The 263,893-nt window shown below is 45.7% G+C and overlaps 6 protein-coding genes across 17 annotated transcripts; 5 read left to right on the top strand and 1 right to left on the bottom strand.

The window, feature by feature from the left end:
* The first annotated feature begins 37,592 nt into the window (after nt 1-37,592).
* FRMD4B (FERM domain containing 4B) lies at nt 37,593-163,999 on the top strand. Of its 3 annotated transcripts, none has more exons than XM_077184612.1 (23): nt 37,593-37,905; nt 104,993-105,058; nt 105,735-105,829; nt 107,306-107,398; nt 110,542-110,626; nt 122,061-122,117; nt 123,019-123,041; nt 136,573-136,656; nt 137,840-137,905; nt 138,959-139,016; nt 139,908-139,994; nt 149,233-149,309; nt 149,714-149,852; nt 150,339-150,480; nt 150,610-150,743; nt 150,834-150,953; nt 152,188-152,416; nt 155,053-155,109; nt 156,572-156,719; nt 158,012-158,137; nt 159,221-160,026; nt 160,586-160,718; nt 162,271-163,999. In XM_077184612.1, exons 2-23 carry the CDS (start codon nt 104,993-104,995, stop codon nt 162,389-162,391), a joined length of 2,946 nt encoding a protein of 981 aa, XP_077040727.1. In that variant the 5' UTR covers nt 37,593-37,905; the 3' UTR covers nt 162,392-163,999. The 3 variants fall into 3 exon arrangements, with proteins under 3 accessions (XP_077040727.1, XP_077040728.1, XP_054496102.2); XM_077184613.1 differs by lacking the exon at nt 37,593-37,905 and adding an exon at nt 38,035-38,123; XM_054640127.2 differs by lacking the exon at nt 37,593-37,905 and adding an exon at nt 85,007-85,639.
* An 8,945-nt stretch (nt 164,000-172,944) lies between these two features.
* LMOD3 (leiomodin 3) lies at nt 172,945-178,600 on the top strand. 2 transcript variants are annotated; one of them, XM_054640276.2, is made up of 3 exons: nt 172,945-173,241; nt 175,039-176,436; nt 178,574-178,600. In XM_054640276.2, the coding sequence occupies exons 1-3, from the start codon at nt 172,945-172,947 to the stop codon at nt 178,598-178,600; spliced, it is 1,722 nt and encodes a 573-aa protein (XP_054496251.2). The 2 variants fall into 2 exon arrangements, with proteins under 2 accessions (XP_054496251.2, XP_077040722.1); XM_077184607.1 differs by having other exon boundaries at nt 172,951-173,290; nt 175,097-176,436.
* Nucleotides 178,601-180,914: 2,314 nt separating this feature from the next.
* ARL6IP5 (ARF like GTPase 6 interacting protein 5) lies at nt 180,915-191,061 on the bottom strand. The gene is made up of 3 exons (XM_054639963.2): nt 190,697-191,061; nt 182,980-183,197; nt 180,915-182,659 (listed from the first exon to the last, which is right to left on the bottom strand). The coding sequence occupies exons 1-3, from the start codon at nt 190,870-190,872 to the stop codon at nt 182,487-182,489; spliced, it is 567 nt and encodes a 188-aa protein (XP_054495938.1). The 5' UTR covers nt 190,873-191,061; the 3' UTR covers nt 180,915-182,486.
* A 1,533-nt stretch (nt 191,062-192,594) lies between these two features.
* UBA3 (ubiquitin like modifier activating enzyme 3) lies at nt 192,595-205,459 on the top strand. 5 transcript variants are annotated; one of them, XM_054639903.2, is made up of 18 exons: nt 192,595-192,775; nt 192,893-192,934; nt 195,651-195,771; nt 196,698-196,778; nt 198,310-198,392; nt 198,951-199,031; nt 199,627-199,670; nt 199,959-200,023; nt 200,829-200,984; nt 201,103-201,205; nt 201,670-201,783; nt 202,586-202,639; nt 203,070-203,106; nt 203,186-203,267; nt 203,769-203,869; nt 204,012-204,075; nt 204,186-204,240; nt 204,682-205,459. In XM_054639903.2, exons 1-18 carry the CDS (start codon nt 192,756-192,758, stop codon nt 204,768-204,770), a joined length of 1,392 nt encoding a protein of 463 aa, XP_054495878.1. In that variant the 5' UTR covers nt 192,595-192,755; the 3' UTR covers nt 204,771-205,459. The 5 variants fall into 5 exon arrangements, with proteins under 5 accessions (XP_054495878.1, XP_054495879.1, XP_077040624.1 ...); XM_077184509.1 differs by having other exon boundaries at nt 192,667-192,765; XM_054639905.2 differs by having other exon boundaries at nt 192,688-192,786.
* A 729-nt stretch (nt 205,460-206,188) lies between these two features.
* On the top strand, nt 206,189-223,226 carry TMF1 (TATA element modulatory factor 1). The gene is made up of 17 exons (XM_054639915.2): nt 206,189-206,454; nt 208,493-209,733; nt 210,593-210,696; nt 211,548-211,674; nt 212,539-212,644; nt 213,284-213,426; nt 214,114-214,280; nt 214,428-214,584; nt 215,031-215,123; nt 215,747-215,903; nt 216,669-216,861; nt 217,117-217,186; nt 217,270-217,362; nt 218,328-218,438; nt 218,803-218,949; nt 219,260-219,385; nt 220,241-223,226. Exons 1-17 carry the CDS (start codon nt 206,313-206,315, stop codon nt 220,382-220,384), a joined length of 3,321 nt encoding a protein of 1,106 aa, XP_054495890.2. The 5' UTR covers nt 206,189-206,312; the 3' UTR covers nt 220,385-223,226.
* Nucleotides 223,227-223,584: 358 nt separating this feature from the next.
* EOGT (EGF domain specific O-linked N-acetylglucosamine transferase) lies at nt 223,585-241,555 on the top strand. Of its 5 annotated transcripts, none has more exons than XM_077184590.1 (17): nt 223,585-224,348; nt 224,866-224,912; nt 225,749-225,973; nt 226,325-226,425; nt 227,015-227,123; nt 227,210-227,304; nt 228,154-228,258; nt 229,331-229,437; nt 229,981-230,084; nt 232,566-232,658; nt 233,336-233,407; nt 233,881-233,967; nt 235,053-235,121; nt 235,935-235,996; nt 237,009-237,128; nt 238,098-238,200; nt 238,571-241,555. In XM_077184590.1, exons 3-17 carry the CDS (start codon nt 225,764-225,766, stop codon nt 238,715-238,717), a joined length of 1,584 nt encoding a protein of 527 aa, XP_077040705.1. In that variant the 5' UTR covers nt 223,585-224,348; nt 224,866-224,912; nt 225,749-225,763; the 3' UTR covers nt 238,718-241,555. The 5 variants fall into 5 exon arrangements, with proteins under 5 accessions (XP_077040705.1, XP_077040706.1, XP_077040708.1 ...); XM_077184591.1 differs by having other exon boundaries at nt 225,744-225,973; XM_077184593.1 differs by having other exon boundaries at nt 223,585-224,360.
* The last annotated feature ends 22,338 nt before the right edge of the window (nt 241,556-263,893 follow it).

Raw genomic sequence — 263,893 nt, 5'->3', positions numbered from 1 at the left:
CCACTCAGGAAAAGAAACCAAACAATCTCCTCTCAGCTCCCTACAGACAGGACCTCAGAAGTGTAACAGACAGGAAATCCTGCTTCCATTCAGGGTGGAAAATGCCTGAGAGGGATGAAACTCATGGACATTTAACTGCTGCTTTGCTGTCTATATACCAGGTAGAGTTTTGCAAAGAATTATCATTTAGCCTGATTGTCACAAGAGCAGGACATGACCTGTCTCTGACATACATGAAAACCAGCAGCCACATACAGCAAGATAATTTTTCCAAGCTTTGTAAGTTTTCAGGCAGGGCTTTGCTAGACAGCCAGAAACAACCAGATGTTTTGAGAAGGAATCGAAAAAAATCATTTTATGAGGGAAAACAACATGTCTCAGCAGGACAGCCTTGCTCTCCACAGCCTGCCCCGCACAAGATGCTATTGCCAGGGTCTAATAATTCCCCTGCAAAGTTTGCATTTGCTTCTCTTAGAAAAAAGTTTGGAGTTCTCAGATTGAAAATGGGCCCCCTTGTTACAGGAATACACCAGGAGAAATAAGGAGAGTTCATATTTTAAAATATAGTTTCTAAGAATGTGTCATCAGTTTGGAACAAAGTCTGAAACCCTGTCAGTCCCAGGGTGGTTTTATCAGCAGAACTGAAGGAGATTAATTCTGCAGCTGGGGCTCCCGAATGAATTATGTTACTCTAATGAATCATTCACTAATTCCTAGTCCTCCCTTTCTTCATCTCTGCCATATTTGGATAGGTAACAGAAGAATTCAAGGGGGAACTGGACAATCTCTCTTGTTCAATATCCTTGTTTTGATTTTCACATGTTCCTCTTTCCAGATGCTAACTCATGACACTGGTTAGCAACAGCAGTGGTGGCACAAACAGAAGCTGGAAGAGCAATGTCATTCTGACTTGGCTTTAGGGGAAAAAAAAACCCAAAAAAAACAAAACCTAGACTGGGATTAAGTCATTCCCTTTGGTTCTTCATCAAAAGAATTGCCTTCATGATTTCCACGCCAGAGACTGAGCCTGGTGCTCGAGGCAGATGTTCCTGGGTTCAAACAGAGGGTGTGGGGGGGTCACAGCTGCCTCTGCAGGGACAAATGGTCATCCTCCAAGGTTTGGGGAGGTATTCAGGGACAGGACTTGCAGGATGGAGTCTGGGGACTCCTGCCTCAGTCCCTGACCTGGAGAGCAGGATCTGACCAGCTCTGAGCTGGGCTTCCAGCCAGTAACACCCAGTCAGCTCGGAAGTGGTGACTGTGCATTTGCAAGGGGAGAAGCAGGGACTTGGCCTTTTCTTTGAGTGAAAGCTGAGGTTCTCCTGGGCTAGAACAGCTCTAGGAACTATTGCCTTGAGAATGACAAATCCAAGGCAAAGAACAGGGTCAGAAGAGCTGGCAGCAGGCTGCATGTCATCAGCTACTCCTGGGGACCGGTTTTTCCTCCAGTGGGAAATCATTTGGGTCTTGCTTCTCAAGGCTCATCCTGCTGAGCTCTTGTGGGCAGGGAAGGCAGGGGCAGAAGCAGCCAGAGCTGGACCCCAGCAGGTATCACAGATTGGCACTTGGAACAGCCATGGACAGGCTGGCAACAAGGGCTGGAAACTCAGTAAACCTCTGTGGAATAAAGTTTGTGAGGCCAAACCTCATGTGGCCAACAGGCATTGCAAATCCAGTTAATTAAACTGGTGCAAAGGCCAGAGCAGACGTAGATAAACCAGGTTAAACTCTCACTTATGCTGATTTAATGTAATTCAGTACAGCATCAGTGGTAGTTAAACTGATTAGAGAGTTAACTGGTTTAAATGCATTTGCCCTAAGTACTGGCACTGGTTTAACTGGACTGCTTTAAAGTGAAAAGCAAACTGTAGACCTCTGCCAAACTTCCCCTGTTGTATTTAAACCAGTACAACCTGTAGAGACATGTGAGAAGCTGCTTTTCCCCAGGAGCAAAGAGCACTGAGAACAGGGGACTTGGCCCAGCAGCCCTGGTGTCTGGTGCCTTATTCTCCTCAGCTTTCCTGAGAAACAGAGCCATCTTCACATCAACAACACTCAGGTCTAAATTTGCTTCCCAAAAATCCTGTTATAAAAGGTGCAACTAAAATCACAGCCCGTTTTTAAAATACAATCTCATCAATTCAGAGGGAAGGTGTTTGTTTCCTTTCCCACTGTCTAATAATAGTTTTGAATGGAAAAAGTAAAGATTTTTCAGTGAAAACTTTCTTAGGCTTTCTGTTTCTATACAATCCCATGAGTGATTCCTGTGCTTTATGTGTCTTTTGAGATATTTCATTACAAGCACTATCTGAAGAGAACAAGACTTTTTTAACATTAGAAATATGAATATTAGTAGCCACAATGAGTTCAAATAACAAGATTTTCATATTTCTGCTTTCCAACAGGCCTTCACACACACATCATGAAACTAAACCCTCCCAAATGTCTTCAATTACTCACTCACCTGAAATCAGAATATCAAATATTATTCTAATTAATACTAAAATATTATCCACCTGAAATCAGAATCCCTTTTTTCCCTCATCTACTATATTTCCACATTTCTATGTCACCACCTAAAGAGTTTGTCTTCAAACAAAAATTAAGCAGTGAATCACAAATCCAAAGCAAAATAAAAAGTCTTTAGTACATAAAGCCTGCTGAGACTTGTGGGGTTTTTGAAGCAGAGGATTTAAAGGATAAAGGCCAATTTGCTGAATTTCTCGTGCTACTTTTCACACTCTTGGAAGTACAAAAAGGATGCCTTCAGCTAGCAAGACAGTGTGGCAAGTATTTTAAATCCATATTATACAGAGGTAATTGGCAGCATCAAGGGCCAGAACTATGTATAGTTGAGATCAAAACTGCCCATATATAAAAAAAAAAAAAAGCTTCCCAAAACTCTCCTTGAGTGATCATAAAATGCTTTGCTCAGAACATGTGCCTACTTCAGATCCCCACAGGGATGTAATACTTTTTTTTCCCCTTATTGTCTCAGCAGGCTGCCATTTGATCTGAACAGGCTTTGTGAGGCCATGTCATTGCCTCCATCCACCTGGAAAGTACAATTTGCCAGAGGATTCTTTTTCTTTAACAAGGCTTCATTAAGAAAAGGGCAGTTAAAGGCCTGTGAGCCCAACCCAACATGCTGGATGTGAATCCATGTCCTGCTTGTGAAGAAAGGCCACTCAGCCACAAAGAAGGGATATCCCTTCCCTTAGTGCAAATCCAGGGAAGAGTTTAAATGTTTACTTCAAATATGTGTGCCCAAGAAGCAAAAAAAGAGGTACCTTGCCCAGTAAAATGCCTTTGTGGCTTTGTCCTTCTGTTTGCATCCCTCCATCACAGTTCCCCCACACTTCCCTTAGTTCTGTGTTCATCCAACACTCACATTCCCATCAGTGCCAGCCTGTGAGGAGGATGGGGGAAATGCTCTGGGAGGAGCATCAGTGTCCCCAAACACACATCCCAGCCACGTGCAATGCATGGCCCCAGCAGTGCAGCTTCAACCACCCACTGCTTCTTTTCATTTTGTCAGGCCTTTGGGAAGCACCAGTGCTCTTTTCTGTATGGGGAGAGCTGATGTAGAACAGCACAGCCTGCACCAAACTGTACAGAGCTCAGTGACTCCATGAGCAGACACATGGCTTAGTCTTCCACACCTGCCCAATTATGTAGTGCCTGAGAACTGGGTGCTCAAACTGCTTCAGATGGCCTCAATAATCTGGCACAGCAGCTTTCATGGCTATGGCTGAAGTGAGCTGACTCCTCTCCAAGGAGCTGGTCAGTCACAAAGCCAAACCTGGAGCTCTTGTTGTTTGCTTTCCCAGCAGTTAATGCCATTACTGGGTAAAATGAAGTAAAAGGTACACTCTGTACAGCTGTGGGGGGATGGAGGAAACTCTCTAGTGATATCCATGGAAAGTCATTGCACAGCAGGCCTTGAGGAGAAGTTATTGCAGCACAAAGGCCTTGCTCAGCAGCCAGTCAAGGGTTGAGTCTAGAGCAGCCAAAGTTACCTGAAATCCACCTTCCTGTGCTCACCTGGGCTGCCCTTACTACAGAGCTGGTTGCCTGTGGCATCCAAGCAGTGCAGAACAACCCTGAGTATCCAGGAACCTCACACCCCTGTCTGCACCCAGCTAATTAGTCTGATTGTTGTCAGAACCTCCGGAAATCTTTTACATTTCAATAAAGGCAAAGAGGAGGCTCCATGTTGTGGCTCACAGATGCTCTGATACACACCAGTGGGAGTTCCTGTATCAGTTAGGCCTGATCCCTATCAGGGGAGAGGTATTTGTGAAGCAGATTGTTCTGTCTGGAGCTGATAAAGCCTATCTCACTTAATTTTCCCCAGCAGTGGCTGGATTTACTGGATATGGGGTGTATTGGGGGCTACAAGCACAGCAGGATCAGAGCTCAAGATGTGTGGAAAGCCTGGAGAAGGTGCTGTCCAAGCCCAGGAACTCAAGTCCTGCTTCTTATAAAGAGCTAAATTTTGCCTTGTTCATGGTGATTACAAGGCACCTCAATACCTGTCTGTCATTTCATGGAAAATCATCTTCCTCCCCAGGAAGAAGGGTTTTTAATCAGCTGCATTTCCCATCCACTGCAAATGCAAAAAGGACTATTCAAGCCACTGTGATGTCCTTGCTGAGATAGAATCAAATATGTGGTTGAGACCAGCTCTCATGACTCCCTCCAGAGCAATGCACCCGAGGTCAGATACCACTTCTGGAAAAAGGGTTTCTTTGGGAAAATAAATTCATTCATGAAAGCCCTCAGGTTTCTGCTGCCAGAAATTGACTCTTGCCAAACCATGGAGCAAGAAGCACACAGTCCCCTATCCCTGCCCTGGTGTGAGCATCAGAGAGGTCAGGGCTGCTGAGTGCTGTTGTGAAAGGCCAAGGAAAGGCCACCTATTAGTGACACTAACTTGTCTCAGGCAGAAAATAAATACATTATTTATAATTTCTACACATTATTAGCAGAAGCAGCGCAAGGTGCAGTCACTGGCACTTTCCTGTATCCTAAGTGTTCATCAACCTTTCCTTGATGTTAGCAAGTCTATTAATAAGTGTTGCAGGCAATCAGAACTGCTCCACCAGCCTGGGAGGGGGAGTGTTGGTGACACCGTGTTCCAGCTGAAAGTCATGTAAAATCCTCTATACCTTTTTCTGAAAGACACCATCATCAGCAGCAAATGTAAATGTGCAATCACAGCACCTTGTAATTAATGAGAAATCACAGGCCCCGTTAGCACTGCAGCTCCTCTTCCACTGCTGGTGAGTGAGCAGGATTCTTGTCCAGCTTGAGCATCACCAGTAAAATTCAGCACATCCAAATGTAAGGAAACAAGATGTCACCATGTGCTGACCTTCCCAGGTGTGCTGTGTCCCCTTCCCAGGTTTGCTGTGTGGCTGAGCTGAATAAAGCCACCCTGTCCCTCAGCTCCCTGGGTGATGGAGAGGGCTCTGCCCTGGACCTCAGCAGCAGGGTGATGCCTTTGCTGACTGCAGACACATCTGAAACCCCACGTCAGCACTCTGGGGAGATGCTGTCTGAGCTCATTGCAGTGTTAATACTGGAAAGATCATGTAGGCCTCATTAAGAAATAGTTTTATTCTTGAGTCTGTCTTGGTTTTTAAAGCACCCAGGAGACAACAGAACCACCACATTTCCTCTTGCACTCAATTTTCTGACTGGGGGCCTGAAGTACTTACTGCCAGATGTTGCCCTGTTCTCATACAATGCATGTGACACAGGCATCAATGCCAGCAGCTACGTTTGCCTGTGGTGTCAGTGCACACAGCAGCCAGGAGAACATTCTGGAGCAGCTAACAGGGCCATACATGCAAGATCATATATTTTAGATACAGTGTTTTGGTCCTAAACATGCATTGCCTAAACCAAACATCGAGCTGCCTCTGCTCAGCATCACACCACCCCCATGTTTATTCTTTGTCATCATTCTTGCCCATGCATCATGCTGCTGGTGACACCTAGGTGTATTATTTTAAGTGAAAAATTAAGAGTGGGAAAAACAGATATCTATTTCATTTATACAAATTCTGGCCTGGGTTTCTATAAGATTTTCTAGAAAATTGCATTATTATTGTGAAGAGAGAAGTATGTTAATGCTGTGCCATTGCATATATTTACGGTTTCTCCTACACTCAACATGAAGAAATAATTCACCACAAGTAATGACATTCTGTTCCCATTCCAGCTTTGCCCACATCCTCAGATCTCCATGCAGCTGCAGCACAAGAGATCAGAAACAAGAGACATCCAGAGGACAAGGAGTGCTTGCTGGCAGGTCTGGGTGTGCACCCACAGCTTCCCATGCTCCTGACTCGTTTGGCTGTCCCTTCCTTTACTATGTCAATAAAGCCAAGGAAAAACCCACCTGAAAAACACTTCAGCAGCACTACCAGCTGCTGTCTGGTTTTAGACCCACCAAAAGCTTGCAGGGAGCCTTCCAGTACCAAATCAGAGCAGCAAAGGAAATATGAGGAGTCTTCAAAGACTCTCATCTGGGAAACAAAAGGATCTCCTGGTGTGATGTCAATGGATTGAAGATGCTAAGCAAGGGGCTGATCCTAGGACCTCACTGTGCTCCCTTGGTCAGAGAAAACCCTGTGTCTCTTCTCTACTAGAAAGAGGACATGAAAAATGAGGAGGAAGCAGAGGGGAATTCCAGAGAACTGAGTCGGGGAGCAGAGAAAAAACTGTTGCATGTCTGGCATGCACCTGACTGACATTTCACTCTTAAAAATGCTCCCAGTAGATAAATTCAGATAAAGGGGCAGAAGTCTTATGATTGAAACACATGTTGAATAAGAAACCACATAAATGAAAATATCAAGGATTCACTAACTGATGAAGCAATGGGCTCTATTCTGTAAACATATTTTCAAAGGAAAATCATGTGCCTTGTGTAAAAAAAAGTTACTTTCTTTTGGCAAAGCTCTATGAAAGTTCACTGAGCCACATCCAGTTACTCTCAGTGGGATCTGAAGCTTGCTTTAGGCTGCTTTAATATCTTAAGGATCTATTTATTCTAGCAACATTGTCACATTCTGTCCATGGAGTGTCACCTTGTGACACAGCAGGACACCAGGGGCTCCCGGGCAGAACTGTGGGGTGGCGGGACCGTGTGCCACCAGGGAAACTCTGAACCTGGGTCCTGAGCTGGTTCTGAGCTGCAGTCAGAAAGTCAGGCAGGAAAGTCCTTCCAAACACTTGCTCACTCACCAAAATTAGGTCACTAAGGGGGAAGAAATGTCCCTGAAGACTGTAACAGTGAGAAACTTCCTACGTGAATTACGTGGGACTGGCAGCCTCTACGAATGCCACTCAAAGCACCCTCCCACCTCCAGGAGTCTATGGAGAGGGCATAGGCAATGGGATTTTTCCATTCTCTAAACAAAGTTTTTCCTTTCGCCCATTCCCAGCTCCTCTGAAATGCTTCAGGAGTGGGATTTATTGAAATACCTGTGGACTGAGTGCCAGAGGAGCCCAAAATCTCTGGTGTTGGGGTGTGCCTGCAGTTGAGAGCTGCCATACTTGGCTGCCCAACATCTCTGCCCTGGAGGCCATGGAGGTGCATGGACCAATCTGCACAATGGGTCCAAGATGTCAAGCAACTCTTTTGTGATGGCTTTTCTACACAGTCAACACAGGAAGCTACAAATAGACTCCTTAGAATCATCCATAAAATGGCAAAACTAAGCCTTGCAATGTGCATGACAACTTTTGCAGTCCTTAAGCTGGTTACCGTGCTCTGAGCTGCCAGTATGGGCACTTCCAAGCTGGAATTCAGGTACCATGAGTTCTATAAACCCTGTTTTTTACACACATTGCTTCTCCTAGCTTCTAAGTTCAGTCAACAGAACCCAGAAAAAAACAGGAAGGAAACCAGTTCAGAATAGAGGAGAAGAAACCTTCCCAACTAAAATCACTGAAACATCTTTGTTTTTCTGGATCTGCAGAAATGCCAACACAACCTTGAGGGCATTTATCTGGAATTTGGCATTAGTGTGCACGCATTCCTGGAGTTGTAAACCAGAGGCCCCTGAAGAGCTGTGTACACCCCATCACACACGTACAGCTGTTTACTCATGTTGAGTATTGGTGCCTGCCATGAGTAGTCCTGTTGTAACCAGTGACTGCTTCCTCAGAGAGGTACTGCTCAGCATGAATAAGAACACCATGGCTTGAGAGAGGGTGAAGGTGTGCAATGAAATCTGGTTGACATCACTGGCAACCGACTTGCTCTCAGTGTGGGGCTAATTAGGATATCCCAGTCACTCTCAGGACACCATTTAATTCTTTTTCAAGGGCACCACTCTCCTTGAAGGGTCTTAAAACCCATGGAAGGCTTCCTGCAGCAAGGACCATCGCTCCACAATCTGCATCCACAGACATTTTAAGCCTCTTTTCCCTACAGGTGTAATCCCAAACAGTCCAAAACACAGAGGCACTGGAGCGCATCAGCTGACTAAAATCAAAAGTGTTGTATCTCAACCATCTGTTAAAAAATGTGGGACCATTGACTCATTAGTCTCATCTAACTCTACCAGCACAATAAAAAACCACACGCCTTCTGGAGAACAATATCAACATGTGTGGGAGGATATCATCTCTGCAACACAGGGTGGGATGTTGTAGTTGAGAACAACTCTCTGAACTCTGTCAGGTCAGAGCTGCAGTAGATTGGCAGCATTGCCATGGCTTTTCTGGGGTCTGGATCAGTCTCTTCCCTAGAAATGGGATTTGGGTCCTCTCTTTGACTGGGGATCTGGTGGTACAAAGCTAGGTGGGAGTTTGTCTGCTTTTACCACTCTATTTTAGAGCAGTTCTTAAGCAATTCATTTTCAAGCTGAAATTACTCAAAACTAGCAGAAAGAAGATGTAAGCAGCAACCTCTCCCACCCCCCTGTTGGGCTGTCCCTGTCTCATCTGGCAAGTCCCGATTATCTGGGATTGCAGAATTCTGGAGGATTACTCACAGGCCGACCACAGCCACTTGCAACAACTTTTTCCAGACAAGGAGGAGTGAAAGCTGGTGAATATGAGTTTAGCAGAGTGTGCCTCAGTTCAGGGGAGCTGCTGAAGAAAACATAAATAACGAGGGAAACCAGCCCTCGGCCGAGTTCAACCTTTGAAAGTTGAAGTCTCCTGCTCATGAGCTCACCATGCTCTGTTGAGCAAGTGGAGGGGAAACATTTTCTCTCTCCAGCGTGACTTGAAGAAAGGAAGTTGTGTGGGCAGAGGCACTGAGGTGACTCTAAATACAGTGATGTCTCCTTCCCAGGCACTCAGGCTCGGGAGCATTTGCTTTCTTCCACTTGGGGAAATTTCAGTGGCAAGATGTATGGAGGGAAATGTTCAATACCTCCTGCTCTGGAGACATTTATTTCTACAGCCAATTATGACTCCAGCCATGAAGTTTTTATTGCTACCTCTCATGCAGATTATTTATTGTAACTTCCTTTTTTGAGTAGGCTGTTTATTTTTAAGCAAGTGCTGTTACATTTTTCACTAGATTACTAATAGCCACGTGCTCTGGCTGCTGAAGCTGAATAAGCTGATGTAACTGTAGGTCAGGATCTTAGATCCTTCCTTAGCCTGTCCCCAAAATAAATATAGAGGATGAACTTGGGGCTTTCTCTAAGAGGCCTGTGCACCTTCCACTTGGAGGATAAGGTAGAGCCCTGCGTCCAGCACAGCCATCAGGGGTGGGATGTGATGGGTGGGACTGAGATTGAAGTAAAACTTCTATCTACCATCAACAGGGCTCTGCAAAGTACAGGGTCAAGGCAGAATTTGGCATTTAAAATTACTTTTGCCCCTTATTTATGATGCAGCTCTTTAAACTAAAAGTAATTTAAGAAATTCTCATCCCAGCATTGGACACTGCTTTCCAAAGCCCCAGCAGAAGGTGGACTGCATTCTCTGCCTCAGGTAGTGGCACGATATTGTGGTGGGCATGCAAGCACTCTCCTGGTATTGGGGTGCTTTGGGGGTTCCTTGGCCTATGTCCCACAGGACCAATTTAAAGCCCCTCCTCACCAATGCCCTCCACCCACCAGAATTTTTTATCCTGCTGGGAGTTTCTGACATAATTTTTGGGTTTTGCTGGGGTTTTTTTGTTTGTGTGTCCAGAAATGAGGAAATAAAATTGCTCTGGGTTTCCTGAACATGCCTTCCTCTCATGAGAGGAGCTTACTGGAAACACACATTCCTGGATGGGCCAAACAGCCCTGGGCTGCCCCTGCTGGGTGCAGAACAAGCCTTGTTGGAAAACAGATGCAACAGCCAGGCTGTTTGGGGTGTCTCCTTACACTCCTCTGTGCTTTGCTCTTGGGCATTGAGCAAGATGGAGCAGGGCCAAGGGCCCCAGAGCATCCTCAGCCTCAGAGACAGACACCCTGCCATGCCCAAGGGAGCTCCCTCAAAGTCCCTAATCTGCTCATCAGTCTGACAAGGACCTGGTATTGGGCACCTCCACTCCTCCCAGAGAAAAGATTTCAAGGACACAATATAGACCTACAAGTAGTTTTTAGGTTATTCATGTTTACAGGTCCCCGAGATAAAATGCCCCTGTTCAACACCATTTCCACAGGATTTCCAGTTGCCAAGATCAGTTCAAGATGTGGCACCCACATTTTCAGGTGATTGGTGCATCTGTCTGGCACCTCCTATACATCTGTTGAAAAATAAATTTGTTCTCTACTGTTCTGAGTGAAGATTTACTGGGATGAGTACACTCTGAATTCCCCTGCAGCTGAAGTTTTGGGATGGGCTTCGAAACCAATATGCTTTGGATCAAGCCTTCAGCACATTGCTCAATTTTCCATTCTTTGCAGGAAAACAGTTCACCAATTATAGGGTGGAAAAGGGCAGCAGAGAAGTTTCCAAACAGCTCTCACAGCAGTGTCAGTCCTTCATGTAATGACCTCACCAAGTGCCACTACTGTCCCAGAACTGCTGTGTCCTATAGCTCTCAGATACAGAGGTCACACCTCAACTTCCTCCTTCTCCGGGATTAAATCAGAGGTTTTGACCAACTTCTATAATTAGGGAAGACTTACTTCCCCTGACTCCTTTCCATCTGAAATGCCTCAAGGGCTCTGTGCAAACTTGACATTTCTTATTTTAGCAAGGCAGATTTACATCGGAGTTTCTGTTTCTCTTGCAGCACCAGCTGAGCCCATTGCTGTTCACTGGGCAACTCCAGCCTAATGTTTGTGTGATTTACAGCGCGGTCTGCAGTCAGCATCTGAGCCCTGAAAGCCACATTGAATTCCCACTCCTGCCGTTCTGGCCGTCTGCAGCAGATGGTGCTGCTGACTCGCCGGGAGCCAGCATCGCTCCCAGCCTGCCCGGAGATCCAGGCACCCACCGGGAGCCGGTCCTGCTGGGCAAAGGGCCCAGAGCACACCCTTGCCACCCTTCCCTGTGCTTGTCACCCTTCTCTGTGCTTGTCACCCTCCAAAGGCTGTCCGGCACTTGCTACACCCTTACCAATCTCCAACTGCAAAGCAAGTTTTGCCCAGGGAAGTTGGAGGATAAGTTGATGAAAATATGCACAACCTTTTATTTGCTGATGTGTATGATTCATTTTGGGAGTGGAAAAAAAATTCTTACATAGATATAAGTACACCTAGGACCTCACCCTAAATAAAAGAATTACTTTTGTCCTAACTCCAATTCCCAGTCAGAGATTTTGCCCAAAATTCATTAGGGCACCCCCTTTCTCCCCAGTGAAAGCAGGGATTGAGGTCTTTCAGGAATGCTACAAGAGCAGCTCATTTTCTGTCTGACACCACCCGAGCTGAATCCCTGTCCCTTGGGAGGGGATGGGCTGGGTATTCATAATGTCCTGGTTTGGGCTGGGATAGAGTTAATGCTCTTCCAAGTAGTTGGTACAGTGCTGAGTTTTGGATTTAGGGTGAGAACAACATTGCTAACACACTGGTGGTTTAGGTTTCAGCTGAGCAGGGCTGACACAGAGTCAGGCACTTTTCAGCTTCCCATGCTTTGCCAGTGAGCAGGAGCACAAAGAGCAGGGACAGCTGACCCAAAGAGGCCAAAGGGATGCTCCAAACCAGAGAATGTCACACTCAGGACACAAACTGGGAGCCACTGATCACTGCTCAGCAAAGGGCTGGGTATTGGCCAGTGCGTGGTGAGCAATTGTAGTTTGAGTTTTACTCCTCTCTCTCCTTTTCATTACCATTATTATTAGAATGATTATTAATATTATTGGCCTGCTCCATCACCCCAAGATCAGACCATGTCCTGGGGCAGCTGCAGCCTCCACACAATTGACAATAGCTTATTTTTCCAAGCTTAAACAGAAATACCAAAGTGGCTCTATGATTTTTCACCAAATCGATATCTGAGAGCATAAATTCCTCACCACATAAAGCAACATATCAGCTCTAAATAATAAATGAGGTAGAAGTGTACAGCTGGTTTAGAAAGACCAAAGAGACCAAGCATTACATCATTTCCTGTCTGTTGCTAAATTCATAAAAAGCCTTACCTTACAACCAATCAGCAAATCCCACTTTTCTGTGGTAGAACTCCAAACTCAGGATGGCTGTCTCATGTCCTCAGAGATCTGCAGCAAATATATGAAATATGTTCTTTTAAGTTAGCCAGCTTCAGTACTCCAGCAACCAAGCCTCACCCCAGGCTGGTCCCCTCCACCAAACTCTCTGGCACAAGGTTAATTTGGGCAATGCAATTATATATGTATATACATATATATCTGTATGTATAATCACCATCACAGCCCACCACCACCAAACTGCATGTTACAGGCTGCATCTGCTCCCTGGAAATCTGGATAACTTAGGAACCTTATTTCTGAGATCCTGCCTCTCTGCCTAGGGCGTGCTGCCCCAAAAGAGCAGGGGATGGGCAGTGGATGGAGGAATGCTGGGCCTGGTCCAGCTGATAGACACTTGGCCAGATCTGTAGGGTTTCCCAGCAGCCTGCTGGGAACACTTGAGGGTGAAATCATTCAATGGCCCCAAGCTGCTGACCTGGCAGCTGCAGGGGGAGGGAAATATCCCCCAAAGTCACCCTTCAGCCATCCTTTCCTTCTAGAACTGAAGATGCTCTTTTCACATATCCACTCTGAAATACAGAGGAGCCACAGGCAGGAAAAGTAAATGTGAGCCCTCTGTGAGTGTTATTTGAGAGCAGTGAGTTCAATATTTAAAGCATCCCTGGCTGCAGGTGCAGCTCACTGCAGTTATCAACATTTCCCATGTTAGACAGTGAGCTGGTGCTGACCCCAAGGCTTAAATTAGTAACAAGATTACTCAGAGAAAAGTAATGTTCTGAAAACCTTTATGGGACAAGGAAATATGCCAAAAGTAAGCTTGGCCAGTGTACTTTATAGATAGAAACCCATTTGTTTCTTTTTGAGAACTTAATTAAATTTCCCATGAATTCATTTGTAATAACAGTAATAAGCACCATATATGGAAATCTTCAATGAGCCCTTAGCAAGGTAATTTCCTGAATTTAGCTTATATCTTTGTAATGTTCAAAGCCAGCTAGGCTCTAAAGTACAGCTGGTGTGCATTATTCCATCCTGAGTAGGAGGGCGTGGATGGAATGGGTAAAATAAATTACTTTGGTGCTTTGACACCGAGCTTTATTGCCTGTAGAATGATGCTGGATCATATTCAGAGAAGCATCAAGCAGAGAGTTAACATCATTTCTTCTGTTTAACAAAGAAGCTTTGGGGAGGGCAGTGCACATGCCTTACACACTCCAACACTCTCCCTCAGCCTCCCTGGCCCTCAGTAAGGGCCAAGCCACCTGAAATCAAGGTGGAAGGACAAGCTGGACACTCTCCTGTGCTCTACAGCCTTCCTGGACAGTCACAAGAGAAGGAAGCCAGAGAGGGAAGAGCCTTCTTCCCATCAAGGGATTCACACACCCAATTTACAACCCCACCTGCTTCTTGGGCCTTTTTCTGTGCTTCACATGCACAAGCATGGTAAAAAATCATAAGCTAAGCATTAAAGAAGAAAAGGTCATTGCTGACTAAGGCTGATGGCAAATCTCCTTCCTTTATACTGAGGATAGAAGGAGCTTTCACCACCAGCTCCATGTACGTGCTCTCAGAGCCCAAGTGCTAATTACAGCAGCTGTAATTAAAACCTGGCCAAGATTTCTAAAACTTTAGCCTCCCTACCATTGATTTTGGATGGCTTTTGGTGAATATTCCAGTCCTAAGAGTGATAGGGTAAGTCACAAACAGACACCCAGGAGTACCTTGGGATACAAAGCAGAGATCAAGTGGGTGCCAACAGCCATGGCACACCAGGTATGCAGCTGCTCTTTGGAAATACCACAGGAATGCTGGGGAAGAGCAAGAGGAGAGCCCAGAGAAGAAAATCCCAGAATGGACATAAACTGGGGAAGGTGCTGGTGTTCCCCCTCACAGCCCAGGCAGGGCAGGGCACTGTGGCTAACACAGAAACAGAGCTCCTGCTCAGAGCCTGCAGTAGCCCAGGGATAAATTAAAACACATTTAAGTCATTGGACTCATGCTCATAGGTTTCAATGAGCTCCAAGTGTCAAGAAATCCTCCCAGGAACTAATTCTGTGCTCAACAATGCCAGCTACCAGAGTTCCCACACCTCAGAAGAAAGTGATGTTATATTTTCCATCATTAATATATAATAACAAACCCTCTGCTCGCTGGGAAGCTTCCTAAGCTCCCACAGTGACTCGGCTCAAAAGCTACAGGCCTGGCAGCACAACCACTTCATCCATAATCTCCTTTTACAGCTAAGCCAACACTCCTCATGTGGTAACACAGCTGCCCCAGGGGTTGACTTACAGGTCAAAAGGGGGATCCCAGCTGAAGCTTCTCTCTTCCTCCTGACTCATCTGCTCCTCCTGAGGAGCAAGGCAGGATGCTGAGAGTTCCAGGGGTGTTTATGCACAGGAAACTGCAGCCCTGCAGTGAACCTCTCTTAAGCACTGTCAGACAGCCCAGGGAGAGCTCTGCCCCCTCCTGCCTGCCTAAATACCCTGCCCTCAGCACCAGCCAGGGGGAACACACAGCTTCTTCTCATTAACTCTATAATCATTCCAATAGATTTGATATGTCCCAGCTTTCCAGGGGTATCATGGCCTCAGTTATCCCACCTGCTCCAGCAGTATTATTCTGCTCTGAGAAGCCCAGGGAGAGCCCTGTGATGATGGTGTGGATCTGCTACACCCCAGCATCTTCCTCACTTCACTAGCAGTTTTGCTCTTAGTGTGAGTTTTGTTATAGTTTTACAAGGTTTATTGCTGCCCTACTCTTTCATGCACGTTTACTCAAGAGTCTTTAAAGTTTCCTTTACCCAAAGGCAATGTGCCCACAGTGACCACCCCTGGTTTTACTGTGACATCTGCACTGTGGTCAGAGCAACCAAGAGTCTCACCAGTAACAGGTTCAAAGCAGAGTGGCACCCCTGGGATTAGCTGAGGTTCATCAGCAAATGTGAATGACTGGCAAACTTGGTGTAAAGAATTCCCTGATGGAACAAGACCCTTGAGTCCTGTCCTTGTTGTCAGGGAAATGCCCCGTTGGTCCTTGCTCCATCCTCCTCATCCTCCACAGCTCATCCCTGTCCTGCTGGGATGTTCTGTGTCCTCTCTGGGTGATCTCCTGACTTTCAGTGGTCAGGGGGAGCTGAGCTGGTGCAGGGCCCCTGCCAGTCTCCAATTCCTCTCGTTCATCCAAGCCCCACATCCACCAGACCCCCAGACACCTTTGGCAAGCCCTTCTCAAACACAAACCTCACCTCAAGGCCTCCCTGCTGAAGCATTGCCATGTATTTCTTGTTTCCTACATCATCCAGGTGAAGCTGGGAGAGATGTTCCACACTGGGAAGCTCTGCTCTGGACTGGTTTCTTTCATCCCCCCCTGCACATCCCCAAGGAGTGGCAGCTGAAAAGAGCCAGCCTTGAGAGAGCTGCCCTCGCTCCAGGGACAATATTCTGTTACACTGAAGAGAAGAGATTATTATTATTTCTGAAGAGAAATAATTCATGGATTATTGCTTTGCTTTTATAAGCAAGAAAGAACCAATAAATGCATGACATTTAATGGTCAAGAAAATGACCTAAACAAAATTGCTGTAGGATATTGTGGAAGCCCAACCTCCTCCTGCCCATTTGTTCTTAGAAAGCAGCACCCTGAACTGAGCAACCACAAAATGAGCAGGAGCTCAGCAAAGACTCTGTGCAAAAGGGACCCTTTGCATTTGACATGCTCTGTCAGATTGAATTTTAATTACAGCTCCCCTCTGGAGCTGGAAGGGAGGGGAATGCTAATGACAAGGGGAGAGGGAAGGGAGCAGCAGTGGCAAACACCAGCCCTGCACTTCACAAAGTACCCGATGGCAAGGAGGGGTAACCTGGATGCAGACAAGTATAAATCTTGGTAGTTTGGTTTCCCATTTAGGTCCTACTATTTACTCCTGGTTGGAGTAAAACATACTTAAGTATTAATTTAATGAATTAAACCATTGCAAGGTGCAGCCTGTTTGTGACGGAAATCCGGTTTAGTTGAACAAATATGATTGAAGGAAATCAGGTTTGGTTGAACAAATATGACCTCAGATCACTCTCCCAATGATCAGCAAGCCATCACTTATGAATTATAATCATCTACTGACACTACTTGCTGAGTGCTGTGTCTCTCAGGATCCTGGTTGTTGAGTTTTATACAAACACCTTTGGCAAATATCACTTGAAAAATGTGTCACCATGGTAGCTCCAGCAATTCTGGCCATGGTCATGTGCAGGCTCCTTGCATGGAATAAACATTCTACACACACTCAGGGCTCTAAACAACCACAGGCAGCATCAGCAACATCCCCCCTGTTCTCTGCCTGGAGGGAGAAAACCCCTCAATCAGATGGGGATCACTGAATGTGGGACAAGTATTAGCACAGAGAATATTTGGGATGCTGATACATAGCTCAGCAAAACCTAATCAGGACATGGGCTCCATGTAAAGAGTCAACTGAGGACAGAGTGGATTTGGAGCACAAAACCCACTGCCAAAAGCTGTATATAGATATTTAGAGGCTACTCAGGATATTATACCTCCTTGAGGTCTAGCTGCAGATATTTCTCAAAATGGTCAAAGCACCATTTTATTTTATTTCATTTCATTTCATTTCATTTTATTATTTTATTTTATTTCATTTCATTTTAATTTTTAATTCATTTTTTATTTATTTTATTTTATTTCTTCCTGCTATTCAAACAGCAGCCAGCTATCACAGAAATGCAAAGTCTGCTTCTCAGAGTGAATGGCTGATCTACATAGATTGTGTGACAATCATAAAATCCTTAGGGATCAGAACAAAGGCTTTCACAAGCTTTTGTTGTAAGAGCTCCATCTATTCCTGAGGGGAAATTCTGTGTTCTGTTGCTGTCTGCTTGCACAATAGAAAGATGTTTTCCCTGCATTATTGGGGTTAGTAATGCAATGTTTGCTATTCCATCGCTGGATGCTCCTGCCAAAAGAATTTGTATTACCTCTCATGCTACTGATAACGTGGAGTTGCTTGAGAAAAACTATTTCACCCAGAGGAATAAATCAGGCAGGAATTTCATAAAATTAAAATACCATTTAAAGCTATATATGACCTGTGACCTGCAACATGTGTTGCTGTGTTCCATTCTTAATTTCTATAGTTTTTATAATTTATTCTCACCTAATTTTTCTGTCTGTCCATTATCCTATTCTGCAAGTAATAATTAATTCATTTAAAATTTCCCAGTGGATAAAAGTAGCTGGTTTATGCCATCTAGCAATGATACAAGATAAGGTAAGATCTGTACCCTCTACATTGCAGCAACACTTTTAACCACAGCCAGAGCTTCCTTACTTTGGCATCAAAGGTACAAAATCATTTCTTCAGTAACATTTCCTTCTGCCTTTTGCCAGAACAAGATGATCCCAACAAAGGGGAAACAGAAGAGTGAGCAGCCTTATTCCTGAAGTGTCTGGGAATTCAGGGTGGACAACTAAATTACTTATTCACCCTAAAATGTTATAATTTCTACATTTCTTTCATAAAAATGCTCAGTCATAATGTGTTGCAAGATTAGGGGGTTATGGTTTGCCTGAGACAGTCTAATACAATCTGAGGGGTGGATACAGTCCTTAAATACATTAGCAGACAGGTTTCACAGAGCAAGAAGAAGCTAAATTTTTTATTTTAAGTAATAAATCATTTATTTCTCCTTCACTTACATTTTGGAGGATGGTTTTCAAGACTCTGCTATGAAAGTAGAAGAGCTCCTGGTGTAGTTCAAAGTGTGGCTGCATTGATGTAAAGGCCTTTGGGCCAGCTGGGAATGTCTCTGCATTACAGAAGTCATTTTCAAAGAGATTTTAAGCAAAGAATACTCATCCTTCTGGATATTTTTATATAGACATATGCCATATTAATGTCTATTTACTTTCCCCAAGCTGCACACTCAGCAGTGTGGCCCCAGGCCAGCCCCTGGCTCCAGGCAGGCTGAGACACTCTGGCTCACACCAGGATTTCATGTGAATTCTGCTCCTCCCAGGTGACCCAGGGAGGGAGGAAACCCCAGTGGATGGAGCCACATCCCCTCAAAATGGCAAAGTCACAAAAGTGGAGCTCTCCAGCTGGGTTTGATGCTATTTCCTCCTCCTGTATTTCAAGTATATCTGAGCAGGATGGGGGCTGAGCATCCACCAGCCATCAGTGGAAGAGGGAAAATCAGCCTTTAAGTCAGCACAATTCCCATCAGGAAAACTCCTAATTCTCCCCTAATTGAGCCTGGCAGCTGAAGCTGGATGAAAACCATGTTGTGCTCCATCCAGCCTTTCAAGGGGTCTCTGCTAAATCAGAAAGAAGTACTTTAATTTGTGCTAGGAGAGATTTTAAGCACAAAACTGTGTCTGGAAAGTCAAATCCTTTATGCATCCCTCAGGCACAGGAAAAGATCTCTCCCAGCAGAGCAAGGGAGAGCTGAAATCTCCTATAGCAACTGGCCAATAGCAACAGGAACAAACAGTCTCTTGTCCCATTATTTCAACTTTCTGCATTATTCTGTGAGAATAATTCCCAAAACCTAAATAAACCCAAGCAGAGATGGTGGGAGGCTGATGGTGCACGAGGTTCAGATTCTGCACCCTGCAGGATTCAAGTCAGAGGCAGAGATCATGGGTTTGGTGCCTCAGTTTCCCTTCCCCCAAAGAGGAACAGCTTTGTTTCCTTTCTCACTCCCACATGGGATGCCAAAGTCCAGGAAAGTGGATAAGCCAGAGGGCCCCACATGAGTCAAAATTATTGCTTGTACATATTTGTGCTGCATTTGCAAGAAATCCTCTTGGCTTAAGGAGGAATAAAAAGTTGGATGGATATTTCCTGGCATCTTGAGCAAATGGACTTAATATTCCAGTTGGTTTTTTATGTTTTGAAATAAAATTTTAAAAAAAAGGTTGTTTCCACTAAAAGGGGCTGACAAAGGCAGGCAGCTTCCCAAGATGAGGGTTTTTTGAGCATTATGTGAGAGATAACACAGAGATCCTGCTGTGCTGGAGCACCCATGGTGCTGGAGACCTGTGTGAACACAAAGCAGATGAGCATTTCTGCAGCCGGGAATGGCCAACTCCTCTCAGTCCACACCTTCCTGAGGATTTCCAGTGAGGGGAATTATCATTAAAGTTCACATATGAAAGCAAAAACATCCTCCCACCCTCAAACCTTCCCCATTTAGTGCATTTTCCCTCCTATTTGGATTCTCTGCTTGTTTTTTCCCCCTGGTGCTGCTTAGAGCAGAGAGGATCCATATCCTGTGCTCCCACCCTCCCACCCTCCCTCTGGCCAAGGAGGAGGCTTGAGAATCCTCACAAAGTGCTCCAAAATTTTATTGCTTTTGTGCAATAAAAAGATTACAGCAGGAGCAGATAACCTTTTTCCTTGGTGCACATCACATACCACCTCTGGCAACATCATGAGCTGCTGCTTGCAGTGCAGGTTTCCTCTACAAAAAATAATGGAATTCTGCCACTCAGTGCCTGGAGGGGAATGGACTGTCCTCCTTAATAGAAATTAGATCTGTGCAGCCCTTGAAACACCTGGCTTGGTTTGCACTCAAATGCCACCGAAATATTCCCATTTAATTGGGTAACTGTCAACACAACTGTCAAAATGGCTTACTATGAGAAACAAGGGCAATTTACTTAAAAATTAACTACTCAATTGGTTTCCATTTAAAAAGCAATGCTCTGACTCCAGTGACAAACTTGCTTATTTTTCATCAGTGTTTTATGCAGGATCCCACCACATGTTACCATTTTCTCTCCCCACAGCAAAGCCCAGGGAACAAAAAGTGCTCTTCTATGCCAGCCTTTTGTAAGTCAGACTTGTGCAAAACACAGAAAGCCAGAATAATGCAGATGTGATAAATAATGCATGGCCAAAGTGGTCATACATAATCTGTGGGGCTGGGAGCTGTGCAGCTCTTCATTGTGCTCCTCCTTTTGGTGGTTTCCTTTGACAAGGTTAAAAATAATCTTGTAGTCCCAAAATATTCATTTCCTTCCCATCAATTCCTCCTCCTGTGCTCTCAGTGGGTGCTGAGGGTTTGCTGTGAGTGTGGATCCATTTACTCTGCTCTCAGGAGAAAAGCAGGATGCTGACAACCCCAGCCCTGCTGAAAGCCATGGGATGCACAGCCAGGCCATGGGATGGCTTTGGTCCTGCACCCAACACACTCAGCCACCTTCATGCAGCTCGTGAGCTGACCCCAGGATGGGCCTTGCATGCCAGAGAATAAAATTTCCTACTAAGACCATGCTTTTGGGGCTGAAGGGTGAGGGATGCAGTGTGTGGGTATCTGGACTGCTGTCAAGAAAGAGCAAGCATGGGGAAGGAGCCCACAGGCTTTCCTTGGAGGAAGCAGAGGGAGTGGGGAATAGTATTTTGAAATGAAAAGTGAAAATTATTTCAACTAAAACAATTCAATTTGAAAATCCAGCTGCAGGAAGCCTAATGAAAAATCTGAGTTCACAGGAGACTGAAGCCAGGTGGTGTTCAGGCTACATCAGGCTTATCACAGCGTTTTAGAATCAAATACTTTGATTTTTTTTTTGCATACATATTATGGAGAAATGTCTGAGGTTTTTTTCTGTACCATCTGGTGCAGCTCAAGAGGATTGTTTGAGGAGCTGAAGACAACAGGCTAACACACACCTTTTTCCTACAGTGCTGTCAAAAGCAGAGCCCCAAATACACCAAGCCCCTTGCCCCAGCAGCCTTGTTGTTCTCAAAAAACAATTTAAGTACATTATAGCCACATCAGTGCCTTCTGAGATAGGCCCCATCTTTCTCTATGTAATACATCAGAGCAGAAAACAATTATAATATAGAATCTAACACATGCTGTCACAGCTGGAGGCCAACCTGTGCCTCACACATGAGGTCTATTGCTAAGCTTTCTTAGGATGCATAACTTGATATGTGAAAAAACAGGGAACATATTGGGGGAAAAGAAACAAAAAAGTCAGTGCTCTTCCCCCAGGATGAAAAGAAAAAATGCACAGAGTGCAGAAAAAAATTACTTCAAGCAAGTGACCTGACCTCAGAAGAATTCAGGTACTTGTGTTTGAAAACACAGGAGGAAATCTGATCAAAAGAAGAATGGGATTATTGTAATTTGATGGTAACCTGAAGGCTGGCCCCAGCCCACCTCTCTCTGAAGCCAGTGCAGAGCTGGCAGTTTCATTAAGCCAGTGACAGCTCCATGAGTTCCAGGGAAGGGCTGGAGCTGGGGAGCAGCACAGGTCTGAGCTGGAAGGTGCTCCTGGGACAGGCACAGGGGCACACAGCCCTGCCTGCTCCCAGCGTTCTTGGCCTCCTCTGCCTGTTCATCAGCACTCAATTGCTCCATCAGAACAGGCTCTCAGCCCCAGGCACACCCAAGCTCCCAGCCAGGGCTGCTGTGGCAAGGAGGGAACCTTCCCATGGCCACCTCCTGGAATTCTTGTCAGTGCTGCTCAGCTCACCAAGAAAACTGGGCCAGGCTTGTTTTACCAAACCCAGTTCAAGGTTAAATGCTGCACTGACTGCAATCACATGGGCATCTCCCCATGTTTTCATCTGGAGGGATGCTGGAGCAAAGCACCTGCCAGTGACACCCCCTCAGTGCAGGCTGGGACTGCCTCTTCTCCATTCCTGTGGGAAGTTGCTCTCAGTGGCTTCTCAACACAGCAAGGAGATCACAGCAGGACAACACACTGTTCTGTAAAAAAGGAGAATAATGAATACATGAAAGAAAAAGACCCTTTATTTAATCACAAATAACTATTTATTTCATTAAAATATTCATAAACAAATATTTTAAAATAAATAAAATTCATAAATACATATTTATTTATTTTATTCTAAATAACTATTTCCCACAACTGATTACATTTGTTTTGACCCTTACATAAAACAGGGCTCCTAACCTTCAGTTTGCTTAAAAGAAAGAGATAGGCAAGAAAAAAAGTTGAAGAAGACAGCAAAATTCATATTTTGACTATGATGAAATCAGGTTTTGAGAAAATATCCCTGAAGAGTGCTGGGAGAAAAGCATGGTATTATTTTGATAAAAAGGATTCTGGAGTCCAGGACCATTCACAACTTAGTGTTGGAACTTAGACATGTTTTTAATGACACCTTTTTCAAAGCAGCTCATTGATTTATGATTTTGAATAAGCTAAGAGCTAAGACCTGAATTTCAGGTAAGATTTTACAGTCTTAAATCAGCAAAAGCAATAAAGCAGTGACCAGCCCATTCTCCCAGCTCTGATTACCTGCTCTGAGACATATCTGTAGCACTTAACTGGCCTGCAGTGATGCCTTCAGAATTAATGTGTGGAAAGGATTTGAAGGATTACTTGGAGTTCAGTGTTATGTACAAACTGAGGCCAGGAAATGCAGATAAATCATAGAGAAAACAATGAGGTTCCTTCAGGAGTGTTTCTATCACTCATTCTTTGATTTAATTATTTGCCTGATTCCAGAACACAACCCAGAAACCGCTTCTGATGTGAGCTGTTCCCTAAGCAGCAGGAATTGGGCGTGATTTTGATGTATTGATTAAACTGCCACTGAATGATTTGAGATGAAGATTGAATACACTGAAGGTAATAAGATATGATTGAAGCTGAGCCCTTCCATGGATTAGAAAGGACAGCTTTTTCTGCCACACTGCTCTCGTTTATCACAACACCAGTAATGTTTATTACTGTAAGAGTTACAGCTGGCTGGTTAGATTTAGACAAAACTGGAGCTGCGTGGGCACAGCAAACCCTGGTGCTCTGAGACATTTAAAGCTGCTGGGCAAGGCAAAGTGCATGAAAACTGCAAGAAAGAAAATCAGCTCCTGAGATAACTCTGAAACTGCAGACACCAGGGCAGAGACAGCAGGTCCTTACTGGACCAGATAATCCCAAACTGGGGCACACGTCCTTCAGTCTCTCCTGCCAGTCCTTCAGATTCACCTGCCAGTCCCTCAGTCTCCCCTGCCAGTCCTTCAGTCTCCCCTGCCAGTCCTTCAGATCCACCTGCCAGTCCTTCAGTCTCTCCTGCCAGTCCCTCAGTCTCCCCTGCCAGTCCTTCAGATCCACCTGCCAGTCCTTCAGTCTCCCCTGCCAGTCCTTCAGTCTCCTCTGCCACCTTTGCACAGGGAGCATCTTCACAGCACTGGACAGGGAAGTCCCAGTTCCCTCAAAACTTGTATTTCCAAGGGCCAGAGAGAGATGGAGCCCTACAGAGGGCCAGAGAGGGATGGAGGTTTGTGTCTCTAAAGTATCTGACAGTTAAAATTCACAGAAAGAGTAATGAGCTGCAAGCAAGGCTCATTTTTTTTTCCTCTGAAAATGTGAGGGGAGTTATCTGAAAATATTATGGGTTTAAATTTCCTGTGCTCTTTTTCTTCCTCCTGTGAAGTCTTCCTGACAGCCTTACCTCTCTGATTTCAGCAGATCCCCACAACCCCAATTCTGAACACTCTTTCAACTAATTACACAGCTCCTCTCTCAATAATGTAATCTCTGTTAATAATTTATGAAATATGTTTGAGTCATCAGACCAAAGAGGTCATACAAAGATAGTGACTGTGAAATGGAAAATGTGTTGCTCAGTTGCTTAATGAATTGCAGATGCATGCCCATAACTTGGAAAAACTGAAGTACATCACATTTTGGGGGACAATAAAGCCTTGAAGTGGATTATGGATTTATGACCACAAGCAAAGCTACAACATAAAAAAATATTGTCATTACCTAAATATGCAAATATTCCAAGTATTCAGTATGCAAGAGGAAATGTCTGCTCTTACAAGCTATTTGCAAACTAATGAAAATGAATTTTTCTGAATTATATGATCATGGAGCATGTAAAGAGCAATTTGTACTTCAGTGGGGATACTGTGGATTTCTGATCTCAGGGCCTGTTTTATCAGCCCTGCCAGGGCTCAGCAGCCCTGTGTGATTTGCAGAGTGAATGTTTAGTCCCACCCTGAGCTGTGCTGCCCCTGGCAAAGAGATAAATGAATATATGAAGGTTTCTGGAGGAAGGCTGCATTTTTAGTCAGTCCCAAGGGAATTTTAAAGGTAGCATCCCCTTCCCTAGCTGAACTGCCTGGATGGATGAGCTGTCCCTGTTTTGTAGCTGGTCTGCAGGGTAAAGCTGTGGGTTTGAAGTCTGTCTGTCCCTAAGGATGCTGAAGACACACCTTGTGTGTCTCTGCTGCCCAGCATGGCCAGCCAAGGACAGGGATGTGAACCAGGAGGTTCTCAGCTTGTTCAGCTCCAGCCACACACCCTTGTTAGTCATGCCAGGTGATCAGGCAGCAAATGTGCCTTTATCACAGCCCTGTTCTGCTCACTGGAGAGTGAAGGGAAAAGCATGGCCCCCACACTGGGATTTGAGGATGAGCAGTTCCATGGAGGGCTGTCCCAGGGACAGAGCTTCCTTCCCTCTGCATGAACAAAGCTTTAAGGACACAGCTTCACATCATGGAGCATCAAAGCTAAACATCATCTGTGTGACAGGGCTGTGATTTATTTAAATTTCTCACCAAAGCACTGCACCATCAAAGTCACAAACACAGAAAGCCCCATCTGCTGAGGCACTTGGGTGTGTGGAAGGGACACAGCCACCGACAGGCCACGAGCAAAACCCACTCCCTGTTTGCATCAGTGAAGGAATTTCTGCCTCTTAAACCTAACAGAACCTAACAGAACCTAACAGAAGGGACCTAACAGAAAAACCTCAAGAAGGGCAGCACAGATTTGTGCCATCTCCACCAGTTTTGGTGCCCACAAAAAGCACAGTGGCCTGTGCTGGGGATGAGCATCCTGGCAGGAGCAGCTCTGCCCTGTAAGACAGAGGTTGGATCATTTGGGATGAGCATTTGCCACGCACCCACAGACCCCGCTCAGAGCTTCTCAGAGCTCCCCAGGCGACGCTGTCTGGCTCCCTGGCTGTTAATTACTCAGTCTACTGTTAATTAGCTGTCTGCAGCCGGTCCTGTGACAGCCTGGGAGCCTCTCCCCATGGGCTTTGTTCCCCAGCTCCCCCTCCCCAGCTCCCAGCCAGAACATTTCATTTTAGTCACGGTGCCAGAGGCCAGGCCCCGCAGGACCTTTGAAATTAAACACTGTATGAAGTACAGTGTGGAGAAGAGGGAGGAGAAAGGGGCAATTTCAGCTCCTCAAGCATGCAAGTCGAGAGCTTTTGTGATGCCTCTCAAAGCATTTTTTTTTTCAACCAGCCACAAATCATGTCCTTGGCTGTCCAAGGGAACCTGTCTCTATGATGGAAATTTCCACACTTGCCTTGCTTTCTTTCTTGCTCTTTATAGTGGCTTTGCTGCTTTCATGACATTGCAAACAACAGAATTTTTACAGAAAGAAAGGGGTTTTTTTGTTGCAGAAAAAGAAATTAATCCTTGATTTGCTAAGTTTAGAAACACAACATCCAGAGTAAGTTCTCCTCTTGATATTTGCAGGTACTGGGAAGCAAAAGTTCTTCATTCAAAGACTTGGTGATTGAAGACTCATGACATGCTTTTCAGCAAAAGAGGTTCATCACAGGATACATTTCCTAGAGGCATTAAGTCTGAATTATATTTCTTTTGTTAACATGTTGAACAAAAATAAGTGGTTTGGAATTTGAGCTAACATCTGTGAAATAGTCTGGGCAAAAAAAAAAAAAATTACTGGGAATAATTTATTCATCCCTTTCCACCTGCAAATTGCCTCACAACAGGTTGAGTTCTTACTCAAATGTTATGGTGATTGTTAAAACATTACAAAATTATTTTCACAAATGTTTCTTGCTTGGTAATTTCCTGGTGACCCAGTCACTGTAGACATTTGACATTTGAAATTCAAATTCCAAGCCCTTCTGAGGGGATTCACAGATGGCAGGAGCAGAGCTGTGCTCACCTCAGGTTCCTGCTGCAGTTGTCCTGATGGAAGCCTAACCATTCCAAAGGAATCCAGCACTTGGGGCAGTAGTTCATGTTGGGACTCAGGTGTTTATTATTTCTGATCAGTAAAACAGGCTCACTGCTGTCAGTTGGGCAGTTTTTCATTAGAAGGCACAAAATGGCCAACAATCTCTTGTTCCAAGGTCTTTTAAGACTTAAACTATCTAATTAAGAACTGGCACTCAGATTATTTCCCCTTTTAACCCAATAACTGATCCCACAGAGCTGCAATGGGGACTTTCTGCCCAATTCCAAAATGCCACCCAAACCCATGGAGAAGGAGGAAGAAGCAGCATGAAGCAGAAACCCAGGGTGACACCCTATGCCCTCCATCTTGCTGCCATCCACAACATACTAAAAACCCCAAAACCTCAATTTCTCACTAAGTGGTACCCCTACACAGCTCTCTATAATCTATTTCACACTTTTGTGGGTTCCAGTCTATCTTGAAGTCTGGGAAACTTTCTCCATGGATGAGGGTCAGAGTCAGTGCTCCCATGGGTGTCAGGGCTCCCCAGAGCAGACACAGGAATGTTCCCAGTGCCCTGGGTTTGCAGAGTGCTGTGTTAGCAGCCACAGCCTCCCAGGAGCTGGGTCATGAGCAGCCTGAAGCAGGGGGACCTTGGGGGGCTGCAGAAGTGACCTGGCAGTGAATCAGAGACATTCCCTGGTGACAAACGTGAGGATGTAAAACACCTTTACTATCTGCAGAGCCAAGTGAGAGGGGAGAGCAGGGACTCATATCTCTGCAGCTGTGTGCTGAATGAATTACAGGAGAGAGGGAGGGAATAACACAGGAATTAAAAGGCTTCAAGATAAGATGGAAAGTGGCAGCTGAGGCAGGAAGGCAGGATGGAAGTGGAAGGGTGTTTACATCAGCCAGCAAAGCTTGGGGGATGCTGAGAACAGGAGGGCTCCTCAATGCCATGAAAAACTGCTCTGTGGAGGAAAGACAGCAGCACAGCAGAGGCCATACTGGGGATTCCTGCAGGAATCAAGGAGGTGGAGGAGAAACACAGAGATGTTTCTCTGCTATAAGATAACCTAACTCCAATGCTTTTAGTGGAGTTGTGCCATAAGATTCAGCCTGCTGCCCACTGGGCTGGTGTCAGTGCTGGTGCAGGAGGAGGGAGATGCTGCAGCTCAGTTCCCAGCACAGGCAGGGACATCAGCAGCTGTGGTCTGACTAGTCTGGCTCAAACTTTGGAAGGTATGGAAATACCAACCTGCTTCAATCTCAGTAATTCGTGGAATTATTAGCACAGCTGGATGGCACAAGTGTCCTGGCAGCTGCCTCAGCAGGCATTGAGGGTGCCTGGCCTGCCTGACATCCGCCCCAGAGACGATTTAAATAAGTTAATGGATTGAACTGGATTGTGCTGATCCCTTTATATTGGCATTGTGGGCCATCAGCTGTCAACAAAGGAAAATCTTAACAATGTATTTAAGGTGCTTTGATTTTGTGGGTCGAGCTGTCAACAGCATTAAAAAAACACCTTCTGTCACAAAATTAGAAAATTGTGCCCCAGGAAACAAAATGCTCAAAGGCCATAACAACCATTCCAACCTTTCCAGTTTGGGCTCAGCACTTATTCCAGCAGTGAGGGGAGAGATAATAGGGCCAAACTAATGAGAAAAGGGTGCTGCATGGGTTAAACTTGCATGGAGGGGCAAGGGCGTGGTAGAGGAGATGCCCAGACCTGGCAGGAATTGAGTGTGGACATCCCCTGGGCCCAGGGGTTAAGGCAGGAGCAGGTGCAGGGACCTGCACTGACATCTGAACACAACATGAAAAATCACCTCCTGCAGAAGCACTCGACAAGGGGCTGGGGAAGCTCAGCTGTGCGAGCCAATTTGAGCTCAATCAGTCTGTAAGAAATGGAGAGATAAATCAACAGAATAAAACAAGGGGCAGAAAACCTGGGGGCTCCTGGGGCATTGGATCATTTGGCATGCTGGGCTCTGCTGGCACTCCTGGAGCCACTGAGGGTGTGCAATACAAGCAGCTGTGGGGAGTGGCTCCCAGGAATGGGAAATCCTGAATGACCAGATGAATATATCCCACACTGAACCTTTCTATGTTGCCTGAAATGAGGTGAATTTTCCCTGCATGGAATTATTTACAGCACTGCTGTGCCATTTGACAGCATTGTTTCCACTCTGCTGGTCCCTGTCAGAGTGCCCCAGGAGCATCTGGAACATAAAAACAAGGAGCACCCTCATCTCCCAGCAAATACAGACAGAGCTGGCCTGTGGTAGGACAGGAAATTAAAAAAATTCACTTTGTCATCTTCCAAGTGTGGCACAACCTCTGCATCATGGGAAGAAATCTACCCCATAAGGTTAAATCACTGCTTATCTACTTAATGTCAATCAGACATTAAGCAGATTGACTGGGAGAGTCGATTTATTTATTTTTAAATGAGAACCCAAACAACTTAATACTCCTTCTTGACTTAATCTGCTGGCGGGCTGGGTATCCAATTTATTGTGTTTGTTTGTTTGTTTATGCCTCTCTTGGCCTGTTGGTTCCTGTGGGAGTGGATGTTCTGTAACTGGGCAATGGATGGAACCCACCCAGAGATTACCCTTGCTCTGTAGCCCTCTGCATTGGCTGCCCTGATTTTAGCAGCAAGTTTTAAACACAGGCTCCCGTGGATTATCCACTTGCTCTGGTGAATACAAATCAAGTTGCAGTTAAGATCAAGATACAACAATTTCCATATCTGGAGAGTGAATCATTATTAATGGGAAAGAAGTAGCCAAGTGGCACACAGGTGAAGAACACTGGATTTGGGAACCTTTTATGGCTTAAGAAAGCAGGAAATGTGGATCTAAGATGGCATTCACTAAACACAACCCAAACTGTTCTAAAGCTTTCACATGAAATTGTCGTTTTCTAAACTGTAACATATTAAGTTCACCTAAGAATTAAAGCTGATTTAATACAACTGGAGCCCTGAAATGAAGGACAGTGAGTCACCACCTCACTTTTAGTCCTTGGATCCAGGTTCCTTCCACAATGGGGCAGATAAAGGAGGTTAAAGAGGAACCAGCAAAGAACTGATGACAATTTAATCACTGTGGTGATTACCAGGGGGTAATTAAAGGCTTGCTGCTGTGAGATCCTGTGTACCTTTTGTACCTTCCCAGACAAATTTTCTACTGGTAGCAGATAAAGTTTTCTGAATATGCAGGGTGGGACTTAAAAAATTTACAATTTACAATTTACAGGTATAGGAGCCCAGGTAACTCAAGTTTTAATGAGGCAGATGCTTGTGGATAATTTCTGGATGCCCTGACATGTTGTGGTCTAATCACAGATTTTGTTTACACAGTATAAGGTGTACAGGTGTAAATGCAGACATAAAAATCTATCAAAACCAGTCTTCTGTGCTAACTTGCACAAGCCAGAAAACAACAAAAACTTCCCTCTGGCTTTAAGCACTATTCTCAATTGCAGGAAGAGAAGAAAAGAAGGCTGACTGACTCAAGTGGCCTCAGTGTGATGCCTCCCAGCTCTGTGAAGCGCTTACAGTGCCCTCAAGTCAGAGGTTAAAAATCAGAGCTGGCTCTAAGGTTTTTGCCTGATGCAGTCTCCTGTTCCCCTGCCCTCCCCATACACAGACACCTCCTGTATTGTCTAAATCCTCCCTGCCAAGCATTGTTCTGACCTCTTCTGTCAACCTGCTGGACCTGGGGAAGCCTACACTATCATGAAGTGGAGATGAACATGTGCAGAAAGCGCAGACTTTATTCCTGCTGCGAAACAGGCTTTAAAATCCCCTTAGGAAGTGCTCCAGAACTGGTTTAAAGGGCCTCTAGCAGGGCTCTGATTAGCCTTAACCTCCCTGAGCAGCCCCACCCAGTGCTCCACCCATTCCCATGGGCCAGGAGCCCATTTAAGCTCAGCCAGGGGTATTGAGCTTTCCTCTTCAGTCATGTTGGAGGAGCAAAGCTGTGCCTGGAGTCTGCCACAGGGAACCAGCTCCCTGCTTGTCCATGGCTCCACATCCTCTGTGAATTTGCTTCTGGAGCTCTGGCCCTGCTCCTGTGGTGTGATGCTCTGCAGTATCCTTGGGGACCTGCTGGCCCTCTCTGCTCCCTGATGTTCTCTCTGCCCAAGGTAAGGTCGCCTGTACCACGTTCTTCCATGGCAAACACTTTCCTCATCTATTCTGTAGTCTCTGTGGAGCGTTTTTGCCACCGTTGCAATGAAGAAATGAACTTCTGATTATGTCTTCCTGATGCAGTGTTTGCAGGCATCAAGGAGCTCAGCTTCTTTGGCAAGCCTTGGTTTTCTTGTTGAGGTTTTGTGGGTGGGATTTGATTCAGAGGATAAACATGCTGCTGAAGTGTGGCTTATGGAAGCTTTACCATGGTTTTTTGGGGTTGTTTTTTTTTTTTTTGGGTAATGGGAGCTTTACCATAGTCATTTTTACTGGGTTTTTTACATTGACTATATGGCTTTATCTTCATGGAGCTACATGACAGAGCCATAGAATCAGCTGAGCTCCATGATGGCCACGTCTGTGGGCTCTGTCCCTTGATAGTGGAGAGGCTGAGGCTGTGTGTGAGTGTAATTGTATGGTTCACTCATTCACCAGAAGTCATTTCAGAGTAGCCCTGAAGAGCACTCTGGAGGCTGGGAAGGTCAGCAAGTTCATTTTCAATGGGTCACAGTCTGAGCTAGGTTGCATTACTGAAGAGACAGAGCAAATCTCATGGGCTCAATGTCATTATTTCTCCTTGACACCACCATAACAAAACCCTTTGGAGGAGTTTCAGCTCTTATGATCAAATAAACAGGATCCAACAAGCAGGACTCTGTTTGTCAGAATTATGTCCATTGACCTCTGGTAATATTTTTAGCTGGTTAAATGCCTCCAGTGTTAGGCTGTTTTCTATCTTAATGTGTCTTCCTAGACTGGCTGGTGGAAAGGCAAAACAAAAGCCCTCACATAAACCACCTTCCATGTAGCCATCAAGATGTGTCTGACACCCAGCAGAGTGCCTGTGCTTCTGGTTTATGGCTGGCAAATGTGCCTGGAGACACAAGTTCAAATGTCCCTTCTGATGAAGCCTTAAGCGCTGTCTCTGATATATGAAAGCCAAAATAAGGGTAAAGCAATTCTTTTCTTGAAGCATCAGGAAAAAAAAACTGACTGCCCTTCCCTAGTGATCAAACAAAATCACAGGACAATAAAGTGGTGGAGAACAGGCCCTGTGTTCACATTTTAAAATATTTTGTAGGAAGAGAAGTTGAGGTGAAGTGCTGAGGGCATAAACAGCATTTTGCTAGCATCCTCTCTGCCCTGCATCCCAGAACCTGCTCTGGGCCTGTGTGTGGTGACTGTCCCTGCATCCAGCCCTGCCCCTCCTGGAGAGCTGAGCCCCCAGCACTCCAGGGCTCCAGGACTGATGAGGAGCCCACCAGACTCCCCTTTATGAGCCTCCTCTACTGCTGCAGTCCTTGCTGAGGGTTGTTGGTGTTTGGGTCTCAGGTGATGTTCACAGCATGAAGCTTAGCAAGGACTGAAAAGGAAACTAAATGAAGTCCTGGAGGTGTTTTGGGCTGGAGACACACAGGGGGGGATCTGTGAGAGAGGATGGATTTGTGGGACTCAGGAGTGCAGCTTTTTGGCTCATCACACTGTTCCCATTTCTTACCCCTGGCTATTTCCATTTATAAAAATAAGGGAAGCTGCTAATACTAATGTATAATGTTAGTAATGTGCTTCTGGATCTCCTGAGGAGAAAATGAATAGTGTTTTGTTTGTTTTTTTTTTTAATACGTGGTGATGTCTCTAGATGGCCTTGGCACTAGAAGGCCAGATTTATCCACTGTTTGGGTATGGAACAAATTGGGGAATTGTTTTTTAACTGTAACTTTAATGAATACTTCAAATCATTCTGAATGCACAGGTTTATCAGGAATATCAGTGTAAAATCTTTCTACCATTTAGAAATAAGTACACAGAGCTGCAGAGGAATGCTCAGCAGCAGAATCTCGGGAACTTCTGGATGCAATGCTGTGGTGGGGGAGTGCAGGGTGGCTGGGCTGAAGGGCTGTAAGGAGCCACTTTGTGTTTCTCTCCCTTTGGTAACCTGCCTTTAATTCTATGGAAACAGGAGTAGGATTGCTGAGTAATGAAGTGGGAGAAATGCAAGAAAAGCCCAGCAGATTGTGCTGTCAGCCATCAGAATGAGCATCATTTCTGTCAGAACAGTTTCAGTGATAACAGGAGCAGCACCCAGGCCTCCAGTGAGGGTATTACTGCTGAACATGGGCTGGAGGTCTCTGAGAGCATGTGCAGGACCTGGCTGTGTTTCTTGTCCTTTTATCCTGCTGAACTGCCTGTTGTTGAGAAACATTGGAAAAATCAGGAGCCTAGAAATCTAAACTTTGGAAAAAATCTTTCTCTCCTTCTGCAGAGCTCATCTGCAGTGTCTGAGCTCAGCTATTCTCAATTCTGTGTGTAGGAGACAGGATCTCATTTGCAATACAAACAGACAGAATGGGGAGATGGAACAGGTTATGGAAAGCTCAAAGAGTGGAGGTGCAGGGTGATGGCATGGGTAAAGCTCAGGCTCACTTAGCCAATTTTCATAGAATCACAGAAAGGTTTGGTTGGAAGGAAGCTGAAAGATCCACTCATTCCACCCCCCATTCCACCCTTCTCTAGACCAGGATGCTCAGAGCTCCATCCAGCCTGGTCTTGACATTTTAGGCCCTTAATTTTAGACCCTTAAAGTTGGGTAAAGGCCAGAAAAGACCATCACCAGCCTCTCTCTGTAACATGGGAGACTAAAACTGGCAGTGGGACCTCGGGTGTGTCAGACTTGTAGGAGAGAGCAAATTACCAGGACTAATGGTATTTACAGTCATTACCAATTCTAATTGCCTCTGTAGTATTTGAGAAGAATATCTGTGAACAGAGCCACATTTAAATGAAAAATAAAGATTGTGCAGCAATATTTAAGAGGTTTACTGTTGGACATAATTAGCAACCCTGGTTTTTCCCATGTTTAAGTAATGTATTTAATACCTTAGAATGACATCAATGTATCTAAATTTAAGGCAAAGGATAACTTAAAAATAATTTAATATATTGAATTTTTAATAATTTAATATATGTGAGTTTGACCAAGGAGTGTTTAAAGCACCAAAAGGAAACAATCAGGAAAATGTGGTTAATTATTGTGGACAATGCACAAAAACCTACACCTGAGAACAGAGCAGGATTTGTATAATGGTGCAGACATAGAGGAAGACACTTCAGCTGTGCCAGGCTCTGTAAACCTGGCTGGTGCAAATATCAGGAGTGCACTGGTGCCCCAGTGAAGGCTGAGATTAAGCATCTAACAAATGTGTTTGCTGAATTTGGACCTTGGACTTGAATCATGACATCTAAAGTTGGCTTTACAAAGAGCTTCTCAGGACTTGGGGCTGCTGGTGAATTTTTATAGCACCACTCTGTGTGTTTTGGCAGTTAAGGTAAATGACATCATTTTACTCTATCTTTCTGCATTTTATTTACCTCATTTCCTGTTCTAAAAATACCCAAATTTGACTACTCAGTGATATGAATCTGAAAACAGAGAAAAGCCAGCAACCCCTCGTCTCCTACAATGCTCACTTAAACCACATCACACCCCACAAACAGATCCTGCTTGCAGAAGGTGTTGATGAGGAACAGACCCAAAGATATTTTGGAGAGGCAGAGGAAATCCCCTCCCATCCTTCCTGCTTTCCTTTAATCTCCTTTTGTTCTGGAGGGAGGGTTGTGCTCAGGAGTGACCAGGCTGTTCTCCTCACTGAGCTCTGTGCAGCCACCTGAAGCTCTCACTCCAATCCTGGGGGCAGAAAAATGGCAAAGTGAAATATGGAAAGCTAAGACTTCACTGAGCAGCTCAGCAGACCTGTTCTGAAAGGCAGGGTGGGAAAAAACCTTATAACTGGAAAAATGTCTTAGATTAGAGCATCCAAAAATTTTATTAGGCTTGAGCAGCTTTTAGGATCTTCACATTCTGGTTTGGATTTGTTATAAAAAAAGGTAGCTTGTGGCATTCCTGGAGCTCCTGTGAGGTGCCAGTGGGCATTTGGAGCTGACCATAGTCTACCTTGAGTTGTTTCTGACATATTTTGTGCCCATACTGTAAAGGTTTATAAATGTATTTGAAATGCCCCCACTGGGATCCCATATCCCATCCAAGCTGTTTGCTCTCATCCTCTTCTGGAGGTTTGTGCTCCACCTCAGCACAGCTCCAGCACGTGAGTGCTCATCTTGGTGTTAGGATAAAATCAGCCAGCTTAGCTGAAATCAGCAATAAAAGCACTTGGAGCTAAGCAGGATGATTTTGTCTGTGAGTGTATTCTGGTTTTTCAGTTGGGCTGCAAAGAGGGGCCTCCAGTCATGGCAAGTGGTTTATTGCTGGAGTGATTATCATCTTCTTCCAGCTCCAGAGGAACTTGAAGGATGATCTTTGGTGTCAGCAAACAGCAATTCTTCCTCCTACATCCTCCAAAACCTGGGTACCTGCTGGCTGAAAGTTGGCTGTGCAGAGGCCATGAAATGCAGCAAGTTTGTGCCTCACCATTCCTCACTTTAGGATCTGTGAATGTCATGCCAGGCTACACAAACAGCTTGTCTTTACTTTTTTGTCTCCCAGAAGAATGCTGTGATGGGTTGGACTAGCTGTTCATTTAGCCTGGCATTGCACTGCTCATCCTAAATAATAAATGATACCCACTCTGGCAGTTTGTACAGATTAGCAGCAGTGGAAGATCTCAGCAGAGAGGCAAAGTACCTTTTAAAACATTGATATTCCTTCCTTGCTGTAGAGGGATTCTGGAAAGAGGTATGGTCAGAGCTGGGTCTGCCTTTCACATGAGGAAAGGTAGCATAAATTCAGCCATTTTTCCCAATCTGAGTCATGTCCATAACCTTTGGGGATTTACTTGGGGAGTTGATATCCAAAAAAATAATTTTTCAGGGCTAGGAATGCAGGGATTCTGTTTCAGACTGCAAACCCTCAGGAAACAGACACACACATGTGTTGACTAATTGTGCTGCAAAGCATTCGGTCTCTGGAGTTTTGAACTCTGTAAATAGCTGCTGGACAAGGAAGGCAAAAGGACTTTGTTGCTGAGTCTTACTTTGAGTTCTGCTCCCCATTACGGACCAGAAATGGAATTTCTCACCAAACCTGAGGCATCTGTTGTGAGCTGTGGTCTGAGCTGGCTTGGTTGAGAAGAGAAGAAATTCTTTGTGCCTTGCTGTGAGACCCCAGGCAAACCCCATCTTCAGCTTTCTCTCTCTCAGTCCTTCATGTCCCTGGCTCTCTGCTCCCGAGGGCAGGAGCTGCTGTGGGTTTGTCAGACACCTCCCACAGCCAGGTCCTGGTGTGGGTTGGTGTCTCAGGGTCAAGTGCAAAGCCAGCAGAGGTCACTCAGCTGGAGAATTTTGCCCTGCATTCCTTCATCAATCACACTGGAAGGTCTTCTCTGCTGTTGTGCTCTGCTATCACTCATTTTCTGCAGGTACTTTGTTCAGGTGCAGCAGCAGTATTTTCTACAAGCTCTTGATTTTATTATTATACAGCTATAAACCAGATAAAGAGCATTTATTTCAGCCACTATAAATATTGGCTGACCTTTTCTGCTCAGAGGAAGCTTGCTCCTCTGCTTCTAGATTTTGATTTAGGATTATTTGTGGAGGGGAAATGGATGCATACATCACATCAAAAATATCTGTCAGTGTAATTTCCCCTAACGAAGTATTAGATGCAGGAAGGAGGGGATGGCTGAAGTAGTAGGCAGTGATTTCTTGTGATATAGAACAATCTTTTTAGGGATATTGCACAGTAGCTGTGCATCTTCTGCAGTACAGAGCCCACTGGGAGTTGGTGGTTGATGGTATCTGGAAATCAGATAGGGATGAGACTACTGATACAGAGGTATACATAGCTAAAATAATCTGTTTGGTATTTCTAGGGAGAGGATAAACTTTCTATCACATGAATGTGCAGGAAACCTGTAGTAAAACAGGCAGAAGGGAGCTGCAATGTGCAGAAAATACAGGAGAAAGCTGTGGGTGGTGATGTACAGTACCTGATGACCTAAAGCTGTTCTTGCATTGGTCTTGACTTGTGCCAGTTTGGAGCAGAAGAGGCAAGGTTGTCACCTTCCTGACAACAGTGGGAAATACCTGGGATCACTTCTCAGTGCCCAAACCACAACCCCAGAGGAGCTTAAGGGAAGGAAAAGCCCAGAAAAGTCAGATGGCAGCAAAACCCAGGCATTGGGGCCCTGGGGTGCAGGCAGCGATGAGGGAGGAGAGGCAAGAGAATGAGCATCATTAGCATGATTGATGCAGCGAGTAGCAGCAGAGCACGGAGAGATCATTGCTGTAAAATGGCATGGGTGAGACACAGCCAGGGAATGCTGTGCGTGGAGATGGAGATGAATGCAAAATACGTTCGAGAGTCAAGCTGTGTTTATTGCTCTGCTTTCAGAAAAGCACCAGGTAGTCTGGCACTGCAGTCTGTAGATGTGATAAATAGGAAGACCCTGTGTTTCTGGAGCTAATAACCATTATTTGATATAATTCAATTGCCATGAAAAAAAATTTTCGTTTTCCTAGGAGGCTATTATAAGCCTCTTAATTTTGGTCAAATGAATGAACAAAGACTTGTGTGATTTCTCCAAATGTTAGAGTGAATTTCTTTGCTACACAAGTGCTGTTTTAGCTGCAGTGATTTGTTTTGTGGCATATACAGAACTCGCTGTGCTGCTGTTCATTGCAAACGGCGAGCCTGGCTTATAGCACCGCTTGCCAGCACCTCCAGTTGATCCGACACCCCCCAAACAATAGCCCGGCTGCGATTCATTACTTTAGGCAGCTCATTTCCATATGGTAATTAGGAGCCCGTTTGTAACATACCAGCATGGGTATTCCTGAACTCATCTTATTGTTCTGCTTCCCATCGCGAGGATGACAAAGGCTCCTTACGAGCAGAGGTAGCCGCGTTTAGGCAAATCCAGCCCTTTAGCACTGCCCTGGAGAAATCACCATCCATCACCTCGGAGGACATGACACACGGCTTGTGTCGGTATTGTGGCTCGCGGCTGGGAGCACAACAAAGGCAGGGGAGGATCCCCGGCGGCTCAGGGGGAGCTTTCCCAGGGAACTGCCGCCGCTGACCACTCGTGTTCGCGGCCAGCGGGGCTGCTCCGTCCCTCCCCGTGCGGGCTCCTGCTGAAGTTGCGGACCGGGATGCTCTAAGTTGCTGCGTGCCCTGCGCTGCGGGGAGGCGGCTGCGGCGCTCCGAGGGGTGAGAGCGGGGGCACAGGGACCCCCGGCGGGCGGGGAGCGCTGCCCGGGGCGGAGCTGCCCCTGCCCTGCCCTGCTCGGGGGCAGCGGGGCCGGCGCTAAGCCCTGCCCCGCCGGGCGGGCGCTGCGGGTGGATGCGCGGGGAGCGGCGGCGGGGCCGGGCTGGGCTCGGCCGGGAGCCCCCGCCCGGGCTGCCCGCAGCGAGGAGCCCCCGCCAAGGTAAGGCCGGCAAGGGCGGTGCAGCAATAGCCATGCAGGAATAAATACCCATGTACCCCGTGCCATTGTTCTGCGGGCGGGATGCGGGTCCGGCGGGGGATGGATGCATTCATGCATGCATGGATGGATGGGGAGCGATGTCTCAGGGTCTCAGCATCCCCGCGCGGACCGCCCGGTTCAAGTTCGGGCTCTGCAGGAGCTCGGCACCGCCAGGAAAAGCCAAGCCGGAGTCTCTCGGGGAGGGTGAAATTCCCAATGGGATGCTGTGATGGGCTGAGAATCGCCGAGGGGAGCTGCCCTCGCTGGGGCGATGACCGGCACCGGGCTATGAGGGGAGAGCATCCCCAGCTCGTTCCGTGGGGCATCCCCAGCCTCTCTCACTGTGCCGGGCAGCGCAGACACAGCGGTCTGGGCATCTGCCCCTTCGCTGCTCTGGAGAAAGGAGTCGAGCAGCGCCGGGCTCAGCCCCGGCGCAGGGTCCGCCAGGGATGCGGGCAGGCGGTCGGACAGAAATCGCTGCCTGCGGGGCGAGGAAGCCTTTCCCCTGCCTTTGTTACACTTGTTTCCCTGCCCGGCTTGGCCTCGCGTTCTCCCTCTTGCCCAGAATAGCCCCTTTCCCAGTATTGTTCTCCGTGTGTTTCCTCTCGCCTCCTTCTTCCGCCCGCGGGTTCCCTGCAGACCTGATACCCTGACAGGCATCTCCCCTCTCCCCTATGGCATTTTTAAGTCCAGATCTATCTATATCTACCTATTTTGAGAAAATTCTCCTCTTTTTTTTTTCCCCCCCCTTGAGTGTTTAAATTTGACTTGCATTCCATGGTTTGAACTAAATTGAAATTAACTTCACTTAGGACCTGCTGCATAACAAGGATGAGATTTCTGGCTGCCTGGCACTTGATATCAGTTTCAATTACACTGAGCACTGTGTGCTCTCAGACTGGGCTTTCTAACCTGTCATTGCTATGATATAGAATAAGGTAATACTTTACCTTTGACCTCACTGCTGCCTTTTTTTTTAAACATAGATGGGATTAGGTGGGTCCTTGGCTAAATGAGCACAGCCCTGCTGAGTGCAGCTGAAAACTGTTAATGTTGAACACATCGCTCTTGGAAACAAGTTTGAGAGTGCCAGAGGGTGAGAAGCAGGGAGAGAGCAGGTTAGGAGCTTGTTAGAACAGTGTCTCCAACAGGGTCCAGCCCTCACCTCTGTGCTGTGCTGGTTTTCAGGCACAGATCCATATGAAAGTGTTTGTGTCTCTGCTGGAGCAGGGCAGAGCACAGCTGCTGCCAGGGGGGCTGTTGATTTTTCCTTTAGGGGATTGTGTTCTTTAAGCACTGCCTTTATTTAGAGTTTTGCCTAATGGGAAGCAAAGAGCAGCTGAGCTCATTCTTGTAACTTTTGCTGGATTCCCAATAGCTGCAGTGAAGCAGTCAAGGCTTTAATCAATTTTTACTTGGCTATAACTTGGGAAATCTTTGAGCAGCCTCAGGGGCACTGGCTGGAGAGCTGGGGAGGACTGCAGTGCTTTAGTTATGCCTGCCTCATACAGAGGCAGGAACATATGTTTAGAAAAATGTATGTATTTTCACTTGTGTTCTCTGCTTTTTAAAAATTACTTTCTTGGAGCTGCCCCTTTTCCTCCTTTTGAAGAGCTTATTTGCAGAAGTTACCAGTGCTTGCCTTGGAAAGATTTATCTTTCCTGTCACAGCATGGATTTCAAGGATTGGCCTGTTTTACAGGGAGATTGATCTTGCTGATTCCCTTGGACTTGCATGGGTGCAGCCACATCAGACTTGATCCTTTTAGTTTGATTCTGCTGTATTGAACATGTGAAAACCTTTGTTAAGTTTGCTCCTCAGCCCATTAGAAATATACATGTCATAGTCCAAAGAGGTTGTACAGAAACCTTTCAGTGCGTTAACAAGCCCTGGAATTCCATAATCATGAAAACATGACAGGAGTGAACAAATTACTGAGGCCTAAGATGCAGGTGACCATTTTTCTGTGGCTTCCTGTGGGAGTGCTGGGGTTGTGCTCTCTCAAGCTGGGTGTTTTCTGGGCAGTGAGATGAAATTGCTGTGGAGATCCCCAGAGTAAAGGTTGTAAATGCACCTCAGCTACAGAAACAGTGGCTCTTTCCTAGACTTTGTGCTACAACATAAAAAGCCAGAACTCCACACACCACCTGTGACTGGTTTTTCAATGTGTGTTACCTGGCTCAGTCTTGTGACAGTGTGGTGTGAGAGGACTCCTGTGAGTGTGACTTTGTCACCGCTCTGGGACTCTGCTGATGTGGCCATGGCTGGGCATTCTTGGTTCAGGCAGTTCTGCTCGTAGTTTCTGGTAATTAAAGCAACAGAAGGTAAAAAAGGAGGCCCACTGCAGGGCTCACATGATTCTGAAAGGGCTCTTGCATATTTTCTGTATCCTATTTTCTTCCTCCAATGCTTTTTAGCATTGAGTGAATGGCAGGGAGGAGGGAGGGAAGGACCTGGATCAATGGAGTATTCTGGGATCCAAGAACTCTGTTCGTGCCTGTTGCACCTTCCCAGGGAAGTAGTGGCCAATGTGTCAAATCCATTTGCAAGCAGTAGTGTAAATTAAAGCTGGGGGATAAGCAGGTTACAAGGTTAATGAGATGTCTGAACTTAATTGATTTTCCATACAAATTGGCTATAATGTCTTTTGTTTGCTTTTTTCCCCTCCCAGGATGCTGTGTTACAGCAGTTACATGAATAAGAAGAGTAGCAAAAAGGGAGGGAGGAGTCGTGGCTGTTTGGAAACCAAGGAAGCCTTGGTTGTGCTCCCCAGAGTGGGCTGATGTGTGATTTTGGGCACAGAAGGCAGCTCAGAATTAGCACCCTGCACTCCTGTGTCTCCTGGGACTGGGTACCATGGGCTTGGTGATCTCTGAGCCTTGCACAGCAGAGTGCCCTGGCTGTTGTGCAGAGCTGCTCAATCCCAGGGTTCAGAGAACACTTCTATTTACCTGTGGTGTTGCACAGGCCAACCTGGGAAAACCAGTAGGAGAGGAGTTATGATTTGTGTTAAATGATTTCTGAGCTATGATTTGTGTCAGAGGATTTCTGGGTGCTGAGGTTGTCAGGTGGCATCCCCAGGAGGGTGGCACCACTTTCTATAAGCCTGGCCTGGCTGTAATATCCAGAGGAACAAAGCTGAAGGGGCTGTTGACTTTATTCACCTGACTGAAAGTGCCTGACTTCATGAGATCATGCTCAGGCCACTAATTTTTGGATTTTTCTGTGTAGCTTTTAATTCCTCTTGGGAATATATTTGAGTTAGTGGCTGGAGCCAGTCCAGTTCCATGGGTGAGAGGGGCTGAGATCCTTCCTGCTCTCTTGGCTCCTGGACAGGGCTGGTGCTGCCCCTTCCAGTCTGTGCTGGTTTCAGGGACAGGTCCAGCTCAGGAGCAGCACCAGGCTCTGCCTGTCTGAGCTGTGTGGCACAGCCAGCCCAGAGGACACCAGGACAGGAGCCAGCTTTGGTCACCCCTTCAAAGAGTGCCAAGGAGAAGGAAAGGCATTGTGTGTTTTGTTGTGTGACAATAGCAGCTACAGCTCTTCTTGAGTTTGTTTGCTGTGAGAACCACGTGGTTAAATCACATTTCAGACCTTTCCTCTTGGATGATATACCAAAACATGAAGAATAAAATAGCAAATTCTCTAAGGGGCTAATACTGTGTTTTGACTCCTGTTGTGTTTATTTCAAACTGGATTATCACAGTGGAACAGTTTTAGTGCTTAACATGGAAAGTGATTGCAGAGTGACTGTGAAGAGTTGCCTGCAGACAACAGCTTTCATAAAACAGCTGTATTTTGATTTAAGGGTTTCTGAGCAGCTGAGGACAGCTGCAGAGCACACCCCACTGCAAGGGAGATAAAGGAAGATCAAGGTTTTTAGACCACCATATCATCACAAGGAGGATTCCTGATGAGAGGCTTGGGCTTGGCACCTTGACATTTGTAATCAGGCTTCAGATAAACCAGCACATGCCATATGCTGCAAGATTGGGCAATACTTAAAACTGAGAATGACTCAGTGAAGAGTCAGGGCAGGAAATAGGTCACTGGACATCCTTTACATCCTTATGTTGTGTATGTCACCAGTAGTGACAGTGTGTACAGTGCTTGGTTGTAGGAACAATTCCTTGGCCAGTTTGGAGCTGCGTATCTTATTTTTTGAACAGGCTGAGCAATTTGCCTCCAATGTAATGTTGAAAACCCAGGGGCAAAGCTGCTATTGTTTGGTTGCAGCCATTTCAGAGCATTAAGCTTTCCTCTTGCCCCAAGTCATAATGCATCAGTGCTTTCAGCAATGGTTAACAGTTCTGTGCTTAAATGATATAGGTTAGAGAAAGGAGGGGGTTTTGTTTTCTTTTGCTATTTAAAGCAACACAACAAACATTTAAACCACAATTCCTTCAGAATTCTAGTAATTTTTGAAAAACATAGAGTACACATTGGATACATGCAAACTGTAATTTTGGTCCTTTGTTTTCTGTGTAGACTATTTACAGGGCAGTGTCAGGAAAGGAAATTCTTTCATGTGATGGCCTCTTTGTTTAGAGCCTAAACTCTCAGTAGGTCAGCTGTATGTAGAGCTGACAAGAGCTCCAGATTTTCTGCAGTTGTCAAAACTTCAGTGCAGAAGAAGGGGGATGCTGAAGGGGTAGAAGAAAATACAGTTCTACAGGGGTTATCTGTCAGTTTAATAAATTATTATAAAAACTGTTGTCCCAGAGTGTTTGCCAAGACGCCCCAGAACTCAAATGTATGAAGGCCTGAACCAGCCAGGTCCTTCATTCCTCTGCCAGGACAGGATTGATCACTGCTACACTCCTCAAGTTTGAAGCTGAACTTTTTCAGACCCTTTAGGTATGTGTTGAGGTGGTGTGGTGGAGTTATTGAGCCAAAATAATAATTTCAGCTGCTGCTTGTTGGCCTTGGAGAATACAGGTGATCAATTATTGCAGTTATTGATCAGCATTGATCAGTCAGTGATCAGCAGTGGTCACAGCCTGGGCAGGCTCTGCTGTGTGGCCGTGCCTTCCCAGTGGGAGATGGGTGTGTAAAACCCTTTAATATATGTAAGAAATGTAGCCCTACAGTTTTTCTCATGCTAATGTCTGAGCTATCTTTAGTTCCTTTGAAAGAGAGTTCCATAGGCTGGTTAATCTCCCTCTATATAAATCTCTTTTCATACAATTAATCCTTTATTTTTTTCAGATCCCAGTGTAGGGGAGAGATGGTTTAGAAACAAATCCATTTACCTTGTGTTGCATTGGAAACAAACCCAGTGTACTTGAGAGTAGAAACAAAGCACATACACAGACACATTTTTTTGCATGGTCTTGGTTATTATTGCTGTGTAGTGTCAAAATAAAAGATCTCGTAGAACATTTCTGTCTGCAAAGAACTTCCCAGGAATGAGATTGCTTTCAAGGCTTTCAGTCTGAAAATTCCTATGGAAAAGCAAGCAACAAAAGAAGCAAAATTGACAAAATCTTCACCCTCATGAACTGAATGGGAATCTTAAAACCAGAATTTGGCCTGGAGTTTTAAAGAAGTACCTCACTGGAATACTATATTTAATGTGCTTTTAGAGATATGAAATTGCAGCTTTACTGAAATACCATTTGCCAGGTGTTCCAGCTTTATGAATAAATGATCTGGCTGATTTTTCCCCCTCTTTGAAGTGAAGGGTAAGATTAGGAAACAGATGCCTGGAATATTCAATTATTTTTAACTAGTATGTTAAAGAGATCAGCAGAAGTTGGACATCCTTTCCCTTCTTTCCCAGCCAGTCCTAGAAGCACTTGGAGAGGCATTGGAAGTGTTTGGGGACAGAGACCACTTTGTCTAGTTTAGAAAGAAGCCTGAAAGTAATAAAAATAGTCTGTGGATATTGTGAGGGAGTGTTTTCACTGTAGTCAGCCTGCCTTGGCCCTGAGAACACAACACAACACAGAGAGCACAAGAGCAGAGGTTGTTGCTTTGTAGTCAGAACCTGTGGAATAATTTTGGAATAATTTTGCTTTTCAGAACCTGTGGAACAGTCAGAACCTGTGGAATAATTTTGCCTGGTCATGCTCATTGCACTCTGTGCTTGGGTTCAGTGTAAGGATTACAGCTATAGTGGGAGGATGCTTTGGAACAGGAGGAAAACTCAGGCTGGAAAGGTGGAGAAGGGTTAGACAAACCAGGAGGAAGGGAGAGGAGAGCAGCTAGGTGTAGCATTCACATTCTCTGAAAAAATCCCTTTGCCCAGGATTTTTCTCCTGGGAAGCTGCGAAGCCTCAGAGAAAAGGAAAACAAGTCTTATCTCATTTGCTTCTCCTGTGTTTTGCTCCTTTGGATTGTGTTTAGAGATTGTTTACCCACAGGTGATTGTTTTACTGGTTTCTGCTGTGAATTGTTTTAACTCATTGGCCAATTGGGGCCAAGCTGTGTCAAGACTGGAAAAAGTCACCAGTTTTCATTATTATCTTTTTAGTATTCAGTAAGAATCTTTTCTGTATTCTTTAGTATAGTTTAGTATACTATTCTTTAATATAATATAGCATTATGAAGTAATAAATTAGCCTTCTGAGAACATGGAGTCAGGTACATCATTCCTGCCCTCATTGAGGCATTTCCCTGGAAATAAAATGGCTAGGCAGAGTCATTGGTATGGACTGGGCATGGCACAGGAGGAGGCTGAGACCACAGCACACTGAGGGGTTTTATGTGACAGAATTCCTCTGGAGGCATTGCAGTGCTAAATGTGTAGGTTATGGGAACACAGGTCCTGCATCCATCTTCACAGTCCTGCTTGGATGCTGTGGAAAGCAGATGTACACATCTGGTAGCTGCTGTGCAAGGGGCTGAGTCCAACCAGGGAAGAAAGCAGTTCTTGTAAAGGTAAAATGTCTGATATCTGAAAAGAGGAGGGGGGAAAGTAGGGGTGTGCATGTTTAAGATTAAACACTGACATGCTCTATCGTGGTGTTTGTTTCTGAAGGTGGTAATGATGGAAAAATGTGTCTGGAGCTTAGGAGGATCTCCAGGCTGTCTCTAGTGCATGGAGAGTGCTTCTTGCTTTCTTCTCACACTTTATCCTACTCTGTCTTAGTTTAGACTTCTGCTCCTCGTTTAGAAAACAAACTGGAACCCCCTCTGGACTGCAGATCCAGCAATTTAAGCATATTTAACTCCCCAGACACCAAGTTCCCTCTTGTGCATAATACCAAGGAAGTGTCTTTGTTTGCAGGAATGCTGCCTGACAGCAGGGCCTGGCTAAAAGCAAATTTTAAATGACCAAAATCTTAATAAACTCTCCCAGTAACATGACTACACCACACAGGATAGCTGCACATGGAGCAGAACTGAGAAGCGTGGGAACTGTTCAGGGATGTGCTGCAGTAGGAATCCTTCTAATGGGGACCATATTCCTCAATTTTATGGTAAAATAGACCAAGTGTTTCAAATTGCTTGTTTCTCCTCCACTGTCAAAAAAGCTTAGCAGAGAGCTCACAGAATCTAACATTTTAGCAGCTCAAACACAACTGGCATTGATTGTAAGCATCCTTGTTAGTGGGTTGGAGAGATGTGTATGTATTGTGTAGCTAATGCAGATTCTGAATGCCTGGACTTGGTTCATCCTCCTTGCTTCCAAAAAAGTTTTTTTTTTAAATCAAGGCAACAGAATTTCTTCTGACTTTGCTGTCTCAAACACCTTGAAAACCAGTTGCATCTTTTTCTGATTCAGTGGTCTGTACTGCTGTGTAGAAGAGAAAGTTTGGAGAAGTGACCTTTCCTAAACCCTTCTCCAGCCCCACCTGATTCTGCTTACATGGGAGGCAGAAATGGGAAGCTCCAAGGAGGTGTTTGCTTGGCAGCCTCGAGGCTGATGCATTATCTGGCACAGAGTTATGTGCTTATCTGTCAGTATTTCCCAGTGCTGACCATGGGAGCCTGCCTCTCTTGGCAGCAGCAGCAGAACTCCTTTGCTGTGCTTCTGCCTTCGTTGCACTCACAAGAAAATCACTGGGAGTATCTGCTGGAAATGAGAGAGGAGTCGTCTAATGAAGGGTTTCCAGGAATCAGAGGGTGAGATGAAGTTGAGATGTAATTATGTTGAGTTAGTTTGGGGCATTCAGGAGATGCCAGGGAGCTTGGCCAGCTGTTTCTGTAGGTAATGGCAGGAACCTGATAAACACACCAGAGTCAAGGCTTGTTCAGTTTGTCCCTTAGATGATCCCTGATTGTCACTGGGGAAGGAGAGGACACCATGGGCTCCATCGAGTCAGCCTGACAGTGCAGGGAGGGAGGAGAGGAGGGGTGTGGGCATGCTGGGGGTTACTGGAATGATACAGGAGCTTGCTTCTCCTGTGCAGCCCTTGCTCACCCTTAAGGGTTTTTGTGACCCCTGCTTTAGTGCCACACTCAGGAGTGTTGGTTTTGGATGTACTAGGAGTGGCCTTTAGGGATGGAGATCTCTTGATTGTCCACCCCTAGTCAAGGGAGGATGTGGGTCAGAGCCACGTGCTGGGTTTGGAAGGGAGGAGAAAGGTCTTTGCTGTGTGTGTATGAATCCATCTTTAACTCTGTCTTGGAGTACTTGGATGGTTTCTTGCTGTCTGGAGTTAACTTGGCTGCTGACTTGGTTCTTTCCACTTTAAACACAGGGGAGCTGGTGTTTAGACTAATTTTAACCTCCTCATTCTCAGCCTGAACCTCTTTTTTTAACCCAGTGTGAGCAGCTTTGATGCTTAATGACAGAAAGTTCTGTTAGCAGTGCATTAACATCTTGTCTTTCAGTAGTTACACCCTGTCAGAGCATCACATGCCTGTTGGGGCAAGCTACACCTCTTCTCCCTGCCTGAGGAATCCCTTTCCCTGCTCCAAACTCCTCCATAATACTCGAGTGGAGCCTGGGCTTTGCAGCAGCTGAGACACAAATGTTTATTCAGATATTTTTGAGTGTGTCATCTTTGCTCTCCTCTCCAGCAGGGCTGTGTGGGATGTCAGTGGCACCAGGAGTCAGACTCCAGCTTGCTGTAGCAGTTGTTGTCTCCAGCTCTGCTGTTGGAGCACAGAGTGGCAGGCTGTGCTGTGTGCCAGACTGTGTGTCTGCCACTTCCTCTGCACAAGCTCTGCTTGTTTGGTTTTGTTTTTGCATACTGGTCGTGCTCTGTAGTCCTGTCCTCCTAAAATAAATTGTGGTGGAAGGGGAAAAAAAAAAGAACACAACAAAAGCCAACGGAGTGAGAAGAGCCATGGGTGGGACTGAGCTGGGGAGGGCAGGCAGAGGAGGGAGCAAAGCAAGCAGTGTTCAGTGGGGAGCAGCAGGGTGGAAATGCTCCAGGGAATGAAGTGCCTGGCACTGCACCCTTAGGAACTCAGCCAGGGAGTCCAGGTGAGTGAGAGGCAACCCGAGATTCCAGTCTGGCCATTGTTGTGCTGAGAGGATGCAGTCCTGCTGCAGGCTTGGGGAGAAGAGAGGTGTTAGCTTTTATGGCTCTTTGTGTCAGCAAAGAAAGATGTGTCATTCCTTGCCCTTACTTGTGCAAAACCAGGAGGATGAGCTTGGGAGATGTGCTCTGTTCCCTCAGCTGTGGAAGCTGCAGGGGGAGATGTGGCTGCCCAGGGTGGGAGGCTGCAGCCTGGGACTGGGCTCCTGAGAGTTTACCAACACAACTCCTGCATGATGAGTCTACCAGAGATGTGCCTTATGAAGGCTGCAGGCTCAAACCTCTGCTTTCAGGTCCCAGAAGTTGCGTTTAATTTTCTTTTTAAATGTGTCGGTAATTTCTAAGTTGCAGTCCAGCCTTTTAAATCTTGGATGCTTGGAGTCCCTGATGAACTGAGGTGTGTTGGCCTAGCCAGGTGTGTTGTAACAGCTAATCTGAAACAACAGTGGGCATACTTTACTCAGTGGTGGAGCAGGTAAGTGCCTTCAGTGCACAGCAGGGAGGTGGGAGGAAGGTCAGAAACTACAGCCTGGCCCAGCTATGCTGTCCCCACATCTGCCCAGCTGCAGAGCAGTGGAGTGTGGCCCTCACACCCCCAGATTTTAGGTATGAGCTCCCCTTTACCCACATGGGTTTGTGTCCTCAGGCTGCAGAGTGGGGCTGTGCAGAATTACCAGGAGTCAAGAGGAAATGGCCAATAAGCTCTTTGCAAAAATGTAGATCCTGGTTCCATTCTCACAGGATTAGTCTCGAATTCAGGAGGAGGAGATGGAGTCCAAGGTGTGAGCTCCATTTAGAACCCCTGGTGGGTCTAACACAGCATCTGCTGGAGGTACCACTGCCTGTGCTGGGGGCATGTTCCTGCAGCAGCCTGTTCACCCTGCTGAAAGAAACAGTCAATTACACAATTAACTGGGGAGAATGGGGGGAAAATGGGATATTTGTTTCCTCTGAGCACCCTACAGGACAGCAGGGCATAGGATGTATTTTACACCCACATGTGCTTGTGCTGTGTTTGGTACTAAAGAGCTGTTGGTGCTGCTTCACCAGGGTGCCAAGATCATAAAATGGTTCAAGTTAGGTTAAAATGGATTTTCCTGGCTATTTATCACTTGTGCCTGTCACCTCCCTCTGCAAAACTTGTTGGGGGTCAAAGCACCACTCTGGGCACCATGTGAGAGCAGTGCTGAGCCTCAGGAGGTGCCAGGCTGGTGCTGCAGGGTTTGGGTTCCTGCAGGGTTTGTGTTCCAGGCTGGTGCTGCAGGGTTTGTGCTCCAGGTTGGTGCTGCAGGGTTTGTGCTCCTTCAGGGTTTGTGCTCCTCCAGGTTGGTGCTGCAGGGTTTGTGCTCCTTCAGGGTTTGTGCTCCAGGTTGGTGCTGCAGGGTTTGTGTTCCTGCAGGGTTTGTGCTCCAGGCTGGTGCTGCAGGGTTTGTGCTCCTGCAGGGTTTGTGCTCCAGGTTGGTGCTGCAGGGCTGTGCTCCTGCAGGGTTTGTGCTCCAGGTTGGTCCTGCAGGGTTTGTGCTCCAGGTTGGTGCTGCAGGGCTGTGTTCCTGCAGGGTTTGTGCTCCAGGTTGGTGCTGTGTGAGAGCTCTGGATGGAGGGAAGGGGGGGTCTCAGCCTGGCTTCATCTCCAGCTGTTCCACCCAGCACTTCCCAGTCCTGTGCCCTGGAGCCATCCAACCACGGGGCCTCTCCCAAACCTGGGGAGGGGGTTCAGGGCTGCTGCACCTCCCAGAGCAGCCAGGAGTGGAAATTCCTGTTGTAGAGAAAAAGATGTCTGATAACACTCCAGGTACTGCTCTGCCCAAAGCAGCTGATAATGCTGCTTTTGGAAAAGAATGAAAGGTTTGGGAGGAGGAGGAGGAGGTGGTGTGTGCTGAGGAAGTTGGTAGTAGATGAATGATAACACCTGTGTGTAGTCTGCTTTCCTCCTCTGGGGCTAGAACAGGTGGATTTGCTTTCAGCAGCAGTGCCCATCACCTCAGGCTGGAGAGACTTTCATGTCCCATTGGGTCTCTGACAGCACTGGCTCTTTTGTCTGGGCTCTGGAGCTCTCAGGGTCAGTCCTGATGCTGGTTATCATATTGCTTTAGAATCATTTACTCCCCAGGAAAAGAAGGGAAGGCCTTTGGAATTAGCTCATCTTCATTCTGGGGTGGTTTTTTTTAATCCTGAGAAATTCTGCAAGTTTCCAAGCTTTACCTTGGACTGTGGAATGTGAGAGGTGGTCCCCAAGGTTGTGACTTTAAATTCAGAGGTTAATTCTGCGTGGAAAATGAAAGATATTTGTGCATAGGGAGCAAAATCATGGAAAATGAAAAACAAAGCAAAATCTTTTTGAGGAGTTGAAAAGATCTGCTTGAAGTGTTCCCTTGGTTTTGTGGTCTCTTATGTGAGCAGGTTCTTGTAGCTTGTGTAGTAACTCAGAGTAAATCAGTCTAAGGGCTGCAGTTCTGAGTTGAGGGGCTCTTTACAGGCTGGGGCTGCAGATGAACATCAGAGAAGGAGGGGTTTGCACAGGGCAGGGCAGAAAACCCATGGCAGAAGTTGGATGGAGCCAGGCTGCAGGCAGGGAGAGCTCCTTGGTACGGGGTGAGGAGGAGTGGAAGCACAGAGCTGAGGAAGAAGGTCCAAGCCAGCTTTGGGGATGCTGTGGTGGGGAATTCATAGATAAAAATCCCTTCAAGGATGGCCTGAAGAGGGCATGGTTTTGGCTTGAAAAACCAGCAGGAGTACTCAGGGCAGAGCAGAGGCTTTGAGGCAGATTAATCTTGGCCCAGCCATACTGACAGGATCCAAGGGGGGACTTTTTTGTCATTTTAATGCAGTTCCTCAACATGAGCATCTCTGTCCTAATGACTGTCTTGGGCTGTAAGAAATATATCTGTATTGTTACAGTGTCCATGTGTCACTTTGCTTCTGGGCTATGGTGACTTCCTTTTTATTGAAACTGGGATTTTTTTTTTTTTTGTGCCTAAGCAGGATGTTGGGTAAGGCATGGTGGAAGGAAGGAAGGAAGGATTCCAAGGGGTTTATTGATGGTGCTTTGTGCCCTTCTCAAGGACAAAAGGTTTTGAAAGTTTTGTATTTGCCTTTTCACTGGGCAATTATTTCAAGCCAGCAATTTCTCTGCAGCTGTGACACCCATGTCCAAAGGGAGGATGGGGAAAGACAGGAAGAAAAATTTAATTAAATTCAAATTTACCACTGTCCAGTAAATTCTCAGGACTAATATAACACTAATATAACATTAGCAATGGCTTCATTATGACAAATCATTGCTTTTTTTCATGCAGGATACTTTTTTTACCTGTAAGAACCTTCTGGCATGGTTACAGCTCCCCTTTTGTCTAAATAATACAGTTTAGAGCAACCATTTACTGGGATAAATGTGTTCACTGGGGGAGATTAATGCTATTGATTAACAGAGCACAAAATCAGTTGTGTCTTTGGTTTTGGTGGAAACCAGCAGCAAGGCCATAGCTGTGCTTCCAGACATTAGAATCCAAACTGTTTGTGTCAGCTGGGCAGGAATGTGCTGGTATTTACCCCAGTTTTGAAGAAGACACTTAGCAGAGGAATGTGCTCTGCATGCTCACCATTCCTCTAGGAAACTCTGCATTTAAAGGAAACCTCAAGCAAATATTTGGAAGTCCAGGAGGGCTTCAGAGGAACAGCACATCCTCCAGATTTTAGGGAGGGCAACTCATCCCCACACATTCAGTTGTGCCTTGCAAGCTCTGTCCCAACTCATGCTGCTACCTAGGGTGGTTACAGTAATCCTCTTTATTTCATTTTAATGTCTGTGTGAGTACCTGATACTCAGAATGGGATTAGGAGAGGTGAATTGCTGCTGGAATTGGTAATAACAGAAAGCAAACCTGTCTGACAGCATCTGCCCTGTGATCTTCAGAGAGCAGGTAAAAGGATCCTTAATTAACTTTTTGGCAAGGGTGGGGTGGTGTTTTTGAGAGGAATTCATTTGAGAAAGTTACAGCATGAATTGTTGTTGCCCGAGTTAGAACAGCCTAATGAATTGCCATAAATTAGCTGCCAGCCTATAGGGAATGCTGTGTTTAAGGAAAAAAAAGGTGTGAGGACTGCTCTGGGCTGAAGAGGGGGAGCTGACTCAGAAATACTTGTTAAAGGTGAAACAAGAGTGTGGTGATTCTCAACTGTTGTCAAAACATTTCCAGAAGCTCCTTGCCCTGCTCCTGTTTGGCTTTTCTCCTCCTGTCTCCAGGATTCCCCTCCAGGCTGGTCAGAGGCTCTGGTGCAGGCAGGATGTGCCTGTCATGGTTGGACAGGTCCCAGGCCAGTTACTCCACAAATATTTTAAATTATTTGTGTCCTGGATTGCTGCACATCCCTTATTAGCAGCTAGTTGGGTGATAGAAAATGGGAAGCTGTTAGAAAGCAGTGGATAATTCCATAGTTTGGGACTGAATGCACATTGCTTCCCAAGGTAAAGCCTTGACAGATGGCTCTGTGGGTGCTGGAGAACCCCAATGGGGCTTTCCCTGTGTCAGGGCTGCTCTCCTGTCCCTGCTCCAGGGCTGCTGATGGATGTGTCCCCTCAGTGCTGCTCAGAGGGGTGAGCACACTGCCACCAGGGGATTTGTGGTGTATATTAATGCACATAATCCAGCAGCTTGCTGGAAACAGGACCGGGGTGGCTGGAGGGCAAGTGCGGAAGAGCCAAGATCCCTTGTTGGGAAGGATCTGGGTGGCTTTAGCTGTGGGACAGAACCAGGCAGAGCAGCTCCTTCCCAAGGAATTGCTGTCCCAAAGCAAGGTACTCCTCTTCCCAGCCAATAAAAACACAGGGGTTGTTTGAATGAGAGTAACAAGCACCTTTAGCTGGGTACAATTGCCTGGGAGGGTTAACAGCTTTGTGGTGTTTGTGATTTAGTGCCCCTGTGCTGCTGTTCACTACCATGAAATTCTTGTGTTAAATACCCTTTCAGCTTTGACCCTGTGAAGGTGATGAAAGCTTTATACAAAATGTAAAGTCTGGAGTGAAGCCTGTAGAAATTATCTGAATAAATTGGGTTGTTTAATACCCATCTCCTGGCAGCACCAGCTCCTTCATGAGCTGATTTTCAAAAGTTCTCTGTGTGTTGGGATGGTTTTTCCCAAGAAGTTTTTTCTCATCTTGGTTAGAAACTGGCTTGTATCCAGAAGTATCCAAGTGGCTTTGAGTCCTGGTAAAACTCCAGTTTATTCAGACCTTGCTCTGGAAAAGGCCAAATATTGTCATGGCTTTATGCTTTGGAGATGCAAGAATTTAATCAGCTGTGTGTTTGGCTTGCTGGAGGAACAATCTGAGTTGCTGAATTCAGGGAGGGGAAAAAAATAGCTGTAACATAAACCAAACAGTATTTCTAAAGGCATGATGTCTTGACTGAATGGTTTTAATCAGCATAATTTGAATACTCTGTCATTGCTTAGCAAACAAAGCCCAAGTTGGCTCACAGAGCTATAGAATAACTAAAGCAGGCAATATCCCTGCCAGGGCATTCTTATCTTCCACTTTGATTCCTGTCTGTGCACACAAGAAGGATGAAATTGGTGCATGCACAGGAGGTAAGGGGAGCTCTTCTGCATGAGCAGGGGGTGCTCGTTTGGGAAGCCTGCCCAGAAAGCAGCTGCCTGTCTGTGGAAGGGTTTGAGGCTCCACTTCTGGAAAACAGCCTTGGGTGCCTTCTCATTTTTGCTGTGCAGGTTATTTGGGTTTTATGTTGTGAACAGGGAGTGAGCAGTCTGGTTTAAAACAACAGTTGGGCAGAAAAGTGGATCTTAAAGATGCAAGCAAAGAAGAAAAAGTGCTGCCATCAAGCTGGCTGTGTATGAGATGCATGCAGTGCCCACAACTTCTGCCCCTTGTTCAGAAGGGTAAAATCCTGTTTCTGTGTCTGGGTGAAAGCCTGGCCTGCTCACATGGGCACTGCCAGGCAGTGCTGCCCCTGAGCTCACTCCTGCAGCTCTCCTGCTTGCTGAGGATTCCATGGGAGCTGGCAAATCCTGGAGGTGCTGCCAGGAGCTTGGGCACACGGCCTCCTCCATGGCTCTGAGCTGGCAGGCGAGCCTTGGCTTGCTTCTCCTGGGGCATCCCAGCACTGCTGAGGTGCTGGCAGCTCTTACCTGGCCTGGGGAGAAGGTGGCCATGGGAGGGGTGCAGCTCCCAGATCAGTGTGGTAGAACAGGAGGTTTGGGTGAATTGGTGCTGCATGAAATGAATGCAAATAGCAGAGGAGATGGAGGAGGAGGAGGAGGAATCCCCGTGGCTGTGGGGAGCTGACAGGCAGATACTTGTCCAGTGCTGCTCTGTAGCTGCAGACCTACTGATCTCAGCCCTCTCCTTCCAAAAGGGGTGGAAATGTAGGCCCTGAGCCAGGATTAAACCTGAACTTTCTAACAATATCTCTCGCTGCCTCACTTTAAAAGCAATTTCTCTTTTCTGCTGTTGGTGTGTCCCAGGTGAAGTGCACAGCTCACATGGGTGTGCAGGGATAACTGCACAGCTGCTCTCAGGGATTCCCATAAATCCAGCTCCTTTTGCAGGTGGTTGTGCTGGTGGCACAGCCTTGTGTGTAGGGAGACTGTCCTCTTCTGATGTCCCTGCACTTCTGAAAGCTGACCACTCAATTCCTGGTAGTGTTCAATGGGGTATTAATTCTCGAGGCTTTCCAGGCACATCGATGCTGTTGTGCAGGGATGTGTGCCAAGGTGTTCTCATTCAAGCTGTCTCTGAAATCTGACACTCTTTGGAGCTATCTGGCTTTCAGGGTTGCTCTGAACCAATGAACCTGGGCTGCTATTTAAATAAAAAGCTTGCTTCATCCAGAGATCTCTCTTAAAGAAAAAAAAAAAAAAATCCAAATCAGCACCAAAATAAGCCCAGAACAAGTAATGCTGCTGCTTTGGGGGAGGAGAAATATGACAGAGCAGTGTCTGTGCCTTTGCTAAATTATACAGGGAGTAGGAAAACTGCTGTTTGCTGTTGCTTCTCTGAGTTACAGCCACATTATCCTGGTGCTGCTGGGCATGGCGAGTGCAGCTCTGGGGATGCACATTCCTTAATGGCTCTGCTGTTCTGCAGTGATCCACTCTCTGGAAATCTTCCCATTTATTTCACTTGCTGCATGCAATCTTTGCTCTCAAGCCAACTTTCCCCTCCTTGTTTAAGGCTCTCTGTTTTGGAAACTGTCACAAGGTATTTCCAGATTAATCCTTCTCTCTTCTCCCCCTGCAGCCTCCTCATCCTCATCATGATGTGGTCTCTGGCTCTCTTTATGGCTGTTTTGCTTCCTACATTACTGAGACAAAGGAAAACCCACCTTCTGTAGGCTGGCCTCAGGCCAAGCCTGCCTAATTTAAATTTAGTGTGGGCACTTGCCAGGAAGGAATCCCAAGTCAGAGTGTTTGAATTACCATGGTGCTGGCACTGGCTGTAAAGGGAGGAGTGAGAAGACACACAAAATGAGTTGATATTTTCATGACTAGCTATGTATTTACAGGATGTGGAACTTTATAGCCATGCAGTGGGAACCAGCAGGGCTATGTAAGATATATTCTGCTGGCAGGCAAGAGCAGCAAGCACTGGTTTTCCCAAAAGGGTTTTGTTTTATGAGGATGTTTGTGGCACATGTTCTGCCCATGTCAGTGGATATGAAGAGCAGTGACATCTTGGCCCAGGAGCAGTGTCTGCATATTGCAGGACATGTCCAAAAAAACATTCCATAGCCTTTTCCTTCTTTTAGGACAGGGTAAGGAATAGAAGCAGCAGAGAAATGTTGCAGCTGGGTGTGTTGTTGAGTGGCTAGATGTGGATTTTGGGGCAGAAAGCTCATTACTGCTCTGATTTGTTGGTAATGGGGGTCCTTTGCCTGCACAGGTAGGTAGGTCACTAAGGCAAGAAATGAGTTATATGGTGGTGCTGTTGAAAATACAAATTGTATTTCTTGTTTTTATGGTGTCTTCTGATGTCTGTGGCACTCTGCCCTGGGGATTTAACATTTCAGGACAGTCCCTTTTTCCTGGGGGTGAGAGCCTGGCCCAGGTGGGTGAGCAGCTTGCCAGGCAGCAGGGGCTGGCCACTCCTGCTCCCACAGAGCTCCTGGGGACAGTGGGAACCCCCCTGCTTTGGGCAGTTTGTGGCACTCCCTTGCTGCTGCCCCTGCTCTCCAAGAGCTCCTTGTGCCAGTGCTGCTTTCCTGCCCCTGATTCCAAAGGGGTGGGGTTTTGTTTTCCCCTCCAAGGAGACCTCAGGAGCACTGGTTTGCCTGGGCCACCCCCTTAAACATCCCTTGTTCAAAAGATGCTGCCATGGGTGTTGCACCTCCCACCACAACAACAGCTCCACGCCTTGCCCCTCTAGTGAAAACAGTGGGGAACAAGTGCCACCAGGGTGACAGTGTGCCACCAAGGGCAGCAAGTGCCATCTCCTGCAGGATCCCTGCTCCTGGATCCCTGCTCCTGATCCCTGCAAGTGCCATTTCCTGCAGGATCCCTGCTCCTGATCCCTGCAAGTGCCATCTCCTGCAGGATCCCTGCAAGTGCCATCTCCTGCAGGATCCCTGCTCCTGATCCCTGCAAGTGCCATTTCCTGCAGGATCCCTGCTCCTGGGTCCCTGCAGGTGCCATCTCCTGCAAGATCCCTGCTCCTGGATCCCTGCAAGTGCCATCTCCTGCAGGATCCCTGCTCTGGATCCCTGCAAGTGCCATCTCCTGCAGGATCCCTGCTCCTGATCCCTGCATGGCTCAGAGGAGCACGGGGAGCGAGTGCTGCCTCTCTCTTTGTTCCTGGGTTATTGGACCTGTCTGACAGCAGGGCTGGGATTTGCTCTGCCAGGATTTCTTCTGTCTGTTTAATAGGTGCTTGTGGGCATCTAATAAGCAAGCCCAGAATGAATTGCATGGGAAGGTGAGGCTGCAAGCAGGAGGCACATGACACACAGGGGATTCGTGTCCCTGGGGATGTGTGTTCCTGAGTGCTGGGCTTGTTGATGGCACAACAGAGATGTAATTACAGGTCTGCTCTCTGTCACAGCTGTGTTGTCCTCTTGTACAGACCAGGCATAAATTTGGGGTTCCCAAGGGAAAAATCTGAGTAATTATATGTGTGTGTATTTTAATGTTACCCACGTAAACTAAAAGGAAGAATTTCCCACTTTTTGCTACCACGTGTCAAGCTTGTCTTTTCCCCCCTGCTCCTTTGCCAGTAGATATGGATTTTTAATATTTTAATTTAATCTATTCTTTCATCTGTACAATTTGATGTTCTGTATTTCTAAACTTTGAGGCTACCTTTTTCTGAGTCAAACCAGCAGGATTTCTACCTTTTGCTCTTTGAATCTGCATGTCTCATAAGTCAGCAAGTCATCTGATACCTTTTTTTCCCAAAAACATATTTTTAAAAAAAGGTCATGTAACAAAATTTCCTGCAATGAAGATGGTTTTAAATAGAAGCCCCACTTGGAGCTACTGAACCTCAAAGCATAATGCCCACCAAAGACTGTAAAATAAGGAGGTGGGGTGGGGTGTAAATCTCCATGTTTAATCACATAAAGCCAGAATCCCTTGAGTATCTCTAATGCTATGTGATGGATGAGAATTTCCCAAAATAGACATTTGAATTTTTTCCCTTTTGAAAGGACTTTGTCTCACCATGCAATTGCTGACAGTGATGCATGAAAGCAATACAGGGAGCAAGCTCTTCTGTTGGTTCTCTTCCTCCAGCAGAGGAATAGGATAAACACTGTGTTGAATTCATGTGCCATATTTCTCACTGGGACAAACATTTAAAACATTTGGGAGGAAGTGTTGGGCCTGACTGCAGTTACCTGGCTGTGCAGAGTACCTGGTTTGATTTCTGTCCCACTCAGGACAGAAAATGGAGATTGAGCTCAGAGCATCCCCTTCTCAAAGGCTGCTCACAGGAGCATTGTACTGCAGTTCTCTTTGTGTTACCCTAATTGTGGCATACAGTTAAAAACAAGAAATTAAACCTATAGTTAAATTTATTTCATGCTCTCTCTTTTTCCTGTGCCTTTATAAGTTTTGCAAAGCCTTTGAGCTGTGATGTTGGAAGTGTAGCAGCATCAGGTCAGGCATCCCTGGGGATGGGGGAATTGCTTTTGGTCACCCAGCAAAGAATGTGTTAAAAATATCAGAATAGGCAGGACAGCAGCCAAAGCAAAGTACCATGACTTGGTGCCTGCTGATGGCAAATAAACAGCTGGAACTCTGTGTCAAGTCCTATAGATTTTTAAACAATTCAACAAAGCCCTACTTCAGACAGCTCCTTGTCACAGTGTGTGCCCTGGATTCGTGTCCCTTGACTGTAAATGGTGTGGGAGTGCAAACTGAGGACTTTGGCCACCACAGTGTGAAAAATTAAAGTCATGGTCACTGACTGGAAAGTGGCCAGACAGGGGAGTGTGGGCCACAGAGCCTGGAGAACTTCAGATGGAGAGAACCAAAGTTGGCTGTCACCCATCAAACTTGGACAGTTCAGAATCCAGACCCTGATTCCATTGACATTAAAAGGGAGAAGAAGCTTTTGTTCCTCACAAAAAACAGAGAAAACTTCTTACTGTGGTGAGAGGAGCCTCGTGTGTGTAGGTGTTGTTTACATAATGCACCATATCAGGATATCTGCTAAATCCAAAGTGGCATCCTCAGCTGCAGACAGCCACCTTCTTTTCTGCTATAAATAATGAATCTATTTTTTGCTGCAAAAGTAGTCCCATTGGGGAAAACTGATCAAGGCCATTTGCAGGGTTTAGGAGCTTTTAATGTGTTTTCCAGCTGGGATGCTTTGTCTGCTGTGCTGGTCCTCAAGCTGAGCTGCTCTCAGTTGGTGTGACACAGCTTCAGTGCAGTGTGGTCACCCTGTGAAGTTTGTCAGGGCCTTGGTTTGTGTCACATCTTGGGCTAAGGACTGGAGACATCTGTGAGCAGTTTCCCACCCATTGCTTCCAGCATTCTGCAACACCCTCCCTTGGCCTGTGTCAGGTATGTTTTACTCTCTTAGACTTGAATGGATCATTATCTTGTTGTAGTTTGATCTGTGAGGATTCACTGATTGTTTGTAAAGCAGTCTGTGATCTATTACTGAGATGCAATCATGTTTTCTTATAGCTGTGAGAATGTAACTCATGTTGAGTTTAAAAGCAATAAGGCTTCTGTCAGGCAAGCTTTTCCTGACTCTGTTCTGAGGATAAATTACTTTTTAGGAGCATTCTGTTACACGGGGTCCTGTGGGTGGGAAGACTCACAACTCTGGTGCTGCATCAGTCTGAGAAATTAGAGGTGCAGCAATTTTCAACAGTTCTTGCAGGGAAGGTGTGGTGTTAGCTGGTATCTCTTGCTGAAGGGCAGTTTGAGCCCCTTTAGGTGTCATTTGAGTGTCAGGTTTCATGTGAAAGGGTAGCAGGGGTGTGGAGGAGGTTGGGGCTTAGCAGAGGTGCTTCACCCTGGCAGCAGGTAAAGGCTGCTTTCACACTTGGAGCATTTTACTGATACTGCTGGAGACAGCAAAGCATGGCTTCAGTGATCAGAAGCTCAGCTGGCAAATTCAGATGAAAGGGAACTGTTTCTGCTGTGTGTTGTGAACAACCTCAGCCAATAAATAGTGGGTTTGTGGTCACAGAATGGTTTGGGTTGGAAGGGACATTAAAGATCATCTGGTTCCAATGGACAGGGACCACTGCCACTGTCCCAGGCTGCTCCAAGCCTGATCCAGCCTGGCCTTGGGCACTGCCAGGGATCCAGGGGCAGCCACAGCTGCTCTGGGCACCCGTGCCAGGGCCTCAGCACCTTCACAGAGAAGAATTTCTTCTCAATATCCCGTCCAGCCCTGACTTGTGTAAGTCAGAAGCCATTCCCTCCTGTGCTGTGCAGAGCAGTGCCATGTGCTGTGCTTGTTCATGTTGGTGGGTGCCATCACTTCTACTGCTTTTCTCATTTTAATTTGCCCTCCCACTCCAGCTCTGGGCTTTAAATACTTGCAACTGGAATGGGATGGGCTCTGATTAAAATAAACATGATACAGCAGTTAAGCATGTGATTGTAGAATCTGTGCTCCCACCATTGGTAGGTGGGTTTAAACAAAAATGAGGGTGGGTAAAAGTGGAAACAATTTGTATTTTTAAAAAAAGTTCTCTTCAGGGCTGTAAATCAGTTTGTCAGGTTTCTAAGTGCTTTGATTCAAGCAAAAGTTTCCTTTTGGTGCCCTAAAATCAAAATGAAGCCAAAAATCACAGAACTGAATTAATTATCTTTGAGTTAAATCTTGCAAGTAATACTGTATAAACACTTCAGATCCAAGGGGGATTACAGGCAAACCCTGAGCTGATGGAACAGTTTAGGGATGTTCTGAATTGCAAACCAGGCATTTAGAAAGCATTTCTGGAGCTGCACCTCTGGGCTGGGAGAGCATGGAGGGCAGGATGAGGCAGCTTAGGGCAAACAGCTGAGGAGAAACTGGACTTGGCTGAGCCTGGAGAGCCTGAATGAGAGCAAAGGGAATGGCTGAATGTCTCTGTCAGGCTTTACCCCCTGTTCCTTCCCATCCATTGTCAGGTGCTGCCAGGGATGTTTGCAGTGCTCCATTTGCTCAGGGGCTTTGGGGTGTTTCAGGAGGGTGGGGGGAAGCTCTGCCTGCTCCAGTGATCTTGAGCAAACATCTTGGTATGGATCTGTTTGCTCATCTGGGAAATGAGCATCAGTCACAGCAGGAAGCTCAGATCAACTGATCATCAAGTGCTTGGGATGGAATTTTACTTTGGATCATTCCTGAAATAGAGTGGGGTGTGAGATTCTCTGTTACTGTGGTGTGGCACAAATCACCTCATTGTGGCAGCAGGGGAGGGGAAGAGAGAACTTAGGTGTTTTTTGTGATGAAGGAGAATAATTAGTGTATTGCATAGCTCTTAATGCTGTATCAGGACAGGTATCAAGTGCCAGATTCTCTCTTGTTCAAGACAAAAGAGTTCTTTATCCTCTCTCTGTCTGTAATAAGACTACACATGATTAAATAATGGTTTCATTTCCCAAAGAATAGTAGATGAATCTAGTCTCTATCTTCCCTGTATAGGCACCTACACAGATTTTATATTTGTTATAGAAATATTTTTTTCTAGAAATAGAAATAATAATTATATTGAAATAATAAATATTTTTTTAGAGAAAATAAGAAATAATTATTTCTTAATAGAAATAATAAGAATGAAGAAATGAACTTCATTCATAAGCGAAATGTTACTTTGTTTTCCTAGCATTTTGGAGTTTTTCCTCTGTTTGAAATGCTTTGACTTCTCTGCTGTCATTTTTACCTGCTGTAACTAGTGGTGCAAGCTCTCCCTGCACATTTCATTTTCCTGGATGATTTATTTACTACCAGTGATACTGCAGAGCCCTTGACATAGTAATTGCAATGATGTGATCATCCAAACATCAAAGGCAGGAGCCCCTGGTTTCTCATCTCCCTCATGCTGCTGCAGTCCTCCCACCTCTCCCTTTGTGCTCCCTCTTTGTTGCTTTAATCCTTGAGGAGAAGGAAAGAATTATGTCATAATTGGATAAGAACTGGGGAGTGCTGGAGCAGGTTTCTGGATGTGCCTCCCTCCCTGGCTGGCTTTGCTCAGAGGTGCCAAAATGCTCTTTGGGCTTTGCAGTCCCCATGTCCCCTGCCTGACCCAGCTTTAACTGGCTGTGTCCCAGCAAAGATGGGCTGGGCAGAGAGCAGGGGGTGCCTGCTTTGCTCTTCCTGGAGAAACACTGAGGTGGGTGAGTGGGAGAGCCCTGGTTTTCATCTTCCCCACCTGTTCCTGCACCTTCAGGGCTCAGACAAGTCCTGTGCAAGAGGGGAAGGTGCTCTCCCCTTGATGGGCTGAGCAGGACCTGGCTGTGCTCCCGTCCTCCCTCTGCTCCCTGAGTCTGACCTCAGAATCACAGAGGCTGGAAAAGCCCTCGAGGACCATTGAGTGCCACCACTGTCCCAGCACTGCCAGCTCACTCCCACCATCAGCTCCAGCACTGAACCACATCCCTAAGCACCACACCTGCAAGTTTTCTGAGCATTTCCAGGGATGAGGACTCCACCAGTTTCTTGGATTTTTCTCTCTGCCTGATGCCCAGGAGCCCAGCCTGGGCTCAGCCTCTGCAAAGCCTGAGACGGGTGCACAGCTCAGACCTCTCTGTCCTTGTCACCTCTGCTCTCTGGAGCCTGTCCCAGGCAGAAGTGATGCTCTCCCTGGCTGCCACTGACCCTGGCTGGGTCTTCAGGGCAGTCCCAGTCCACTCCAGTGTGTGCAGCAGGTCCTGGGTACAGTGATTGCTGCAAACCAGAACCTGAGCATGCTGCATAAACACAGCTCTGCAGCTCCTGGAAATGTTTCCTCCTCTCTTTGCTCTCTTCTATCATAGAAGAAAATCCATCTTGCAAGAGAAGATGCTGGAGGATGAAGCAGAATCAGAACAGGTTTCCTTCAGCAGGAAGGAATTTTAATTTTTACTTTGAGGCTCTTTGCAGGTCTGATTGGGGTTGAGGAGCTCATCTTGTGCACACTCTCCTGCCAGTTGCTGTGGGGCTGGGCAGATGTTGCAGATGTTCATCCCTCTGCAATGCCAGCTCCCTCCCAGCTCTGCAGCCCCACTGCAGCTCCTGAGCTCACTGGGAACCTGGGATGCTGCTCTCTGGAGAACAGGCTCCCCAAGAGCTGGCTTTTGGAAGAGGCCCCTCAGCAGGGAGCTAAATGTTAATGTGGGGGATTAAAGACTGCTTGGAAGGTGAAAGTCTGGCAGCAGTGTTGAAGTGCTAAATCACTGCTCAAGGCATGCTGGTTTCACCAATTCAGGCTGAGACCATTAATTAACTTGTTCTGTGAGTGTGCACATCTCATTTAAGCAGCTTTCTATTATTTGGGAGGGGAACAGAAGGGAAGAAAGTACTAGGAAATATACTGATATTTCTTCATCTTTTGAAAAGCAGCTGGAAGCTCCAGTTCCTGCTGAGAGCAGAGTGGGGTGAATTCCCACTCCCAAGATGATGTGCTCTGGGATTTGGAGGGACCAGCTGACCCAAGGCAGTGCACTTAGCCCTTGGCACAAATTCTGTCTCTTCCCAGACTGCAGGAGCCAAGGCTGCTGCTGCTCCATTACATGCTAATAGTCTGAGAAATAAAATACAATTATTAGTTGAATTGTTAAATGGACCTAGAGCCTGAATCAGAAATTGCTTTCCAACAGCAACTGGAGCATACAGTAACAAAACAAAACCAAAACAAAAAGAGGCAAAAGAAGGATTACTGCAGGGTTTATTTATTTTATATGCTTAAGGACAGTGCAGTGGACTGTTTGGTAGAGGGGATGGAGATCTGGGTGAGGCTGGGATGTAGCTGTGCTCCCAGCTCTGGAACTGGCTTTTTGTGTGCAGCCAGGTCTGTGCTTCGCTTCCTTTATCATAAAGGAGTGGGGTCTGTGAGAAGATGGCAAAATCTGTCAGGTTTAATGTGTTCTTCTGCATTGAAATAGTGAATATCACTGTGTGCAGCCCAATACATGCCAAGTCCAGCATTCCAGCACTGCCATCCTGGAGCAGAATGGATTCTCTTTTCTGAATCTGGCTGTTGAGTGCTTCAAAACACCCAGCAAGTCCTGGGGGTGCATTGGGAGGTCCTGTGGGCAAAGCTCCCCTCTCCCAGGGGATGACAGGAAGATGGGATGGGATGGAAGCAGGTCCAGCATGGAAAGAGCTTGGGGCTTTGCTAGGTGCTGGTAGCTTTGCTATAGATTTTGCTGTGGTTTATGTCCTTTTGTCTCTTGGTGAAGGTGGTAGGACACAGGGAGCAGCCAGCCTCTACCTGTTCCCCTGCAGCAAGAAAGATTCTGTTGGGAGATGACTGCCCCCAGTCTCTGCCAAAGGAAAACAGGCCAGGAGTGTTGAAGCTTGTCTGCAGAGCTGCAGGTCAGCATGGAATCTGCTCTCCCCAGCATGGAATGCACAGTGGGGTGTGGAGGGAGAGCATGTTTGGTTGTGAGGGTTTTGTTTATGCCAGGAGCTTGGCTGGGTGAAGGCAGATGGAAGTAATTTTAAGGGACAGGAGCCAGCTGACAGTTGCATCTTGATTCTGAGCAACTGTGGGCCAGCCAGTCCTTGGAGGAAGCTTTTACCCTAACCCCTGTCATTTAGTGGTTGTTCTGTGCCCTAGGAATGAGGTTTTCTGCTCCCTTACTGTCTGCCCATGGTGTTTTTAGATGCTGCTGCAACTCCAGCCCTTACTGGTAATCACAGAATAGGAGATCACAGATGATGGGGACTGATGATTTCCATGATGTTTGCAGCTCTTGTGGCCCTTTGCTTTTGATTTCTTTTCTTAAATCCTAAAGTCCAGGCTCCTGGAGTGCTGATATTGCAGTAGCTGCTCTCCCTCTGCTTGGTTTGTGAATCTCAGGGCAGCTGAGATGATCCTGGAAACAGGAACCTCAGAAGGCAGATGGAAAGAAGCCCAGATGATGATAACTGTATAATGCATTTCTCACTGCTTTATGCTGTCTTATCCCAGACAAAGCTTTATCTTTCATCCCATAATTATGTGATTCCCTGTAGGCAGCTTAAAGTGAGCTTTCCAAAGGTCGATAATTTTATCTATTAGATGCCTTCTATGATCTCTAAGTGCAGACATGGGTACTTGAAGGAAGGTTTCCAGGGCAAATTCCTGTAGTTTGAGTGAAGTTCACTACAAGACTCAATTGCTTTGAGCCTGTTTAGCAGGATTGTCCACATTTGCATTTGTGATCTGGTTGAGTAATTCACTGCTGGAGGGGGATGCTTCCCCTGCCACCTTCCCTTTCAGCTTAAGCTTTGAATGCATTCCTCCAAGATCCTTTTCTTTTTCCATACCTGTCCCAGAAAATGAGCAGAACCAACAGCTGGCATTTTTTTGATATTTTGAACTTAATGGGCATTTAAGACATGTCCAATTTTTTTTTTTTTTTTTTGCTTGTCATCTTCTTCTAGATTGCATTATGTGTTATGGTTCATACTAAAGGAAAATAAACTTTCATAGGTAGTGAAGGGAATAGATGTTTTTCCAGGCTGAATTCAGCTGCAGCTGTGTGGGACAACACTCCCAGGGTGGCTCAGCAGTGTGATTCAGGGTGCAGAGATCACTCAGAGCAGTGATTACAGAAGCCACATCCATTCATCCCTCAGTGCTGCCCTTGCTGGTACATGGCCTTTCCCTAAGGAAAAGGGAAAAGAGCAAACCTGTGAGCTGCAGGCTAAAGCAAACAGATAAGAAGCTTTGAAAACAGATGAGACTGGTATGAATCCAATCCTGCAAGGGGGAGTGGAAGGTGTTGGGGGCTGATATGCAAAGGGGATGACTCAGTGCTGTTGTCATCCAGGTCTCCTCTTGCAGAATTAGTGATTATTGCCTGAGAACATCATTTATCAGAACCCAAACTGGAGACAAAAGTCTCTAACCTGAGACCCCTTAGCACAGGGTCATTTCTCCAGCAAGGTGCCCCTGACTCTTGCCCCAAGGCTCTGGCAGGGGACCCTCAGTGCTGCAAAGGGTCCTGCAGGCTCTCAGGGCTGGAGATTCACCAGCCCTGCTCCTTGGAAAATCACAAGCATGAGGAATCCTGTGGGACTGCATCAGGGATTCATTGGCTGGTGCAGAGATGAAGTGAAATTGTTGGATTCCTGTTTGGAGGGGAAAGTGCCTCTAATGCTGAAGTGCCTGATGCTGTGGGAGCCTGGGTGTGAGTGTGCTGCCAGCTGTGCACTGCTCTCAAAATGCTTTCCTTCCTTTTGCCCCAGTAACTGCGAGTTTGGGTGTGGTACCCTGCAACCTGGCCCATCCCAGGTACATATGGATGAGGGACCCTGCTGCCATCTTCTCACAATCCTGGTCCTGCCTGTGTCTGATGGGCTTTTAGGAACAGCTTCTTGTTTCAGAGTCTTTGCTGGATCTGATCTTTAGTACAGCCTGAGTTTTACTGAACTACAACAGATGCTAACCACTGCTTTGGTTAGAGTGCTTCTGGATGGAAAAATATCAAAAAATTCCTTTAAAAAACCCCAAAAGAAATCACCCAACCCCTACCCCTGGAGGTGTCACAGACCAAAAGAGATGTCAGCCTCCCCAGTGCTGCACAGGTGCCTGGTTAGGAGGCATCACCTGGAGAAGGTGACAGCCCCTGGCACACAGAGCAGAGTCACAGCTCTGCAGGACAGGGATTCTTCCTCTCCTGGGGTGATATGGCCCAGGCTCCCAGCTGAGCTGGGTACCAAAGCAGCCTCTTGGGAAATTGTGCTCAGCAGCTCAAGCCAAGCCCCTCGATGCCTCGTGGGGCACTGCAGATCAGTGCTGGGGCAAGATTGGGCTCTTACCACAATCTCAGCTCTTTAATTAAAGTAACATGGAACAAAGCAGGGAGAATTAGTTAAAAATAACAACTCTCAGAAGTACAGCTTGTCTTTTTATTAGGCTTGTCCTCACTTTCTCTGCTGCTCTGATAAGGAGGATGTTCTCCCTCTGGGGTGGAGGGAATAAACTGGGATGGAACTCATTTGTTGGGGCATTATCTGTTAATTAATTTTGAACACTAATCCTGTTCCCCATGCACTGTTTCTTTTTCTCCTGGTTTTAGAATGTAGAATGCAGTTCTGCTCAAGGAGAGAAGGGGCAGCTTTGCTGTGTTACAGGAGGGGGGACCTTGTGTTGTCCCATTGTCCCCAGGGCTGGAGGAGCTTTTCCCTAACCCTGTGCTGCAGCTCACCTTGGGGAAGGTGGGAGCTTTCCCAGGAGCCCACCAGAACGTGGAGAACTTAAAATTCACATTAAAGGACGCCCTGAGCCTGAGCTGCAGCCTGTGCTGGTGTGAGTCCCCCAGGGCAGGGTGGAGGGGCTGATCCAGTGAATCCCAGTGGAGCTGGCACTGCTGGGAGGGAATTTCCCTCCACATGGGCCAGGAGCCCCCTGTCAGTCCCAGCAGTGCCTGTGCTCCTGCACTGGGCAGGAAGGCAATGCCAGAAAATCACTGCAGTTGAAGAAAAAGAAAATATATATAAATATATATATATATATATATATATATATATATATATATATATAATGGGGTTTTTTTCTATACATTTCTCTTTTTAGAATAATCTGAAAGAATATTTGAGGCTCTGGACAGTATGAGCTGGTTTCCTTTATGTACCCAGTCTTCTGATGGAAGACATTCTGGTTTTAAGTGGTCTCTTTAATCTGATGGGAAGTTTGCCATTCAAGCAGGGGGAAATGTGGGCTCTCTTTAATCTTTTTTGATTAAGTGATATTATTTTTTTTTCCTCTTCTTTTTAGTCCTTTCTCTGGCTCAGCAGTTACTCCTGGCTGCCCCTGCATCCTGCTCATTTAGCTTTGCCTGGTCTTTCAAAATCAATATGTGCTGCTAAATTACTGGAGTTGGAGAATAAAATAAAAAAACAAATCCAATACGAGGTTTTGGCATGTAAGTATGGCTTATAAAGTCCTAGGATGGTCTTTAATACAAGCCATCTTGCTTTCTCATTTCTGGTGTATACATAAGAGTCCATAAGTGAAAATCCCTGTTCAAGGAAAGGAGTAATAATATTCAGCAATCCTGGACAAGGGGTAATTCTTCATTCTGTCCAAGTTTCTAAGCTGCTGCAGGTGTCTCAGGCAATGACTTCATGTGCTGCCCTGCAGATCCTTTCCCTCAGTGGCTCACTTGCTTGTAACAGAGTGAAGGGTGACCTCTGTGCTGTCATCTTGCTTGGAGTCCAGGTGGATTAAGGGACAGACTGGAAAAAATGTGTATGAAACAAATTCCAGCTTGCCAATATGCTCTTAGAATACACAGAGCAGGAAGACATTAATTACGTGGTGGCTATGGGCAAGACTGATTTCTCACAGGGGAATTCTTGGATATGGTTTGTTTCACTCCCTAAAGCAAGGAGACATTTGGGGTCTGGGTATGGAACTGGGACCATCATGGCCTTGAAGTGGTGAGAGCAACTTGCAGGAGGAAAATTGTCCTTTTCTTAAAAAATAATGTTCTTTTTGGTAGTATATCTTAAATTATGTTCCTTTCTAGTCCGAGACCAATTTTCTTCTAACAGAGATCAATTTTTGAAGACTTTTATCTCTAATAAAACTGCATTTGGTTGGTTAAAACATGGAGTAGAACTGCCTGAAGGGCAGTCCCTGCTGAGATGGGGTCATTCCCAGGGCTGTGCTGGGTTCTGGCCCCTCCAGAACCATCTGTTGGCACTGGAGGGGCTGACCCAGCCTGGAAGGACTCCAGGAAGTTTTGGATCAGATTTCTGGTCCCTCACATAATTAACCCACCATCAGAAAAGGGTCCCCTGGGAATATTTGATCTGTTTAACTATTGTTCTTAGCAAATCAGTCCCAGTGGAGGTTATTAAATCCTGGTGAGAACGTACACTTAAATCCCTATTCCCATGATATTTCCTACTAGGACCAGGTATTGTTGCCATACAAAGGCAGTTGCACCATGGTAGGCATTTACTGTAAATACCTAAACTGCAGAGCAGCTCTCCCAGCACTGGGGTTTGATCTTGCTGTTTCTGGCATGAAGGAATTCAGCTGGTGAGGTCCTGGGTATTCCCATGGGAAAGGGGAACTTTGCTGTGCTGCTGTTGGCTCATTGATTTATATTTGTCTGGTATATCAAACAAAATTAGGGCCTGGATTTTTTATTTTTTTTGTAGGTTTGGTTTTTTGTTTGGGTTGTTGTTGTTTTTTGTTGTTTTTATTTGGGTTTTTGTTGTTGTTGTTATTTTTGGTGTGTGTGTGTGAATTGCTAGGATTCTTCATGAATTGCTGTGTTTCCCCTCTGTAGGTAGCCAAATAACTCTGTGCCTCTCTCTCCTGGTGTTGTGGAGACAAATTTAGAGGTTCTGCTGAAAAACCTGCATTGTTCAGTAAATATTAGCACTTTGATGGGGAAAACCATCAAAAGCAGGGTTTAATATGGGAGCTGGTGAGGGGATTTGAGCAGCCAGGGCGCTGGGAGCAAGGGATGTACCTCTGAGAGTCCCTGTCAGAGCCACACCACAGGCACAGAACAGTTCATAAAGTGCTTTATTAACAGTTAATAAAGTATTTTATTAACCGGCCCTCAATATTTATTATAAATAAAATATATTTATTCCTCCCTCATCCCACTGTCCCCTCTGAAGTCGCTCAGTGCCGGTTGTGCTGAGCTCTCTGAGCTGTGGAGGTTTGGTGCTGGCTGCCCTCTAGTGAGGCACTGCCCGGCAGGAATAAATCAATGAATGAATGAATGCAGAAATCCCTGCCCGGCCATCGCTGCTCTCCATCCTGCAGCATCCCCGAGTTTTTGATCCATCCCTGGAACCTCAGCCTGGTCCTGCTCCGCCTTCCCGGTGGGAATCTGCTCTCGGCCATTAGTGGGTGTTAAATGAGAGGGGAAAATTCGATTTTCCTCAAGAGCATCACTGCAGGGGGTGCAAGGCGTCTGTGGGGTCCTGGTATCCGTATAATTAAATTTAATAAACTTTTGGGAGGCTTTGGATGGCTGGGGCAAGTGTGTGCCCTGTGCTGGGAGCCCCCTGTTCCTCTCAGTGTGCTGGCATCCCTCTGTGCCAGCCACACCACTAGGAAAGGTTTTGCTTCGTGTCCATAGGGCTGAAATACCTTGGAATGGGGTTTTTTGGTTTGGTTTTTTTTTTTTTTTTTTTTTGCTTCGTGTCCATAGGGCTGAAATACCTCGGGATGAGTTTTTTTGGTTTTTTTTTTGCTTCGTGTCCATAGGGCTGAAATACCTCGGGATGGGTTTTTTTTTTTTTAATTCTGTATTTCCCTGGCTGTTTGTACATTGTAGTAATCGTGGTTTGGGGAGGGTGCAAGTCCTGCCACCATCATCATTGTGATCACTGGGATTAAAATGCAGTTTTTGAGGTGAGGTTGGCAATCCTGGAGTCCTTGGGGTTGGGACTCCCCAGGAAATGTGGGCAGCTCCCCTAGGCTTGAGTTTTATTTGAGGGCCCCCAAAACTGTAATCTGTGCATGCTGCAGCTGCTGAGGAGAAAAGCCAGGAGATTTTGGCAGTGCTGGATGTTTTTAATGCTGGAGCTGCCCTCTCTGAGAGCAGGTGTGTGGATGCAGGAGGGGAATTGGACAGATTCCTTGCATAAAGCCAAGCTTGAAACACTCACCAGAGCCTTGGGCCATGGGAAGACCGGTCCTGCTGCTGCTTTTTGGGGATACCCAAGGGCTGCAGGAGGGAGATTGGGTAAACAGGGTTAGAAGAGCTTAGTCAGGATGTGTTTGTTTAAAGGATCTGCTGCAGCCTGAGTCTTGTAATTTGGTAACAAGTGTGTTTCTGCTCCTTGGAAACATTTCATTCATTAGCCTAATGGAGGGGAGGATTATGCAGAGATGAACCTAAAAGATGCTAAGCAAGGAGGGGTTTGCATGTGGACTGAGCCAAGGCATGCAGCAGGAGTGGCTGCTGGCTGGGGGGCACAGGAATGTCACCATGGAGCTGTGCTGTGGTTCAGTCTGTGCCAGGGGGTCTTGGCTGTGTCCCTGGTGTTTTCTGTAACCCCTGTCTGCTGTTACAGGCTGGGACATGGACATTGTTCTGTGTGACTGTGGGTAAAAATCTGGAAAAATGTTTCCATTTAGGATGCATGAGATTTTTGCAAGGGAAAATAGATGTTCTGCCTTGTGGTGTCCCATAAAGACGCTGCAAAAATAATGAAAAAATAAAAAGGACGAAATCCATACATGGTGTATAAAACTGAGGATGGGGAACTGTGAGGATAAATTGATTAGGTTCCAGCAGAGCAATCCCAACAACAGGCCCAGAAGTGCACTCAGGCACAGATGCTTTAAATCCTGGATGTCAGAATCTCCAAGTGGAGCAATCTGGTTGCTGCAGGCAGGGCAGTGGCTCCTTTGGGGGTGCTGGTTTTGCACACACCTCTGGGATGCACAGTGCAGCAGGTGAATCTCTCCCCACACAGGGCTGAAATGCAGCAAAGCACAGGCACTAACAGTGCTGCAGTGAGGAAGGATAAAGTGTCCAATGACTTCTCCCTAGCAAGTTCTTTTATTGGGAGAAATGAGAAAAAGCATCCCAAGATCTGATCTCATTGGGGCTCTCTTGAAGAGCTGAAGTGAGATTGTGTCTCTGATGGCATCAAGGGAGAGTCCCACAGCCACAGGTGGGCCAGTGGCTCCTGTGCCAGGCTGGCTTGGCCTGGGATCAGCCTTTCCCTTGGCTCTCTGCTGGCTCAGAGCTGTTTTGGTGCATTTATGTGGTGCATCCCTTAGGCAAAAAAGCAGCTGCTGAAACCTGCAACCATGGGAGTTGAGATATTCAAGGTGTAAGGAGAATATAACAAACAGGTTGTACTTCCAGATCAGCTGGACCTTTTTGAAGCATTGATGGATCCTCTCCTTTCCTTCCATGGGAGATGAGGGCAGGTTGTTTCTAAAGTGATGCCATTGTCTTGATTTCTTACAGCCTGTGACATAGATGGGGCTGGAGAAGAGAAGTGGGAACAAGACTCTCCATTCCTGACTGAACAGTAAAATCAGGGCTGTAGAAGAGGAGGTGCTTATATGTAAAACAAAATCTGGGAGGAGAAAGGATTTGTTTTGCTACAACTTTGGCATTGAAATTCTAGGTCTTGTTTTGGCCTTATTTCAGTCATCAAATAACCTCTTTGAAAGTAATTAGGTGAAAGTCTTAAATCCTACGAAACCACTTGATTTTTTGGGTATGTTTTTTTTTTGTTTTCCAAGCTGGGGCAGGAGTGAACACATGACTTCCACACCTCCCGTGCCGAGCTGGCCCTCAGCAGAGGCAGCAACAGGCTGAACCAGTTTGCTCATTGCTTTGTGTGCTCTCCTGTCCCGCCTGCCCTGGGAGGTGCTGCAGGAATTCCCCTGCCTGCAGCCACCAGCTCGGGTGTCCTGGTGTGTGCCCAGAGCCCCTGGCCAGCGACAGCCACCCGGGCCAGGCTGTGCACAAGAGCCAGGACGAGGTGGGGGCGCTGAGAGGAGCATCAGGACACGGATCCAGGAGAGTTTATGGCGTGTGCCAGGGGGTGAGCAGTGCAAGCAGCTTTCCCTTCCAGGAGGTGCCTGACTCCTGAGGCTCAGGTGAGAGCAACTTCTTTGAGCTGATGTAGGTTGAGCCTGGGGGATTGGTACCACCACAGGAGCTGGGGGATGTGGTTGGTGGAGGTGCTCCTGGAGCTTGGGGCAGAAGGGACAGAGCATGAAGGGTATTCAGAGGGTTCTCCCAGGTGTATTTTGCATGGGTGTTGCTCATGGCAGACCTGCTCCCGATGCTGGTGGCTCAGCTGGCCATGTGGGCATGATGTGTACTGTGGGTGGTGAGGGGATGGAGGCTCCCAGCCCCAGAACACTTTCTGCTGCTCCAGCTGCTGAGGGCTCTGCTCCCCTTGCTGAGCACAGAGCCCCACCAGCTGCTCTGCAGGGAGAACAGCAGCGATTTGGGCTTGGCTCTGTTGCCTGTCAGTCTGTCCCCCTGTAACTCAAGGGAGCTGCAGATGGGGCAGCCCTGGGAGGGCTCTGCACCCCCAGCACTGGGGCTTGGCACCCCCTGAGCTCCCCATGGGGACTGTCACCCTTGGGGTCAGCTCTGTGCTGGGCTCCCTGGTGCTGTGGTCACTGTTTGAGATCTGAAACCATTGCACACAGGACACTGGGAGCTGCCTGACTGCCATCTGAGGCTTTCACAAGCTCTTGTGTACGAGTCCCTTGAATTTCAATCTAAAGATGTGGAACTGTTGGCTGCTTTTCTCCTTCTCCTTAATCATAGTGGAAAATTTGCAGCAACCCCCGGAACACTTAGAAGAGAAACTGCTGATCTAAATGTGCTCTGGCACAAGGCACAAACAGCTGGAAAATGTGCCTTCCCCTGCAATCTGTTAAGGATGTGTAGCATCATCAAGGGCTATTCACTGGAGCTGGCACTGTGGGCCTGTGCTGTGTGACAGAAAATAAATGTTCTGTCCCCACCTTTCAGTGGGTTGTGTCCCCAGTGGGCAGGTGACAGATCCCTTTCTCTTGTGGCAGATGCTCTGCCCAGCAGCTCAGCTCTGCCTTGGGAGGGCTGTGGGAGTAAATCCCTGCAATGGAAACTGGCAGCAAGCAGATTGGGAAACAGATGGTGCTGTGCTACAATTTTACCTGCTGTAGGGCCAGTGCATCACTTAGCAATACAGAAACAGGAGTTGCAGTCCTTTGGCTGCTGTGTTCCTGGTGGGGGGAGGAATTATTTGATTTAATATTCAGCAGCAGGGGAAGGGGGAAAGGATGTTCACTGTAACTCTTTTTATATTTTCCTTAACTCACTGAGGATTTGAAAATGTAACACCAGCTAGATTTGGTTTTGAAGCTCAGAATTTATTTTCCCCTTCTGTGAGTGAGTTGTGTGCTGAGGGAGCTTGCTGTCACATTGGGGACAGGGAAGGGAAGGTATCCCCAAGAAGGGACAGATATCCCCATGTCCCTGCCAAGGCCACGGAGTGCCTGGGGAGGGTGGGAAGGACAGGGCTGTGATGGGGGACAGTCCCCTCCATCTATCCCCCCCTAAGGAGCAATGTTACTGTCTCTGCAGGCAGCCTGTGGGACATTTGAGCCCCTTTCAGCTTTCAGCTGTGCTTTCTTTGCCCTCCAAAGCCCCAGTCCTGGAGCTGTTCCCACCCAAAGCTCCCACCTGCCTTGAGGTATATGGGGAGGAGGGAATGAAACTGGGTGTAGCAGGGTCCAGCCAGAAGCAGCTGGAAGTTCTCCTTCCTCCTGATGTGGAACTGTGGGGAGGGAGGAGCAGGAGCTCTGGTTCCCTGGGCTGGATGTCCCCTGTCCCCGTCCAGCCAGGGTGCACAGGGTTGGGTTTCTGGGAGCATCCCCCAGGACCAGCTGGACAGGACAGAGTGACCTGCTCAAACTGCCAGGCCAAGGGCCCTTTGTGCTACAATTTTGCCCATTAATGTGAATGAGAACAGCAGACTTTAAAAAAAAAAACTCAGTTTGATCCTCTGACCTCTGAAAGGGCCTAATATAAGCACCCCAGCTCTACTTCCAAGCATCCTCTTCCTGCTCCAAATGGCTTCCTTTTTCCTTGGCTGAGGTCTCATGTCCTCTCCAAGGAGGAAGGGAAAAATACATTACAATTCTGCAGTCTTGGCAAGTGAGGAATCACACCCATGAAAACAAATAGCCGCTAATTAGGGCCATGAGAAGCTGATTGAATCACAGCTCTGATAATGGCAAGGGCAGTTTTCAAGTCTGCTTCACATCCCAAGGGGGCAGGGAGAGGGAAGCAATGGGATTTCTTCTTTTAGGAAGCCATTTTAACCCCTCTTATCCATTAATTTGAAAGTTTCTCTGCCAACAGGTACTATTCAGTCCTCAGTCTGCATTGTCTCCATTGGAAGTTGAGGGGGAACTGAAGTTACTGCCTGAGATAATTGTTAACAAATGCAGAATTCTCATTTGTGCCCATTACAGCAGGAATAACTTTAAAAGTGTATGAATGGTCTCAGATTGACCCCATTGGGGAGTTGATGCTGTTGCAGGATGGCCAGAAGAGAGATCAGGGAATGTAGGGAGCCTGGCTGGGCTAAAGCCCCAGCAAGTCTGCTGGGCTTCCCTTTTTGCCAAGGTGATGAGGAGGGAAAAGCTAAAAGGAGTTAAAAACCAGAAGAAAACACTGGATCTGAAGTATATTGAGTTTTAACAGCCTGTTTTATCAACAGTCCTTTGGCAAAATGGGAGAATGGGCTTTACCATTGCCTTTTCCCTTCTGTTCTCTCCAGTTAGCTACAAAATCAGTGACTGAGCTGTGGGCTGAGGTGCCACCCCTTCCTCTGCACCCTTTCCTCACCCTCCACAAGTGCTGGGATAAGTAAAAAAACCCAAAACCACAGTTTTTCCTGTGGATCTGCCCATGGCCACCAGCTGTGGGGACAGATGTGCTGGCAAGGGGGGAGCTGCTGTGCCCCCTGAGTCTGGTGGGGTTGTGAGGAGGGGCTGAGCTGGGTGTGCCCTCCCCTGGCAGGGACAGGGCTCTGTGCCCACTCCTCACCCAGCTCCTCACCCTGTTCCCTGCAGGCTGAGCTGTGTGTGCTCTCCCCTGGCAGGGACAGGGCTCCATACCCAGCTCCTCACCCTGTTTCCTGCAGGCTGAGCTGTGTGTGTGCTCTCCCCTGGCAGGGACAGGGCTCCATGCCCACTCCTCACCCTGTTCCCTGCAGGCTGAGCTGGGTGTGCACCTTCCCTGGCAGGGACAGGGCTCTGTGCCCACTCCTCACCCAGCTCCTCACCCTGTTTCCTGCAGGCTGAGCTCAGTGTGTGCCCTCCCCTGGCAGGGACAGGGCTCCATGCCCACTCCTCACCCTGTTCCCTGCAGGCTGAGCTCTGTATGTGCCCTCCCCTGGCAGGGACAGGGCTCTGTGCCCACTCCTCACCCAGTTCCTCACCCTGTTCCCTGCAGGCTGAGCTCTGTGTGTGCCCTCCCCTGGCAGGGACAGGGCTCTGTGCCCACTCCTCACCCAGTTCCTCACCCTGTTCCCTGCAGGCTGAGCTCTGTGTGTGCCCTCCCCTGGCAGGGACAGGGCTCCATGCCCACTCCTCACCCTGTTTCCTGCAGGGTCAGGTCCTGCTGACCTCAATGGGCTGCCACAGCCCCCGTGGCCACCCCAGCTGTGTCCCCTCAGCCCTTCCCTCCCTCTTCCTCTCTCATTGTTTGTGTTTCTGACATTTCCCCACGTCACTGCTCCCACCCTGCAGTGTCTGATAGCGCTGCTGGCGTCAGGCCTTTCTCTTGGGGATTCCTTCATAAAAAAGAGGGAAAATTGCATCAAGACTTGTGGATTTCAAAGGAGGTCTGCTCTGTCTAAACTCGACCTGTCTTGGTGAGAAGAACTTGGAATTTCTGTAGCATCAGTGCAGATTTCTTGTCCAACTCCTGGAAGCTCCTGGGCAAACACGAGGGTGGCAACTGGGGGAGGACTGAGCCTTGTGGAGCACAGAAGCTGAGTTCAGGGTTTTGGTGCAGATCTTGTGGGCCACAGTGACATCAGCAATGGATTAAAAACCTGTATGAGTTCCTGGGGCTGTGTAGGAAAAAAAATATTTTTATATAAGTATATTTAATATATACTTGTATTAAAGAAGTATATTTAATAAAAGGGTGGCTTGAATAGCCAATGACTGCAGGATGCCTGCTGGGGCTGAGGAGAACAGGACAGCAGTGGCAGGAGGAGCTGCAGGAGGTGGAGAGTCCCCACTGGGCTCAGTGTGTTTGTTGGTGGGGCAGCTCGTGGGGCTCCCAAGGCATGCCCAGCCTCCCCATGAGCCTATTGAGGGCTGCTGGAGGCTTTCCACTGCTCTCAATGGGCTTTGGATCGAGCCCATGACATGCTGCTTGTTTGTTTTGGATGCCTGGTGAGGATGAAAACATCCTTTCAATGGCTGCTCTTTCTCCTTCTCCTTTGGACCAGCTCCTTGCACCCCAGAGCCACAGAGTGACCCCTCTTTGGGAAAATGCCATGAGCTGCTCAGCTTGTTTCCTTCTCCACAGCCAGATTCAGCCACCCTGAAGCCAGGCTCACCTTCAAGAGATGCTTTACACCAGAGCTCATCTGGTCTAACAACAAGACATCCCAACCTGCCTGCTTTCAAATTTTAGATGGTTATTGCCCATTTATTTGTCCAGAGCTGGCAAATGAGCACTTTACAGGTACTTTGTTAATAAAATGAGGCACTAATTGTTGTAGCAACAGATGAGACATTGTGAAATGTTGTTTTTGTGTTTCCTAGCTCTGGAAGTGCAATTGCAGCAGACCTGTGTTCACAGAAAACATCAGTCCATAGCACCAAAAGTGCTGGCAATTTATTATATGGACTTACAGTACCAATTTATTTTTGTCTCTTCTATTAACAAGTGCTCTCTCTTTCCCCTGGTTAGTGGTTGTCCCCTGGCTGGGAAAATGCACAGCTCTGCCTCAAAGGATCTGGACTGACCTCACCTACAGCAGGTGCAACGAGATCCATTGTCTTCAGACTATGCAGGATCAAATCCCAGATAAAAATGTCCACAGGACCGTTCTCCTGGGTGTGCTGGAGGGGTGGGGCTGGGGCCTGGGGGAGGTGAAGTGGGTGCTGGTGTGATGCTGTTCACAGGGCTCTCAGGTTGAGGGAAAAGATGAGGATTTGACTCCATGTCAAAGGAGAAGAAGGCTTGATTTCTTATTTTATGATATATGTTACCTTAAACTATACTAAAAGAATAGAAGAAAGGATTTCCTCAGATTTCCTTATTCTAGCTAAGAATAGAATAGGAAAGAATGATAACAAAGGTTTGTGGCTTGGACTCTCTGTCCGAGCCAGCTGACTGTGATTGGCCATTAATTAGAAACAGCCAACATGGGCCAATCACAGCTCCACCTGTTGCATCCCACAGCAGCAGATAACCATTGTTTACATCTTGTTCCAGAGGCCTCTCAGCTTCTCAGGAGGAAAAATCCTAAGGAAAGGATTTTTCATAAAAGATGCCTGTGACATGCTGGTGGCCCTGGAGAGCATCAGCTGCTCTGCTGTGCTGCTGCCCTCATCCCTGCCAGCCAGCAGCCCTGGGGATGGGCTACTTTAAATAAGGGTTTTGATGGTATCAGTATTGGTGCTCTGCTGGGCCAGATGCTGAATGGACACAGAAGTGAATCCTGCTCTTGCTGGGTTTGTGGCCTGGAACTGGGGATGGGGAGAAGAAGCACAAAGGCATCCAAGATGTTGTCTTGGTTCGTGTTTGATGGAGGGCAGTGATCTGAGCTCTGTCATCTGCTACCTAGGGAAGGGCAAGTCCTTTCCTGGGTGCACCTTCCCTGGGCTAGGCATGACCCATAAAGCCTAATCAAGGGCAGAGCACTGCTCTGAGTCATGATTTTTCTGGAGGCTACAGCATCCTGAGTTACTCATCCTAAGAGAATGAATGCACTGAGGATATAATTATAAGAGTTAGATATCACTTATTCTCACTCTTTAAAAGATTCTTGTCAGGAAGCTGGTAGGTTTGGGTTCTTATTTTGCCTCTTTGCCCATATATATCATGCAGAATGCTGAAACTTTACTATCTCATTTATGCTTCCTCTTACAGAGCTGTAGATGTCTGCCCAGAATTTAGGTTATGCACTAATTCTGCCCCATTTGCCACAGATTAACGAGGCTATAAAATAATCATAAAGCTGGGGCAGCCCTGGTTTTCCATGCTCCTCACGTCCTTCCATCTACTGTGAAATACTTCATCCAGCAGTAATTACCTGGCTTCTCCAAGCTCCCTTTAATGCTCCTTGACGACTCAAAATGAAGGAGACGCTGTCCCACGTTTGTCTGGGACATTAGCAGGGCAATGGCAGCATCCATGGTGGTGCCTGGGGGAAGCTGGGCAGGTGTGGCACCTCTTGGGGAGCAGGGTGTCCACCTGAGTGACCAGAGCTGGGGAGGAGCCCCTCCTGCAGCCAGGGACAAACCAGTGGGGCTGGATGTGTCACCTGCCTGGAACCCTTTGGTCCTGCAGACTTGGGGCCTGCCAGGTCTCTGATAGGACCCTGAAGCACTTCATGGCTCCAGTGAGGTGATGGGCAGAGGAGTGTCCAGCCACAGAGAGGAGCCTGGCACTGCTCCAGCTGCTGCAGCAGGGCTGGCTGTGGGAGGAGAAGGGACTGGGCTCACTCACCTGAATAACTGGGCACAGGAGGTAGAAATTCTGTCAGCATGGTGTGTGAGTGCACAGATGATGTTAGAGTTTTTTCTCCAAAACCAGGATGTGGAAAGTATTTTGTGCACTTTATTACTCTCCCCTGCCGCTCTGGGGGAAGTAGAGGTACAAGATGAAGGTGCAGAGGGTGTTTTGTCTCTTTCTATAATTTATTTTCATGGTGTATAATTTATTTTCAAAGGGCTGCTTGCCCTTTGCTCTGCAGGGTCTCAGTCCCTCTTTGGAGGCTCCTGTCCCCTCTCAGGCTTGGGGACCATCTCTGAGGGCTGGTATTGGGGTAGGAGGCATGGCACAGCCTGCATGGGAGTGAGAGTGACCTGCTACAGAGCTGGGACCTAGTTAGGAAACCCTGATGTGAAATCAGCACCTTCAGGTAGGTGAAATCAGCAGCTTGGAGAGAAATTGCTTTTCCTGCCTCAGCTTGCCAAGGCAGCCACAGTCTCTCCCCCCTGTGCTGTCACTTCCCCTGGATGCTCCCCAGAAGGACAGCCCTGAGCTGGGTTGGGGTGTCCTCCCTCTCACAGGGGGCTGGTGGGGCTGAATCATTTCCTCTGGCAGCTCTGTCTCAGGGAGGGAGGCTCTGGGTGAAGCCCTCTCTGTTGGTGGTGCCAATCTCTGCAGCTCTGAGGATGCTCCACGTTTCCACCCTGTGCCATTTGATCTCTGGCTTCCTCCAGATGTGACCTGGGAGTAGAACCAAGAGCAGGATGGTTTCCCATGTCACTGGTGATGACTGTCCCCTCCTGAAGGAGCTTTCCTTGAGAAGGAAGCCCTTCCCACAAAGCAGAGAACAAGAGGGTGGTTTTCCAGGCTCCTGCCCCATCCTGGAGCAGGGAAGGCAGTGTCACATCCTGAGCTGCTGTGCTGTGTCCCTGGGCAGGTCTCTGTGCCCACAGAGGTGCAGACAGTGGTGCTGGTGGCTGGGTAGGTGTCAGCCTCCCTGCTGGTCCCCATCCTGCTCTGCTGGCCATCACCATGCAGCTGAGAAAGGACAGAAACCTGTATTTAGAAAGCATTCTAAATGGGATGCTTTGTTCTGTGTGATAGAGGCAAATCCTCTTTCAGCTGGAGATCAAACTCTTTTCTCCCATTTCCTCATCCTTCTTTCCTCACAGGTCTGGTGTTTCTCCCTACTGGGTATCTTTGTGTTACAAACTGACTTTGAGGCTGTAAAGTTCTCCCACCTTAGAAATACAAATTTAAATTTATAAATTAGGAAAATTTAAATGTATAAACATTGAAGTACAATGTGTGTGTAGGTCCATGTTAGTAGTGACCTGCATCAGAAGTCCTGCTCCCTGCTGCCAGGTGTCACGTAGCCTCCTCGAGCGTCCCCACCTGACTGATGGTGTTTGGACACGTGAGGTTTCACTGAAGCCAGTGGAGCTGGGCTAAATTACAGCCCTGCTGCACTGGCCACAGGCTATGGGAGGAACTGGGTTTGTGATTGAAAACTGGGTGATGCTGTTCTGCTGGTGATAGTGTGGCAGTGCAAGGTGATAAACCCTGACTGGTGAAACTGGAGCATCTGCTGCTTGTTTTGAACCTGACCTGATTTTGTAGTTCTGGGTATGGCAGGTATGAAATTTGCTGTTTGAGGAATCAGCAGCTGCTTAATCATTTATAAAGTTAAAAGACTGTGGCACCTCATTTCTGATGTGAAGTGCTAATTAACTAATTTACTGTGGAATCCAGACTGCAGGAAATTTGTGTTTCTGGCACAGTGGCTGTTCATCTTTAAAAATGTGTTCATCAGGGTGTTGTGTTTATATTATTAGTGTAGAGCAATACAGTGCAGCCCAGGCTCTGTGAGAGGAGGGAAAACAGCAGCACCTTCTTTAGAAATATGTAAGGCTGCTGTTAAATAAGCTTGTTAGAGGCTGTGCCTCATCCAGAGATGAGAACATTAGGCATCAGCCTCCCTCTGGAGCTGTGGATCATTTTGGGTGTAGTTGTGGCTTTCAGCTACAGCAGGCACTTGACACAGGTGCAGTTCAGTGGGTGAAAGCTGGGAATTGAAATTCCTGGTGTAGAACCTGATAAATAAATAGCTTCACTGGATGCTGTTGTTAGCCTTAAAGGAGAGTAGCATGGCCCTTTCATTCTTTCTAAATTTAATTTTGATAATGTGAATGGCAGTAAATAAATCATTGTGGAAGTGTAGACTTAATTTCTGAGAGGTCCCCAGATTTGTGCTATATGAAGGATTAAGTAGGTTAGTTAGAGGCACATTATGATTAATTCTTTTTGATAATCTCAAGGAACAAAATTGGTTTGCAAACACTTTTACCAGAAGTTGAATCTTGCATCAGAAGCTCTCAATCAGGGCAGGTTGGATTACAGATTTATCCTGTGCACTGGTGCTGCTGCTTAAGCATCTTATGTACTGAGAGGTTAGAACATCAAAGAGAGGGTGCCCAGTGTCTGCATTTCACTTTATATTTAAGTTGGTAATTAAGGGCCAGAGTGTAGCAAAACCCATTTTTGAAAAGTCACTTCATCTTTATTTGGGCTTAATTGCATTAATGCTCACAGCTTGACAGGCTTGGTTCATGACAGGAATTTAAAAAACAAAGTTGTAGGGGATATGCAGCCTTCAGCATTGTCTGAAAGTCCTAATTCCCAAGTAATCCTGTTGTTCATGCTCATGAAACCGCCTACAAAACAGCACCTTTGAGCAGTGCTTAAGTTTATTTTTAAAGGCAGTGTAATTGTGTGCTGTTGGCTTCTAACTTGAGCAAAATGGGAAGATTTTCATGCAGATCTGCACAGAGATTTGTGCAGAAAGGAGAAGCACGTGTGGGTGAAGCAGGATGAAGTGGGACTGCAGCTGGTTCCTGGTGGGAATTCAGAGGACAAGGAGGATTTTGGGTTCTGGCACAAATCTCAGTGATGCTTCTCATTGCCCTGGGTGGGCTCAGGGCTTCAGGGCTGGAGCCCTGGGAGTGCAGGTAACAGCAGATGTCAATAGTGGTGTGTGCCTCTCATAACTTTGTGAGGGCTCTCAGTGGGTTTTTTGGTTTGTTGTTGTTTTTTTGTGTGTGTGTTCCCTGAACTGTACTGCTTTCTCTATGGAATGTTACAAATATTGGCTGCAATCAGGTGTAATCAATATGAGTGCAGAGTATGGATCAGAGCATGTTTTAAAGCTCTGGTCAGGACAGACATCTGTGAGCCTGCAGAATTAGACATTTCATGCATCTGCACAATAACTCACCTTTTTTGGCGGAAGGTTCAGAGACTGAAAATGATCAAAGCTTTAATTTCATTTGCTATCACCAGGGACTTTGTGTGTGTGTGTGTCCTTTCCTGCATGTCTAATCAAAAGTCCTATCTAGGAGCAATACTGCAATGTAGATTTAAAAGCAGATTGATGCTCTTGTCCTCTGGCCTCACAGGCAGATGAATTCTTTATTCATCTTTATTCTGAACTTCATATGAGCAACTTTGAAAAGAGGAGCAGCATTTCAGCTAAGCCTGGTTCCATTAATTTTGGCATAGAAGATAACATGCAAGGAAGCCTGAGAATCCACTTGGGATCATCTTTTCCTATTATGTTGGTAGCAAACCTTTGTTCTTTTTATTACTCATTATTCTGGATCTGCAGTCAATAATGTGAGGAGAAGCATGAGTCTGCCACACATCAAGTTTTCTGCTGCCTTTTCAAGTGACATTCTCCTTAGATCACTGTTGTGTAGGCTTATTCCTTATCAGCAGTGAATGCTGTGTTGTTCATATGACTGCACATCAAACAGATCTGCAGTAGCTGTCTCTTGTGCTCCCCTGACAGTGGTACATGTATCTACAAAGACATTTTCTGAGAGCCCTCTCCCCCTCCTTCTCCTCACAGAATAGAAATCTGGATGGTAGAGCCTTTGGAAACCACCTGGGTATTTATCCTGCTGCCTTTCCCTCGCTGAATTTTGTTTTCTGTTCTGACTCTAAGGAGCTTGGGTATTATTTAGGTATTTCAAACTAACCCACATACAGTCAGGTTCTTAGAGTGGAAGTCAATGCAAGACTAAGACTGATGTGAATGGATAATTCATCAGCTGCATATAACTCCACCCAAACTATCCTGAATTGCATTTAGCTGCTCTTTGCATCACAAACTTCCTTTGCTTTTTATTTCTGTGTGTGTTTAACACTGTCCAGGTTCAAGGGACAGTGCACTCCTGTACTTGGGTCAGCTGGGAAGGTGAACTCCAGGTGGGACTTAATTCTTGTTTTATCACCCAGGGATGAAAAAATGGGTGAAGTTTCTGTTTGTGAGACTGGAATTGAAGTCCATGTGCCCTGAGAATAAGGCTGGAGAGAAGGTTCTTGCCTTGCTCCAGCAAACCCATGGAGCTGTAACTTTGCTGTAGGAACGTAAAGCCTGCACAAGGTGATGGGAATGTGGAGCTAGGAGCAGTGAGGAGGGAAGGCCTGAGCACCTCTGGCTCTGCCTTCTGAGCTGGAGCATCTGAGGCCATTGCTCAGGCTCACAGGAGCTTGTGAAGCATGAAGAAAACTGTGCAGAAATGTAAGTTCAGTGTAAAGATACCATGGATCATAGAGCTATTGAAAAAAACCAAACACGCAAACAAACCCAAAAGCAAAAAACCTAGCACAAATCTGCTGTGCTCTGTTGAAAGAGAAAATCATCATCCTTATTTTTCAATCTAGTTAGGTAATGGGGGGAGGAAAAAGGCAAAACAAAAAGGCACTGAGGGCAGCAGGCACAGCACAAAACCACGTAAACTTTTCCTAGTGGGTTGGTTGGATTTTCCTGGCACAGGACAGTTCCCTGAACTGTTTCTTTAGCTACAAAGGTCCTTTTCTTTTCTTCTAGAAATGGCACTTGAAAACTGAATTTTTTTTTTTTTTTATCTCTGTGTTTAAATTTGGATATGACTTGACCGCAGTGAGCAGATGCCATTGGAGATTTTCCTGGCTGATTCCTCTCCAAAGCAGTGTTCTGTGAGGGAATGGCAATTCCCTGCTGCCCAGCCTGGCACTGCTGCTGGCTCAGGTTATTAGAATAACCCCATGGATATTTGTGACCACTCTCTCCCAGTGGAAGAGGGAAACCTTTTCTGTTCAGTACCTGTGGATTGCTGTCAAAGTCCTCTAAACACAGTGGTGGGCAGCACTGGAGGAGGAGGAGGAGGATTCTTTTGTGGCTACGGGCTCTGAGTAATTCCAGGGCATGATAAAACCCGTGGAGTGGAAATATGGATGCTGTAGAGCCCAAATCTTTGTTTGTCTCTTGTTACAAGCAGCCATATCCTCCTCTGCTTGGGCTCACTTTGTAGCAGCTTTACCCAAATGAGCTTTACCCATTTGAAATGTGGTTGTTGTTTTCCCCATATGAAAGCAAGCAAGGCTTGGAGTGACCAGAACCCCCTGGCACCAGCACAGCCAAGGGACAGCAGCACCAAGAGGACCAGGGCTGCATTCACTCTGTCATGCATGAAAGGGAAGAGGGGGATCTCGGAGACACCGGTCCAAAGCCTGTCTCAAACAGGCAGGCAGGCATCTGCCTGCAGAATTACATCACCCAGCTGCCACAGCAGCGCTCACGGCGTGTGAGCTCCTGCGGTTGGGAGCAGGCTGATGAATAAGGGATGAAGGGGGGGTTTGTGAATGCTTCCACTGAGCCGTGGGCACGCAGGTGTGTTCCTCCCGTGAGGATATTTGGGACGGGCAGGCAGTGCCTTTGGGGAGGTTTGGTGGGATTTAGCTCTCCCACCCAGCCTGTGTGTGCCGGCTGCTCCTGACCCTTTCCATTCATTGCATTGCGCAAGAGTTCGCTCCTACAGGTCAGCCTTGCTGATGATTTTAGCCAAAAATCTGCTCCTTGAATCGATTCTTCAACAAGGTGCTGATGGTAGCACACAGCTTCTGTCCCAAAAAGCTTAGAAAGTGTCAAATCCTTTGAGGAGGGGTTTAAAAAGATTAATCATGTTTTGTCTTCCACCTTCCCTCAGCTTGTAACAGGGAAAAGCGCTCAAATGGAAGGTTTGGGAGCTTTAACACTTTAAGCCCCAGGAGGGCAGGGTGCTGTTTAATTTTAAACTGGCTGGAGGCAAGGCTGGAGTCTCCTGTGGGTGATTATTGCAGTGTTTATTTGCTGCGGGCTGTTGTGAAGGGCTCGGCTACAATGCCCAGCTTTGTTTTTTTCCTGCAGCAAGTGCTGTGTTAATGGAGTTAGTTCAAGAGTAGAGTTTTAATCATCTCTTCAGCACGTTTTGGGTGTTTTACCCATGTGGTGCAACAGCCGAGGGGAAGGTGTTGAACAGAGGGATGGCTCTGTGCTGTGGGATAGAGAAGTTAGTGCATCTGTTTTACTGTGAGGCACTGGCACAAGTTGCGTTCAAAGCCAGCTTGGATAGGGCTCTGAGTAACCTGATCTAGTGGAATGTGTCCCTGCCCATAGCAGGGTTTGGGACAATATGAACTTTAAGGTCTCTTCCAAGCTATTCTATTTCTGCAGGACTGATTCGCCACCCTCCCCTCCTACCCCCCCTGCTTCCTAGAAGTGCCTTTTTCAAGTAGGATTTCTGCTGTATAATTTGAGCAAGGGCTCAGCCGCGAGAAAACGATGACAGCTTTGTTCCCTGTATAGCGGATAATGAGGTGTTGGAGGCAGATAGCTCGGGATTCGTGTGTGCAGCGCCTGCCCAGCTCATTGAAGGGCGGCAGCGCTCAGCGCCTTCCTCTCCTCCCGCAGCATCTAAATGGGCTTCTTGTCGGGGCATATGGCAAAAGGGTTAACATTTAATTGGAAAACACAGTGCTAGCTAGCGGGGCTTAACAGAGCTTTATATAAGCTGCTAAGGACAAGGCTGCTGTGTGAGCTGCCGGTCGGGCTGAGCTACTGCAGCCGCTGGCTGGGCGTCAGGAGCCGGGGCATGCCTGGGAATCTGCCCAGGAAGCGCCGTGAAAGAGGAGTTTGTTTGAAGGCTTGACCCTGGCTCTGCGCGGCAGAATAAAGCCGGGCAGCAGCCTCATGCCAGGCGTCTGAGCAGCGAGGCAGGCGCAGCATCCAGCGGAGGGAGCGGCCGATGGCTCCGGTGCTGATGTGCGGCGTGGAGGATGTGCTGCTCGGCGGCAGCCGCCTGCTCTGGACCGTGACCGTGGCCGCGCTGCGCCGCTGCTACTCGGCCCGGCTGCGGGCGTGCCGCCAGGCGCTGCGAGCCTGGTGCGGCCTCCGCGATGTCTACCAGGTAACAAACACACCCAGCTCGCCGTCCCGGCTTTTCCTTGCAGCGGCGTCCCCGCACCTGCCCCGCTGCGTGTTTGTTCTCTCTGCGAAGTGGCTGCGATGGGGTGAGGAGCATCGAGGCGGCACCGCAGGGTCTCCAACTGGCTCGGAGCTGGTCCGGTGTTGCTTTCTAAGTGCTGGCTCTCTGCCTGAATTCAGGGGTTGGGGGGGATGCTTTCTGTGCCAAGTGTGTTTTGTCAGTCAATCCACAAGTGTTTTGGCCAGGTGCCCCCCATATTACACCCCTGGGAGCCCCTCTTGCTGCTGTCACCATCGTTGCCCTCGGGATTTTGGGGCAGAGCTCCGGGAGCTCCTCTCTGCTTGTGCCCTCTCCCATGGGAGACACCGGCTGTGGCTTTTTCTGCCGTGTTTGTGTCACTGAATAGCGGCAGCTTGTAACGTGATAGTCCTGTGCGTGGCAGAGGGATTGCTGCAGTGGGTCCTGGCACTGCAATTGGGGGGCTCCCCTTGAGCACAGCCCCGTACTTGCAGTCATTGAGGTGTCCAGTTGCAGTGAGGGTGGTGTCACTCCTTCTCGAGTCTGTTTTTGCTGGCAGGTGTTTATTTCTGTGTGTCCGTGTTTCTGTCTCGCATGTGAACTTGTGCTGCGTGCCTGCTCTCAGCCTCCCTGTGTGTGTTTGCTGCACCAGGGCGAATGTTTCAAAGCAGCTTCTCCCCTCTCCCTGCTGTGTTGCAATACAGAGAGTGGCACAGCTCATAGCAAACAGCTCTCCAGAGCCACGAGGATGCAACTTCCCTGGGAAAGTCCTCATGCTAAGAGGACATCTGTGCCTGGTTAATCCTAAGGTGATCTGCTGGTATTTAGCTTTAGGGAGGGCTCAGGAGTGGGAGAGCAGCTTTGCAGTGCTAAATGTACCAGTGCTCGAATGTACCTTGGGCAGATCATGTATGGAAACACTGTGGGGTGTGTCTGACACAGGTGTCACTGTGGATAGGGATCCATACAGGGATCCTGGCTAGTTAGGGAATGCAGGAGTAAAGGTGTCATTGCTTTTCCTTTGCCCACCTTTACTGACCTGTGGGGATGTGGTGGGAGGCAGCCCTGACTCTCTTCTTCCTCTCTAGCTACACCTGTGCTGTGTGGGTGTTATTTTCAGGTCCATTCACATACAGAGCATGCAGCCTAGACTGCCTTCCCTCCCCACTGCATCCCCATGGAGGTAAAATCCCATCCCTCCAGGGCTGGAATAAGGACTCAGTGAGGACCAGCTCAGACAACAGCTGTATTCAGCCTGTTCATCATACTCTGATGGCTGGCTTGAGGTGAAAAGAGATTTTTTCCATACCAACTGTAGCTGTATCTCTGCCCAAACTTACTGTGTCCTAGTGGCTGCTTTGTCTTGTCCTTTTTTTATGAAAAGCATCACTGACCTGTGCCAGTGTCTGAAAGTGGGGATGTGAAAAGAGGAGATTGGTTCTTCTCTCATCCTACCAGGCAGACCTTGAGCCAGGGAAGTGGACAGGGAGTGCCCCTTCCCCTCTGCCCACAACTTGTCCTGCTGGGGACATGCAGGGACCTGTTGCTCCTCACCTGCTGCTCTGAGAGTCTTCCCTGGGAGGTGAAACCTGGCAGGAGCAAAGCAACTCTCACATTTTAACAGCAGGAATGTGCCAGTGGTAATTTGGGGTGTATTAAAGTGAGATGGCTGAAGGAATGCCCTGCAGCCCTTCCTTTTTGGGTTGTGTAACACTTTGCTTCTTGTGCTGAAGTCTTGGCTCTCAGCTGCTCAAGCCTCTGGCTGAGTCCAGTGAGTGCAGGACTGAGCACACAGCGTTAAAGGTCACCCAACTTCTCAGATATCTGAGCCTTGCAGGAATCAAATTGGTTTTCTTAATTTTTTGAGCACTTCAGGCTATAGAAACAGCTAGAGGCAGTGGCTGGGTTACCCCTGCTTACAGGGAGGAACTCTGAGCCTCTCTGGGCAGTGCAGAACACTCCATGGGGTTGTTTCTCTGAGGAAGTGGATGTTGCAGTGTCTGTGGGACAGGGCTCTAATCTTGGGTGTATGATTTTGTGTCTCATCATTATCACAGATCCTGCATTGTCTTGAGCAAATTGTTATCCCCTGTTCCCCTGTTCTTTGTGGAAAGGGTATAGCAGCACTCCTACCTGCCAGGGATGCTGTTTGTCCTCTCAGGTTTTTTCCCCAGAAGTCCTGTAGTTATTGCAGCCACATGAAAGCACCTTTTAGCCCTGTGTTCCTATTGAAATTAACTCCTGGACAGGTGCTTAAACATTTCCCACCTTGGCTTCGTGGACTACACTCACATTTCTGTGGCTCTTTTGCATTCATACTCCAGATGTGAAAAATACCACGGGTTTCATACAGAGGTTTTTGTGGCTAAACATGGGCTTTTCCCCTCTCTGAGGGGTTCCTTGAGGGTTCCCTGGACTGTGCATGATGTGACAGACCAGGACACCAGGCAGAACTCAGTGCACTGAGCTGCATGCAAGGGATGAGCAGGGCAGGGTGAGGTGACAGGCACTTGTGCTGCTGATCAGCCCTGGAAGCCTCAGTTTGCTTTGAGCAGTATTTGGGAGTCACATTTTGTGGGCCAGTGGCTCTTTTTGTGTGAGTTGGATGCTGCCAGCAAGTCTCTATTTAATCACCAGTACATTTTTGTGGAGAAAGGAAAGCAAGCAGGATTCCTTCTCCTTGGGGTGGCACATGGGTTATTGTGGTGAGGGGGATTTTTAGTCTTTTTAAAACACAAACTGCTTGGTAGCCTGGTGGGAGAGCTGAGCCCGAGCTGCAGCTCAGAGAAGCCACAAACACCTCTGTGTGTCTGAGCAGGGTCCCAGCTGTGTTTGGGAGCTGGCAGGTGCAGAGGTGGTCACGGGGCAGGCTCAAATCCTCTCTGCCAGCATAAAGCCCTTACCTGCCTTAGCAGCTTTAAGCACAACTAAAACCCACCCCAACAAGCACAAACCAGCCTTTGTCAGTCACCTTCCCCTTAGCCTTTGTGTTTCTGGCATGTGTATGTGGGAAACCTTTTCCAAGGTTTCACCTGGGCGCAAGGACCTCAAACCCAGCCCAGGCACTTCCCCAAGCTGATCCTTGCTCCAGGATGCTTCCCATCATCTGTCCCACCTGCCAGAAGAGAAGAGATGTCCTGCTTGCCCAGAGCCCTTTCATCTGGAGGAGGTTGTGAGCCAAAGCACTGCTGGGGTTTCCCGTTTCATTCTGAAATAACCCCAAACCCTCAGGAGGGGAGAGGCTGCCCAGTGTGAGAGTTGATTCTCTGAGCCCTTGGCTTCTGTGCCAGGGAACATTGTCTTGTCCATGGCAGGGAGCATTTCAAGCCTGTCCTAGAAATAACAGATTTCCAGAGACAGCTGATGGAAAAGCTGGCACAGGTCGTTTTTCTAACAGCAGCAAGTCAGTATGAATTATTGGGGCTGTTAGGGAAAATTCCTGGATGAGAATTTGGCATAGAAACCTTTACTCAAGGGTTCCCTTTTCCTACCAGAGAAAGGACTGAGGGCTGTATTTGGTTGTGGAGCTCTGGCACATAGTGCTGTGGCTTTAGGGAGTCTTCCCAGAGCCCCTCCTGATGCCTGAGATGGGACAACATGGCATTTCTAGGTGTCCTGATGCTATTCCCAAAGAAAGCTTTCTGCAGGACCCTCCACATGCTGGGTTTATAGGCCACCTGTCTTAGATTTAATTATAGGGCAGTAAAACAAAGTGAAATTTTTATATAAATGAGGTTAATGAGCAGCTGCAAGGCCAAAGACTTCTAGAATCAACATTTATCCTGTATTTAGTTACCTACATTACCTCTGGCCTGGTATTTATTGGGGTACTGACACAAAGTTTTCCTCTGAGATATCAATGCCACTTGCCACCAGTACATCCCACAACACAGTGATTCCTCAGTGTGGGTAAGCAGGAATGGGACATGGCATCAAAGTCTATTTAATGATGCAGCTAACTCTTATAAATTCAAAACTGGTCAAGTGAAAGGTTTAGGGTCAGGGTTGAATGTGTGTCAGTCAGTCTGCTCCACACAAAGTGGTAAAAAAAAATGGGAAAACTGTTCCCAAACTCCCTGCAGAATACAATGGCACATTGAGATTGATCTGCTGGATATACAGACAGATGTGGGAGCATCTCTGTGATTAAGCAGTTTAGGAGTAACTGAAATTACCAAGTGCACTGGTAATTACCTGATAAATTACAGCATAACAGTGTGAACTTTTCATATGGGTCTTTTGGACAAAGTGCTTTTTAACCTCTGAAAGGTCATTTCCTCTGCATGAAGTGAGAAATGTTGCTGATGAAGCACAAGAAATCAGCTTTGTCCGTGTGTCTGGCCCGTGGTACCTGGGGTGGGAGAGGAAGTGGCTGCCTTGTGTTTCCTCCAGTGCTAACGTAGTTGGTTTGGACAGTGAGCACCGTGCTTCCTCTGCTGCCACACCTTAACTTTCCATTATGAAAAGTGCTGACAACAAATTGAGATGCCTTTTTTTCCCTTCTCTTTTCACCATGATGAAAAGCAGTGCTGGAGTGTGGTGAGGGAGAGCACAAAGCTGGGGCTGTGTTGTCAGGGCAGGACTTTGTTCCTCACCAGACAGACCCCAGGAGTGATGCTCAGCACAAGCATCTCAAGGTGTTCTTGCAGGTCAGGGCTTTTCAAAGGGAGCTTGAAAACCTTTTTAGAGGACACTGAATATATGTCTGTGTTCCTTCAAAGATTTCACCTTGTGCACTGAGGATTACTGGTTACCCTGGAAAAGCTTTGCTCTGGCTGCTTTCATCCATCCAGCTGTTTTTCTTTTTGAAGGGATCTGATCTAATGCAGTGATGCTGCTCCTATGCCACCTGCAGAGCTCCCATCGTGTCCAAAGCTGGCACAGGGAGGTGTCCCCATGGCTGGGACCTTGGGGCGCTGCCTCCTGACAGCTTAGAGTTAAACTTGGCTCTGCACACTCCCAACAGCAGCTTTCCAGAGCTCTCTGCCAGATCCATTTCCATCTGAGCTCATGATACAGCGTTTTCTGTTCGGGAGAGCTGATTCAAACAAAAATATCATTTCTTTTTTATGGCTTCTCCCTCTTCCCTCGCTGACAAACTTCACAACCAGACTGTGAACTTCATCTCATTTCCTTTGGGGTGTGATGGTGCCAGTTTCAAACAGTGCCTTCTATTCACAAAGCACTTGGGCCTGTATAAATATTTTCCCCCTGGATGTGACGCAGCTCACAGAGAACGTTGGATTTCGAATGTCGCTGGCGCCGCTTCTCAGAGGCAGCAACTCCTGCACAAAGGTGTCACTGTATGAGCTTGCTTGGATAAATCTCCATTCTGGCCCTTGCAGAGAGGCTGGCCAGCTTGCTCTGACTGGACACAAACTGTATGGAAAGGTAAATTAGAAGTGGTGTTTCAGGCACGTGCAGGCACAAGCTTCATTTTCATCCTCCTGAGTGGTTGTCTCTCTGTCACCCCTTTAGCTGGCAGCACTTTGTGATCTTGCATGGACTGTCCATGTGCTTAAAATAACCCTGTGCTATCTTTGTCCCCTCATTTTCTGAAAACCAGGCCACCCCTTGTACAGTCTGCATTGCTCTTAAAACCTCTGAGTCATAATTAGTGATTAGTGATTCTACTAATCTTCTGTACAGATGGAGGCCAGTTCATTCTCAGAGACTGCAAAGAGGATAAAGCTATCAGTGCTGGAATATATTAGCTTAAATACCCTCCCACACACAAATACACATGTACACTTTTCCCCACTAATTGATCTGTCACTCATTTAAACATGCAGCAGTGGTGTGTTGGGGAAGGAGATGGGGAGAACAAGTGTCATCAAGAAGCTGAGAAAAGTTTGAATGTGCTGGATTTAGCCATTAAAAGTCATCTTTGACAGTCCAGGCAATGCTAGGATTAAGGCTGTGATGTTTCTCTTGCTTTTGCAGCTGATGTGGGGTGGGTGCTGCCCTGGGGATGGGTGCCCCAGTGTGCATCTCCCTGCTGGCCCCAGGGCTGTGGTGCCAGCAGAGCTGGGGATGGGGCTGGAGAAGTCACTGCACCTCCACCCATGGTACTGCTGGTGCTGTGCTGCTTCCTCAGCATCCTGGCTCCACCTTTGCTTGGGCCAGTGGTTTCTGGGCAGGGAGATGTGGGCTGGGCAGAGGGTGTGAGCTTTGGAGCAGGGTGGTATTTGTTAAGCCATAGTGAAAGTGGCAGTAATTCCTCTCTCATCTCAAGCTCAGTGCATCTGTTCACCTTGCTGGGGGGGCTGGGGTGTGCTGCATTCCCTGTAGGGTCACCCTTCACTGAAGGGCTGTGGCACTGCTGTCCCCAAACCCAGCTCATTTTGTGCCTCAGAGTTGCAGAAGTTCCCTTGCTCAACTCCAGCAGCTTCCTGCCTCTTACAGGTGTGCTGTATTTCTTTTAAACTTTATTTTTTCTCAGTTAAAGTAAGTTCTCTGTACAGCTGAATTATGCAGCCCTGCTCTGTGTGTGTTTGGAGGCCACAGATGCTCCCAGGAGCTGTGCTCTCCCTCCTCCAGCTATTCCTGTCATTGTGGTTATCCCAGCAGGGCAGAAGCTGGCACCACCCAGGTAACCTTCCCATCATGTCTCTAAGGAAACATGACTCACTGTCTATTTTCCATTCTTATTTTTGGGGCTTTGGAGTCTGTTTTGGAGACAAATGCAAGTTGGTTGCTCTGAAATCCCCTCCCAGAACTGTCTTAGGTTGCTGGTGCAGTCTGGACCAGCTGGCTGGACCTGACCTGGCACCCTCCTGCCTGATGTGGGGCCAGCTTATGGTTTTTTCATGAAACCTGTGATATTGAGCATAGAGTGGAAAGCTTTTGTAGTCTCATGACTATGAGAATGTTGGCTTTTACAAAGTAACTTTGGGAAAAAAGACAACTCTTTTGTCTGCAGCTATTGAAGGGGTGGTTATTTGATCAAAGCTGGTTCTTCTGAATTAAACAAGGAGGGTGAGACACCTCTGGCACCTCACTGCATGCTGGTGTCTGGGGTAGCTGCCCCCTGGAGGTGTCTGGATGGATGTTACTTAGGGAGAATGTGAGAGAATGCTCTCCCAGCATTGTTGGGAAGGCTCTGTCCTTACCCAGTGCTCTGCAGCCTCATGGAGCCTGTTCTTGGCCTCAAGCACTGGGCACAGAGCCTCCTGTCTGGGGGGCTGCAGCAGGGCCAAGGGGCCTCAGGACCTCTGAGAAGAGGGAGCCACATCTCTGAGGTGTTGCTGTCCCAAGTTTGACCCGCTTTCATTCTGGGAAAAGCAAGGTAGTTTGTTCCAGGTGTTGAACTTCAGTAGAAAAAAAAATTAAATAGATCTCGGGATTTTTAAAATTGGATTGGGAGAATCTTCATAGTTTGTCCTCTGACTGCTCAGTTGAGAGCATAAATAACTGAGTAAGAGCATTCAGATTTTTGAAGTAACTGCATGTGTAAATTTGAGATTTTCTGCCTCTTGTGTACCTGCCTGAGGTCACCTTGGAACTCTGGAAGTTGCGGCTTCCTGGATTTGGGCGCACAGCTCTTTGTTGTTCTGATTTTTCCATTTTCAGTGAAAGCAGAGTCGGTTGTTTAAGTTTTCTTTGAGGAGAGCTGTGTCAGTGCCTGTGTGACACCTGTGCCCTGCCTGACACAGTTCCACAGTTCATGCAGCCTGGTGGGTTGATGTGCCAGTGGGGAGGGAATCAGGGAATCAAAGCAGGGCTCAGGGTTTGGCACACAGAACAGCCTGCAGAGGAGCAGCAGAACAGCAGGTGGGTGATTTGCTCCTCTGCCAGCAGCAAGGTGCACCCCTGGGGAGCAGGAGCAAGTTCACATTGATGGCCAAGGCTGTGAGATGGCCATCACAGCCATGATGTGCATGCTCTCAGTGCCCTCCCCAGAGTGCAGCAGCCAGGTCAGAGCAGCAGACCCGTGCTTTGGGGAGCAGTTTGGGCAGTCCAGTGCAGTGCTGTACCCGGGGGTGCCTTGCAGGGGGGACAGTGCAGGTATCACTTGATGTATGGGGTGAGGGTGGCTGAGCAGAAAGCTCTGGTTATCTCTGTCCCTGTATCCCTTCAGATGGGTTGCTCCCTGCTGCCACAGGGCTCAGCCTTGCTCCAAGGGGTTCAGACTGGGGGTGGCTTGAAGTTTTAGTGCCAAGTTTTTGCACAAAGGCCCCTCCTGTCCCCGGATAGGAGGAGTGTGTGGGGTGGAGGAGCTGGGAGGGGTGATGGCAATTCCCAATAAGCACAGAGCTGCCAGCATGGGGCACTCTGTGACACAGGAACCATGATCCCACACCAGGGTGTCTCCCTGCCCCAGGACTGGCACCTGTGCTGTGCCTTTGGTCAGTGACTCCTGCTTGTTCATTCAGTTTTGTTTTATAATAAAGGGGTTAATATCACAGGAAAAAAAAAAACCAACAAAAAAAAAACCAACAACCAGCCCACAATTGTAGTGCTTTCCCATTTTTAACAATCCCATTTCAACCCCTTGTGTCCCCTGACTCACTCTGGAAGGGCTTTTGTTTCTGAATCTGTAATCAAAGCAACAAGCAGTAAGGTCACTTCCTTCAGACTGTATGGCAACGGAAGGAGTCCGGGATCATGTCTCCCTTCTCCCCCCAGCTCAGATGTGCAGAAAGCATGAAGGCTTAGTGCCTGCACACTGGGAGCACTCCTTGGGTTTCTCAGGTCCATTTAAACCAGCAGGCTGTGCAATGTGGAGGTAAGAGGCTGTGTTTTAATTTCTGATGCTTAGCAGTGACAGATAATGTTATTTAGTGCTCCTGCAGTGTGTCCTGAGTTAAACATCGTGCTTGGAGCTGGGAGCTCTGGAGAGCCAGGAAACAGCACAGAGCAGAGAAAGTTTGGGGTGGGGTAGGTTGAAACCTTTCTGCTTGCTCTTCTCTTTGCCCTGGAGGATCAGTCCATAAAAATTTCTTTGCGTCTTTTGCACTCCATTGAGGAGATAAGGGGCTGTTTGTTTATCCCAGCATTTACAGCTGCTTTTTCCTGTCTTTGTTGTAAATGCTGCCTTGGCTACTTCAGCAAAGGGCTAAATCCAAGCTGGATTCTGGTAACTTTGCTGCAGCTGGAGCAAAGATCTCTAACTTCTGGTTAGAGAGAAACCTCTTTTCAGAGATTACCCTTCTGGGCTGCCCTGAGATATGATTTAACCTGAACAAAGCACAGATTCATGAGTCCCGAGAAAAGGCGGTCGGTGCCTGGTACAGTAACTCCTTTCAGCATGCAACTGTTAAATATCTCCTCATAAGGTCCCCTCCTCTCTCACCCCCTAAAAAAACCCTTGGGAAGAGGTGGCCTGGAGATGCAGCAGTGCACACAGAGCTGGGGGTAACGGCTGCTGAGAAAGAGCCTTTGATCCAAGGCACTTGTTTTGCTTTAAAAGTGAAATGTGGAACCATCTGGATCAGCCCCCTGCGTGCCTGGCAAGCTGCTGGCACTGGCAATGTTGGCTCCTTGCCTCCACAGAAACACTGCTGTGCTGCCTGCTCCAGCCCATACCCACTATTGTGACTTCTCTTGCTTTATTTATTTGCTCTCTGCAACTTTAAAGAGTTGCAGATTTCAAGGACTTGTGCTTTAGCTTTCTTTTAAAATTATTTTTCATCTCCTCCTTACCTGATGTCGGTCCAAGGCTGGCATCTGGGTTTCCTGAGGGGTTGAGTGGCTGGAAGAGTCCAAGGGGGGGATGCTGGGTGCTGGGACCTGGATGGGGCAGGAGAAGAAGAGATTCCAGATGACTTTAGAGGATGAGATGGTGCCTGGAAGGGATGGTAGTTATTTGGTCAGGGCTTGTTCTGCATGTTGTTCATGCATCAGGCTTCTCCTGCTTTGGGAGCCTTCCCTGAAAAACCCAACTCAGGGGTAGCAGGGAGGTGCTGGAGGGGACAGAGGAGCATCCTGTGAAAAGCCATCAGAAATGGGGGAGAGCTTCAGGGCTGGGCAGAGGCAAAAAGACATCAAGGGCAGGGTGTGGGTCTCCAGGGATGTGAAGCTGCTCTTCTCTAAGGGTATGTTTTGATCTTCTCTAACTGTTCCTGTAAAAGGCAAAGCTGAGTTTGTTTGAGTGGGTCAGGGATGGCTTCTGGGGTGAGGTAGAACTCAGGAGTTACCAGAAGCTCTGCACAGAATAAACCCTGAGATTCCTGTTGTGGAGACTTAAGCAGAGAAGCTGGAGCTTAACTGCTTTGCCTCCTGGCTGAGGAGCACAGGTCAGGACAGGCCACAGGAGGGCAGGTGGCTGCTCCTGCCCCTCCCTGGGCACTGCTTACTCAGGGACAGGGGATGCTGCTGCCTCCAGCAGAGCTCCCTCATGGGCAGCCCCTGCCTGTGTTGTGTCAGGTAGCAGCAGCAAAGCACTCTGATCCCACAGGAGACTTTTTTCCCCTGAATTCCCAGGAGATTGCACTGGAACAAACCACCCCAGTGGGCTGTGTGCAGTAATGACCTGCCTGCAGTGTCTCAGCCCTGCTGGTGATAAGTGTGTCTCCAGCAGACACCAATTTACAGGCTGTGTGCTGCCAAGGAAAGCAGATGTTGGATTTCATTGACTTGATATTTGTGGCAGATTTCTACTGATTGTTTCCTATTAATTTTCCAGATAGGTTTTTTAATAGCATTAGTGCAGAGTTGCCTGCCTGTTCTTTTCTCACTGTGGCTTTAAATACAGTGCAGAGTGGCAGGAATGGAATGTCAGCACCCCTGGAATGACATGACCTGTTCAAGTTCTCAGCTTGAGGCACCTTTAAAGAGAATTCTCCTGCCATAAAGGTGCTGATCCTTCAAGAGGACAGCAGCCAACCTCTCCCTTCTCTCAGAGGGACTCAGCAGCATCTGTGATAACACTGCCAGGGAGATCCTGTGGCCTTGGGCAGTGCCAGGAGAGGTGAAATTCTGCCTGGGTGCTGCTTGGCAGCTGGAGAGTCTGCAGAGCCAGAGTTTAGCAGCAGCTCTTCCCTCTGCCTCCTGCACTCGGGTGCTTTCATCCTGTGCTGGTGCACAGTGAGCAGCCCCTGCACCCCCACGTGGGATGGAGCAAAGGCAAGAACAGGAAAAAGCCATCAGGAAGGGCAGCCACACTGCAAGGTTTCCTCATGGGGAGGAGAGGGGTGAATTTTTTACACTGCACACTCCTGGTTGGGAGCATGAAGCTGCAGTTCTGCTGCTTATATTTTGCTCTTGGCAACGGGCTTTAACTCCTGGCTGGGTTGCTGGATTTATCATTTTGAGGAAGATTGAATTAATTGGTTTCCTGGATTTTAATTTATCGCTGTTCTTTGGTCTTGTTCAGTTTTGGAGGTCTTATTACAGCATGCTCATCATTATTTCTGAGGATTTTGGGAGAGGAGGATGAGATTTAGAGCCCCACAACCTGCTCTGGTGAGTGGGATCTTCCTAATAACCCCAAGAGACTGTGCCTGTCATCCTGTGCAAGCCATCAATGGAGTGAATCAAAGATCTGCCATCCCCTGCAAAGAGGAATAATAGAATAAATGGGGAATGGAGGGTTGCATGGAAAGTCTGTTGGCACGTGGCCCCAGTGCCTGCAGTGAGGGAGAGCACTTGGGCTGTTCCTGTGCCAGACTTTTTCACTGGCTCAGCTGGTGGGGCTTACATGCAGTCAGTTGATGCTCTGCAGGAGCCAGTTTTTTCACCCTATCTCCAGCTCTCATGGCTATTTTAGGAAGGTGCCATGCAACCCAGGCAGCCTCTGAGCCCCCTGTTCCAGGCACTGCTTTATCTCCAGCTCATTGCCAAACTTCAGCAGAGCCAACACTTCCATGTAGAGCATCATCAAAGGGGCTTCAAAGTGCAAAGCTTGCACTTTTCTCTGGCCTGTCATCTTAAAACATCCCTGTGCCTGTCATTCACTTATGGTTTAAAGTGTCTGTCCCTGCCTGGCTGGTCCTGAGAAAGAGAATATCCCGAGGCCTGGCAATGGCTCTGCACAGTCCCTGAGTGCTGTGGGAAAACACCTGATGAGTGTGCAGAGCCCAGGTGGCCTCTGAGGCCCTTGGGAGGGATGGGGGTGGCACCTGGAGTCACCTGGTTGGTCCTACAGGATGGTTTGCCAGAGCACAGAGCATGAAAGATGTGGCCAGCCACTGTGGAGCATCACTGCCTATTTAGCATTAAGCAGATACTGGCTTCTGTTAAAGGTTAATGGTGAGATAACAAATGATTTAAGGCAAAACCTTGACCCTACTAAAATTAATGGCAAAATTAATTGACTACACTGGAGACAGGACTTCAGCCAAAGGCTTCTTTATGACTTGAAGATTAGCAAGGAGAGGCAGTATGTCTGGAGACACAGTCTGCCCCCATAAAGCTGGTGGGAGCCCTGCCACTGCCCTGGAAGGGATCACTGCAGGTTTATTGTGTCTGTGTGAGCCAGACTGTGGTGCTGTGGCAGGAACCCACTGGCTGGTGGGAGCAGAGGCTGGGGAAACTCCAGGTTTTGGAGCCAGGGCTGACCCACTGGGCATGCAGGAGGCATCAGTGAGTCCAGAGGGGCACTGCCCTGCTCTGGGGCTGGTGGAGAGGCACTCAGTGGGGTGGGATGTGCCAGTGGCTTGGGGCAGTGCTTCCCTTGCTCACATCTTCACTCGTGGGAGAGTGGAGCATTTCCAGTCCTCATCCATCAGTTCCACCCTGAGCACCTCCCACCATGGGACGCTGAGTGGTGGCACCCACACTGCTCAGGGCAGACCTGTGGGCTGCAGACAGGCTCCCCAGAATGTGCACCAGGCTGTTTTGGGAGATCTGTGCAGATTGCTGAAAAAGCTTCCACGGCAATGCTGCTATAGCCCCCAACTTCTGTCTCTTATTTTCCTGCTTATTCCTTCAAGCTCTGAGTGACTCCAAGTGCTGGAACATGATGAAGCTTTGCTCTCCCAATAGACACACCAGGAAACTCTGAGGTCATTCCAACCATTATAACTTTTTCCCTCTTCCCCCCAGCTGCATGCAGGCCCCTTCCTTCCAGAAGGACAGGCAAAGGGTTTTTATTTTCCTGAGATGTGCCTGGCTGGGGCAGCTCCTTATGGCAAGACATTCTTGCATGTGATCTGACATTTTGATCGGGCTGTGCACGTTCAGGGCCAGACAGAAGCTGGCTGGTTGTACCAAAGTCAGTGAAGCAGTGCTGATCTGAGGAGCTGATCCTAAATGCCTTCAGAACCAAAGGAAAAAACCCACCTCAATGCCAATGAAAACCTCAAGTGTGGGGGCTTCAGTATAAAGCTTTGAAATCTCTTACAGGTTTATGAGTTACAGAGGAGAAGTTTGGGTTAAAAAAACCAGAACCTTTACAAGAAATTACTGGTGATGCTTTAATGGGTGGTGAAGTGCAGCTCAGGTAGGGATTTGGACATGAAATCCTTTAAAGATCCAGGTGTAGGCTTGTGCACCTGGAAAGCAGAGCTGCTGCCTCTGTGCCACTGCCAAAAGCAGGATGGAAGCATTTTGGGATGCCCTCATGGCAAAGGCTTTGTGAAGTCACTGTGCAAAGGGACAGCATTGCCTTCTGGGAGAGGGAATTTTGCTTTTTGTTATCTGTATTGTTTTCTTCAGTGCTCTGACTGCCTGAGCCACTGTGGTGTGCCTGTTTCAGGAATAAATGAGCCAGCTTTTATAATCTATGTACTAATGATGTGCCATAGTCCAATTTCTCCCTTTTCCATCTGCAGGTTTAAGGCTGTGTGCTGACCATTTATGTAGTGAAAATAGTTCCCCTTTCTCTCTCATCACTGGATGCATCAGGTGATTTTTTTCCTGCCTATAAAATATCTTTTGGAGCTATTCATCTGCCAGTGAAGTTTAATTTCACACAGCTACCCTGCCAGGAGCTCAGGGAAATAACATGCACAGTTCAGTGCACCTGGGGCCCAATTCCTGGTGTCACCCTGGGATGTTTCCAGGAGCACCCAGGCCTGAACAAAGGGGTTTATGTGGGGAGGAAGGAAAGAGCAGAACTGGGGGGAGAGTCCAAAAGACTTCTCATGGAATTCAGAGCATTAGAGATGTGAAGCCTGGCTGGGTGTGGGTGGTTTTGAAGCTCTGCTGATGGGTATTTAGGTGTCTGTCTCTGGCAGGTTGCACTCACTGTGTGTGCACACCTGGGCTGCTGAGCCCAAACCAGGCCCATCCCCAGGGAGAGCAGCTGGGATGCAGGGCAGGGCTCTGAGCCTGTCACTGGCAGACACAGATCCCAGTTCTGTCCTAATTATGTGCAGCTTACGTGTAATCCTCTCTTCTTTGGCCAGAGAGTTTGTAGGGTTTGGCTTTTGTTGGCTCCTTTTCTTTAGTTTTTTTTTTTTTTTCTTAATTTTCTTTCTCTAGACCTTAAAACAAAAAAAGGCTTAAAAATAGAAGTCAGTGGCAGATAGGCCAAGTGACTTCTTTGTAACTTGCCCAGTTCTGGCAGGGAGAAATCTCTCCTGGAGGGAATACAGCACATTGGGGTTTGCTCCTGACCCAGACCCTTCATAATTCTCCATTCCTGAGCTTCCCTTCAGGAGATGTGTTATTCTGACAGCTTTTTTTTTTTTTTTTTTTTTTTTTGGCTTAAGGGTGTTTTTGGGGTTTTTTTTTTGAGATTTCCTGTTTACACCCTGTCTAATTACTCTTTTTCTTATTTTTTCCCTAACGGGATGACACACATGGATGTCTAAAAATATTGCATGTAACAACCAGCTTTGCATAAGGAGGATGTTTCTGTCCAAGAGAAATAGCATAAATATCCTGCATGTGCTTTTTTCCCAAATAAACATTCAGGCTTAGGATATTGTAGGGAATTGGTCTAAGTAGCCAAGAAGTAGGTTTTTTTTTTTTTCTCTGCCTTCTCTGCTGATTTTCTTTTTAAGGATGGATGTTTTAGAAAATCTGCTTTGATGAATTTAGGTGGAGAATTTGTCATATTTTTTGGTGACAAAAAGGGAGGACAATGTGTTGTTTCCTCCCAGCTAATGAAACCTTTATGATAATGCTAATTTTCTATGTAGAGCTACAATCTCACCATATGTTTTAATTTCCACACATGAATATTCTGAGAGTTGTTTGTTTCCCTTCATTATCTGCCTTTTTTTTGCTGAAGATTTGGGTGAATCAGATTCTTGCTGACAGCCTGTAAATTAGGAGAGCTGCAGTATTTTGATGTATTTCTACAGTAGAAAGTGTTTGTCTCCTTTCAGTCGTCTCAGTTTTTGAGATTTTGCTGCTTACTTGTGTACAGAAAATTCCAGTGAATTTGGAATGCTGGATTTTTGTTGTTTCCCAGTCTCTCAGTATGGTTTTGCCAAAAATAGGGCTGTGTAATGTCTCTCTCCTAATTTCCTGTTGGGAATGAGATGAGACAGAGATGCTTCATGAATTTTATGTTGCTACTTCTTTTACTGGATAATAGCTCAAATATTAGCAGGCTTTTAAAAATAACTGCTAAGATGACCAATTTGGGGCCATGTTGCAAAAATTGTTCATTTGTACAGACAATGCCAAATCAATGAGAATAAGCTGAAAACAGATGTGTGTGTGTATAAATATCTCAAGACTGTTCACAGCAGCTCTTGACTGAGGCAGACAGCTGTGCTCATCTCGTGCTGGATTGGTCCAACACATAGAAAATCAATTATATTGTTCAGATTAGCAGGGTGTCCTGAATTAAAGATGAAAGAATATGTATTAGTGAGGGCTCCAGGGCTTTGGGTTTTTGGGGAGCCTGGTGCCCTGGGAGTTGGGACACAGCACAAGTCCCTTCCCACAGCCTGAGGAAACAGACCTGCAAGTGGATGTGCTGTGGGGAATAAATCAAATAAGTCCCACCAGTGTCATTGGGGGAGTTAAACAGGAGTCCTTTGCTGCTGTGGCTCCAGGAGCTCAGAGTCTCCAGCTGCTGAGCTGGAGGCGCCTTTTCCTGGCCAAAATCCATGGATGAAAGTGCTGGAAGCCTCTTCATGAAGCTCTCTAGCTTTTCTTCAGGCAAGAGGATGGGCCCAGGTTATTGGTACCTGTGACTGTGCTGGAGCACTGCTGTGCCACAATCGTGTCACACCTGGGGATTGACACTCCAGAGCCTGTGAGGTGAGCCTGCAGCTGCCACAGCTTCCAGAGCTGTTGGTTCTATCTCCTGTACAGGAAGGGCTGTGAAATGTGAGTGCTGCCCTGGAGCTCAGAGCCCTGTGTGCACAGGGAGGCAGCTGGATGTGAGGACAGAGCTGTCTCCTGGAGATGGCCTCTCTGGTGGGTGGCATTCCTGGTGTGGGATGGGCTCGTGCTTCCCTGTGGTCGCCATTTGGAGTGATTTTCTTCTGATTGCAAGGACAGGGTGAGCCAAGTGTTGTGCTCTCTGCCCCATCAGGAATGGGGTGGGGATGCTTGGAGTGAGCTCCTGCACAGCTGCAGGAACCAGGGTGCTGGGGCTGAGGCTTTGGCTGTGCAGCAGGAGGAGAAGGGCTCAGTCCAGGCTTTGTTTAGGGCTTGGAGCCTGCAGATGCAGGGCTGATGGTCACACCAGCAGATCTGTGTTCCTTGAGCAGGCTGTGGTGGCACACAGTGAGTATCCCTGTGTCTCATCCTGCAGGAATGTGGCCCTCAGGTGTTCAGGAATGGGCTGGGGGGGGGGGGTGCAAGCAGCTCTTCTTGGAGCTACAACCCCAGGCATCTCATGGCTCTGGACATCACTGTCCTGTGGCTCTGTGCTTATGTCCCCAAGTGTTCCTGGGGTGACACGAGCCCGTGGCCACAGAGCTCTGGGGGTGCAGGTGGGGGCTGCCAGGTTTGTCACAGCAAAGGCATTTCACAGTGAGTGCTCTGTCACTGGGCACTTCAGCATCCTCTGCAGCTTCTTGACTGAGCTTTCCAGCACTCTGGGAAGTGGATGTGTGATTTCTGAGGAAAGATTCGTGGTGCCTCAGGTTTTAAATGTTTTCTGTTTGTATATTTGTAAATGAGACTTCTAAACTGTTTCCTTCTGTTGTCTCATCAATAAAATCAGGGATCTTGCCTATCTTCAGGGCTGTTATGAGTTTTATTTACTTTTGAGGTGCTTTGCAGTTACCTTGGATAGCTGAATTGAAGCACAGATGATGCTTGGTATTTATTTTACATTTTAATCCTTCCAGATACTTTTCTTTCTCCTCAGCACGAGGCTTTGTGGATGTGTTTGCTCCAACAGAAACCTTTTTTACTTAACAAGAGATAACTGAGGCAATTAAAACAGTTAGAAGTGATTGATGTGATTTCACTGGGTGAAAACTGAAGCAGCTCACAATTAAATGATGGAAACCCTCATGCTATCTCAGAGCAGCAGATGGGGAATGATTTAAAAACAGTATTGGATCCGACACTTCCCAACAGGGGCAGATTGGTAACAGTGTGTCAGAGCCAGAAATCTGCTGCACCTTGAAGGGTGTGCTGATGAAATGATTAATTGATGGTAATGGGCAACTTAGTTATGAGCCTGCCATGGCAGCCCTTCAGCTCTGGGGAACAAATGGAGCTGGGAGTGGATCACAATGGGTTTAAGGGCTCTGGGTGCTGTGTTTGGGCAGCAGGGCAATCTCAGGGAGCGTGCTGCAAGCTGGAGTTGGGGTGGTGCAGCTCTGCTTCCAGACCCAAGGGATGAATTGCTGGAGGTGGTACCTTGCTGGGAGTGCAGGGCCTGGGGGATGATGCTCTGCAGGGAGCAGCACCAGGGGATGCAGCTGGGAGATCACTGCTGGCTCTGGGGTGGAGCAGCCTTGTGCTCTGAGCTGCTGCTCACCGTGTGGCGCTGCTCATCTGGCACCTCTGCACAAACTCATGTTCATAGCAGTAAGACAGGCAAAGGAAGGTATTTCTGTCCTTCTGTTCCTCTAGACAGTCCCTGTACCGGTGTTGCTGTTTTGGTGGGCAGTGTGATGCTCAGCAGTGCCCAAAGCTGCTGCAGCCCAGTTTTCCAGGACACTTCAGGGAGTTGTGCCTGCAGATGCTCATCTCTGACCTGCCTGCAGAGCTCCTCAGGAGGGCACTCCCTCTCGGCTTCTGGTCCCAATGAGCTCCATGAGTGGGACAATGGAGCTGTGTTGGTGTGGGAGCTGGGGGCACAGGGCTACCTGGGGACAGAGGCCGCTGTGTCTCGGCAGCCCCGGCTGTGCAAATGGGGGCAGAGCTGCGAGCTCTCTGCGGTTCCACTGTCATCACCCAGAAATTTTTTGGTTTTAAGTCTCTGCAAGCTCGGGTGTGCAGCATGCACAGGAGCAGGAGGTGATGAGAGGGGCTGATGGCACCACAGCTCAGCCCTGTCCTTGTCCCTGTCCCTGCGGAGCCAGAGGGATGTGAAAGGGGAAACCATTGTGTGTTGCTGTTTAATCCCTCTGGGAGCCGCTGTCTAAGCAAACACCCCCGGCCTCTGCTCACAGCTCACAATTTATAGTCAGCTGGAAGCTTGTGCTGTCAGGAAAATGAGTTGCTTTGAGGCTGGGAGAACAAATATGAAAGCCAGGTTTCCTTCACCAGCTCTCACCCGGAGAGTGTTGCAAAGCTGGTCCTCACTGGAGGTGCTGAAAGGCCCAGAATTAGAACAGATATTAAATAATGTAAAAGCTTTCATTGAAATGTATTAGATTTCAAAGGGCAGATACTAAAAGGGCATAATGGGCAGCTATTTCTGAATTGCTCGCCTGCTAAGGAGAGGAAGAGAGACTTAGTTTGCAGGAGACAAATGTGACATGAAAGAGGTGGCTCAGATACAGCATCAGAGGTTGCAAAGCTCATCCCATTCTTTGTGATGCAGTTCAGGCACCTTCTTGATGTATGTAGCTCCTATGTAAGAATCCCATGGAGATGATGACTTTCAATAGCTGCTCAAGTGAAAATGTTACTCCATCTGTTCTAGAGACAGGTCAATGGGCCAGATGTGGGCTGACCCATCTGCAGGGAGGGTTGGATGGATCTCTGTTTCCTGGGTCCCTGTCATTTCTTCCTCACCGGAGCAAAAGCCCAAGGCTGTGGCACTGGCCAGGCTGGTTCATCCTCACATTTAATTCTCACAGCATTTATGGGTTTTTTAATCTGATCCTGAGTGCTGCTAAGCACCCTTAATTCCAGCATGAAGTTGACAGGAACTGCAAGTGCTGATGCAGCTCCCAGATGGAGTCCTTGGAGAAGGACTCTCAGCTCGGGTATGGAGTCAATTCCCTTATCCATCAAAATCAGACACTTGCTTCACCCTGCCCTTGTCCCCACGCCTCACATGCTCTGGTGCAAGCCAGGAATGCTGCCCTTGCTGACAGGGCTGTGCTGCTGTCTTTGCAGATGACCGAGGGCCGGCACTGCCAGGTGCATCTCCTCGATGACAGGAACTTGGAGCTGCTGGTTCAGGTACTGACCTCGCTCTTTGGGCACTGGCAGCCAGGGCCAGGTTTCTCTGCTTGTTTTCTTTTGGGGGCTGAAGTGAGGGTTGAAGACAGGTTGTACTAGAAAAACTCAGAGAGTGGAATAGGTTTGCTGAGGCAATGTGCTTCTCCTGACACCTGGATTAGCTGAAGGATTTCCCTGCCATCAGTTCTGCATTCACTTCTTGCTTTCACCAAAATCCATACGGGATATTAAACACACCCCTTGTGTTGGTGCTTTTTGCCATTTAGATGGGAAGAAAACTCTGTGGGTTTGAGGATGTTTTTTGTCCCATAACAGAACTCAAAGCATGAGATCCTCCACTACACGAGGTTTTCTTAATGGAAAAATCCTTCCTGCCATAAGTGCAGGAAAGCCTGGATGCTGCCTTCTCCCCCAGAAAGAGGAAAGCAGCACTCAGTCTGTGCCCTTCATCTTAATGTCGTGGATTAAGCACAGAATTGCCTCTCCATGCTCCACACATCCCACACAGCTCCACTGAGACACCCTGAGTCTGATATATCACTTCTCTATTCACTTGTACAACAGGGTTTTAGCATGGCCATGTCCACTCAAATGTCAGTATTTGTACAGGAAAAATTTTATTTTTTATTAAAAGCCTGGACTGAAAGGAATAAAATTATTTTTATTCTTTCAACAGCCCAAACTTTTGTCTCGGGAGTTGCTGGATCTGGTGGCCTCACACTTCAACCTGAAAGAAAAGGAATATTTTGGGATAACATTTATCGATGACACGTGAGTGTGTTTATTTATTTAAACAGCTGTGTCATTATTGCTATGTAAAACCTTACCTCTGATACTGTGGCAGCTTGGCATGATGGAAAAATTACTTTTTCTTTCAAAGAAGAAAGAATTTCCTACCTTGTGCTTGTGCTGCTTGGCTGGGGAGAAAGGAAGGCACAAAATAGAAAATATTTGGAAAATATCTTCTGGGCCCAAACCAGACAATCCTTGTAAAATATTTTCCTGATGATTTCACATTTCATATTTGTCTCACACAGTGAACAAACTGATTCAGTGATAATTTCCCATGTGAACACCCTCAGCTTTCCTCCTCTGCACTTTTAGTAACAACAAAAAGATTTTGTGTTTATTTCCAAAATGAATTGCTTTGCACCTGAATCTCAAATATATTTTTGAGCCTTTTAACCCCGGATTTCCCGAGCAGAGTGAGCTGTGAGGTCAGTCCTGCCCAGGAACCACTCTTCTCTCTCTGAGCCTGGCCGTGGTGCTGTGGGAGATGTGTTCCATGGCATTAGCCCAGAGTCAGCTGGGTTCATGAGCTGCAGTCTCACCTGGTGCTCAGGCTCATCTCTCAGCAGGGCACTGAAATGCTTCCCCACACCTGCTGCCTGCAGAGCCAGCCTCTCCAGAGGAGTTACCTTCAGCTCCCCCAAAAAGCTGGAGCAGAGGTGCTCAGGGCAGTGGGGACGTGGAGCTGTGCACTGAAACAGCCCCTAAATAAACCTCTTGTCTAATGGGAATAACATTGCTTCCTGCTGCTCTCCATTGCCACTTTTTATGCAGCCCTGGATGGAAGCCTCCACCTACAGATCCCATCAGAGCCGTGTTTGGGGCCACCCTCTGAGGCACATCCCACTTGCAGGAGCAGGAGTGGCCCTGGGGACACCCTGGAGCCCATGGAGCTGCTCCCTCTGGGGCCCTGACCCCAGCACTCTGTTATTTTTACCAGCCTCTCACATCTTGGGCTATCCCTGGAATGTTTTTGCCACATCTTTGTCCTTTCACTTGTTGGAAAATACTTCCCCCAGCTCTTCTCTAAATCCCTTGAGGATACTGTTTGTACTTGGCTTGGTTTTTTTCCCCCAGAAGAGCTGCCATGAAATTCTTCTGGATGGTTTTGGTTGCTGGCACCGAGTTGCGGTGAGGTTTAAAGGGCTGCCAGGGGATTATCTGAAAGCTCTTGGCTTCCCCAGAAACTCCAGTGGGATTCCAGGGCCTGCCTTGGTGTATGCACAGGGCTGGGTGCTTGGAGGGAGTGTTGGCCTCTGGAGGGCACCCATGGCTCAGCCTTGCAGGGTTAAGGGTTAGGTAAAAAAAAGGAAATAATTCGATGAGATGTTTGCTTGCCTTGGAGCTGAGGCTTGACTTTTTTAAAGTAACACTTGGAGTAGCTGGGGGCACTGAAAAGAACCAATTTCTGTGTTTTCCATCCCAGTTTTTAACCTTCTCCCCAACCTGTTTCCATAGAGGGCAGAGTGTCTGGCTGCAGCTGGATCACCGTGTCCTGGACCATGACTTGCCCAAGAAACCAGGGCCAGCAACTTTGTACTTTGCCGTTAGGTGAGTAATTGTTTCCACCAAGCAAACATTACCACTTGGGTTTATTTGTCACCAAGGGGTTTTGTTTAAAGGAGCTGATTACAGATTTGATAAAGGAAATAAATGTCAAAGCAATGTGTTATTTTTAGAAGGAGATTAGGCCCTGGCTAAGTACTGCTCTCTTTTGTATGTAACTATGATATAAAGTAGGTTGGAACCTGCTACTTTTTAAACTCTTATTAGGACATGATTCCTAATGTGGGTTTGGGTTTTGTTTTTTGTTTAAAACCTCATATTTTAAGTATCTTCTTTGCCTGACTTTTCTTTGAGTGTGCTAAATTTCAATACACTTTATTCAAACAATTTTACTTACTTTTTTCCTTCTGTTTACCTAAGGGCTGTCTGTACTTTAAAGGGATTGCTGATGGCTGTTTTGCTCACAGCTTAACCAGTCCCCAGGAAAGAATAAAACCCCTGGCAAAATGATGATTTTGGCCAATGTAATTGCATTACTTTATGGCTGTTGCTGGCAAAGCTCTGCTGGTTAAGGGCCTGAAAAAACCCCACATCCTACGAAACAGAGCTGTGCTGGCAGAAGAGATCAAGCATCATATTCTTAATATTGTTGGAGTCTTTGTTTTCCTTGCAGTCTGTGAGGGAACGTGAGAGCAGATTGACCTCATTTGCTTTTCAGATCTGGGTAAATTTATGCCTGGTGTGCTCAATTATTTGAAGCACTTCCAAAGCAGAGCCTCTTGTGTAGCTGGGTCAGTTGGCATTGGTGCCTCCCCGTGTCCCCCACTGGTCACCAGGGGAATGGGACAAACAAGTGGCACTTTGTTCTGCCTCAATACGTGCTGGGGTGTGATGGTGTCCAGAGCTCCTCTTCCACACTTAGCAGAAAGAAAAAGCTCCATTTATGAAGGGGTGATGGGCTCTTCACTGTGTTTACAATGATCAGGATCTGGGAGGCCAAAACCTGTGGCTGCCCAAGAAAGCTGTGAAGGCAATCCTATAACTTGAGCATTCTTTGGGTTGGAATTTATGCTCTTTGCTCATTTTGGCCCTCTCTGTTGCAAGGTGGTTCTCAACAGGACAGGGTGTGCAGAGACTTGGGCAGGAGTTAATCTGTGAGGAGTGGGCTTGGAAAGATCAACTTTCAGAAAGGAATTTTAAGCTTGACCACTCTGTGGTCATGAGATCCAAAACAGGTAACCAAGGAGGTGGGCAGTGAGATGCAGAGCAGGAGGAGGAAGATACAGAAATAATTAGCCCTACAGAAACAGCCTGATCCATAGAAAATAGATACTCCAGCAGAAAAGCCACTTCAAAACCTGCAGTTTCCAGTTGCATTACTGGAAATGGAGCAATCTCCAGATTGCAGGTTTTTCTTCATCTCTTCTCATCCCTGAACTTTTGCTGTTCAATAAGGAAGCGTGTGATAATCCTTTGAGATTTCAATTACTGCCAGCTGGCATAAACTCAATCCAGTCACAGAGGTTTTTGGATGGCACACTCAGCTGAAGGGCTCTGTGATGCAGATTGAGGACTTTGAGCACTGGAAGTAGAAGCAGAATGTGCACTTTATGGTGCTCCCAATTGTGCCTGCCATGCCCTGAACATCCTTATCTCTGTGGTCCAGTGTTCCCCACCTGTACTGGGGGTGTGAGAAGGTAAAGCTTGTACCATGGAGGAAATGGAGCTGGGATTGGGGCAGTGCCCCCTGTGCTCTCACCCTAAACCCATAGATCCCACAGCTTCCTGCTTGCTACAGGAGTGACTGGGAGCTGACTCTCTTCAGAACTAGAGCTGTCCTGCTTCTGAGGGTAATTCAGCCACACCTGGCCCTGGCTGAAAGAAACTGGAAGTGCAAATGAGGTCATTAGCTGAGGAAAATCACTTCAGGGTGCAGGGAAGGCTTCAGCAGGCTGAGGAAGGTCCACTCTGGGAAGGGCTGGTCTGGCAGGAGGGATGGGAAAGGAGGAAGAGTGTGGGTCCTGCCCTCTGCTCTGCATTTCTGAAGAGGAACACTCAAGGGTATTTAAAGTAAAATTTAGCAAAGCTATGGGGGGAAAAAAAATACATCAGGTGAGATCAAGAGAAGGTGGAAATACCTGTGGCTCATAGAGTTCATGGGGAAAGGTGAGTCATGGAAATGTAGAACAGCTTTTCAGATGTGTGGGGCAGGCTGCTGAGCTGCCCCTTGGCCAGGCTGCATGCCTGTGAAATGGGTAAATCATCTGCAGAGGCCTTCTGGAGAGTGCTTTAAAATTAATTCAATAGGACACGCTGCAGGAATGTGAAATATTAAAGCAATTACTATTTAATGTCTCACTTTTCTGAAGTCACAGCATAAACACTGCAAGCATTCCTGACACCTGTGGCAGGTCCCAGCTTCTCTGCTCCCTAGCACGTGCTCTGTGCTGCTGCTGGGGGCTTGTTCAAACGTCCTACAGATCACCCATGCCATGATCATCAGTCAAAAGTCAGGGGATGGAGCCTGAGGAGTTTGTCAGGAGCTCAAGAGCAGCCTGGGGCTGTGGGAGAGATTGGTCTGGCTCTGATTGCCCTGTGTGGGTCATCCAGCCCCCCTGCCCTCCAGGACAGGACACTGGGGTGATCTGCATTGCTGAGGCACTGGGGGCCCAGGTCTGTGCTTGCCTGGGAGGAAGTTGTGCCTCCTGCCTAGCATTTAGTGGGAGCATCTGGAGCTGGAGTGAAGGGAAGGGTTCTTACTGACATCTCTGCTCTCCTGGAGGCAAGGTGGTCCTGCAGGGCTGCCAGACACCCCTGTCTTGCAGCAGAGTGCTGGACTGATTTCCCCACCATGTTTGGAGTGGCTTTTTCCACTGCTGTGACTTTACCTGCAGGGGAGAGAGATGGGCTTTGCTCCTGTAGCATTCAGGGTTTTCATCTAATTTGAAAAGTCATCAGATACCCAGGATCTATTGAACCAGGAGTCCCTGTCCCCTGTGTGCTGTCAGGCTGTGATTTCTGCTTGTTCCCTCCTAAAAGGCAGGAAATTAAGTGCAGTAGCTCATAGTTCCTCTGTGCTATTTTATTGCTGGAGAACAAAACACTGAGGAAATAAAATGACTTGGGAGGAAGATGAAACCTATTCAAGAGAGTCACTCATGGCTTTTGGTTCTTTTTTTAATTTTCAGGTTCTACATTGAAAGCATTTCCTTTCTCAAGGACAAAACTACAGTGGAACTGTTTTTTCTGAATGCTAAGTCCTGTGTACACCAGGTAAGACTTGGAGCCTCTTCTGCATCTTTCTTCTGTTGCTCTTTTGCCACATGCTCAGTCCTGAGAACTTGGTAGGAGCTGTGTCTGATTTCTAGAACTAATTGAAGTATTAAGATCTCAGCATGCTGGCTCTCTCCTTGCCTTGAAAGCTGATGCTTCATGCACATGAATGGGGCTGATGATGCTTTCCCAGCCCTGCTGTGTGCTCAGTGCTCTGCAATGAGTCTGAAATACTCAAAAGCTTTTAAGTTACTTGAAATCTGGGTTGTAACTTCCCAGGTAGGCTCTGCTCAGTGGCACATTCTCCTACAGTCTGCATAGCAAACACTCAGTGCAAGTGTCTCTTTACTGACCTTTAATCAAACCTGTCCTAGGAAGAAAAGGCCTGTGAGGAAGGTCATGTGTTGTGGATTTTGTCCCTAATTCCTTTACTTCCTGCCTTAATTCAGTGAGATAGTAAAGTAACAGTAGATAGTAATAGCAAATCCTGTAAAGCAGCAATCACAACCAGTTGTTGGAATATTTTCTTTGTGGTGGAAAAGCTTCCATTGTTTTCTTAAAATATTCAGATTGGTAAAATACATGTTTTTAAAAGGCACATGAGGATGTGGTAATGAAAATCTTAAAGATTAAGGTTGATTTTCTGCAGGCACATCTTGCTCTGGAATAAGAGTGGTGTGGCAGCCAACTTTGCCATGCCCCTACATGCAGCTGCAGTTCAGTGAACTTTACTCTGATGCTTCTGGGATTTTCCAGTTAATGTCAAACTCTGGTGCCTTTTTGTTTTCACTCATGGTTCAGTCAGTCTGAGAGGGTCACTTGGTTCTTACAACCTTTCCTTGGGAAGCAGTCCTTGGTGGTGGAGCTCAGTGTAGCCAGCCAGAGCTTTCACCTTTAACATGCTTCAGATTCTGGAGGATTCTTATTCAGGATCCAGTGTTCATTGTTTTATGAAAGCCTATAGAAACCTCAGAGGGGTTGATGGCAGAGCTGTGACTGTGCTTTATAGGAATTGCTTTCTGGAAGAGTGAAGGAAATTGGTGAATTTTTACAACATGCTGAAGTTTGAAAGATGCTCAAAGAACTTGGGGCCTCACTGGTTATGGTTATTAAAAAGCAAGTCTTCATTTGACATGTCTGCCACTTAAAATGAAGGGTCTTGGCAGCTTGTAGCCATCCTTAAATTGCTCCTTAACTGGAGCAGTTTAACAAGACAGCACAAATAATTTTGGGATTGGAAAATGGGTCTGGTTTTGGGATGGAATGTGGAAAATGCCACTGCTGTTGAAACAAACCCTACCCAATATTAACACATTTGGGTGCCAGTATATGTGTTTATATGCATGTATAAAGCATATCAGAAAGCAAAGGAGAAGAGAAGCATAAAAAAAGAAGTTTGAAGGCAGGCTGGCTCTTTTATTTTCCCCTGTGGTTTGCAAGGTGCATGCTCCTTGTAGCAACCCAAAGTGTGCCATCCCTGTTCCTTCAAGCAAAACTGCCAGGAGCAGGGGGTGTCTGCTGTGGCCAGTTTCTGTGGGCAGCAGAGGGATGAGGATGAGGAGCATCACTTCCTCCTGAGGGGAGGATCTCTGGGCAGCTCCAGGTGATTCAGCACACAGGGAAAGCTGGGGGGGCCTGGCTCTGCCTGCAGCCCTCTCTGTGCTGGCAGTTTCACAGCCCAGCTCAAGCCTGTGGCTCCTTCAGCAGGAGCCAGTTCCTCTACTCTAAAGCAGCTTTTAACTTTCCAATTAACCCTTGTAAAAATGCTCTGTTCTACGTGACAGACTTGGGGTCAGTCTCCAGGTTTCAGGTAATCATGAAGGGCATGTGGGGCCAGCCCTCATCCTGAGCCCCTGGGATGGGGACAGGAGGATGCACAAGGGCCCCTCAGATGTGCCTGTCCTCTCCCCTGGTGCTGCTGGCTCCTTTGTGGGGCAGGGAAGGACCCAGGGGATGTCTGAATAGGAGCATCCCCAGCTGCATGAGGGGTGCAGCTGATGCTCACTGATGACAGCCAGGAATGCTCCCTGGCATTTCTCAGTCCTTAATCCAGGTTAGACCTGGTTAGACCTGCCTCAGCTTGGCTTTTTGTTTTTGCCTTTTTGTCCCTTTCCTTTCCTTGTTGTGTTCTTGGAGTGAGGACACCCCAGTGTGTAAAAAGCAGGAGCCCCCACCCAGCCCATGTGCCAGGAGAGCTCCCAGTGCATGGGCAGTGCCAGAGGATGCCCTGCCAGGGCAATGTCCTAACCTGGGTCTCTGCATGGAGCCTGTGCTCTGTGTGGGCCAGGAATGTGGTTTGGGATAGATGCAGCAATACCTGGGCTGTGCTAAGCCCTGTGTGGATAAGATTGCTTCAAAGTCAGTTGTGTTTCTTTGCTTTCACAAAGGTGTTTCCAAAGTTTTCACAGTGGCTTTTCCCCACAGGGAAAACCCAAATCCAGGGTGGTGCAAATGCCTGATGCTTGAGTGCTCTTGTGACATTCCTGAGCACTGGCATGTGTTGACAGCACAGCAGAGTGTGGGTACCTGTGCTCCCTTGGCTTCTGTCTTTGGAGGCCAGGGATGTTCCTGTGAGCAGGGAGGGGGTGATGCTGCCCTGCGTGTGCCATGGGCATGCAGTGCTCCTGCTGGCACGTGGGACACGCCAGGAGAGCCAGGCAAAGGCTTGGGCAGGCACAGCCAGCACAATGGCAAAGCTCTGTGCCAGCCCTTCCTGTGCAGGGCACCTGTCCTTGGCTTACAGGGTGCAGAGGCTGCAGCAGAAATGTATTTACAGTGTTCTTTGAGATGTCTGTGTGTGAAATACTGTAAGGGGCTGTTTCTAATCAAAGAGAATGGAATCTCCCTAAGGAAGTCCAGCACCTCTGGGGTCAGGCTGGAGCTGCTGGGCAGTGTGTGCTGGCTGTCTTGTACCAGCTGAATGAAAATTTAGGGTAAACACTAGAGCATGTTATATTCTTAGTTACATAATATATTACAAAATATGATCATGAGTAATAAATAATGAAATCAAAACCTGCATGACAGCTCTGAAAAGGGTGAAGGCTTGCTTGGTGTTTTGCAGTGCACAGCCATGATTCTCTTCCTCACCTTTCAACCCCACATTCCTTCTTGCAAGCCTCTCTGCTCCTTTCTGCAAATCAGGTACTGCTTCACCCTGCCAGGACTTGGAGGAATCTGGGCCTTGTGCATTTTGCAATCTCTGTAGACATTTTGGCAAGGAAGGGACAAGATAGACAATAAAATCTCAGCTGCCAAAAATGTATTTCTTTCTACTCCCCACCCACTCCCCCACCTCTGTGCTCCTCTGTACAGTCAAAGCTGCTTTGTGCCTCTGGGCCCTTTGCTGGCACGTGCCAGGTTCGTGCATCCTCTGTGACCTGTGCTGCTCTCTGTGCAGTCTCCTCTGCCTGTGAGCAGCTGGGGAGCTTGGGGGAGACCCCTTTGCCTGCAGCACAAGAGGGCTGAGAGCTCATTTTTACTTTTGTGAAGCCCCCTTAGCATGTGAACAGAACACAACGTGTGCGGTTGCACTTGGTGCCCCCTCACTGCACAGACCTTGGCATCCAGCTGAGACAGCAAATGCTGCCAGAGCTCTCTCCCTGCCCCTGCCCATGTCCCCCTGCTCTGGTGCTGCAGTCCCCAGGCCCTCTCAGTGCTGTGTGGTCCCAGCAGCTGGCTGGCTCCTGCTCTGCAGCATCCACGCTCTTGGAGCTTGGAGAAGTCACAGCCATTGCCAGGAACAGCTTGGACCACCGAGCTGGGGGTGGGAGCTGGTGATAATTATATATCCAGGTCTGTGGAAGTGCTTTCCAGTGACTTGGTTAAAAACTCGTTTATCCACATGTATTTTGGGAGAATGCAAAGGCTGGAGCTGCTTTGTGTACATCTGGGCTCTTGTTTCTTACGTGCCTCTCTTTTCCAAGGCTTTGAGTTTCACTGCCTGAGAACCTTCAGTGGTGACAACTTCAGTTTAAAAGCCTTCTCACCCACCATTGACTTCAAGAAGCTGGGTTAAGATTTATAGCTGTCTGAAACCTGCTGTACAGCTGGAATTTAGGAGAGGGGCAGCCTGGTGCAGTGGGTACCTGAAATGGCTGTGTTTGCACAGGGAGCTCTGTAAAGTGTTCAGTGTGTTATTGCACAGCCCATGACCATAGCTGGGATGCTTGCAGGGAGGTGGGTCAGAACTGGTCACACACAAGCTGATGATAAATTTGGAAAGATAAATTAATCTTTTCTTCTTTTGAAACAGCCAAGTTTGGAAAAATAACACCCTACTTGGCCAGCAAAGCACTGTCAAGTTTATTATGCATTAAGGCCAACCTCCATATAGCTCTGCAGTTGTATGGTTGAGTCCTTGCCAGGCCTTAAAATATGTTCTGTAAACTAAGATCTTGGTCAAGTTGGCTGTGTTCCCCATTTCCTCTGTATCTCTGGGTGTTGGGGGGTTTATTTAAATTCCCATTTGTTTCAAGGACTTGTAAGAATTGCTTTAAAAAAGGAAAAAAAAAAGGGAAAAGTTAAAGGAAATGTAAGTTTTCAGAGGAGTCTGTGATAGCTCCATGAACAGCAATGCTTGTGAGCACTTGGCAGCCTGGAGACCAGTGCTGACCAAGAAGAGCTGTTGAAACAGACCCCTGGTGTGAGCATAAAGTCTGGCTGGTTCCCAGCTCCTGGGGAGCAGAGTGGTCATATATCAGAGAGCTCTCGAAAGTTTTATAATGGATATTTCCTAATTCTCCCCCACCTCCAGGGAGAGGGGAACGATCCCATGTAGCCTTGTAACACAGTGTAGTCTGATCCTAGCCAAGGCTATTAAACACCCTCTGTCCCTTGCCTGAGTTGGCTGTTTTGCTCCCAAAGACAGCACATGTGAAGCCCAGGTTGAGGTTCAGCAGGAGCAGTTGGCTTTTTGCTCCTCCAGGGCTGTTCTCTCCTGTGGATTCTGCCATGGCCCAGCCTCATGTCAGCAGATGAGGAGGATGGAGCCTGTGAATAGAATGTGACAGGACCCTGCTCTGGTGTAGTTTGGCAGATCTCCATGGGCCCCCCACTCTGTACCCCAGAGACCTCACCTGGGGCTGTGCTGGTGGCTTTGGGGAGGGGGCTTGGCCGTGGTGTGGGGACAGTCCAGGGGCTCCTGAGAGTGCTGAGGTTGATCCAAGTCCTGCTGTAAAGGGTGCCCCAGGGACCTGTGAGGCTCCTGGGGAGGTGCAGGTTGTGTCCCAGCTGGGCTGGCCCATTGAATATGAAAATTCAGTTGATTTGCAGCCAGAGTTCTGTTCCTCATGTCTCTGGATGTAGTCACCTCCTCCTGGGACCGACAACTGGGTTAATTGCCATGAAGAGTCCTGCACCTTTGATGTCCTGGCCACAGAGCAAAGATGCTGTGACAGCTCAGCCAGTTCTGTTGTTGTGTGTGTTGATATCTCACTGTGATGGTGGGGTAGGAAAGCAAAAGGCTGTGATTATATGTTAAGGCTAATGACACTTGCTATGTGCCCTGGTTTGCAAACCAGGGAAGTCCTCATGCCTTTCCCCATTCTCTGCTTTTACTCTTGCATTAATGAGAAGAAAGCAGCAGTAAATGTGTTCCTGTTGCACTGGGCAGGTGAGTCCTGGAGTAGCTGCTCCTGTCCCTGGAGTTTCATCTGAGTGTTGGCTGAGGCACAAAAAGCAGAGGGAAATGGATGAGAGTGGCTGGCAGAGACAGCAAAATAAAGGGTGTAACAGGGAAACCTGAAGCTGTCCCTTACCACTAACAGCTTTTATTTTTGAGCTGGGTTGGCCTCAGCCCCTGAGGTGGGAAGCAGCAGGGCTGGCCAGGGAGGAGCTGCATCAGCCTCTGCACATGCACTGAGCTGTGTTTGGTCTCAGCCTGTGCTCCCTTGTGCTTGGTGTGAAGGGCTGTGGGGTTCCATGCATGAAACAGAAGCCATCGTGGACCATCTTAATGTTGTGAAGTAGCTGTGAGGCTTTCTGAGCCACCCAGGCTGCAGGGCCCCGTGGGGGAAATGCAGCACAAGCAGGAATCTGGGGTGTTCCTCCGAGGAAGGTCAGGAGGAGCAGACTGCCATTTGCTCCTCTAGCAGCTCATATTCTGCTGCTTTTGTGCTTTGCTTTACCTCCCTGAGGTGCTGGAGGCAGACACCTGCTTTGCTGTGCTTTTTCCCAGCTCAGTTTCTGTCCTTGGGAGCTGAGTCCCGGTTCGGGTGCTCAGCAAATCCTAGAGCAGCTGATGCAGGAGGGAGTGGGATGGTGTCCCCCGTGTACTGCAGGGCAGTGAGAACAGCAGGTGACAGCACCAGGGCTCAGATGTAGGTGTGCATGCTGGTAATTGGGACAGGCACTTGAAAGCTGGAGTTGTCCATGTGCTGCCAGTGTTTGTGCAGTAATTAATTCCCCAGCACAGCCACCCCGGCGGGGCGAGTGACAGGATCTGCCTGACCCAGTTCCTCCTGCACAGCCTGTGTGGTGGAACAGGTTGTGGCCAACACCCACTGCCCTCCCCAGCCTGGCAAAAAAAAGCCTTAAACACTGAAAAGCTGCTCAGCTTTTGGCACTGCTGGGTGGTGCCAGCCCATCTCTGTGGGTGCCAGGACACGGAGCAGGGATCCTGCATCCCTGGTGGGAATCACCTCCGTGCTGGGTAAGGGCACGGGGTGCTGCCACTGCTTTGTTCACTTGTGCTGGGTCCACACCCAGCTAATTGCCTGCCTCGGTTTGGGTCCTTTCTTTCCCTCTGACTAATTGCACCCTTCTTTCAGCTTTTTTTAAAGCACCTTTCGGTAATCACTGGTAATTATATTCAGTCTTGTGGCTGTCTCCAGGCTATTCAATCATGGTGTGTGCATTTTTGGGGGTGTCTTTGGCTTACACAGATTTTTAAGGAATTAGTTTGAGGGAACAAGCATGTTGGTATCTCAGATCTGCAGGTGAAATGATTTTGTTGTCAGCCTTTAACCTCTGGAGGTCACATGTGGTTTGAACAAACCATGTCCATTTCCACTTCTTGCTCTAAAGAGTTAAACATGACAGTTCCTGTGTGTGCTTATTTTTTTAAATCTGCTTTAATCTGAGTTTACAGCCTAAAGATTTGCTTAACACAGTTAATGCTCATCTGACTATCATCACTCTTGATCTGAGTTTTCATCAGGATTTCAGACTTGTATCTCTGTGGCAGTAAATTCTAGTGTTGTTGCTGTGTCTAATGAGGGTTCACTGCTCTATTCATGACCAAGCTTGTGATTTTTATCACATTCTAAGTCCATGTCTGTGTAGCAAGAGCTCCTATCTGAACTGGGGGCTGAATTCTGCCCATGGGCACTGAAGGTTGAGTTGTTCTTAGCCAGATGCTGAGATAGTGACCTACTCCTGCTCTACAGTAATTGCCAACCAGTTTGGACACCTGCTGCAGCCTTTTATTACCCTGATGTTTATCAGGATGACAAAAGCCACCACCTGAATCCACTGGACCAAGTTCAGTGTTTAGATAAGCCAGTGGTCTCCTGGCTGAATCTGTCTCACTGGTTAAAATGATCAGCCCCTGTGCAAACTCTAATTGAAAAATATCAGTTTCATCCCCTCCCTGGAGCTGCAGTCACCAGTCTGTTTAAACTCATTTACATCTCAGATGTAGGAGAGTCAGATTCCATTATCTGAATGACATACATCTACTTAACCTTGTGCTGCTGACCTTGTTCCCACTCGGATAAATTTAGGAAAACCTTCCACCTTCATCTTCAACATGTGTCTGTGGGAGCACTGCTGCCCTGGCTCTCAGGGCCCCCCCCTTGCTCACTGAAGCCTCTGCTGGAATTACCCTGCCAATGGCAGGCAATGCAAATTAATCTTCTTACAGTCATTCTCCTCATCTATTTTTGAAATCTGACCTTGCTGATAAAGCAATACTAAGACAGAAACCCCCATCTGCCAACCCCCAGGCTGAAGGATGATTATAAAATCAAAATATTGCCTGAGTGAGTGAGAAGAGTCATGGTCCTGCACTTGAGAGCAGCACATGTCACTGTCTGGATTTGTGTCAAGCCAAGGGCTGTCTAAACTCCATGACAGCCCAGGGCAGAGCTGGATTACATTACAGCAATGGCCAATTGGTGAGCCAGATGGCAAATAATGTTACATTATGATGAGAAAGTACTTCCAGGCTCAGAGGGAATTGCCCAGGACGCTGTCACTTGGAGAGCATTAGTCTGTCAAACACAGGCTGAGCTGGGCATCCTTTGCTTCAAATCCTTGCTCTGCTGCTTAGCTACTGCAGCACTTCAGGGCAGCCCCTTCACTTCCCTGCACTTTTTTTTTCTTTTTCTGTGATTTTTAGTCCCTTTAAAGGATGGGTTGTTCTTTGGATTGGTTGTTTTTTTTTTGTTTTTTGGGTTTTTTTTCTCCTGAGCCTTGCTTAGAGTGGCCCCAGTCTCCTGCCACTGTTCCTGTGTGGTGGCAATAACTGTGTGGGCAATAACTAGGGCTGGTCCACCCTGTTCTGAGGTTTGCAGCAGCTGGAGAGCCATGATGGCAGCCCTGCCCCTGGGGTGATCTGTTTGTCCCCTTTGCTTGGTCAAGGACATCTTCAAGAGGTCAAGTTAGGGAAGACCCTCTTGCCTCTTCACTCTTTACAGCTTCTAAGCTGTAAATTTGAAACTGAGGGCCCTGGCACAGCAAATGCCTCACTCTGAAAGCAAAGTGAGACTTCCTCACCTGGAGAAGCCAGTCCCCCTTTGTGCTCTTTGGGCTCCTAAAGCCCTAAATAAAGTGGTTTGTGGGATCACTGTTAACACTTGTGGCCGTGCCATAGCAGCCAGTAAAGTGACCAGAGTTTCTTAAGGCCAGTGTCTAGCTCTAGAAAAAAGCCAATAAACACAGAAGAGCAGCCTCATAATTACTCTTGCTAATTAGTTAATGGCTGTGAGGTGCTTTGAAGATGAAAAGTGAGGAGGTGCTTGGTTATTATGTCCCAAACACCCCTGGAAGGGCAGCAGCAGCTCCTGCTGTGGCTCAGCAGAGTCTGCTGCAGCAGCTCATCCAGTGCTGCTGAGCTTATCTGGGAGCCAGCAATAAATCAAGAGGGCTTTGGAGAGTTAAATCTCCTTGAGTTTCTTGTAGGCTTAAAAGGCAATGAGCCCCATGTAGCTGACTCTGGGGCAGGGCAATGGTCTTGGTGAGCTTCTAAAGCCCCTTCTGTCCCTGTTTTCCCTGATTTTGTGATCCAGGGCAGCTTTGCTGAGCCAGATCTCACCTTTCCTGCTGAGCTGAGGTTCCCTGTGGTGGCATTTTCTCATATCTGAGTTCTTTGTCTGCTGGGGAAGGACACCATGGTGCTGGGGTGACCTGATCTCCTGTAATCCTCTCACCACCACAGCTGGCATCAGAGCTTGCTTGGGCAGATGCAATTTAAGCTTTCAGAAAGCCAGCTCAGATGTGCATGACAAAGACTAACCTGATACAGACCTGGAAGTAACAAAGTACCTTAAAATTGCACCTATGTGAAGAGTTTTTAGGCTGCAATCTTGCCTCTTTTCTTAAGCACCAGCATGAAAGAGATCTGAAGGAAGGATGCACTTCAAGCTATTTTTTTTTTTTCTCTGAACTTGTGATGTGCTCCTCCTCTTCTTCTAATAAAATATGTCTGGGAATGCTTTGGGGGCTACTCCTGCATAGCTGGTGCCACACCTGTTGGGAAGGGGAAATTCCTCCTGGTCTGCCTGTCAGAGAAGGCTGGGGGAGTGCTGCTGCTGGAGTGTTTTATTGACAAAGCTGGCAAAAACACTTCCTTTGCATGAAAATTGAATTATTTGTTTGTTCAACTTTTGAATTTAGTCTCTGTGGGCCAGACCTGCAGCTGTGGTAAATTAGCTCAGCTCCAGATGTGCCCTAATATATTTTGAGATGTCATTTCCCTGTATCTGTATGTGATTCTGTAGATCTTGCTGCTGCCCTGGTTTTGGCATTATTTCAGCTTTTGGTCTGCTTTGTCTCCTCATTCAGCCAACAGATCCTGGGGCTAAGGGTGTGTTGGGATCTCAGTGACATGAGGCAGGCATCATGTCCACCATCTGCATTTGCAGAAGGTCAATAAGAAAAATCTGTGTTCCTGGGCTGCTCCATAGGCTCAGTTTTGTGCTTTCCCCACTGTTTGCAGGATGCAGGAGGAGTAAAAGAGTGCAGCTGTCAGTGCATCTCCTTTGCTCTTCCAGTGTCACTGCTGGTCCCTGAGTAGAGCCAAGGCCAGGGGTTTTCCTGGTAAGAAACTAACCTGGAAAGTTTGTACTTAAGCTTGTAAGCAGGAGGAAAAAAAAAAAAAGGATCCTCATGTAGTTTTGATGCTTTGGCACCAGTGGAGTTTCTGAGTACATCGTGCTGTTAGGACAGGGCTGGTTTTGGGGTGGTCTCAAGGCACAGGAGATTTCCAGCATGGGCTCCATGCAGTTTTTCTGAGCATTGCTCTAGAGCTTCAGTGGAGTTGGAAGAAATGAAAGCTGTAGGATGCAGACTGAGCAGGACAAAGGACTCAGTTATGCTGCCCTTGTGATTAATCAGTATTAATCAGGCTGGTTTAGCATCAGGGGGCTGTGTACCACAACAAACAAGGAATGGCCCTAAAACTGTAAGCAATAAAAATCTTTATGGAGAGATGGATGTAGTTCCTTGGTTTTCTCTTGGCTGGGACAGGGCTATCCCAGTGGACAGATGCACCCAAATGAGTGGAGAGCACAGAAATGGGCTGGGAAATAAACAGCTTTTCCTGCAGATGGTGTCAGGGGTTTAGATCTTGTCAAATACTGCTGTTTGTGGAGCTGACAGCTGCTCCTGGGTGCCATCCAACCACGTATCTGCCGTGCCCCATCCCTGCAAGTGTTGAATGCCAGGTCATGGAGCAACCTGGTCTGGTGGAAGGTGCCCCTGCCCAGGGCAGGGGGCTCGGGATGAGATGGTTGTTAAGGTCCCAAACCCAGCCAGTCCATGATTCCATAGATTCCAGTCTATGACACCCAGTCTCTGATGCTGTGACCCTCACCCATTAACATCCCAAACCCAGCCAGTCCATGATTCCATAGATTCCAGTCTATGACACCCAGTCTCTGATGCCGTGACCCTCACCCATTAACACCCCTGGGTTGCTGCGTGGCAAACTGGGGCTGGCAGCGTGCCGGGACCGCGTCCCGCTGAGCTCGGGGGCAGCATCCCGTGAAATGCAGCAGCAGCAGCCGCGTTCGTGCGGAGGGCAGGGCTGGGGCTGGGGCTGGGGTTGGGCTGGGCAGGGCTGGGCAGGACGGGCCGCGTGTGCGGCGGTGGCAGCGGGGACACGGGGCGGGAGCGCCGCTCCGGCAGCGCCGCCTCTGCCGAGCCCCCTCCCTCCCTCCCTCCCTCGTTCCCTCGCTCCGGCCCCGCTCACGCTGCGCTCTCTCCCGTGCAGGGACACATCGAGGTGGACAGCGAGACCGTGTTCAAGTTGGCCGCCCTGGTGCTCCAGGTGAGTGTCTGCCCCGGCTCGGTTTGGCTCAGTTTGTTCCCTTCCCGGAGTTTTTCCTCCCCCTGCTCCGTACGGAGCCCCGCAGGGTTGTTTGTGGTCTCCGCGGCAGAGGAAGCTGGAACACATAGGAGTTCTTTTTTGAAATGTTTGTTTGAGGAGTTTTGAATGGAAAGAGTAAAAGCTAATCAAGGGAAGTAATTTATCTGGGCAGGTTTCCATTCAATTTATCACTTAGCCCTAATTTAAATACATTCCAGAGATCTGGGAAGAAAAGTGTAAATATTGTGGCTAAATCAGCTATATTATGCCTGTGAATCTTCTTTTCCGAGCATATGGTTTTGATACCTCTGTTATGTTAAAATATACAGTGTCAGTTTTCCCTCTCATTAATCTAGTTTTGTTCTACTGAGACTTAAACTCCAGTTATTTACCCCTTTCTATGAAATAAAATTCTGCCTTTAAAAAACTGGGGTTTTCCCCCATTGCATTGTCACTGACAAAGTGCCACAGCAGCAGCTCCATCTGCCTGAACAGTTGTTTTCATCTCGAGTGAGCACAATTCCTCCCAACTGCTGACCTGACTGTACAGCCAACCTTTGCCTGGATGGGAGAGGAGGGAGAATTGTATTTCACTTCTTGTGCAGTAAAAGCAGCATTTGATTTGCAATGTGAAACTCATCCCCGTTTTGGAAGCAGTTTTATTTGTGCTGTAGGTGGATTGTCTACAGCTGGGAGCACGAGGGGCCAAGTCCAGCTCTTGAGGCTCCGTGTTTTGCAGGGAGTGTGGTGGGGGTCAGGATCTGCCTGCAGAGCTGTGGGAGTGGGGAAGTGAACAATGCTGGGAAAACCGAGGGTTTTGAAGAGATCATGTTTTAATTCTGTCACTGTTTTTCAATTGTAGGAAGCTAAAGGGGACTATTCCAGGTAATAACATTTTCCTTTCTAATACTGGTGTGCTTGATGGATGTGTTTTTCTGTGTTGGCATTGTATTGCAAACAATCACAAATGGGGGTAAAGTCCAGCTGCGAGCAGTGCCCGAAGAAAGTGAAATGTGCTGCTGGGCTGGATAAAATCTGAGTCTGCAGGGTGAGTAATGCCTTTTGTGAGCAAGCTCTGAGTCAAAACAGTGTTTGAGGCCACCACGCTGCGCTCCCCTCCCAAGTGTGGGTGCCGCAGTGGGAGAAGGGGAAGCTCCCACACTTCCCTGCTGGGAAAACCTGTGCTTTGCCAAACTTTTGCCAAGAAAACCATTGCCTGTGCTTCTGCGGGCCTGTGTTTGGGTCCCTGTGGGTGACCTTGCCCACAGCCCTGCCCGTGCAGGGACACAGCCATCAGCTGCCCCGGGATCAATGAGCCATGTTCTCCTGCAGCTGCCCCAGGGCCTCTCCCTCCCCACACTTGACCCAACACTTGTGTTCTGGCTGATGTGCAACCCCCTTGCTCTGCTTGAGCTGTTTAAAGCTGCATCATCAGGTCTGCTTTCCCCTTGGAGGTGCTGCTTACCCAGCTCTGATTGTGATAAGGAGCTGAGGGGGAGCAGGTGGGGTCACCTGGACCTGCTGGAGCCACGGGGAAAGACCTTCCATTAGAAGCAGCTCACTGAGCAAATAGAGATCCAGAAGATTGGCTTTGGTCACGTTAATATTTTACTGCTTGCTGAGTTTCCATATGGGGGGAGAGGTGTGTTTTACACTTTAGCTACAACAGCTTTGGAGAGCCTTCAGTACAGACCTGTGTGCCCAAATGCAGGGAGCAAGTCACGTTTGGCTGCCAGAGTGACTCTGCTATCCCTTGAGGGGCCAGTTGTCAAGTAAATGCCAATGCCAATCCCTAGACCCCTTCCCTTCAAAGGCCTGTCTGTTCTCTGCCAGAGGACACGCTCTGTGAAGTCCATCAAACCTCCTCCTCCTCCTGTTTGTTGGCATGCTGTCACACCTGCAGGGAGAAAAAGGTGTTTTTGATCAGCTGGGTGGGCTGGCTGTGCAGACCACTTCTGTTCCTGTTCGTGCTGTAGATCTGCTCTGTGACCCCCAGTATACTGCTTATACCTGCAATATGCTGCATTTTTCTCTAGAAAGACCTCTTATCTTGCCTGATCTCTACAGGGACGCCCTAAGCTTAGCTCAGTTAGGCACAGATAACCAGAAAATCACTGCTGACTCCACAATAAGTAACTTGTTAAGCTGTAGCAACTGGTGGCACAATTTGCTTGATTCTCAAGAACAGGGGTTAATGCTAAAAACCACCTTGGTGGTGAAAAGCTCCCTTATGTGGTTTAAACTTAACACAGCCTCCTTATCATTTGCCATAAATAGGTTTGTAAGTATGGCTTCAGGAGCCCAGGACCTGTGGCTGTGGCTGTTTTCTGTGCTTCCCTGGACATGTTGCAAGGAGTGGATTGCCCATGGTTACCTTCAGAAGTATTTAAAGAAAATTGTAGGGAAGAGCACTCTGCTACAAGAGTGATTTCCAAATGCAGCTCTTCCCCTAAGAGTTCCATGGAAATAGCTGCAGCAATTGTTCCCTCTGTTAAACTGAACATATGTTATGCCCCTGTGGCAAATGAACACAGCCAGCTGTCCCAGGCCCAGTGAGCACACCAGGAGTGGAGGAATTCCATGTCACATATCACAAGTGGTCCTTTGGGCCAGTGCTGATAAAGCACTGGCTTAATTACCAGCATATCTTAACGAGGATACCGGAGGACTGGCCTCTGCTGCACAGCTTGCTGTGCTGCACAGACTGTGTCCCTCTGCAGGGGGATTTGCCTCCCTTTGCAGTGCCTTGAGAGTGTTCTCTGCTCGCTGTCACTTGGACATTCTGCTTTGAGTCACCTTCTGGAATGTGGCTCTTGCACCACCTCAGCTTCCGTGAGAATGTGCAGGTTGATTTTTTTTGGTACTGGGTTAGTGCTGAATGAACACGGGTAAATACAGGAATTGCCTGAAGTCCTGGAGATTAGCTCTGTGGAAGTGAGGATTGGACCAGTCCAGGCAATGCTGGGGATCTCTTCCTGTCTGATTTTTCACACACATCCCCTAGGCAGCTTTTCCACGGGGACACATCCTGTGGTGGGGTCACCATGTGGCATTCCCCTGATGTCAGCTCCGTACCAGGGCCTGAACGCTGTGTTTCTCTCCTGTGGTTCTATAGGAACCTCTTTCCCAATCCTCTGCTCAAATTCCCAGATAACACCCTGATGGCAGGGAGCAGCAGCCTGCTGAGAAACACCCTCCCCTGCCCCATGCTGAGTGGGTGAGCACATTCCTTGGAAATCTGTTTCTTTTCAGTGAGCAAACATGACACGTGGGCGCTTGGAGAAAGTAAAAAACTTTTGATTTCTACACCACCAAGGTCACTCTGGAGGGGCTTCACAGTCTGGTAGCACTGGCAGGCATGGGAATAGCAGGGACTTTGGGGTTTGGTCCTTGCAGGTGCTTTGCAGTAGGAGCCCAAGGTCCTGAGCTGGGCTCTTACAGGACAGGGGTTTCACAGAATCATGGAATGGTTTCGGTCAGAAGAGATCTTAAAGATCATTTAGTTTGTGCCTTATTATTTGGGGAGAGACTTTATGTCAGATGATAGACCCAAATTCCACTTTGAGAGGACCCTGGTTTTGAAGTCATGTTTATAATTTGGAAAGAGACTTTATGTAAGATGAACCATCCAAATCCCACTTTGAGAGGGCCCTGGTTTTGAAGACATCTTTATAAATCTTAAGTGCATGCTTCAAAATTACACCCCCAGCATGTCCTGATTTGGACAAGTCTAGATTCTCAAAAGCCATGACTGGCTTTGGGACACAGGAGGAATGAGGAGCAGAGGTGGCAGCAGTCCATCATGTACCCGTTTCCTTTTCCTGTTTACCCAACTGGTGATCCCAGCCAAGATAATTCCCTGCTGTGTGTGGTGAAGAGGATGTCACAGGGATGCTCAGTGAGGTGTCCCTCTCTCCCCCACCTGGGATGGTGTCAGGGCTGCCCTGAGCAGAGCAGGACATTCCTGCAGCTCTGCTGTCCCCAGCAGGGCTGGGATGCTGCAGATTCCTGCCTCCCTGGGCACGCTTTGCTCAAGAGGAAGGATGTAACGCTGGCTCATGTTTGCTTTTCACAACTCATGCATGGCTTCCAGGTGACTGCTCGTGTGTTTCAGCTGAGTTCCCAGCACTTTTGACCCAGCTCCTGCAATAGGAACCCCAAGCAAGCATTAGTCATTGATTGGAGTTTTGAAACTCTGCGTGAGTTCATTGCGTTCCTCCACTCTCCTATTTGCAAATGAAACAGAAAAATCTGCAGGCCTGGTTTTATGAAATCTTGGTTTTTAAACTCTGTGCAAAGGTTTTAGAAAGATAATGGGATTCAAATTGCATCTTCTGGCATGGCTCAGTTTTGGGGGGGAAATGTACATGTTCTGTTTATTTTAGGAATTCTATTTGAATTTTAAAGAGACAATGTTTTGGCAGTCTGTTAATTATTCATCTTGTAGATATACAACACAAAGCCTGGCCTCTTTGGGAAATAAATAATTTAGCTGTATTTAGTTTACAAATTAAGCATCTGCCCTCAAAAATCCTGTAAAATATTGTATACTTTTATTTTCCTTTGTAGTTTGATGAGAGAGACAGTTTATAACTGAGAAGTCCTAAATGCTGTCCTAGTACTGGAAAAATGTTTATCAAAATCAGATTAGCTGCAGGGACTATATAAGGAAAGCAACTTGGAGAAAAAAAAGAAGTTTATTTTCTGACTGGTAATCTTGGACTGTATTTTCCCCAGTACCATTTCCAGGACTGAAACCCAGCCCTGCTCCCTGGAAGTTAATTAAATTGCTGGAGGAGGGCTTCTATTTTCTTTAAATAGCTGACACATTCGTTTTTGATTCTGGCCTGTGGGCTGCAAAGATAACTCCCGACTGGTATAACATAACACAGACAAAATAATGAATTCCTGATAGCTGACATGTGCGAGGCACCGGGGTTTATCGTTCTGGGGGTGATAAAGGCAGTTTGGAAAGGGGAAAGGTTTGGGTGAGAGATAGCCCTGCAACTGAGGCTATGGAGTAATTGGTTCAGAAAGTCCTGAATTTTAAAATCCTGCTTAGAAAAAAGTGAAGTTCTTGATCTAGGTGCAAGAAAGTAGTATTAACAATTTGCTCTTAATTAAGAGTGCTCAGAGTGAGATTTTTGGATAGTGTTTGGTTGGGAAGCTGAATATTTTGCCAGGCAAACTGGAAGATCTCTCTTGGTAGAAAAGAATGTGGGAAAGATAACGTGGGCAGTGCTAGAAAATAGCTGTTGGAAAGAAGTTAATAATTGTCTGGTAGCAAAGCACCTGCTCACTCTACCGCTAACCCTAAGATTAAGGTACCCTCAGGAACAGGACACACCTGAGGTCTGTTGGAGGTGGCTTGTCCAGCCTGTTTCTGGGAATTTTGCCAGGTTTATGTGACCAAAATTCCGGGTGTGGCCACGCCCAGGACTGGGGTTGGAGCAGGAGGACGAGTTTGGGGATGAGTTACCAAGGCACATCTCATCCGGCCAGAGCCCAGTCTGGATCCTGTTTCAGCCCCAGCTCTTTCCTCACACCTGTGTCAGTGGGTGATAGAAAAGAGCTGGTGGGTCAGCAGAGGGTTCACTCTCAGAACACCCATCTGGTGCCTGGGGCAGCACTGTAGTTCAGTTTCTGATGTTCTTTTCCATGCAAATGCTCTTTTTAAATGCCCGTGCACCGACACCCTGAGCCTTTTCGCAGGCTGCCCGCAGCTCCCCGTGGGCTGTGTCTGCCTGGCTGTAAATCAGTGCTCAGCCCTGGAGCTGCCTTGTGCCCCTTGTGCTCCTGGCCCTTGTTTGCCAAGTGACTCATTGTGTGCTTTGCCTTTCAGCTGTGACTCCCAGCACTTTTTCTTTAAATACCTGCTGAGGCACTGGCTCTGAACCATTAACTCTCTCTCGGTCAAACCCAGCTGTGTGCTTTCCTCAGCTCCCTTTTTTTTCAATAAACAGCTGATTTAGGACAAGTTGAGCAAAGATCTGCTTACTCAGAGCCTGTTAGTTGAGGGGGTTGATTATTTATTTTGCTTTATTTGGGAGCATCTGATGAACCAAGGTAGTAAATAAGCAAGTTTAGGGAAAGTCATGTTTCATATCTATTTCATACAATGATGATCAGGCTACTGACAGGTATCAGATACCCACTTTCCCAAGAGCTTAATTGAATTTTATACCCTTTTCAAAGAAAGCTGGTTGAAGACTGCAGTAATTTTTCTCTAGCAGGGTGAAAACTTTGCTTTCCTTGGTGAATCCCTGCAGGTCTGCCATGAGGAACAGGAGCTGAGGTGAGCCAGGCAGGGAACTGCTGAGCTCCATCTCCCTGAACACTGAGGCAGCAATTACGAGATGAAAACATTGTTTTCTCCTGGTGTTTTATTTTTCATGTAAACCAGGTGCAAATACAAAGAAAAAGTACTTAAGATGCCATTTCTTGTATAGACTTTTCATAGCAACAGGTTTTTTTCCACTGGTGCTACTTGTAGATTTATCCAGTTCAAGGCAGACTAAAGCATATGCAGTCTGCAATGATGTCATTGTAATGGTTTTTTACAATTTCCTATTTTAAAGCAGTTCTGTAAGGACTCTCAGGGAATTTGTATAGAATGCTTATTATGGAGCAGATTAATTAGGTGGAAGAACTGTGGGTGGAAATGAGCAAAAAGGATTAGATGAAGAGGGGAAAAAAAAGGATGTTTGCAGTAATTTAATAACCTGATCTCATGGGATTTACTTGTATATAGCACTGTAACTCTTAATATTCACACATAATTCTGGCAGTTTGGTAAGGAACAGTAATTTTTAAATTTCACACGTGTGGTGTTTGCACAGTTTCCATAGGGGCAGAAAAGGGGTTACTGTGTTTTGTCCTCTTTAATAGTCCCTCCACGGTACTTTCTTTTCTTTGGTTTTTCTTTTTTTTTCTTTTTTTTTCTTTAATTATTTCTAACTCAGAGAGCAGAGCTAGAGTGGGTACAACCCAGCCACCTAGAGAGGTCTTTTGTGTGTGCTCTGCATGCAAACAGATGAGAGACAAGGCAAGCAAGGCGCAGGGAAATTCAACATCCCCCAGCTTGTCCCCCATGCAGGGGAGAAGCTGTCACATGGGGCAGCATCATGACAACCACAGCCATAGGTAAGAGATGCTTACCCTTGTCCTAGAAATTCCCTTAAGTACAGGTTCAGTATTAAAACACGTGGCCTTTCCTGTTGTAAAAATCACATTTCGTGGTGAAAAATCACATTTCACCTCCATTTTGTCTAATATCTGCAGAGGTCTACAGGGATTTTTTTCCAGTCTTGCACTCAGCTGTGAGCAGGAGTTTGGGCTCTGGTCTGAGTCCTAACAACATCCTCACTCTAGAAAAGCAGAAGTAAATCTTTTGCTTTTCCTTCCCATGGTGGCTGAGATCTGTCACATGAGGTGTGTTTTGTGCTTTGAGGAAATGGAGCGACAGCTTTTCAGCATCAGCTTTTTTTGCTTTTGCAGATTTGTCAGGTCTTTATCATTATTTGGACACTTTATTTTTCTTGTGGTTCCATGTATCTCCATGTATCAGCTGGGCTGTGATAACAAGCTTGAAACTTTGCTACTGTACTCAGACATGCTAAAAACCCACAGCTAATATGGCTAAGCTGACCTTTGTGTGAACAGGAAGAAGTGTGAATGTTAGAAATAACAGTCTGCTTTGTGAGGCAAGGCTCGGGATCCTTCAAGCATTGTATCAACTGTGAATATCCATTTTTGCTTGGCAGTAAATCCCAGGTAGAGCTGAGCCATTCTGCTTTTGTCTGGTCTGTTAGGGGAGCACTGCTAGCATGTGGGTCTGAGCAAGCAGATCATTAAATATGGATATGTCACAGCAGGTCTGTGGGATGGGATCCACCACCCAATGTCGGTGGTAGGTCCTAGGACCAAACGTGTTTGTCTCCAGAATATTCATGTTTCACATCAAGAGCTGCAAAAGAAGACATGAGGATTTAGGGCAGCTGCAGGTCACAGATTTTCTCTAGCCATGAAGAGCTGCTTTCTTGGCACCCTTGGCATCCTTGTCTGCAAAGGGGAAGTTGTAGCATTGTCTCGCCTGGCAAGGTGGCTCTGGGAGCAGCTCATGTTCCTGCTCACCATATCCTCATATGGAGAGGTGTGTGCATACAACTGATGGGAGAAATGCTGCATTTTCCTTGGTGCTCCTAGCCCATCTTCCAAAAGCCCGTGTTTGGGGTCACCAAACCCCTGCAGATCAGGAGGTGCTGCTGCTCTGCCCAGGAGTTGAGCAGTGCTTGGGAAGCAGAGAAATTGGGCTCAGGTAACAGGGCTGGAGTTGAAGGTGAGGCCGGAGAGTCCAAGGCTCTGGTTCAAGTATGGGGAATGGTCATCCAGTCCCAGCCACACTTTGTGTTTGGTGCAGCTCCTCCTTGAGCCGTGGAACCAAAGCTGCTGCAGGTGCACAAGGTGGGGACCCCCAGCACAGCCACCCCTAAATGTCCAACAAGCTGGGGTTGAAAAAGCCATCTGCACTGCTTATCAGGGTCCTTCTCACAGATGGGGTTGGAAGGCTCTTAAATGCCCCTTCAAATACCTCTCTGAGCAGGCGGCTGCTATCTGCTGTTCAAGTGGCAGCCTCTGCACCCTGCCCCCAGCCAAGCTCCTGCTGCCTGCAGGGAAGGTCGGGCTCTGAGGCTCTGGCAGTCCTGCACCAACGGGAGCCCCTTGGTCATGGCCTTTTTCCACATCCTGGGCTCCCCTCAATAGAAAAATAACTTTCTTGAGTGGGCCAGCAGACCATGAACTGAAAGGTTGGGAAATGATGGGAAACGTCTGGCATTTGTCACAAAAGAGGATTTGTCAGAGAGCACATTTCAAAATCCTGCTGCCAAGATCCTGCTGCTCTGGCATACTCAAAAGCTGCTAAATCCATCGGGTCTCCCTGCACCTCCCCTGCTCTCTCTTCCTTCCCCCCACCCTTTTTTCTCCTGCACTTTTAACCCTGCTCATTTTTTCCCGTCCACTGCCTCCCTGCTTGCTCCTCACACCTGTTTCTCGTGGTCCCTCAAAGGGCAGAGCAGCCTCCACAGGGCCTGAGGTTGCCTTGCTCTTTATTTTACAACAAACCCAAAACATACAGAGCAGGCACCTGTTGCTGAAGCAGCCCAGCTACGAAGGAATGGTCCATGTTGCTGGTTCTCATCTCTGAGTGCAAGGAATGGGAGCACCTTGGAGACCTTGGTGTCATTTCCCTGAGTCTGCACCAAGCTGAGAAAGTCACTAGGACCTTGAGAAAGTCACTTTAGGACCAGGCTGGGGTGTGGGCAGCAGCACAGGATGTGCTTGTACAATTTGGTGCAAAGCAATCTGGTGGCCATTCTAAAGAAATGGGGCTGTTGGTGACATCAGCTGAATAATCTGACCCTCTGAAACCCTTGATTGTCAAGCTTTCAAGCATCTGCTCTAATTTTGTGCTGTTTTGGAGTATTTCTTTTCCTGACTCTAAAAATCTTGAAGAGAGTGAGGTGACAAATCCTAATGGAAATGCTTTGACTCATCTTCATGATGTAGGGTAATAGTGTATCATACTTTTGCTGTGCAGCTGCACATTTCCCTGAATCTCATACATAATTCTAAATTTGCTGATACTTAGGTGTCCATGACATAACTTCCAGGTTAATTTTGAGAGGCTGATTAACATTTTCTACAGGCAAGGCCACTCTAAATTCTACCTGTGTTATGCCTAAAATTCATTTCAAGATTTAACTGAACATAAGAAAATGACATTTAGGAGAACCTGGGAGTGACTTATTCCAATTTTCCTGTAGCAACACAAGAAAGTGTGTGAGGTCAAGGAACTCCAAGAATAAAGTTGCTATACAGTGCACTTTCCCTAGTGATAAATTTGTACCTTATAACGTGTTATAAACACAAATTCAGCAGAGGCAGACACACCTGCCCTTGCTTTAGTCAGTTAAGAGTTGTCTGAAGTCCTGTCCTCATCAAGTTGTTAATATTTACAAAGAATCTGTGGGCTGATAAGCTTCTACGCTGCAGTCCAATGGAAGGGTTTTGCTGCTGGGTGTGTTGCTTGCTCTGCACGTTTTGTTACTCTCATTTACCACATCTTACTCCATCTAAGCTCTTACCTGCTTTAGCAAGGGCCATAAGCTGGTTTTTGACAGTGGGTGCAGGGAAGCCCAGAGCACCTATTGACAAATGGTCCTAATTAGCACAGTTCTCTAAATCTTTGCCTGGCAGGGAGTGTTAGATCATTCCATTACAAGCTGTCAAGACGCACTTTCTGGGGGCATAAATATGTAAACTCTTTTTTAATTTTCAGTAATGCGCTCTAGGCAGAGCGTGCCACGATGGTCTGGCTTGGTTCCTTGGTGGATTTCTGGTGGGGGTTTTAGCAAGATGCCTGAAATCTCACTGTAACATAAGCTGGGTGTAGAAAGCTCCTGAGATTGGTCCTGTTTTGCTGCTGGAGTTTCAAGTGAGAAGTCCTACTGATAGTATGATACATGATTAAATATTTTTAATCATGTTACCTGCTTGTTTTAGAATCAAGCTCCCTCTCCATAGAGCTAGCACTGACGAGCAGGGCGTGCTGGGGACAGCATCTTGCCCAATGTTTGATCATGTTGGGACAGAGAATTAATTATGGGCAGTACCAGGAGTGCAAGTTGAGGTTCAGTGTGAGTAGGCTCTGATGCAGATTTTCATTATTTCCATTTGCATTGCCCAGATTGATTCAAGTTCTGCTTTGTATCTGCCAGAGAGAAAACTCCTGTTTAGAGGGTGGAATAGGAAGGAAAGGGTCTGTCTGCTGCTTTTGTTTAATTCTTCCCCATAGTGGAAAAATACTTGAGTTGAGAGTTTCCTATATTCTCCTCCTGGGGAATAAACAAACCTTTTGCCAAAAAATGTTCAGTCCCATTGACTCTGGGCAGTTTATATATTGAAATTATGCCAAAAACCACCAGTCCAGAAACCCCCTCTGTAGCAGGGGTCAGATTAAACGCGAGTTGGGCCTCCCTGTCCCGACAGCCACGTCCTCCTCCTGCTGGGAACCCACCATGGACATGCCAGATACAGCACTGGGTGTTGGGCTGGCAGATAATGGGGATGGTGGGACATCTGGAGCCAGGGCTGTCTGCCCTGGGATTGCTGGATCATCTCGTGGTCCTTGTGAAACCAAACAGGAACAGGTCATAACTCAAAGCGCCCTCCTGCTATCGGGAGTTGTCACCTCTGGGGAACAACTGGGTCTCGGAGGGCTTGGGAAAGTGATCCTGAAGGTCAAGGGGAGACTTGCTTGGTGCAGATGAAGTGATAATGGACTCTGTGGAAGGAGGGGGAGGACCATTTGAGGCTTTTATTATTATCCCTGAGAGCCGTGAATCATCCCAAACGCTAATCCTGGGCCGTGCAGTCAGCAGATCCAGGCTGCTGCGTGCCAGCCTGCACTGTCTGAAGGCATCCAGCCTGCAAGGAGCTGTGCCCTGTCTCTCCCAGGTCTTTTACATTTTTCTAGGATTGTTTCATGCTTGATGTTACAATTATGCAGAGAGGAAAAAAATCCTCCTGTTGCTTCTCAGAGAGTTTCAGCCCTTATAAGTCCATTTGGATGGACTTCTCCCAGTGCTTGTGGATGGGATGGTGTCTGAACCTCAGGGTGTGAGATTGGGTCCTGTGAGGAAGACAAGTCCCAGGAGCCAATTTTGCCTCATAAAATCGGTGTTATTGTGAGAAATGGGATGGGTTTGTAGGCTGGCAGGAGAAGAGAGGAGGCCCAGCTCTGCTGTGAGCTGTCACAGCCCCGTGGCCTCTGCCTGCTGCCAGTCTGCAGCAGGGCTGTGGCTCTGGGTCAGTGCTGCAGGGACGTGCCCCCTGCCATGGCACAGAAGTGGTGACAGCCCTTTGATCACTGCATGTCCCAGCTCAGAGTCCACAGGCCCTGCTCGGAGGCTGCTTTGCTGGCTGGCCCTCAAAATTTAAATTCGGTGGTAGACATTTTCATACTGATGAGCTGCTACTCATCACTCAGGCTTAACTAGCACCCTTGTTTTGGCATTGATGAGGATAAAGTTGCTACTTAGCCAGATTTAGAGAGGCAGGGGGTCCAAAAACCAAACCAGAGGGGTGAGGAGCCCAAACAGGAAGGGGAGTAGTGCTGTTGGAGGCTGCAAATGTTGCAGAAGGTGGCATTTCAGAGCATGGGAGATGCATCTGCCAGGATTTGTGGCATTTCTGCAGACTCTCAGTGGTGGGGAGGCTCCTGGCCCTGTAGTGGTTGGGGAAGGAGAGTTTGGGACCTCTCCACCCATGTGTAGTGGTGACAGCTGGGTGTCAGCTGTCCCCTGCTCTACCAGAGCTCAGCCCTGGCTTCCCAGCATCAGCCTCCTTATTGCCTCAGCCCTTAAAACCAGATTACTAAATAAGGGTTTAATGACCACCCATTAAACCTCTGATTATGAATACGAGGCTGAGAATCTACATTTACAGAAACAGCCCTTTTGTTTGGTAAAAATGAGCTGTTTTGTTAGTACTTCCTTCCAAAACCTCTCCTACTTCGCTGTAGTTCCCTGCCAACTCTGCCTGCTAGAGCAGCCATTGCAGAGATAAATCAGGTTTAAAAATAGGACGAATATTTTGGTTTAATTATCAATTATCCTGTGAGTCTATGATTGAAGCTGGACAGGACCTTGGAGGGCCAAGCCGTTCAGCTTTAAGAGGGTGTTCAGGCCATGTTGTATTTTGTTGTTGTTGTTTTTTGTTTTGGGGTTTTTTGGGTTGTGTGGTTTTTTTGGTGTGTGTGTGTGTTTTTCAGTTTTTTTTTGATTGGTTGGTTTGGGGTTTTTTGTGTGTGTGTTTTTTGGGGTTTTTTTGTTGGGTTTTTTTGTTATTTTTGTTTGTTTGTTTGTTTTGTTGTTGTTTTTTTATTCTTTGCTCTGGTTTCTGAGGCCTCAGAAGAGCGTGCTCTCTGTCTGCATTTCCATGTGACCCAACAAACCCCTGGTAATCCACCTTCTCTCTGCAAGCTGAGGGTCCTGCAGCCTTTTGATCCCATCAAAATAGGCCTGCAAGGGGTGAATAAAACTCAGCCTTTGTGAGCATTGGCTGTATTTGAGTACTGGAAGGAGAGATCCTGATTTTCTACCCAGCTGTCCCTGTTTGTGGCGCTTGGGTGCTGGCCAGCTTGCAAAGAAAAATGGATATTCCTGGCAGAAGAGTGCAGCAAGCAGCACTCCTCGGTGCTAATTGACCCTTTCTTGGCAGCTTCATCAAAGACGTGGAAGAATAAATAGGCTGTTGATTGAACTGTTTCCTTGTCCCCAGAGGTGGTCCCCCTTACTCAGGGCTGAGGCTCATTGTCAGGGCTGGGGAAGAGCCTTGCAGAGCCACTAGCCTGTGCTCCCAAGGAACAAAAAACCAAAACAAAGCAACCTTTCATCTCCTGGTTTTCCATGTGGCATCTGGGAGATGGAGTCATGGAGGGAGGGTTGCTGTGTCCTCCATGTGCAGAGCTCCATCCTCAGTGCCCATGGCAGAGGGGGACATAGCTCTGGTGAAAACTCTGACAGTTCAGTCTGGTGAGAAGAGAGGTTGGGAGCAGAAAAAACACCTTCAAGGAAAGCCTGGGCAAAGTTGAGGCGGATGCTGATGGACGTGACTGGTGCATTCTTTGCATAGAAAAGTCGTGTTGGTGCTTGCTGGTGCTGAAGGCATGCAGAAATCCTGCCCAGATGGGGTGTGCAGGTTTCAGCTGATTAACTAATGGACCATGTGAGGAGAAAATATGAACCATTTTACTGATGCCTGTAAATACGTTTTAAAATATTCTGTGGGGGTTTTGTAGCGACAAATTGCATTCACATACTTCAGCTCCCCCTGTATTCGTTTCAGGTTGGGCCTAGAGTTCAGAATATTTGAACTTTCTGTACAATGGGCAGTCCAGGAGAACTATTTTCACTGGAAATATTTGAAAGTGTATGAACTGAAACTCTTTGTTTTGAATCAGATCACTGTTAAACTTCTGTGATTTAACAAATATCACACTGCTTCATGAATTGTATTGTTGAAGACAGAGCAAAACTTAGCACTGCAAGCCTTACTTTTGGGCTTTCCTACAGCTGTTTCATGGCTCATTCTGCACTCAGCAAATAGAATGAGGGTGTGCAGAATAAATATTGATATGGTGGTGGCCTGAGCATCACGTGTGTGTATAATGAGCATGACACCATATCCATCACTGTCATGTGAGAGGACATCTAGAGTTACGTTGCTATGACAGCCTGACATGGGGCAGCACTCCACGTTTGTGAGCAGCAAATACAGCCCTTCCTTCTGCCCAGACTAATGAGTCCATCTCTGATTCACTAGCACTGACTCTGGGCCATTTTTGCTTTTTCAGTGATGAGAACGCTAGAAAAGACTTGAAGACACTGCCTGTCTTTCCTACCAAGACACTGCAGGAGCATCCATCACTTGCCTACTGGTGAGCTGTTTAATTTAAAATGTAAATCATTGCTGTGAATGATAACAAGAAGATCACTTTTAAGCAGTTTGCAAACTCCTCTAAAAGTTTTCAGCCCAGGACATGGAGCTGATTGCTCATGTTCAAGCATTTCCAGTTTTTAGAAGATTATAAATTATGCAAGATCTGATGCAAATTCCTCCTTGAAAGTTTGCTCAAATTAAATGGCTGTGTCAGAAACTGCTGGATCAGAGTTTGTGGGGACCCTGCAATAGAAGGAGCAGAGGTCTGAACTCCAGCCAGGCCTGGGTTTGCAGAGAGCACCTCAGTCTCATCTGTCACACAGTGGAGCCTTTGTGGTGGGCTGACCTTTGCTGGCTGCCAGCTGCCCACCCAGCTCCTCTCAACAGGACAGGGGAAGAAAATCATCTAGAAAGGCTGGAAAGAGAAAGACAGTTCCAATTCTGGGGCTTGAATTCACTGTAAAAGGAACACAGCGTTTAGGATGAATCAGTGATATTGTTTCCTTGGAATTTATGCCCTTTGTGCAAATTCAACCTTCTCTTTTGTTTTGGTTTTTTAGGCTTGATGTGTATGTGATGGATTTTCAAGTATACCATGCTTGCTTATTATTTGTTTGTTTCTGAATGAACACTGCTGGGTTTTTCTTTGCTTTCAAGTGTCTGACACAGAAATGCATATTTTATTTCACATTCCTCCGAAACAAAATGTTGAAATATGTAACAGGAAAAATGCAAGAAGGTCATTGCTGACAAATGTGTGGTTTTCTTCACCTATGAAATGTCAGGGGGAGAAAATAGACGGGAATGAAAACAGCTCTGGTTGAACTTCTTCTGTCTTACATATGGAGCATTAACCAGCCTTTGAAGTCTGGGTCCTTTAGAACATTAAGATGAATTTACACAATTAGCACCATTCTTCTGCAGCAGCATCTGCAGCAGAACAGGCTGATCTGAAATGGTTGGTTAATGGGTCTGGAAGGCAGAATGTGATGGAGGGGATCAGCCAGGCAGCTCCACGCTGCCTAATGAAGGGTGGGAAAGAAATCTGCAAGAACCAGAATGTAAACTAGAGCAAGAAACATGCATGGGGACCCTTCTCTGCATTCTGAGCAGGTGTCTGAGCTTCGACACATGAACAAAGTCACTGAGCCTCTAAATTGGGTTTTGTGCTTGGTTTGCAGTGAGGACAGAGTAATTGAGCATTATACACAAATTAAAGGTCTGACCAGAGGACAAGCCATTGTTCAGTGAGTATGACACTTGTTAATTTGTGAAGATGATATTTTTACTTTTCTCCTGTTCTTTTTTGGTTGAGAAGTGGCAAGGCAGACTCTTTAGGTCATTATTACCTGAAAATGATGTCGTTTGTATCTGTCAGATTCTCTTTTTATTGAGTTACGTGGCAAAGTGGAATTATTTGAAGTCTCACATTTCACAGGCTTGCAGTTCAGCATTTGTGTAGACATTTGGGTACCTCAAATACAAAAGAAATTATTTGGATCTTACTTTATTGGAAGATTCTTCTCCATACCTTGCTTGACATCAGTTAATTTTCACTCCAAACTCTTAAGGGTACATATTACCCTCAGTCCTCTAAAAATTCTGAAGTGCTCAGAATTTGGCTTTCAAAACATCAAGGTCTTCCAAGCTGCCCACTGAGCCTGTGGAATTGTATTTTTCATTTACCATTAATATTTAGTGTTCTTCCTAAAGCAGATGCAGTAGGATGTGTTATGAGATGTTTGAGATGATGGCCATGACTGCACAGTGCAGACTCCTTGCACTTTTTCTCACGTACCTCAATGCCTGTAAATCTGTCTCAATAATTTGTGGTCCTTTTTCAGTAGAAACAAGGGAAAAATGGTCTGTTCAGTGGTTTTATGAATTGCCTCATGAAACAGTTGTACAATGGCATAAACATATTCATTTGGAGCCTGTCCTTTGTAACCAGAACTTCATAATGGAATAATTATAGGCAGGTCTTTACTGCCAGCATTTCCCAAAAGGCTCACATGTTCAGTTCAGAATTTTTGCTTTCACTTCTATGACCTTCTGATAAAAGATTGAATTTTCTGTTGTATGAGAAATTTTCCTTTTGCTTTAGCTGGGCCAAAATACCCCATCTTTCCCCAAGCCAAGATGCTAAGTTTTTTCTGAAAATATGGGCCTTCAGCTATTAAGGCCTTCAAAATATGCAGATGATAAATGACGTGTCCTGGATGTATGTGTGAAAAAAATATGTTAATAGATATTACTTCCTCCAGAGAAAATAATCTGATATGCTATAAATCTGTCTGCAGGTACATGAAAGTGGTAGAAGCTTTGCCAACATATGGAGTTCATTACTATGGAGTAAAGGTCAGTAACTGACTACAGATAATGTGATTGCTGAGCTTATTATGAGGGATTGCATTCCTGAAGGAGCAGTTGCATGATTCAGTGCCCTTCTATCAGTATGGAACCCCACATTTTTCAACCTCTGTAATTTTTCCCCGTTAAATGTACTTTAAAAATTGTTTCCAGACAGCAGAAAGGAATCTTTGTAAAACCTTTATGTAATCCTATCAGGAGCTAAATTCCTATCATCTTAATTAAACTGGATATCACTTCTAGACTTGAAGCAGTTAACAGTTTCCCCAGAGACATTAATCAAGATTAGAAAAATAGAATGTGGAAAAGACTCCTCCTAAGTGGCAGGTGATTAGTGGTGCGTGCTTGGAGTGGGGAAATGCTGAGAAATACTTTTGGAGAGTGATGGAAATACACCATTTATTCCCACTTGTAGAGCAGAACCGGGGCCAAAGTGCTTTGTGCAGAAGAGCTCAGCAGAGATGATGCCTCCTTACTTTTGAGTCATGGCCATGACTGTGGTACCTGAGAAGCTGATGTTTTGTGCTGGTGTCTCCTGTGGCTGTCCATGCCTGAATTTAGTGGTAGTAGCAGTCAGCAGCCACAGTTTTTTTCTGTCCCCTGTCCTTCCCCTTCACAGCCACTCCTCCAGCAGTGACACCCCGTTGTTTGAGCAGCACTCTTGCTTTTCTGCCCACATTGCACAGCCACCACCTGGGTTTGTGCCTCTGGGAGAAAGTTTCCACCTTCACCCCAGCAATCCACTTCACCTCAATTTGTTTGCCAGAAAATCCTTGTTCTGTACCTACTTGTGCTTGTCACAGAGTGAAAAGGGCTCTAATCTTGGAATTGCCTCATTCTTAAGTAGCTCTTGGTTGACGTAGACGTCCCATTTTTCAGGATAAACAAGGAATCCCATGGTGGCTTGGAATAAGTTACAAAGGAATCGGCCAGTACGACTTACAAGACAAAGTGAAGCCCAGAAAAGTAAGTTCTTTTGCATCTGATTTTTTTGTGGGGGGAACATGGTATGGTGTTGCATGTCAGGATATTCTCTTTTGAGCTGTTGCTTATTAGACTGGTGGGCAAAAGACCAAAGGCTAGAGGCAGAAGGAGATTTCTGCTGGCACTGAGGCAGTAAATCTCTCCCTCTCCTAGATAGTGGAAACTCCCTTTGGGAGCTTTGGCTCGTGTGTCTTGAGTTTGGTGGTCTCAGGATGGGGATTTTGGCAGCCCCCAGGGATAACTACAGAAATATGAAGCAGTTGTGTTTCTGCAAGGCCTTGTACTCTGGCAGTGTTTTGACTTCACTTTTGTAGTTGGGCTTCTTTTTGTGCATGAAACATAAAAGGTTCCACTGATAACAGGCAGAATATGAGAGGAACCGTGTGAAATTGAAGGCTTGTTGAAGTGTGTGCTTCCATAAATTCTAAGGGGAAATTGAGAATAAATGCCAAGTACTGGAGTTGATTCTTCTCCTTCTCCAACCCACTGTTTCCCAGCGTGCCTTTACTGAAACATGTAAGCCATGAGAGGATGGGGACCTGGGAGTTTGCTGTTCTTTCCCCAGGAATGATCTGGGCAGGAGTTCACATGAAGTTGCACTCCCTGCCAGGGAATTTTTACATTTGCAAAATGATATTGTTTGGTGTATTGGTGCCAAAAAGCACAGCTTAACAAAACTTCCTTGTTAAAGAGTAATCCCCCCCTTCAAGCTTCCAACTTGATCTTCTCTTTTTCCAGAGCAGGCTATGACTTGGTTTCTTTTGGTGTACTTATGTACCTGTGTGTCCAAGGGTGAGCTCTCATGTCCTTCATTCACTTTGTTTAGTAAAATACAGAGTTTTATCCCAGGTGTCTCTTCCCATGTCTGCACTAAAAGACACAGGAGAAACCCTTTGTAAATCAAGTCAACTTGATGAAGCTATTGAATGTCAAAGGAGGAGAGCATCAAGGAGGTCCTCATGCCCTTAAGCACTTCCCTGATTTTAGGCAACATCTATAAGATTTTCCAGCCAGGAAAAGTTAATTCTGCAGCCAAGATGTCCAGCTGTGACCAGCAATGCTCTCCAAGAAAATGGAGCCTGCCTGGCTGAAAGCATTGCTTCGCCAAGCATTTTTTATGCTTGTGGGATTTCAGTTTACAACATCAACCAGGCAGATTAAGAAAATTTTTTAAGGTCAGCAGGGCCCAGATACCAAGTCACACCCTGCTACAGTTAGTTACGAGGCATTGCCTTTGAATGCAGCGGGAGTTGTGTTTAAGAAAAATAAAATAAAAACCAGAGGTCATCTCTGCAGTGGATGCATTACAATGGAAATGAGAATAGTTGTTGGCTTCACTGAAATTATAATTATACAACAGAGGATAGCGATTTAAAAGGGAAGGTGAGAGAGAGGAGCCGAAATGCAGGTGGAAGGTTTAATTACAGAAAGCTCATTGAAACTGTGGGGATGGATATTGCTGTAGTGTCCTTAAGTATTTTCCTGGTGTCAGTGCAAAGGGGCAAAAATGATGCAAGCCACAGCTTGTCCTGAGCCATGATTGCCTTTAACAAGTGGGTAAATGTGCAAACAGTTTGTTTATATGAAAAATGTTTCAGGATTTGAAATACAAAGAGCACTTTGGGTAAGTGATTGGAATCAGATCACTTCTGGGAGGAAAAGCAGACATCAGGTCTAGAGGGGCACCCACACCCAGACTTGGGTTTGGAGTTAAAATGCTGAGATACTGCTGCTTATTTCAGTGTAGCTACAGCCCTGCTGCCTGTGATGCAGCAAGCACAGAAATTCCTTTTAATCAGTGTTGTTGTTTGTTCATGTTTATGAATGTATCAGAATTTATTTCAGAGAGAGAAGAGTATGGACAGCTTGCCTGAATCTCCCAGGAGTCTCTCTGGAGCAGCAGGCAGGAGGAGAATAGGCATGTGAACTATTCTTGTCTTTTGGAGTAGCAGTGCTAGTTTTGCTGGATTTAGCAGAATTTTCTTGCTTTGCTTTTGGGAATGGAGCCAAACTCACAACTGCCGTGTGCTGGTGTTATCCAGCTGTTTATACCATGGATCAAAAGCTGCTGTTGTGTTTATCCCCAGCCATCTGGGAAAGAGCATCCTCATTGTGCTCCACTTCTCCAGTTGGTGATGTTTAAATATACATGCAGCTGATAGATAAATAGAGAATAATAAGATGGAAAGGCTGAGTCCAAGTCTAATGAAAACCAAGTTGGCCTTCCTGAATTTTAAAGCTACAAGTGATCTCTGAGTGTGCAAACCTCTCTGACACTGGTTGTGGCGGGAAAGCTGCAGCATTTTGGATGGGAGGCTTTTAACAGGAATTGGTGCCTGTGCTGCAGTGAATTCACAGCAGGGGGATTGATTCTGCTCCCTGTCTTTTCTGCAGTGCTGTCAGATGTGTTTGCTTCACCACAGAATCACAGGCATCTTGCAAGAGCCAAGTCCATATTTAGAATAAAATTTTACTATTAATAATAGAAATAAAATCTACATTGGTTGCACCCATTAATGGAGGATCAGTTAAATGCAAAGAAATATAACCACCCTCTTAAAAAAAGTGAAATCTTTTGGCTTTATCCAAGTAGGTCTTCAGGCAAAAACACCTAAATCCGAGCCTTGGAGCGCAGTGGTTTTCCCAAGATTTTGTTATTGGATCAACACCAGTGCATGCAGTCCAAGGCTGAGAGCTCCTCACAGGAAGGAACTTGCAGGAGAGGCCTGGGTGAAGCAATCTCCAGATCCCTATCAGCCAGCCCTGCCAGGGCTGAGGGGAGCCCAGTGTGTGACTCGGGGCTGGACCTGGAGAACCTGCCCTGGCTGTCTGTCTGTCTGTCTGTGCAGGGCTGGCTCGGGAGGTTTGGCTCCAGCTATTAATATTTTGCTGCTTGACCTGAGCTGGTTTGGACAAGGGAGTTTTGTTGCTCCAAGTCACTCCTGGGAGCTCGTGTTGCTCCAGGAGCAGTTTCTAGAAAAGCACTTCTAAAAAAAGTGTTCCCCATCACCCAGGAGTGCCAGCTGAGGCACTGAGGGAAGCACTGTGCTCCAGCTCTGTAAAAGACTGAAAAGGGAGAATTATTTTCTGTGTCATTTATGAAAATTGTCTTTGTAGATAAAAGCTGTGGCTCCACACTGGCTGGAGGTTATACTGAGCTCACTTGATGATCATCCTGAAGTCTCACAGGGCATTAAAACAGACTGGATTTGGCAACCCTTGTTCAGATTTGAGCTCAGACCTGGGATTAGCTCTGCAGTCCTGCTGCTTTGCAAACATATTCTCTTTCAGTTGCAGTTAATGTTGAGAGTCACCTCCTGCTTGGAGAAGTGCCTCTGCTTGCTGTGAGGTGGCATGCCAAGATCCTGTCCCCAGCATCCTCTGAATCAATTAGGAAAAGTATAAAACAGGTCCCAGGACTTTGTTTGTCATTTCAAGCCAGAATAGATCTCCCTTTATCTCTGCCCCATTCTTCTCACTGGTGAGATAAACAATGTAAGTCTTGTTAATGGAGGGTGTATTGAGGCATGAGTTGAGTTTATTCTGCGTTCAGCCAATATGTGAGGATCCTCTGAGGGCTGGAGAAGGCAGCTTGCTGGCTCTTGGACTTGTTCTCCCACTTCATTGTGTTTCTGTGGGCGACTCCCTCGTGATAAATTAACTCTGTTATCTGAAGAGAAGAACTAATCTTGCCATGGTATTGTTTCAAATGTCCAAGAATATAATTTCTACTGCTTGATGTCTTGACTGCATTGTGTTCTCAGAAGTGTTTTTGTTAGCACATACTCGTTTTGAAATGGGGAATGTTGAACACAGGATAGTGTGGGCTGGAAGGAACCTGAAAGATCATCTCATTTCCATCCCCCTGCCATGGCAGGGACACCTTCAACTATCCCAGGTGCTCCAAGCCCCATCCAGCCTGGCCTTGGGCACTCCCAGGGATCCAGGAATGGCCACAGCTTCTCTGGGCACGTTGTGCCAGTGCCTCATCACCTTCACAGTATCCCTGGCTGGATTTAATACTTTCAGGGCTTTAGCTTTCCAAAACAGACCCCTGGCTGCTCAGACAATTTCTCTGTATTTCTCCCACTCTCTATGGGGATCTTTGTTCATCCTGGCAAGCATCCTGACACTTTTCCATTACTTTCTCTGTGTTGGGATGCATTGCTCCTGAGCTGTGAGGAGGTATTATGATATTTCTTTCTTAAGTCAACATATGCTAAGAGTTGATGCTGAAGGTTTTCCCTTGCAGAACATTTACTTCATGTGAATTTGCTGTCCTGCTTTGCTGAATAGTTCAGAACACAGCAGCATTGGAACAGCCTTCTCAGCAGGCTGCTCTAATTAGGCTGAGATTTCTTTTAGGTGTTTATTTCTCACCAAGCCATTGATTTAGATAGAAGATACTAAGCTCACATAATTACTTAAAAAAACCACAGCGTTTTTATGAGGCTGCTCTGAAATTCGCATCTTTCCAGATGTGCAAAAAGTTGCTTGAACATCACCTGCTGCAAAACACAAATGTTTTGGGGTATTTTGATGTTGAGACATCTCTCAGTCTTATGATGCCAGTGCTAGTGAGGACCAGGCACAAAAGCATCATAAAGTATTAAAAAAAATACATGACTGAAAAGGTTTTTAGAGGACTGGTTTAATATTTAAGGGATGAAGGATGCCTGCAGGTGAGCTCTGCCGAATTATGCTGGCACAGGTGGGAGCTGTCTGCCTCCTTCCCTCAGAAGTTGCTGCAGGTGGGGCAGTTTGGCTCTGCTGCCATCTCCTCAGGTGCCTCCCTCCACGGGCAGGCACAGCAGCAGTGAAACACAGGATTCCAGCTGAGGGCAGGGTGCCAGACAGCTGAGTGCAGCGAGGGGCTGAAAGGCAGCCTGCTCCCAGCACTGCTGCCAGGGTGGTAATTTCCCTCATCGGGTGGGGTGCATTCCTGTGGGCAGAAATCTTTTATGTTTCCTTGCTCTAAATTGCCAGATTTGTCTGCAGATTGCTGTTCCCAGCCAGTTCCTGAGGTGCTGGTTGCTGGGCCTCCTTGCAGGCACTGCACGTACCACGAGGTGCTTTGGAAGTGCTTCCCGAGGGAAAGGCTGCTGCAAACACCGTGGCATGGCTTGCACTTCATGCTGACCTTAACCTAGGACCTCTTGGGTGGAAAGCCTGAGATTTGGGTCATTTAGCTCTTGGTCAGAATTTGTCACTAACCTTGGGAACAGTTCTGGCACAGTGGGCTGGGGCAGCAGCTTGTGGCCACACAGCCCCTGCGCTGAGCTGCTCTCCACATTTACACCTTGTTGCAAAAAGAAACTGTGCAAAAAAATACTAAAATATTGTTTTTTCAACAAAATCCATCAGGCTCACAGCAATACCGAGCCAGGAGCCTGAGCAGCTCTCCTGCCTGTCTCTTTGGGCAGGGTCTCTGCCAGCTCCTGCCTGCAATCCTGACAGGGCCGTTTTTCTGAGCCAGTTTGCTCCTGCTCCCCCCAGGCCGGGACAAACCTGCATTTTATTCAAAACTAGATGCAAGATCAGCCAGGTGAAAAACCAGCTGCTGCTTTTAAGGTGTTTCAGCACTCAGCCATGTCTTCTTGGGCTGCCTTAGACTATTATGGTTCTTTTTGTGCAGGAAGGACAGTGATTCCTTTTTCGGTGCTCCCTGGTATCTGCAATTGAATCACAGCAGAAATACAGGGAAGCCTAAACTCGTGGGCTGGAAAAGCAGCAGCTGGGTGGTAGGAGTCTGGCTGGTGCACAGAGGTGCCTGGGTAATGAGATGTGATCAGAGCTGCACCTCCGCCTTCTACAAAAAAAAAAATCAGAAAAACAACCTTGACCAAGCCAAGTTCTACTCAGAGTCAGGCAGCCCCTGGGATGCTCAGTAGTTTTCAGGAGCATTTAAGGATCTGACAACCTACATGGATGGGGAAGGCTATTAAGAAAACATTAATTAGCTCAGGTGGACTTAATCATCTGGTTAAAGGGAACATACATTGCAAAACTTCCACAAAAACATTTTAATTATTCCTAATTGTTCTTCCAGCCCTCAAAAACCAGTTCCAGATTTCCAGATTTTTTTTACCACTCTTTTGTCTTTAAATATGCATTTAGTTTAGGTAAGATTGAAATTAGGAATTATTTAGGAGCATGTCTGTACAGGATAGAGAGTATGTGAAGGGAGCAGGATATCTCTAGAGCACTGATGGTTTCCTGAGTGTTGCCTTTTGACCACGAGTTAGAAAAATTTCAGTTGAAGAAAGTTTATTACTTTATTGCTTTGTCCTTGTTTGTACTGAGTCCGTTTTTTCCCTCTTGCCTTCATGAATCCGAGTGTGTTAGGCAGGAAGGTATAATACTTTCATTCAGGATTATTTTTATTTGCATCTGTATAAATATTACTGGCTCACAACTTACTCTGAGGCCGTTCATTTAATCACCAGCCTTTTTTTACAAGGACCTGAGTTAGGAGGGTTTGTCAGATGAGGTGATAGCTAAGGAGCTTATATTGTTCTTAAGTGAGATAGTCTGAGGACAAGGCACTTTTTCAGTGCTCAAGAGCACAGATGTGTCTTGGGTACAATTCCTGTCTCTGGGATGGGAGCAGCAGAGGGGGGAGCTGCAGTTATCCCAGGCTTTGTGCAAGGAGGCAGAGATGTCTCAGTGCTGAATGTACCCAGCAGTGAATGCTTGGGGCGCCCGTCAGCTCCTTTTGGGCTGGGATGGATCTCACAGGGTGGGGAGGAAATGGAGCAAAGCTCTACCCACATCCTGAGGCAGTTCCATGCAGGTTTTCTTAAAAATGCAAACGCCTCTTTTATTGTTTGCTTTTTTTTTTTTTTCCTTCTTTTCTCGGCACTGGAAGTGATCCCGGTGTCAGATTTGCACAGACCCCGTGTCCCTCTGTCCCTCTGCCAGGGCAGGAGGCTGCTCCAGTTGCTGGGGCTGTTGCATTTTGCCGTCCTGCCAAACACGACCCTCCTCACCTTGGGACAGGTGCTCCGTTTTCCCGCAACCCTTAGGAATACCGAGCACATCCGGAGAGGGAAAACCCCAAAGGAAGTGATAAAGGGGACGGGGAATCATCCCCCGCCACGATAAGAGGCGCAGCGAGGCAGTTTTTTCTCCAGAGGTCATGTCTGAAGCACGCCCATGGTTTTTACGAGCGTGGGAGCGGGCGGCCGGGATGATGCTGCCGGTCGAACCTGCTGCTGCCTCTGGGGGTGAGTCAGGGCTGCCGGGGCCGGGACACGGCACCGCGGGGACCCGGGGCAGCCCCCACCGCCCTGGCCCCCCCAGGCACCCGGGGGGGGCTCCCAGGGGTGCAGCCCCTCGCTGGAATCCTCCCCGTTCGCTCGCTCGCGGTCGGGTTTTCCCTGGATGTGGGGAGCGGGGCGTGGGCGGCGCGGCACGGAGCGGGTGGGTGGTGATGTCAGGCGTGTGTCAGCGCTGGGAGGAGAGGCTGCCACGGCACAGCGGCGGGACGGAGCGACAGACAGAGGGACAGCACGGCTGTGCCCTGCCCATGCCAGCCCTGACACTGCCCGGCGGGGCCGGGGAGCCGGCATCGGGATCGGGGCTGCGGGCAGGTGAGTGCGGGACGCGGGAGCAGCCGGGGCTGTGCCGGGGTCCCGGCTGGGATCGATCGCTGCTGGAGCACCCACGGGCACCTATTGCTCAATGTCCCGACACTGCCTGGGTTGGCTCCTTTCGCGTTTTTGTAAATGTATTTATTTTCAAAGTTCATGCGGAGTTGTAAAGAGGCGTTTCTGACAGCGGAGTGGCTGGGCAGGAGGGCTGTGAGGCAAACATAAACTTATTTAAGCAGCAGAGGGAAACTTCCACAATCGTCGAGAAAATAATTTATTAATTCTAGTAAATTGCATTTCCACTTGGCTTCACTTTTTCTGTGGCAGGTTCTAATAGGCAGTTGTAGTCCTAGGAAAGTTTTAATTAAACAGAGGCAGAGGCTGCTGAAAGAGCCACTTTTCCCCTGAAACACAAATGTGCTGGGCTATGTTTCATTGTGTTAGAAATGTTTCAGATGCATCACAGCCTGATACATAATTTTTTACAAAACCTGAAGTGTTTCTGTACTAGGAGGTAGCATGGAATGTCAAGTTTTGGCAAGGCCAGCGGGAATGTTGTGTGTCCTGGGGATTTCTGGTGTGGTGGCTGCACCCTTGGAGGCTTTGGAAAAGCTCCGGTGGGGGAAGGAGGGAGTTGCTGTGAGGGCCTGGGTGCCTTGGCTGGATCCCTGGTGTCCAGGGCTGATCTCTCACTGAACCCTGTCTATCCCTGCCCAGCTGGGTGGAAGCACCCCCAGGATCTCTGTGTGGGCTGCAGCTCTGCGAGCAGCTGATGTAAACCCCATCTTGCTGCTGCACCTGTGTGGCCCATCATGGTCAGGGGGACATCCCTGGGGACGTGCCATGTACATCCAGGCACTCTGGCACTGCTGGAGAAGAGGGCAGGGGGTGGTGCTGCCCAAACCTGTGAGGCTGGGCTGGGAAGATGCAGCCCCCAGTGGCTCATCCCCAGGGGGATCAGCAGGGCTGGTGCTGCTGCAGCGAAAGGAGAGCGAATTCAGATGAAATTCTGATCCCACGGCTGCAGCTGCCAAGCCCCAACTGACTTTGATCTCTTCTCCCAGCTGGCACTTTGCAGGAAATATGTGGGTTTCTAGCAAGAGGATGTGCTGGGGGTGGCTTCCTCCTGTAGCTGCTGTTGTTCTGTACATGCTGTACCTCTGCTCCAAAATGTCACACTGGATGTCTCACACAGTGTCTTCACAATAAAAAAATTTTGGTTTTTTCCAAGCTGCTGCCATTCCCTGGGGATGTTCTGACTAGGGAAGTAGACCATAGTTGTCTATACAATTACTTTGTAAAGAGATTTTTGCGTTTAATCAGAGAGAAAATTACTTTAGCTGCCCTGCCAAGATCTCTGGGAACTTCTAGCAGTGAAATTAAATGTGCTATTGATGGAGGCACATGTTGTCACTGGCAAAATCCTCAATTTGCAACACATTGTCTGTAAGAGTGTGAAATTACTGAGGGGGCATCCTATACTTATGTTCTTTTAATTGATGTTACGAATGTAGTTATTGCTCAGTCCATGCCACAGGAATTGTAATTTGCTGAAATGATATCACCTTGGAGTGAGAGGTTTGGAGATTTAGTGACCACGTTGTGCTTCTCTCTCCCAATTCCCCCAGCTATTTCAATGGAAACAGCTGGAAAATCTGTATTTCCGTGAGAAGAAGTTTGCTGTGGAGGTGCACGATCCCCGCAGGTGAGGCTGAGGAGGTTCTGCCATCGGGGCTCATCTTTGCCCACAGTGGGAGCTCATCATCCCCTCTTGGTGGATGGGGTGGGAGGTGCCTCAGAGCTGACCCCTGAGTTTACTCTGGGCTTTGGGACTGGTCCTGATCCAGCGTTTGGTGGGGCAGACTGGGGCTGTCACAGCTCTGGGTGTCCTCTCAGATTCCTCTGGGTCCATTCAGGGAGTTCTTGGAGCAGGGGGAGGACTGTTTGTCATGGCCAAATCTGCAGCAGCACTGCGTGATGGGATGAAGGAAATCTGAGTTTTTGCATCCCTAAAATAAAGACTGAGCCTCACCTGGTTAAGAGAGAGGCATTGTGGACTTTAAACCTCAAAGACCTGTCTCGAAATTGCATTTCTTTTCACCTCCTCAGAATTTCAGTGTCAAGAAGGACCTTTGGTCAGAGTGGGCTGGTTGTGCAGACCTGGTATGCAAACACTTCCCTGATCAAGTCCATCTGGGTGATGGCAATCAGTCAGCACCAGTTTTACTTGGACAGGAAGCAAAGCAAAGTAAGTTATGAGGCATTTTACTGCAAGCATGGGTTTCAACACCTTTCAGCATGTGTTTTTCCACAGATGAACTACTCTCCAGAGAAAAACTATGAATTGTTTTTGTCAGCTTTTTGAGCAGTCTCCTAGTGGTGGTATTGGTATTCAATCCATTTTAGCCTGCCTGCAGTTAAGGCCTATGGCAGTGTAATCATGGAAGAGGGAATTCCCATGTCTGAGTGTCTAATCTGCCTTTTCTTTTGTCTCCTTTCCTATGTTTGTTTTGAAAGCTGCAGAGATTTTGAGCTGGGAGATGGTTCAGGTTTTGGGGGAGAGGGGAAGGGAATGCCAAACAGCCCTTAAATACCACAAGCACCTGTGTGATGCTGTTGCTTTAGCCCTTAATTTTGTGGGAGATGATGTGTGAAATGTCATCTTCTGTGATGTGCTCTGAAGTTAATTAGAGGTAACTCAATGAGGCTGTTGGGTTTTTTTTAACTCCTTCAGGCAAAAATTCCATCAGCCAGAAGTTTGGATGATATCGCCATGGATCTGACAGAGATGGGAACTCCAAAAGTGTCAAAGCTGGTGACCTTGGAGGCCAAGAACCAGCTTATTATGGCCAGCAATGGCAGTTTGATCTCATCAGGTAATACTGCACATAAATGTGAAGTAGCCAGGTTTAATGGGGCTTGTTTGGTAAAAGGGAAATGAGACTACCAGACAAATAAAATGGCCTTTACCTGGAAATCCTCTGATAACAGGATGTGTTTTCCAGGCTCTCAGGACTCAGAGGTCAGTGAAGAACAAAAGAAGGAGAAAATTATGGAACTAAAGAAGAAAGAGAAACTCCTTCAGGAAAAACTGCTTCAGAAAGTTGAGGAGCTGAAGAAAATCTGCCTGCGAGAGGCGGTGAGAGCTGCACCTCACACTGGGGTCAGGCAGGTGGGAGCCCTTTCCTCCCACTGGGCCTTACCTGGAGCCCTCTGTGTTGTTCCCCAGGAGCTGACAGGCAAGATGCCCAAGGAGTATCCCCTGGGTGCTGGAGAGGAGCCTCCCCAGGTGAGGAGGCGCGTTGGCACGGCGTTCAAGCTGGATGACAACCTGCTCCCCAGCGAGGAGGTGAGCACGGCAGCTTGCTTGCACACAGGGCTGGGCTCCCCAGACCAGTGGCCAAAGCCACTTGTACATAATCCAGCTCTTCCCTGGGGCTTTTAGGAGGAGGCAGCTGGGGCAGTTGCTTGTGTGGAGTGGGAAATTTTGGTGGGTTCTGCCCCTTTTTTCAGCCGCGCTTTGAACTGACCAGGAAATTGGCTGTTGCTAAAGGCCTTAAGTTCACCCAACCTGAATCCCTGCATGAATTTTAATGGATATTTTACTGCTAATTAGAGAAGATCAGGTGCATAATGCTATTTGGCAGCCCATGGCTTTTCTGGAGCATTGACTTGTGTCATGTTGGGATGGTGTTAGAACCCAGAATGTGGCAGGGGTGTGCTCTATCCGCCTTGCAAAATCATCTGTCTGTGAGCATAGCTTTGTGACAGGTGACAGGAGGAGGAGTTTTACCTGTGGCTTAATGAAGATTCCACCTGAGTAAAACCTCCCTGGATTGCTCAAGAAGCTAAAATGAACTTTGCTGGCAGGGACTGACTCGAGTGATAGGATAATTCAGATGTTTGCAGTTTCTGGACACACTCCATTCCCCCTCATTCCTTGTGAGATTTGTTAACAAGCTCTATCATCCAAATAAGCAGGTGTTGGGCACTTGGCATCTGTCCTTCACCAGAAACTCACTGCCCTGCCTCATAGGGCTGGTGTGCTCCTTGTCTGCAGCAAAGTGATTTTGTGGACTGCTTAAATGCCATTAAACCAAAATCCTGCTGACCAGATTTAATAACGTGTTGCTTAGCACTTCTGCAGTGCCTTTCATCTGAGCTTTTCAAAGTAGTTTACAAACAATTAATTAAAGCCTGAAACTCCCTCTTACGTAGGTATGGTGATACCAATTTCCATTTTTATATTCTCTGAAGTAGGGAGAGATTTTGAACGATGTTTTCAGGGTTGGACTCATAGCAGGAGGTTTAGCAGCCTAAACCTGAATTTAAGAGTATGTGTTATGTCACCTGGGCTTCAGAACTTTGGACCTTGCCCAAGAAATCTCAAAATTGTACCCTAGTCAGAAATAAGATCTAAGACTTTCATATGCTGAGATTGTCTTGTGTATGTACTTTGGTATTTCTGTATTTGTGCTCAAGGTTTCACTTCATCACCACAAAAATAGATCTTTATATTAATGACTTTCATTGATAATTTCTCTCTGGAGTACAAGCAAATAACTTCTCTCATGAATTTGCAGGACCCTACTTTGCAGGACTTGGAGAGCAATTTTATCATACACCAAAAGCTGGTGGAAGCTGCAAAGAAACTTGCCAGTGAGCCAGACCTCTGCAAAAACGTGAAGAAGAAAAGAAAGCAAGAGTATGCTGATGCTGTAAAAAAGCTACAAGAGATAGAAAACTCCATAAATGAATATAGAATCAAGTGTGGCAAAAAACCAACCCAGAAATCAACTCTGGCTCTACCAGGTGAGAGAATTCCCCTTGTTCTGATGCAAACAGGAGGGGAAAAGAGCAATTTGGCTTACTTAGAAACTTTGTGTACATCTTTTCTATATGGTTTTTATCTTCTCCAAGGCAGTTAAATAAGAAAAAGATGAAACTGCTGCATCTGATACACTCAGTGCACTGGGGTAGGCTGGGGGCAGAGTAGCCGCAGTTTTAGGAGCAAGCACAGGCATGTTCCAGCACCAGGTATGGGCTGAAGGAGCTGTGCACAGAAAGGCTGGCAGCAACACCTTGGGTGAAGCTTTTCTGATGCCTGAATTCCTGGTGGGATGAGTGCAGTTGTACATCTGGGATGCCACATGCAACATCTTTCCCCCATCCCTCCCGTGGTGCTTCAGTTCCAGCAGAAACAGAGCAGGCAGGGTGTTCTGCAGGATGGAGGATATTGCTTCTTGATTTAAAATTCCTGATTTCCCAGAAGTCATAAGTGAACTTCAGGAGTTTATGAATGCAATTAGTAGCAAACAAATTTTTTTAACTAAATCCATTTTCCACTGATGAGCACAGCAAAAGCAGATACTCCTGGCCCCTCCATTCTTAGTGTGTCTCTCCTAAGGGCAGTGAGATTCTTGCTGCTTTGTTGATAATGTGAGAAAGCCTGTTAGTATCCATGCCAGTTGAAGGAGTTTTGGATCCTTACCCCTGACACACCACAGCATCACTGGGCTATCCATCATCACAAATGATTATTCTGAAAGGCTGATGATCAGCATTCAATGTGGCCCAGCTTGTTTCTGATTGACAGAGGGGAGGGAAACATCTGTTTCCAGCCTCTTGCTCACCAGTGTGGATACTGATTGTGGCAGATCCTGCCTTACCTGGGGCACCTGGTGTGTGGTAATGACCAGGAAGGCTGATGAGCAGAGAGATCCATCCATCCATTGTTGTTGTTGGGTGCCACTGTTGTTGTTGGCAGTGTTTTCCTCTGTTGTCCAAGCCAGCAATAAGCAGCTGCATTCCCTTCCAGTGCCAGGCTCTCAGCCTGCACTGTGTATTTGTTTACCTGGAGCAGAGCTGTGCCCTGCTTCAGTAATTGATTTTATGTGTAACCTTGTCACCATCACCAGCAGTGCTGTCCAGGTCTGGGTTTCAGGAGGCTGAGCAGTGATGAGTCACTCGAGTCTGTGAGTTCAGAGAATTACTTGTTGCAAGTAATATGTTAAATAGTCCCACTGATTTATTGAACCAAACCATAGCTGTTTCCATCCCAGCCCCAAGGGATAGGAGGTGAAGGACATATTGGACTGCTTTCCGTGTTCCACCTTCTCTTCCCTTTCCTCCCTCTCTAGCCCAGAGTTTCTTCCTCCTTTGCAGGGAGTTGCACAGACCTGGGATTTAAATTCAGATATGTCACCATATCTGAATATGTCAGCATTGCACACCCCCCCTGAATCCAGCACTGTAGCTTTAGGCTGGCTTTTTTCTTTTCCTCAGCAGGCTTTGTTCCTCCCCACTCTGGGCCCAGTTCCATATTTTACCACCCTGTGGTCAGATCCACATTAATCAGCTCCCCTGGAGCTTTTTCCCAGTGTCAGGTTGCAGGCAGGGCTTCAGCCCATCCTCGGTGGTCTGACAAATCCCCCCAGGGCAGGGGCCAGGCCTGGTTTTTGCTGTTTTTGAACAGCTGCTCTCTTTACTGCATTCTTGTAACCAGAGCTTTCCTGGCAGCAGGCTGTGACAGCAGGAGCAGTGCACAATTGCACGTGCTCATGGTGGCTGGGGGCACAGGCAGGTGTCATACACAACCTGGCTGCCACTCTCATTGTTCATTGCTTCCTTTCTCTCATGCTTGAAGATTCATGGGGGTTTTTTACCCCACCAGTGCTGTATCTTGTCAGAACCAGCCTAGGGATTGAGCTGTCCATGGGTTAAGTATCTCTAGTTCAGCCTCATTTCTCTGCTGCTGGTGGTCTGCTCCAAACCTGAGTGAGGACAGGCTGCTCCTCATTGTGTAGCATCGAGGTGAGACAGGTACAGTGAAGTGCTGTGAATAAACAACAAAATGTAAAAGAAACAGAAAATTAGTACACCCATGGAACAGTTCCTGTTATCTGTGTTGCTGGAATTTGCAATACCTTGATAGAAATCAGTGGAATTACTCTGGATTGATCTTAATTTAATTGAAACAGGATCTGTGTGCTGAGGAAACATTCAAAAGTGAGTGCCAAATTTTAAAAGGCTTTTTGTACCTACCTGGTGGGGTTTCAGGTGTACCTGGAGGAGATTAGCTGCTAACAGCCAAGATCTACATGTCTGTGTAGGCTCCTGACTCCTCCTGAAGCACCAAAACACCCTGTGAGATCTGTTCGAAGTGGGGTGGAAAACATCTTTGTAAATCTTGGCCTGATTCCTGCTGCAGATTAAAAAAAAAAAAAAAAAATCTCCTTTGATAATTACCTGGGTCGCTTGCTGAACTGCAGTGAACACACAGAGTGATGATGTACCAAGGCTGTCTTTAGGCTGTGGGGGCTAAAGAATAAGGATTGCAGTGCTACAAGGATCAGCTGGCTCTGAAACTCTAGAAAATAAACTGTATTAAGATATTTGTAAGTTGATGTTGGCTCTTTTATGCTTAAAGTGTTTGTTTTTATTCACAGATGATATAATTCCGTCCGAGAGCAGCTCCCTGTCAGACACAACCACCTATGATGATGGTATGATGCTTACCCTTTTTTTCCCCAATAAGTTTGTCCATTCAGAGATGTTTCTTTGACTTAATGTCCTTTAGCATGTCCCATCCCTGGAAGTGTTCAAGGCCAGGCTGGACAGGGCTTTGAGCAAAAACATTTAGAGGAAGGTGTCCCTGCCCATGGCAGGGAGTTGGAATGAAATGAGCTTTAAGGTCCCTTCCAGTACAAGTCATTATATTATTCTGTAGTTTTGGTGCCTTTTGATGATAAATTACTTTACAGAAGAGGAAAAAATAGCTACTCAGGAATGTCATTCCTCTTAATGGGTTAGTTTCTGAGAGGTTCTGCAGCTCTGTGAGCTGACCTGAGTCATCTTTAGAGAAGGAAGTTGGTTTTAACATGACCAACCTGCAAGCTGAGGACACTGTGAGTGTCAAATACGTTGTCCCTAGGGCCTGGCCTAGAACTGAAGGACTTACAAATTGGGAGAATTAGCCCAGCCCTTCTTCCCTCACAGCTACCATAAAACTTGGAGAAAGAAAGGTGCAATAGTCACAGATACTAACGCTCCATTTTCGTTTATCTGTTCCCTGGTGAGCTTGCATCTTGCACGGGGTGGTGTTTGCTCAGCTTACTCATTTCACACACACACCCACAGACACACTCACACCCTGTTCCACAAGGTGGAAAGGACTTGGCCTGCCTCTCCCTTAAACTGGATAATCATCATTTGGGGACAAACATTATCTAAATCATTACTCACTTTTCGGTTTGGGTCTGATTCTGATCTCACTTTGTCCCAGTTTTAGACTTGTACAAGCCAGGTGGTGCCATAAAATGGATTTACACCTGATTCCTGCTTGTACAAGTAGAAGTGGAGCCAGGCTTGTGAACGTGTTCTCTGTGATGCTCATCCTGCATTTATATGTATTAGTTGGAGTTTCCTGTTGGCTCTGTCGGGACCTGGTTGTGCCCTAAGCAAAGTGAGAACAAGGATCAAACCAGCATCTTCCCAATTGCCTTCAGCCAAATGTGTCTGTCAGTTGTCTTTGCTCATTCAGTCGCTTTTGAAGTCAGTCTCTTTCAGGTTGTGTTTCAAAACTAAGTCTTAAAATGTCATTTTCAAGAGCTGGAAGGTGAAGGAAAAGAACTGGCCTTTGCAGAGGCTGAGCTTGTCTGCTTGGCTCTGGAAAGGATTGCTCTGCAAACAGATCTTTTCCCAGGAAGTTCCATTCTGTGATCTGGCATAGCCCCAAGCTGGGTGTAGTCTCATAGGAGTTGGTGCTGCTGGGATCTGTAGGAGCCTCCACAATGTCCTGTCTGTGTGGAGAGAGCTCAGTGCAGGCAGGAAATCTTTTCTAGATCCACAGCTCCTGTCATTGTCTCAGTACTGCAAAGTGCTTCTTCCTTAGGGGCCACAGATTTGCACACAGGGCAGAAATATCAGGGATTTTGCTCTAACAAAGTGCATATTCCTTTCCAACAGTCAGTGAATCACTTCCTGCAGCAGCACAGAGACCCAGCTCTGCACAGCTTTCTCCAAGACTTCCCCCACCAAAGTCCCTTGGCGTGGAGAGAATTCATCTCAGGAAGTCATCCATAAACGAGCAGCTCTTGGAAAGCAGACACTCCAGGTAGGCAAATCTCACTGCTGCTGCACTCTGCACCTGCTGCCATGAGCTGCATCCTGGCCCTGCTGAGCATTCCAGCAGAGCCCACTGCCTCCTTGCTCTTCTGGCCTTACAGGCTTTGGGGATGGGAGCTGAATTTCCTGGCTAGGAACAAAAGTGTGTATAAGCAGTTGACAGAGTATCTCAAACCAAAGAGCAGTGTAGTTTTTGTGAAGAGATGGTGAGAAATACAATAGCAAGGGCTGCATTTCAGGAGTTGCTCGTGCTGTCATTCTTTGTGTCAGTTTCTGGGTTTTTTCAGTGTTCATTTAACAACTTGTCATCTTCCTGATGACTGTGCTTAGTAGATTCAGGCAGCACCAAACCCTACCCATCCCTCCTGATGGTATCAGTATTTCAGCAGGTACATTATCAGAGCAGACATCATTCATGTGAGATCTGATGGAGAATTCTCTGTTTACAAGCAGAGTTACTGGGATTCAGACAGCTTCCATCATTAGTGTCAGCTGTGTCTCCAGCCCAAGTCTATGGGATTTGAGCACTTCATGAGCTAGAACAGCTCCATGGAGCACATCAAGAGCAGTAGGTTTGCAGGTGATTGTGTGATCATGTCAGATCTGGTGCTAGCAGCTGTACCCAGTGTGAGGATTCCCCCTGGTCCTGAGATTTCTTGGACTGTCGTGGGTGAACAGGCTGTTAAAGACACACTTAAAGACGTTTTAAAGTTTTGAGCAATGTCTTGCTTTTTTTCCTCATCTGTCCCTCAAGACTAGCAGAACACTCCTCCACATGAAGTTCAGAAGTCAAATAATAGCCATATGTACCCATGTGCTTAATTTGAAAGCCTAATTTGTTCCCTTCTCTGTTACCTGCTCTGTCTCTCCTCAATGGTTCTGTCCTTTGTCTTGCTGCTCATCCTGTGAACACCTCCCTTTAACCACAGGAAGGGATTGAATTTTCCTTCCTATTTACCAACTCTCTTTCTCACACATCCACTTAGGGACACGAAAGAACACAAGCGCACACCGCTGCTCTCAAGGTGAAGAAAAAAGGAAGTTTATTATCTGACTCCAACATTTATAGTTTTCCAAAAGTCACAGTGGATTGGAGGTGACAGTGCCACCTCTCCAGTGACACTGGACAAACCAACAGCCCATCAAATTTCTCCTCCTCCATAAAAGAATGCAAAACAATGAGCTATTTACAGAAAGCATGTGAGAAAGAATGTAATGGTGGGTGTGCTGTGACATGTGGGGGGATGTTTAACCTCCCTGTGTCTGTGTGCCTTGCTGCAGGGAGGTGCTCTCGGCGCACAGCAGCCCGTTCCGCGCGCTGGAGCGGCCGGCGCCGCCGCAGGGCGGCAGGAGCATGCCCACCACCCCCGTGCTCACCCGCAACGCCTACAGCAGCAGCCACCTGCAGTAAGAGACCTGGGCTCTGGGTGCCACACATCCCTGGGGAAGCACGAGGGTGAAAGGAAATGGTGTTAAAGAGGGCGGAGGGTTGTTGGCTGTGCGGTTTTCCCAGAGTGGGGTATCAGTGTTTCAGCAGGTACAGTGTCAGAGCAGACATCATTCATGTGAGACCTGATGGAGAATTCTCTGTTTACAAGCAGAGTTACTGGGATTCAGACAGCTTCCATCATTAGTGTCAGCTGTGTCTCCAGCCCAACTCTATGGGATTTGAGCACTTCATGAGCTAGAACAGCTCCCTGGAGCACATCAAGAGCAGTAGGTTTGCAGGTGATTGTGTGATCATGTCAGATTTGGTGCTAGCAGCTGTAGCCAGTGTAAGGATTCCCACTGCTTTCAGAATGTTGGTTAGAGATATTATATTGGGAAGCCAATCCACGGTGGAGAAGGAGAGGTGCTAAGAATCTTAGAATGTTATCAAGAGCTCAAGGTTTGTTTGGTGGGGTAATGCAGCTGTGAGAGACAGATCCAAAGGAAACCCATCTTTGCATGTTCTGCTCCAAGCTCGTTAACTTGTCTAGGCCATTCCTTTTAGAAAGGAATGGAGATGGAGATTTCTGATGTTTACATGATGCTTACTGATGGAGAGTTCTCTGTTTGCAAGCAGAGTTACTGGGATTCAGACAGCTTCCATCATTAGTGTTGGCTGGGTGTATCTATGGCATTTGGTCACTTTATGAGCTAGAACAGCTCCATGGAGCATATCAATAGCAGTAGGTTTGCAGGTGATTGAGGGAGCCCTCCCGTAAATCATTACCAAATGTGTGTTTGTGACCTTAGCTCAGTGTGCCCCTGTCACAGATTAACCTTGCTCAGCCTGACAGATTATTATAAGGCAGATCTCCTGCTGTTGCAGCCAATACAAAATTCAGCCAAACTGAGTCCTGTGCGTTGCAAATGCTCTGTGTGGAAACATAAGGCAGGATTTGTGTTGTGCTCGGGCTGGGGAGGCAGCTGACCTGTCCTTGCATGCTCTCTGTGTTTATTTGTGTGAGACTTGCCTTTAACCAGCCAACATCTGCGTTGCTCTAGGCCAGATGTTTCCCCACGCCACTGCCGGCAGCGCAGCGGAAGCCTGGAATCGCAGACACACCTGCTGTCCGAGGCTCCTGCTGACAAGCCAGCCTTCTCCCTCTGCAAGTCCCAGCGGAGCAGCAGCACAGAGATCCTGGACGATGGATCATCCTACACCAGCCAGTCAAGTGCAGAGTATTACTGCGTGACACCCACTCCCAATCCCTATTACACCACTCAGACCCTCGACAACAGGACCAGGGGCCGCAGGCGCTCAAAGAAACACAACATTTCCGCAGCAAGTTCAGGGAGCATGCCAAACCTGGCACATAAGGACGCCCGCAGCGCTGTCTTCCACAAAAATCAGGAGCAGCCTTCCTCTAATTACTACATTCCTGGGTACTGCCCTTACACTGAGCCCGACGTTTATTACAACGGGGGGTACGTCTATGAGAGTGACACGGAGGGGCAGTACAGCGTGAACCCCTCGTACCGCTCGTCGGCGCACTACGGCTACGAGCGGTACCGCGAATTCCGCTCCTACCACGAGGACGAGGTGGACAGAGTCCCACACAACCCCTATGCCACCCTCAGGCTCCCCAGGAAGCAAGTTGCTAAAACGGAGCACATAACCAAAAACATTCACAAGGCCTTAGTAGCAGAGCATCTCCGGGGCTGGTACCAGCGTGCCTCCAGCCAGAAGGAGCAGGGTCACAGCCTGCAGGCGGGCTTTGAGTCTGACAGAGGATCTCAGAGGAGTTTGGGCTTTGCTGCTCTGCAGACGCCGTGCTCGCCCAGCAGCCGGGTGTCGTCTTTCTCTTCGGGTAAGGTCTGATTTCACCTGTGCCCAGTGCTTTTGTAAGCCCCTGCTGTGCTGTCAGCTCTGCCCCCTGTCACTGCCTCGGTGATGTCAGCAGAGCTCTGTCCTGAAAGGTGGATGAGGAGCCAAGTAGGATCTTGTTCTGTTCTTGGAAGGAAAGTCTTGCTTGTTCTCTTCTCCTAAGGGTAAATCAGCCTTTTGCTCTTCGTGTAAGCACAGTAACCCAGAGAAGTTCAAAGAGCATTTGAGTTTGACAGGTGTATTTAGCAACTAGAAGCAGTATACAAAGCTTCATGCCATGTAAATGCAGTGGCTGTGATGGCTTCCAAAATAGAGCCCAGTGAGCATCACTGACTGTGTCAGAAAGCACTTTAAGAGCTCCAGAGTACCACCTGTACAGTGCTTGCCTCCCTACAGGGCTTGTAAATCATATTGTGTTTGCATTGTCTGCCTTTGTCCTGCAAAACCCCATAGAGATTGCTGATGAGAATTTTCTTGTTTGCCTCAGCTGATATAGCTGAAGAAAGGTGTAATTTGTTGTAATCCTTTTTTTTTAATTGCAGCATCTTCTACAAACACTGCTGGGAACTGGAGAACCCCCCTTGCACTGGGACTTTCAGACTATGATACGTTGTCTCATTCCTCCTACTCCAGCTGTTATGGGAATGTTTATGGCAACCTTCCTTTGCAGAGCAGGTGAGTAGAATACATGAAGATTTTCTGCCCTTCCTCCTGCATGTCACTGGCTCTTAAATCTGAGCAAATCAGCTTGATTTCAAATAGCCAGGATGAAAAGTATTTATAAAATTGATGTGAGGGCAGTTTTCTGTGTGGAGCAGATGAGCTGTTCCACCACTAACTGTACCCCTGCACTGAAGGAAGTGGGGAGCAGTCACACTCAAGGATGAACTCAGTCACACTCAAGGATGAACTCAGTCACAGTCAAGGATGAACTCATTGGTTGCACAACTTTTTCCTGTGGCTGGTGCAAAACAATCAAACATCCTGCCCTCCCTGGTAGCTGTGATGCTCTGGGCAGTGTTGCAGGCAGAGCTCACAGTGAGCTCAGTCCCTCTGGTGGGGGGGACTCTCCTGAACCCCATCAGGAGTTTCCCAGGACACAGTCCTGTTGGGTTGCTGAAGCTTTAGTGCTTGTGCTGATAAACTTTTGGGAAAGCAAGGAGAAGAAACACCTCTCCAGCCTCATGTCTGAGGTGGTGCCACCTCTGCCAGGTGCATCTCCCTTGGCAGAGCTGAACCTGGGAGCCATGAGGGATGTGCTGCTGTTTGCTGACACCCCCTGCTTGTGGGGGCTCTCCCCAGGCCTGCAGAGAGCCCAGGCTCTGCCTGGTCCTTGCAGGAAATCCTGCAGCTCTCTCTGCTTCTGCCTGGCATTTTGGATGTGTCCCCCCCACTGCAGAGCACTTGGCTGTGAGGACAGAAAGCTCCTGCCCTGGGGAATGACTCTGCCCCCACAAATGCCATCACATTTAAATACACTTATGCTCAGTGTAATAAATACCCCACGTGTGCCTCCTGCTTTGTGGGTTGCAGTTTATGCTTGCTGCCAGACCGACTTGTGTGAAAATACTGAATTTTTAATTCTGTTTGTTTTAAAATAAATGAAAGTGTAAGGGAATACATAAAAGCTGCTGCTAGATCCTTCTTTTTTCTAAGCTAAGTGCCATGGGCTGTTTTACTGAAGTGATTTAAAATATCTATGGCAACAGTGTTTAAAAATACTGTTTCTACTAATTTTTTAATTTCTCATAATTGAGCTTTGAAAATTCTGCTTGTATTAGCAGCTTTATCTAAATGAGGTTCATTAGCTATTAATTTTCCACATTCTTAATCACTTGTCTGATTGTTCATCTGCTTTATTTTCTACTTTAATGTGATCATGGCAAACAAGCAATCAGTACACCCAACAGTCTTGACAGTGCTCAAGGCCAGGTTGGATGGGGCTTGGAGCAGCCTGGTGTAGTGGAAATTGTCCCTGCCCAGGGCAGGGATGTTGGAACAAGGTGAGCTTTAAAGTCCCTCCAAGCCAAACCAGTCTGTGATACTATGACAGCTTTGAGCAGCTAAGATTGCTCTTGCACACACCTTTACTGATTACAGCACAAAAAACGGGTTTGTGCTTGGAGGCAAACTCAAAATCACCAGCATAACCTTGAGCCCAAGGGAGATGAATTCCAGAGCCTGGGGAGGACCCTCAGCTGAGCCTGGTGCTGTGTGTGTGTTGCAGGACCTACGTGGAGCCGAGCCAGCTGGGAGGGGACGAGGAGGATGGCCTGGAGGCAGAGCTGCCCAGCAGTGAGCAGAGGCTGTTCTGGCACGAGGACTCCAAGCCCGGGACGCTGGTGTAGCCCCCGTGCCGCCCCTCACTCCCTCCTGCCCCTGCGTGCCTTGCACAGAACGCCGCCACTCCGGGGCCCACCTCGGGTGGAACTCCCAAAAGGAGCAAAAAGAGGAAGCAGGCTGTTGGTTCTGCTGGGAAAGGTGGAATTCAGCATTCAGGGGAACTGTAGCCAACTGACAAAGTCTTACCACGAATGGCGTCTCTTTGTGAATCCCTACAGCCCGGGGCAAGCCACAGTTCACCGACGAGCAGATGCAGCACTTGGTTGAAGTATTTATATTTAGCAAGCACTTTTTGGGAAGATTGGAAGGTGTTGAAGGCAAACCTCAGAGAAAAAAAAAATAAAAAATGTGAAAAGGAGACTCTTATGGAAAAACCAGGAATTTTAAGAGCACAAGTCTGATGTCTGAAAGAAGAAGAAAAAAAGAAAATTTTTTCTACCATGGCTTATGAGGACCTGGAAGAGGTTTCATAGGCTTATGAAGGATAGATCTGTGTGTGTGAGTGAGGCAAAGGATGACTGAATCAGTATTGGAACATTACTTGAAGGAAGGCTGGAGTTTTTTTATTATAGAGGTTTGAATGAGTCTGTCCAGTTTTTGGGGTGTTGCTAGGAGTGTTTGTTAGCACCACAAGCAAGTTCTGGAAAGAAAAAAAATTTGCTGACACATACATTGTGTAAAACCAATAGCTAGTTGAGGATTTGGAAACAGAAGGAGTGAACTTTGAATTCTCTTTTCCATGATAAAACATAATTAATAATGGCCCATTTAATGACCTTTCCATGGTACAACCTCGCTGTGTGGAGAAGTAGGCAAATTTTCACCGTGGCTGCATAGTGGCCCCTGCTCAGCAGTGACAGTGACACGTTGCTGTGCCACAGTGGGTCAGGGATCCACAGTGGGGAGCCCCAGGGAACAATTTGGGAGCAGTGGCCAGTATTTTAAGGTGGATGCAAACACAAACAGCCAAGTGGGTGCCTTAAAATGAGGGGCATTAGGATTGTACCACGAGTCACCTGAACTGCCAGGTGCGTTGCAGAGTCACTGAGTGACAGAACAGCCTTTTCACAGAACCATTTGTGTAGGAAGAAAACATGTGACTGCAGTCTAGTTTTAAGAGGGATAAACCTACCTCAGGTCATCCATCTGTAGGAACAAACTGGCACAGGGTTATCCTGCCTGATTCCTGATGATTCGTCTGCATATGGTAAAATCTCTCTCGTTTCTCAGCTGTACTGTGCTTCAGGATTCCAGAAATGGTGCTCTTTTGTTCTTTTATACAGAAGATTAGTTACTCCTTGTTCATATTGTGAATAGAAAGGTTTCTGATAAACTTTTTTGACGTTTTTTTACCAGTATTCCAGAGCATGTAATATATACAGAAGGACACACTTGTTAAGCTGGTACTTAGTTGTTTGTATTATTAGAGTCGCAATTTGGAATTAAACGAACAAAAACAAAATAAAAAATAACTTATTTCCTTGGTTTTGCATATTTGTATAGCCTTCTAGAAATGCGAGAGCTCTTTTTGCTTATTCTTTTACTACTCCTGAATTTTTTAGACCTATTATTTTGTATAGGTCAATAAACTGAAAAGTGTGCTACCAAAACCACTTCAGCATTCCTCCTGTTTCTCCTTGCGTGCTTGGGAAAGTGCAGTGTGTGTTATTTCAGGGCTTTGAAGTAAATCATTGTGCTCTGATTTCTTTTGGCCTATGGTGTTGGCTGGGGTGCAGAGGGTCAGTGGTCTCATTTGAAGGAAGGTTGGCCCCAGGCAGGTCAGAGATCCAAACCAGCAGAATATCAGGTCAGAATTTCTGTTTCTCCATCAGCTGTACCGAGGGAGCCAAGCTGGGCTCTCTCAGCATCCCTCCCATGTTACAGAGACAGAGGTGTCCTTGTGTTGTTGGAAATGCTTCTTGCCCATCTGTCCTTGCACTTAGGAATTGCCACTTATATAATAGCCTTTCCCATTTGGAACATGGCTTTTAGGGTTTGTGTTGCTCGAGTGCTGGGTCCTCTTTGGAGTTGGTGCCCCCTGAGACACCCACCTGTCTGTAAGAGTGACTTGGATTTCAGATGTACAACTGCTTGTGCACCCTGGTCACCCAGTAGCTGAGGTTACTCAGTTTTACTCTCTTCAGAGTTGTCGTTCCCTACTTTTTGAGGTGTCCATAAACTTCACAACCACTACTGAATTTTATTCTTTTTTCCAGGTTGCTGGTGGAAATAGGTGTTTAAAAAACCTGCAGGTGGGCCCATTAAAATTACCCCCCTGACACTACAAACCAGCAGTGCTTTGAGCAGGAAGCTGAGTGGTGCCAAGTCTCCAGTTCTTTACCCAGAGTTCATGGAATTAGCACTATCAAAGCTTTTCCTACAAAAAGGAAATGAGATATGTAACAAGGCTTGTTCCCTATTTAAAGCTTTGTTTGCAATCATTTGTTTTAATGCTGTACCCACAGAGTTCTGTGTTGGCTTTTCTGACAGCATTCAGGATTTAGCTCAGCCCAACACATCCGTGTTGGCACAACCCTGGCACTCAGCCTGGCTTGTTGGGACAGCACCAGGGTGATTTTGGATGCAGTTGTTGAGAAAATGGGGATTTGAGGTGGGTTTGGGTTGAGGATGGCCTGCTATATTTGGGGGTATTGTGTATAAAACCTCTAGGGCCAGAGTTCAGAGCCTGGTTGCAGTTTCCAGTTAACAAGAGCTGAGCAGAGGAGCTGGAAATGGAACAGGGGTGGTGGAGCTGTGGCTCTCAAGTCCCTCTTGTCATTCTCCACATGCCTGGCTCTACAAGGGTTTTGTTTTTAGGAACTTCTATGAAGGGTGGAAATACAAAGTGAAGAAGGAGGCCCAGAAGAAGAGAATAAGAAGGTCCAACTTTTCTCAGATGTTGCTTAGGGTCAGTCTTGGGTGGCACAGGGAGAGAAAGGGAGACCATGACGTCTCTGTGGCATCTCCTGCCTGTCAAGGGAGCTGCTGCTGCACCCAGCTGTTGCCATTTGTTCCCCAGGACCTTTAACTTTGCCCTTTACAGATTCCCAGCTTGCTTTGTTGAGTGTCTGGAGTGATGTTTTGATGCAGATGTACAACTGTTCACAGAAACAACTGCAGCTGAGGAGGTAATAAGGGCATACTTGTAATCATGATCTTATTTGTTCACAGCTGAAATACAAATTGCCTGTGCTTTGTTTGAATTCCTATCTCATCTGTGTGTAGCTGTTTAACCACAGCCTGCCTCACCAGGATAACTGAGGACATCTAGTGCCTGACAGCAGAGTTGGAGAGAGGAGCCTTCCTGCCTCGTGTGCTCCTCTGGAATCCTCCCTCACCCTTCCAGTATGAAGAAATATCAGAAATTCTTATTTGGTAATATCAGAACAAAGCCAGGAGGTGAGCAAGGTGAAACACCAGACCCAGAGGCTTTGATTTTACAAACATCTCTCTCTTCAGAGGTAGATGCTGCTGATGGGAGTGTGAAGGGGAAATAAAACCCCACTTACATCTGTGTGTAGTGGAGTGGTTTTGAGTGCTTTGAGTTAAAAAGAAGACCCAGTCCTTGCCAGGAATCCTTAAAAAGGAATTTGGGCACTGAGCTAAAATAAGCCATGCCTGATATTTTGAATTACTGTCTGCTTCTTCTCTGCTGTTTTGAACAAAACCACTAAGATATGGGAGGACAAGCACTGACAGGAGTTGCCACGAGCCCTGTGGGAGGCTGGTGTTGGACATTCCTCCAGTGCAGGGACCAGGAGGGATGAGGCTCAGGCCAGGAGCCCCTTCTCCAACACAGGAAAATCTTTTGAAGACCACTGATCTTTAAAATTCACCTGACAATACTTAGGTGAAACTTTCTGGCCAAGGTGACTTAGTCTGTGAGTCTTGCAGGTTTCTGCTGACTTCTCCTTTATGATCTTGGGCTTGCTCAGCTGAATTTGAAGAATGCAGCAGCAATGTTTGTAACTCCTGGCTGGGTGAGAAGCCTCCACCATGACCCAGCCCGTCCCAAAACGTGTGTAGGAAATCCTATAAACACTGAAGGTTTGCTCCATCTCCTGGGCTTTGGGATCATTGCAGGAGAGCTCCTCAGCCTGGGGAGAAGCTCCCTGTGCTTGCCTGGCACTGTCTGCATTATGTTCATTCTACTCCTAGGAAGGTTTCTGCATTCCACACTCTTCTTCCATCTCCTTTGTACTTTTCTGTCATATTTAATCAATTTGTAAGGTATAAAACTGACAGTGTCAGCTACAGCAGGGCCTCACCTGCTGAGTAGTGAAATCTCTCTCAGTGAAATCTCTCCCAGGACAGGATTTATCATCAAAGTTTTTTACCCTGTGCTCTGCTGGAGCAAATGAAGCCTGAGGTGACATTTCCTCCTTGGAAAAAGGGCAGTGTGAGCTGTGATCAGTGCTGGTGGCCCAGGAAGACGCATGGCACAAAGGTCAGGGTCTCAGTGACACAGAAGCAAGACTCCTGGCCAGCACAGCTCCTTGCCATCCATCCACCTTGGTTATCCCTGCCTGTCCCCTGTGATGAAGGGAATCACCATAAATCCTTCAGCAAGTCCTTGACTGCAGAGGGATGTGCTCTGCCTCCCTGGGCAGCACCTGCCCTGTTCCAGCACAGCAGGAAGGAGTCTCAATTTCTATTTCATCATTAGAGTGCCATCACAGAGCTGCAGATGGAGAGGAGTTTGCAGCCAGCCAGGGCTCAGCTGGAGTAACTCTAGAAGAAATCCTTGCACCTGCTGCCAGCCTGAGGTTAGGGCAGGACGTGCCCCATGTGTGCAGGAGGAGGTGGCCACATGGCCTTTGCAGCATCACTGCCTGTGGGCACATTCTGGTGGCAGGAGGACACGAGGTGTGGGGCTGTGATAGGTTTGGGTGCTGTAAAAGGAAGATACACCCTATTTCAGTGTGAAGGGTGACATTGTTTCTTAGCATGAGCCTGTTTCTCATCTGATTTGCTTATGCTGAATTCAGTGTTTCACATAAATGTGGAGGTGATTGCTCCTTGCAAAGGTTTTGTTGTTGCTTCTTGAAGAATCCTTGACATTGTGTTATTGCAGTTCTGATTTAATAGTGCTGCCAGGCAACACTGGGGGTGAAAATACACATTTGGCCTAAAAAGAGAGGGTATATTTTAACCACTGCTTTTAGCATGAGGCTTTTGTCACTCCTGGGTTTGATTTTTTGGTTTTTTTTTTCTTTTTTCCCTGCAAGCCCAGAGTACAGAAAAATTGTGAGAATAAAGGTTGAGTTAGCAGTAAATAATTGCTGAATTGCACATGCTGTCACAGACAGGTTCTTGCACAGTTTTCAGGGAGGTGAATGTCTTCTCTCAAGGGCTGAGCTTGCACTTCTGATGCAAGTATTGAATCTCTGAGCCTGTTTTGCACAAAGATTTGGAAGAGCAAGCCCTCTGTTAGTAGCAGCAAGCATTTGGGTGAATGCCCATGAGTAGTGTGGGGTTCAGCACCGTGTTTTCCCCGTGTCCAGGCCAGCTGTGCCCATCAGACAGGAGCCAGTGCTGCCCCAGGCTCTGTGTCCCCAGGCAGGCCCTGGTGCAGGGCTCAGTGTCCCCTTGTGGTGGCCACAAGCAGCCTCAGCTCTGTCCCAAAGCAGGTGAAGCCACACTGAGGCAGCTCAGGCACCTTTTGGGTTTGCCTATGGGTGAGAAGCCCCAGGCTCAGTCCCTGAGGTCGTGGTCAGGTAACAAACATCGTGAATTGCCTGTTCCCCATAAAATAACAAAATTACTCATGGTCTTTCACAGACCTGGTTTTATTCACCACAGGCTGGTTTTCTACTCCTTTTGGCAGCTGTTAGCACTGTGCTTTGGGAAGAAGAGGTAACAAAGCACCACACAGGGATGAAAACATTCAGGTATTTACAAGTGCTTCACCAAGGTCACGTAAATAACAAGCTGGGAAAGGAAAATACCAAGTGAGCAGAAACCAGGGCTGAGTGTTTCAGCATCTTGCCCATGCTTGTGCCACAAATGACATCTGGGAGCAGAAAGTCCCTCCTGTAGCCACAGAGCTGCTCTGTGTAACAGAACATGGTGCAGAGCAGCCCCCTTGGCTGAGCTGGGGGTGCTGCTCCAGCCTCTTCAGAGTGTGGTCAGTAAAAAATGCTGGGAGATTGCAGGGGAGGTGTGGTGCTGTTCAGTGGCAAGCAAGCCCAGAAAGTCACTCTTTGGGAGTCGGATTTGGAACAGATTTTGGCTCTGAATGTGGCAAAGGTTTGTCCTGGGTCAGGTCAGGAGCAGCTCAGTTGCCTTTTGTGTCATCTCCAGACCCCCACCAGCAAAATCTGAGTGTCAACATGCATATGTGGGGCTGGCTCCTACCCCAAAATCATGGGGGTTTTGATATTTTTAATGGCTTTAAACAGTTGAAATGATTCAGAAATCCATTTGCTGATTATTTAACCCTTTTTAATACAAACCTAGGCATACACATCTGACTTGCCAATGCATTTCCCTACAGGATTGCTTTGGACAGGCCACTGTGGGTGGTCGGTGCCCTGCCCCAGGCTGAAATGTTCTATCCTTGATTTCTGTCAGGACCAAAGTCTTCTCCCTGCTCCCCTTTTCTCCCTAGACTCGTTAATGTTTTCTTTTCCCTGTAATCAAGAAGGTGGATGATGACAGAGGTCGTTTCCTACTGCACAGGTACTGTAGCTGCTCTCAGATTTCTCTAAAAATGGAAACTAAAATAAATAAATAAATCACCAAGCTCTTTTTTGGGGGGGGGCAAATTAGAAGCATCCAGGTCCCACTGAAACAGGAGCTGCAGCTCTGTGTGTTTCTCTAGAGGCAGAGGAAATTACAAGACATCAACACAGCGATGATGGGAGAGATCATGGGAGATGATGAGAGACCTCAGCACAGTGAAATGTGGTTGGTTGAGCTGGGGCAGCAGTGGAGGGCTCAGATCCCCATCCCTCTGCTCCCTCCTGCCCTGACCCAGCCTGCTGTGCCTGCTGCTTCTCACAGGGTTTGGCTTTGCAGCTCCCTGTCAAGCAACTTGGGCAAATACTTCCAAAGTCAGGTGTCCTTACTCTATTTAGGCAACAAACTTAATCTGATATATTTATATCTGGAAGAGTTTGGAGGTGTGGTGGGTGATTTTTTTTTCCCCTTGGTGTTTTTCCCACAGGGTGTCTCTGTATGACTGCTCCCATTTCTCAGCGGTTGTTATTGTTCAGATCCCATCATCTGACCCTTTATAATCCCTGTATTGGGTTACACTGCATTGCTGGACATGCTTGCTGTATGCTACTGATTGTCAATTTTAGACTCTCCCATCAGCCTAAGAGTTTCTTAAAAGTAATGCAAGGTTGTGTTACATGGGCACATTCCCTGACTCCTTCCAGTGGCACTTGGAAATGCCATGGATTGGTAATAGAGGGGGGATTTATGTTTGGGGGGATTTATAAACCAAAAAAATGAAAGCAAACATTATAGAAATTGCTCTCCAATATTTGGCCACAGCATGTGGCAAGCATCAATTACCTTAAAAATAGAACAGTTTTAGGCACTTGAAACATGGGATTGAAACATGGGCTGCCTCCTGTCAAGTGGTGACACAGCAGTCAGGCCTTGCTGATATTCAAGTGAAGAACTTGTCAACATTTTGGCTTTCACGAGGGATGGGTTGGAATTTTTGAAGAGAATGTTTAAATGAGAAAAAAATCAATGAGGTGAAGCAATCCTGCAGGAGAGGCTCCTGGTTTCATTCCAGAGTTCACCCACATGTGAGTGCCTGCCTTACAAACAGTGAGCAGTGAGTCTGAATGGTTCCTTACCAAGGGCAGACCTCTTCCTCTGTCAGTGTGCTCTTGAAGTGCTTTTGGTTAATGCTTGTTGGGTACCTGCTTCGTGGGAGTTTTGAGCTGCTCCTACCTGTAGGAGTTGCTCTGTGATTGCTGCACAATCACAAGAGGTTTTCAAACACCCGATAGAGTTCTCAGTACCCCTGTTTTCCTTCTCTGGTCTTCTGCTGGGGCTTTGAGTGCAGCTCTGGCACAGCACAGCTCTTGCCTCTGGTAGCAGTGCAGCAGCTTGGTAGCCCAGGGATTCCTGAACAAGTGTCAAATTGGTGTGGAAATAGCAAGTGTCACCAGTGGAAGTGGCTTTCCTGTCTTAATGAAGGTTGAGAAGTGTGTGATTATTTTGGAAAGCTCTGACGGGAGCACCAACAAATGTTTTTGGGAAGAAGATGGGAGTTTGGATTTGGAAAAGTGTTTTAGACCCACTGTGAGCATGTCCTCACCTCCAGGGTGTTGTTTGTTGCTCTAATGTGCTGTTACCAGAACACCAAAACACTAAGCAGTGTGTTAGGAAAGGAAGTACATCCTGGAAAAATAATTTATGGAGGAGAGACCTAAGGTAGGCAAAATATGATACCCACCTTGGAAATCTGTGGGATTAGCACCCAAGTCACCAGGAGAGGTGTCACCAGGCAGCCCCTTGCTCTGCATCTGATGGGGAAGGCATCATTCCCAGTCTAGAGTTTCCTAACGGTGGTAGTGACAAGTGATATATTTCTGTTAAAGAGAAAAAGTGGTTTTCAAACACCTGATAGTGTTCTCAGTACCCCTGTTTTCCTTCTCAAGAGGACTTCATGGGTTTGACCCTGCTTAACTTAGATGATCTGACAAGACCACGGCCCAAGATGGCCTGGCTGAAGATCATGGAAACCCAAGAAGGTGGCATGGGGCTTTATTTACAGGCAAGAAATTAGCAAGTGAGAAGCAAGCAGTGAACAGACAGCCTCTGGGGCCCAAACTGCATGGTTTGGGAGAGCAGCATACTGGAGCACTGATTTATTTGAGAACATCAGGAAACCATTTATGGGTTCTATTATGGGCAGCAATCACGGGGGTAAGAGCTGCTGGAGCAGACAGATTGATGTGTGGGTCTGTTGTTGTGCTTGCCACTGCATGATATAAAACAAGGATAAGGACATCCCTGAAATACCAAAGGGGCAAATGGAGACATTGCATTCTTGGCTTCTTTAAATGACAAACATTTATTATCTTTTCCTTTGCCACTTATGCTGTTCCTAAATTTTTGCCCTCTTCCCTGCTGTGTAACAGCATGAATCAAATGAGGACCTTTGGATAATGGACTTTTAATAGAGGTTAACAGGGCTTAGAGCTCCATGTTTCATGTTACAAAACACAGCAAAGAGACACCATCATCATGCAGAGCCTATTTTGTTGCTGGCAGACTCCAGCAGAGCATGGCTGAGACTGTAATGAGAAATATGGTTTAAAAATTGGCAGGGCATGGTTTCAGAGCCTCTCCCCCATGGTTTTGTTCCTATGGAAGCTGCATTTGCAAGGTGAGGATTTGATTTGATACCCCCTGCAAAGAAAATTTGAAATTATGAGAGGAAATCTTCCTAATCCAATGAACGGCCCAAACTGTGAGTAGCAAAATTAGCCAGCCTTGCTACTCTACTGTTACAAAGAAACCATGCACATGGTGATGCTGCAGGTTTGCTGTGTGAATTTAGCAGCCTCTAAAATATTCTGAAGAAGGAGGCACTTGGATGAAATGGACACCTTACAAAAAGAGGAGTTTGCGGAGTTACGTCAGGTCTACAAATATAACAAAGAAAATCTTTGTAGTTGCTTATTAATTCTGAAAAAAAAAAAGGTAAAAAGTAGGAGGAGGGTGATCTGGAGATGAACTGTCAGCCAAGAAGAGCTGATGGTGCAAATGATGTTCATGACAGGGCCAGGCCAGTCAAGAAGCAGGCAGTGGCATTGCCCCAGGGTGGGAGCAGGGATGTGCCATGGGGAATGCTTCCCTGGGAACACTCAGCCTGCCTCAAGGGGCTGGTGCCTGTCCTTGCATGGACCTCTGTCCCCAGGCACAAGGGGCACGCTGTACCAGCTCCACCCTCCTTTTTCCACCTTGGAGGACTTTCCCCAGGCCAGGATGTGAGGTCTGGGAGAAGTCACCAACAGAGGGTGGCTGCACTCATACCAAACCCCCTGTGACAGTCAGCCAGGGCTTAGACCTGGCCTAAGGCAGTGCTGGGCCTGTGGTCTCTGGTCCTTTTGAGATAGATTTGAGATGTTATGGACACAGAGACTTTTCTGATTCTTCCCAGAGGCCAGATTTCACCTGCACATCTCACAGGTGCCACTGATGTGCCTTCATCCCGCTCTGGTGATTCCACCCTGAGCAGTGCAGAGTCCCAGGAATCCTCTGGAACATGTCTGTCTTCTGCCTCCCTCAGTGGGGGACACACCAGCTGCACTGAAATGTCAGAAGGGTTTGCACAGCTGACAGGTTGCTGAAAATGGAGCATCGCCATAAATTCTCTTTATCCAGCCAAGTGCAGCTTAATATAGACTTAGCTGCACGGGCTGTGCCCCACACTGAGCCCAGGAGCTGCCACAGCTCAGGACCAAAACATGAACTGGTCATTTTAACCAGAGCAGCTACTGCTAGTGAGGAGGGAAAAAAAGAAAATCCTTTGAAATTTATCTTTCTCTTTAGGTTTAAAAAGTGTTAGAGGAAGGAGGGAAGAATGAACATGTCTGAACTTGGCCAAAACTCCGATGAAGACGTGTGTCCTGAGGACATTGATGAAGATGAAATCCTGGCTAACCTGTCCCCTGAGGAGCTGAAGGAGCTGCAGAGTGAGATGGAAGTCATGGCCCCAGACCCTGAAATCCCAACTGGAATGATACAGAGGGATCAGACAGAGAAACCCCCCACGGGCAGCTTCGACCACAGGTCCCTGGTTGACTACCTGTACTGGCAGAAGGCATCCAGACGCATGCTCGAGGATGAGAGAGTTCCTGTCACCCTCTTGCCCTCTGAGGTAACAAGCAAAAATCACAAATATTTATTATGCATCAGCAGCGGGATCTGTTTTGTAGCTTTAATACCTTAACCTGCCTCTGCTTCTTATGTAAGGTAGAGTACAAACAAATGTAGATTAATCCTAAAAGCCTCATCAGAATCCAGCTTGGACTGATGTCAGGGTTAGTAATTTTTTAATTGCTTTTCCCAAATATTTACTTAAGCTTTTTAATAGAAAAAAATTCCTAATTCTGATTTGAGTGAAGCAAATCACTGAGAAACTGTCACAAGATCAGTTTTGCAGGATGTAACTCTAATTAGTTTGATTTTGCATATGGAAGAACACCATGTTGCTTTTCCATGGAAGATTATATTAATCATACAAATTAAATTATTAATTGACAGAATTTAATGAGATACTGGAGAAAAACCCCAAACCACTGTATTTTAACAAGGTGAAACATTAACAACCAAGCATGCAAACTCTTGAACTAGTTCAACCATACTCAATACAATGCTTAAATTTATTTGACTATCCCCATGACTTTGAACTAAAGTTAAGGTCATACTTAGATATCTTTCAGGATGAGGGCTACACTTAAAAATAGGTTAATAGAATTGAAACTTGGCCAGATGAAACACATCCATACTTGAATGTGAAGTTTACTGGAAGTGAATTTGAGGTAACTGATTTATTTTACTTTTGTTTTAAATATCAGTGATTTGCTAATACACACCAGTGTGGCACATCCCGGACTTCCCAGGGCATGGGCTGCCTTTGGAGACCAGGGGAAATCTGTGGGATTTTTTCTCCTGCACTCTTATGCTCAAAGAAACAATTTTGTAAACACTTCAGAGGTTAAATCTGAAACCTGGGCGTGGAGCTGGCTGCTGCATTCACAGCTGGTCCATCAATCCCCATCCCAAACCCATTCACCACCACAGCCTCAAGGGCAGAGGTGTCTGGGACCATTTTGTCTGACTCTGGGTGCAGCACAAGCCATGGCACTGTCCTGCCTGAAGAGAGCAAATCTCAGGGAAATAGCTTGATTTTATTAGTGCTTTGTTAGGATTTCTCTGTGATGGAGGAACAGCTTGCAAAAAGATGCTTGACAAAGAAAAATCTAAGCAAGGAGTGTCTCTGGAATTGGTAGATGTTTGCAACTAATTTATTTGAATGGTAGAAGCCTCATTGCCCTGCAACTGCTTTGTGCAGGGGCTGGTTTCTTATCTCTGGACTCCAAACTGAGCTCATATTTTATCTTCAGTGAGGTGCTGCCTTAGGTGTGATGCTCTGGGACTGCCAGAGCAGGTGGCCCTGTTGTCCCTTGTGCTGGATGACTCCACAGTGGTCACAATTGCCCTCTTCACTCCTCCTTGGGCTGAGCAAACCATCAGGGGGTCACCCTCATGTCCAGTGCTTTGTGGCATACAAAGGAAACTTTCTTGTCAAAGAAATTATAAAGATTACACTAAATCCAGAAAGAGACTTTGGATCAGAAACTCTTAACCCCCAGAAGGGTTCAAAGACCATCTTAACATATCATTAAATATGTTCAGGATTTAATTGTTAGGACTTAATTTAGTAGGCAAAGATGAGAAACTGGTTTGCAGCCTCTTTGGAACAAGTTGTTCCTGTGTTCCCAAGCAAGCTGGTACAGCCTGAATTTACAGCAGTGACACTTTTAAGGATTATTCTCTATTGTAGGGGCAATGAGGAATATAAATCCAGCTGCTACGTGTTTATTCGAGCAGAAAGTTATTGTAGCAAAGATGTCTTGCAACTATTTCAGCTGTGAGGTTTTGTCTTCCTCAGAGAAGTGCTGCAGAGGAGATGGAAGGAGAGGCTGGCAGCAGTGGCGAGGTGGCTGGAGGGAAGATGCCAGGACCAGAGGGAAAAGAGAGACATTACCAAAATGAGCACGTGTCCGAGTCAAGAACACAACCTGGGGACACAAAGACAGATAGAAGTGATAAGGAGAGAGTGGTGGAGGAGGATGAGAAAGAAGAAGCAGAGGAGGAAGAGGAAGAAGAAGATGAAGATGATGACGAGGAAGAAGAAGAAGAAGAAGATGAGACTGAATTGGAAACAAAGAAGAATTGCACCAATGAGAACAGTCACATCAACCAGATAAGTCAGAAGTCAGGTACAGAACAAGGAGAAATCAAAGAAAAGCCTAAGGAAAATGAAAAGAAAATATCAAAATTGAACATCCCCCAGAAGTTAGCGCTGGATACCAGCTTCATGAAGATAAGTGCCAGACCCTCAGGAAATCAAACCAATTTAGAAGACAGTTTGGAGAAAGTCCGAAAAAACAACCCAGACATGAAGGAGCTCAACCTGAACAACATAGAAAACGTCCCCAAGGAAATGCTGATCGATTTTGTCAATGCCATGAAAAAGAACAAGAACATAAAAACGTTCAGCCTGGCCAACGTGGGGGCTGACGACAGCGTGGCGTTCGCGCTGGCCAACATGCTGAGGGAGAACAGGAGCATCACCACCCTGAACATTGACTCCAACTTCATCTCTGGCAAAGGCATCGTGGCCATCATGCGCTGCCTGCAGTACAACGAGACGCTGACGGAGCTCCGCTTCCACAACCAGCGCGGCCTGCTGGGCCACCAGGCGGAGATGGAGATTGCCAGGCTGCTGAAAGCCAACAACACCCTCCTCAAAATGGGCTATCACTTCGAGCTGCCGGGGCCCAGGATGGTGGTGACCAACCTGCTCAGCAGGAACCTGGACAAGCAGAGGCAAAAGAGGCAAGAAGGGCAAAGGCAGCAGCAGATGAAGGAGCAGAAAGAGTTGATAGCGATGTTGGAGAATGGACTTGGGTTGCCTCCTGGGATGTGGGAAATGCTGGGGGTACCACTGTCCCAGCTGAGGATGCAGGAGCCTCCACAAGCCCCCAAACCCCCTGTCCCTGCAGCTGTGTCACTGAGCAAAAGGCAGGAGAACACGAGGCCACCAGCACCCGAGCAGCCGTGCAGGGAGAAACCCATCAACTTCAAAGTGGTCAAGCTGAAAAAACTTCAGCGCAAACCCCCCGTGCCAGAGTACGTGGAGCCTGCTGAGAAAACCAACCTCAAAGACGTCATCAAAACACTTAAACCAGTTCCCAGGAGAAGACCCCCTCCCCTGGTGGAAATAACCCCGAGAGATCAGCTCCTCAACGACATCCGCCAGAGCAACGTCGCCTATCTCAGGCCGGTAAGTGCAGAGTGCTGCCTCTGAGGGGGAAAATGGCACTCACCTGCTGTGCTCTGAGCCCTGGCTGGAAATGCTGGGCTTTGGCAGGGCTGGCAAATGCACCTGCACGTGGCATTGTCACCCTTTTGTGTCACTCCTGGTGTGCGGGTGGTTGTTTTCCAGCAGCACTGAGGTACGGCTTGCACAGGGAACTCACACCAAGGCTGCAGCCTTGTGCATCCCCGGCTGCATCCACAGGGTAAAAGAAAGGAAATTCATTCAGGAGGTGAACAAACCCACATAAACTTTACCTTTCTATGCTCCTAACAGTGTATTAGTTATGACAGGCCCATGCTATTATAAGACTGTTGTTTCAGGAGTACAACAGGTATTATGTTTTTACATCAGTCCCTCATAAACCCCATGTTTCTCTGTTCAATATCTGTGTTTTTCCTTAGCTCTCACTTTACACAAGAGAGCACTTGGCACACACTGAAATCCAGCCTGGTCTCACACTCTGCAGCCCTGCTCCTGCCTGCCTCACCCAGTAACAAGGAGTGTTTTATTTTAGTGGTCCTTTGCTGCTCATTCTTCTGTCTGTCCTTATGTAGATCAATTGTAAAATTCTAGTGCTAACAGGAAAAAAAGAAATTAGATCCACCAGCAGTGAAGATGGAACAAGGTTGTGGGAAGAAAGTAGTGGTACTGTAGGGGGTTTTATATTTGTTTTCAAGTAAAACTTGGCCACTGAAAATTGGCTCAGTGGTCAACTCATGTGAGCTCAAGATCATCCTGACTTTAGATTGCCAGTCCAAAACTGAAAACGGCCTCTTGGGTATGGTCTCACTTGGGTACCAAATTCATAGGCTTCTTCTCAAAATGCTGGGCACCAGATTTAACCTCTTGCTCTCCTGACCTGTTATATTCCCTTGCATTGATTCAAGACATCCTAAAATCTGGCTGGTGTATTTGTAGCTTGATGCCTGTTTGTGTTGCCAAGGCTCGAGGAAGAGGACAGAAAATCCCTTGTAGTTAAAAATAGACAAGTAGTATTTTGTAATTATAATTTCTTTCAATATTGACATTTTAATATAGTGTGCCTAATGACTCTTTCATTTATACCTACAAAGAAATAATTATTTCCTCGGTAATTCCAGACAGAGTAGTTTGTCCTGATATTTTGGCAGGTGCAGGTTCTGCAGTGACCTCAGATTCTGGTCCAGGATTACCCTAAACATTCTGTCCTGTAGGCAAGGTTTGAGGTTCTGAGTTTCTGCTGGCCACTCCAACTTGGCTGCAGCCAAGGCCTCTCCCCAGGGCATTTCTGGCCTTTCTGGGCCAGTCTAGGGTTTGCATTTTAGTTCCACATCCCAGACAACAAGACCTGCTTGTGGACAGCTCACAGATTGTGCTGGTGACAGCAGGTTGGTCCATGGCTGTGGGAGCTGCTGCCTGCCCAGCTCTCAGGAGGCTGGAGGACAATGGAGCTTGTTCTCTGCCAGGCAGTGCCCTTGTTTTGGACAGCAATAGTTGGGAAACTTTGGTGCTGCCCTATGCCAGGGGTGATACTGAACCCCAGCCATTCCCCCAAAATGACCTGGAGGATTTTATCCATGAGAGCTGGGGGGGTTAAAGATAGACAGATCAATTAATGGTGCATCCTAAACATGCCAGATAACAATTGCTATCCCAGCCCATGGAAAAATGAAACTATGGACACATTCTGGGGGCTTGGGGTGGTTTGTTTTGGTGGATTGTTTGGGGATTTTTTGGGTAGGCTCTTTTTTGGCCTCTGTCATCAGACCACCTGGCTTGGATTTGGGGCATTAGGGTGTTATTCTGCCCATCCTCCATGATCTTGGTAACTCCTTTTTGCCTCAATTCGCTCAGCTTCATTTCTGAAATGGAGTTTTGCTGCTTGAGCTGAGTTGGGTGTTTGTTCTCTCTGTGGGACTCAAGGCCTTCAGACTGATTTCCTGGACCTTAAGTATTGCAAACATCCAGTGGGGCATTCCAAACAAAAGAGAGCTCCCAACCAGAGCTCCTTGGAGTTCCCAGCTGTTATATTTTAGTTTCTGGGGGTTTGTATTAGGCTAAACTGGCCTGGTAAATAAAGCTGAGAAATTTCCTCCTCCTAATACTTCACGTCCTTGTCCAGGTGCCGTTGCCAAAGCAGCTGGAGTGAGAGACCAGACTGACCTGAAGAAAACAACTTGGAATAAGGACTACTCAAGTTTTGCTTACAACTGTTTCAGCAGATGTTTTCTGCAGAACCCAGGTGGTGTATTCAACTCTTTGGGAACAAAGCTTGTGATACACACTTGTGTAAGTGTGCTGAAAACGGCTGGCATGGGAAAAGTCAGTGCTAAGTGTTTCCACCAGGTATCAAACAATCCCGCTGCCATCTGTCTGCCAAGTGGATGTGAGGCTTCAGATTGTTGTGGGAGTATTTTCTCAGAGGCATCAATAACCTTGTCTTTCTAGTTTGTCAGCAAACTATTTTGCTTCCACGTTGTCCTTCTGCTGCCAGATTCTGCAGGAACACGCTGTGCTTTATCTTATCTTTCTTTTCACACACATGCTACTTTATTACTCTCTTGTCCATGAGAAATGTATTTGGTTTCTATGTATACAGCTTCATTTTTTAGGCTAAGGAAACAGAAATGAAATAAAGCTCTCTCTGTAAGAGGTGTGCAGCACTTCCATTGCTAACAAAGCACTCACAGAACGACTGCTCTGGTACAACAAACACCTTCCAAGCTCCCTCTGTTTCAGAACAGTGTCTAGTGGGTATTTACCTGATCAGCCTTTAAAAGATGATGCCATGCTCTGCTTGAGAACTGTGATGTTCATTCCCTGTGATTCACCTGTCTTACTGCAATCCTCAATTGCAGCCACCTTGGAGAGCACTGAAATGCCATTTTAGGTCTCTCTCCACACTGTTTTTGTGGCAGGAGGATGAGCCTCACCACTATTCCAGGGGTTTAAGAAACTCCTAATTCCTCCTAGTATGATGTGTGAACAGTGTGTCACATCCTGGCAGGGCTGCATTTGAAGGGGTAAAACCTGTATATACACAACTCAGTTTTTCCTTAATATTTTTGTGATTTTTTTTTTTCTCCTCCCTCTTTATGATCACATTAAGTTCTTCTGCTGCCTTTCTTGTACAGCAGCTACAGGTAAGTCACACTCTTGTGAAATACATCCACAAGAAACCAATTGTTTTAGGGGCTTTTTTCTTTGTTTTTTTTAAAGCTATAAAACACAGGGAAAGAACAAAGGCTTTCCCTGTGCTAAAATGTACCTTCCTGTGGCTGCTTGGTCCAAAGTCACAGCTTTGTGGCTGCTGGCAGGATTTCCTTCAGGTGAGTTCACCTCTGAGTGGTGACTCTTAGCAGCCTTGCCCTGGCAGCTAAATCCCAGTCCCTCCCTGCTCCCCCTTCCCACATTTATTTTAATAGTCCTGTAGTACCAGCAATGTCCAAGACCTCTTGAATCCAAGGTAATCTCTACTGTCACTTGTTCAAATTTTCACTTGTTCTTGTCCTTATGGTACCTATCACCCAGTCTCTTTCCAATCTCCACCTTCCAAACTTGTAAAGCTCTGCTTCTATTTGCAAAAGTAATGCCCCAAACTTGGGAAAGTTGGTTTCTGTATTGCCCAAGAGAGAGCAAGTAGCTTTAAAGCATCACATAACATGGAAGTAAGATTAAAAAAAAGAAAATAATTTTCATTGCAGCTATTTCTTTTTGTAAAGGAGAAGAGCAGGAAAGGAAGAAGCTTGGTACTTCCAACCAAGCCCTTGCACAGAGCACAGCAGCAAGTGACAAATGCACCAAGTAAGTGCCCAGGAAAGCTGCTGGAGCACACTGCTCTCCAGACTGGCTTCAAGGCCAGGCTGGTGCAGCTCAGACTGCAGCAGCTGGGACAGGGAAGCACAATGGAATATATAATATAGTGCTTTACAATCTCCAATTGAAGCTGCCAGGCACCAATTCCTGCTACACCCAGAAGCTGCCAAACATGAATTTCCAGGGTGGATAGAGCATGACCTGTGAAACTCTGCTCTGATCCATGTTCTCCCACCCAGCAGCCTCTCAGTGATCACAGGAGGAGGGAGGCACACACAGACATCACACCATGAGCTTGACTGCAGCAGAGCTGGTGCTGCTCAAGGCACAGCTCTCAGTAATCCTAGAGGCAAAAATCCCTCTCAGGTAATTAACAGGAATTGAAATCCCAGTTAAGTAGAGTTGAGTTATGTAAGAGAGCAAAGCTGCATGAAGAAATGCCCTAAGTATTCCACCTCCGTAGAGCAGCTGTTTTAAGGATGCAAGAGCAAGGCTGGAATATTTCAGCTCAGAGGTTCCCTGGGCCTCAACAAAGCTGACACAGAGCAGTCAGAGCCAGCAGCTTCAACCCCAGCATGGGCTTGTGGCACGAGCCACAGGGTGCCAGCAGATCTCCTACCACCCCAACCACAGACACAGGCACAAGGTCGAGTTTCCAACCATTAGAATTTATTTATTTTTCTTCATAACTGTGCAGTTTTTAAAATGCTACTGTAATGATGAAGTCATAGGCTACTATGTTCTTTAGGTGTGGAAACAGTTTTTGAAAACAAAGACCATGCGCTACAAGTGAGGAACAGGCCATCGACTCTTCAGCTGGAATATACAGACATTTTTGATAAATACTGATCACCTTAACACTTAAATGGAATGACATGTTCAGAGTTCTACACAGTTCACTATGAAAACAGCATGGCAAGTTACATAAAAGCTTCAACTTCAAGGATCCTTGCTTTTTTTGTTAAATTAATTACTTGGTTAGAAAAGAGAAATGCAATATTTGAAATGGAGTCTCACCTGGACAACTTTCCCCCCCTGTTGTTGGTAAGCTCCTGTTATCAAGATGATTCCATCAGAGGTGGCAGTTAAATTGTGTATATATAAAAGAATCCCCCACACTGCTTTCAACATCAGGAGTTTTAACAGGCAAATATCTTCATGAATTTGAATGGGTTTTCAAAAATTTTATCTTGACATTTATTGCTTTTACTTGTAAACCTGAAATCCAGTTTATTCCTTTGAGGAGTGTTGGAAGTACAGAGTCAGCAGATGCATGTTTGACCTGTATCTTTGCATTCTGGGTGAGAAGAAAGAAAAAGATGACCCACTCTCAAGAACACACATACACCTCCATCTACAAACAGCTTGTGCAGACTAAAGCAGGTAAGTCCTAAAGTAGCAGTATTTAAAAACATCCATGGGGTAGAAACCCAGCTCATCCAACCTATATCTTTTTCTCCCATGCTTGGCCAGGGTTTAGCTGGTACACAGGGAAGTCTGGCTCTCCTACAGAGGGGAGCAGCTCTATGGATGAGGATTTTGGAGAGCTTGAAGGTAAATGTTACTGGGACTGGCAGGCAGTGCCATGTATATTCTTCATGCTTACAGCTATTTAGACTTGTTCAGGGCTGCTAAAGGAGGGCTGTGAGGTGAGGACAGGAACCCAGACTGGGTACAAGCACTGCACAGTTTTACCACGTGCCAGTTAAGCTGGAAACGTGGTCTCTGTAATACAGAGCACCCAAGGGAGGGATTTGGAGGATGCAAGAGATACCTGCTTGTGATACATTCCAGCTCATCTCAGCATCACCAGCCTCAAAGGTGCTACCCAGCATGAGCTGGCTAAACTGCAATATTTTAGAACTGAGATGAAAGGGTTGTTGCTTTAATAGACCAATTTGCTACAAGACAGTTTGAGAGACTGCATTCCATAGGTTTCTACCTCTTCCTCCTCTACCCCCAGAAGAAGAGACAAGCAAACATGGTTAAGTTAGTATGTATTTGTGTAAACACCAGAACATTTTGCTATACAATAGAAAAAAAGTTGCTGTTTGTATGTTCTTAGAGGAGCCCTGAAGACCTTGGAATACCTGTATCCTGCAACTATTAACCTGTACCACATGCATTTCCTGTTTTGTACATAAACTCAAAGCAAGCTTGAACAATAGTAAATAGCAACTACACTCCTGCAACAGGCAGAAATGCCACGTTGCAGCTGCTTACTCCTTCACTTTAGATATGTAGTCAGCCAGTTTGTTGATACTATCCTCTTGCTGTTCTAGAGCATCCAGAATGAAGCCCATCGGGGTCTTCTTCAAGCCTATCCCCTCCATCTTGTTCTGCAGCTTGTTCTGTATGTTCCTGAGCCTCAGGGAAGCATGGACAAACATCACTGCATGACAAAAACACCCTCATTAATTGCTAATGCCCAAGGAATGCATAGTTCTTGCAGCACTTAAGACACATCTCAGCACTGTGACATCACTGGAAGATGATGATGTATCAATGACTGCTGAAGTAACCACAGGTATCCATTTAATAATAACATTAAAGATGGCTTGTGCTGCTTTTTGTCCCCTCCCCCAATTCTGCTTTGGGACCACTTAAACACAGATAGCAAAGTTAACAGCTGACTCAGACTCTGCAGACTTGGTAGAGAAAGCTCCGGTCACACACCTGCACAGCCCCCCAGAGAAGAGAACAAACACTTACAGAGGAGAGGAAGCGTGATCCCAAACATGAACACCATGACATCTCCCAGGTAGGAGATCAGGAAGTAGCTAGACAGCATGATGGCCAGGACAAACGTGGTTGGGTACTGCTTCTTCAGCTTGCGGAGGACGTCCTTGTTGTGTGACATCCACACAAAGCCCAGGAAAACCAGCACCACCACAGTGCCACCAATGAGCATGTTCAGGGGACTCAGAAACCTGGAGAGAAGAGGAACAACAAGCAAAGAGTTCAGGTTCAGAACCTTCATGACTTGTGTGTCCATAGAGGATCGCTCTGCTCAGTGGTATAGTTACCAGGGAGCTAAGGCATTGAAAAGGAAGTTGCTATTGTGAAGATCTTCACCAAGGCCTTTAGCAGGAGCAAAATCAAGTAAAAAGTACAACTGAAGAAGAAACCCTTAGCGTTGAATTTGGATAATCTTTGTCTTTATTTTCTCTTCCTGAGCTTAGCTCAGGATGATGAGTTTCTGCAACATTTTATCACAGAAGCACTGCCCACCAGGACCCCTCCTACCTCTGCAATCAACTCATTTGATATCACACATATCCAGATAGCAGATGGAGACAACATTGACTGATCTTTTCCCTTCACATGACCAAAACCAAGGCTAAGCCTTCAGATGAACTAGCTCTTCATGCTATCTTCTCTAGGTTTGCAAAATGGGAAAGGTAGAACACTGAGTAAAGGAAGTTACTTCACTGCTTCTCATTTCTGAATAAACCTTCTCATTGGTTTACCTTCAAACAAAAGAATTGTATGAACCTGCAAAAGTAGCTCACCACTGTTAGCACAACAGATGGAAGCCCAGTCCCAAGCAAGTATGCCTGAGAGTCAGAAGAAACTGGAGGATGTGATAAAGGTCTTATAGGAAGAAGAGCCAGACATGGCAAGACAGTCACTGCTGAGGTTTGTGTTCTGTTTTTGTTATCAGTTTCCAAGCAAACCAAGCCATGGAGTGGATCAGCTCTGGACTGTAAACAGCAAGTCCCTTTTTGGACAAAGGCAGAAACGTCACCTGCTCAAACCACATCCCCAGGTATTTAGAGCTTGCTCAGAATCAAGTGTTCAGCAATGACTTTGCTGGGCTTGTTTCTGTACTCACCCAGAGTCCAGGCTCTATGGTATTTCACTTAAGTAGTATTAAGTTATGTGAATTCGTGTGCATTCTGATTTTCTGGCTTTGACATGCACTGATCTGATTACACAGCAGCTGAGGCCTCCGGGCTATTACAGCTATGGCAGCAGCATGACAGCGCCCAATAAAGCAAGACATGCTCAAGGTTTACTCTTGCAGACTTTGCAGCTCACCCTGCTGCTCCAAAGCTGCCATGTCCAGTGACTCACCACTCCTCCCCACTGCCAAGGAGGATGTTATGGTTTGTGGTCTGTGCTTCACATCCGGCCCAGGCAGAAGAAACCTGCTGCTGGTACTGCCAACACTCTACCTGCAGTGCTAGGGAGCCTCTTCCTGGAGCAGGAAGAACCCCCAAGAATTATTTCACAGCAAGGACTGGCTCTTGATTCTTCAAGTCAGTTGTGCCAACAGGGGATGGGACAGCTGGACAGAAAAAGATTAAAATTCGGAGTAGTTCCCCACCTGCTTCTGCTACTCATGCTGAAAAGCCAATCGGGCTTTTTGGAAGTGGTGAGAGGCCAGACTTGCTTGTTGCATTTGAGTCACTCCCTGTAGCCAGCCAGATTATATTTAGCTCTGAATTGTCAATCTAAAGTTTCCAGGCTGGAAAAAGTGAACAGCATGGCTCTGGAAAGAAATCAGTTTCATCTGTGCTCCTTAGTAGCAGGAGGAGGGTGACTCATGACTGGACCACACTGGTGCCTGGGTTATATATGTAACACTGGACATGTGAGATTCTTAAAGTAGGATTCACCTCCACACCTCAGCTGTCTTGGAGCAAAAATGGCCAAACTTACACAACTCACAGCAATCTTTTTTTTTTTTTGTTGCTAAAAACCCACGGACAAGAGAATCCTGGAAGCAACAAAGATCTAGACAGAGCTCCACTCTACACTTTCCATGTGCCTGGAAAATACTCTCAAAGCCTTATCACCCCTACAGTTCCTGTTACTCTTATTACAACTTCAGAAACTTGTGGTGAAGAACCATTCCTCCATATTTATGAGAAGAGACAAAGACTTCTCTGCTCTCCATTTCTTTCTGGTATTACCCAGGTTCTGTGAAACTGCCTGGCTGTAAGGGACATGAAGAGGGGTGAGGGGACAATGCATTCAGAAGATCCCTCTTTTCTGAGGAGAATAATTTGAGTCACATGTTTTCTGAAGTGGGCTGCATTCCAACGTGCACAAGGGAACAGTGAACAGAAGTATCAAGTGAAGGCATTCAGAGCCACATGAACACAGATGGGGATCACAGTTGCCACTGAAAACCAGCATTCACACTATCAGCCATGTGTCCACAGACTTCACTACTGGTGATTACACTGCTGGACAGGGTGTCATATGCCAGAGCCACCCTTTGCTGCTTGACTCACCCACAGCATAATTTACAGCACTATCTAAGATTATCCTAGAAATTCATATGTAGAAAATTCTTCTACAACAATGGCAGTATTAAGGAAGGCAGAACTCCATTGTCCAGTTTCACTCAGATCTGTTGGCACGCTGCTCTCAACAGCACAATAGCTAAAAACGAAAAAGGAAAAAACAGGGATATGTAATTTTAGAACAAGAGAGACTGGGGAAAAAGAGAGCTATGTAACAGCTCTAGAAGTCACCTTACTGTTGAACCACCAACACTGATACTGGCCATATTTATACAGAGGTCAGAACACAAGAGGACAAATTTGTGCTCAGGCAAGGAGGCTGGAAGTCTTTCAGAGATGCAGAGGAAAGGTAAGTGACCAGCCATTAAGTTGTTACAAGATACTTTCTAAATATAATTCCCTTTAGCAGGGATTTATGAGACCTCAAATACCTAAAAATGTAATGCACAGAACTATCAGCACAGCAAGGGTAAGGTGACTTGACTTTATACTGCTCAGAGGACTTAGGGGAAGAAAAACTCTTTTAGGGCTGGACATAAAACCCACTAACTTCTCTGGCCCTGAAAGCAGTGAGTGTGGCAGGACTAAGAGCATTTGGGGGTGCCAACAGCCTAGAGCACCCCAGCTGGATCATCTCCTTTGTCTTCTGTGGTGACAGGGTACAACCCTGTGACCTCCAGTACAGCTGGGACAAGGTGACCAGGAAAAGCCATCACCCACATTCAGCTTCCTGCTGCCCTGCAGACAGCAGGCTTCCTTCAGCATCCACCTAGATACAAAGTAGAGACAGGGAAAACAAACACATGAGAAGAAACATGCTGGATGGCTGCAGGGACAGGGGCATTGTCCTGTGTCAAGCAGGACCACAGAACACTTTGTACTGGTAGAAGCAGCCTCAGGAGAGCAGGGATGTGCTGGGGGTGCACTTGTGTGGGAAGTACTGGCAGCTACCCCTGGCCAGCAGAAACAGATGAAGATTAAATACTTTCATTTTTAAAAAATTAGATTCATATCTCTAGGCACTGCCCTACATGCATCACAAAACAGGTCAGAATTCTCACACAGGAGCAGGAAACCACAAAAAGCTCTGCTTTCAGTGAGTTATCACATCCCCTCTTCTTGTCAGGTTGTTTCATACCTGCACACTTGTGCACAGCCTTACAGCAGGAGAGGGGGAGGACATACAGCTGTAGCACAGGGAAAAAACAGCTTGGCAAGGCAAATTCTTTGTGTAAGGCAAGTAGCCTCCAGCAGCACAAGCCCAGAAATAGGATAGGCCACATAAAAAGCAAAAGCAAGATAGCTCCATCCTCAGATCATCTCCATTTTAGATGACTGTCTTGGGGTGATTATTCAGCAGTTGCTGTCACATCTGTTTCTTTCACATGTGACCAGGCACGTCTGAACAAAGGCGCTGAGTAGGAGATTGGCAGTCACTGAGAACATCTTTTTAATTTACAGCAGCTCAGTTAGGCTGAAATAAGCATGAAAATTCCTTCTTAGAAGGCTTTTTGCTCCACTATGGCCCAAGCAGTGGTCAGGTCAGAGCACTAAAATGTGCTCATTTGTATTAATTTAAATAACTTGAAAGATGAAGTTCTGCCTCCTCTCTCCCCATACTTTGAGCTTCACTGAGGTTATGCAGCTGTAACTACAGGTAGCACACAAAACTATAAATAGCACATTGTCTCAAGGGATAGTCCTCAGCATCCATGGATTTAGCAATGCTTCTGTACCTACTGTTGCTCACTTGCATGGCTTTGAGAACAGGAGACAGCTTCCTTGCCTGCAGAACTGCCAGACCTTTATGAACTTATGCACCAATATTATTATGCAACATGATTTAAAATTATGTGTTTTGCTCACTCATTCTTAGCCTTTCATCAAGCATGAGAGAAACAAAATGTTTTGCTGCCCTGGAGCTCTGTTTTAGCAAAGGGAATCCCTACAAGTATATCAGCCAAGGCAGTGATCTGGGGAAGAAACATGGAAAAAAAATATGATGGACAGGAGATGTTTTGAAGAAATGGCAAAGGAAAGAGACATCAAATCTCAGGCTGCAAGGAGAATATTATTCCAAGAGAGAATGAGCACTCCGATGCAGCATTCCGAAATTCAGCATGCTTTTTTAAAACTGTCAGATTTTGAAGCTAATTTTTAGCAAGTACATGGCAACAAAAGCCTAGATGAAATTCCATGAATTTAAAGTAGTTAAGTTTGAAGTACATGATAAGAGAGGCCTGGTTGGAGTAGGTGGAAGAACAGACAAATTTCACTTATTAACTAAATTGGCTGTTTGAGGGAAGTTGCAAGATGTGGGAGGCACTGAAGGCCCTGACTTTAATAAAAATTCATATGGGACTCACAATGGCAGGGCCCTAGCTCAGGGTAAGAACAGGGAGTCCAGTTCTTCTATAACTAGGAGAAAGGGCAGAATTTTGTCAAGAGCTTGTTTTTTATCAGCAGTCTACTGCAACAGAGTTGTAGAGGGGAAAAAAAGAAAAAGCAGACAAGTCCAGAATCTTTCTTAAAGGAATTTTCAGGGAGGGAGTGTGGCTGCTACCACCAGCCTGTATTTGTGGAGTGGCACTAATTCACAAATTTTAGTTTCTTGTTCACTGGTTTATTACTTTCTATCCACTCCTGCAGGCTGAAAGTAAAATAAGTTGCATTACTGCAAAGCACAATTTAATTCACAGGTAACAGTAGCTACAGGAGAAGGCAAATGGAGGGAGAAGGGCAGGGACACAATGCAGAAAAGATCATTACAATTCCACTGTGCTCATGGTAAGGTTATTCCACACCTTGTGGAGAGAAGGTAAAAGGTTGGAGAGGTCAGCTTTGTTGTAGGAGGGGCAGTAAACTAAAGCTGTGGCACAAAGTATTTCCAGTATCAAGAAAGCTCTGGGCTACAATTTCTGTGTCAGCCCAGCACAACCACAATACTGCAACAGCTGAAAATGTCATCTTTGCATTTCAAGTCTGTCTATATAATTAGATAGTTTATGAACAGGTAGAGTTGGTCATTGGTTTAGTTTTGATCACAGGAAGATCAAAACCACTTTATTAGTGGTTCCAATAATCCTGCCCTTAGGCCTGGACACAGCCCTGGAGTTCCTAAAAAGCCATGATTCATCATTTATCAGGGGTTCCTGCCCATTACAGAATGAAGTGAAAGACAACTTAGTCATCAGTTTAAATTTATCAGGAGAACTTTCTTTACTTTTCTTCCAAAGCTACAGTCCGGCCAATTGAAAAGTATTTTTATTAAAAGAAATTGATACTTTTTCTCTATTGAGGTATTATCCCATTTCCTTTAGAATTATTCTCCCATCTAATTTTACTTCTATGTTAGAAGAATCAGGTTCATCATATACCAAAGACTCTTAAGACATGCAATAAAAAAAATATGTGAGATAAAGATCCCACTTCAGGTCTTGTTCACCCATAAGTTTTCAACACAGAGGATTATAATTCAATATTAAGATATTATAGTTGCAGTTCTGATATTAGTTTCCATCTTCTGTGGCTCTCTTCCTCCTCCACCTCCCACCTCAGCACATTAGTAGGAAATAAGTGGGAGAGAAATCTCCCCTCATCTGAAGAAAAGCAATCAGAGTTCAAAAGCAGGAATTTAGGAGGGTGAGTAAAAGCTGCTGCCATCCCTGTTTTACAGGGAAACACCCTGTTTGGAGATACCAAAATTATTTACAGCCTTTTCCCACCTTCTTGAGCAGAAGAGCTGACCCCCTGCTTTCCAGGGACTCTGTGACTTCTCTGTTCATTGAGAGCTGGCTACAGTATTGTGCTGCTTATGAGGGTAATGAACACACAACTCTAGAACAAAGTGGCAGAAGAACAGCAAGACCATGGAAGTCTCATTTTGCCAGCCTAGTAGTCTGTAAGATTACTGTGACATATCCCCACCAAAACAGACAAGAACAAGGCCTATGCCACTATACTAAACCTAAAACTGTCATATGCATCAAGAGGAAAATGCAGGATTCTGAGCCTATCCTTCCACTGAGCACAGATCAAAGTCCCTTGTGAGCCAGAGAATCTTTATCAACTTGGACGCTGGGTCAACAGCTTCAGAAGCCCTAACAGGATGCAGAGTGCTTACCCCCCGCAAAAAAAAAAAAAAAAAAAAAAAAAAAAAATTGATTTAGGGGAATCACTTTAAGCCTCTGCAACATAAGAGATAAGATGTACTTCAACCAAAGCCACTCTGGCCTGGTGGCTGGGCAGCTCTCCAATTTAAGCATTTGTGTGTTGCTTGTTGAGAAGAGTGGAGTATTTCAGTTTCCATATTAAAAGCTTAATCATCATTTCTGCTGCATGTCTTGCTTAAGAGCTTTCTGACCAAAGATCCTAGAGCAGTACCTGAAATAGAGTCACATAGCCTTTGATTCAGAAGGTGATTATAAGGTTCTTTCCTTACTCCCTTTAGGAACGCTGGGTGTGACACAACAGCAGATGGTCCTACCTCCAAGGTCTGAATCCTGCCCACCAGAACGAAATGAAGGACTACCTTATTTATTTTACAGCGAAGTTTTTCTGTGTGAGCTAGATCAGAAATAAGAACGGCTTGCCCTGAACATTACTTTAGAACAGTAACAGAGAGAAGAATGTATCGATGCATTTTTTTAAAATTCAAAGCCGAGCGTGTCTCAGGCTGAGCAGCCCGCTGGGCAGGTTCAGGAGGAAGCACAGATCGCTGCGCAGGATGCGGCTCGGCGAGCAGCGACATCCCGCACCCCGAGCATCGCTGCCTGCAGCGCCCGCCTCGGGCACCGGCTGGAGGAGAAGCCCTTGGGAAAGGGAGATAACACACAGGGAGCCTTCGGGCCGGGCACACCCCACCAACACACCGCAAACCACACTGCCACCGAGTCCCCCCGCCGAGGGAGGCTGTAAACCAGGCCGCTACATTTTAAAACCACACCAGGGGTTTAAGGAGGGGCGGGAAGGGGAAAGGGGAGTGGAAGAGGGTAAGGGGAAAAGGAGAAAGGAGGAAAGGAAAAGGCAGCTCCCCCGCCCCTGTACTCTCACATCCCGCCCGGGCCCTTTCCCGTGGCACCGGGCCGGGTCGCAGAGCCCCCGACCGGGGACCGGGGACCGCGGCCACCGCACCGCCCCGGCCCTGCGGCCGCACCGCGAGGCCGCGCACTGACCCCACGATGGAGACGAGCGCGGCGGCCACCATCAGGTAGTTGGTCTGGTAGTAGAGCAGGTTGCTGACCACGCGGTTGTTCCATTTCGAGATGTCCTTGAGGTCGGGCAAGGCGAAGCGGTCCGAGCCGGGGAAGAAATCGTCCCAGGCCCGCAGCGGGGCCACCTGCACCTCCATGGCCGCCGCCGCCGCCGCGCAGGCTCGGGAGCGCCGGGCACCGCCCCGGGGCGGCTCCGGCACCGACAGCGACGGCGGTACCGGGGCGGCACCGGCACCGACCGCGGCCCCGCTCCGCTCCGGCCCCGCCGCTCCGCGCTGCTGAACCCGCGAGCGAACGAGCAGCAGCGCAAGCGACAGGCGTGTGTCACCGCCCAGGACTGGCAGCTGACAGGGGCTGCTGTCAATAATCGCTGTAAATTCATTGTTCCTTCAGCGAGTGGTGATGCGCGTTGGGCATTCACGTGGCGAAGCCACTTGGCATCGTCTGTGAAACAAGGGATGAGTGGGGAGGGCACCGCGAGAAGTGCCAGCCCCAGCCAAGGGGGCACTGCGGGGTATCCCATGGCAGGGGGGCTCCGCTAGTGGGGTTGATGTCTTCAAGCTGAATTTTCTGTCTTCACGCTGAATTTTCTCACCTCTTGCAAAGTAACTGATGCCGTCTGATAATTTCTACAATAGAATTTGCCTAATTAAAAAAAGAACTTTGGGTTTCAGGCATTGCGTCAGATTACATCACCTAAATGAATATGCATTAGGAGGGCGGAGAATATGTTGTATGGAGGCGGGTTCATGTAAATTTTACTAGATAATCGATAGAACTTTTTACCCCTTGGGGTGCTTGATTTGTGGAAACTTCCGCCTGTGCAGATTAAACAATATCTCTTTTCTAAACCGGACTCTGTTTAGAGAGCTCCTAAAATGGGCAACAGGGCGACAGTGTCTTTGGAGGGAAAGGTTGGTGCCAGCAGCTGTGGTGTTTTGACCCCATGTCCATGTTGGAACACTTGTGTTTTCAGGCTTTCACACTTCAGCCACCGTGGCTCAAGCACGGGCTGTTTGTGCATCACACAGCACACAGGGTTTGCTGTGCTACCGTGCATCAAAATCCTTCTCCAAATGTAAGCAGGCTGGCACTTGCTTCTCACAGCTCCATCCCTGAAGGATTTACATCGCTGAAATTTGGGAGCCCAAGAATTGAGCACAGCCCAAGTTAGTCCTGCTCATCGGCCTCCTGGCCCGCACTGTTCTGGTTTATGCATGGTCCCTGTCCAGGGAATGCTGATCACACAAAAGCCATTGGGGCAGGCAGCGACCAGCCCAGTGATCACATTTGGGTTCCAGCCTTCCTGAAGGCTTTAAGGCACCATGATCTCCACACTTTGTCCCTGAGGATGCCCTCCATGGCTCCCAGGAAGTTCTGAGTCTGGAGGAGGCCAGAGAAGCTCTGATACGAGGAAAGGCTGAGGGAACTGGGATGGTTCAGCATGGGGTGACCTAATTGTGGCCTTCCAGTACCTGAAGGGAGGCTGCAACAAATACGGAGAGAGACTATTTACAAGGGCCTGGAGTGATAGGACAATGGAATGGCTTCAAACTGATGGACAGTAGGTTTAGATTAAATATTAGGAAGAAATGCTTCCCTCTGAGGGTGGTGAGGCCCTGGCACAGGTTGCCCAAGAAGCTGTGGCTGTTCCCTCCTTGGAAATGTCCACGGCCAGGTTGGACAGGGCTTGGAGCAAGCTGGGGTAGTGGAAGGTGTCCCTGCCATGGCAGGGGTGTAACTGGATGGGCTTTGAAGTCCCTTTGAAGCGAGACCATTGGACTCTGTGACCATCAGAGAGGCGGGCACAGGGAGATCCCTCGGGTGCGGGCAGGCAGGACGGGAGGGAGCCTCTGTGTCAGGGATCGGGGTTGTCCCCGCCGTGTGTCCGTGCCGGTTATCGCCCCTATCGCCACTATCGGCACTGTCGCCGCTATCGCCGCTGCCGGGGCCGCGCTCAGCCCGCCGGGCCCGGGCCCGCCCCGCCGCTCGCGGGGCACTGTGGGAAGCAGAGGGAACTATGGCGGATGGTGAGGAACCGTAAGTGCCCTGTATGTGTGTGCTCGGCCGGCCCTGCCCCGGGCCCGGGGTCCCCTCTCCCTCCTCCCCGGTCTCTGTAGCGCGATACTGACCCTTCTTTTATTCTCTCTCTTTTAGGGAGAAGAAAAGAAGGAGGCTAGAGGAGCTGCTGGCGGATGGGTTAGTGCGGGGCTGCGGGCGAGCGGGGCAGGGGCAGCGCTTGCTGGGGCGGGGGTAGGTGAGGGCGAGCCGCAGCCCCGCAGGAGCTGAGGGCTGGGAGGAGGCTGCGGGGCCCGCGGGGGAGGAGGGAGCCCCAGGGGAGCTGCCGTAGGTGGGGCAGGGCCCTTGAGCAACCCGGGCTGGGGGAGAGGAAGCCCCCGGGGAGAGCAGCGGGGCGGGAGTGGCGGGCTCGCAGCTTGGCATGGTGTGCTGAAGAGCTTGGTGAGGAGACGGGGAAAAGCTGCCTGGCCGGTCAGGGACCTGGGAGGGCCTCTAGGCTAGAAGCAGGTGACTTAAGGTTTTGGCTGAAAATTAAAAATCCAGAACTGCAGAACAGTTGTCTCTGCGCATTAAAACTCTTAAAAATCTACGCACCTGCCTTAAAGGCCGCGAAAACGAATGTTGAGAATTGTTGAACATCATCTGCTTCCATCCCTTAACCATTCCATTCCACTGTGTCCCTGTACCCTGGGTCAGCAGGCAGGCCTGCCTGGGCTCTGGCAGTGCATGTGCGTGGGGATGGGAGCGCAGCATCCCCGGGGCATGTGCGGTGGGAGGGCTGCATGCCAAGTCCCCCAAAAGCATGGAGCTTTGGAGGCGTGAGGGTGGCAGGGAGAAAAGTCTGAGCTTAAAGCGATATAAGGACTGTGGTGCTCTGATATTTCAAACAAAATTTAAAATGAAAATAAATAAATAAGAAAGTTGTTGAACTCTTATACCTGGTCATGCTGTAACAGCACAAAAAATAAACACTTGAGAAAACTGTCTGTGAAATAAAACATAAATATCAGGTTGAGTTACAGATGTTTTTCAGATCTCCACAATGTCCAACCCTCTAAAAAACCAACTGTAGTCTAATTGTGAAAGTGAAACTAGATCTTAGCATTTTTATCAATTAGGAAGGAAAATATACACATCTAAACAGAAAAGGAGTGCTGCTGTTTAGTAGCTGTTTATAGGGACTATATAAAAGAATTTTAAAAATTTTTCTTAATGTCACCAAGCACGGCTTCTGCACTCATTTCCAGAAATGCTAAAAACGATAATATCCATAGAAACAGTTTTTGTGATGTCTGTTGACCCATTTTAGGTGCTTAATGCACCTCCTGAAATCTGTTGTACAGCAGATGAGGAGTTCTGCAGAGGGGGTGTTTTGTTTATTTACACCATTTCCCATTATGTGAAATATGTGTATTTTCAGATTATTGTGAAAACTAGAGGAGATACAAAAGTGCATCTGAGGTCAAAAGACCCTTATGAATTCAAGTGATTTTTGTAGGTTTTATTTAACTGCTCATATAGTAACTTCCCTCAACAGTTAATGAGGGGAGTTCAGTCTGCAATCAAATTATCCTAGAATCCTGGAATGGTTTGGGTTGGAAGGCACCTTAAAGATCATTTTGTTCCAACCCACTGCCATGGGCAGGGACATCACAGCTGAATTATGATTTATTCATTCCTGCAGTTTAGGGAAGTTTTTCCCTGTTACTGAAAATCTTCTGCAAAATCCATTGCCTAAGTTCACTTACTTGGGCATCCTGTGTTGTCCAAGTTGTGAATTCTGTGAAGATAAAGGAACTCACTCCAGATGTTTTCACCACATTTGCCTTTGATTTTGAGAAGAATTACGAAAAAGTTATAATAAATTCTAAACATTACCCAAGAGTTATTAGACAAGTGCTTTTTATAGTGCTTCATAGGAGAAAGCAGGTGGAGAAAGCATAGGAGAAAACACTTTATCAGTGGTGACACATCCTTTGCTACTCAGTATTGGCTCTTTTATAACGAGCTTAGTTTTATATTAACATAGAACATAATCATATTTATTGAGTTTCACTTCCCTATTTATTTAAAATGGAAGTAGCTGTTGATCTTATAGTAGAACAATACTTGAGAGCTGATTTTGAACTATTCCTGTGAGTCTCTTAAAAATTTAAATTTATATTTCTGTACTATTAAAAGTGACCTGCAAAAGGAGAAAAGGGTATTGGAGTATTTGATGTAAAATTCTGCCTTGAAAATTTAAAGGAAGATAACTGGAAACATTCCTTTGTTTTCAAGTGAGACTGTTACTACAGACAGGCTCGAGGATGACTGAAAAATGGGGCAATTCTAATTCCATGGTACCACTTGAGAGTGAAGAACATCCAAGATTCATGTCTTTCAAAAATATTTGTCTAAATAAAGTACCCTGAAGATTCAGAGGATGATGTTGGGGCATGTTACTGTAATTTATTCAGAGCCTCACAATTGCAGTTACAGACTGATAAGTCTGTCAAAAAAAGATACAAGACTTAACTGATGAAAAAACAATCACCTTCAAAATTGAAAGGAACAAGCTTTTTTGTGTGTCCTCTTCAAATTTGAGGGAAATAAAAGTAATAAGATTGTGCCCTTTTTAAACTGCAGGTCAACTTTTACTAGTAACAGTTAAATCAGTGGGTTTATTGAAATGCCTGGGTTGTTTTTCCCCTCTGTGCATATTTTTATTATTGCTTTCTAGTTCCACAAATAAAACCCACTCATGCAAATACTCCTATGCATAACTTACAGGCATAAAGAATATGCAGATGCATTTGTAGGAATGATCAATAATTTAGGTGTTCTTTGCATAGCAAGTTGGAGGTGTGGCTTTTCCTGTGTGATGTTGCAGCTGAATTTACTGTGTTCTGTGCAGAATGGCTGTTGATGGTGGGTGTGGGGACTCTGGAGACTGGGAAGGTCGCTGGAACCATGTAAAGAAGTTCCTCGAGCGATCTGGACCATTCACACATCCCGATTTCGAGCCAGGCACTCAAGTGAGAAAGACTTAATTTCAATCAAATATCTGTAGAGTGTGTTGCAAATTAATGTGAACAGGTTCATTAAGTGACCACCAGCAATGTGTGAGTACTAAAGCTGCATGAAAAGCTTGTGTTTTTATCAATTGAACATTGTGGTCCTAGGAGAATGTGTTATGTTCTTTTTATAAGTTTGTATTTTTAAGTTGTACACTGTCAACTTTAAGCTTGCTGTTATCATATATAAATATATAGCAATGTATGAATTATGCTGGTTTTGAGTTTCACACGAAAAATAGCAGCATTTGAATCTCCATTTTTAAGTAATTTGATACAGGGAGGAATTTATTGTACTTAAATTAGTGTTAACATGAATACTTTGGGAATGGGATAAGGTGTGTAGTGGGGTAGACTGTTTTAAATATTTCTTCTGCTTCTTTTGTTGTACATTTTATTTCAGAGCTTTTGGTTTAAGGTATTTTCCTATTACCTTTTTAATGTACTGTTCCATTGTTTACTAGTTGGACATTGGAGTGAAGTAGAGCAGTTCACAGAAAGCAGTGATATACTTAACATTTTCAATTCTTTCTGTCCAGCAATGTTATCTATCTGTTTAGATTTATTTTGTATAATATATATGTGAAATATCTGAAGAAGGAAAGCATTATCACCTTAAACCAAATAATAATAAGAGTGGACCTTGCTTTTTTCATGGTCTAAAGTAATATACTGGTATCAGCAAAGGTCCTGATTCTCTCTAAGTGGGGATACAAGAACTGCATGAACTCAACAAGTGATTAAAGTCCAATATGTAATTACTCCTGCAAATGCAAAGCTGCTTTATCTGTAACTCACTAGGCACTGAAAATTTATGGTAAAATGTTTGTAAGGCTTATGAAGTAAAGCACAAATTGTATTAATTTTTTGTTTTATGTTTTCTGCAGGCCCTTGATTTTTTGTTAAGCACATGTAAAGTGTTAGTTATTGGAGCAGGAGGATTAGGATGTGAACTCCTGAAAAACCTGGTAATTATTGTGTTTTAACCCTTTTCTTCTTCGAATTTTCTCTGTTTCTTTTTCTTTTTTGCTTTGACAAAACTGTCTTTTTTAATTAGCTAATTTTGCAGTTCTGGTTGTATATAGCTACTAGAATTTTAAGTTTTAATCAACATGTGCAACATGTGTAAAATACATGTTGATACAGACAATAAAGATGAAGGATGCACTTGAAAGGTGGTATTTTCATATGTTGCATGTTATTTATTCAGCTATCTCAAAGCTTGTCTTGACTTATAACAAGTTGCTTTGTATGCAGAGTAGCCAGAAGTTCATGTGTAGCCATATATCCAGTCTGATATTGGTGATTTTCCCTAATTGCCAGATCTAGGGAAATGAAGTCAACTTAGGACAAATCATGCTCATAATGCTACAAAGTGTTGTTTGAAATGCACAAGTTTTATTATCCTGTTACTGTGGTTTTCATCCTCACAAGCACTCATATTTATATCAGTGTATCAGTGTTATGATCCCATTTGAGTTTGGTACTTTGGACTATTACTCTACCTCCCCATGTTTCTATTTAAGAACATGGATTTCTGTTGCATGGGATAGCTCTGTTTTTTCAGAAAATGTAAAGGGAAAAGTTTCAAAGTCTTTACATTTAAAAAAAGAGTCTTAAAGGAAAATGTAAGTCATATTTTGTATATGACTCAAATTTTTAGAGTCACTTCAGAACATCACAGCTCATTTCTTTTCTCTAAACCCCATGTTTTACAGCGTTTATTTCCCTATAACTGCAGTTCACATTGTGTCTTTGTGTGTGACTGATGTTGCTACTTTACCAGATCAGACCCACCATACATTTTTAAGGCAATTTTACTGTAAAGTTATTTGCCAGATGTGGTGATGGCCTGCATGCAAATGGAGATGAGGCAGAGCTTGTGTCAGAGGTTCAGTGTGTTCTTAGATAGGGAGGTGATTTTTGTTTGCCATCTCCTTCAGCACTGACTGCTACGGGAATGCTGCCTTGTTTTGAGCTGTGATATCTGGGTCAATATGACAGACTCATTCATGTGGAAATGGTTAATGTCCCAAACCTCAACAGGAATTTTAAAAAAGCTTTTTAAAGGAAATAAACTTTGTTTTTCCAATTCCTGCCAAGCATGGAGGTGCTTGTGGTATTAAATTCTGTGCTTTTTTTCCCCCAGTGGGCTCTTTTGATTTACTCCAGCCATGAAGGAATACTGCAGTTTCCCCTTATAGATCAGCCTACTGTTGGCTTCCCTGTGTTAGCATTAGGTAGGCCAAAGCAATATTGCCTTCAGGAGAGCATTGTCTTTGACTTTGGAATGTTATTAATTCCATCTGTCTGAATACCAGCATTAGCAGCCCAACAAATGCCTTTGAAAAAGAATGACCATGTACCTGTCTGCACAGACAATGAGGAGCAAATCCATTTGTTCCTCCAAAGGTTGCTGTTTTGGCATGTGGAGTGAATTCTGGAGCTTTGTGAGCATTTAATTTCCTGTTAAATGAAGCTGACCTTCTCTTTTCCCAGGCACTGTCTGGCTTCAGACAGATCCATGTTATTGACATGGATACTATAGATGTTTCTAACCTTAATCGACAGTTTTTGTTTCGGTGAGTGGTATTTTACATTTTCACTGTTTAACTTCTGGGGTTTTTAAAATGTACCTAAATAAAACATGTTAATATATTCATTTTTTTGGTTGGACAAGAGGTCATTTAAGATTACTGGACCTTCATGTCACAATAGTTCTCAGAATTAACTAAAAATTGCATATGATTTCTTCTTATTTTGGGCTCTGTGGCATGAAGAAAATCAATCTATGTTCCTTGACATTCCAGTACAGCTAATGGCTATTGGAAAAGGTGATACCAAGGAATAAATGCACACAGATTGAGATCTCAGATTTTCTGGTACCTTTTTCATCCAAGTACAGTGAACAATCATTGGATGTTTTTGGTGCTGTTAACCATAGTTAATTCTATGACTCTCACATCTGATGCTTTACAGGGATCATGGAATGGTTTGGGTTGAATGCCTTAATATTATCCAATTAAATAAATTGTCCTGAAGTAACAATTAGCCACTCAATTTGGTATTGAAATGTATATAGATTGGAAAGACAAAATCTGCTAAAATCAAACTTTTGGGATTGCTTGGGTTTTTCCCAGAGCGAAGGATGTGGGGCGGCCAAAAGCAGAAGTTGCAGCAGAATTCCTGAACAGCCGCATTCCCAACTGTGCTGTGGTTCCGTATCCTTTCACAGAGAAGCCTGAAGGCTTCTGTATCCTAGAAAACTCTGTGGGTGGTAAGAGTATCTGAGGTATTTTGCTGCCATCCTGTTTCTCATACAATAAAGGACACATTCATTCAGCTCCTGAGTTGAGAATTCTTTCTCCATATTAACATACAGGGAATCTGCACGGGAAAGGCTCAGAAATTATTTTGTATTTTTCCACTGAGTCTTTTTATTCAAGTGCAATATTGTAGTTTTCACTGAGATAATGGAAATATTCACCAGAGAGTTTTGAGTAAGCACTGGTAGAAGGCATTAGTTTATAAACACAGAGCAGCACTTACTGATAAAGGACTTGGTGAGAGCACATATTTTGAGCTTCCTAAATATTTCACCTGCTGAACTTTGCTGTTTAGGACTATTCCACTGTGCCCTTTACTAGTTTTGTGAGATGTTACAGCTTCAGCTGTGGGAATTTAATCTCAGATCACATAGTTTTTTTAGAAGGTGTTGTATAGAACTACAGTAATAAATTAGATAATATTTTGGTTAGCAAATAGAAAACAGTAAACTTAACTATGACTATATTCCTTTACTGGGCTTGCATTCAGATATTTTAAAAAGATTCAAGACATGGATGAAAGCTTCTATCGACGTAAGTGGAATTTGTTTTCCTGACAAACACCCACGGGTGCTTTAGGGGACCCTTGCAGATGTTGCTGCTCACTGCTTTTCCTGGTACTTTGCTGCTAATTATTTTAGTCTTCCACAGTATACTGGAAGTAGAAGTAACATGTAGACAAAATCTAAATACATCTGTGATACAGGCAGTCTAGGGGAGTAGCTAAGCTACTGTCACTGTCCCTGTTATGGACAGAATACTTTGCTTGTCTTAGGAAGTCTGCATTAGTGTAGATTTTAAATAATGTTTTTTTCTCCCCAGAGTTTCATATTATTGTTTGTGGGCTGGACTCTATAATTGCAAGAAGATGGATAAATGGCATGCTGGTAAAGTTTTCAATCTTAATGCCTGATTGTTGCTTGAGTTTAGATGACTAAATGAAATATACTTGCATAGAATGTGTCATGAGAATGAATGAGAGCTGTTGAAACCCACAGCTTTCTGTATACCTGTTTTCTTTCTGTGAGCAGGATGAAATGCAGGCTCTCTTACCTGCCCTTTTCTTGAGAGTGTTAGCCAACATCTGTGCAGTGCCCTGCAGGGATAGTTTCATAGTTAGGTTACATTGCTTGTGGCCTTCTGCAGTCAACTTTTGAAGATCAAGACAGAAAGCTCCAGAGATGCTCCCACTGTGAATTTTTTCTTCATTACCCAAACAGTATTTATTATGCTGCAACTTGTAAATGCTGTTATATATCACTGTTATAGAATTCAGTGACCAGAAAATTGGTAATTTTATAATTGTGAATTTGTTTGTAAAACAATGATCTGGAGTATCTACCTGTATTAAAATAAAAAAGACAAAAGCAAAACAAGTTGAGAATCAAACCTTCAACCAAACCTTCAGCTATTTGTTCTGATGAACTATAAGAACATATAGCATAGCATAGCAAATAATAGCATTTATCAGGGGAGTAAGGGGAGGATGTAGAGGGTGAAGGTGATTGATAAAGTCTTGTGCACTGACAAATAAGTAGTGTTTTATATACACTTAAAATAAACTGTACATTAAGCACTCAATAGTTGGGTGTAGCTTTAAGAATAAAATTGTAGGATTTTTTTTTCTTCCTGCAACTTGTTTATAAACCCAAACCAAACAAAAACCAACCCCCCACCCCCTTTATTTGTTAGATGTCATTTTTGCATTATGAAGATGGTGTCCTGGATCCAAGTTCCATCATACCCCTGATAGATGGAGGGACAGAAGGTTTCAAAGGCAATGTCCGTGTGATCATTCCTGGGATGACAGCCTGTGTTGAATGCACGCTTGCACTTTACCCACCACAGGTAATTCCCCCAGTGAAATTGCCATCTCTTCATATTCCTCTGCTTTGCTGGTTTCTTTTCTTAGTACTACACCTAATGTGTCATTGTTTCTTCTGGTTTTCTTCCCCTGCCCAACCAGGTCAATTTTCCCATGTGCACCATTGCATCCATGCCCAGGCTGCCAGAGCATTGCATTGAGTATGTCAGGATATTGCAGTGGCCAAAGGAACAGCCTTTTGGAGGTAATTAATATATTGTAATGGTGCTAAATGAACATTTCTCCTTTTAATTAACTTGAGTTGGGTGTGTGCTTTTAATAAAACAATCCTGACTCTTAACCTCGTGTGGTTCATTGTCATATTGAATCTAAGCCTCCTCTGAGCTGGAGATGGATTTTCTCTTCTTGAATTCACTCTCCAGTACCATATTTGCTCCTGTTTCTCACACTGCACAGTGTCTTTCCTGAATTGAAATGTAACTGTAACAGCTCTATAAATTGTGCAGTGATGATAGTTTGTGTATAGGATGTGTTAAAACTAAAGATGTTTGTAAAAATAATACTTTGGTTATTTAAAATGTCAAGTTTCAATAGCTTCATGAGGTATTCATTATAAATTAAAACAGGGATTTTTTTTAGACAAAAATGAGTGCTGTGTTTCAGAAGAACTTTTATAATTGCAATTTATCTCTAAATTCTTTACTGTAGAAGGTATTGCATTGGATGGAGATGACCCTGAACATATACAGTGGATTTACCAGAAGTCTTTAGAAAGAGCATCACAATTTAATATTAAAGGTGTTACCTACAGACTCACCCAAGGTAAGGGGATGGCATTTCACCAAGTTGTAGCATTTGCACCTAGGCTGGATTGGCATTCTTTGTATTTGTTATGACTAAGCTGGCAGCTGTGCAGGGATAATTCTCCTCACCCTTAAAACAGAAACAAGCAGCTTGTTTCCTGTGCCAGCACAAATATTTTTATGACAAATCAGATGTTCAGGCATTCATGATGAATCAGAGGAACTTATCTGGGATAAAGCTGAACATTCTTTTTGCTATTTTATTTTTAACTTGGAGCAGCTCCACAGTTTACATTACATGGTGACCACACTTGCTGGTTCAAAGAGTAAAAACAAAGGGACCTGATTGTCTTTTTTAGCAACATTTTGTGCCAGTTCAGGCTGGTTAAGTCTATGGCATCTGTTCCTCTCTGCTGTCCCTGCCTCTGTTCACATGTAAGTGCAGTATGCTGACACTCATTTAATCAGCATTTCAAACACTAACCAAATAGAAAACTCAACTATCTTTCCTTTGTGCATTTCCCAGTTTAACAGGAAAAGAACAGTTTTAATTTTCCCTGCTAAATGCAGAATACTTCTTTCAGAGTTTGTTCAGTAGTTCTCTTTGTTTGATACCTGCTTTTTTTCAATGTGCTTGATTCATTCCTAAAATAAAAAAGTGCCCAAGTACTGCAGCAGCATGCCATTATACATGCTTGTTACAGAAATTCCTGGACACTTAAAAGTACCTTTGGACTCACCCTTTGAAATTATTCTGTCTAAAAGTAGTCTCTCAGTAGAGTTTCCTAGAAAACCCAGAGCTGTATGTTTTGTTTTTACAGGGGTGATTAAACGAATTATTCCAGCAGTAGCTTCTACAAATGCAGTAATTGCAGGTATGCTGTAAGAACTCATTTCACTTCTACTTTACTGACTTGAGAGTTTTGGGGGGACAAACAATTTGGAATTGAGAACCTGGAGAGGATAATAGTAAATTTTAAATGTGTCTGGTTTATTCTTACAGTCATATTTATGTTTTCCATAGAGAAACTGTAAGTGACTGAATAAATGTTATCACTCTGGGAGAGAGCAAAAGCATTTAAGACTGGGGAGAAAAATTGAAAAACACAGTACATAGGCTTGACATAGTCTCAGATTAGTGCCAAATCTGTGGTGTTCATGCACAGAACTACCAGCTGCCCTCAGGTGTTTATTTTTCTCTTTATAGATTGTTATACTTGATTGTTTCTGTCACTTTTTGTACAACTGTGTGGTGTCTCCATGTCTGGTAGAGCTAGGTGAAGAAATTCTTTTTTCTCATTCCAGCTGTTTGCGCCACTGAAGTTTTTAAGATAGCCACAAGGTAATTAATTTCTTACTAATTACAGACATGATTTCCAGCACAATGCCATGTATCAACACTGACATATTTGTCATTACAGTGCATATGTTCCTCTTAACAACTACTTGGTGTTCAATGATGTGGATGGATTATATACATACAGTTTTGAAGCTGAAAGAAAGGTTAGTGCCATTAAAGGCTTGAAGGAATTTTTCCTTGATTTGTATTTATGCACTTTGTGTGTATTTCTGAACCTCAGTATTGAATCAGTCAGCCCCTAGCACTGAATAATAATATTTCTGAAGTTTTAAAAATGAAAATTACAGTGTTACTGGTCTGCTATTTCTTCAAAGTAGAGCTACAAAATAAGATCTTCAAACCTAAGATAACTCATGGGCAGATCTTCTAAAAAAGAGGTTATGGCAAAAATTGATCTGAAAGTTTGTAGTATTGGATTTTATGTCAGATGAAATTTGTCATTCATAAATACTTAGGTACTGTTGGGAGGCAATCAGTGACAGACTTCAGAAGGAAATGGGTTTTGTCATTAATATTGACAACTATTAATATTTCTACAGCTAAAATTTCAAAAAAACACAACACAAACACTTTATGGACCTTACTAGCAGCATTTCTGAAATCATCTTTAACATAATGTGTATTCTTGTGCTGTTTTGTGGTAGGAGAACTGTCCAGCCTGCAGCCAGCTTCCCCAAAACATAGAGATTTCCCCATCAGCTAAATTGCAGGAGATCCTGGATTACTTAACAAATAATGCTTCATTGTAAGTTGCAACCATTCTGAGTAATTTGATAATTTGTTGGTTTAGTGCTTATAAAGGGTAATTTTAATATGTGTTTTTAACCTGATTCCCTGGTTTTGTTTTGTTCTGTTTATTTGTTTGTTTTTTAATGTTTTATATATAGGCAGATGAAATCTCCTGCAATCACAGCAACTATGTATGGGGGAAATAAAACACTTTATTTACAGGTAATCTGAACATACATAATGGACTTTAATATTCTGAATTTGCTTACTTTACTGAATTTGAAGAAAAAAAATTTGGCTTTTTTTTTTTTATTTTCTTTTTTAATTTGCAGACAGTAGCTTCAATTGAAGAACGAACAAGGCCGAATCTTTCCAAGACACTAAAAGGTATCATGGAGTTGTCAAGTATTGATTTTCAAGTTAGAGAAAGTCAGTCTCACCCCTCTGTGTGGATATTTAGCTTTGCTTGCATTATGCAGTAGAATTTGCTTCATTGTCCTTGTACATTCAATACACATTCAATTTTAGATTCACATTTCTCAGGTATATCAGTTGTTTAAAGGTGAAGTGCAGGCAGATGCACAGAACATTGCAACCAAATATCTGCTGTAAATTACACACTCTCCAGTAGAGTTTTATATATATTTCTCAACAAGGTCTGTTTCCCTGTTAAATTAGGTTAATATAACTTAGCCAGTGAGCTGTTTGCAGCTTTATTTAATCACATTTATGGTTTGTGGGGATAGCATTTCTAATTTTTTTGGGCTTCTTGAAAAGGCAAAGCACATGGGTTTAATTAAATTAATTAAGCTTTTCTTTCTGTTTCAGAACTGGGGCTTGTGGATGGCCAGGAACTTGCAGTTGCTGATGTTACTACACCACAGACTATGTTGTTCAAACTTCACTTTACCACTTAATTTATTCATAAGTAAAGTGCAAATACAGCAAGAGAAGTCTGTGCTCACCTTATAAAACAAACATAACTCTGTGGGTGTTAAGGCAGCCTGAAAAGTTCCTGTTAGTGCCAGCATGGTTGAAGGTTAGGAAATCTAAATGAATCACCATATTTCAGAATTGTATGTAGAAGCCAATATTTGGTGGATTATATTTGTATAAATGCTTATTCATGTACAGACCTCTGATGTATAGAAATACACTTTTCCCAGGTTTTGTTGTCAAAATGTTCATGCTAATGTATTTTCAAACACATGGAACTTTAAGGTGGCCAAAAGTCTTGTTTTCAACATGTGTGCACACATATATGCAAAGAAAAGATGTTTTTAAAAGGAACCACAACAATCTGGTTATAAGTTTAGCACTCCTGAGACTTACTGAGTCACCTTAAACCAAAGGAGGCAGTGGATTAAAATGAGGATTTCCCTCTTATTTGGTATTGATTTGATCAATTTTATGGAAGGTGTTAAATATGGAAGAGATGGCTTTGTTTACAAGAAACACAAAAGGAGAAAATTATCGACTGGTACATGAAAATACAGGTGTGTCTCTTCACTGTCCCCAAGCAGCCACCATGCACAGCATTGCAAAATTATGTTCAAATATCATTGGTGCTGTTAAGGTATTTATTAATAAAAAAACCAGAAAGACACCTGAGTCTGTGGCTTTTCTGTGGACATTCAAGAGCATTTATAACCTCCATTGAAAAATCTGGGGCATCATTTGGCTACTTTAGTCAGAGACTTAAGGAGTGCCAGTGAATTCTAGTCTGATGTGTTAGCTGTGTTTGAAGTTCACAGTTTTTTAACTATGAACTGCATAGCTTAAAAGGATAAGAATTAATGGGTACAAATTGAACTAGAGGGAATAGGACCAGGAGTAGTGGGTACAAATGGAAAGAGGGGAAATAGGGGGATAGGACAGGGAGAAATGGGTACAAATTGAACGAGGGGAAATGGGGGGATATGACAAGGAGTAATGGGTACAAACTGAACAAGGGGAAATAGGACAAGGAGTAACGGATTCAAATTGAGCGAGGGGAAATAGGACAAGGAGTAGTGGGTACAAATTGAAAAAAGGGAAATTTAGGCTAGATACTCAGAAGAAATTATTTCCTGTGAGGGTTGAGAGGGGCTGGCACAGGTTGCCCAGAGAGGCTGCGGCTGCCCCAGCCCTGGAAGTGCTCCAGGCCGGGTCAGTTGGGGTTTGGAGCGGGAGGTGTCTGCCCACGGCAGGGACTGGAACCGGACGGTCTGTCAGTCCCTTCAGGCCCTGGGCTGAAGCTCCGCAGGCGCTGTCAGGGCGGGCGCGGTGCCCCGGCCCCGCCTCCCGGACGTGCCGGGCCGGACGCGGCTGCGCCGGGCCCGGGTGCGACGTGGATCCGGCGGCGCCTGCGCGGGGCCCTCGCTCCGCTCCGCTCCCTCAGCACCGCGCCCGGCCCGGCCCGCCGGCCCCGCCGGCAGCGGGGGCAGCCGCGGGGAACGGGCGCTGCGGAGCCGCCGAGGATGAGCTGGTTCAACGCCTCGCAGCTGTCCAGCTTCGCCAAGCAGGCGCTGTCGCAGGCGCAGAAGTCCATCGACCGGGTGCTGGACATCCAGGCCGAGGAGACCCCCTGGCCCGACGCCGTCATCCCCGACTACGGTGACGGTAAGGGTTCGGCCCGGCCGCCGTGCCGAGCCTCGCGGCCCCGAGCCTCGCCCGCCTCCTCCGCTGTCTCCCCCTTATCCTGGGGAGGTTTAACCGGCCCCCCGCCCAAAGCCGCCCCGGGTTTTATAATTCAGAGCCCCCTCTGGTTCAATAATCCACGTTCCGCTCCCTCCCGTGCCGGGGGACACCGACACGAAGCCGGGGCAGCTTCAGTTCAGAGCCTGGCTGGTGTCACCAGTGTCCTGCTTTTATCGCATAGGTAGCACTGAGCTTCATATCCCTGCTTCTCGAGGCGTTATTTATTTATATTTGTTTTGCTGAGGAGCTAATAAAAACTCAGTAATATAAAAGGGGAAATCATGCTCTTTTCAGAGGCTTGCATGGATTCACTCTTTGCAACAGGAGGGGCAGAGTGAAAGTCTGGTCCATGTGAACCAAATGAAATTTCCACTTTTCGTGGCTCCCAGTTCATAATCCTCCCAACATCTGTCGAAAGGAATGTACTGGTGGAAAAGTTGTCATGGCTATGAGGAAGTGTCTCCCTTGTGCATATGCTAATGGAGAGCCTGAAGGAATGGTCAGCCCTAAGCTGCTCTTTGGAAGGGAAGACCAAAAAGGAGCCCTCGTGTTAGAAACTCCCCCCAAAATAATACCTTAAAGATAACAACAATAATAATAACAACAATAATAACGAATAATAATAACAATAAAATAAAAATAAACATATGGGAAATGAAGTCATCTGAAATTAGTGTCATTTCTACAACTACTAGAAAAACTATGTGTATTTGGAGGAGGAGGAGGTTATTTCCAGGTGAAGCCACAGCAGAGTGACATTTCTGAAAACTGACAGCTGTAGCGACTGAAAATGTTTTCCAGGTTGGCTGCTCAGCAAAGGTCAGGTTGGGATGTCTTTGTCCCTTTGAGGGCTTGGCAGTCATGTAAGTAGTCAGGTGTCACCTTAAAATGCAGAAATCATTTATAGAAAACTCTGTCATGCTTAATTTCTCAAAGCTTTAGACTTGTCCAAATTTTTAAAATTTTATTTGTATCTTAGTATTTATGGTAGTTCTGTAATTCATAAGAAGAGCACGAAGATCAGGCTGCATCTGGTTTTCAGGGAAAACCTTGTTTTTAAGAGATGTCAAAATATGTTCTGAATGTTACAGTTAACTCAGAAGTTTTTCTGAAGCTGTTGAATCATGGACAAGGTAGCAATAAGTGAGATGCTTGTAGTAATAAATCACATGTTTGTAGTATTTTGGGCAACGAAAACAGTAATTATCTGGATTTGAGATTTGAGGCCAACAGCTATCAACTGTTCTGAAAGTAGAAGCCAGCTTTAAATATTGTAACTCAGCATTTTTACTAGATGCTGCTGTATACAGTGAGTTTGTTTTTAAGTTATGAAATAACTTAAAATAGTTATGTTATGAAATAGTTATGTTACCCAGATTATGTTTGTAGGTACAAAATTGAATACTGTTTTTTGACTTCTCTTTCTTACTTCAGATGCTACTGAAATTTGATGCTGAAATTCTTGTTCTTGCTGTTGACAAGTCCTGGAAAAGCTGCAAGAAATACAATAATTGGAATTGTTGATGTTGTTTTAGGGCAGCTTCAGAACTGAACAGTTCAGTATTTCTCTACAGAAGAGACAAATTCTCAGCTGGACAGCTGCTGATTTTTATTGTCAGCTCCATGCTGATATATGAGGAAAAATGAAGTCTTGTCAGAAACTGAAGGGCAAGAGCCCTTCATACAGTGTCAATTCTGCAAATACTTAAAGCTTTTCCCCTCTGTTTTCTGTAATGGTGTGTGAAGTGTTTATGTGCTACTTGCAGATAACTTTTAAGACCTTGTAATTTTTTTCTCCTTTTTAAATCAGTATAATTCTCCTAACTACAGCTTTTCATGTTGTTTTGCCTGGACTCCTTTCCCTGTAGGGAAGCAGGAGGCCACATTTGCTTTTGCTTGTAGCCTTCAAAGTGGTTTTTTTTTTTTTTTGCCTACCTCCCTTTTTTCCTTTTTTTTTTAGGAACAAATTCTCTCATAAGTGGAGGATGGGACACATCTTCCTGGGGCTTGAACTCAACTACAGAACCCCAGAATCAGCCAGTATCACCCGTAGCCATCACAAAGCCCGTCAGGAGGACGGTTGTGGATGAATCTGAAAACTTCTTCAGTGCCTTTCTCTCCCCAACAGATGTTCAGAGTATACAGAAAAACCCAGTGGTGTCCAAACCTCCAGCCAAATCCCAGCGACCCAAAGAGGAGGTGAAAAGCTCTTTAAAGGAGTCTCAGCACTCCAGTCAGCTGGAAGGGCCAGTGACAGCAGAGACAGAGGTCCAGGATTCCTCCGGAGCTGTCCTGGACTTGAAAAGCCTTGATATTCCCAAGGAAGAATTAGAAGAGAATGCTGTGCTTAAATCTGAGGGCCAGCATGAAGCAAGCACAAATGAAGTTACTGACAAAAAGGTGTCTGCTCTAAATTTTGAAGAACCTGAAGATTCTCCTACTGAAAAATCCAGTGTAGGAGGAGATGGAGCAGGAGGTGCAGCCGAGGGCACTTCTCAGCCCCTTGGAGCAGGCACAAAAGACCTGGGTTTGGAAGGGAAGGAGAGAAAGACTGAGGACAGACAAAGCAATACCCCATCACCTCCCATCAGCACCTTCTCCTCAGGCACTTCCACAACCAGTGATATTGAAGTTCTGGACCACGAAAGTGTGATAAGTGAGAGCTCAGTAAGTTCCAGACAAGAAGCTGCAGATTCCAAATCCAGCCTTCACCTCATGCAGACGTCGTTCCAGCTCCTGTCCACGTCTGCCTGTGCGGATTACAATCGCTTAGATGACTTCCAGAAAATGACTGAGAGCTGTGGCTCCTCGGATGCTTTTGAAAGAATTGATTCATTCAGTGTGCAGTCCTTGGACAGCAGGAGTGTCAGTGAAATAAATTCAGATGATGAGTTATCAGGCAGGGCTTCTGCTTCAGCGTCTGTTGCTGTCAGTCCTTCCGTGCCAAAGACAGAAACGGTTGACGCCCTGAAAAATAAATCTGAAAACTTGAATGATGCTCCTGTGCTCCATGCTGAGGAAGCTGAGATGGAAGAGAGTGGGAGAAGTGCAACTCCTGTTAATTCTGAGCAGCCAGATGTTGTTTTGGTTGCAGCTGTGCAAACTGTTGAAGAACAAGTGGTGAAGGAGGAGGCTGAGCCCCAGCAGGATGCTGGGGAACAACTGGTAGAAGAGGACACTGAAAAGCAAGAGCTTAAAAAGGTAAATAAAACATGTATTGCAAACACACCTTTTAATTGCAAATGAGACTCCTGACATTTCCTGACACTGTCCTATATCTCTTAGATCAGCTTATTTGAATGAATTAATCGATGCTGAACTATCTGACCCTGTAGAAAACTGTCCCTGATATCCTGCAGTGGAACAGTACTGGTAACATTTCTGATCAGATACTTGTGGGTTTCACCTGACCCACCTGGTTGTCATTGTTGGGAATTGTGAGTGAGGGTGGCAAACAGGAAGCCTAATAAGTCAAATGTGTTATTTTAGTTCTTTGGTGTTTACATTTGTGTATTTTCTTGTACTTTTGTTACCTATGTTCAACTTTCCAAAACTTGATATTAAGAAATTATTTTGAGGATGTGAGCTAAGAGCTTTAGACCCTGAGTGAAAGTTTTCCTCCCTCATCTGAGTCTGTTCTGCTGCTTTGTGCTAATGTTTCACAGAAGAGACTTTCCTATGGAAATTATTCTGTGAAGAACCTTAGGAGTCCCAATGCTTAATGTAAGTGAGAGTTTTACAGACTAGCAGCTCTAGTTAAAAACTTCATGTATAATTAAACTGTATCACAATTGATGATTTTTTTGCAGGAACTTACTTGAGCTACATGTGCTGATTTATTAGGATTTCTACACCTGTAGTAAACAGTTGTCTTTGTGTTCAGGTGTGTGGCAGAAACATGATAATCCTCACTGGCTTCTGCCCCAAATTCCTGAAACATTGACCACTTCAATTTTAAATAGTCTTGTGAGGGAATAGGAGGGGGGAGAAGGGAAAGCCTGCCCCTCTTGTGTTTTAATTGTCCCATTAATCTGATCTGTATCTATAAAACCTTGTCCAGATGATTGATGCATTAACTGAGAAGCTGGAGAAGAGGGAAATACAGTTACTGAGCACTAGTAAAGAGAGGGCTCGCTTGGAAGAAGCTTATGATAACCTCAAAGAGTAAGTATGAAAATACACTCAGTGCTGGAACTGTGACTTTGCTGTAGTAAAATCTTAGATCAAACAAGGAGCTTTGTGACTGGAACAAAGGTTCCAGGGGATGTGCACTGTTTGGGAAGGGTGGCAACAGTGATGGCATGTGCTGTGATAAGGTTTTTTAAAAGACATTATTTTTTGGAGCTAAAATCTCTTTTGAGGGGGGGCTGGGGAAAGAGTTTTCAGTAAGCAAGCAGTAGGAATGACAAATGTGGAGAATCAGTCTGGGTTACTAGTAAAGATCTTTATTATAAGACAAGATTCAGCTATTAAGAGAGACTGACTTTGCTGATACAGAGGGATGAACGTGATTTACTGAGTAATTTGTTGACTAAAATGTAGGCAGAGATACTATGGAAGAAGGGCTGGTTGTAGGGGAAAGCCTGAAATAATTATTTAATTTGGTTAAAGTTAAAAGTTGTATTTGGAAAATTGTATTTACCAGCTCATTGATCAAATATTGAGTTTTAAAATTTACAGATGTATGATGCTGTTGTTTAATGACTAAATTGATCCTAGATGAAATAATTAACCCTTTATATGATACAGATTATGGTTAACTAAAAAGGACTTTTTCAAGGAGCAAAACATTTAAGATAAATCAAGCACTTAGTTCTGTTTTCATGGGTGAACTACTGAATTGATAAAGATCTTTGATTAGGACTTCTGATACAGATGTCAGGTTTTTTGACTTTAGCTTATCATGTGTAATAAAAGTAAAATGCTTCTGAAAAGCATTTAAGACAACTTGTTGCAAACTGTTTGGAGTGTCACATGCCCATGAAACTGTCCTGAAATGTTCATTTTAAATGCAGTGAAATGTTTAGAATGAAAGAAGAGAGCAGCAGCCTTTCATCTCTTAAAGAGGAGTTTGCTCAGAGAATTGCAGATGCTGAGAAGAAGCTCCAACTAGCCTGCAAAGAGAGAGATGCAGCTAAAAAGGTGATTTGGCTTTTTTTATTAAATTAATATTTATTAGTTTATGACACAATTGAATTTCTTGAGGAAAAACAATTAATATTAACCAAGGGAAAAGCATGAGCTGCTTCCAACCATCCAGGCTGCTTGGTGTTCAAATCTCGTGTTCTTGCATCCATGCTGTGAACCAGCTTGGGGAACTCATTTAAATGGGAAAAAAGAGATTTAATGTGTGCTCTCATTCACCTTGTACCAAATAAGTATTTGCATTGGTGAGGGAGAATGGCCTGGGGATGTGAGGAAGGGCTGAAGAATGGGAATGGCTTCTTTAGAGGATTAGCTGGGAGGAAAATTAAGGGCTGACCGCAGATTGATTTGGAACAGGCAAAGAAATCTACAGCAGCAAAGTTTATGGGGTTTAAATGTTCCTGACCTGGTGTCACAGCATTTCATTTCTCTAGCTTAATGCAGAAAGGAAACTCAAATCTGACTGAAAACCAAATATTTTTCAGCTGTTTGTCACTGTATTGACACAGCAGTGAGTTGAATTAGAAAAATTATTCAGTAGCTACGTGTGAATAGGACAGGTTGTTTTTTCTCTATTGCAAAAGTTTCAAGCAAATTGAATTGATAGGGAAGTTAGAACAGATTGTACAGAGGATTTACAGAGTTTCAGTCCTTGGAGGTTTTTAAAACTTGATGCAATAAGGCTCTGAGAAATCTGTTTTGATCAGATAATCTCCAGAGTTCCCTTCCAACCTAAATTGTTTTCCAAGCAAAGTCTTGTGAGAGGAAGGGCAGAAGAAAAAGGTGATCAGAGTAACTCACTCTGTTTTTCTCTCCGTGTATTTTGATAAACAATCTTAAGTATTTTATCCTATTGTTTAGGAAGTAAAGACTGTTAAAGAGGAATTGGCTACTAGACTTAATACCAATGAAACTGCTGAATTATTGAAAGAAAAAGAAGAGCAAATCAAAGGATTAATGGAGGAAGGTGAGAATTAACTTTTGTTTTGTAGTAAAAGTGTGTGGAATAGTTTGAAATGTAGTGGCCTTGCATGCAAGCCTTCTTTGTGTGGGGAAGAAGTGCTAAATTAGAAGCATATTGGATGTTTCTGAATGTTTGAAGCATTTAGTGAGTAGCAAAGTGTAAAAGGAGGGGTCAGGCAGGTACAGGTGCCTGGAGAGGTGATTCCTGCAAGATACAGTAACAGGTGCTGAGAGATAAAGCCAACATGTACAGAACAACATTCCATGTTCCATTCAGAAGAAATCTAATGAGGGCATTGTTCATGGCATTTCTACAGTGTCCCCTTTAATACTTATTAATTTTGGAATTGAAAAATAGATATTCAGTAAGAAGATATTTTTTTTCTGACATGATGAGCTCTCTTGCTTCATTTTGAAAGCCTTTTACCTCCTATCCTCTCTCACTGTAGCTCAGTGTAGCAAGGGTATCTCAGGATAAGATAGATTTAAACTTAAGAACTTGCATGAAAAATTGTAAGAATAAATATTTCCATATTTACTGGAGTATTATTTTCATAATACTAAAGAGCAAGGCTGGTGTGAATAGGGAGAATCCATAGCTTATCACCAGTATGCACTGGCTTCATGTTCAATTTCTTCACAGGAGAAAAGCTTTCCAAACAGCAGCTGCAGAATTCCAACATTATTAAGAAATTAAGAGCCAAAGAGAAAGAGAGAGAAAATATTAACACAAAACAGAACAAAAAGATTAAAGAATTGGAAGAGGAGTTGCAGCATTTAAAACAGGTGAGATATTTGTTGATTTTTTTTTTCCAACTTTTATATTAGCTGCAAAATTGCCATTTGGGAGGGCTCTTGATAAATTGACATTTTTTTATTTTCTGGAGACTTCTCTATTTTATAGAATCCTGGAATGGTTTGGGATGGAAGGGACCCTTAAGCCCATCCAGTTTTATCCCCTGCTGTGGGCAGGGAGACCTTGCACTATCCCAGGCTGCTCCAGGCCCCATCCAGCCTGGCCTTGGACACTTCCAGGGATGGGGTAATCACAGTTTCTGTAGGCACCCTGTGCCAGGGTCTCACCATTTCACATTATTGGAGCACTGAGCTGTGATTTATGTGTGTATTCCTTGTAAAACTGCAGTGAGGGATCTTCTCAGCTGCTTGTTTGCACTAGCACTGCTGTTACCATGTGAGCTGGAAAACCTGTACCACCAAAACTGGGGCAGTTATTGATTGAGTCAAGACCTGACAAATTTCAGACCCAGGATGTGGAGTTGTGTGAAGCTGTGGTGAAGAGCAGCTCCCTCCTCTGGGCAAGGCAGGGAAGCAAAACCTTTCTCTTTCTGCCAGGTGTTAGTTGGGTTTAGCCTCTTTATCCCAAACTCGTTGGCACTGTTGTCACTGTCCTCAGGCAGTGTTGTCTGCCCCACGTCCTGGGGTTTGTTTCATGTTTCTTGTGTGCACTGACAGGTTCTTGATGGCAAGGAAGACCTTGAGAAGCAGCATCGAGACAGCATTAAACAACTGAACAGTGTTGTGGAGAGACAAGAAAAGGACCTTACTAAACTTCAGGCAGAAGTGGAGGAACTTGAAGAAAGGAACAGGAGTGTGCAGGCAGCACTCGACAGTGCCTACAAGTAAGCAAAGCAATCACACCTTCAGATTGTGGCTTTTTCTTGTGCAATGCTTGTGAAACATTTAAATGTAACAAAGTTACTTTCCAAGTTGCTGTTGGCATTTAAATGTACTGAGGTTTGTTTATTTCTTTGGTTCTTTCTCCTCAGGGAACTTGCAGATCTTCATAAAGCTAATGCTACGAAGGACAGTGAGGCTCAGGAAGCAGCACTGAGTCGGGAGATGAAGGCCAAGGAAGAGCTTGGGTTAGCACTGGAAAAGGCCCAGGAGGAGGCTCGGCAGCAGCAGGAAGCTTTGGCAATCCAGGTGGGTCTGCAGTTCAGTAATAAACTCTGTAATTCAACAGGTGGCTGCACTGAGCTGCTGTGTACACCTGATGGAATGGACCTGGTGGAGCTCGTTTTTGTGTACTTAGCAAACACCCAGAGGATTTCTTCCCTGTGGAACTTGTTCCATATTAATGGGTTGGTTGTGCTAACCTTTAAAATACTAATTTTATTTTGAAATACTTACAATTTTACTTGTCTAGATGAAATTGCTTTGGCAGCCTCTATGTTAAGTTTGTGGTTATCTTACCTGTTAGAATTTTTAGTGATAGTTACACTGACTTATCTATTTGTGTGCATGCAAAAATGAAGCCTTTACTTGTAAACAAACATATCACTGTTTGAAAATGGTGTGGGACTGTGGCAAGGAATAGGTGATGATATAACTTTTGGCAAGAGTTTAGCAACAATTTCTTGTTTATTTAGGTGGCAGACCTGAGGCTGGCACTGCAACGTGCAGAGCAGCAGGCAGCAAGAAAAGAAGATTATTTACGGCAGGAAATTGGTGAACTACAACAGGTACTGGAAAAAACAGATGATGCCCACTGGCATCTGCAAGGAGGACTTCTAAAAACCCAAAAATAAAATGCTACCATGACATGAGCAGCCTGAAAGAGAAGCTTTATTTTCCTTGTTACCTGCAGTGGTTGTCCTATTACAGAGGAGCAATAAAATATTAATGGAAATGGTTTTTTAAATCACATAGTGGAAAAAATGCCTTAGTTTTTTTATGATGCCTCTTAAATAGAATGTTCTCCTTTTTTAATACGAGACAAAATACAGGCATTAATTCTGTGATAGTTGTGTAAAATTGTTGGCAAATGCACTATGGATGACTCTTTATCTGCTTCTTAAGAATATTTTTATTATTCTTAAGGGCCAGAGTATAGATTGTAGCCAAAATGTTTCAAATGATGCCCAGAACTCTGGAATTTCTGGGCCCTTGCTCTGTTATGTATCTAAAAATGTTTAACTTCTCTCCTGGAATTTCACACTTTACTTTGAGTTTGAAGCACATGAACGTTAGATTGTAAAGCAGTAATCTTAGAATGTAAAGCAGCTGCTATTTATTTAGATGAACTCTATGAATGAATCTTTGAACCCATCATATGATTTCAATTCTATTTGATTTGTGATTTCAGAGACTCCAAGAAGCAGAGAGCAGGAACCAAGAGCTGAGCCAAAGTGTAACCTCTGCCACACGGCCCCTGCTGAGGCAGATCGAGAACCTGCAGGCCACGCTGGGAGCACAGACCTCTGCTTGGGAGAAACTGGAGAAGAACCTTTCTGACAGGCTGGGTAAGATGGGAGGCTCCAGGTGAAGATGTGAGATGTGGGAAGGTAAATGTAAAAGGTTTAATGAACACTTGGCCAAAATGTAGATGGTGGATCAGGAGAGAGGAGCACCAAATGCTTTCCTGTAAGGAAATGGTCTGGGGGGTTATGCCAAGGTTCTTGGACAGGTAATCCACTGTAAAACACTCTGTAACATGAGATGGTAAGGTGTACATGTCCTCACAGCACCTAAGGACATAGAGACACTGAAAGTATTCCAGCCTGATGCTGAGACTCCAGACTGTCAAGTTTGGAATCACTTACCTGACTAGGTGATGATACAAATATTGTATCATCATATTATGATGATATTATATTGTATTATAGTATCAATATATGTACATATATTTTATGATGATACATATCACTTACCTGCATAGGTGATGATACATTTGTTATTTGACACAGTAGTAACTTATTGTTGTAAATGAAAAATACATTAAAAGCCCAAAGGTGGACCCAAAGAAATTGTTTCCTTTCTGGAAGCAATCTGTAGTTGTATATTGCATTCTAAAAGAGTCTGAAATCTGTTCATTCTGCATTGCTTTGATCCTCTGTGTGTGGAAAAGATTTAATTTCCTTTACAAAAGAAAACAAGATATATTTTTTAAGAAAGGCTAGTTGCATATTAAAAAAATCTCAAATTCATTTTTGATATATAAGTAAGTGGCTGATATTCTAGATATTTGATCAGAAAAGGTTAAATTCCATGTTTTTTCTTACTGTTAGGGGAGTCTCAAACTCTTCTAGCTGCAGCTGCTGAGAGAGAACGGGCTGCTACAGAGGAACTTCTTGCTAATAAAATTCAGATGTCTTCTTCTGAATCTCAAAATAGTCTTTTAAGGCAAGAAAATACCCGTCTTCAGGCTCAGCTGGAAGTGGAGAGAAACAAATTGAAGAAAATGGAAAATGAGAACAGCAGGTGAGTTCATTTTTGGTTAACAGCATTTCTTTTTAATGTAGTGAAATGGAGTGTTGATATGACTGTGCAACGTGTTGGCACAATGTTACAAAAATATTTGAGGATACTTTGTTTCATTCTAAAGATTAAAGACTGTTACATTCATAACAATTTGTAGCCTTACAGCTGTGTTAGTTTTTAAAGCATCTGAATCTACAGGGAATAGAATGGAGAATACTTTTTCATTAACTTTACCTCTTTCCTTCCTCTCTGTAGGTATGAGGTTGAGCTAGAAGGGCTCAAAGATGAGTATGCAAAAACCTTGGAAGATGCAAAGAAAGAAAAGGTATTGCCTAGTTCAGCTTTGATCTCTGTTATGCTTGAAATCTGAGCTAGCAGGAGATGAACAGTTTTTATTTCTCTCTGCAGGCACTGCTGGCTACTCAGTTAGAAATGGAGAAGATGAAGGTTGAACAGGAGAGGAAGAAGGCTGTTCTTGTCCAAGAAGCAGCAAAGGAGAAGGTGCCAAAACCCAACATTTATAAGTCTTACTGATATTGTCTTTATTTTAGGAGACATCTATAGCTGAAACTTTTAGTGCCTGGCAGGATCTTTCCAGTGAAATAGGTGTTGTGTAAGACTCACTGAAAGAAGTTTTGAGTAATAGTCTATTTAACCTGAGAAGAGGTAAAATATGGATTGTTGTCTCAGTCCTCTGTGTTCTTTGAGCACTCTTGGATCCTTTTTCTTCTGAAGCTACTCGTTTCCTCTGCTCAGACTACCAGCATTGCTTCCACTGAATGCCTGTTTTGTTTCAGTGTGTAATGTTCCACATGCTTTCCAGCTGAAGTCACAAGTCACAGAGCAATCCTCAATAGTCATTAAATTCATTACCACTAATTAGCAGTTAGTATTCAGTAAAACTATTTCTGTTGTTTGTTTGTTACTGTCTCCAGTCCTAAAATCTAAGTGCTTTCTCCTTCAGAGGTTAGCATGCTTGTAGATGCTGCCTGGAAAAAGGGGCCAGTCTGTTTTGAAGAGGTATCAGTAAATTATTAGCATGTGAAAAATCCTGGAATTTAATCTATACACTTGATTTAAAAAGAAGAAAAAGGCCTTTACATTAATTCTAAGAGATGTTCTTCTGGGTGTGAGATGTTCTTTCTGTGATACACTTGGATGTACAAAACTTCCTCTGAGTCTCTCTTGGCTACTTGAAAGAGAACCTTTTTTTGGTGTAATTTGCAGCTTCTGTCTTCATTTCCTGAAAGGGCCAAGATCTTGAGGATAGGCTGTGTTACAGCACAGAAATTCTTTGCTGTTGAACTTTCGTATGTCTTAGGTGTGGGGCAAGTAGAAAATCTATCACACAGTGTTCTATAGTTGGTGAAAAAAGGGAGGCTATTTATAGAATCTCTTTTAGCATGTTGTGAGTGGTTTTTTCCTTTTCCAGCTGGTGATTTTGGATGTCTTTGTTTGTTTTTAAGGACCGAAAGCCATTCACAGTTGAAACTGTATCAAGTACACCATCAATGTCCCGCTCCAGTTCCATAAGTGGGGTGGACATGGCAGGTCTTCAGACCTCTTTCCTCTCACAGGTAGGATAGATCACCTATAATGGCTTTTTTCTTCTTGACAGACCACTTACTTTCCTCCTCAAGAACTTGTAGTGACATAGAAAATGACTCTTCAAGAGTGTATTGGCCTTAGACAAGGTAACATCCTGTGCAGAAACACCTGAAATCTGCTTACAAAATGTCTGTGACTGTAAAACATACAATTGATTTATTTTTACTTGCACTCCTGGTTTAGGGCACAGCCCTTGAAAACGAGCTTTAAGCATTGAAATGCTTGCCTAGCACAGTGTATTTTAAATCTTAAGTTATGCCATATTTAGGAGAGGGAAGATTCCAAAATGGCCATGTTTTTGTCTTATTTTCATCTTCTCTAATCTGTTTGTAGGATGATCCTCATGATCACTCGTTTGGACCAATAACTACCAGTGGCAGCAATCTCTATGATGCAATAAGGATGGGATCAGGTTCAAGTGTAATTGAAAACCTTCAGTCACAGCTAAAACTAAGAGAAGGGGAGATTTCACATCTACAGGTATCTTTTCAGAAAGTTTGATGTGTGTTACAAGAGCTCTGTGAACCAGCACAGCTGTGTAGGGATGAGCACAAGAAAGATTTGTTGATTCCTTTTTTGTTTTGGCAAGGACCTATCCAGAAAACCTATCTGTCTGAAAAGTAAAATATCCAGGACACTGAGATTTGAGGAGAAAGTGAGAGTGGATCTGAGATGTGCTGTTTCACAGTCTGCTTAAGAATAAACCTTAATTACTGTGTATTTTGATATGGTGTTTTATAAGTACAGTGAATTTTTTCCTTCTTCTCCTTGTTATGTGTGTTTACCCTAGCTGGAAATTGGAAACCTGGAGAAAACTCGATCAATAATGGCAGAAGAGCTGGTTAAATTAACAAATCAAAATGATGAACTTGAAGAAAAAGTGAAGGAAATACCCAAATTACGCACACAGTTAAAGGTAACTGCATTTCTGGTGTAAATCCATATTAAAATGTAGATAATTGTATTTTTTAGGAGTAGACCTGTCAGTTTAGGAAGATATTCAAATCTGTCTCTAAGCATAAGTGACTGAAGAGCCTGGTTTTGGTGTTTTTTTTTTTTTCATTATTTTTATATATAGTAGAATCTAAAAGTGCCCACTCCATGGTTAGGGAGTCACTTCAAAACACAGTTGTTGGAAACATATGCTGTGCTAAACCAGGGAGAGACCATTTTTGTTTCTATCATTTAGGAACTTGTCTGGAACTGGATTTTTTAGTAGAGGAAAAGTTTTGATAAAGAGCATGGGCTTATGAGGTTGATGCAGAAGCTGAATATAGAGATACATAAACAGAAATGGAAATATATGAATATATGTCCAGTAGAGATACATACATAGAAATAGGATAAACAATTGGATCCTAATGTTTAAGACTTTAAATATTTGAAAAGTTTTGGAATAATATTTGAATACAGAATGTTCAGTTCTCTCATTTCCCAAGCTGGTCGTTCTTGTAATAAAACAGTGCAGTTTTCTAACTGTTTTTTAATACTTAAGCAACTGAACTTCAGGGTGCTTCAGGGTCCTCTGAAGCCAGCACTAATTCTTTTAATGATCTTTGGATTATCTTCCTTTAACATCTAGAATATAAATCCAGCTGTATTCAAAGCACAAAGTACTTTTGAAGTTTACTGAGTGCTTCACTGTGGTTGCACTTTGGTGAGGTGGTGCTGCCCTCATTTCCCCTGGCAGTGTAAAACACTGCCCAGCAGCAGCTTGTTTGAAGCTGCCAGTGAGAACCAGTGAGATAACACTGTGTTAAAATCCCTGCAGGATTTGGATCAGAGGTACAACACCATTCTCCAGATGTATGGGGAGAAGGCAGAGGAGGCTGAGGAGCTCCGACTGGATCTGGAAGATGTGAAAAACATGTACAAGACTCAGATAGATGAACTTTTAAAACAAAGACAAAATTAATTCCTCGTGGAACTGTTAGCATTGTATGGTGACAGACTGTAAAGATAACTGTTTATGTAAATGCTGAATTTAAATGTCTTGTAAAAAAATCCTGTATTATAGAAAATGTGACTATATAATAGAGTTCATATGTCGACAGAAGAATCAATGCTTTAAGTGTCCTGTTCTGTCTGCAGTTAAATTATTTGTGCAATATTTAATTTTTTTTCTTCAGTCATCCCTTTATTTAAGTTTTTGCTAAATGGTGGGCCATTTTACATAAGCAGCAGAATTTATGGTTGTTACCTTGGGAGACAGCACTGGAAGGCATGAGTAGTACTAAAGCAGCCCTTGATTCATAATCTTTGTAAACCTGTGAAAATCACTTTAGAAGTCTGTCTCAAGTGTTCAAATGAGTTTTTCTAAAATCTTATCAGGTAATTTTTAATAACTAAGTAGCAGGGATTTGCTGTCTGAAGCATACCTGGTGGATATTTTTATGACAGGAAAATCTTTAATTTGCTTACAACATCTGAACATGTCAGGGTGATTATTCTTAGACAAATCAGATTAGTCTGACTACTTAACACTAAGTCCTCTAAAGCAGAGTGTGAGACTCAGATGAGACTTCAAATTACAGCTTCATCTTGGATATTGCTTGTGTTCTCATGAGCAGTCTGGAGACAGCAGACTCTGCTTGTAATGATAAATGTGTTCAACTTTTAACACCAGAAATCTCAGCTGTTAAATATCTGTTCTAGATTTAGTAGCTAATTTTTAACAGTAGCTAGAACAGTTCAGAAGAATGCAGGAAACTGATTTATTAAAAATAAATTGCTGCAGATCTCATGGTTCCTTTTATATAAGTAGCAAGGGTTAGACTTCTTGTAACACTGAACTGTGGCTTAATAATAGAGCAAGTCTCCAGTGGCTGCAGAGTATTTCTCATGCCATTCAAGGTATTGGTCAAACAGCACTCACATGACTTGGAGCTGAGCTGCATTTTTGGTAATGTCAGAGGAAATGTTTGAATTGGACCCTTGGGAATGCTGAGAAGGAGCTGTGTCTTCCTCTCTGCATTCCAGAGAGCAAATATTTTGCTGCATCCCAGAACCTACTCGTGTGAAATACTGGGCAGTTGGAATTCTTTGCTTATCACACCAGTGCCTCTGTTGGGAGAGGTTTTTTTTTTTCCCAGACCAGTTGTAATTTGGGAACTCTTTCCCTGCTTGGGTATTTGGTGGCCTGACACACAAAGGATGTGAAGGATGAGGAGTTGCTTCTGCAGAAATGCCTCTTGGTAATATGATTTTACTGTGGGTGTTGAGGATTTATTCCTCACTGGGAGAACAGGATTTATTCCTCACTGAAGTTACACAAGCAAGGGAATGTTCATGGAAAATCCCAGTCTGATTTGAAATTCAGGCAGTTACTCTGTGAGGATTTCATTAAAACCATAGAGCCAGAACACCTAAATTTGTTGTAACTCCCCATCTGTTATAGAAACTTCTAACTGCTTTAATAAAAAAAATTTTTTCCCTTCCTTTTATTATTTTTTTTTTCATTGGGAGGTGGGAGGGAATTACCCTCTTGTCTTCATTTCAGTTTTGGAAACCATGGTGGTACAATTTTCCTTCTAAAAACCTCAGAATTTAACACTTTGCCTTCATATTAAAGCATGGTTGATTAATCTTAAGTTTCTGGAAAACCCCAGACCAATCAAACCTAAGCAAAAATCAGTCCCTATTAAAACACTTGCTGGAATTTTACTGATTTAGAATTATCATGTACAAGGGTTACTTGAGCCTTTTCTTAAGAAAACAACTCTTTGTGATGGTCAAAGATTAGAAATTCTGTTTTGTCTACTACAGTGAATCAATAACTTCCTGGTTTTCACCTTTTTTTAAAATTATCTTGGCAGACAAATGCAGCAAAGAAAAATAAATTATTTTATAGTCCTGAAGGACTGACAGTTCTGAATATGTCTTGGGCTATCTTGTTTACAAGAGCTTAGGTAAAAGGGAAATTTTAACATGCAATCAACATTAACTATTTTAGATGTAAAAACACAAAAGGTATTAGATTTTTAAATTTTACTAAAGTAGATGTAAATATTTGTATTGATTATTTTTGGATTATATATTTCCTTGTAGTGGAATCTTTAATGTCACCTGAAAATCAGATGGCCTTCTGTGTCTTAATCATCAAAGCCTTAGAAAACAAAGTGGCTGTTGGAAGGTAACATAGACTTTAAAATATCCTGGTTTGCTCATCTTTGATCTAACTGTATGCTTGTTTTGAAAAAACATTAATGTCTGCTTGGCACACTTAATTCATTGCTCTTACTGAGATTGCCTAGGAGAGTAATGTGCAAAATGAAAAGCTTTAGGGTAGAATTCTAGCACTCACTTTTGTCTAAGTTTATTATTTTAGAACATCCTTTTGAAAGCAACTAATTTCGCTTTCATTTTCACTGGATAAGCAAATATGAAAAATGTTATTTAAAGGTTACTCAGTGTAGTGTTTGGAGGGAGCTGACTTGCTGATGGAAAGGCCTCTGTGGGTTTGGATAAGGAGTAGATTTCTCCTTACTCACTTACATACTCACTTCCTTTAGGAGCTCAGGAGCCGATGTTCAAACTCCCATGGCTAATTCACATGAAAGAAGGGTTTGGTTTTTTTTTTTTCTCCTGCTACATGTTGTAATTTATGTGCTTACATTTTACTAAGGGCTATAATGATCCTTAATAAGAGGTGAAATGGTTATCACAGTGAAATTAAACCCCTTGGATTCTAGTTGTAAAATATGTATAAACTGTATAAAGCACGGGTCAGCATATAATAAAATTTTCCGCTAACAGTGTGCTCTGGTTCTCTTTGAGAAAAGACTTAAAAATAATTCTAGGGAGGGTGAGTGGATGGATGTGAACCTAGTGCTGTGAAAGGAAAATATTACTTAAGGTAGAAAATACCGGATACAGTTGGAATACAGGTACAGATGGCAGTAGAAGTCTTGCGGTGCCGTGGATATTTATGTACGAGGGACTGGTTTATTTCTAAATGCACCGCAGCGATGGGGTTGTGGATAATGTGAAATTCAGACTTATTTCCTTTATTTAGGGAAGCGGTCTCCCTGCGGGGTCAGCGCCGCGTTCTCTCGCAGGTTTCCGGCTCGGGCTGAGCGTTTGTTCCTCCTTTCCCACCTGGGAACGAGGAGAGAGGAGGTCTGGGCTGTGCGGGAGGGCTCAAAGCTCTTCAGTGTTGGCGCCTGTGCCTCCCCCGGCGCTCGCCGCTGCGGGAATTGGGTCACACCGGAGGAGGGCACGGGCAGGGGCAGGGGCAGGGGCGCTGCCGTGTCAGGGACAGCAGGGAGGCACCGCTGAACCTCTGCCCGTGCCCGCGGCCGGCCCCGGCCCCGCTGCTGCTTTCCTGGCCTGGGGGGGACGCCTGCAACAATGGGGTGCCGGAGCCTGCGCTTCCTGCCGGGCCGCGGCAGGAAAAGGCCCTTTTCCTCCGCATCCTGCGCTCGCCGCTCCCGGGCCGGCAGCGCTTAATTTCCGGCAGCAGAAGGAAGACGCGGCTGCCTCGCCGCTGCTCCCCGCGGGCAGGTGCCCTCGCTGCGGGCCCCACCTGAGCCGAGCCGCCCGAGCCCGACCCGCGCCCGGCGCTGCGCCTCCGCCCCGGCCCGGCGGCTCCTCCTTCCCTGTCTGCTTCCCTCCCTGCCTCCTTCCCTGCCTGCCTTCCCTGCCTGCCTTCCCTGCCTGCCTTCCCTCCCTGCCTCCTCGCCCGGCTCCCGCCGCCCCGGGCGGGGCGGTCCCGGCGGTGCCGCCCGCTCCTCCCTCGCACCCGCACGGAGCCCGGCGGGGCCGCGCCGAGCGCTGCCCCCGGACATGAGGATTGAGGCCGGCGGCGAGCGCCCAACAGGAGCAGCGGCCGGTCCCGTGGGCCGCGGGGCTCCTCGGGGCCGGCGGGGCTGAGACACGCGGTGAGATACGCGGTAAAACGCGGTGAGATACGCGGTAAAACACGCGGTGCGATACGCGGTGATACGCGGTGAGAGGCGATGCTGTGCCGGGGCAGGGGAGCGCAGGGCGGGGCGGCCGTGCCGGGTCCAGCGCGGGTGTGACAAGCGTGGGTCAGGCGCCAGGTCCGAGCGGGCCGGGTCTGGGTCCGGTTCTGGGTCTATCACGGAGCCCGGCACGGCCTGGCTCGGGAGGCCGGGCACTTCCCCAAGTGACAGCGCCCAGGGGTGGGCAAGGGCCGCGTGTTTTGGGGCCACGGCCGGGTTTGTGATGGAAGAGGGGATCCGTGTGAAATTGCCCGTGCCCCGGCTGTGTGCGGGGACAGGGAACCGAGAGCCGGGTTAGCGCAGTGCCCGGGCTGGGCCAGCTGCTCTCCTTGCTGGGAACGTCCTAGAGCAGGACAGTGCCCCTAGGAGCAGGATACTGAGGAAATCTCCTTTTTCAGGACATACCTAACTCCACCTTCCTCCCCCGCTCTAGGTTTCTGTACCTGGGAAAGCTGAAGCGGTTCCTCTCAAACCAAACAGGTAAAACTACTTGTATCGTAGGAATTTTGCTAAAGGCTTCAGTTGAAAGCAAGCATGCAAATTTTAGCAAATTATAACGCCAAAAAAGGTGGAGTTTAGATATAGGCCATACATTTCTTTTCCTCAGGAAGTTTAATGGTTCAAAGCAGGGGTGTTAGATGAGAAGGTTGTATTAGCAGGAAGGAATGCAGTCAGCTTTAGGGTATAGAGATGTGTGGGCCTGTGTGTGTGTACATGTGTATATATATAAATACACTTCTATTACATATAAAATTATATATAGAATATAGTCAGTAGTCAAGTTTCTTTAACATGATGTTAAGCACTAAAAGCAGGCATCGTGTAAGACTTAGCTGTGGCCCTCTATTTGTGTCTGCCTATTTTTCCCTCAGCCAATTATTAGTTTAAAATGCAGAATGTGGTTTTTTTCATACTTATTTTAAAACTAAAAATCCTTCTTTTCTCACCCCTCCCCCCAGCTCTTGTACTTTTTTTCCCTTCTCACTGGATATTACATGCTCTATACTTGGTTTCCACACTGAACTCTCAGGATCCCTTGGCATTTAGCTAAAGTAAACACACCCATTTTAGCTTGACTGGGAGTTTGTAGTGCATAATAACACTCAATGACTAATGATTCAAAGATAATCCTGAGGTTGTGCAGTCTGGCCTCTCAGTGAAAGTTTGGTCTTCACAGGAAAAAGAAACCACCCCAGAAATGCAAGTACAAATTCTTCGACTGTATGTCAGACTCTGACTGAATTTTGTCCTGTGTTCTTGAAATGCTGCAGATACATTAATTTCTTTTTGTTTTCTATTTTATTTTAAAAGTACAGAACTCACAGGTTGCCATGTTTATGTTGCTTGTGTTTGGATTGCTACTGCAAGAAATCCTGGCTAATTCTCAAGCTGAAAATCCTACTGAATTCCCAAACATTCAGGAAGAGCCATTCTACAACTACAAAGCCATCAACTTGCCAGATGAGCACATCCCCTACTTTCTGCACAATAACCAGCATGTTGCTGACATCTGTAAGCAGGATCCTCTTTGCCCATATAAAGTAAGTTTCCTTTTTTCTGTTTGTTTGTTCAAATGTCCTATTGGGGTGATTTGTTGCAGCAGTTAAAGATGGTGATTAATTGGCCTCCTTGCCAATTAGTCAGGGAAAGGATTTGTCTTAGAACTTATAAAAGACAAGAGTAACATTGATGTGCATGTGTGACCACTTTGGAGCCTCTGCTGTGCATGAGGAATCTGGGTGTTGTTTCTCAAACTCTGTTTGAAAACAGACCAAACCAAAAGCCTTTTATGCAAGATTTATGAGCAAGATGTCATTTAAAAGCTAACAACTTACTTAAGTCATTTCCCATTTTCCTGTTGCAAAACCTGATTCAGTCATTCTGTGTTGCAGAAACACTTGAAGAAACTAAAATCCTGCTGGGGTTATGAGAAATCTTGCAGATCAGAGAACAGGTTCAGTTACCCAGTGTGTGATTATGTTGAAACTGGGTGGTAAGTTTAATTTCAAGTGTCTACTGTACACTATGGTAAAAAAATAGTGTAGTGCTCACTTTGATATAGCAGTGAAGCAAGCATTATTGTAATATTTAGAATTTAAAGTGTGATTTTTTGTGGACACCTGTATATATATATATATATATATATATATATATATATATATATATAATGTGTGTTTTTATGCATAATGAGCCTTTCAACACGATTAAAAAAATTAAACTTTTTAAGGAAGAAAATACTGCTAGAAATGCTTCCTGCCAGAATGTTTTCATTATTCTGATTTAGCCTTGAATTCAGAGTCCTAAAATAGCTGTATTTCCTTTCTTAGCTTTAAAAACAGAGGAAAAAATGTAGAAAAAAATGTGTAGCCTTTTAGGGGAGAATAGCTTTAAATTAAATTGTCATTGATGTTTTCACTTACATGCAGCTGATAAGTGCTTCCTGTTTTGGCATCTTAAATGCCAATAAAATAACTGGCTGGTTCCTCTGTTCCACTTTCAGTGGAAAAATGTGATCTGTTGAAGTTATTACTAGAATTGAGCAACAGAACCTTGATTTGTTTCTTCTTTCCTTCACACACCAGGGCAAGTGACATTGAGACAGCCCAGCAGATATTCTGGAAACAAGCAGACTTTGGGTATGTTCAAGAGAGGCTCAGTGAAGTGAAAACCCATTGCAAGCCTGCAGCAACAGTAGGTATTTCTGACAGATCTGATGCTTTGCACTTGTTTTTAAAAGTAATTTTTGCTGTTGACAGGATTCTACTTGTTCTTAACAGGGGGATTCATCTCTGACCTGCTCCCAGTACCTTCAGCACTGCAGAGCAACAAACCTGTACATTGATTTACGAGCTGTGAAGAGAAACCACGACAGGTCTCTGATTTGCCTGGGTTATAGCAGAAATGGGATGGCAGGGAAAAGGATTTGAGAATTGATTTAACAAAGCTGGGTTGCTTGTTGCTAGGGGTTTTACTGTTTTTACGTTTTCCTGCCTGCAGTTTCACTGCTGATCAGAGGCTTGCTGCTGAAGCCCTGTAAAGGTTTGCCCCTCTTCTTTGCTGGCTGCTGCTGGTGTAAAAAGCCAAGTTCTCACTTTTATGGAAACTGGATGAAAAAACCCTACCAGTGGTGCTGGTGTGACCCTCTGACTTGTCTTTGAAGTCAGTGTCTTGGTCTGGTTCATGAGTGAGACTGACATTACCCTTCAGAATGGGTTTTGTCATCATCACAGCCTGTCCTGAAAGCTAATTTAGACAGTGCTTTTAGCTGGCAACTTGTTTTCAGGAAATTTGTTCTTACATCTCACTCCTCATGTGTCATATAAAATCCTTGGGTAGCAGAGTGGGTTGTGAAATCTGAATTTCAGTAAGAAGTTGTTAGAAACACAAGAACTCCAGTCAGTGATGGTCCTGTGAAGCATCACTGTCATGATATGAAATTTGATTAAATTACTCATGTGGGTATGTGTAAATAATTCTTACTAACATTCTGGGTGTTATTAAGTGCTGCTTTCTGAGATGATGCCTACACCTTCAAGGACACCACTATGGTTATGTGGGGGTTGTGGGAAATTCTTGATTTACACTGAGGAAAATACTTAAATTTTAAATATGTGTGAAGTGCCTTGCTGAACTGAGACTAAGCAGCACCGGCTTGAGTGTGTAACTGAGATTGCAGGCACTGTTGCACAAAATCTGACAGACTTTTTCTAATTTGCATTAGATTCAAAGAAGACTTTTTCCAGAAGGGAGAAATTGGTGGTCATTGTACCCTCGATGTTCAAGCATTTTTGGCTGAAGGTCAACGCAAGAGCCCTCTGCAGTCTTGGTAAGAATCTCTTCTCAAGGCTGCTTCCAAGCTCACTTGCTAATTATTTTTTATTTTTGTCATTGGCATTACCAGCTGTGTGTAGGGGATTTCATACTGAGGAAAGACCTGCTCCTTTTGGGGTTAGTTTGAAAGTTGATATTAGTAACCTCTGGTAATTCCACCTCTGCAGCAAGTCTGAGCCACACTGTGTGTAATTGTGTCCTGCCTCATTTGCAGCAGCAAAAGATGTGAAAACACCTTGCAATTGGAAGTTGTAACCTGTTGTAAGTTGTAACCTCCAGGTGTTTCCTGGGCAAGGTGCTGTGCCTGGTCTGGGTGTGGAAGGGGTCACTGTTTTCTGGTGAGGTTCCCACAGCCCTTGCTGAGGATGATGTGGGTGTGTGTGGGGTTCCCAGGGAGCCTGGCTGGGAATGTGAGGTGGGCTGAGTCCACAGGCTGAGTAGGAAGTGCAGAGCATCACAGTTTGCATGTTAGCACTTCAAAGCTGCCTTGCCAGTTAATTGATGAAGGAACTGGAGCCATTAAGGTCCATGTAATAATTCATTCTTATGCTTTGCTTGTATTTTCTTTTTCTTCCCCCATTTTTCATTGATGTTAAATTAAAGTCAAGAACTGCTGCAGAGGAGGAAGACTTTTCTCCTCTACCTGCTATTGTCATCACAGCTGCTCATCCTTGTTTAGATGCAGGAACAATAAATACTGCCTCTACATTCATTATTCCAACCAAAGCATGGAAATCTCACTTAAGTGTCTCTGGCAAGGCAGATCAAGTCGGGTGAAGCCACAAATCCAGGTTCTGAGGCTCTTTGTTACATCCCTGCTGCCTTGATTTGGAGATCAAAGGTGCTGCTCACTCTTGAGATCAAAGGCAGTGTTTAACCTCTAGAAGCCCTGAAGAACATTCCATTATAATTTCAAATCATTTTAATTGTCAGACTCCATCAGTTTTCAGCAGTCCTGTTAACTGAAATGGACTGGAAGGACAGTGGCTAAATCTGAGACATAAGGGAGTACATTTGTTTAAGTGTGTTGATGTCAAAGCATATTCTGTGTGATTGAATCTTTCTAGGTTTGCAGAGCTCCAGACATTCACTGCATTAGACTTCAGGCCTCTAGAAGATGGGAAGTGTGACATTGTTATTGAAAAGCCAACATATTTCATGAAATTAGATGCAGGTAATTGGTATCTTTAGTTTATTATTATTATTTTTTCTTTCTCCTCTGTTTCATGGACATTTTTGTGCACCAAGAATGAACAAGAGAGGACCTGAGGGATGGCTTGGGCTGTGGCTGGTGTGAAAGTGCCTGTGAAAGTGTCCTGTGGTTCCACGGACAGAGCTTCCCCCAGCCCCACTAAAGCAGAACCAGAGCTGTCCTAAGGCCACTTCTCATGTTTCCCTGTGCCTGACTGGTCTGTGTTAAAGCAGGAGATCCTTTCACATCCTTCAGAAAGCAGCTGCAGACTCTAAAGACAAACAGCACATGAAACTCATCTTATTCTTTCTTTCGGCCACTCTTCTAACTCTGTTTTCTTTAAAAAACCATGTTTTACCTCATATTTCTTTCCTTGATTCCTTCCTTTTAGATGTTCTTTTTTAGGGTGTGTTAGGAGGATTCAAGCAGGGGAAGCTAATATGAAATGCAGGATGCTAACCTGCATAAACCAATAAAAGTGGAGCAAGTAATGCAGTGTTTTGCTAACAATTCTTTCTTTTTCAGGTGTTAATATGTACCATCACTTCTGTGATTTTGTCAATCTTTACATTACCCAGCATATCAATAATTCCTTCAGTACTGATGTCAACATAGTCATGTGGGACACTGTAAGTCTGCTCTGCTTTTAACATGTTTCTGATGGGCTGTATTTCTGCTTTATAGAGGCTCTGAAGGGTTTGGTAGCCAGTCCTCAGCTCTCTTGTGGCCACAGCCATGTGGAACTGATAAATTTCTGGATCTTTTTAATGCAGGTGCATGAGCAATAGTTAGAGAACAGATTTTCTATAATAAACCATGTGCTGTTGGAATGCTCAGCTTTGCTAGCACATAGTTATGCCCTTTTTTTGTGTGGCCTCAAAAATAACCTGATCAGTATTTCTGATCTGTAGCATTTGAAGTTTTAACTGGTTTTTGTAGGTTTTTTTTCTCCTGGAATATTGAAGTAGATTTGCTCAACTGTTTGTTCTATATTTAAAAAGAAATGCAGTCTTGTGTGTTTGTAAATCAGTGATGTGCAGCCTCTAGCAAAGAAAACAACTAAATGAAATCCTTATATATATTAAAAGAGAGTTTAATATTTAATTTCTTTAAGTAGCCCTCTTAGCAGTTACTTCCCTCAGTCACCTCTCACACTGCCATGAAAACACAAAACAAGTGTTTAAGTGGGGCTGTTTCTGCAATGCTGCTGAGTTGAAATCACGACTATGTTTGAGTAATATTACTTTTATTGGACAGTATTTAAGTTATGTAGGAGGGTATTAAACTAAACAAAAAAAAAAAGGGGCAATTTGTAATATGCCAGATAAAGTGCATAATTCGGTCCAGAAATAACAGTTCTTGAATATGTCACTGTCCCACACCTGTTTTGTGATCATAAATTGTTGAGTTTTCTCTCTGAGCATTTAGTGCTAGGACAACTAAACTTCAATAGAGCACTCCAAATATCCCCTGCTTGCTGTTTTATGAGAAACCTGTTTGGCTGGGAGAAACTGTTTTTTTTTTCTAATTCTATTGTATTTTAAAGCTAAAATCGGTGCCATCTCTCAGATGAGTGAGCTCTCTAGGTGTTGCACAGGACCTGTTAATCCAGCTCTGGTGGCTTTCTGAAAAGATCAGGTGTCAGACAGCATTGCAAATTACTTTGAAAAGCAGCTCTTTGTCTTATATCTGCAGAATCAAATAACTCTTTCAGATGTACCATTCAAAGCAATGCCACACTGTTATCAACTTAAATGAGCATCACCTGCTCAGGCAGCTGGAGTTCATTGCTATGTAAAACCAGGTGATGGCACCAGTCAACTGCTGATGAACTGTCTGTGCTCATCAAAAGGTGGACTTGAGCTTATTATTCATTCTCTCTTTTTTTTTTTACTTGATGTAATTAGGTTTGGCCATACTTCCTACCTACTGTTCTTATTAAAGAGCAATGCCCTTAGATGTAGGTTAAACAAAGCAGAAAATGAGTAGGAATTCCAGTGGGTGTTGGTGTGCAGATCACTGTGAATGCAGGGAAGAAATGTTTATAAAGCACTTTTAAGGAGAGCAGAGAGGGTTAGGAAGTGGTGCTTTCATCAGTTCTCCACTTCTAATCTGGGAGAGCAGTTCTTGTAATACATGGCCAGAAGGGAGTCTGGATTGTAAAATTTATTAATACCTAATGGCAGAGCACGAGGAAAGCCTCTTGAACCAAAGGAAATCTGGTGCCCTTTAGATTATTTTACATCTCACCAGATATCTCTTCTCTCCTGCTATCACTTGTAGTCCTATTTTCAAATTTCTTATTTAGAATGCCCCCACTTTCCAAGCAGCCTGAGCTGGCCCCAGAGTTGAAAGGAAGCTTTAGTGAGAATCTGCCCCAGGGCCACTGCGGGCACATTTAATTGCATGGCAAGAGCCAGAGGTGGTGACTCAGCCCTGGGAGGAGCAGGAAAGGTGACAGCTGCAAGGCAGGAGCCCCTGCTGATGGCTCTTGAAAAGTTCCCCGCAGAATGAAAGTTTTTTACTGCTCTGTACAGAAACCCCCAGGTGTTTGTTCCATCAAATGAGATCGTTGCCTTCAGTTTGTGATACAGGTGCCATATGCAAGTGACAATCCCAAAACAGGCAAATGCAAAACAAGCTTGTTGTGACTTGTTACCTCAAACTTCAGGGCTGCACTTGAATTCCCAGGTGGTTTTTGGGGTTTTTTTTAATCTCAGGAGTTGAGATTCAGGCCTCTCATCACCCCTGTGTTTGTGATACTTCAAATTTAACTTGTGTTCTGTTGACTCTGGGAAAAGTAATTCTCACTCCTAACTCAGAAATTATAATCTGCTGAAGCAATTGTCTAGTTTGCTAATTTGGATAAGTTTTTATTAAAAATTAACCACCTGAGAGGTAATTTGAGTTACCTGCCAGTGCAAACACAGAGTTTGGTGCTGTGTAATGTCTGTGTTCTGCACTAGGCTGCCTTGGGTCCTGTGGTGATGTTGCACATATTAACTGTATTAAAACTCATATACAGGACCTGTAAATCATGAAGAGAGGTTCTAATATGCATTTTTGTAATTGTTGTGCCCTTGTTTTTTTTTTTTTTGCTTTCCTCCTAGAGTTCATATGACTATGGTGACCTGTTCAGTGAGACATGGAAGGCATTTACTGACTATGAAATAATTCACTTGAAAACTTTTGACTCTAAAAGGGTATGGAATTCTATATTTTGTTTTAATTCGTGGTCACTAGGGAGCAAATATGACAACTTCTCAAGCTTCTTGCAGTAATGGGTGCTCCAGAGGAAAGCATTAATACTTTTCCATTCACGTTTAATTTGTGTAATATGAGTATTCTACCTTAGAAACAAGAGACAGAAGTGTAACCTGATTCTGTGATGTGTCTATCCTTTCTATAGATGGACCTAACTTTTGTGTCCTCAGAGGTGGTATTTATGAATGGGTTTTGCTTCTGCAGGACACCCAACTGAAGTTAAGGATTTTCAAATGATCTTTCTGAGGTGTTTCTTTCCCCTTGTAACTCTTGGCATTCCTGCTGCTTATCATTAAAAAAAAAAAAAAAAAATACACCAAAAAATGCATCTATCCAGAGCTAATTTCAGCCTCCTCAATCTATTCTAAACTCCCTCACTGGTTTCCTTCTCTTCAGTCCATGTTTCTTCTGCCTGGAGGCGTTTCCATCACCCCTTCCCACACTTGCACGTCCGGAAGGAGAGCTCCTTTGGGATCTTTGTTCTGTTCCTTGGCACAGCCCAGGCAGCTGGGCTGTCCTTGGCAGGAGCAGTAATTGCTGCTCGTTAGGAGCAGGGCAGGCAGTGAATGGGCTGGGGAGGAGCACTGGGGGGTAACTCCTCGTGGTCCCCTTCCAGGTGTGCTTCAAAGAAGCCGTGTTCTCTCTGCTGCCTCGGATGCGGTACGGATTGTTCTATAACACCCCTCTGGTGAGTGCCTTTATCCATCCATTCCCACCTGGAGGGCAGCATCTGGGCTGGGGAATCCCTCCAATATAGTGAAATACACTGCACTGAAGGTTCCAGCTCCAAACAGGAATGATCTTCCCTAAAGATTGGCAATTTAAAGTTATTCCAGCTGGTTGTGTGCAGCCTCCTATGTCACAGCTCAGGAGGTGCAAATTATTCCCCTCTAATGGGTGGGCACTGTGAACTGACTGGTATTTTTGCAGAGCACAAGAGCTTAAACACAGTCAGGCTTCCCTGAGGGCATTAGCTCACACACTCAGGCTCTAGCACTAGTTATATTTCCTTCTAAATGAAAGTGCCACTTGTGATGCAGTGAATAGCACAGTGCATGACACTGGGCTTTTGTTCCACAAGAATGTTAAAAACCTGATCACAAAGCTCAGTTTTCTGAGTGAAATAACTCTGTATATTAACAGTTCCTTTTTTAATTTCAGATCTCCGGCTGCCACGGCACGGGGCTGTTCAGAGCCTTTTCTCAGCATGTGCTACACAGATTAAATATCACCCAGGAAGGACCCAAGGTGTGATAACTGCATAAAGCAGCTGCAGTATGGAGCTGGTGGCTCTTGCCAGGGAACAGCAGTGGCAAACTGAGCCCAGTGGGGAATGGGGGTGTACCTGTGTACTTTTTGTCCTTTCCTGTGGTGTTTAGGGCTTGGGTTTTCCCAGTAAAGGCCTTCAGAGAACATTTGTGTATGTTTGTGGAAGTTGTCCTTATGTCTTATTCCTGTAGGACAGACTTTAGAGCATTCTCCTTCCAACCTTAGGGTCTCATCCCTGTGTCCATCCTCTGTGCTGGAGGCCTTTGTGTCCTTCCCAGTTAAATCAGACACGAGTTCCATGGAGCAGCAGTGGGAATCCCACAGAGCAGAGCAGAGCTTGCCCTTTATCACCCCCCTTGGATACTGCTGAGCTGGGATCAGAGCTGGAAACAGAGGAACCTGCTCCTTCCATGCTTGCCCAGCACCATCTGGCTGCTCTGGGCTTCTCTGCTGCTCACACTGATGGTTTCTGCACGTTGCCTTGGTGGCCAGGGCAGCTCTGGGCTGGTTGAAGTGTCTGCTGGAGAGAGGCCCACAAATTATTGCTGAGGGGCACATTCAGAGCTCTGCACAGGCATTTAGTTATGCTTCTCCTGCTGACACTAATGGGAGCCATGCAGTTAAATCTCTTTATTTCACTTGGAGCGCTCGCCCCTGTGAGTCCAATTAATTAAAAGAGGTAAAAGGAGGAGCTGTTATAGAAGTAAAATATTTTTTTTCCCAAGGAACTTGTGCACAAGCCATCCAGAAAGCTGCTTTCCTGCTTTCAAAAACTGCCAGATAATGTGTAATACAACGGCTCTTTTGTACTGAATAAAAGAAATCTTTCAGAAAATATTCAGTTCTTGGTTAATAATCCAAATTTCACAAAGTTTTGATGCTTTGAATCTGTCAGAAAATACAAATGTGCATTTTAAGGTGGTTACACCATCTATTTATTACATGTGGAAGGAACATATTTAGTTGCTCAAATAATTGCCAGAAGTAATAATGGAAGAGTTTGGGATTGTTTTTCTTGTGAGGGCTGCCTCTTAGCTAATACACTGCTGCTTCTTTCTTTTTAGGATGGGAAAATTCGAGTCACCATCCTCGCCCGCAGCACAGATTACCGGAAAATATTAAACCAGAATGAGGTGTGGTCCTTTGTGTCTTTAAAAATATTTAGTAGAAGTTAAATTTCGCTTATTGGGTTGATTTTTTTTTTTCAGGTACAGCCAAGACATCTATTTTCTGGCAAATCTTGGACAAATATGTCCAATGTTTATATTAATTTGTTCTGAAATGTCTTCTAGGCAGTCTCCATTTCTGTACCCCAGACACTGAACCTTGCTGCCCTTTCTAAATATCCAGTGGAAGACTACAAATATAATACTAAAAGTATTTCCTCTGAGCAAACAGACACTGCAGATCTTCTGATAAAATGAAATTATTTCACTTTCAAATTATTCCTTTTATTTATAGCATCTTCAGTGTTGAAGTCTTACCCTTTGTAATGCCTAGAGATTGAAAAGCACAAGCCCTTGTTTGTGCACTCAGAACATAATGAATTTTCATATTGATTTATGTTTTTGAATTATGCAACTCCATGGACTTGTGTAAAAGCTTCTTTCATGGTAAAATGATATTATTTAATGTTTTAATACCTGCTTTCATTCTTTACTGTTAGAGCCTGACAGAAATGAACTGGGATTATCATCCCCACCTTTTGTAGGGAGAAGCTGAGGCTGGTGTGATGCAGCAGCTCAGTGGCAGAGCAGACAGAGCCAAGGATTTGTGCTTTTTCTGCTGGGCTGTCCTCAGCTGATGCCTCCACTGCTGCACAGAGTTTGTGTTCTGGTAAAATGGCAAAGACAGAAGTTGGTTTTATCTTCACCAGGTCAGGAGTGCAAGGGAGCAATTAACTGAGGGAGGACACCAAATCCTTGTCTTTTTATTATTCTCCCCAGCTTGTGAATGCTTTGAAAACAGTGTCAACGCTGGAGGTCAAGGTGGTGGACTACAAGTACAAGTGAGTTGGTGCAGGAGGCTGGTGTGAGCTCCTGCTGCCTGGGGCTGCTGCCAGCTGTGTCTGTCCCAGGGCCAACCTGGCAAAATCCCAGCACTGGGAAGGAGCAGTGCTGGGGGAGGTGGTGGAGCACACCCATTCCATGATGCACTGGTTAGGGGCAGTAGGCTCAGGTTAAAGCTGAATGAGCAATGAACAAGGCTGGAAATCCCTTTTGTGCCCTCTCCCAAGGCCAGCTGTGTTCCCATCACCTTTTTGCATATTGCTCATTTAGCAATAACCGTGCTAAAAGAGGTTTCTCTTCTATGATGTTGGTGTCTTATTTAATATGAGCCTTAGCTTGGTAATCAGTAATAACTCTGATTATTTGCTGCTCTGGTGGCCCCTGAAGACACCACCTGAGGTCAGTTTGTGGTGCCAGGTGTAGCAGGCACTGTGCCAGGAAGAAATGGACTGAAGAAGCTCCCAAACAATGAATGCCTGTCCCAAATGGCAGCAGCTCCACCTGGAGCTGTCCCAAATGATGCAGGAAGAGTGAGAAACAAGCAGCACTGAGACATTCTGACCAAGCAGAGACAGTGGGAGGATGTTTATTTGTGTATTTTACATTACACTGAGTGCAGTTCAGAAACAGGTCTTTTATGCTGGGTTTTTGGGTTTTGTTTGGGGTATTTTGTTCTTAGTTTTTGGGGTTTTTTTTAAGTGATGCATTTTTTTAAAGGCAAGTAAAAAGAAAAACTCTTAAACTTACAAAAACTTTAGGTTGACCAAAGTATTTTTGAAACAAATTCTTGTGAAGTTTTGAAACCTGCCTGCATTTCTTTTACTTCCATGCTGAGTTACTGCTGGCTGCAGCACTTGTGATCCTTAGCATTGTTCCTTGCAAAATCAGTTCTCTCTTCCAGTATTCCCTTCAGCCACTTTTGTGCTTTCCCCATGTTCTGCTGGGGTGGATAGAGCTGCCACATCATCTTTTTTTTTTTTTTTTTAACCACTTTTGTTGTGTTGTCTGCAGGGAGCTTGAATTTTCAGAGCAATTGAGAATTACCCACAACTCTGATATTTTCATTGGGATACATGGAGCTGGCCTGACCCACCTGCTCTTTCTGCCAGACTGGGCTGTTGTCTTTGAGCTGTAAGTCTGTTTGTCTGTCCTTCCCCTTCTATTGCACACACAGCTGCTCCTGTTTGTTGCTGTGTGTTAATGAAGCCTCTCCCTTCCTGATATTTGACCATCAATGTTTGTCTCGAGGCCCTGTGTAGATTTCATATTTGGCAGCCCCTTCTCCTGGGGATCAAAACAGAGAAAGCTTTCATTATAAAATGCAGTGTAATTATATCATACAGGCTTAGCCTGTGATTTCTTCATCTTCCATGGTACAAATACAATGGGGAAATGGCAAACAATGAGAAAACCTCATTGCTCAGCTCTGCCTGGTCAGTCTGAGATCTAAGGATGTTTTAGTGATCCAGGTGAGCTGGTTATGTGCATGTCCAGGGCTATTATTGATATGAATTGATTATGTGCTGGCACCCCCCTGGAGGTTTTCATATCCTCCTTTTTCTGCTCAGGACCTCAGCACCAGCTTGCTGGCCCAGGTCAGTTCTCTATTGTTGTGTTTTGCCTACATTTCTCTTGTAGCTTCCTTTTAAAACTTGTTCTATCACAAAGTAGGGGTGTCAGCAGACACTCCAATCTACAGAGCAAAGCAGAAATCCAGAATGCTTCTTAGAAGGGCTCTGAATTCTCCATCCTGGGAAATTCTGCTGTGGGAAGGCTGCAGAACTGGTGTTTTGCAGCATAGGCTTGGCTCAAGAATGTTTTGTCCAGTCTCCAAAGAAGTTCAGAAACTCAGGGGTTGTTTTTCACATGTCCAAGAGCTGCTGCAGCTGGACAGGGACACGTCTGACCTGCAGATGTGCCTCAAGCTGCCTCCAAGGCCACATCTGGAGAGCAGAAACAGCCCTTGCTGTTGTTTCTGAATTTGTCCATGGTTTTGGTGCCTTACAGCTGGACAAGACACATCTCAGTTTTTTCCTGTTTCACCCTGGTAACCTCAGCCTAACCTCTGTAGGTAAATATGTTTTTTCTGCCTGTCCCTAGATACAATTGTGAAGATGAACGTTGTTACCTGGATTTGGCAAGGCTGAGGGGCATTCATTACATCACCTGGAGGAAAAGGAATAAAGTATTCCCTCAAGATCAGGTAATGGTGGCCACACTGGAAGGGTGAGGTGCTGGAACTGAAGGACTTCACAGTTATCCTGCTTTACCAACCTATGTTCTGGTATTTGAAATATGATATTCATTCTTTAGGCCAAATTAACTTCCCTGTTAAGATTAAGAAATCATTTGATATTAATGGTTGAGGGAAGAAGAGAAATGAAATTAATTGGCCATGAACCATTCATAGCATGGCTGTTATGCAGTTCCTTTGCTGGTTCTTTTGCCTCAGAGCAGATCAGTGGATCAGAAATAATAAATTAAAATGGCAGATCCTCAATTTTTTCCTTGCTTCTTTGAATGGAAGATGTATTGATCTTTTCTGTCTAAAAGTCCTTATCTTGTTTTTCTAGGGACACCACCCAACACTGGGAGAACATCCAAAATTTACAAACTACTCCTTTGATGTGGAAGAATTTATGTATTTGGTGCTTCTGGCTGCAAATCATGTTTCACAGCATTCAAAGTGGCCATTTAGGGTAAAACATGATGAATTCTAAATTAGACTTCTGACTGAAATACTGTTTTTGATTAATCACAGAATGGCCTGGGTTGGAAGGGATTCTAAAGCCCATCTCATCCCACCCCCTGCCATGGCAGGGACACCTCCCACTGTCCCAGGATGCTCCCAGCCCTGTCCAGCCTTGGACACTTCCAGGGATCCAGGGCAGCCACAGCTGCTCTGGGCACCTGTGCCAGGGCCTCACCACCCTCACATCAAAGAATTTATCCCTTGTATCCAATTTAAACCCATTCCCTGTCAGTGTGAAGCCATTCCCCCCTGTCCTGTCACTATATGCCCATAAAAAATAAATTTCCCCCCTGTGAGGGAAATAACCCATTGTTCATTTTTCAGACAACTTCTTAGCACCATACCTCTACTTTATAATTCCTTTCTAATCTGGGAGGTTTTGATATGTAAAAACTATTTTTCAGACTATTTCTGGGTTTTTTTTGCACTGTATTTCTACGTTCCAGATCCTGAAATGCTCTTTATACAAAGACATGTCCACCCATTTCATGTAAGGTTTTCTGGGGTAGGTTTTCAGCAGACACTGCAAGCTTCTGCTTTAAATTTAGAAACATTTTCACATTAGAAAGCACAGTCTTATGACTTTGCATTTAAATATAAACTTTGACTCTTGTCCCTGTAGTTATAAATGCTTCAATACAAGAGGTCTGCACAGTAGGTTCAGTCAGTTTTCTGTCTCAGAGCAGGCAAATACTTTCTTAAGTGAGTACTTAAAATTTCAGGTGATCTGGGTATTTCCTACTTTTTCACAAAAACCAGCACTCTGCATTGGAAAACTTGAGCAAATTGGAATAAAACTTGATTTTTTTGAGGATTCTAAAGGGAATGGCTTTCTAGTTTTTTTAAGGATAAATGATAAAATGTGTAGAGTCTCTTTCAGCTGCAGCTGAAAGGAGAGGAACTGATGAGGAACCTTGTTCTTGGAGTTACTAAAAGCCTAATTTTTAATATTCTTGTTTCCTCAAAATGTTGAAGAGTTAATCCAGAAAACTTTTAAAATGAAATCTTTCCAAAGCCAGTAGCACAGTTCACTGTTTTCAGTGAAGGGAATATTAAACCAAAGCTGAGTTCTTTTTGAAATTCCCCCTGGAGCTGGGATGTTCTAGAGGGCAAAATAAAGGTAGTAGTTCTTTTATCTTAAGTGGGGCCAGAAGGATGTGTGGAAGAATCAGGTTCAGTGAGATAAAACCCTAGAGTTCTGTGTTAAATTATGGATTTTTGGGGAATGTATCCCCACACTGGACTTGCAGTTCAGCCACACAGCTCAGGTGGCTCGAGGCAGGCACACATTTGTGTGGAAAAGCAGGAGAGTTCTGGTAAATACAAACATTTCACTGCTCTAATTGTAGATGGTATTGACTTCCCTTCCCCAGCAATTTCACAGAGTGTGAGTGCATTTACTGCCCTGTCTGTGCTGCTAGGGATGAGTTACTGTAAGCACAATTTTCATATAGATCCCTCAGACCTGAATCAGTGCATGGGGAAGCTGGGTAGAGCTGAGACCTTCATATATTTTGTGTATGTGATGCAATTCTTCCTGGAGAGTGTTGTTTTACTGAGGGGAAAAAACTGTTTCACTTTAAAGGACCATAGAAGCAAAATTGCACTTCTTAATATGAGGTGGGGGGGAAAACAATCCCTTGAGCAATACCCTCTCCTGAATTTGTATGTGTCTGTTGGGGTTTTTACCTTGTGGGATTTGTATAAAACTTAAGCCAGTAAAATGTCTGTGTTTGAATGAAACCAAGTCAAAGGAAAGAAGACATTTAATTATGAACTGTGCACATAATTTTTTTAATAAAAAATTTTTAAATAAAAAAAAGTGTAAAATTTTTGGTAATTTGCCAGGTTTTAGAGCCAAATGTTTTAAATAGCATTAATTGCATGGAGCCACATGTCTCTGCTTTCTCCTGCCATGACAGGCTCATGTTCTGAGGTCCAAAGTGACATCCAGGTCTATTTACTTAAGAATCCTTGAGAGGTGATGCTGCCATCCTGCACTGCTGGCTTTAGTGCTGGGCATTTGAAGCTTGGTTTGTGAAAATCTTTGTATATATTTAATTTCCTGTGGTGCAGGTGATGCTGCTGAAGGCAGTGGGTGAGTGCTGGAGTCTGCACAGGAGCAGCTAATGAGGAGCTGCTCTTTCAAGTCATCACTAAAACAAATGGTTGAACATATGTGTGGAGGAGAGGCTGCAGGGACCTCATCCAAGGGCAAAATATCCTGCCAGCATTCACTAGTTTCAGCAAATTTGAGTGCAGGGTCAACAGTTGATGGCCAACATGTTATTCAGCCTTTATGGTTTAATATTGCTAGGATGAAAAGATTGTTTGTGTTGATTAGCTTTTCAAGTAGCACAAAATTTTCTTGGCAGCAGAAGGAGGTTTGGTTGGATTTTTGGGTCTTGCCAGGAAATCCTGAGGGAGTTTGGACAACAGCAGAGTTCTGGATTGTGGCTTGAAGAGCATCTGGACCATCTTGGTCTGTCTGGAAGTTGGAATTTGAGGGAATCCATGAGACTTTTGGGCCACTTCATCTCTAGGCAGGATAAAGCTCTGGGTTAAGTTTTCCTAGCAGACCATAGGAATCTTGTTCCTTGCTACTTCTGATTTTTTAAAAAAAATTTTTTTTGGTCTCTCCAGTTTACCCAAGTTTAGAGTCTAAGGGGCAGCTTGGCATCAGTGTGATGAATTCAGTTTTGGGACTTTGTGTAATGTTGCAAGTCCTGAATGCTTTTGGGATTACCTGTGTTTCCTGTGCAATGTAAACCAAGAGCTGGATTTGGAATAAAAAATAATTTATGGATGCACGTGGTTTCTTTCCTTTTTACTTCAGAATTTGTCAGATGTAATTTCAGTTTTTTTCTTTGGAGAGCTCTGTGGAAGTTGGATAAGTGTGAGAAATGGCTTGTGATGGGAAGGTGGCAAATCAGCATTATTAATCTTAAAGAGTCTGATTATAAATACTAAGGCAATACATTTTTAAAGGCCATTAACTAATAATGGGATTGTTTAATTCTTGCTGTTAATCTTACCAGTACCATTAATGAGATAACTCAGGCTTTAGCATATCTCTTAATCCTAATTTTTTTTTTTAAGGAGAAAACCTGAAGAAAACGTTCTCCTTGCGAGCTTTTCATGTGCTCAGAAGGGTAAAGTGTTTGACTTCAACACTGAAGAATTGTTTCAATTTGCAATGTTTGCCTTAAGTTGAGCTCTTACTTCCCCTCCTCTGAACACCCGTTTCTCATGGATTGGGCTTTTTGCCCGAAATAAATGAACTGCTAAGGAACCCCCTCTGGCTTTGGCTCTGAAATGGCCACAGAAGGTTGGGGTTTGTTGCTCAGCCTTGAACTCTCCTCATTCTTCCCTTTGAGGTCCTCACCTCAGGCCTGGGTGTGCAGGTGCTACTGATGCCTTAGGATTTTAGCTTTTATATTTTTCAAATCCTGTACTGCATAACTCTAAACTCCATTTAGAGTGTTAACTACTGTCTTCACATTTTGGTCAGATAAAACAATCCCTCTAGGTCTGAAGCTCAAGGACACCCAAAAGTGAATTGGGGAGGAGTAAACTGGGGAGTAAAATATGTAAATGGACCAAACTCTTAATTGTCTGAAAAACCATCGTCCATCTCGGGTGCAGCCCCTCTCTGAGGCTTTGCCTGCCCAAGGTGCAGCTATTGAAGGCCTTTACTAAATATCTGCTTTTTTCTTTTAATCTTGTCTAGCCTCTGCTCCAGGGAGCCACTTGTCTCAGGCTGCAAGTGCAAGGTGTGGCTGGGGGTGTGTGTTGGTGTGTGCTCTATTATCTGTTAGAGTGGGGCATCATCTGCTGTTAATGGGCCCCCTGTAAAAACCAGGTGGGGCAGTTTTTTAATCTCTCCCACAGCCAATCCTCCCTCCAGGACATATCATTTGTTAATGGGCCAGTGAGTGTCCCTGCATGGCTGATAAAATTCCACCATCCCATGGGGAGATGCTCCACCCTGGGGAGGAGCCAAGCATTCCTACCTGGATACAATCTGAGGTTTGGGACAGCACAGCAGCCTTTGCCCCCTGCATTCCCAGAGGGAGCCCAGGCCCATCTGCAGCAGCCCTGGAGCTGCAGAGGAAAACTCCCCCCTTGTGCAGGATCCCTGCTCCAGCAGAGCCACAGCTGGCACTGCTGAGCCCCCATGGGATGGGGCTGTGCCACCACCCTGACACACAGGTTGTATTCTGACTCTGTCAGAGGCTTCTTGTTGATGTTTGTACTACTACATTTGTATTTTTAATTTTCCTAGTAAAGAACTGTTATTCCTATTCCCACGTCTTTGCCTGAGAGCCCCTCAATGTTAAAATTATAATAATTAATTATAATAATTAAAATTACATTAATTTGGAGGGAGGGGGTTTACATTTTGCATTTCAAGAGAGGCTCCTGCCTTCCTTATCAGACACCTGGCTTTTCAAACCAAGACACCACTCCAAGCCCTGCTCAGAAGGGGTCAGGTCCCTCCTGGGTCAGTGCCAGGGCTCAGCCCAGCCCAGCCCAGCTGCCTCACCCAAACCCTGCAGTTTGAACTGTGCCAACAGCACAGCTGAAAGCAGCATTTTGTGTTTGAGGGGAGAGAGAGGCACGCAGGGGATGAGAGAGGAACAAGTGTAAGGTTTCAGATGGGTAAAACAGGCAGAGAGTCATTTGCAAGCTTGGAGCTCAGGAGCCTTCTGGGAACGTGGTTATAAATCAAGTGAAATGTGTGGAAACCTTGTTGGGACAGAGCCAAAAATGAGAGGAGTGAAAATATCCATGTCACAAACTGCAGGGAGGTACAGGAGGGGGAAAGGAAAGGGCCTGAACTCCCTTGGGTCTGAGCCAGGAGAGGGGAGCAGAACCCCTGACCAGGGGGGCTGGAGAGAAGGGACAGGGCTGGAAAACTGGGTGGTGACCTGGGATTTGTGCTGGAGAGATGAAGGAAAGGGCATGGGGGGATGGAAGGGGGTGTTGCCAGGCTTGGGTAGAGCTGACAGCACATCCACAAGTGTAATTTTTTACTGGCTGCTGTCCTCTCTTGGAACACTGAAATATTTTTAATAATATAATGATATAAAATAAAAAAATAACCTTTGTACATCAATGTAATAGAATAAATAATATATAAGAATATGTAGCATAGCATTAAATATTATTACCATTATCTTTTGGATAGGTTAATAAAACTCAAACAACAAATTATCTCTTAATTCCTTTATGTTTTCTTGATTTGCCTCCCCTTTTCAATCATTCCATGGCAAATCAAAAAGGAGGAGAAGTAGGAAAAAAAAAGGTAAATTGCACTATTACTGAGAAAAAATTTGTTTTGAATATGTATAACTTCTACAGTGGCATTGTTCTTTTTGACTTGGGTTTTTTTTTCAAATCAGACCTTGTTTTGGCCTTTAGAAAAGTACTTATTAATGTAGTACACAAAGTGCATAGAGCTTTTGAGTAGAGGGTGAGAAATCAATTGTCTGGAGCTCAGCTCCCCCATCACCTGGGAACAAAAGAGTGTCAGAAATGTTAATTTTGGTTGCCAGGTGTCTGAGGGTTGGGTTTGTTGAAAACTGAACAAAGGATGACGTACAACCAGGATTTTAAAAGAGAAAGTTGAGAATGTATCAGTTATTTTCTAGATTGAGCTGATAATAGAGTCGAGGTTGAATAGAAACAGTCTCAGTAAAGAAAACATACAGGAAAAAACCGAAATTTTACCAAATCAATCATCACTGGTAAAGCTGATGGAGATGGAGAAAAGGAGGCTCAGGGGGGACCTTCTGGTTCTGCACAGGTCCCCAACAGGAGGGTCAGGCTCTGCTCCCAGGGAAAAGGGACAGGAGCAGAGGGAACAGCTTTAAGTTGTGCCAGTGGAAGATTAGAATGGATATTAGGGAAAATTTTTCACCCAAAGTTGTCAAATGTTGGAAGGGGCTGTGCAGGGAAGTGATGGAGTCCCCATCCCTGGGGGCTGGACAGACACACAGGTGTGGGGACATGGCTTGGTTGTGGCCCTGGCAATGCTGGGGTACAGGCTGGACTCGATCCCAAAGCTCTTTTCTGACTTGCAGACTGCACAATTCCACGCTGATCATCCTCATTCCAGAGGCTGAAATCTGCTGGCTCTGCCCTCTCCCTCCCTGGCTCTGCTGGGGCTGTGCTGGTGTCTCGGTGCTTGCAGAAGGTCACCCGGCCCCAGAGCCATTCTGGCAGGGGACAGCCTCACCTCGGGGGTCCCTGCAGCCTGGAAATGCCCCTTGCCTTGCAGGGAGCCCCTGTCCCGGTGCATTCTAATGCCCAGGTAGGGCAGGAGAGCTTTCTGCACCTATTGTAGCAGAGTGCAGTAGGTGTCACTAGAGCCCTTCCCAACGAGCAAAGGGAATCTCATTTCACATGCAGAACCTGCTCACCGACGACAAAGCAACTGCTCCTGCAGTCATGGTTTTGTTTTTCCTCCTTCCTGTTTGTAGAAGCAAAAAATTAATCCATGGAGATTTTAGCTTTTAGCCTAGGATGATTAAGATTCCATAATATTGGTGTATTTTTCTTCAGTTTTTCTTTTCTTTAGTTGGTGCTGGAAAATAACCAGGTAATCTTTTGTAACAAAATCCTGCTCCATGTTCTGTTCCAAAACCACTTTGTGCCAGACTGTCACCTTTCAGTAGTTAATGCAATTCCTGTTTTGCTGCAAAGTCTTGATTTTCACTCATGCAGCACATCACCCAGCCATGCAATATATCCTGCACCTTCCACTGGCCTAATCACTTGCACATGCACCTGGTGCCATGGAAATATGAGCCACAGACACTTGAAAAATAGTAAGAAAATATTGAAAAATGATGGAATTGTTATTCTGTTTATTTTTAAAAAGCAACCACCACGAAGACAGTTGTTTTTAAAGAAAAAGATTTGAGTTCTGCAGATTGCCCCATTTCCAAATTTATCCCCCAGCTGGTCACTAAAGATGGGATTGGTTGACTTTTCTTTGCAGCTCTGGGAAGCTTTGAGCTGACAGAGGGCTCTGGCTGCCCAGGGAGGGCTGTGGTGTCCAGCATTATCCCTTTGCCTTGGCTCAAGCCAGGGGAGATGATTTGTCTGCCTGACATCTGATCCACAGCTTTCAGCAGCTGAGCAAAATAAAAACAAGCTGTGAACGTTAATATAGGGCAGGAATTGTTTGTGTTGCCATGCAAGAAGGGTGGAAAGCAGGTGAGGTTTGTAACATGATGGAAGTGCTGAAACAAGGCTGATGTGATGCAAGGTGTCCCTCGTCAGCTTTGGGGGTTGAGCCATATGTGAGGAAACACCTAAACTCTCATTTTGCTTTCACTGATGCACTGCTGGGTTAATGGTTGGACTCAATAATGTAAAAGGTCTTTTCTAACCTGAAGAACACCATGGTGACTAACACCAGAACTGTCTGGTGGGCAGATCCTGTGGGAAGAGGAAGGCTGCCATGGACAAAAAAGGTCAGTAAATGACTGTACAGTTCATCATCTCTCTGCCATTCTCCATGGATCTGTGTCAGGTGAGGATCATGGACAGACCCTGAATGTGCAGTGAAGTGTGGGCAGCTCTGCCTGTTTGGCATTTGATTTGTTGTGCAACTTGCAGGTAATTAAAATCCTCATCATGCTCACGTGTCGGGTGTAGCAACCTGCCCTGGCCCTTGGGACAGGCAGGAGGGGACTGAGGGGGCTGTGAGGGACAGGGAGGGCTGGCTCTGCTGCTCAGGGCTCTGGGAGGAGCCTGGCACAGTGAGAGGGCAGTGGTGACCACAGTGGCCATCACTCATTACCCATCCAGGGCTCTGTGCACAGCAGTCAGCAGCACCAGGGCGTGTGTGGTGAGCTGACAGCTCCCAATTGTTTCCTCACCAATTACTGCAGCCAGGCCTCGATAGCACAATGAAATGTGCCTCCTACCCATCACTTCATCTCTGTCACGCTGCCTGGGTGTTCTTAGTTTGTTATGACTGGGAGAACTTCAGCGGCGTCAGAAAAATAAGCAAGCCTGTCTCTGGTGTGAAAGGCTTAAAGACAGCGTGGATGCTGTTAAATGGAAATGCCTCAGTCCAGATGAAAATGTACATGGAAAGAAAACCTCACAGACCAGCTGAGCCCACTCAGCTCTGCCTTCATTTGGGACCCAGTGGGGGATGAAAAGAGTGGTTTCTTTTGCTAGACATCTTTATACTTAGTAAAGTATTCAGCCTTTCTTATAATTTATTCATTATGGTCTAGCATAGTCTAAAATATCAGCCCTTCCCTCTCTGTCCTTTTACATAGGCATTTTTGATGCCTCTTAATTCATTATTTAAGTAGCCTGTGTTCTGCTTTACAGAACACCCTCCTCCCTGGTACCTTCATGCTCTCAGTTATTTGTGGATCCCTGTCAGCAGCTTTCCAGCAGGGAAGGAGAAGGGGCAGGGTGGGATGCTGATCCCCAGCCCTCATCTCCTGCACCTGTCACTGTCACATTTTCTGGAAAAATCCCTTCACTCAGGGTTTTGCTCCTGGGAAGCTGAGAAGCCTCAGAGAAAAGGGGAAACAATTATTATCTGATTTGCTTCTCCTGTGTTTTGCTGCTTTGGAATCTGGTTGGAGATTGTTCGTCCAACTGGTGCTTGTTTCATTGGTTTCATGTGAATTGTTTTGACTCAATGGCCAGTCATGGCCAAGCTGTGTCAAGACTCTGGAAGGAGTCATGAGTTTTCATTATTATCTTCCAGCCTTCTTAAGTATCCTGTCTCTATTCTTTAGTACAGTTTAGTATAGTATTCTTGAATATAATACCATAAAATAATAAATTAGCCTTCTAAGAACATAGATTCATCATTCATTCCTTCCTCCGGGAACCCTGCAAATACAAGAGCACCCATCCCAGCTCCCCTGCTTGGGGAGGAGCAGAGAGGAGCAGGGAGAGGGGCTGGGCAGTGAAAGGAGCAGAGCAGCCAGAGCTGGAGTGCTGCAGCTCCAGCAAAGCCCAAGGATGTGCTGAAGTGATGCCCCATGTGCTGTTTCGAGACCTCAGAGCTCCCCTGGGAGGGAAAGTGGCTCAGTGGCTCACACTTTTGGTGTGGTGGAACCCTGCTTCTGCTGGTACCTGGAGTCCCCCTCCTGGGACTCTTTGAAAATCCATTTGTGCATCACATCCCACCCTGCAGAAGTGTCTGGTGAGAGCCAGGGGACCCCTTGGATGGAGGTGCACCTGGAGTGCCAAGTATTCCCTGTCTTGTCACTAATTACAAAGTTGGATAGCTGTCAACAGGAACATTTGCAGCTGAAAAACGAGTCTGTGCATTGTGAGGTGTGAGCAAGGCTTTGATTGGAATTCTTGCAGCAATCTGTTTGCTCCCTGGGCGCGGCGTTTGAAACGCTGCCAAATGTGTGATCCCCCGAATTCCTTGGGTAAAGCCTGCATCCTGCCAAATGTGTGATCCCCCAGATTCCCTGGGTAATGCCTGCATCCTGCCAAGTGTGTGATCCCTGAATTCCTTGGGTAAAGCCTGCATCCTGCCAAATGTGTGATCCCCCAGATTCCTTGGGTAATGCCTGCATCCTGCCAAGTGTGTGATCCCCCAGATTCCTGGGGTAATGCCTGCATCCTACCAAGTGTGTGATCCCTGAATTCCTTGGGTAATGCCTGCATCCTGCCAAGTGTGTGATCCCTGAATTCCTGGGGTAATGCCTGCATCCTGCCAAGTGTGTGATCCCTGAATTCCTGTGGTAATGCCTGCATCCTGCCAAATGTGTGATCCCCCAGATTCCTGGGGTAATGCCTGCATCCTGCCAAGTGTGTGATCCCTGAATTCCTGGGGTAATGCCTGCATCCTGCCAAGTGTGTGATCCCCCAGATTCCTGGGGTAATGCCTGCATCCTGCCAAATGTGTGATCCCTGAATTCCTGGGGTAATGCCTGCATCCTGCCAAGTGTGTGATCCCTGAATTCCTGGGGTAATGCCTGCATCCTGCCAAATGTGTGATCCCCCAGATTCCTGGGGTAATGCCTGCATCCTGCCAAGTGTGTGATCCCCCCAGATTCCCTGGGTAATGCCTGCACCCTGCCAAATGTGTGATCCCCTAGATTCCTGGGGTAATGCCTGCATCCTGCCAAAAGTGTGATCCCTGAATTCCTGGGGTAATGCCTGCATCCTGCCAAGTGTGTGATCCCTGAATTCCTGTGGTAATGCCTGCATCCTGCCAAGTGTGTGATCCCCCCAAATTCCTTGTTTAATGCCTGCATCCTGCCAAGTGTGTGATCCCCCCAAATTCCTTGGGTAAAGCCTGCATCCCAAATGGAGGCTCTGGAAGGTGTCATGGTCCTGGCACTGCCTTTCCCTAACAAAAGAAATCTGGGTAGATAGTTCAGTTTAGAGTATTACAACACTCCATTAAGAAAAAAGAAATAAAGGATAATTAAATTGAGGGGAGCATACATGTTCCAAACCTCCTCCTTATGGCCTTGGTTGCTAAAATGCCCTGGACATTATCTATTCCATGTTCTTACCATTCCAGACAAAGAAAAAGTTGGGAATATTTGACCTGTTAGTGCATGCTTCAAAGAAAACACTTTCAAATGCTGTGTGGTAAATCAGCTTTACTTACTTAATAGCCACAATGTTTTCTTTTTGAGTCAGGAACTCAGGAGAGAGTCCAGGACTAAGAACCAGAACTGACAACTTTCTGGCCATTTAATGTAAGTTCCATTTTATTTGAAAGCGTTTGATCAGATTTGAAAGCATTTAGTATCAGCTTTGTGCAATGCCATCAGCTGAAGATGCTGCTGTCACTTTGGGGACAGCAGGAGGAAGCTCAATCCCTGCAAGGCAGGAGCTTGTGTTCAGCAGGAGGGACTGAGGACATCCCACATCCCACTGACTCAGTGCTTGGCTAAACACTTCTACCTCATGTTTTGCAAATAATAAACAATTTTGCTTATTTCTGTGGCTTTGGGGGTTTGCCCCCTCCTGACAAAACAGTATTTGCTTGTTCCCATATTTACTTTCTCCCAGCTCTCCAATATCATATTTACACAGTCAATACTCTTCTGCTGGCAGATTATTTTTAATAGAGCGCTTTATTAAAGTGTCTTTCAGGAGAATATTTGCACTGCAATGCACATCAGAGCACTGCTGGGTGAGGAGGGCTTCTCCTCAAAGCACCAGTACAGTCACTGTCTGACCAAATTTTGTGCTTGGAACATTTAGATGAAGGAGGATAAAAGGAACTGCAGATCCTGTGTAGCTCCTTGTGCAAATCTCACCATGGGCAAGGTCTTGCTGGACACTGACATGTTGAGAAGTAAGTACAGCACATTCCATGCAGCTTTTTTGTCCCCCAGAATATCTTTCCATCACTTGTAAATTCCTGACAACCAAATAATTTAAATTTTTTTTTTTAATTTTCCTTTTTCTCATTACTGAGAAGAAATCCCAAGTTTCCCTCCTTTGAGGGGAAGTGTCAATTAACCTCCAGTATATTCTGTCACTCTTGGAGTTAACCAGACCCTAACTGCTTGCTTTGGATGTTATTTTTTGGTTTTCCTTTGGACTTTTGCCTCCAGTCTGAGATGGGGGGTGGTGGCTGGCACTGCCCACACAGAAACCCCCAGCTCATCTCTCCAGGGATTTCAGTGGCACTGAGATTACATGAGAGGAAGGCTCTGATGGCACTGGGGATGAATGAGGACACTTCTGCTCACCACTCTCCCAGCCAGCACTCCACTGAGAAAAGTTTATGCAGGTCTGTTGTAAGCAGCTCCATTTAATTTTGTTCTTTTTCACTATTAATTATCACTGGAGGCAGTGAATTAAAATCCTCATGTCTATGGAGGAGTAGGGCTGCTCTGGGTGTGTTTATTTTTCTATATGTCTGCTCATGCATATTTCCTGGACCCCTGCAATTTTCCTAGCTTCTCTCTGCTACTTGACATTTATTCTTTGTGTACTTTTCCATCTCATTAATTTATTAAACATCAATGGTGATGCAGGTCTTTGATCCACTAAAAAATTAACCACCCATGCCTATCTCCTAACCAGTTCTTGAGCCATGGCAATATTTCCTCTCTCCTGGATATTTTGGCTCATCAACAGACCCTTGCCAGTGCCTGTGCCTGAGATGATTTTAAAGATCATGTGATTTTTTTTTTTTTTGAGTTTCTTATATTATTTTCAGATTTGCTTGTAGAAAGGTGCAGTTTTGCTCTGTAGAAATGTGTTGTTCAGCAAGGTGTGTGTAACTTTTGCTGACTTCCCAAAATAATCAGCTTTTTTGGCAAGGGAAAAAAACTCGTGGCTGGGAAATGGATTTGTCTTGAGCATTTCTCAAAGAAGGGGGTTAATGGGAAAGGATCTCTGCACTAGCAGCTCTGTTGCTCTCTCCTTGCAGAGCTTTTGGGTGAAACCATCTGGCCCTGAGAATCTGCACTTTCTCTGTGCTGCTGACTCAGGTGATGCTGCACCCCTCCTCTGCCAGGAGCTCCTGGGTGTCCCTCATGCCAAACCCATTAGCTCAGTATCCTCCTTTACAGGGCTGCTTGATTCCTGTCCACATTCCCAGATCTTTTAGTTTTGATGCCTGTTTTCCTCCTACAGGGGGTAAAATACATCCCTGCAATGTACCACAGCCCCTAAAACCCAATGGTGCAGTCGGAGTTCACTGCTGAACTTTGGTCCCCAGAAGGTGGGAGCTTCCCTCCTTGGAAGGAGCCCTTCCAAAAGCTGCCTCTGAGTTGCTAAGAAACAGCTTGTCACTGTGGCACGGGCTGTAGGCAGTTCTGTACAGGTAATTAGAAGTCACTCCTGCTTTATTATTAACTCTTTGTTGACTTTTTTTTTTCCCTTTTAAATAATTTTCCTCCCTGTCCCCAGAGCGTTCAGCACTCCTGGTACATCTGCATCAATTATGCATGGTCTGTGTGATTTTTCTTCCTGTGGAAAGTTGGCTTGCAGAGGCTTTTTGTGATGCTCTAGCCATGACCTAACCCTCCTTTGCTGAATAATTCCTACCGAGACAACACAGTTTCCCTGCCATGTTTTCCACGCTGCTGTGTCTCAGCAAGGCAAATAAATCAGGCTGTCTCCCACCACCAGGCAGCCTTGTTTGCTCAATTTTGCTGTTCCATTTCTTGCTTTATTGAATAAGCATGTATTTATGTACCTTGTGTCCTTTCTCTGCCTGCCCATTTTTTATTGAACTCCTCTATCGGCCGCACGGGTTGGATTTTCCTGACAGAGTTTTGGATCTTAAAATGCTATTTCTTCAGACCAGCTGTCACTTCTGTCCTAACCTTGTCCCATGAGGTCTCTGTGCACTGCTTACGTGTCTAGCTCTGCCTGCCCCTTCACCTTCTCCTCAGCTCTTTTAGTTTTAATACCTTGTACATGAAATCTGGTTGGGATTTCCCCCCTTCTCTTTAATTAGGGTGACTCTTATTTTTGGCACTCTCCAAAAACCAGCACCCTTACAATGAGAGCCCCTCCAGAGCCTTTATGTTCCCCATGACTCCTCTTTGTGCTGGTACAGCACCAAGCTTGTGTCTCTCCAGGGGTCAGCAGGGAGATGCTGCTGCACCAGCCCCAGCCTTAAATCCCTTTCCCAGCGATGGAAGCAGTCTCCAGGCAGACTGAGGGGTTTATTTTAGCTGCCCTCAGCCTGCACTGGAGCCCTGCACTCCAGGCAGACTCAGATGTTTGTTTTAGCTGCCCTCAGCCTGGCTCTGGGGCAGCTCATAGCCCCAGGGAGCCTCAAGCTCCATTTGGCTGCAGCCAATGCCCAGGGGCAGCTGGGGAGAGATGTGGGACAGCAAGCCCATGGTGGGATGTGCTCCCACCCCACACTCTGTCATCCCCCACTAAGGAGCTCAGGCTTTAGCACTGGAGAGGGAGCTTTTTGTGCTGATCACGCTTTTGGGAAGGAGCTGCTCGGCAGGCTTTCCTCCCACCCCAAAGCCCCATTTCTCTCTGGAGAGTGCTATGGGGCTTTGGGGATGTGGGGGAGCAGAAAAACCTTTTCCCTAATGGCTCATATTGCTGCTTAGTGACCACCTGCCAAATCCAATGCTGGGAGATGCTGAGATCTGTGGGGCTGGGACTCGGTGCCTAATGAAGGCACGTCAGGCTGGGAATGAGGTTTTTATACCCTGCACAGAGAACTCCAGGATGTTATTTATAGCTGCTCACTTGCACCACAAGCACCTGTAGAGACTTTATTCTCCAGCCCCTCAGTGGAATCACAGATGACAGAAAGAGCTGAAGATGTAATGACCCTTGAAGTAGGAGAAATTATTTACCAAACCGTAGATAAGACGACAGATCTCTCCTGCACTGTGTTTAGGGCATCCAATCTATTGCAGATGTTACCATAGTCATGCTGTTTAATTTAAAATTGCCCTGCCTTCCTTGTGTCTCAAATTCTTTTCTTGGGAAACTAAATCCTTTCATAACCTAAATGCAGCAGAGGAGATGAAAGCGGTGGGTCTGGGGAGGTATATGGCCATTCCAAGGGAGCTCTGTGTAATTGTTTTTTAAATGGACATGCTTGCTCTATTTTTTTTTTTTGGTCTGGCTCATCCTGGTTTTGTTGTTTGTGATATGTCTTCTGACATATGCTCCTTGTCTTGCAATGAAAAGCTACCAAGATGAGAAACCTTGGTTAATTTATAACTGGCATAGGAAGAGCTCTTCTCATTTTAGTGACTTTGTGACCCCCGTAGCAGATATAATGCTGGGATTAAAAAGGAATGGTTACTATTGGTTTCCTGGAATAATTGTCTTTGTGCATGGGTCAAAATAATAAGGATTAACAAAATTATTAGATATTGGAGACGATAGCTCAATCTGTCTGCCTTTTATAATCTGTCCCTTAGCAGGTGACTCTGAAATAGAAGCCTTGCTGCTCTCTTGAACTGAACATGGTCCCTGCTCCCAAAAAACTTGTTCACTTCAGACCAGTTCCTCACTACCAAATACCCAATAGGTCTTTCTCCACTGAAATCAGACAAGGATCCCAGCTTCATCTTCATTTGAGGGAGTCTGACTTACATTTGCAAGACATAATAAGGTTGGTCCTTATTTTCCATGTGTGTTTTCAGCTGTAGTGCCAAGCAGTGAGTTGTGTAAATCTCTCCAGTGTGAGCTTTACTTATCATTTATCAACCACGTGTGAACACTAATTTTAGTTTTCCCCCTACTGAGACAAGGTTTTGGGAGCCCTCAGTGGATGTCCAACACATGCAGGTGGAGATAACCCAGGGGATTAATCTCACCCATGGCTTTATCAGTGAGACCCATGGGACAGGAGAGGCCTTTCACCCACAGCCCCTGGATTGCTCTTCCTGGTGGTGCTGCAATCAAAGCTGACAAGGAAAATGATCTACAGGCAGTAGCTTGATTATATTTGTCCTGAGATACTTCTGCACTAAAGGATTTTCAAGTTTTAATCAGTCTGCATTAACTGTGGTGCTCTTGTAGTTGATCATGGAAAGAAAGCCACTGTTGATTGCACTAAAAGCATTAAGTGACCTCTGCTAATTAAAAGATAATGTCAGTGCAACTGAGTGGAGTGCCTGGGTCTCTAGCCTTTTAGATAGACACTAAATAAAAATCAAAGAGTTTGGAGGAAATATTTGTGGTAAAGTTAAGAGACTTGTTTGTGGAAATAGCAGGTCATGTTTCATAAAAGTTATTTAATCCATTAATGATACCTAATATGCCATAGAACCAGCAATCTGCTGAAAAAGAATAAACTCCCTCCCCAGTCGTGGGATGTCTTTACTTTGCCTTAACTGGAGCATTTTGCTTGGGAAGCCTATAATGCAGTGAATCCCTCTGTTGTCCATAAATAAACCAAATGCTTTTTCTCATGAATTCAGGCCACTTTTTAAATGACCCAGACATTCAGTGTTAAGTTCTGTGCCCAGTAACAGTGTAGTCAGTGTCTACAAATGCAGCCTTGCCTTTTTTTCATTAATCTCAGTGTCTGGGAGAGAAAACAAAACTGGTAGAATAACAATGTACAAGCACATCCCTTGCTCCCTGGATATGATCACTGGTAAATATTAACTTCTGCTTTCTGTGTTTATATAGATGCAGAATGAAAGCCCTCTGGACAGAGAAGCAATGGCACAAATTCTCTGTGAAATCACATGGAGATGCTGTTGTGTCCTCCAAGGAGCACCAGTGGCCAGAGAGCTCCTGGAGGAGGTGCCAAAGCAGTTGGAGAAATTGTGGGATAATTTCCAGGCTTGTGCCTCACTCTGACTCCTTCCTCCGTGAGAAGAAACAGAAAGAAGGAAAGTAAAAATACATTTTTTTTTTCCCATGTGGAAGAAGTTAAATCCCAGATGGGAACAGAGAAGGGAGCACAATGGTTCAAATGGTGGTGCTGAGGATGAGGCTGACTCCGTGCACAAAGCAGAGGCTCGCGGGTGTCGGGTCTGGCTGTCTGTCTCTGCCCTGACACGGGCAGGGTGGTTCTTGGGTGGCACACGATTCAAAGGACGAGTCTGGACTCTTCAGCTTTTCGATCTTCAGGTTGTTTATTATTTCTTATCTACAAAATTTTCTGTCTGCCCAACAGAGGTCTGATCTGCAAGCAGTCACAGGCACTCTCTGCCCACCCACGGGACGGTCATGTCTTTTTATACTAAAATCTACGTACACAATATTTACCTTTATTTCCCAATGCTTTTCACCCATGTTAGCAAGTGCACCTTCACCAGAAACCAATCCCCAAGTGCCAACATCACCACAGGAGATGGAGGACAAGAAGAAGAAAGAAGAAGGACGAGACATGCCCTGATCCCTCCATCTTGTCTCCATAACCCCCGTGTACCAAAAACCTTAAAGTCTATATTTCACCCTCTAACTGTGTCCCTTTTACACCTTTTACTCTAAAGTGATTCTCTTGTCCTCAAACTCTTGTTACTTCTGTGGATGGATCAAAATCAAGCCACCAAACACTCTTGGCAACATTCCAGGATTTCCGAGACCCCCAAGGGTTCTCCTGGCATCTCTGGACATCGGGAACGATGTGCTGAGATCCCACAGCAGGGAGGGGAGGGGAGGGGAGGGGAGGCGTCTGCATCTCCTCAGATTCAAAGCAACGTTCTGGAAGCTGAAGGTGATTCTTCCCAGGCATCTGTAACCAAGCTTCACAGCTGCCAGGCTGCATTGGATCACTTGCAGCAGCCCTGGCTGAGGAGCAGCACAGCTCTGAGCTGGGCTCTGCCGGCCTCCACCCAAAGGGTCTGAGCAGGCACGAGGAGCCTGATCTGCCACCCTCCCAAAAGCCACAGGAGGAGCTGGGCTCAGCCTCCAGGGCAGCAAGATTAGAGGGGAATTTTCAAGCAGGAAATACTGATTTTTCTTGGTGCCAGCCACCCAGCTCACAAAATATATTGTTCATTTGAAGGAAAATGTAAATGTAAGTCTTTGACACAAATATTCCCTTTAAAGAAGCCTTTCTCCATCCCCCACCCCCACTGGCAATAGAAAGTTGTATTTACTTATGTGAAACCTGAAAAAATTTAACTTAGAAAACTTCCAGCTTTGAAAAAATGCCCTTTCTGTTTGCCCTTTGCACTGAACTTTGTGGAATCCACCCTTTGTTGTACTGAGGTCTCAGCAGTGCCTGATGCCTCATTTCTCTCTTTTCTGTTTTACAATTAAACATTATTTTCAGTGTTTTTTTAAGAGCAATATGTACACCTGAAGATATTTTAAAGAAACTACTTTAAAAGGTTATAAAAAAATAAAACAAATGCTTGGCATCAAGATTCTTGGAGTGCATGATGAATATTTTAACAGTAAAAAAATCTAGCCAGAGAGAAATGAAAGGATTTAGTGCTCTAAATAAAACTCTTTGTGGGTTTTAATGTGCAAAAATGGACAACAATGGCTTTAAAGCCTCTCCACAAATACTTACATCTCTGCCCTGGTATACTCTGTGTGTTATATCCATAGCCAGTAATGGTCTGTTGTGTCTTTTTAGGTGCTGGGGGAAGGCATCACACCAGTTTTCTCCTCTAGGAAAGGCATCACACCAGTTTTCTCCTCTAGGAAAGGCATCACACCAGTTTTCTCCTCTAGGAGTTTGCATAATAACCTTTAGGCTTTGGGCAGACAGTTTGGACCCTTGGGAGGACAGTTGTGGATGTAAAGCTCAGGTTTTGTATCCTGGGATGGAAACCAGAGAGAGCAGAGGGAAGGGATATTTGGGAGGTGATCATTCCCCACAGAGGGGCTCAGCCAGCACAGACTGGGGAAAGCTCTGTGCTCACATAATTCTGATTGTCTTGTGGCTGCAGGGAGGTTTCAGCCCAACATGAGATCAGGATTGGTTGTGTCTCTGCTTAATGTTTCCATTTCTTTCCCTCCCTCACACACATCCCCACACAGCTGGAAAAGAGAAGCTTTCTGTAATATCAGCTGTGACAGAGCTGGAGCATTACTGGAGTTTTTATTTGTGTAATTGATCAGTTCACTAGCTAAAAAAGCCTTTATTATTATTATTTTAATTAACCAAATGTATTAGTGTCCATGAAACATGCATTTCTGTAATTATTTCTGTAAAATAATATCTTTGGCCTGAGCAGGAGCCCTTCAGTCCTGCTGTAAGGTTGCCTTTCTGCAAACCCTCCTGCTAATCGAATCTTATGTATTTTCTTCCTTGCTGTTATAGAAACTCCTATTGCTAAATGTAGTGAAGGCAATTGCTAAAGTGATGGTGCCAGTATAAATTATTAAAATTGCATGGAGTAATAAAAATGTGTTGTGTATAAAAAGATAGAATGAGGCAGGAGGACTCAAGCTTTCAAGTTGGTTCAGAAAATTCTCTGTATCTCTAATCTGGACAAGTGGTACAGTAACTGCAGTTGGATTTTGTCTTTTCATAGTTTCTAAAGCAGAATGTTTGGATGACATCCTTTTCAGGCTTCCAGCTTTCCTTGAAGAAAATGAGATGGTTTGAAGAAAAGAGGTCTGCTCTCAGGTTTTTAGTAATTTTTGGGAGCATCTTGGGTAGGAACATTAAAAACATAATGTCCAAAATCATAAGTTACTTCTGAAAATCTATTTGGTTTGTCAAGAAGCATTGATAAAATTTGATTGTGTGAAGATCTCTTTGTATCAAATATATAAATCCATTAATTTAGTACATAATGTCTGTTTTCTTGTTATCAGAACAGAGGGGTTCTTGAGAAACATGAGGAACCCATTCCCCTTCTTTATAAATAAATAAAAATCATCCTTCTGAGATTTTCTTTCTTGCAGCAGGCACTCAGAGAATGGACATGGAAAGTGCCATGGAAAGTAGGAAAGAGACACTAAACAGCACAGATGCAAGGTTAGTGTTATACTAAAAAAAGGAGTTCAGTGCATAATCTCAGCCCTTGATGGAGAAGATATAGTGAAATGTTGACTTTAATTGCCATGGGACATAGATTAGCAGATGGTCCCATGGATAGGCTGCTCTCCATGTCTATAAATAGCATAAGTTAATTTATGCAAGATCTTCCTTTGCTTTTACAGCTATCTCCCAATGTGTCAATATCTCATTGGCAAGGAAGTCTCCAGCCCTGGAGCTGGAATGGAGGTCCCGTTTCCAGCCCTGCTATGCTGTGATTATGTTACAGCAAAAACCCACCTGATCAAGTAACTCCTGATTGCACAGACAGGCTGTGACAGTCTGATCTGAGCACACCTTCATTTCAAAAATAACTCTCAGGTATCTGCAAGTCAGCTGGAATGATGGCTGGGAGCACTGGGGGAGGCAGCAGCTCAGGGAGCTTCTCCTGCCTCCCCCTCAGGTGTTTTGCTTTGCACATCTCACCCACCTTCAGCTTCCACCTCCCACTGCTGGATGAGTTCCTTTGCCTGAGCTCTGTCTGCCACAGGCACAGGTAAGTGGCAAAAAGGTTTTGGGACCTGCCATGGCTGTGTGCAGCCAGCATCCTTCAGCCTGGCCCCTCTGCATCAAATTTGGCCTCCCTGCACTGCAGACCCCAGGTGCTACAGCTGCCTCTCAGCTCCTTAGCACTGGAGCTCCCTTTCCTCCTTACTGGGCTTTCCCAGGCCCCTCACTCTGTGTCTCTCTGCCCAGTTTCTCTCATGGAAACCTCTCTTTTTGGTTCTCAGCTTTGGCTTCTCTGCCATTCAGGAAGCCTCATGTTTGGAACTGTCATGGAGTAATTTGGTACCAGAATCTCATGGATGTTTCTGCTTCTGGGCTTGTTAAGCCATTTGTGTCTTGTCCAAAGAACTCCTAGAATCCCCCACTTTTAAGCTCTTCATCCATCACTGTTCAAATGCCAGCATTACAAATCAGGGTCCAAGCAACCTTTCTGTCCAGCTCTCCCTTGCTACTCCAATGAATTAAAGAGATACCAGTAAATACAAAATAATTTTCTCAGCCACCTAAGTACAGGGAATACTTTAAGAATTTTCTAAACCACCTAAGTACAGGCAGTATTTTAAGAATTTTCTAAGTCATCTAAGTACAGGCAGTATTTTAAGCCCTTTAAGCACTTTCTTTTCCCAACAGTTCCATGGTATTTCTAAGCCCCACAGAAAGGCTGAGCCCTCCCCCTTCACCACCTGGACAGGTAAATGAAAATGTAACAGAGAACCTGCAGTGACTGACTTTGTGCCATTTTGAGCCTGATATCCACCAAAATCAGCCACCAGAAATTTGTATTGGTAGATCAAGGTCCACAACCTGCTCCATGATAAATCTGAACACCCTTTGGTTCTGTAGGGATATTCTGGATTTACCTACATGTAATTTAGAGCAGATTTTGGACCCTGCCCACGAGCATTATGCCTTTCCCTACAGGAAGGAAGATTGATTCTGACCTTACTTAAACTAAGCAGCTTTAATCATTTGGTATAGAAACACCAAGACTGGGCTGGGGGCTGGGGACACAGACATGGGAATCCTATAATCTTTGGTTAAGTTGTAATGAAATTGTCCAGGATGAGAAGGAAACAGATGGATTCTGATTAATTTCTCACAAGTGTAGACCTCAGCATCCAATGTAACATATGTGGTGAGCAAATGTCACTCATGCCTCCGAAGTGCAGAAAAAATCACTATTGTCAGGAAATATTCATTGGCATATTGGCTGCTGAACTCCCAAGGGTGCAAAGATGCTGTGCATTACATTTAGTCCTGAATTAAATATTCAGAGGCAGAGATACCTAACCCTTTCCTGTATGCCTCACTGGTTATCACAGTTGAGCTTAATGAATTGAAAGAGGGAGGGGAAGGGAGATTCCCCCCCTCCTTTGTAAATCATTATTTACTGTGGAAGGAGTATCAAGATGAGTTGGTATTTCTGCTTTAGAGTGTTCAGCTGACTACCAATGGAGCCTGAGTTAGGGAAAATAATGCAGCTTTGAGCTGTAAATGAGCAACTACATGACTTTCATCTGGTATTGATAGAAATCAGAGCCCAGCTCTGTGTTTGTGCAGTTGTTCTGGGTGTTGTCACTTCTATAATCTATTCCATGTAATTGCATATTTAAAGAAAATGTAGTTCATTTATTGATTGCCACTATATTGTTTCAGGCAGGTAAGATAAGAGGCCAGAGCTGCTTTCTCTTGTCTCCACGTAGTCTTAGGGAGTGGAAGGAGCGATGCATGTGAGTAAAGCGAGGCCCCATCTGTGCTGAGGAAAGAGATTCATTACAGCTGACTTGTCCTGTCAGAATTACTGCCCCAGACTGTTTCTGGGAAAAGGATGTCACTAAGATATCTGTTAGAGAATTTCAACCACAAACTTGAGGAAGGAATCTTGAGCACTGGGGCTCCTCTGTGGCTCAGACCCTGCCCTTGGCTGCAGCTCCCCACTTCCAGTCCCCCCTCTGCAAAATCTGGCAACGTGTTGGACTGTGTCTTCTCTTCTAAAAATTAATTCCTCATTAGAAAAATGAGGGAAAATGCATATTTCGCTCTCTAACTCCCTGTAGGTTGAAATCTAATGTCTGTCTTAACATTTCCCTCTCCACCTTTGGCAGAACTGCTGCACTGACATTATGAGCTGGTTTGTTTGTCTTAATGATCTCCTATTTAACAAGTGAGTGTGCATCTTTTTTGTTGGAGAAGCTGAATAATCTCAAAAAGAGCTTTATTTCTGATAGAGGAAGATGAGGCTGGGGAAATCTTGAGACAACCACATCAGCTGCTGTCACACACTGGTTGAAATTGGCCCTTCTCATGCAGCCTTTTATTTTTTCCTGAATGGAAGATGCAGCAAAGCTCAGTTGGAACTACACTAAACAGTCCCCATCTGCTGAGTCAGAACTTTCATTTTTAGACTCCTAGTTTTGGAAAATCCGACCTGAGGTTCTTGTTTCCCTTTCTCACTGTTCAAAGCTGTGACCTGTGCTGGACTCTGGGCTCCTCTGGCCTTGTGGGGCACAGCAGTGTCTGGTTTGCCTCCATTGCTCATTAGAGACAGCTCATTGTCTCTATGCTTAAACCTTTGAAAATTCTAATGAGACAGACTCTGATTTCTCAGGAAGATGATATGCAATTCACTCCTGGTTTTGCTAAAATTCCTGATTTTTTTTCTTTCTGGGTTGTTTCCAAGGTTTTTTTTCCTGTCATTGCCTTAATTATGTACCAAAAGGAGGTAACAATTTGTGCATCTGCAAAGCTTGTGAACACAGTGCTCAGAGAGAAACTCTAGTTTTCACTTTTTCTGGTTTTTTCCATGGTGCCTGACAATGCATCACTTACAGTTCCCTCCTTTAAGCTGGAGTCAGTGCAATGAGTCTAAGTTTGATAATTGCTTATTACATTACACAAGGCAAAATCACCTAAATCCTCCAAAGTCACTGAACAAGACTAAACTGTCTCATTTTTCCTTGTTCTATTACATGGCACTGGAATTCCTCATAAATGTTACAGTCTGCTTTGCTCTCCTGGAGACCAGGAGCTGTGCTGGAACTCCTTGGCCCATAAAAGTGACATTGCAAAGCTACATCAGGACTTTTTGACCCAGCTTGTGTTGTGTGAAAACCCCAGAGTCTCCTGATGCCACCCCAGCTAAATAAATGGTTTGCTGGACAAACCCACCCACTGCTTTGCTTGGCAGAGGTTTTTGTGGATGACCAGGCAAGCCTGAAGCCATGGGAAGAGGTGAAGGAGCCAAGGAAAGTGCTGGGAGATGGATTTGTAGGACAGATAAAATGGTGGGTGCAGAGATTTGTGTTAATTAGTTGCAAAGCTACAGAGAAAGGGATATAGAACCAACACAGAATTATCTTGTGACGAAAAATATTTCCCTAAATCAGATAAGTGAGAATCTACTCACTCAAGTGAAGCCATTTTCAAGGAGCAGAGATGAGGAAGGGACCTGAGTGCACGTTGCCTTTGTCTCTCCAGCTGAGGCATCACACATGAAAGTCCCAATTGCTGCTTCCTGTGTACAGCAAAGCAGTAGAGATATAAAATTGGGGCATAATGATGAATGAAACTGTGGGATGTGTCTTGATTATCCCAGGTTTCTAATGTATAATTGAATTATTTTCTTAAGTGTATTTCAAGCCCTTTGATTTCTGGCCTCTGTTTTTAATTACTCAGCCCCCTCTTGCCCTTGTGCATTATTATGCTGCTCATTAGCATTCAGTGAGACTACAGAAGTTTGACTTCTGAATAAAGTAACGTACAAAAGAGAAGGGATGCTTTTTATCTTTCCACTTAATAATTTAAATGGAACCCTTTTCTTTAATCAATGTTTAATAGTACAATAGTTGTTTGTTTAAACTGTGCTTTGCCTAATTTTGCAAACAAAAAAGAGAGGCAGGATAAACATGTTTAGAAATAATAAGCTTTGTAACCATTTTAATCTTCAGAAGACTTAAAATATCTCCAGCACTTCTAATGTCAGTTCATCTCAACGAGGCAGGAACGTGGGCCCTGAATGTCTCTGGATCATTTATGCAGTGCTAAGAAGCACCAGCCTATTTTTTTATTTGAGGGAAGCAGAAAACCTTGCTAATTGCAAAACTGAAAGCTACTCAGCAGCGTTAATATTGTTGGCATGGCCGCCAGCTGTGATGATTAGGATGTGTGACAGAGGGAGAGATAATTTGATCACAGGCCTGGGCACCAGAAGCTCCTGTGTCCTGCTCCTTCCCTGTGCACCTGCAAAGGCAAGGAAAACACAGGGGGAGATTCAATCCAGCCCCACAGAGCCCAAGGTTTGTGGGAGGGCCCTGCAGGGCACAGGGGGTGCCAAAATTTTGGGTGTCACTCCAGGGTGGGGAAGGGGATGGGAGCTGGAGCCCAGGCATTGACATGCCAGAGGAAATAGCTGTCTGGGGGGGTAGTAATTTATTACTAATTGGGTAGTAATTAATAATCAGATGTGGAGGCTGTGCATATATGGAGCTTGTTCTGTGTCACCAGCAAAATGTGGCTTTGGGTGGGATCAGACAAAAACTGGAACCTGAGCTGAGGCAAGGTCAGGGGGACCCTCAGAACACAACATGAAAGGGAAGGACTAAAGCCTCTGTCCCTCTGCCCTCCTGCTATGCAAAACAGGAATTGATCAGGGATATGTTGGGGATTTAGAGATATCTGGGGGCCGCTTTGGAGACATTAGAACTAGTGAGCATAATATCTGCATTTCAAAGTACTCTTTGGACCTCTTAATTCGTTTTGACAGCAGTCCAGTGCTAGAAATGGGGCTGTCTCTGCTGCCTGGATGGGAAAACTGAGGGTAAGAGATGGGATGGAATTAAGAGCACAGGACAGCACCAGGCCAGGGAGAGCTGTGAGCTGCTGTCTGCTGTGGCTCAGCAGCCCAATAAAGCACCCACAGCTGGTAAACTGCTCCATCCACATCTCAGGGGGTTGTTGACCCTACATAATCCCTGTCTGATGTCCTGACCAGCCTACTTTCAACAAACTGTACCCCAGACAGCAAGATGAGACCTTTCCTCCTGCTAATTTGTGTCTCCTGTCCTCTAAACCTTTCCATTTCCCATCGGTACATCCAGTTCCCTCCCTTTTACCCACATCTACATCTCACATTTCTTTATGCAACCTTGGAGCTCCTTCCTGCTTCTGCCTTTTCTCTCTCCCCTTTTCTAGGCTCACTAGAGGTCTGGAGGGGTGTTA

This window comes from Agelaius phoeniceus, chromosome 11 (genome assembly GCF_051311805.1).
Source record: "Agelaius phoeniceus isolate bAgePho1 chromosome 11, bAgePho1.hap1, whole genome shotgun sequence".
In the NCBI taxonomy this organism is placed as follows: Eukaryota; Metazoa; Chordata; class Aves; order Passeriformes; family Icteridae; genus Agelaius; species Agelaius phoeniceus.
The sequence above is the reverse complement of the archived record's forward strand: the minus strand, read 5'-3'. Positions and strand labels throughout refer to the sequence as shown.

Excerpts from the sequence above, each read along its gene's own strand:
- FRMD4B (XM_054640127.2), top strand. The coding sequence starts at position 85,478 with ATGGCTCCGGTGCTGATGTGCGGCGTGGAGGATGTGCTGCTCGGCGGC. Across the intron at positions 123,042-136,572 it reads GCTAAAGGGGACTATTCCAG|TGATGAGAACGCTAGAAAAG; the intron begins GTAATAACATTT and ends TTGCTTTTTCAG. Across the intron at positions 150,481-150,609 it reads TGGCAGTTTGATCTCATCAG|GCTCTCAGGACTCAGAGGTC; the intron begins GTAATACTGCAC and ends TGTGTTTTCCAG.
- LMOD3 (XM_054640276.2), top strand. The coding sequence starts at position 172,945 with ATGAACATGTCTGAACTTGGCCAAAACTCCGATGAAGACGTGTGTCCT. Across the intron at positions 173,242-175,038 it reads TCACCCTCTTGCCCTCTGAG|AGAAGTGCTGCAGAGGAGAT; the intron begins GTAACAAGCAAA and ends TGTCTTCCTCAG. Across the intron at positions 176,437-178,573 it reads ACGTCGCCTATCTCAGGCCG|GTGCCGTTGCCAAAGCAGCT; the intron begins GTAAGTGCAGAG and ends GTCCTTGTCCAG.
- ARL6IP5 (XM_054639963.2), bottom strand. The coding sequence starts at position 190,872 with ATGGAGGTGCAGGTGGCCCCGCTGCGGGCCTGGGACGATTTCTTCCCC. Across the intron at positions 183,198-190,696 it reads GCGCTCGTCTCCATCGTGGG|GTTTCTGAGTCCCCTGAACA; the intron begins GTCAGTGCGCGG and ends TCTTCTCTCCAG. Across the intron at positions 182,660-182,979 it reads GATCACGCTTCCTCTCCTCT|TGATGTTTGTCCATGCTTCC; the intron begins GTAAGTGTTTGT and ends TTTGTCATGCAG.
- UBA3 (XM_054639903.2), top strand. The coding sequence starts at position 192,756 with ATGGCGGATGGTGAGGAACC. Across the intron at positions 192,935-195,650 it reads GAGGAGCTGCTGGCGGATGG|AATGGCTGTTGATGGTGGGT; the intron begins GTTAGTGCGGGG and ends TGTTCTGTGCAG. Across the intron at positions 198,393-198,950 it reads AATCGACAGTTTTTGTTTCG|AGCGAAGGATGTGGGGCGGC; the intron begins GTGAGTGGTATT and ends GGTTTTTCCCAG.
- TMF1 (XM_054639915.2), top strand. The coding sequence starts at position 206,313 with ATGAGCTGGTTCAACGCCTCGCAGCTGTCCAGCTTCGCCAAGCAGGCG. Across the intron at positions 209,734-210,592 it reads AAAAGCAAGAGCTTAAAAAG|ATGATTGATGCATTAACTGA; the intron begins GTAAATAAAACA and ends AACCTTGTCCAG. Across the intron at positions 215,124-215,746 it reads AAATTGGTGAACTACAACAG|AGACTCCAAGAAGCAGAGAG; the intron begins GTACTGGAAAAA and ends TTGTGATTTCAG.
- EOGT (XM_077184590.1), top strand. The coding sequence starts at position 225,764 with ATGTTTATGTTGCTTGTGTTTGGATTGCTACTGCAAGAAATCCTGGCT. Across the intron at positions 227,124-227,209 it reads ATTGCAAGCCTGCAGCAACA|GGGGATTCATCTCTGACCTG; the intron begins GTAGGTATTTCT and ends TGTTCTTAACAG. Across the intron at positions 228,259-229,330 it reads AAGAGCCCTCTGCAGTCTTG|GTTTGCAGAGCTCCAGACAT; the intron begins GTAAGAATCTCT and ends GAATCTTTCTAG.